The sequence below is a fragment of the Lithobates pipiens genome, unplaced genomic scaffold, assembly GCF_037356315.1.
Source record: "Lithobates pipiens isolate NorthernLeopardFrog02 unplaced genomic scaffold, aLitPip1_a1.2 Scaffold_27, whole genome shotgun sequence".
NCBI lineage: Eukaryota > Metazoa > Chordata > Amphibia > Anura > Ranidae > Lithobates > Lithobates pipiens.
The window spans coordinates 15,592,458-15,880,815 of NW_027507788.1; the positions used below are offsets into that span (position 1 = coordinate 15,592,458).

At 46.4% G+C, this 288,358-nt stretch overlaps 2 protein-coding genes across 2 annotated transcripts; one reads left to right on the forward strand and one right to left on the reverse strand.

Moving 5' to 3' along the window:
- Positions 1 to 2,474: 2,474 nt before the first annotated feature.
- LOC143933102 (uncharacterized) lies at positions 2,475 to 119,795 on the forward strand. The gene is made up of 10 exons (XM_077456042.1): positions 2,475 to 2,602; positions 4,399 to 4,509; positions 15,347 to 15,493; positions 33,296 to 33,427; positions 47,872 to 47,982; positions 65,732 to 65,842; positions 87,732 to 87,878; positions 113,156 to 113,305; positions 119,119 to 119,227; positions 119,369 to 119,795. The coding sequence occupies exons 1-10, from the start codon at positions 2,551 to 2,553 to the stop codon at positions 119,496 to 119,498; spliced, it is 1,200 nt and encodes a 399-aa protein (XP_077312168.1). The 5' UTR covers positions 2,475 to 2,550; the 3' UTR covers positions 119,499 to 119,795.
- Positions 119,796 to 206,005: 86,210 nt separating this feature from the next.
- LOC143933364 (uncharacterized) lies at positions 206,006 to 275,490 on the reverse strand. Its single transcript, XM_077456232.1, has 8 exons — positions 275,345 to 275,490; positions 270,596 to 270,706; positions 263,718 to 263,864; positions 258,233 to 258,364; positions 234,878 to 234,988; positions 225,544 to 225,690; positions 212,567 to 212,710; positions 206,006 to 206,542 (listed from the first exon to the last, which is right to left on the reverse strand). Exons 1-8 carry the CDS (start codon positions 275,394 to 275,396, stop codon positions 206,301 to 206,303), a joined length of 1,086 nt encoding a protein of 361 aa, XP_077312358.1. The 5' UTR covers positions 275,397 to 275,490; the 3' UTR covers positions 206,006 to 206,300.
- Between the last annotated feature and the right edge of the window lie 12,868 nt (positions 275,491 to 288,358).

Sequence of the window (288,358 nt, forward strand, 5' to 3'; positions counted from 1 at the left end):
GCCATCAAAAAAATGTGTTTCGTTCCGTCCGGAAAAAAATAAAAATCATATTTCATAATTCGTGTACGAAATTAAATTCAAAATTCGTACGAAATACGAATTTTTCGTTAGATTCCTGCTGACTTCCCAAGTCTGTACACCTGCTGTGTGTCCATTATGAGGGGTTCCCACCATCCCTGTGCTGTGCTGACTTCCTCTGATTGGTGAACAAAACAGTCTTGTTTCTATTAATTTGGATCCTAAATTCCGAAAATTCGTTAAAGAAATTTTGTATTTTGTATGAAATTCGTAAGCATAGAAATTCTCATAGGGTTCCCACCACCCCTGTGCTGAGTTCCCGGGTCTGAGTGTACACCCGCTGTGCCCATTATGAGGGGTTCCCACCACCCCTCTGCTGGGTTCCCAGGTCTGAGTGTACACCCGCTGTGCCCATTATGAGGGGTTCCCACCACCCCTGTGCTGAGTTCCCGGGTCTGAGTGTACACCCGCTGTGCCCATTATGAGGGGTTCCCACCACCCCTGTGCTGGGTTCCCAGGTCTGAGTGTACACCCGCTGTGCCCATTATGAGGGGTTCCCACCACCCCTGTGCTGGGTTCCCAGGTCTGAGTGTACACCCGCTGTGCCCATTATGAGGGGTTCCCACCACCCCTGTGCTGGGTTCCCAGGTCTGAGTGTACACCCGCTGTGCCCATTATGAGGGGTTCCCACCACCCCTGTGCTGAGTTCCCGGGTCTGAGTGTACACCCGCTGTGCCCATTATGAGGGGTTCCCACCACCCCTGTGCTGGGTTCCCAGGTCTGAGTGTACACCCGCTGTGCCCATTATGAGGGTTTCCCACCACCCCTATGCTGAGTTCCCGGGTCTGAGTGTACATCCGCTGTGCCCATTATGAGGGGTTCCCACCATCCCTGTGCTGTGCTGACATCCTGGGTTTTTAAATTTTAGTTTCGTTAACTTTTCGTACAAAAAACGAAAGTTCGCTATGATGAGTTTATCATTATGAGGGGCTCCCACCATCCCTGTGCTGTGCTGACTTCCTCTGATTGGTGAACAAAACACCAGTCACGTTTCTGTTAATTTGGATCAGAAATTCCGAAATTCGTTAAAGAAATTTCATATTTTGTATGAAATTAGTAAGCATAGAAATTCCCATAGGGTTCCAACCATCCCTGTTCTGAGTTCCCAGGTCTGTACACCTGCTGTGTGTCCATTATGAGGGGTTCCTACCATCCCTGTGCTGAGTTCCCGGGTCTGAGTGTACACCCGCTGTGCCCATTATGAGGGGTTCCCACCATCCCTGTGCTGTGCTGACATCCTGGGTTTTTAAACTTTAGTTTCGTTAACTTTTCGTCCAAAAAACGAAAGTTTGTTATGATGAATTTATCATTATGAGGGGCTCCCACCATCCCTGTGCTGTGCTGACTTCCTCTGATTGGTGAACAAAACACCAGTCACGTTTCTGTTAATTTAGATCAGAAATTCCGAAATTCGCTAAAGAAATGTAGTGTTTCGTATGAAATTCGTAAGCATAAAAATTCTCATAGGGTTCCCATCATCCCTGTGCTGTGCTGACTTCCTGAGTTTTTAACTTTTAGGTTCGTAAGTATTTGCAATTTAATACATATTTGTTCTTGGATTTAGATACGATAAATAATATGAATTAAATAAATAAATTAAATAATTAAATTAATTATTTTTATTATTATTAATTAAATAAATAAATAATACAATAAATACAATTAAAGCGGTTGTAAACCTGCTGTTGTGTTTTGTTTTTTTGGCCACCTGCAAAGGAAAAGGCATAATGAGCTAGTATGCACCGCATACTAGCTCATTATGAAATACTTACCTTAGAACGAGGCCCCGACATCTGTCCCGATCCACGCTGAGGGAGCTGATAAGTTCCCTCTGCGTTTCTTCCGGGTATCGTGGCTCTGACGTGGTGAGTGGCCGGAGCAGTGATATCGTCACTCCCGCGCATGCGCGCGGGAGATTTCTTCCCGGCAGGGTTCGGCGTCTGCCGGGCTTCCAGCCGGGAATCCCCTGTGCGCATGCGCCGCTACAGTCAGCAGTGCATTGCGAAGGGAATATCTCCTAAACTGTACAGGTTTAGGAGATATTTTTTTTACCTACAGGTAAGCCTTATTATAGGCTTTCCTGTAGGTAAAAGTCCCCAAAATGACTATACAACCACTTTAAAGGAATGCTAAAATACCATTTAAATACCATTGGTTGTGAGGCCACTTGGCATACCTTATATATACTTTAAGAAGACTTTGGTAATATTACAGGTTGATAAAGCATGTGCCTTTTTTTTTTTTTTATTACGTTCTCATGCCTACCAAATAGAACTCGAAGTTCTTGTCTTCTAACTTGTTTTGCTGCATATTTCCAAAACAATCTAGGACATTGATTGAAAGGACGACTTTTTAGTTTCCTCACACCATTGTCATATTCTCGCCCTCCAGACTTCATATAAAATAGGCTCAGCGTTGACCTCCAGCAGTAGTGACTGAGGTGACACCAGGACAGCACACGTTGGGTGGAGGATGGACGGTCTGCTGAGTTTTCTCTGCCTGCTTTGTGTCCTCATAACACCAGGTATGTCTGATCCCAGCAGGGGATAGATTTTGAACTACATCTATGCTATCTCTGTGGAATGAGAAGGTCCACTTCCCTTCATAGTCGAGGAGATAGTTAGGTGCAGGGCCATTTTTAAGGCAGGGCAAAAGGGGCAGCTGTCCTGGGCCCCATCATTGTTGTGGGGCCCAAAGCAGCTGCCTCATACTTGCCAACTAGCCCAGTTTAAATTCCCATGTCTCTTGAAGTATTAGTCCCATGCTGTGTCCCGATATCTCAATGTGAAGTTCTTTTACTAATGCTGCCCAGCTCTGCCTTATTGCCGTGTACAGAGGACTCACCTGCAGGCCCTGTGTTTACATGTAAATAACCTGCATTGATATGTAAATAGTGGCAGCATTAAAGAGGAAGTAAACCCTGTCAAAAAAACAAACAAACTGCAGGACAAAATCATAATGAGCTAGTATACATAGCATACTAGCTCATTATGAATTACTTACCTGAGATCGAAGCCCCCAAAGCGACCCTCATTCATGTCCTCCGTTGCCACCATCATATCCGGAGTGACTTCCGGGTATCGCTGCTCCGGCACTGTGACTGGCCAGAGCAGCGATGACGTCACTCCGGCACATGCGTGCGGGAGCTGTCAGTGACCACATGATCGCCTTCACTAACGGCACACTCAAAGCGCCTGTGCCACAGTGTACTGTCACCTAATCCTATCCCCCCACAACTGCCACTAATCCCATCAACCCCCCAGCATTGCCACTGATCACCCACCTCCCGCAGCATTGCCACTGATACCAGGAGTACTAGTATTCCTAGGAATTTTCTGTCTATTGATGGGTCCCCTCACCTCCCCAGTCCATGGTGTGCAGGCAATAAGGAGATAATGTGCTGTAATCTTTAGCAACCAATCAGTGAGCAGTAATAATGTGCACTAACCTCTTGCAACCAATCATTTAGCAGTAAGGATATGCAGTAACCTCTAGCAACCAATCAGTGAGCTGTAATAATGTGCAGTAACCTCTAGCAACCAATTAGTGAGTGGTAAGGATATCCAGAAACCTCTACTAAGCAATCAGTGAGCGGTATTGATGTACAGTAATCTTTAGCAACCAATCAACAAGCAGAAGTCCTGTGCTGTAACCTCTAACAAATAATCAGTGAGCCATAATGTGTGCTGTAACCTCTAGCAGCCAGTCAGTGAGTGGTAATGATACACTGTAACTTCTGGCAACCAAACGCAATCGCTGTCTGATCTGATTCAGTAAACGGATTTTTAGTCTAGATGCTATTTATTGTATGTCTCAGAGCAGGTGGAGAGCGAAATTACATGGGGGGGGGGGGGGGGGGGGCTCAATAAAATGTTTGCCTGGGGTCCAACCAATATTAAAGACGGCCATAGTTAGGTGTGTTGCTGGTTGGATCACCAGACAATATATTACATCTTTATTCTTGGGTTTAGTGGTTGGCACTTCTGCCTTACAGCCCTGGGCTTATGAGGTTAAATCCTAGGCAGGATTGCATGGAGTTTACTTGTTCTCCCTTTGCTTGCATACTCCATAGACATGCTGTTAGGCTAATTGCCTCCTGTGTAAATTACCCCTAGTATATAAGCGAGAGGAACCTTAGATTATAAGCTATTTGAGGGCATGGACTGGTAAATGTACAATATTTAAAATGCTGTGTGAATTGATGGCGCCATTTAAATACCTTTAATAAATACTATCTTACAATAAATGGAAGCTAGTGTTAATGCGAGGGGTTCTGTCTGTCAATCAATATTCACTCTTATATTCTAATATATTTTTCAGGTCATTCTCTTTCATGCATCAAATGTAAGGGAGTAAATTCCTGCACGGGATCTTCTCAGACATGTTTGCCTGATTACAGCTGTGGCGCGGCCTATATAGAGACCACTGAAGGTAGGCCATGCAAAATATTTCTTGGAGTACAATTTTTATTTTCATTATTTAATGAGGACTCATAGGCGTGCGCACAGGGTGTGCCAGATGTACCTGGGCACACCCTAATCACCCTGTTTTGCACAGATTCCGCCTCCTGCTTGGCTGCAGAAAAAGGGGCTGAGGAATCTCTGCCCCCAGTCCCTTTTTCTGTCTCAAAAGTGATAAATTAGACCCCTAATATTTCACCAAAGCCCCCCAATCCTAAAAAAACTGTAAAAAAATATAAGAATAAAAAATAATTGTAAAAAATATGGTAAAGAAAATGGTACGTATTAATAAAATAAATAAAATAAAAAATATAAAATATAATAAATAAAAAACTACTATCACCAATCTCAGCCCTACTGACACTGTCCACTGCCCTGCTGATATATATCTATATATATATATATATATATATATATATATCTATATATCTATAGATATATATATATATATATGTATATATATATATATATATATATATATAGAGAGAGAGTTCGAGCGATATATCGGCCAATATTTGTCCTTTTTTTAATTAATCAGCATCGGCCGATTGTGCTGTTAAAAAAGGCTGATTATATATTCAGCGCAACTTGCAAAAGACTTCTGTAATAAAAGTCAATGCAAGTTGCCTGAAGACTTCAGTGGAATGACTTTGTCTCCTCTCTGGGCAGTCTGCCAAAAAAGAGCAAAGAGATACAATGTTTATACTTCTGAATTACTTGAACTCAGTGTGTAGAGTTCTCAGTTTAACCATTTAAAGACTAAATCTTTTTCTGACACTTGATGCTTACAAGTAAAAATCCTGTATTTTCTGCTAGAAAATCACTTAGAACCCCCAAAAATTATATATATCTTTTTAGCAGAGACCCTAGGGAATAAAATAGCGATTATTGCAATATTTTATGTCACGCGGTACAGTCTTTCAAACGCAATTTTTTTGGAAAAAATAAACTGATTTAAAAAAAAAAACAGTAAAGTTAGCCCATTTTTTTCATACAAAAGTTTTGATTACCTGTTTTTGTGTATATATCGTTTTTTGTTTTTTTTATCGAAATAATACATATCGTCACTCCCATGCATGCACGCAGGAGATTTCTTTCCGGCAGGGTCTGTGCGCATGCATAGGGTGGGGGGCCGGGATCCGGGGCCCCCTTATTAAAGGGGGCTCACGGATTCCGATAAGCCCCCCTCTCGCAGACCCCGACAACCAATGGCCAGGGTTGTCGGGAAGAGGCCCTTGTCCTCATCAACATGGGGACAAGGTGCTTTGGGGTGGGGGGGCCGCGAGGCCTCCCTTCCCCAAGGCACCCCTCCATGTTGAGGGCACGCGGCCTGGTACGGCTCAGGAGGGGGGGCGCTCGCTCGTCCCCACCCCCTTTCCTGGCCGGCCGGGTAGCGTGCTTGGATAAGGGTCTGATATGGACCTAGGGGGGGACCTCCACGCCGATTTTTCGGCGTAGGGATTCCCCTTTAAGTCCATACCAGAAGGAAGCGTCGCTGGCCCCGGCTACCTGGAGACACGCTCAAAATGAGCAGACTTTCCTCCGCGTGTGTGGGCGAGTCCGTTCATTTCAAAAGTACGGCGGATAGTCCAGCGGACTTAGTACGCCGTATTAGTCCGCTACAAATGTACCGTGTGTGGGCAAGTAGCTCGTTCGGAAAGTCCGGCGGACAGCTCCGGCGCAAAGTCCGCCAGACTAAGTCCGCCGGATAGTCTGCTACGTGTGTACGCGGCATAAGTAGAGCGAGTGAAAGTGAATTACTCCGATGGGTTGGTGAGGTTTCCCTGATCTTTGAAATCTTTATTGCCTTGGCCAAGATTGTCTTGTGGTGACTTTAGGTTCTCCAGTAGGTATAGTCTTGTATGTAAGATTCTTAAAGGCTGTATTGTCTCAACCATGTTTCTCTTGTGGTGGCTTCAAGGCTTCTAATATGTTTACTCTAATACTTTATGTGCAATATTTCAAGGCTGTACTGTTTTTGCCATGCTTGTTTTATGTTTTTTTATGGTGTCGTAAAGCGTAGTTCCACCCAAAAGTGGAACTTCTACTTATCTTCTTCCTCTCCCCCTCTGATGCCACATTTGGCACATTTCAAGGGGGAGGGGGGAATGGGTACCTGTTTTTGACAGGTACCCATCCCCACTTCCTGGAGACAGCGCCATCCCTCACAACTTCAGTCCTCCTCCTCCTCCTCCGGGCCAGTTAGAAAGTGTAACACGCTTCATGCATGCCCAGGGAACTGGCTGTCAAGCTGAAAGGCTTTACTACTAGATTCCCTTATGATGAATGGTGGCAGCGGCACCCGACAGCCGATTTTCGGACAGGTAAGTGCCCATATATTAAAAATCAGCAGCTATAGTTGCTGCTGACTTTCATTTTCTTTCCCAGGCGGAACACCTCTTTAAGTTCTCTAGCATGTCTAGTCCACTGTGTAAAAAAATTATCATGTCTTAAAGGGTCAGTCCACCAAAAACAGATTTTAGTTTTTGCTTGATGCTAGAGAATTCCACCTGCTAACAAAATAGGGGCACACAATGGGTCAGTTGGGTTGTCAATAAAGTCCGAGATTGGGACTTGGTGCTTTTAAGATAGTCATGTTCCCCAAGCAGAAGACCCTGAGCTTGTGTTCTTGGTGTCAAGGCTTAGCAGAATAATCAGAAATTGCAGCATCCATGTTTATGTGATGACAGGTTTCTATTATAGAGCCCCTGTTACTGTCCTAAAATGTTGCAGGTAAAACCAAATAAAAATAAAGTATTCTGAATGATTACATACAGTGTTTTTCCTTTCCAGTAATATTTTTTTTGATCACTTGCCATATGCCTCAGAACTCCATAGAGAATGTAACCACTCCAGGAAGAGTCGGTTCCCTAGCACAGCCCCCTCTCTCTTTGCACATCATAGCCATCCCTCTTCTGGGAGTGTCTAATTCTTATATTTGCTGGCCCAGCTCCTTTTCCCCTCCCCTCACCTTTATGTAGCTATAGCCTATAGCAGTGATGGCGAACCTTGGCACTCCAGATGTTTTGGAACTACATTTCCCATGATGCTCCATTACACTGCAGAGTGCATAAGCATCATGGGAAATGTAGTTCCAAAACATCTGGGGTGCCAAGGTTCGCCATCACTGGCCTATAGTATCACTTAAGTAACTGCTCTTAGTCTGTTGGGGCTGCTGAGAGCAAATGCAAGATGATGGCACCCAACAGCAGTCTCAGGCCTTGTGAATATCTACACAATGGAGGCTTTTACAGGTAAATAACAGAAGATGCATAAAATGAAAAAAAAATACAACTTTTTTTTTTTTGTGTGTTTTGCATTTTTATTCTTACATTTTTATGTTCATTTTCATAATATTTTTTATTTCAATGAATCTATTGTATTTTATTTATCTTATTTGTGATTTACTGGCATTAATTATAATATATTTTTTTTAATTTTCACTTCTTCTTTGTTGTTTTCTCTCCTTTTCCTTTCTTATTCTTTCATTGTTTCTTCTTTTTTTCTTTTTCTTTTTCTTTTTTGGAACCTAGTTATTCCTCCATTGCAGCTGGCCTCTGGCCACTCTACCAATGGCGGTTGGTGATTTTTTTTGTTGGGGGCAGCAACCACCCAGTCCAGTCAGCTGGTGGCACACAAATCACACCCCCGGTCGTCTGGCGGAACCCCCTCTTTCCCGCCACCTGCTGTCCATAGGGTCACCTGCACAACCGCACCCCTGCGGTCTTGCAGTTGGTTTGGATGTCCAGGCACTTACCCCATCTAGGTGTGACAGGTGACAGGTGGCTGCTCCTCCTCCTCTACATCATGGCCGCTTATGCCGTGAATCTCTTCCCTCCTCCTAGGCAGCCAATAGGATCACCTGTCCTTCAGCCAAGCGTGTGAGGGTCTCAGGACTCACTTCCTAATTGTCTGGGAGGAAGATCCATTTGACAATAGCGAATATTCATTTGCTATTGTCACATAATTGGGTGGGCTCGTAGCACAGTGCTCTGTGCCTCAAGCCCACCCCTTTTTAAAGCCTACTAGAGCCTCTGGCTCTAATAGCGTAATTTAAAAAAATAGGATTTTTTGTACTCACCGTAAAATCCTTTTCTCTGTAATTCACCGACTGACACAGCTCCTCTCTGTAACAAAATGGGTTGTTAGCCCTATCACTGGAGATTACTTGGCAAAGTTGTAATACAACACTTTAGAACTTTTAGGCCTCATGCACACGAGACGCAGTTAAACGCGTGTTCAGATGCAGTTGGACCCTTTTTTCAACTGCCCCTGAACTCATTCAATGTTATCCTATGTGTCCATGCACACAGTCTCGTTTTTTTGACGTTTTTATGCAGTTGCGTTTAACCTCGTTTTTACAGAAGCAAAAAAATGGGTTCAGACGCAAAAATTTCCACGTTTCAGACGCAAAACGCGTCTAAACGCATCTAAACACGGCACCCGCGTTTAGCCGCGTTTGCGTTTATATGCGTTTTTAAAGGAACCCAATTTTTGGACCTGAAAACTCAGAAATATGATCTGAGAATGACATTTTGTGACCCGAATTTGGGGGCCCATATCTTGGGGCCACTTATTTCCAGGAACCCCAAATTTGGTATGCAGATACTGTGGATCTAGCACTACAACATATCCAAATTTGGGGTTCCTATCACCACGTGACCCCGAGATAGGGGGCCCCAAATTCGGGTCGCAAAATGTCATGCATTTTTCTGCATCAGAGACTTTGGAGGCCCATATCTTGGGGCCAATTATTGCCAGGAACCCCAAATTCGGTATGCAGATACTGTGGATCTAGCACTACAACATATCCAAATTTGAGGATCCTATCATCAAGTGACCCCGAGATAGGGGGCCCCAAAGTCGGGTCGCAAAATGTCATGCACTTTTCTGCATCAGAGATACATGGCCTCAAAGTCAACTGTGACCATCTGCGGCAATGTAATTTGGTCATTAGGGTTGGGTGTTATGGTAAGTGGTTATCCGTTAGGGTTATTGTTTAGGATTAAGGGTTGGATTAGGGTTAGGGTTGTTTAGGGTTAGGGTTAGTGTTAGGGGTTAGGGTTAGTGGTTAGTGTTAGGGTTAGGATGAATGGTTAGGGTTAGGATTCTGGATCAAATGTAACAATGGACATCCGGCTAAAATTAAAAAACTTGTCGGGGTCGGTACGCAGCTGCACATACATGTTTGTGAAATATCCAACAGACATTCGCTGTCCCATCAACTGGTGGGTCCAATATCGACGAGCTCTGACTCTGGACCTCTCACGAAATTTGCGATGACGTTGCTGTCTCATCAAGAGCAACATCAGGAGCATTTCCTGACATATATTCAATATGGGATCCATTTCAAAATATATACCACAGAAAGAGAGGCAAATGCAAGTGTACAACTGCTCTCTATGCTGCTTCTGCTCACTCTGATCAAAATAGCAGAAATAGTTAAAAAAACATGCTTTGAGAGCTTGGGGAGGGTCTACATGATGTTATCTTTCTAAACGCTTATAAACGCAAACGCGTCTAAACGCGTGTAAACGCGGCATGCAAACGCGGCAAAACGCGCGTTTCAAAATGTGCGTTTCAAAACGCACGTTTCAGCTTTTTTGAGCAGAGTTTTCACCTGCGTCTCGTGTGCATGAGGCCTTAGTTCCGCCTAGGGGGCAGTCCCTAGGCTACAATCCCCACAGTCTGCCCTAGTAGCCTCAGTACGTCAACAAGCAGTATAACGTAAAGAGAGAAAAAAAAAAGGAGGGGCGGGTGCTGTGTCGGTCGGTGAATTACAGAGAAAAGGATTTTGTGGTGAGTACAAAAAATCCTATTTTCTCTTATATTCACTGACCGACACAGCTCCTCTCTGTAACAAAATGGGACGCCCCCAAGCAGTGCCAAACGAGGGGTGGGAAAAACAGCATAAAAACTTCATCCACCATAGCAAGTGGGAACTAGTGAAACTAAACCCACAAAAAAACAGCAGTGCGTGGAAAAACCACCACCAAACAACCGGGTATCCTCAACAGGAGTGATCCCCAAGACCGCAACCAACTGCGAAGTAATGCAACAGTGCATTAACATAACAATACTGTCGAAAAACCAGGAAAAAATATTGATTGCATATTCAATTGCAACTACACGGCCGCCTGCAAAACTTTCCCACCCACTGCCTCTATCTTGGCAACGAACGAATTGAGGACCGCCGTCAGGGTGTCCATAGGGACCGTGCAGTCCAGAGGTTACCCGGTTGCAATTGCCTGGATTTTGGGGGAAGAAACACCAGTTTCTAAAGCCATGCTGACCCTACCCTGTCTGCCACCCGAAGGGGACTTAGGACAGTGACAGCTCCACCCTCCTTGCTGCCTCTGACTGAGGGGTTCTAACCCGCCAGACTGACCGCCCTGAGGAGTTTTGGTGCTGTTTTACAGCAGTGCCTGTAGATCCATAGCGCTTCCAGATGCAGAGGGACCAAAGCTGTCTCGTGGCAGTCCGTCAGCACGATCGGTGAACGATCGCTGAGCGATCTGAAACACGAGTCCAGATCACACAGGAAGCCTCCCAGTGCTCTGTTATGACAAAACAGGAAGCTGAGGGCACAGGAGCTGCTGCTAGAGCACAAAAAACGTGGTCCGGCTTAAAAAAAATGGCCACCAGTGTTCTGAATAGGGAATCACCGGGAAAATGGCTGCTTGAAGCCCAGAAGCATGCTGTCCCTTGCACACACTGAAAATGGCCACCAGCCAAGCCATGAGAGGCAGAAAGAAAACATGTAGCAGACACAGCGCTGCACCAACACAGGGGCAAACCTCCCAGGCATTCTCCGGGATTAAAGCACTCAGGACCCAGGCACCCCAGCACAGCCAGAACCCAGGTGAGAGCCCAGGGCACACACACACCACTCAATATCCATGCACAGCCCCCCCCCCCCCCCCGTGAGGGGGGGAAAGGAGGGGAGTTGGGAACAGGGGAGAGAAGAGAGGGGGGTGAGGGGGCCCCCGAATCGACCTCCCAGGGAATGCCAAGCTGCTCAACCCTGCTGAGACAGGGAGAGCTGTACTTACCAGTCCTGAAGAGCTGGGAGACTAGGGATGAGCCAAACACCCCCCTGTTCGGTTCGCACCAGAACCTGCGAACAGACCTAAACTTCGTGTGAACTTTAGAACCCTATTAAAGTCTATGGGACTCGAACGTTCACAATCTAAAGTGCTAATTTTAAAGGGTAATATGCAAGTTACTGTCCTAAAAAGTGTTTGGGGACCCGGGTCCTGCCCCAGGGGACATGGATCAATGCAAAAAAAAGTTTTAAAAACGGCCGTTTTTTCAGGAGCAGTGATTTTAATAATGATTAAAGTGAAACAATAAAAGTGTAATATTCCTTTAAATGTGGTACCTGGGGGGTGTCTATAGTATGCCTGTGAAGGGGCGCATGTTTCCCGTGCTTAGAACTGTCCCTGCACAAAGTGTCATTTGTGCAGGAAAAAAAGTCTTTTAAAATCACTTGCGGCTATATTGTCGGCTCCCGTAATACAGAGAACACTCAATGAGTATTCCCTGTATTAGCCGACAATTCATTCATTCATTGATAAAAAAAAAAAAAAAGCGTGGAGGTTCCCCTAAATTCAATTACCAGGCCCTTCAGGTCTGGTATGGATATTAAGGGGAACCCCGCATCAAATTAAAAAAAAAAATTTGACGTGGGGGTCCCCCTAAAAATCCATACCAGACCCTTTATCCGAGCACGCAACCTGGCAGGCCGCAGGAAAAGAGGGGGGGGGACGAGAGAGCGCCCCCCCCTCTCTCCTGAACCGTACCAGGCCACATGCCCTCAACATTGGGAGGATGCTTTGGGGGTCTGTGACCCCTCAAAGCACCATGTCCCCATGTTGATGGGGACAAGGGCCTCATCCCCACAACCCTGAGCGGTGGTTGTGGGGGTCTGCGGGCGGGGGGCTTATCAGAATCTGGAAGCCCCATTTAACAAGGGGACCCCCAGATCCCGGCCCCCCCCTGTTTGAAATGGTAAGGGGGTACAAAAGTACCCCTACCATTTCGCTAAAGAAACTGTAAAAATGGTTAAATAAGACAAACACACTTTTGAAAAATTCCTTTATTAAAAATAAAAAAAAAGATTCCAGCGGTGCTAATCCACTCTTGTTATCCAGCAGGTTTCCGTTACATCAGAGGGGGCGGGGTCACCCATACGTCACTGGGGAACCCCTGGCTTCCCTCACCAGCGTCAGAGGGGGCGGGGTCAGGTGACGGGTGGCCCCGCCCTCCTAATATAAGAAACTTCAGCGCTGGGATCCCCGCAGTGTCTCCGCACTGGAGACAGAAGACGGATGTATGGACAGCGCTGGACTGAGAGATCCCCCATCGCTGGATATGATCATCCATCGCTGGATAGCAAGAGTGGATTAGCACCACTGGAATCTTTTTTTTATTTTTTTTATTTTTAATAAAGGAATTTTTCAAAAGTGTGTTTGTCTTATTTAACCATTTTTACACTTTCTTTGTGAAATGGTAGGGGTACTTTTGTACCCCCTTACCATTTCAAACAGGGGGGGCGGGATCTGGGGGTCCCCTTGTTAAAGGGGGCTTCCAGATTCTGATAAGCCCCCCCGCCCACAGACCCCCACAACCACCGCTCAGGGTTGTGGGGATGAGGCCCTTGTCCCCATCAACATGGGGACATGGTGCTTTGAGGGGTCACAGACCCCCAAAGCATCCTCCCAATGTTGAGGGCATGTGGCCTGGTATGGTTCAGGAGGGAGGGGGGGCTGCTCTCTCGTCCCCCCTCTTTTCCTGCGGCCTGCCAGGTTGCATGCTGGGATAAAGGGTCTGGTATGGATTTTTAGGGGGACCCCCACGTCAAATTTTTTTTTTTATTTGATGCGGGGTTCCCCTTAATATCCATACCAGACCTGAAGGGTCTGGTATGGATATTTAGGGGGACCCCCACGTCATTTTCTTTTTTTAATTTGACACGGGGTTCCCCTTAATATCCATATCAGACCTGAAGAGCCTGGTAATTGAATTTAGGGGAACCCCCACACTTTTTTTTTTTTTTTTAATCAATGAATGAATGAATTGTCGGCTAATGCAGAGAACACTCATTGAGTGTTTTCTGTATTACGGGAGCCGACAATATAGCCGCAAGTGATTTTAAAAGACTTTTTTTCTGCACAAATGACACTTTGTGCAGGGACAGTTCTAAGCACGGGAAACATGCGCCCCTTCACAGGCATACTATAGACACCCCCCAGGTACCACATTTAAAGGAATATTACACTTTTATTGTTTCACTTTAATCATTATTAAAATTACTGCTCCTGAAAAACGGCCTTTTTTTTGCATTGATCCATGTCCCCTGGGGCAGGACCCAGGTCCCCAAACACTTTTTAGGACAGTAACTTGCATATTACGCTTTAAAATTAGCACTTTAGATTTCTCCCATAGACTTGTATAGGGTGTTCCGGCTTTTCGAATTTGCCGCGAACAGCCCAAATTGTTCACTGTTCGCTGAACAGGCGAACAGGCAATGTTCGAGCCGAACATGAGTTCGACTCGAACTCGAAGCTCATCCCTATGGGAGACATTCCATCGTAGCCAACTCCTGATCAGTACAGGGAAGTCTACTGGCCCGGCATACTGTGACGCAGACATCAGTAGCCCGGTCATATGTATGCCCCGGAGTATAAAGCTCACCGACCACCTCTGGAGCTGAGGTATGTAGTGGCCTGCCGAGTCGTAGCTGCGACCTGCACACGCCCGATGGCCGGACTGGGGAGACTACAAGGATAAGTGAACCAGCCTGTCACCCAGCCAGCTGTTGATAGAAGATCACAGGATCGTTCATCTTGCGCAAAAAGCCAAGCTTCTGCATAAAAAAAAAAAACACAGACCTGTGGACCCGCAGGGTTCCTAGGTGTATCTCCTTCACTAGGCAAAAAAAAAAAAAACTGAAGCTGCTAGGGCACACTGTGGGGATTGTAGCCTAGGCACCGCCCCCTGGGCGGAACTAAAATTTCTGAAGTGTTGTATTACAACTTAGCCTAGTAATCTCCAGTGATAGGGCTAACAACCCATTTTGTTACAGAGAGGAGCTGTGTCGGTCGGTGAATATAAGAGAAAAACACCCCCTGCTCTTATTGGAATCCATGCATCTGGTGCCCTGCATGTAGATTAGGGGGCCAGATGCATGGATAGGGAGGGCAGTGCCCATGCACGCCTAGTGGATGGGCCGCTACTGATCTCTGCCTTATTAACTCCCATGTGAGTATATCCTGTGTATATCATTGGACCCCATTTACAGAAACTGATGTACTGTCCAATACAATTTATATTTTTGTTCATTGTATCTTTTATAAAATACTGATTTTTTTTTAACTTACTTACATACTGACATGGTTTCTCCATAGATGTACACAGAAAACAACTTCGACTGTCTCCTGATGAAGTGGGCGCTGTCCCGCAAAATGCATAGAGATTACCACTTCTGCAAATGAACAATGATTTACTAACCACATTGGCATTTAGAATGCACTTTGGTGAAACTGTTTTTATTTCTACACAAAACTGTGGATATGTATATGTTTTTTATGTAAATTGAAATCATTTTTATATATTTTTTAATTTGTTGTACCATTTCAAGTAGCACCACTCCTAAAAGTCCCATGGGCATATTGTCTTTTTGGTTGGTATATTGAGGACTGAGTGCTGCTAAGGTTTGAGCACGGGGGTGGGGGGGGGGGGGCTGTTTTTGTTTCTAGATTAATATATTGCAGCTGTATAATGCTACTGTGATAATTATTGTGCAGAGGCAACCAGCACTACAGCATATATACTGTCTTGTGTGTCGAATACCAAGTGTAATAAAATGGGCAGCATCAGCTATACCGGTGGCACAATAAAGTTCGGGATTTCATGCTGCGACACCGATAACTGCACCCCACCTCTACCCCAATGTAAGTTCCTTTATTTTATTATTAATATTTTTATGTTCTCATTCATAAAATATTAACATATTCACAATATTAATACTTTTATAGTCACATATTTACATTTCCCTAAATACAAACCCCAATATATCCCCAATGTGAAATCAATTTCACCTCTATACATAAAAGTGTATCAATTCTTCAAAATGAAGTAAATTAAATATTTCATATAAATTTCATTTCTTAGATAGTATAAAAAAAATCTAAATGATTGGGTGCAGTCTGTCCCCAAGTTTCCAGGTATCTGTAAATACTTTATTTGTTCTTGTTGTTGTTCAGTCATTTAGTTGTGTCCGACTCTTCATGACCTCATGGATCATAGAGTGACAGGCTTTTCTGTCCCCCACTGCCTCCCGGAGTTTTTTTAAAGCATTTGTTTAAAGCATGTTATATGACACAGTGCTGTCCTGTGTCATTTGGCCCCCTATAACACCTAAAACACCTGGCTGATCCTGCCAGTTTCTCCCCACCTCTCTGTAAACTGACCACAGTGTATCCTGGCCATTGAGCCCTAACACTGTGGTCAGTTTCATCAGCAGCCTGCTATCTACTCTCCTCTCTGCTCCTGTGTCCTCCTCCCCTCTCTGTCTGTGTGTGAGCCACCCCTCCCCCTCATGCTGCTCTCATAACACTAACCTGTATACACCATCAGCACTGCGTCCTATTGCAGTGTCCCCCTCTGTGAATGATTTATAAATAGAAATGCTGTAAATACCTAATTTAAGAGCCGAGATTGCGATCACATGACCAACCAGCTCTCTCCTCCCCTCCGCTGCATCTCTCAGAGGAGAAATGGAGAAAACTGGCTGGTCATGTGATCGCAATCTTGGTAGTGAAATGAGGCATTTACAGCATTTATTTTTATAAATCTCACACATAGGGGGATACTACAATAGGAGGCAGTGCTGATGGTGTATACAGGTTAGAGTGGCTTAACAACCACTTTAAAGCAGAGTTCCGCCTGAAAAAAAAGTTAGCAGCTACAAATAGTGTTAATATATGGACACTTACCTGTCCAGGGTGCTGCCGCCGCCATTCCTGGTGAGTAGGGATGAGCTGAACACCCTCCGGTTCAGTTCGTACTAGAACATACCGAACAGGCAAAAAATTTGGAAGAACATATGAGCACCGTTGAAGTCTATGGGACATGAACATGAATAATCAAAAGTGCTAATTTTAAAGGCTTATATGCAAGTTATTGTCATAAACAGTGTTTGGGGACCCGGGTCCTGCCCCAGGGGACATGTATCAATGCAATTTTTTTGTTTAGACTGCCATTTTTTCAGGAGCAGTGAAAAGAGAAACAATAGAAATGAAATGTTCCTTTAAATATCGTGCCTGGGGGATGTCTATAGTATGCCTGCAAAGTTGCACATTTTTCCATGTTTAGAACAGTACCCCAGCAAAATTAAATTTCTAAAGTAAAAATTGTCATTTAAAACTGATTGCGGCTGTAATGAATTGTCAGGTCTCGGCAATATAGATAAAACGCATTGAAAAAAGAGCATGGGTCCCCCCCAGTCCATTACCAGGCCCTTTGGGTCTGGTATGAATATTAAGGGGAACCCTGTACCAATATTCAGGTCTGATATAGAAATTAAGGGGAACACTGCACCAAAAAAAAATGGCGTAAGGGTCCCCCCAAAATCAATACTGGTCCCTTATCCGAGCATGCAACCTGGCAAGCCACAGGAAAAGTACCAGGCCACATGCCCTCAACATGGGGAGGGTGCTTTGGGCTCTGACCTCTGTGACAGTTCTTATATAGTTGGGGGTGGGGCCACCCCAACTTTATAATAACGGGTAAACGAGTAACCCCGCCCACTCTGACACCACAGGGAAGCCCCCATGGCGTCAAAGGGGGGTGGGGTCACCTGTTTATGTCACCAGGTGGCCCCGCCCTCAGCTATATAAGAACTGTCACAGAGAAGAAGCGTCAAAAGAATGCTTTTTTTAGTTCGGCAGACAATCCGCCGGACTTTGCAATAGAGGTCCGCCGGACTTTCCGAACGAGCGGACCTGCCCACACACGCCCACACATGAACCGGACTTTTCCGGCAGACAATCCACCGGGGTCCGCTGTACTTTTGAAATGAACGGACTTGCCCACACATGGAGTAAAGTCCATTCATTTTAAACGTGACTCCAGGTAGACGGGACTAGTAAAGTAAGTCAATGCCGCCGCCTCCATCGGCGAGATTGACACCTCGCGAGCCCCGTCGCCTGGTGTGGATTTAAAGAGGAACCCCTACACCCGGAAAAACGGTGTGGGGGTCCCCCCAAAGTCCATACCAGACCCTTATCCGAGCATGCAGCCCGGCTGGTCAAGAAAGGGGGTGTGGACGAGCAAGCGCCCCCCCCCCCGGTGGTACCAGGCTGCATGCCCTCAAAATGGGGGGGTGCTTTGGGGAAGGGGGCCCTTGTCCTCATCAACATGGGGACAAGCTGCTTTGGGGTGGGGGGGCCGCAGGACCCCCCTTCCCCAAAGCACCCCCCCATGTTGAAGGCATGCGGCCTGGTACAGCTCAGGAAGGGGGGCGCTCGCTCGTCCCCACCCCCTTTCCTGACAGGCCGGGCTGCATGCTCGGAAAAGGGTCTGGTATGGACTTTGGGGGACCCCCATGCTGTTTTTTTGGTGTAGGGGTTCCCCTTTAAATCCACACCAGGCGACGGGGCTCACGAGGTGTCAATCTCACCGATGGAGGACCAAGTCCGCCGGATAATCTGATCGTGTGTACGCGGCATAAGTGACACTTTTTGGGGACCAGCAACACCAATTCAGTGATCAGTGCTAAAAAATGCACTATCACTGTAAAAATGACACTGGCAGGAAGGGGGTTAATATCAGGGGCGATCAAAGGGTTAGTTGTGCTCCTAAGGGGTGCGTTCTAACTGTGGGGGAGATGCTGTGACTGGAGGAAGACATCGATCTGTGTTTATGATTAGCTATCCATTTTCTTCACTAACAAAACGGCGGTCTGCCGTGTTTACATTAGCAGGCGGCTGTTTGGCCTTTCCTCTGAACAATCGCAGGTGGCCGGCGGACTCGATGATGGGCTCCCACTGTGTCCAATCACAGCGGGAGTGGGCCGCCGGCAGCGCTCACCCAAGACCCCATGCACACAATCACAAACAGGTACATGATTTTGCGCAGCCGGGCCACCCTGCTGCAGTATATATGTGGTGGGCGGTCCAGAAGTGGTTAATACATAATTCGCTGCCAGCAAGACAGAATGTGAGGGGAAATCTCTCTAACCACAACTAGCTGTCCATGTTTACATGTCTTGTGCATGTTGGCTGAGCCAATGCAGAAATGACCGCCCTAATAGGGATGGCCGAACTGTTCGCCCGGCGGTTGGCGGACTATTGCCGCTGTTCGCCCGGCGGACTTATGTGTTTACAGTGTGAAAGAACTTTGACCCATGATGACACATCCATCATGGGGTACAGGACAGCCAATGGAGACATTTCAGCAAATGGACAATTGGACATTCCCCCTAACTTATAAATAGACTCGATCTGGCGGCCATTTTACATTCTTTCTTGTGTCATTATAGGGAGAGGTTGCTGCGTGGAGCAGGGAGAGACTGCAGTGACACAAATCACTAGCTATTAGGTCCACAAAAGTCCTTTTAAGGACTGGTATGGTATAGGTGTAGTACAGTATATAGGGTTAAGTGCAATGCTGTGCTAGTGATTGTTGCAGCAGCCTGTCTTTTGTCAGTGCAGAGAGGGACAGGACGCTGTGTGCAGCAGGGACAGTCAGTTTAATCACTAGCTGTTACTATTAGGTCCACAAAGGTCCTTTTAAGGACTGGTATTGGTGTACAGTATATAGGGTTCAGTGCACTGCTGTGCTTGTGATTGGAGCAGCCTGTCTTTTGTCACTGCAGCAGGGACAGTCAGTTTAATCACTAGCTGTTACTATTAGGTCCACAAAGGTCCTTTAAAGGACTGGTATGGTATAGGTGTAGTACAGTATATAGGGTTGTACACGTATAATATACTTTCTTCCAAATATAGAAAGAATATTATACTTGACTGTTGCCCTATTCTGCAGCAGTCCTTTATCAGTGAAGGGACTGAGGTACAGTCTGCACATCACTAGCTACTCGGTTCACAAAGGTCCTTGTAAGGACTGGTATAGCTGTACAATATATAGGGTGCTGGTGCACTACTGCTGCCCTATTCTGCAGCAGTCCTTTATCAGTGTAGGGACTGAGGTACAGTCTGCACATCACTAGCTACTTGGTCCACAAAGGTCCTTGTAAGGACTGGTATAGGTGTACACTATATAGGGTGCTGGTGCACTACTGCTGACTGCTGCCCTATTCTGCAGCAGTCCTTTATCAGTGTAGGAACTGAGGTACAGTCTGCACATCACTAGCTACTCGGTCCACAAAGGTCCTTGTAAGGACTGGTATAGGTGTACTATTTGGTGTGCAGTATATAGTTGTATAATACACGTATAAAATACTTGCACATATAGAAAACATAGTATAGTGCATTTCCACTGTGCAGCATTGTGACTGCTGAGCGGTTCTGCAGCGATACTACAAAGAGTGACAAACGCAATCCAAAAAAAAGTATTATAACTGGTGTGATAGACCAGTGGCCCCCAAAAACGACATATTGAAGCGGGGTGTTATATACCTTCTTCCACATACATACTGCACTTCTCTAGAGACTTTTGTCACAGGGTCATTTAAAAAATGACAGGCAGAGGAAGAGGCAGGCCCTTCCACAGGGGTGGTAGGGGTAGGGCAGGAGCAACAGACTTGAGCCAAAGTGACAAATTGCAGAGGTTGCGTGCGATTACGTCAAAGGACGCACCAGACTTGGTTGAGTGGCTCACTCAGCCTTAGGCCGCGTACACACGGGCGGACTGTTCGCCCAACTTTGTCCGCTGAACAGTGTTTGGGCAGACAGTCCGCTCGTGTGTGGGCTTTCAGCGGACAGTTTCAGCGGACAGTTGGACGGACAAGGTTTTTCGGAATTTCCGAAAAACTGTCCGCTGAAACCTTGTTTCAGCGAACAGTCCGCTCATGTGTAGGCTTGTTCGTCAAACAAAGTTGCGCGCATGCTCAGAAAGGATTTTCACGCCGAAAGCTATAATGCAGTGTATAGGACGTCGTATTTTTCGTCCCGTCGTACGTGCCGTTCACGTCATCGCGCACGGTTTCAGCAAACTGTTCGTTCGTCGTGTGTGGCCATGTCTGTCCATGCTAATTTTGAGCGGACTGTTTGCCGAAACTGTTGGACGGACAAAGTTGGGCGAACAGTCCGCCCGTGTGTACGCGGCCTTACTCTTCTGCACCCTACTCATCCTCTCGATCTGCACCCTCGTCTTCAGTCTCTGCTATGTGCACCCCCAAAGACACTACCACCAACACCACCACCACCATATACCTTACACTTGAGTCACAGGAATTATTTTCCGATCCATATCAAGACTTTTCCGATGCACAGCCACTCTTGGCATTGGATTAGGAAGAGGAGTTAGCAACAACCGCCACTCAGCAGTCTGACGACAGCACCCAGATCAGTCCAAGGAGGAGGTTGGTCCCCGGTGTTGCTGCCTACTCCGAGATCTCTAATTATAGCGGTGGGGAAGGTGACGTCGATGATGACATGTCTAGTGATGTCACGTGGGTGCCCACAAGAGAGGAAAAGGAGGGGAGTTCAGAGGGAGATATAGACCAGCAGATAGGGAGGAGAAGCAGCAAGAACTTAGATTGCACAGGAGGGACAAAGCAGACTGCGACTGTATCAGGAGCGAGGCATCAACCATGTACGGTCACATCTGGTGCTCCCAGGACGCTGGCACATGGCTCCGCAGTGTGGGCTTTTTTTAATGTGTCCACTAATGACAATAGTGTTGCCATCTGCAATCTTTGCAGTCAACGCATAAGTTGCGGTAAGCCCAACACTCACCTAGGGACGACCGCCTTAAGAAGGCACATGAACTGCCATCACCAAGCCCAGTGGGAGCAGCGGAACCCACAAAGCCACTGTCCAGGCTCCCACCGTCCAGCCTCGTCTTCTACTTCTCCTTCTCCTCTCTCCTCACAATTGTCCTCCACTCCACCTTCCATCACGCCAAGCTCACGTTTTTCTGCAAAAAGGCAGGCTTCCGTGGGCCAAATGTTCGAGCGTAAAAAAATGATGACGCCGGATAACCCTCTTGCCCAACGGTTGACGGCTGGCTTGTCAGAGCTGATAGCCCGCCAACTACTGCCATATAAACTGGTGGACTCGGAGGCCTTTCGAAAATTTGTGGCCATTGAAACACCACAATGGAAGGTCCCAGGAAGGAAGTATTTCTCACAGAAGGGCATCCCAGAGCTATATGGCCATGTTCAGCGGCAAGTGAATGTATCTCTGGCACACAGTGTCGGTGCCAAGATACATCTGACCACAGACACGTGGTCTAGCAAACACGGGCAGGGAAGGTATGTCACATTTACTGCCCACTGGGTGAACCTTCTGACGGCCGTCAAGCATGTAACCCGTGGCACCCGTGTAGATTTGGTTTTACCGCCACGGATTGCATGCAGGCCTGACTCTTCTTCTCCTCCTCCTCCTGCTCCATCCTCCTCTCTCTCCTCCTCGGCTGACTCCTCCTTTTCCGCTGCTAGCGTCTCTTCCGCTGCACCGCCCAAGCTCCCCAGAACCTATTCGACATGCCAGGTGAGACGTTGCCATGCCGTGCTGCGTCTGTTGTGCCTGGAAGCCAAGAGCCACACTGGCCCGGCACTCCTTTCAGCTTTGCGTTCACAGGCAGATCAGTGGCTAACACCGCTCAATTTGACAGTTGGTAAAGTGGTGTGTGACAACGGTGCCAATCTGCTTAGTGCATTGAAACAGGGAAAAATTAGGCACGTGCCATACATGACACACCTTTTAAATTTGGTTGTGCAGCGATTCCTTGTCAAATACCCTGGGGTCCAGGACATCTTGCTGCAGGCAAAGAAAATCTCGGCCCATTTCAGAAGATCTTACACGGCCATGACTCGCCTTGCTGACATTCAGCGACGACACAATCTGCCGGTCAGACGTCTTGTTTGCGATTGCCCGACGCAATGGAACTCAACCTTCTATATGCTTAATAGGCTGCTGCAGCAGAAACGTGCAGTTAATGTCTACCTGTAGGAACTCTGCGGCAGAACAGGTTCTGGGGAGCTGGGTTTTTTTTCACCGCGCCAGTGGCTGCTCATGCGCGACACATGCAGACTTCTGAGGCCATTTGATGAGATCACCAAACTGGTCAGTCGCAGCCATGGCGCCATCAGTGGCATTGGTACCTTATGCCTTCTTTATGGAGCGTGCATTGCGTTGTGTCATTGATCAAGCTGTGGAGGAGCAGGAGTGGGAAGATGAGGAAGTCGCAATGCTGGATGAATTTCCAGGGGGGCCTACGCTATCTGAGACAAGTCAACAACAGGAGTCTGAAGATGAGTTAGAGGAGGATGGTGCCGGGACGGATGAGGAGGAGCAAGAAGAGCATGCTTTAAGCCTTTCTAGGATCCTTGTTGTTGTGCGTGGATGGGGAGAGGAGAACGAGGAGGACGACATTATCCTGGATGATGAGCAGGAGTCTGGCCACCACACCGCTTCCAGTTTAGTGCAAATGGGGGCCTTCATGCTCCAGTGTTTTAACAGGGACCCCCGTAAAAAAAGCATAAGGGTCAAGGACCAGTACTGGGTGGCAATGTACTTAGACCCCCGGTACAAACACAAAATGGCGGAAATGTTACCGCCTTCATAGAGGGCTGTCAGAATGGAGCACTTCCAGGCCTTGCTTCGAGAAATGCTGCATTCTGATTTTGCTAGCAGAGGAGCAATTCCCACTCCCAGAGAAAGAGTTGCAGGTACCAATCCAACAGCGCCTGCAAGAAGAGGGCGGTATGAAGATGTGTTGGTGACTTCTGATATGAGGTCATTCCTTCAGCCGACCCATCGACAGGTGTTATCCGGATCCAGCATCAGGGAACGCCTAGACCGACAGGTGTCCGACTACATCTGGTTAACGGCCGATGTGGACACTCTGAGGAATGATGAACCCCTGGAATACTGGGTGGGCAGGCTTGACCTCTGGCCAGAGCTTGCCCAATTTGCAATGGAACTGTTGGCTTGCCCCTCCTCCAGTGTCCTGTCCGAAAGGACGTTCAGCGCAGCAGGGGGGATCGTGACCGATAAGCGCACTCGCCTAGCTCACGACAGTGTTGACTACCTCACATTTATAAAAATGAATGAGGCCTGGATCTCTGAGGAATTCAACACATGTGACCAGTAGACCATGTATATCTCTATAAACAATTTATTTAATCGAGCACACAGACCTTTTTTCTAGATTTGGCTCACTTCCTTGTACAAAAAAAGCACACCGTACTATATGCCCGTACCCCCCTGTTTGAAGAGGTTGAGGGGTGTCATATTTTTGGTGCCCAGCAGTGAGTTGCTGGTATCAGTGCTGCTGTCAGTGCTCTCTATCACAGTGCTGGTGTCGGTGTTCTATATCACTGTGCTGGTGTCAGTGCTCTATATCACTGTGCTGGTGTCAGTGCACTCTATCACTGTGCTGGTGTCAGTGCTCTATATCACGGTGCTGGTGTCAGTGCACTCTATCACAGTGCTGGTGTCAGTGCTCTATATCACGTTGCTGGTGTCAGTGTTCTATATCACAGTGCTGGTGTCAGTGCTCTATATCATTGTGCTGGTGTCAGTGCACTCTATCACAGTGCTGGTGTCAGTGTTCTATATCACGGTGCTGGTGATCATCTTCTGCACCCTCTTCATAGCCTACCCTGACCTTTCCTCTCCTCCATTGCCTTCATGCGCACCCGAGTCCTGAATTGTCAATATTTCACATATAAAAAAAGAATGCTTGTAGTTGTCGATCCCAGATTCACTTCATGCATGTGTTATGTCAGTGGCCATGTGGTGGGACTATGTGTGCACAGCTAGTAATTATTTTGTGGCTGGAAATATGACCTGTAGGTTTTCAAAGTTCGCCTGCCATTGAAGTCAATGGGGCCCGCCGCGAACTTTGTGGTTCGTGAATTTTCGGCCGCGTTCGCGAAACGCCCCGTCGGAAGTTTGTCCATCTCTACGCCCAAATACTGTTTTGGTCCAAGAGAAACCAAATAGGATGGAGGGGTGGGAGATGTTAAATTGTGGTTAGATTATTGTAGCATAGCCATGTTATGTAATGCGCAAAATCTATATTTCCATCTGGGAATGAAGGTATTTTATAAGTCATCCACAGTGAATTTTTATTCTGTGCTTTGCCCATTTAATAAAGCCCCTGAAGTTATGTTTCTGTTTTATCTTTTATCTTTATCTTTAACCACCTCAGTACAGTGCAGTTACACCCCCTTCCTGACCAGACCAATTTTCAGCTTTCAGCGCTCTCACACTTTGAATGACAATTACTCAGTCATCCAACACAGTATCCATATGAAACTTGCGTCCTTTTTTCCACACAAATAGAGCTTTCTTTTAGTGGTAATTAATCACTAGTGGGTTTTTTATTTTTCGTGCTATAAATAAAATAAAACGTAAATTTTGTGAAAAAAATGCCCTTTTCTTCGTTTCTGTCATAAATTTTTGCTAATTAGTAATTTTTCTTCATAAATTTTGGCCAAAATTTATACTGCTACATATCTTTGGTAAAAATAACTCACATTAGTATATATTATTTGGTCTTTGTGAAAGTTATAGAGTCTACAATCTATGGTGCCAATCACTGAAAATTGATCACTTCTGATCAGGCCTTCAGTACATCAGGTGTATCTCATTTCTTGAGACTCTAACTAGTCAGGAAAGTACAAATACCCCCCAAATGACCCCTTTTTACAAAGTAGACATCCCAAGGTATTAAGTAAGTAGCATGGTGAGTTTTTTTAAGTTGTCATTTTTTAGCATGTATATAGCAAAAATTACACCCCAAAATACATTCTGCTACTCTTCCCGAGTACGGTGATACCACGTGTGTGAGACTTTTATACAGCCTGGCCACATACAGAGCACTAACATTGATGTAGTACCTTCAGACGTTCTATGAGCAAAAATTACGCATCTCATTTCTCAACCACCTATTACACTTTTGAAGGCCCTGGAGTACCAGCACAATGGAATTTCCCATAAAATTACCCCATTTTGGAAAGCAAACACCCCAACGTATAATCTGTGAGGCATAATGAGTCTTTTGAACGGTTCATTTTTTTCCAGAAGTTTTTGGAATATGTGGAAAAAAATTAAAACGCATTTTTTTTTTACACAAAATTGTCAATTTATAAGATATTTCTAACATGTATATAGCAAAAATTACACCCCAAAATACATTCTGCTACTCCTCCCGAGTATGGCGATACCACATGTGTAGGACTTTTACACAGCCTGGCCACATAGAGAGGCCGAACATTGAAGTAGTACGTTCAGGCGTTCTAGGAGCATAAATGACACATCTTATTTCATTCCTACCCATCACACTTTTGAAGGTCCTGGACCACCAGGACAGTGAAATTACCCACAAAATGACCCCATTTTGGAAAGTAAACACCCCAACGTATATTCTATGAGACATGGGCTGCAAATAGGTACTCGGGTACTCTGATGGGCTGTGACAGGTACTCGGGTACTCAGATGGACTGGAACAGGTACTCGGGTACTCTGATTGCCTGGTGACAGGTACTCGAGTACTCTCATGGCCTGGTGACAGGTACTCGGGTACTCTGATGGCCTGGTGACAGGTACTCGGGTACTCTGATGGCCTGGTGACAGGTACTCGGGTACTCTGATGGCCTGGTGACAGGTACTCGGGTACTCTGATGGCCTGGTGACAAGTACTCAGGTACTCTGATGGCCTGGTGACAGGTACTCTGATGGTTTGGTGACTGGTATTTGGGTACTCTGAAGGGCGGTGACAGGTACTCAGATGAACTGTGACAGGTACTCGGGTACTCAGATGGGCTGTGACAGGTACTCGGTACTCTAATGGACTGTGACAGGTACTCGGTACTCTAATGGACTGTGACAGGTACTCGGTACTCTAATGGACTGTGACAGGTACTCGGTACTCTAATGGACTGTGACAGGTACTCGGGTACCCTGATGGGCCGTGACAGGTACTCGGGTACCCTGATGGGCCGTGACAGGTACTCGGGTACCCTGATGGGCCGTGACAGGTACTCGGGTACCCTGATGGGCCGTGACAGGTACTCGGGTACTCTGATGTGCCGTGACAGGTACTCGGGTACTCTGATGTGCCGTGACAGGTACTCGGGTACTCTGATGGGCCGGGACAGGTACTCGGGTACTCTGATGGGCCGGGACAGGTACTCGGGTACTCTGATGGGCCGGGACAGGTACTCGGGTACTCTGATGGGCCGGGACAGGTACTCGGGTACTCTGATGGGCCGGGACAGGTACTCGGGTACTCAGATGAACTGTGACAGGTACTCGGGTACTCAGATGGGCTGGGACAGGTACTCGGGTACTCTGATGGGCTGGGACAGGTACTCGGGTACTCTGATGGGCTGGGACAGGTACTCGGGTACTCTGATGGGCTGGGACAGGTACTCGGGTACTCTGATGGGCTGGGACAGGTACTCTGATGGGCTGGGACAGGTACTCGGGTACTCTGATGGGCTGGGACAGGTACTCGGGTACTCTGATGGGCTGGGACAGGTACTCAAATACTCTGATGGACTGTGACAGGTACTCTGATGGACTGTGATTGACAGGTACTATGAGGGGTGGTGACAGGTCCTCTTTATTGGGGGGGGGGGGGGGCAATCAGTATGTTTGGTGTACACTGTATGCGGTAACGAGATGTTACCGCAATCTCCTCCTCACACACGATCGGTGTGTGAGGAGGAGAACCCGGTAACATCCCGTTACCGCGGTTTGTTTACATTTTAGTGATCGGCTGTGAAAGGATCACAGCCGATCACGTGGGTAAACAGCCAGCCAATGGCTGTTTACCAGTGTCGGTGACGAGCAGTGTTCCCGGGGAACACGCCGCCACCGACGTGCACGCGCAGCGCGCTCGCGATCGCGCGCATGCGCCGTGCACGTAGGGGGTGTGACCATTTGTGATCGGCCGTGACTTCATCACGGCCGATCACGTGGTAAACAGCCATAACGAATGGCTGTTCACCCCCTTCGGTGGCGAGCGGTGTCTCCGTGACACGCCGCCACCGAAGAAACAGGGATGCGCGCGCACGATCGCGCGCATCCCTGTTTAAACGGGAGGCCGTCATATGACGGCCTCCCGCCACAATAGCTGCGCCGCCTGGCCGTCATTTGACGGCCGGCGGTCAGCAACTAGTTAATGTTGAGCTACAAACTAAATAATGTAATTTTTTTGTATGAACTGTAAAAAAAAAAGAAAATGAAGAAAAATTTAATATAAAGGAAGAAGGTAATGATGAGGTTAATAAAAAGAAATTGGGATTAACAAGGGTTTAAACTTTTACTCATGTATTTATAATAGGTTTACAATTCACAATTAATCATTTATGAAGAATGGCTACAACTATAGACTTGCCAAATAAAACTATTGAAGAGATAAAGAGTAGGTCTGAGCTTTCAGTATTTGCATTATAGCCAGGGCTGCGGTTAAAAATCAGGGGCCCCGTACAGCCTACCTTATCATTATTAGTGGACACAAACATAACAGAAAACCTGTGTGAATTAGCCCTTTCTTATTTGTTTTTCACATTTAAAAAAAAAAAAAAATGATATATATTTTTTTAAATGTTAAACATTTTTTAAATAATTTTATTTTACCATTTATTAAAATTATTTATTATAATGTTTAATCATATTTTTTTTTTTGTACAATTTTTTTTTTTTTTCAGGACAGGAAAGCCTGCAGGGCCACTGGACTGGAGGGTGGGCACAGTGACAGGGGACACACAGTGGGGGGATTCAGAAGCAGGCAGAACAGGGAGGGGAATCAGTGCTGGGGAAGCAGTTACAGGGACGATATCCTGTGTCTGTGTCTCTCCCTGCAGCAGTGGAAAGCTGGCTGGAGGGGGTGAAAATGACTTTTAGCTGCTGCAGAGGGCCACACAGGGCATCCTTCTGTAAGGCTCCATCAGGAGATATGCTCCCCAAATGCAATCACTGGAAGAGCTTATCTCCCAGTGAAAACAATAAGCAGGGCTGATCTGTATTCTAATGGATCGGGCTTGCATAGCCCAGGTGACAGACAGAGAGCAGAGGCAGGAGCAGGGCCAATGCTAGACTATTTTGCAGGCAAGACTAACTACTTGCACTCCCCCATCCCCAAAAAATAAAATAAAGCTTTTGAGCTTGTTCAAATGCATTCAAAAGTCAAATATTTGTATATGTATATTTATAAATTATCTTTGTATAAATATGTGAATCAGGATCCACTTATAAGGCTCCAATAGTTCCACCCCCCCATGCAATGATGCTTTTAACCTGCTCTGTGACATACAATAAATAGCAGCTATACTCAAAATCTGTTTACTGCAGCAGATCAGGCAGCAATTGCGATTGGTTTCCAGAGGTTACAGCATATTATTTCTGCTCCCTAACTGATTGCTAGATGTTACATCAAATCATTTCTGCTTAATGATTGGCTGCTAGAGGTTACTGCACATCATTACTGCTCACTGATTGGTTGCTTGAGGTTACTGCATATCTTTACTGCTCACTAATTGGTTGCTAGAGGTCACTGCACATTATTACTGCTCACTCATCGGTTGCTTGAGGCTGCAGAGCATCATTACCATTCCCTGATTGGTTGCTAGAGGTTAATGTCGGAGTCTCTCCATGAAGGAGCCCCTGAACTGGAGGTTGCAATCTCTCTATAGAGGGGCTCCTGGACTGGAGGTTGCAATCTCTCTATGGAGGGGCTCCTGGAATGAAGGTCGTAATCTCTCTATGAAAGGGCCCCTGAACTGAAGGTAGCAGTCTCTCTATGGAGGATCTCCATAGAGAGACTTCTACCTCCAGTCAAGGGGCCTCTCCATAAGGAAACTTTCCCCTCCAGTTCAGGGTCCCTCTATAGGGAGACTACTATATGGAAAGGTAAACGCATAAAAGACAAAAACAGAACATTCCATAGCTCAACTCACTAACCAGTCTGTTGACCATCCGAATTAAGCCATCCAACAGTCTGCATTGGACATTCTGTTTTTAATGCAGACTGTTGGACAGGTTAATTCAGTTGGTCAGCAGACTGGTTGGTGAGTTGGAATGTTCTGTTTTTGTCTTTTATCTTATACTATATGGTCTACGTATGTGGACCACCCTCCACATAGAGTTCAGATGTTTCCAGTGAAGTGTACAATAAATGCTACAACATATAAAGACATTGTTGACAAATATGTGCTTCCAATCTTGTGGCCAAGCCCCATTTCCGTTCCAGCAGTATCCCTGGGCACAAAGCCAGCTGCATAGAGATATGGTTTGATGAGTTTGGTTTTGAGAAACTCAATGTCCTGAACAGAGCCCTGACCTCAATCCTACTGAACACCTTTGGGATGAATTGAAATACCCATAGCAAACCAGGTACTTTCCAAGTACCTGGCCATCCTCTTTTGGCTGAATGGGTACAAATTCGCACACACACACTCAAAAAATATTGTGGAAAGTTGTCCCAGAAGACTGGAGGCCACAAAATGTGAAATTCCATGTTAACAGCCATGGTTTTCAAATGAAATGTCCACACACCATTGTCCGATTACTCACCTGGTAATAACTTTTTTTGCTGGTTAATACTTTACACTGGGACTCTGCTAAAATCGGAAGTGTGATTTCAAACAGAAATGGGAATAAAGAACATTCTTTTTGATCTGAAGCCCATCTTGTACATTTTATGTCTGTGTGAAGAACTTTGGAGGACAGCAAGAAACTCATATTTAGGGCCCATCTGGTTACTAAGATGATACAAGAGAATGTCTGATACTGTCAGTAAAGCCTGTGTTTGTGGAGCTGTTCTGTAATGTTGAAGATGTTTCCCCACTTATCCAAGGTCCAATGGAGGTTGGGAACATTCCCCAGCATTTATAGCTTCAAATATGTGTCACCTTAATCAAATCACACCTTTGTTACACCTTCATCAATGTAATATTATTAAGAAACAACACAAATACCGCATCTCTCAGTTTTCATGGCACCATGGATATTGGGTTATGTAATTAGAGCAGTGTGGTTTCACAGACTCACACCCCCCATGTTTTTGGACAATCAGAATTTTCCTTGACACATAACATGACACCATGGCCATGGAATTGCCTCGTTAGCACTGGTATGATGATCACATGACTTTGTTTATAAAAAAAAGGTTAGGGTTACTGTAAGAGTCCATTCACACAGGGGCAACACGACTTCCAGCGCGACTTTTGGAGGCAACTTGGACACGACTTAAGTATGAATAACAGCTCGACCTGGAGCGACTTTAACAAGACTTGGGGCAACTTACAGCACAAATTTAAGTCGCCCCAGGTCAGGCGACTTTGGCCGTGGCCAATCAGAGCATAATCAGCTTTCGAGGGGGAACTCCACGTCAAATTTTAAATAAAAAACCGGCATGGGTTCCCCCTCCAGGAGCATACCAGGCCCTTAGGTCTGGCATGGATTTTAAGGGGAACCCCCCTACGCCAAAAAACGGTGTGGGGGTCCCTCCAAAATCCATACCCTTATCCGAGCACGCAGCCTGGCCGGTCAGGAAAGGGGGTGGGGACGAGCGAGCGCCCTGCGGCCCCCCCACCCCAAAGCACCTTGTCCTCATGTTGATGAGGACAAGGGCCTCTTCCCGACAAACCTGGCCGTTGGATGTAGGGGTCTGTGGGTGGGGGGCTTATCGGAAACCAGGAGCACCCTTTAATAAGGGGGCCCCCAGATCCCGGCCCCCCACCCTATGTGAATGAGTAAGGGGTACATTGTACCCCTACCCATTCACCTGGGGGAAAAAGTGTCAATAAAAAAAAAACACAACACAGGTTTTTAAATTAATTTATTAATCAGCTCCGAGGGTCTTCTTCCGACTTCTCCGCTCTGTTTGGCCTCTTCTCCCGGTGTCTGGCCTCTTCTCCCACTCTCTGGCGTCGTCTCCCGCTCTTCTGCCGGCTCCTCCACTATCTTCTTGTAGCTCTTTTACTAACGGAGGAGCCCGGTCTCCTCCGTCCTTCTTCCTTCTTCCCTCTTCCCTTTTCTCTCTCCTTTCTTCTTCCAATGTTGACACGACACTCTCTTCCGCGGTAGAGTCCCGGTACCATAAGGGGTGGGGTCACCGTGTGACATCACCCGGTGACCACGCCCCATACCTATATAAGTCGCCGCACACATCGCACAAGCCATTACCATGGAAGAGAGCATTGTTTCAACATCGGAAGAAGAAAGAAGAGAGAAGAGGGAAGAGGGAAGAAGCAAGAAAGATGGAGGAGACCCGGCTCCTCTGCTAGTAAAAGAGCTACAAGAAAATAGCGGAGGAGCCGGCAGAAGAGCGGGAGACAACGCGGGAGAAGAGGCCGAACACCAGGAGAAGAGGCCGAACAGACAGAAGAAGTTGGAAGAAGACCCCCGAAGTTGGAAGAACACCCCACGGAGCTGATTAATAAATTACTCTGTGTTGTGTTTTTTTTTATTGACACTTTTTTCCCCAGGTGAATGGGTAGGGGTACCCTTACTGATTCACATATGGTGGGGGGCCAGGATCTGGGGGCCCCTTATTAAAGGGGGCTCCCGGATTCCGATAAGCCCCCCACCCTCAGACCCCGACAACCAACGGCCAGGGTTGTCGGGAAGAGGCTCTTGTCCTCATGAACATGGGGACAAGGTGCTTTGGGGTGGGGGGGCCGCAGGGGGCCCCCCTTCCCCAAAGCACCCACCCCCCATGTTGAGGGCATGCGGCCTGGTACGGTTCAGGAGGTGGGGGGCGCTCGCTCGTCCCCACCCCCTTTCCTGACCGGCCGGGCTGCGTGCTCGGTTAAGGGTCTGGTATGGATTTAGGAGGGACCCCCACACCTTTTTTCCGGCGTAGGGGGGTTCCCCTTAAAATCCATGCCAGACCTAAGGGCCTGGTATGCTCCTGGAGGGGGAACCCATGCTGTTTTTTTATTTAAAATTTGGCGTGGAGTTCCCTCTCGAGAACTGATTATTCTGTGAGAGAAGCGACATTGTCGCGTCAATATAGATGGACATCCAACTTGGAGGTCCATTCCATTCAACTTCCATTGAAATCAATGGGTACAATTTGCCTAGAAGTCGGATTGAAGTAGTACAGGAACCTTTTCTGAAGTCGGAGCGACTTCAGTAGTGTGCATTAAGACAGCTCTCATTCACTTACATTGATTTTTCATGTAGCGCGACTTGAGGCGACTTGGGGCGACTTGAAGTCGGATCCAAAGTTGCCCCTGTGTGAATGGAGTCTTATGGTTCATTATTATCTACTCTCATGTTCCCAGCTAACGAGGGGCCTTTTCTTCATACAACAAAAAGGTCCAGGATAGTTGAATTGGTCTTCTCTATCCCTCATGAGCCATTTAAAGCCATTACACCCTTAAAACACACCCAAATTTCGGCCCTAATGCATTTTGGCAACATCTCAACAATACAAAAACTGATGTTTAAGGGTTAACCTAACCCAAAACCTGCTGAGCTTACATAGAGCCATAAAATAATGATCTGCTTAATTATTAAGACTTCAAAATTGTCTTTGAAGAATACTTTTGTATCATACTTATGTTTTTTTTTTCAAAAAAAACTAACATTATCATGTTCTAACAGTGCCAGCTACCAGTTCCGAGGCCAATGGACTTGTTTGCCCATCATGCCAAAGCTGGTACATGTGTGATCAAAAGACGAATATACAATGTACTGGCAGTGAGCAAACTTGCATTTTTCAACCTTCCCTTTCAGGTATTTCAACATTATTTTATGTTTGTGTGTATTTATTTACTTTAATTAAAAAGCATTTGACATGAAAATACATTCCCAACCACATCAAAATTAGTCTTTCACCCTATCAGTGCTTTTCAATGATAAAGATGCATGAGGCTGCCAACTTTTTTTTTGGAAAAGCTTCTGTCCTTCAGCTGTATTGTCCCAATGACCATCGGATCGGTCTGCCTCCATGACTCACTTTTCATTGCTAGGGGGAGGTGGCCAAAGCCAGTTCCATCCAATGCCTAGGGCAAGAGGAGAAGGCAAAGGTTCAGGGGAATGTGGTGGGTCAATGTTTGTGTATATGTTGGAAAATGGAGGCAAAATGGACATTCATGGTACAGTATGGACGTACACAATGAATTTAGAGAAATATAAATTTATTATATAACAAATATTTGTAGTTAAAAACATAAACAACTGTATACTAAACACCGGATGCTACTCATTATAGGCACCCAATTATCTGACGCAGTCAAGTAGCATTTCATATGCTGTCTGTATATGTTGGTGACACAGACATTCAGTTCTCTAACAGTGTATTGATCAACACTTCCTTCTGACACCTCTGATTGTGGGAGGGAGTTCCACATCTTTAACGCTCTGACTGTTATAAAAGCCCCTACACAGTGTAAGGTTAACCACTTCTCATCCAACTTCATTGAGTGGCCACGTGTCTTCTTAAGTGGCCGGATACTGAATATTTTTTTCCCAATGCTGGGATCTCCATTTAAATATTTGTATATTGCGATCATTAGGGATGGCCGAACGGTTCGCCCGGCGGTCAGTTCGCAGCAAATTTTGCCTGTTCGCGATTCGCCGGATCGGCGGACTATTGCTGCTGTTCGACCGGCGGACTTATGTGTTTACAGTGTGAAAGAACTTTGACCTATGATGACACATCTATCATGGGGTACAGGACAGCCAATGGAGACATTTCAGCACATGAACAATTGGACATTCCCCCTAACTTATAAATAGACCCGATCCGGTGGCCATTTTACATTCTTTCGTATGTCACTATAGGGAGAGGTTGCTGTGTTTAGCAGGGAGAGACTGCAGTGACCCAAATCGCCAGCTATTATGATATAGGTCCACAATATATAGGGTTGTGGTGCACTACTGCTGACTGCTGCCCAATTCTGCGGCAGTCCTTTATCAGTGTAGGGACAGAGGTACAGTCTGCTAATCACTAGCTACTAGTTCCACAAAGGTCCTTATAAGGACTGGTATAGGTCCACAATATATAGGCTTGTGGTGCACTACTGCTGACTGCTGCCCTATTCTGCAGAAGTCCTTTATCAGTATATGGACTGAGGTACAGTCTGCTAATCACTAGCTACTAGTTCCACAAAGGTCCTTATAAGGACTGGTATAGGTCCACAATATATAGGGTTGTGGTGCACTACTGCTGACTGCTGCCCTATTCTGCAGCAGTCCTTTATCAGTATAGGGACTGAGGTACAGTCTGCTAATCACTAGCTACTAGTTCCACAAAGGTCCTTATAAGGACTGGTATAGGTCCACAATATATAGGGTTGTGGTGCACTACTGCTGACTGCTGCCCTATTCTGCAGCAGTCCTTTATCAGTATAGGGACTGAGGTACAGTCTGCTAATCACTAGCTACTAGTTCCACAAAGGTCCTTATAAGGACTGGTCTAGGTCCACAATATATAGGCTTGTGGTGCACTACTGCTGACTGCTGCCCTATTCTGCAGAAGTCCTTTATCAGTATATGGACTGAGGTACAGTCTGCTAATCACTAGCTACTAGTTCCACAAAGGTCCTTATAAGGACTGGTATAGGTCCACAATATATAGGGTTGTGGTGCACTACTGCTGACTGCTGCCTATTCTGCAGCAGTCCTTTATCAGTATAGGGACTGAGGTACAGTCTGCTAATCACTAGCTACTAGTTCCACAAAGGTCCTTATAAGGACTGGTATAGGTCCACAATATATAGGGTTGTGGTGCACTACTGCTGACTACTGCCCTATTCTGCAGCAGTCCTTTATCAGTATAGGGACTGAGGTACAGTCTGCTAATCACTAGCTACTAGTTCCACAAAGGTCCTTGTAAGGACTGGTATAGGTGTACTATTTGGTGTGCAGTATATAGTTGTGTAATACACGTATAAAATACTTGCACATATAGAAAGCATAGTATAGTGTGTTTCCACTGTGCAGCATTGTGACTGCTGAGCGGTTCTGCAGCGATACTACAAAGAGTGACAAACGCAATAAAAAAAAAGTATTATAACTGGTGTGATAGACCAGTGGCCCCCAAAAACAACAGATTGAAGCGGGCTGTTATATACCTTCTTCCACATACATACTGCACTTCTCTAGAGACTTTTGTCACAGGGTCATTTGAAAAATGACAGGCAGAGGAAGAGGCACGCCCTTCCGCAGGGGTGGTAGGGTTAGGGCAGGAGCAACAGGCTTGAGCCAAAGTGGCAAATTGTAGAACGTGTGTGCGATTACGTCAAAGGAAGCACCAGACTTGGTTGAGTGGCTCACTCAGCCTTACTCTTCTGCACCCTCCTCATCCTCTCGATCTGCACCCTCTTCTTCAATCTCTGCTATGTGCACCCCCAAAGACACTACCACCATATACCTTCTGCTTGAGTCACAGGAATTATTTTCCGATCCATATCAAGACATTTCCGATGCGCAGCCACTCTTGGCATTGGATCAGGAAGAGGAGGTAGCAACAACCGCCACTCAGCAGTCTGACGACAGTACCCAGATCAGCCCAAGGAGGAGGTTGGGCCCCACTGTTGCTGCCTACTCCGAGATCTCTAATTATAGCGGTGGGGAAGGTGACGTTGAAGATGATGTGTCTAGTGATGTCACATGGGTGCCCACAAGAGAGGAAGAGAAGGGGAGTTCAGAGGTAGATATGGACCAGCAGATAGGGAGGAGAAGCAGGAAGAACTTAGATTGCACAGGAGGGACAAAGCAGACTGCGACTGTATCAGGAGCGAGTCATCAACCATGTACGGTCACATCTGGCACTCCCAGGACACCGGCACATGGCTCTGCAGTGTGGGCTTTTTTTAACGTGTCCGCTGCTGACAATAGTGTTGCCATCTGCAATCTTTGCAGTCAACGCATAAGTCGCGGTAAGCCCGACACTCACCTAGGGACGACCGCCTTAAGAAGGCACATGAGCTGCCATCACCGAGCCCAGTGGGAGCAACGGAACACACAAAGCCACACTCCAGGCTCTCACCGTCCAGCCTCGTCTTCTACTTCTCCTTCTCCTCTGTCCTCACAATTGTCCTCCACTCCACCTTCCATCACGCCAAGCTCATGTTTTTCTGCAAAAAGGCAGGCTTCCGTGGGCCTAATGTTTGAGCGTAAAAAAATGATGACGCCGGATAACCCTCTTGCCCAACGGTTGACCGCTGGCTTGTCAGAACTGATTGCCTGCCAGCTACTGCCATATAAACTGGTGGACTCGGAGGCCTTTCAAAAATTTGTGGCCATTGGAACACCACAATGGAAGGTCCCAGGAAGGAAGTATTTCTCACAGAAGGGCATCCCAGAGCTATATGGCCATGTTCTGCGGCAAGTGAATGTATCTCTGGCACACAGTGCCAGTGCCAAGATACATCTGACCACAGACACGTGGTCTAGCAAACACAGGCAGGAAAGGTATATCACTTTTACTGCCCACTGGGTGAACCTTCTGACGGCCGTCAAGCATGTAACCCGTGGCACCCGTGTAGATTTGGTTTTACAGCCGCGGATTGCATGCAGGCCTGCCTCTTCTTCTCTTCCTCCTACTCCATCCTCCTCTCTCTCCTCCTCAGCTGACTCCTCCTTTTCCATTGCTAGCGTCTCTTCTGCTGCGCCGCCCAATCCCAGAACCTATCCGACATGTCAGGTGAGACGTTGCCATGCCGTGCTGCGTCTGTTGTGCCTGGAAGCCAAGAGCCACACTGGCCCGGCACTCCTTTCAGCTTTGCGTTCACAGGCAGATCAGTGGCTAACACCGCTCAATTTGACAGTTGGTAAAGTGGTGTGTGACAACGGTGCCAATCTGCTTAGCGCATTGAAACAGGGCAAAATTACGCACGTGCAATGCATGGCACACGTCTTAAACTTGATCGTGCAGCGATTCGTTGTCCAATACCCTGGGGTCCAGGACATCTTGCGGCAGACAAGGAAAATCTCGGCCCATTTCAGAAGATCTTACACGGCCATGGCTCTCCTTGCTGACATTTAGCGGCGACACAATCTGCCGGTCAGACGTCTTATTTGCGATTGCCCAACGCGATGGAACTCAACCTTCTATATGCTTGATAGGCTGCTCCAGCAGAAACGTGCAGTTAACGTCTACCTGTAGGAACTCTGCGGCAGAACAGGTTCTGGGGAGCTGGGTTTTTTTTCACCATGCCAGTGGCTGCTCATGCACGACGCATGCAGACTTCTGTGGCCATTTGATGAGATCACCAAACTGGTCAGTCGCAGCCATGGCGCCATCAGTGACATGGTACCTTATGCCTTTTTTATGGAGCGTGCATTGCGTTGTGTCATTGATCAAGCTGTGGAGGAGCAGGAGCGGGAAGATGAGGAAGTCGCAATGCTGGATGAATTCCCAAGGGTGGCTACTCTATCTGAGACAAGTCAACAACAGGAGTCTGAAGAGGAAGAGCAAGAAGAGCATGCTTTAAACCTTTCTGGGATCCCTGTTGTGCGTGGATGGTGAGAGGTTAACGAGGAGGACGACATTATCCTGGATGATGAGCAGGAGCCAGGCCACCACACCGCTTCCAGTTTAGTGCAAATGGGGACCTTCATGCTCCAGTGTTTTAACATGGACCCCCGTAAAAAAAGCATAAGGGTCAAGGACCAGTACTGGGTGGCAACGTACTTAGACCCCCGATACAACCACAAAATGGCGGAAATGTTACCACCGTCACAGAGGGCTGTCAGAATGCAGCACTTCCAGGCCTTGCTTCGAGAAATGCTGCATTTTGCTTTTGCGTGCACTGGCAGAGAAGCAATTCCCACTCCCAGAGAAGGAGTTGCGGGTACCAATCCAACAGCGCCTGCAAGAAGAGGCCGATTTGAAGATGTGTTGGTGACTTCTGATATGAGGTCATTCTTTCAGCCTACCCATCGACAGGTGTCATCCAGATCGAGCATCAGGGAATGCCTAGACCGACAGGTGTCCGTCTACATCGGGTTAATGGCCGATGTAGACGCTCTGAGGAGTGATGAACCCCTGGACTACTGGGTAGGCAGGCTTGACCTCTGGCCAGAGCTTGCCCAATTTGCAATGGAACTGTTGGCTTGCCCCTCATCCAGTGTCCTGTCCGAAAGGACGTTCAGCGCAGCAGGGGGGATCGTGACCTATAAGCGCACTCGCCTAGCTCACGACAGTGTTGACTACCTCACATTTATAAAAATGAATGAGGCATGGATCTCGGAGGAATTCAACACATGTGACCAGTAGACCATGTATATCTCTATAAACGATTTATTTAATCGAGCACACAGACCTTGTTTCTAGATTTGGCTCACTTCCTTGTACAAAAAAAGCACACCGTACTATATGCCCGTACCCTCCTGTTTGAAGAGGTTGAGCGGTGTCATATTTTTTGGGCCCAGCAGCAAGTTGCTGGTATCAGTGCTGCTGTTAGTGCTCTCTATCTCGGTGCTGGTGTCAGTGCTCTATATCACGGTGCTGGTGTCAGTGCACTCTATCACGGTGCTGGTGTCAGTGCACTCTATCACGGTGCTGGTGTCAGTGCTCTATATCACGGTGCTGGTGTCAGTGCTCTATATCACGGTGCTGGTGTCTGTGCTCTATATCACGGTGCTGGTGTCAGTGCACTCTATCACGGTGCTGGTGTCAGTGCACTCTATCACGGTGCTGGTGTCAGTGCACTCTATCACGGTGCTGGTGTCAGTGCTCTATATCACGGTGCTGGTGTCAGTGCTCTATATCACGGTGCTGGTGTCTGTGCTCTATATCACGGTGCTGGTGTCAGTGCACTCTATCACGGTGCTGGTGTCAGTGCACTCTATCACGGTGCTGGTGTCAGTGCACTCTATCACGGTGCTGGTGTCAGTGCACTCTATCACGGTGCTGGTGTCAGTGCTCTCTATCACGGTGCTGGTGTCAGTGCTCTCTATCACGATGCTGGTGTCAGTGCACTCTATCACGGTGCTGGTGTTAGTGCTCTATATCATGGTGCTGGTGATCATCTCCTGCACCCTCTTCATAGCCTACCCTGACCTTTCCTCTCCTCCATTGCCTTCATGCGCTCCTGAGTCCTGAATTGTCAGAATTTCACATATAAAAAAAGAATGCTTGTAGTTGTCGATCCCAGATTCACTTCATACATGTGTTATGTCAGTGGCCATGTGGTGGGACTATGTGTGCACAGCTAGTAATTATTTTGTGGCTGGAAATATGACCTGTAGGTTTTGAAAATTCGCCTGCCATTGAAGTCAATATGGCCCGCCGCAAACTTTGCGGTTCGCGAACTTTCGGGCACACTCGCGTTTCGCGTTTGCGAAGCGTCCCGTCGGAAGTTCGTCCATCTCTAGTGATCATGTCACCTCTTAAGCATCTCTTCTCCAGGGAAAATACATTTAGTATGTGTAGCCATTCCTGATCACTAAGATCCTCCATCCCCTTTTTAGCTTTGTTGCCCTTTTTTGCATTCTCTCCTGTTCCAACACATTCTTCCTAAGGACCGGTGACCAGAACTGAATGGCATACTCAAGATGTGGCCGGACCAATATTGTGCACTGCCTATCACAGGATATTGCCCTTTGCACCTGGTCAAAATGGTTGGCTTGAATCCTCCACTGTGGCTGCTCCGGTACAACCTGAGTTGCAGGCCGCCCCTGCTGCTGTGCCAATCTCTGTGCAGGCAACCGCCTTGAGTATTACCTCTATAAGAGGTATGTCTGGTTCCGCTCCACTTCCCCAGTGATTTGGGGGGCGATCCAGTTCAATGCAGAGGGTTTTTCAACCAGGTTGAGATTTACTTTAAAATGCTGCCCCAGGCGTTTCCCACGGACAGAAGCAGAGTAGGTTTCGTGATATCTTTGCTTTATGAGAGAGCCTTGGCCTGGGCAAACCCTCTATGGGAGACGCAAAAACCTGTTACCCTGTTTTTGTGGCCTCCTTTAAAAGGGTATTTGACGTTCCCGCACGCTCCGCTTCTGCTGCCAAGTGCCTCATGTCCATCAAACAGAGTACGAGAACTGTTGCCGACTACGCCATTGAATTCCGTACTCTGGCAGCAGAGGTTGCTTGGACCAATGAGGCCCTCGTGGCTGCTTTTTCTCATGGTCTCTCAGATTCCATCAAGGATGAGATAGCAGCCCGAGATATACCCACTGAGCTGGAGAGCTTGATCTCGTTTTGCCATCCTCATTGACTCCAGACTCAGAGAAAGATCTTCTTTGAAAGAGCGCTTGCGGAAGCCTCCTGTACGTTTGCCTCTGAGCTTTTCAGTCCCACCCGTGCCTCCCTCACCTCCCATGCCTCCTGGTACCGAGTCAGTCAGTGAAGATGAACAAATGCACTTGGGCTTCACGCGTCTCTCTGCAGATGAGAGAGCCTTTAGGAGGAGGGAGAGATTGTGCCTTTATTGTGGCCAGTTAAGTCACTTTTTGAAGTCTTGTCCTACCCGTCCAGGGAACGCCCGAACCTTGAGGCCCTTTCATGGACAGACCTTAGGTGGCGTTGTTTAGTCCCCAGTTATCCAGAAAGATAAGCCCCTGGTTTCGGTCACCCTTTCTTGGGCTGAGTCGCCCATGTGACTCATGAGACAGTTCCTTGTCCATGGCCATAGGGGCTTTTCACCATGAGATAATCCAATTCCAAGTTATTTCCTCATCCAGGTTTCCACTCGTTATTGGTTATCCTTAGAGGCACAACCCTTCTTTTGATTGGCTCCGTGCTGAGGTTCTCTCCTGGTCACCACAATGCAGTGAGACATGTTTCCTGAAGGTATCCAAGGTCCTGTGCACCTCTTCACTCTCCTCCCTGCCGAAGGAGTACCGTGATTTTAGCGATGTCTTTGACAAAGGTCAAGCCGGTAGTGTGCCTCCACACCGGTCTTATGATTGCGCAATTGACCTTCAACCTGGTGCCATAACTCCTCATGGCCGGGTTTACCCTTTGTCGGTCTTGGAGGATAAGGCCACGGAGGTGTATGTTGCTGACACACTTTCTCAAGGTTTCATCTGTAAATGCTCGTCTCCTGCTGGGGCTGGTTTCTTCTTTGTGAAGAGGAAGAGCGGTGAACTGATTTATTATAGGGGTCTCAATCCTGTCACGATAAGAATGCTTACCCGATTCCATTGATTACACAGTTATTTGACCGCTTCAAGGGAGCAACGATTTTCACGAAGCTTGATTTAAGAGGGGCATACAATCTGGTGTGGATTAAGGAGGACGACGAGTGGAAAACTGCGTTAAATACCAGAAGATGAGTACCTGGTAATGCCTTTTGGCCTTTGTAACGCCCTGGTAGTTTTCCAGGAATTTATTAACGTGTCCTCTGAAATTTGTTGTAGTTATGTGTGGTGGTTTATCTCGATGATATCTTCATATTTTCCAAGTCCCTGGAGAGCCACCACACAGATGTCTGTCGTGTGCTTCAGAAACTAAGAGAGAACAATCTCTATTGTAAACTGGAGAAGTGCGAGTTCCATCGTGAACAGGTTATATTCCTGGGCTATGTCATTTCCACTGCTGGTTTTTCAATGGACCCAGAGAAACTTTCGGCAGTCCTACAGTGGCCTTGACCCGTGGGTTTATGTCCTCTGCAACGTTTCCTGGGCTTTGCCAACTACTATTGGAAGTTTATTTGCAACTTCTCGTCTCTGGTCAAGCCCCGGACTGATATGACCAGAAAGGACGGTAACCCACAGAGTTGGTCTCCGTAGTCCATTAAGGCCTTTGAGACTCTCAAGGCTGCCTTTGTTTCTGCTCCTGTGTTGGCACATCCTAACCCTACGTTGCCTTTTATCCCAGAAGTTGATGCTTCTGAGACTGGAGTTGGCGCCCTTCTCTCTCAACATCCTAACTCTGAGAGCGCTATGCATCCGCGTGGCTACTTTTCCAAGAAATTGTCACCTGCTGAGTGAAATTACGAGATTGGCGACAGAGAGCTGTTAGCGATCATTTTAGCCCTGAAAGAATGGAGACATCTCCTTGAAGGGACCACTGTGCCTGTTCTCATTCTTACTGACCATAAGAATCTCACATTCTTGTTTGAGGCTAAGCCTCTCTCTCCCAGAAGGGTGCGATGGGCTCCTTTCTTGTCGAGTTTTAATTACATTGTCTTATTCTTACCTGGTACTAAGAATGTAAGGGCTGATGCCTTGTTACGACAATTTTCCTACACTTCCAAGTCGGAGTCGGTTACGGTTCCTGTGATTCCTCCTGATCGTATCTTGGCTACGGTTCGCACCAGTCTTACATCTCCTTTGGGTGACAAAATTCTTGGTGCTCAGGTCCATGCTCCTCCTGAGAAACCTTGTGACCTCTGCTTTGTCCCAGAGAGTCTCCGTACTGCTGTGCTCCAGACTTACCATTCTCCCAAGGCAGCTGGCCATCCTGGGAAGAATCAACTCATTTGGGCCATTTCCCAACAATTCTGGTGGTCTAGTCTACGGGCTAATGCTACTGCCTTCATAGCTGCCTGTTCCGTGTGTGCTCAGAGTAAGACTCCACGACACTTTCCAGTGGGCCTCCTACAACCCATACCCAATGGAGAGAGGCCCTGGACCCGCCTGTCAATGGATTTCATTGTGGAGTTGCCCAACTCCCAAGGCAACACTGTTATCCTTACAGTGGTTGACCGGTTCTCAAAGATGTGTCATTGTATTCCACTTAAGAAGCTGCCTACTTCTAAGGAGCTGGCTTCCATTTTTGCTCGGGAGATCTTTCGCTTACATGGGCTACCCAATGTGATCGTCTCGGACAGGGGCAGTCAGTTTGTCTCCCGGTTCTGGGGATCCTTTTGTGCACAGTTGGGAATCCAGCTTGATTTCTCTTCTGCATTTCACCCGCAGTCTAATGGGGCCGCAGAGTGAGCCAATCAGTCCTTGGAGCAATTCCTACGTTGCTATATTTCTGACCACCATAAAAACTGGTCAGACCTATTACCATGGGCAGAGTTTTCTCACAACAGTGCCTTGAATTCTGCCTCCCGATTGTCTCCATTTATGGTGAATTATGGTTTCCAACCTTCCATGTTGCCTGGCTTGTTTGTTCCGCAGAGTATTCCTGCATTAGAGGAGCATCTCCGTGGTCTTCGTTCCACTTGGGTACAAGTCCAGGAGGCCTTGTGTCATGCTAATGATAGGTACAGACTCCATGCTGACTGCAGATGCCTGCGCCTTCCTAACAGGTTGGGGACAGGGTCTGGCTGTCATCTCGCAACCTCCGACTTCGTGTTCCCTCACTGAAGTTTGCCCCTTGGTTTTTTGGGCCTTTCCGTATCCTTCGCAGGATTAACCCAGTGGCTTACGCGTTGGACCTTCCTCCTAGTTTGTGCATCTCAAATGTGTTTCATAATCTCCTTATTGAAACCGTTGGTCTGCAACTGATTTACCACCTCGGTACGACGTCCTCACCCTATTCAGGTTGAGAACCATGAGGAGTATGAGGTACTATCCATTGTTGACTACCGTAGGTTCCGTGGGCGCATACAGTACCCGGTGCATTGGAAGGGGTACGGTCCGGAGGAACGCTCCTGGGTTTCATCCTCGGACGTACATGCCCCTGTCCTCCTCCGAGAGTTCCATAGACGTTTTACCCCCAAGCCCGGTGGCCCTCCGAGGGAGAGGGGTCATTGAGGAGGGGGTAATGTCAGGGCTGGCTTAGCCCTTCCTTCTTTGGGATGGCTGCTCAGCTGTCGGCTAATTTCCAGCTCTCATCTCTCTGCACAGTTACCCAGCTGTTCCTGATCCTGTTCGTCTGACCTGCCCACTTAAAGCTGTCCAGCTCACTTCGTCTCTGCCTTCGCCTTGGTCACATCACAAGAAACAATCTCCTGCAGTTCTGTTTAAAGACTGGCTTGCTGACATCCCTTCTGGCTCCTTATCCTGCTTGCTGTTGCTCCACTTGGATCCCTGACTTCTGGCTTGGCTGATTACCCAATCTGGTTATTGAACTCTGGACTTGCTGACTACTCGATCTGGTTACTTGACTCTGGCTATGCTTTGACTGCGCTTACTCCATTTACCTTTTTATTTTTTATTAATAAACAGGTGTGATTTAATTGTACTTCTGTCTCGGTCTGGTTCATGGTTTCTGACAGTCTTAAACTGTAGTAAACCCAGCTTTTGAACTTGTACCTACAATTAAGCCTATAATAACACTTATCTGTAGGTACAGTGAATATCTCCTAAACTTGTGGTGTTTAGTAGATATTCATATAGAAAGCAGCAAGTGACGTCACTGTTGCAGGGATGGCATACTGCTTGGTTGTATTTCTCCTGGGGACGAGCGCAGTTCATTCTGCACTTTTGTGACCCATTTTTAGCCGACAGCCAGCTACAGCCCGCTGTCAGCTGAAATCGCTCAACAGGTCCAGGCTGTGGAAAGATCCTCACTTTAAAGTCAGGATTCACCCAGATGCCTTGACCAGTGAGCCGCTGAGACCCTAAGCCAGCTGCTCCTGCCCCATCCACAGCCTGGCATTCCAGAAAGCTTGGGGGGGAGCAGAGCCAGGGACTGACAGTCATCACTCTTTGCTCACTGAAGGCTGAGAACGGAGTAATCAGTGGTCTTTGCAACATTGGATCAATGCTCCATTCACCTAGGTAAATATAATTTAAAAAAAACCTCTTTTAAAGGAGAGAAAATCCCCCTCTCCCTCCTAAGAACCCTCCGAAAGCAAAGATTCCCACTGAAAAATATCTCCCTCCCTCAAATATCCCTCCAAAAATTAAACCCCCCGGTCTCTAAACCGATCCCCCAAAGCAAAAATATTTCCCTCAGTCAACAACGTCTCCCCCAGCAAAGATTCCTAATTATGAAGAAGATCTCCCTTCATCCAATCAAACTCCCTTCCCAGAAGCAAATCCCTGTCATTAACCGCCCCCTGTAAACTTTAATACAAGGAAATTCCCCCCTTCTCCAAAAGCAAACCCACCCCCCTTTCCTAAACCCCCCTACCAAAAGAAACTCCCCCAAGCTGGAATTCTCACTTCCTCTTTCCCAAAATAGACAATTGATGTTTCCCCACTTACCAGACCTCAGATTCAGCATGGCACAGAAGCAGGATCCCAGTCTCCCTTTGGCTGTGTCATATGATACCTCAAGGAGGTGTCTAGGAGTTCCCTCAACCCTGCACTGTCAATTTCTGGCATCTGAGACCTCGCAATAATATCATGCATATCAGGGGGGCCCCTTATTAAACTGAGGGGATGGGGCACAATAGAAGGGGGACTGGCTGCTGCACTCTGAAACTCTGATTGCTTCTACTGTGCTAAAGCTGAGACTAAACAGCAGGGGCACTGTCTGGGCATTTTGCCAGGATGCTCTGGGAAGGGGGGATGAACACCCCTGACCCCCCCTTTATCTACGCCCCTGAAGACAACTGGCTTCTCATATGATTTCATCTACTTGTGATTGATTGCTTCCAGACCATCCAGGGATTTGCCTTTCCAGTGGTTTTCTCTTGGAGTGTTTTTGGTAGCCTGTGATGTCACATCCGGGTCACCACCTGCGTCACCTCTGGTCCCTGGTTATCTGCAGTCTGATCCTTGAGGGGCACCGGAATTCCCTCTGTTCATCAGCAATCACAAAGGTGACATCCAGGATTAGTTACCATCAGCTGGTGCTCAAAAATTTTGGTCGGGCCCAAACAAACTGAAAAATTCTGAAAAAAAACCCCATTAATTGCAGTCTCACTGTGCCCATCAAATGCAGCGACTGTGTCGATAAAATGCAGCCACTGTGCCCATCAAATGCTGACACTGTGGCCCATCAAAAAGTGCCACTGTGCCCCATCAAATGCCGCCACTGTGCCAATCAAAAGTTGCCACTGTGACCCCCCCGCCTGCTCGCTGTCTGCCCAGGACTTACCCTGTCTTGGTGGCAGGTCAGGCAGCAGGTGATGGCGGTGAGCTGTGGGACCTTGCAGCAGGTCAGACACGGCGAGCTGTGTCCTCCATGAGGCTCGCGTGCCGGTCGGGACCCCCATGAGTCCGATTGCTGGTCCCGCGGACTCGATTGCTGCGGGCATACCCGCTATCAGCTCACGGGGCGGCTGAACGAGGAGATGCCGTTGTAAACAGTATCTCCCCGTTCTGCCTAGCAACAAGTGACACTGATCTCTCCTCCATGTGATTGGAGCAGAGATCAGTGTTCACTAAAACAAAGCCCAGCCCCCCCCAGTTAGTAACACGCCCCTAGTAACACTTAACCCCTACACTGCCACCCACGAGTTAACCCCTTTGCTGCCATTACTAGTAAAAAGAATAAAAATTAATAAAAATGCCATAAAACTATCCCCTATTTTGTAAACGCTATAACTTTTGCGCAAACCAATCAATAATCGCTTATTGCAATTTTTTTTTTTACCAAAAATAGGTAGAAGAGTACACATCGGCCTAAATTGAGGGAAAAAAATGTTTTTTTATATATATTTTTGGGGGATATTTATTATAGCAAAAAGTAAAAAATAATGCATTTTTTTCAAAATTGTCGCTCTATTTTTATTTATAGCGCAAAAAATAAAAACCGCAGAGGTGATCAAATACCACCAAAATAAATCTCTATTTGTGGGGAAAAAAGGACGTCAATTTTGTTTGGGAGCCGACCACGCAATTGTCACTTAAAGCGACGCAGTGCCGAATCGCAAAAAGTGGTCTGGTCTTAAGCCAGCAAAATGGTCCGGTCTGAAAGTGGATAATGATACATTCTTTTTATTATTATTATTATTATTAATTTGTTCTGTTCCATTTGTTTAGATGTGGTATTTGTTATTTCAGATAATTCGTAACTTTGGATAAATTTGAAAGGAAATTCCAATACCTATCATTTAATAGTTAAGTTATTATTTTAGATTTTCTAATTTTTCAGGTTTTCAAATTTGTTTTTTTGAATTTCCGTATTACCGATTTCTTTCTAATTTCCTGAAATTTCAGATTTTTATAGAATTTCTGAATTTCCGATTTTTATCAAATTTCCCGAATTTCTGATTTTTTTCAAATTTCAGATTTTTTTAAATTTTTTTTTTCAAATTCCCGATTTATAAAAATTTTTTTTTTCAAATTCCCGATTTAACTAATGATCCAAAAACAAAAGCGAAAAAGCAAACGAAATTAAAACAAACACATTTTTACCTGGAATTCTTAATTGACGGTGATTTTACTTGTTACCTGAAATTGTTTCTACATTTCTGAGATTGGTTTGTTTTCTTCAGGAAGTGTGATGGGCTGCGGAACTTCAACCCTCTGTGATGTGGCAGACTATTCAAATGATTTTGTATCAATACAATTTTATTGCTTTCCTGCAACCAGCAGCACTGCAACAGGTAAGAAAAAGACTAATCCTTTGTGCCTATGAAGGTTCCGATGTGCGGAGGTCATGGTATATCTAGTAGTAGTTAGTTGCATTTAACTGGACTTGAGTAACGTTATAGATGTTTTGCAAATCATTCAGGCAGCCCCTTCAGGACATACCCCAGCCTCAGCCACCTTCATAGGCGTGTGCAGAGGGTTTGCCTGGTGTGACCGGGCACACCCTAATCACTACATGCAGTTAGTGGTGGTCCATCCATAAGGGGCGCAAGGGGCACCGCCCCCCCAGTCAATGCGTCCGTGCATTTTTTCGAAGCACGTGATTAGAGCCGGAGGCACTGCGCCCTGAGCCCACCCAGTTGTGTGACAATTGTGATTGAATTTTCATTATCGCCGCACTGATCCTCCTCCTGGCCAATCAGGAAGCAGGTCTTGTGACCCCTCACCCGATTGGCTGAAAGGACAGGCGATCCTATTGGACTCCTAGGAGGAGTAGGGGGGAGAAGCTGCACAACAGAAGCGGCCTTTATGCAAAAGAGGAGGAGAGGACACTGGAGCCACTGCCCACCATCTGTAGGAGCCAGCAACGTGCCCATAGGAACCCGCAACGTGCCCATAGGAGCCCGCATTTCACCCGTAGGAGCCCGCAACCCACCCATAGGAGCCCACAATCTGTCTGCCGCCTGCCGACAGTAGGAGCCCGCAAACTAAATGGGGTAATTGCCAGGGATGGTCGTTTGCACTGCACCCCGAGCCCACCCACTTGTGTGACAATAGCAAATGAATATTCGCTATTGTCTTCCTGATTCTCCTCCCGGGATAATCGGGAAGCGGGTCCTGAGACCTGATTGGCCAAGAGGAGAAGCACGGGCCTCCATTCTCCTTCCTCCCACGTCATTCAGGCACGCCTGACACTTTGGCTCGGCTCCCCTGGTCTCCGGTCCCGCTTTCCGCCTCCTGCAGGGGTAAGTTCAGGGCTGGTGGGGCAGGCGGACGAGCGAGCGATGTGAGGGGGGGGGACCAACTGACCAGGAAGGGAGTGGCTATTGTTTTGTTTGCCTAAGAATCCCCCCAAAATACATACATGTCACAAAGGCCAGGTTCACAGTTGTGCGGCTGCGGTTTCCAGCCTGGGGTCCGGTGCGATTCAGATCCAAATTTTTGCCTTAATTTGCACCTGAACCGGACCCAAAACACGCACAGGACCCTTTTGGAATTCACATCGCGCCTGCCCCGGACATGTGTGAACCGGCTCCATTGAGAGTTGTTCACAGTCGCATGCCATGCGAATTGGACACGATAAAAAATCCAATTCACACATACACTATATTACCAAAAGTGCTTCTGGAAGAACGGTCAAACATTCCCATAGACACACTCCTAAACCTTGTGGATGGCCTTCCCAGAAGAGTTGAAGCTGTTATATCTGCAAAGGGTGTGGCTGCACTACTGCTGATCTCCTGAGCTCCAGTGAGGCCTACTGATCCAGGGAGCTTGATTACTCCCTATACCCAGAGTGGATACAGGAATCTGGGGTGGACCCAGGGGAGGATCCCCCGGATGGCCAGAGTACCGGTCCTCCCATACCAGTGTTTGAGGACCTGGGAAATGGCCCAGCTAAAGGTGAAAGCCTGTCGGCCTACAGAAAGAAGGTCTGCGCTAGGATTGCGAGAATCGCCTAGGAGGAAGAGGTTTTGGCGAAGTTAAAGTTGGATTTCAAGCATAAAAAAATTACAAATGACCGGCTTCACAGCTCTAAGAGAAGACAGATGCGGCCTGAGTTGATGGCTTTGGAGGCCAAAGTGGAAAAACAGAGTCGGCTGGTGGCCACATTAAAAGAAACCAGCGGTGCTTTCAAGGAGAAGTATGGCAATGATGATCGCTTCCGTACAATGCGCAGAGGGGCCATAGAGGCCAGTGGAGGGCAGGCATCACCGGAATGTGAAGAACCAAGGTCAGTGCAAACCAAAAACTTTTCTATGGGCTTGGACTGTGTTTCTGGCCAGCATGCTGGAAAATCTTTGCATCCCGTGCCAAGTATCAATATGCCGGCAGAAAATGGAGAAAGCTCTGGTGCACAAGCTGCAGGTGATCAGCAGTCAAATGTTTTGACTGGTAATCTATCATCAGGCCAAGGAAGTTCTGTGCCCTTCTCACTGCAGCAGGAGGCTATGGAGCAAGATGATCCATCTGAGCCTGTGAAGGGAGCAGGTATGTTAAAGCTAATCTCAGAAATGGAATCGCCTTTGCATGGTTGCAAGTGTGCCATGTCTGAATCATCTGAGGATGAAGAAGAGGATAATGATGTCCCCCCAAAACCTTTGAAACATCAGGTGACAGAAAAATCTGTTTTTGTTCATGACTTGCCTGTACAACATAATGGAGGTGTAGTTCCTATGGATGGTGCAGTAGAGGGCAGCGGAGAGCAAGTGCATCTCCTGGCTGAGGCTTCCACCTGTGTACAGCCAGTCAGTGAAGGGTGCGCGGACTCTGCTGTGAAGGGTGCGCGGACTCTGCTGCGAAGGGTGCGCGGACTCTGCTGCGAAGGGTGCGCGGACTCTGCTGCGAAGAGTGCTGATAAGGACATCTCCACTGTTGGTAACCCTTTAGTTACTGGTAATGAAGTAAGAACTACCAAGGGTAATGTAAATATTTCTTTGTCAGAAGTCTCTACTCCATCTGTTCCTGACAATAATGTTATTACTACTTTATCTAAAGTGGGGTCTGTAACTAAAAGTGATGTACAGGATGTTGCAAGGAGTGCGATTATTTCCTATGCTGCAGCGCTGGCTGCACCTGTCCCGAGGGTGAGTAGGGCCAGTTATTCTGCAGTCACTAGGGGTGATGTGAGTGAAGGTCCAGCTAATCTAACACCATCTGGTAGCTCCTTTAAATGCCGCAATGTGGTCCAATTGAGGTGGAATGGAGAAGGCCCCCCCCCCAAATAGGAGAGATGTGGTGGACCGTATTCTGGGGATGGGTTTCAAAGCGGAGGAGATTTTTGCACTTATCAGTCCGGTTGGGTCATATGAGTATGATCTCTCCTTTGTCAAGGCGGAAGGGTTAGATGTCTTTTGGGAGAGGTATGAGCAGAGGTGGAAGGAGTCCCCAAGATGGGCAGGTTTGTCACCAAAAGTAATTTCTCGCCAGCCATTATATAAGAACGTCACCATTCTAGTACGAAATGAGTCCATTCCTGCTGCGGATCTGGTGGTGTGGTTGGGGAGATATGCGGATGTCCAAGCCCCCTTGAGGAAAGTTGTAGATGATAGGGGGATATGGACAGGAGGATGGACAGTGTTAGTAAAACTGCATGTCACGGGTAATGTTGTTAAGCAAATCCCTTTGTCTGCCTTTATAGGTCGTGACAGGATTATTACCTTTAATGCAGGGCAACCAAAGCTGTGCCATCGCTGTGGGGAAAAGGGGCATTTTTCCAGTTCATGTTCTGTGCAGAAATGTTCCCTCTGTCAGGGCTCAGGGCATGTTGCAAAGGACTGCAATAGTATATGTTGTAATCTTTGTAACAAGTTAGGTCACCCCTATAGCCTTTGCCCTGAAGCCCTCCATAATCAGCCGGAGGTTGTGGAAGAACTGCTGAGGATGGAGGAGGAGGAACGTGGGGGGCAGCAAAGGGTTGGTGGAACTGTTTCAGCTAGTCCTGAGGGGCCTCCCCAGGAGTCAGTTTCCCAACCTGAAGGTGTGACCCCCTCTTGTGTCTGTTCCCCAGTCTGTGCCCCTACTGTGTCGGTGTCTACATCTGTTGTGTGTTCTTCCCCAGTGTTTCAGGTGCCCAGTGTTCCGAATGTAAATAAGTCATCCAGATTGGCTGAGGCTGCCAAAGGGGCAGATTCATGCAGAACTGAGGTGGCAGCTTCATCGGGGGCCTTCACTAAGGCAGCGTAAGACCTCTAGTGGGGGTTCTAAGGTGAAGAAGGGGGAAGTTGTCACTGCGAATGATGTAGATGAGGTATTTCAGGGTAATGTTTCAGGGGAGGAGGGAGAGTGGACCAAGGTGGGGGGAAGGAGGAATAAGGTAGTCCTGACCTCTGCCTCCTCGGTTTCCTCTTTAGAGGTAGATGACCTACCTCTGGGAAACAAGAGTGTTTGGGTCCTTATCTGAGGGGGAGGAGGAGTCTTCCGTGTCTCAGATGGAGGAGGATGAGGTAGAGTGTTCCTTAAAGAGATTAAGGTCTCCAGTAAGGGGGGGAGGGAGCTCAGGCTAAGAAACGTCTACCTCAATCATCCTGATGGCAGTTCCCACTCCGATAAAGGTGGCAATGATTAATGTTGCCAGCATAAAATCTGTAAGGGCTCGTGATATGGCCTTATTTTTGCTCAGCGAGATGGATGCTGATATTTTATTTTTGCAAGAGACCCGGCTAAACAGCCTTGCCGATGTCCAACTGGCAAAGAGGGAGTGGAGGCGTGGGCCCTCCTTCTGGTCTCTTGCGGCTGAGCCTTACAGCGGAGTTGCAGTACTTTTTACTGGCATGGTAACGTGTCGGCGGGTTATCGAGGTAGAGATTGGAAGGTGTATGGTCCTGGACGTCTCTTTGAAGGGGCATGATCTGCGTTTAATAAATATTTATGGACCACAAACTAGATGGGAGAGGAAATGCCTCTTTACAAAGATTAAGCCTTTCCTTTTTACATCTCGGCAAGTTGTCTTTGGAGGTGATTTTAACACCGTTACTAGGCCCAAAGACAGGAAAGGCTCCACTGACAGTCTGAGATATGATAGCGTCTTTCTCAATACGATAGCCAGGTAAGCAGGTCTGGAAGATGCGCATATTAAGCGTTGCCCAGACAGCACGGGGTACACGTTTAAGCGAGGCAATTGTGAGAGCAGGATAGATAGGTTTTTTTTTTTAAGGGGGACTCTGCCTTTTCTGCTCCTGAGTGTCGTATGGTGGAGTTCTCTGATCACCTTTTGCTGTCTGTTATTCTCAATGCTTCAGATATGCCACCTAAAGGAAAGGGTATTTGGAGGATGAATTCGGCTTTGCTGGATGATGAGGAGGTAAGACAATCCTTTGAGGGGTTTTTTCAGGCACAGGTAACCGTCCTGGATTTCTGCAGCAGTAAGTCGGAGTAGTGGGAGCTTGCCAAAAGCCGGATTAGTGGGTTTTTCAAGGCCATAGGAAAAAGGAAACAGCTTGGTAAGTACATTGCCTACCAGCAGCTGCGGAGAAAACTTGATCGCCTTGTCTCGAGTGGTGGAGATTCAGGGGCAATCTCTGAGGTGAAACTTCTCCTTAGGAAGTATCAGTATGACCGGCACGCTTCTTTGGTTCTGGAAAGGGACTATGGGAAATATCACTCGCCCGACCCTTATCAGAACTGCAAACAAAGCGCAGCAGTTAAGACGGTTGTTGGGCTAAGGGACAGTACGGGCTCTTTGACAAAATCCAGGTCAGGGATCCTGGAGGTCTCAAGTAGTGATGGACGAACTTCCGACGGGACGTTTCGCGAACGCGAAATGCGAACGGACCCAAACGTTCGCGAAACAGAACGTTCGCCGCGGGCCCCATTGACTTCAATGGGAGGCGAACTTTGCAAACCTTCATGTCGAATTTGCGGCCACGTGGTAATTATTAGGGGGTAAAACGTAGTCCCACCATCTGGACAATGACATAATACATGTATGAGGTGAATTTGGGATCGATAACTACAAGCATTTTTATTTTATTTGGGAAATTGTTCTAACAATTCAGGACTATGGAGCTAATGAAGGCAATGGAGGAGAGGGAAGGTCAGGGACCAGGGTAGGCAAAGAAGAGGGTGCAGGAGATGATCACCAGCAGCGTGACATACCGGAATGACACATGCACCGTGATAGAGGCATCTGACAGCAGCACCGTAATACAGAGCACTGACAGCAGCACCGTGACATACAGCGCTGACAGCAGCACCGTGACATACAGCGCTGACAGCAGCACCGTGACATACAGCGCTGACAGCAGCACCGTGACATACAGCGCTGACAGCAGCACCGTGACATACAGCGCTGACAGCAGCACCGTGACATACAGCGCTGACAGCAGCACCGTGACATACAGCGCTGACAGCAGCACCGTGACATACAGCGCTGACAGCAGCACCGTGACATACAGCGCTGACAGCAGCACCGTGACATACAGCGCTGACAGCAGCACCGTGACATACAGCGCTGACAGCAGCACCGTGACATACAGCGCTGACAGCAGCACCGTGACATACAGCGCTGACAGCAGCACCGTGACATACAGCGCTGACAGCAGCACCGTGACATACAGCACTGACAGCAGCACCGTAAGCAGCCCCAGGAGGAAGTCAGCACAGCACAGGGATGGTGTGATCCCCTCATAATAAGAACCCCCAGGAGGAAGTCAGCACAGCACAGGGATAGTGTGATCCCTTCATAATAAGAACCCCCAGGAGGAAGTCAGCACAGCACAGGGATATCATAAGCAGCCCCAGTAGAAATATGACACCGCTCAACCTCTTCAAAGAGGAGGGTAGGGGCATATAGTACGGTGTGCTTTTTTGGGTCAAGGAAGTGAGCCAAATGAATTAAGAAGGTCTGTGTGCTTGATTAAAAAAATAGTTTATAGACATATACATGGTCTACTGGTCACATGTGTTGAATTCCTCCGAGATCCATGCCTCATTCATTTTTAGAAATGTGAGGTAGTTAACACTGTGGTGAGCTAGGCGAGTACGCTTATCGGTCACAATCCCCCCTGCTGCGCTGAACGTCCTTTCGGACAGGACACTGGATGAGGGGCAAGCCAACAGTTCGATTGCAAATTGGGCAAGCTCTGGCCAGAGGTCAAGCCTGCCCACCCAGTAGTCTAGGGGTTCATCACTCCTCAGAGCGTCCACATCGGCCGTTAACCCAATGTAGTCGGACACCTGACGGTCTAGGCGTTCCCTGATGCTGGATCCGGATGACACCTGTCGATGGGTCGGCTGAAAGAATGACCTCATATCCGAAGTCACCAACACATCTTCAAACCGGCCTCTTCTTGCAGGCGCTGTTGGATTGGTACCCGCAAATCCTTCTCTGGGAGTGGGAATTGCTCCTCTGCCAGCGCACGCAAAAGCAGAATGCAGCATTTCTCGAAGCAAGGCCTGGAAGTGCTGCATTCTGACAGCCCTCTGCGACGGCGGTAACATTTCCGCCATTTTGTGTTTGTACCGGGGGTCTAAGTACGTTGCCACCCAGTACTGGTCCTTGACCCTCATGCTTTTTATACGGGGGTCCCTATTAAAACACTGGAGCATGAAGGCCCCCATTTGCACTAAAGTGGAAGCGGTGTGGTGGCCTGGCTCCTGCTCATCATCCAGGATAATGTCGTCCTCTTCATTCTCCTCTCCCCATCCACGCACAACAGGGATCCCAGAAAGGTTTAAAGCATGCTCTTCTTGCTCCTGCTCATCCGCCCCGGCACCATCCTCCTCTGACTCCTCATCAGACTCCTGTTGTTGACTTGTCTCAGATAGAGTAGCCCCCCCTGGGAATTCATCCAGCATTGCGACTTCCTCATCTTCCCGCTCCTGCTCCTCCACAGCCTGATCAATGACACGACGCAATGCACGCTCCAGAAAGAAGGCATAAGGTACCATGTCACTGATGGCGCCATGGCTGCGACTGACCAGTTTGGTGATCTCCTCAAATGGCCGCAGAAGTCTGCATGTGTCGCGCATGAGCAGCCACTGGCGCGGTGAAAAAAAACCCAGCTCCCCAGAACCGTTTCTTTCGCAGAGTTCATACAGGTAGACGTTAACTGCACGTTTCTGCTGGAGCAGCCTATCAAGCATATAGAAGGTTGAGTTCCATCGCGTCGGGCAATCGCAAATAAGACGTCTGACCGGCAGATGGTGTCGCCGCTGAATGTCAGCAAGGCGAGCCATGGCCGTGTAAGATCTTCTGAAATGGGCCGAGATTTTCCTTGCCTGCCGCAAGATGTCCTGGACCCCAGGGTATTTGACAAGGAATCGCTGCACGACCAAGTTTAAGACGTGTGCCATGCACGGCACGTGCGTGATTTTGCCCTGTTTCAATGCGCTAAGCAGATTGGCACCGTTGTCACACACCACTTTACCAACTGTCAAATTGAGCGGTGTTAGCCACTCATCTGCCTGTGAACGCAAAGCTGAAAGGAGTGCCGGGCCAGTGTGGCTCTTTGCTTCCAGGCACAACAGACGCAGCACGGCATGGCAACGTCTCACCTGGCATGTGGAATAGGTTCTGGGGAGCTTGGGCGGTGCAGTGGAAGAGACGCTAGCAGCGGAAAAGGAGGAGGCAGCTGAGGAGGAGAGGGAGGAGGATGGAGTAGGAGGAGGAGAAGAAGAGTCAGGCCTGCATGCAATCCGTGGCGGTAAAACCAAATCTACACGGGTGCCACGGGTTACATGCTTGACGGCCGTCAGAAGGTTCACCCAGTGGGCAGTAAAACTGATATACCTTCCCTGCCCGTGTTTGCTAGACCACGTGTCTGTGGTCAGATGTATCTTGGCACCGACACTGTGTGCCAGAGATACATTCACTTGCCGCTGAACATGGCCATATAGCTCTGGGATGCCCTTCTCTGAGAAATACTTCCTTCCTGGGACCTTCCATTGTGGTGTTCCAATGGCCACAAATTTGCGAAAGGCCTCCGAGTCCACCAGTTTATATGGCAGTAGTTGGCGGGCTATGAGTTCTGACAAGCCAGCCGCCAACCGTTGGGCAAGAGGGTTATCCGGCATCATCATTTTTTTACGCTCAAACATTAGGCCCACGGAAGCCTGCCTTTTTGCAGAAAAATGTGAGCTTGGCGTGATGGAAGGTGGAGTGGAGGACAATTGTGAGGAGAGAGGAGAAGGAGAAGTAGAAGACGAGGCTGGACGGTGAGAGCCTGCAGTGTGGCTTTGTGTGTTCCGTTGCTCCCACTGGGCTCGGTGATGGCTGCTCATGTGCCTTCTTAAGGCGGTCGTCCCTAGGTGAGTATTGGGCTTACCGCGACTAACGCGTTGACTGCAAAGATTGCAGATGGCAACGCTATTGTCAGCAGCGGACACGTTAAAAAAAGCCCACACTGCGGAGCCATGTGCCGGTGTCCTGGGAGCGCCAGATGTGACCGTACATGGTCGATGACTCGCTCCTGATACATTTGCAGTCTGCTTTGTCCCTGCTGTGCAATGTAAGTCATTGCTGCTTCTCCTCCCTATCTGCTGGTCCATATCTCCCTCTGAACTCCCCTCCTCTTCCTCTCTTGTGGGCACCCACGTGACATCACTAGACACGTCATCATCAACGTCACCTTCCCCACCGCTATAAGTAGAGATCTCGGAGTAGGCAGCAACACCGGGGACCAACCTCCTCCTTGGGCTGATCTGGGTACTGGCGTCAGACTGCTGAGTAGCGCTTGTTGCTACCTCCTCTTCCTGATCCAATACCAAGAGTGGCTGCGCATCAGAAATGTCCTCTTGATATGGATCGGAAAATAATTCCAGTGACTCAAGCGGAAGGTATGTGGTGGTGGTGGTGGTGGTCGTGTTGTTGGTGGTAGTGTCTTTGGGGGTGCACATAGCAGAGAGTGAAGAAGAGGGTGCAGATCGAGAGGATGAGGAGGGTGCAGAAGAGTAAGGCTGAGCGAGCCACTCAACCAAGTCTGGTGCATCCTTTAAAGTAATTGAACGCACCTTCTGCAACTTCCCACTTTGGCTCAAGCCTGTTGCTCCTGCCCTACCCCTACCACCCCTGCGGAAGGGCCTGCCTCTTCCTCTGCATGTCATTTTTTAAATGACCCTGTGACAAAACTCTTAGTCCCTATACCGCTGAAGGACTGCTGCAGTATAGGTGAGCGGTCAGCAGTGGTGCACGTCAACCCTATCTATTGTGGACCTATAGCGGTCCTTACAGAACAGCAGACTGTACCGCACTCAAGCCTATGTACCGTAGCACCCTATACCAAGTTACCAGTCCTTATAAGAACTTTTGTGGACCAAGCAGGTTGTGTATTAGTGTTTAGCAGACTGTACGTCAGTCCCTATACCGCTGAAGGACTGCTGCAGTATAGGGCAGCGGTCAGCAGTGGTGCACGTCAACCCTATCTATTGTGGACCGATAGCGGTCCTTACAGAACAGCAGACTGTACCGCACTCAAGCCTATGTACCGTAGCACCCTATACCAAGTTACCAGTCCTTATAAGAACTTTTGTGGAACAAGCAGGTTGTGTGTTAGTGATTAGCAGACTGTACGTCAGTCCCTATACCGCTGAAGGACTGCTGCAGTATAGGGCAGCGGTCAGCAGTGGTGCACGTCAACCCTATCTATTGTGGACCGATAGCGGTCCTTACAGAACAGCAGACTGTACCGCACTCAAGCCTATGTACCGTAGCACCCTATACCAAGTTACCAGTCCTTATAAGAACTTTTGTGGAACAAGCAGGTTGTGTGTTAGTGATTAGCAGACTGTACGTCAGTCCCTATACCGCTGAAGGACTGCTGCAGTATAGGGCAGCGGTCAGCAGTGGTGCACGTCAACCCTATCTATTGTGGACCGATAGCGGTCCTTACAGAACAGCAGACTGTACCGCACTCAAGCCTATGTACCGTAGCACCCTATACCAAGTTACCAGTCCTTATAAGAACTTTTGTGGAACAAGCAGGTTGTGTGTTAGTGATTAGCAGACTGTACGTCAGTCCCTATACCGCTGAAGGACTGCTGCAGTATAGGGCAGCGGTCAGCAGTGGTGCACGTCAACCCTATCTATTGTGGACCGATAGCGGTCCTTACAGAACAGCAGACTGTACCGCACTCAAGCCTATGTACCGTAGCACCCTATACCAAGTTACCAGTCCTTATAAGAACTTTTGTGGAACAAGCAGGTTGTGTGTTAGTGATTAGCAGACTGTACGTCAGTCCCTATACCGCTGAAGGACTGCTGCAGTATAGGGCAGCGGTCAGCAGTGGTGCACGTCAACCCTATCTATTGTGGACCGATAGCGGTCCTTACAGAACAGCAGACTGTACCGCACTCAAGCCTATGTACCGTAGCACCCTATACCAAGTTACCAGTCCTTATAAGAACTTTTGTGGAACAAGCAGGTTGTGTGTTAGTGATTAGCAGACTGTACGTCAGTCCCTATACCGCTGAAGGACTGCTGCAGTATAGGGCAGCGGTCAGCAGTGGTGCACGTCAACCCTATCTATTGTGGACCGATAGCGGTCCTTACAGAACAGCAGACTGTACCGCACTCAAGCCTATGTACCGTAGCACCCTATACCAAGTTACCAGTCCTTATAAGAACTTTTGTGGAACAAGCAGGTTGTGTGTTAGTGATTAGCAGACTGTACGTCAGTCCCTATACCGCTGAAGGACTGCTGCAGTATAGGGCAGCGGTCAGCAGTGGTGCACGTCAACCCTATCTATTGTGGACCGATAGCGGTCCTTACAGAACAGCAGACTGTACCGCACTCAAGCCTATGTACCGTAGCACCCTATACCAAGTTACCAGTCCTTATAAGAACTTTTGTGGAACAAGCAGGTTGTGTGTTAGTGATTAGCAGACTGTACGTCAGTCCCTATACCGCTGAAGGACTGCTGCAGTATAGGGCAGCGGTCAGCAGTGGTGCACGTCAACCCTATCTATTGTGGACCGATAGCGGTCCTTACAGAACAGCAGACTGTACCGCACTCAAGCCTATGTACCGTAGCACCCTATACCAAGTTACCAGTCCTTATAAGAACTTTTGTGGAACAAGCAGGTTGTGTGTTAGTGATTAGCAGACTGTACGTCAGTCCCTATACCGCTGAAGGACTGCTGCAGTATAGGTGAGCGGTCAGCAGTGGTGCACGTCAACCCTATCTATTGTGGACCGATAGCGGTCCTTACAGAACAGCAGACTGTACCGCACTCAAGCCTATGTACCGTAGCACCCTATACCAAGTTACCAGTCCTTATAAGAACTTTTGTGGAACAAGCAGGTTGTGTGTTAGTGATTAGCAGACTGTACGTCAGTCCCTATACCGCTGAAGGACTGCTGCAGTATAGGGCAGCGGTCAGCAGTGGTGCACGTCAACCCTATCTATTGTGGACCGATAGCGGTCCTTACAGAACAGCAGACTGTACCGCACTCAAGCCTATGTACCGTAGCACCCTATACCAAGTTACCAGTCCTTATAAGAACTTTTGTGGACCAAGCAGGTTGTGTATTAGTGTTTAGCAGACTGTACGTCAGTCCCTATACCGCTGAAGGACTGCTGCAGTATAGGGCAGCGGTCAGCAGTGGTGCACGTCAACCCTATCTATTGTGGACCGATAGCGGTCCTTACAGAACAGCAGACTGTACCGCACTCAAGCCTATGTACCGTAGCACCCTATACCAAGTTACCAGTCCTTATAAGAACTTTTGTGGAACAAGCAGGTTGTGTGTTAGTGATTAGCAGACTGTACGTCAGTCCCTATACCGCTGAAGGACTGCTGCAGTATAGGTGAGCGGTCAGCAGTGGTGCACGTCAACCCTATCTATTGTGGACCTATAGCGGTCCTTACAGAACAGCAGACTGTACCGCACTCAAGCCTATGTACCGTAGCACCCTATACCAAGTTACCAGTCCTTATAAGAACTTTTGTGGACCAAGCAGGTTGTGTATTAGTGTTTAGCAGACTGTACGTCAGTCCCTATACCGCTGAAGGACTGCTGCAGTATAGGGCAGCGGTCAGCAGTGGTGCACGTCAACCCTATCTATTGTGGACCGATAGCGGTCCTTACAGAACAGCAGACTGTACCGCACTCAAGCCTATGTACCGTAGCACCCTATACCAAGTTACCAGTCCTTATAAGAACTTTTGTGGAACAAGTGAGTTGTGAATGTTTAGCAGACTGCAGCAGAAGGGCAGCAGTCAAGTATAATATCCTTTCTATATTTGGAAGAAAGAATATTATACATGTACAAGCCTATTACTGTACCACTGATACCAGTCCTGAAAAGAACCTTTGTGGAACTAATAATAACAGCAAGTCTTTAAAATTACCCTCACTGCCTGACAACACTGCTTCCTTCCTGTCCCTATACAAATTGGCAAAAAAAGAGAACGATTAGTGGTTACTGGAACAGCTCTTTTGTGGACCTTGATAGTAACAGCTAATGATGATGATGATGATGATGATGATGAAAGACTAATCTGGCTGTCCCTGTAGCATACACCGTCCTTTCCCTTTCTCTAAACTAACAAAAGACACTCAGGCTGCTGCAAGAATCAGCAGCACAGCAAACCTATCAACACCTAACACCTATACCAGTCCTGAAAAGAACTTTTGTGTACCAAATAGCTAGTGGTTTATCTCTCCCTACTCCACACAGGAACCTGTCCCTATCGTAACAGAAGAAAGAATGTAAAATGGCCACCGGATCGGGTGTATTTATAGGTTAGGGGGAATGTACAAGTGTCCATGTGCTGTCATGTCTCAATTGGCTGTCCTGTATCACATGATAAACGTGTCACCAAAGGTTAAAGTTCTTGTATACATTAAACACGTAAGTCCGCCGCGGCGAACGACGGAAAAAGGCGTTCGAACGTGCGGACCGCGAATGTCGGAAATTCGCCGCGAAACGACCGCCGGGCGAACCGTTCGGCCATCACTAGTCTCAAGGTCTTTTTATGTAGATCTTCTGGGAGAGAAGTACCTCGATCGGGCAAGGATGTTGAGTTTTCTGGATTCTACACCAGGTCTGGGAAATAACATTCCGCTGGCAAGTTTGACAGGGGAAATCACAGCAGAAGAGGTAGTCAAAGCTATAGATGGTCTGGCTATTAAGAAAACCCCGGGGCCAGACGGATTGACGGCTGCATTTTATAAGACTTTCAAATCCAGCTTGGTACCTTATCTTGTGGAGGTATTTAATGGCTGTCTGCAGGAGGGTTCACTCCCTCCCTCCATGAGACAATCTGCTGTGATTCTGTTGTCAAAAGGCAAGGATCCCTCGATGATTGAGAAATGGCGCCCCATTAGCCTTCTCAATGTCGATAGAAAGATTCTGGCAAAGATAATTTTCTGGCGCTTGTCGTCAGTAGCAGACAGACTTCTTTCTCGTCAGCAGCACTGTTCGGTCCAGGGCAGAAGCACTTTTTCAGCGGTGTTAGCTGTCCGGGAGGCTCTGGAATGTTGCAGAGCTGAAGGCTGGGGAAAGTATTTGCTGGCATTGGATCAGGCAAAGGCTTTTGATCGTGTCAATCATGAGTACCTCTGGCTTCTCCTTGACAAGTATGGCCTGGAGGGTGGGTTTATTGGATGGCTTAAGACTTTATACAGAGAGGCAGAGAGCTTCATGCTTGTTAACGGTTGGGTTGGACGGCCCTTCAGGGTTGGATCAGGGGTGCGCCAGGGGTGTCCACTGAGCCCTTTGCTATACATGTTCACAATCGACCCCTTCATTAGAAGGCTAGAGAGCGGACCGTTGTGCGGGGTGCCGGTGGGCATTACTGGTGAGCCGCCCTTGAGGGTTGTAGCCTATGCTGATGAAGTTTCTGTCTTTATCTCTGGGACAGAGGAGGCGCAAGAGGTTGTCTCAGTTATAGAGCAGTATTCTGAGGCATCAGGCTCCAAGGTCAACCATGATAAGAGTGACGTTTTTTGGATGAGCGAGGGAGGTGAGAGCATTGCACTTCCGGACACCTTCCCCAGGCCTCAGCAGAAAGTCAAAGTATTAGGCATCGAGTTTGGCCCTGATGATTACAGTAAGTCAAATTGGGAAGCCAGGCTGAATGATGCTGATGTCAAGGAGAAATGCTGGAAGGGGTGGCGGCTCTCCTTGAGGGAAAGGGTGGACTTGATTAAGACCTACCTGATTCCTACCTTTCTGTATGTCAGCTTTGTTTGCATCTTGCCAGAGTCCTGCTATACCAGGATTTATAGTTTCTTCCAGTTATTATGGGGGAACAGGCTGAATCTTGTGAAGCGGAATGTGACTTACCTATCTAGGCGGAAGGGTGGCCTAGGGATGGTCAACCCGGTTGTGTTCTTCTCTCTGATGTTTTTGAAGCACAATTTTGGTAACATGCTAGCAGAGAGACCGCCTGGATGGGTAGGTATTTTCCAGATCTGGTTTAGACCTTTTCTGGACTGTTGGGAGAGTGGCGGCCCAGTGAAAAGCCTAAGGATCAAGCATGGTAAGCTCCCCTCTTATGTTGCCCCGTGCCTGAACATTCTTAAACGGTGGCATGTGACAGCGGAGGATATCAGGTCCCTTCCTAGGAGACTCCTGGGTGAAAAGATCGTGGGTACTGTCTTTCATGCGCCACTGGCCTTAAGGGATTGCCCAGGTCATATTATGAGGGAGGGTTTACGTTTAATAAATTCTGAGCGGATTCCCTTGAAATTTAGGGACCAGACCTGGCTCGCTTTTCACGGTAGGCTCTATGTGAGGGGGAACGTGAAGTGCCGCTCTTTGGACAATGGTGGTTGTCCAAGAGCGGAGTGTCGGTGAGGTGGAAACCATGGACCACTTCTTGCTTCAGTGCCCTTTCAATATAGAAGTCTATAAAAAGGTGGGGAGGGCTCTGAATATTCCTTTCCTGCCTAGCATGTCTTATGCTGAGTGGGTGTATGGAGCATTGCAGAATCGCAAGGGATTTGATTTGGACACTCTTTTTTTTTAGTCAGCTTAGTAGTCCGATATTATACCTGGAATTCACGCTGTCAGGTATCCCCTCGGCAGAAAGTCCTTCCTGTTCCGGTGGTGGTGTGTGAGATTCTTGGTGAGGTAGGGAAAATTCGGGGTCTCGAGAAAGACAGATGGCGGCAAAGGGTCTGGATAAAGGCGTGGAGGAATATCAGGCCTGTAGCTGCTGTTTGTTGATCTCTGGGTGTTGGGTTCTTTCCCTGTTTTCTCTCTGGACACTCCCTTAGATTTTCAAAGTTAAACATATTTTTTTTGAAGAAAGGCTACATACACATGATAATCTATGTTTCTTGGTCTGAATGGTAATCAAGTTGAGTAATGGGTATGTATGTGTGTATATGTGTGTGTGTGTATGTATATATATGTATATATAATGTGTATGTGTATATATGGTATATGGTATAATACAGAGATATTTCTCTTGGTTGGGAAAAACCTTTTGTTTCCCATATTATAGGTTGAAGTAAGCCTTTATTATTATGTTTAGTCGTGTATACAAGATGTTATGTATATATATATATATATATAAATGTATATATAATATTTATTTATTTTTGTATAAAAAAGTTAAGTTGGAATGTGTTTCTTGTTTGTAAGATTCTCAAAATAAAAAAATTGCCAACTCAATATTGAACCCTACGGACTAAGACTGGGAGGCCATTAAAGTTAAAAGGAAGTGCGTGTAAAGGAAGGTGTCCCAATACTTTTGGTAATAGTGTAGGTGAACACGGCCCTAAGGTTTCATATGTATCTTGGAGGATCCCAGAGATCCACATGCTGAATAAAAAATAGAGGAAAAAAAGCTGGCGGGGAAATGTCAACTACCACAATCTAAATGACTTTTTCTTCTAAATGCCTTGGTACCTCCAAACATAGTATTACATCATTAAAGTGTTACTAAACCCACAACAGTACAATCTGTCTGTATATGCAGAATAGCATGCTTGTTATACTCACTGTGGAACCTAAGGGGTTAATCCTCTGCATTGTGTATAAAGGCTGTTTGATCCTGTCTTCTCTGATCCTCCCCTTCTTCCACTGTCCCCCATCCATCTGCTGATAGAGCAGAGTAGTGGTGGCTGGTGGTATAATTTTTGGGGTCCCGTACTTACCCCATCTAGATCGTGGGCTTCCTCCGGCAGTGGGCCTGTGCTTCTCCTCCTTCCTTGGCTTCACGACAGCGTGGCTTCCCCTGCATCTCCTCCCTCCTCCTCCTCCTCAGCGGCCAATAGAATCACTTCTCCTCTCAGCCAATCTCAGGACCTGAGCCTGGATTGGCTGGGAGGAGAATCAGAAAGACAATAGCGAATATCGGCCAACTAGAGCCTCCAGATCTAATCATGTGCTTCTAAAAAAACAAACAAACCCCATTGGAATCCATGCGTCCGGAGCCCTGCATGTAAATTAGGGGACGGGCACATGGATTTGGGGGGTGGTGCTATGGATTTGGGGGGTGGGGCTAGAGTTGTCACCTTAGTGGCAACCCTAGTCAAACTCGAACACTTTAGCGGCACACAGGGTGAATCCCGGACGGGTGGCAACCCCGCCGCTGGAACAGAGCCTTGGGGGACATGCTCAGTTTGGTGTGAATTGCTAGAGTTTTTTTTTTTTTTCTTGGGAGAGTGCATGTGATCAGCACAGGACCAACCAGCACTGTCCAGACAGAGGGTCAGGGGTCCTGCAGCCTCGTAGAACAGTCTATGAACACGCCTCCTACAAGCTTTAACCAGACACTGATAGAAGTCACAAGACTGCTATATACTGCTGATGAGAAAAGGTATGTAGCAGTTTATATTTTCTAAATTAATTGCATTTTTGTGTTCTGTGTATTGTGGGAGACCAGATATAATGAATGCAGAGTCCTGGGTTTAGTAACACTTTAATTGTGTGTTTTTATTTTTAATGAAAGCAGTGTAAGCACTTGAATTGTACTGGTTGTCAGCCTTATACTGGGGGAGGGTGAATAAATAAGGAGCCAATCAAATGGACTGCAGTGCAAAGGACATGCGGAAAGGAGGAGGAGAGAGCAGAGTGACGGAGAGCTGAGCTTATCAGTTTTCAGTTTTGAAGTTCATCTTTAATGTGATTGTTTTGTATTTTAGGCCCTTCATGTGTCGTCTGCGCATCCATGTCTTACCAAACATGTAGCTCCTCATTAACTGTAATCCCTGAAAATTACAAATGTGCGACTTCTTACACGATAACCAACACAAGTAAGAAACATTTTTTTTTCTTTTGGTTCGCTCTCATCTGTAAACTTTCTTGCTTCTGTACAAACATCTAAAAATCAGGAGGAGCTAAATAAAAATCTCAGAATATTATTTTCTCAGCTGTATAATAATAGCTCTAATGTTTGTTTTCAAATAAAAAAAAGTAATTCTTGTCTTCTCTTGTATGTGTTATACATTTATCACACAATAACAAATCATTTATAACAGCCTAAAAAATAAAAATCAGTAAGAACTTGAGCAGTGTAGATAAGATGTCCACCTTCATAAGACTGCCACCATTATCATACTCCAAAACCCATCCCACTTACCATTACCTATTTATTAACCAGTTCCCGACCAGCGCACGCCGATGTACGTCGGCAGAATGGCACGGGCAGGCAAATGGGTGTACATGTACGTCCCTTTAAATTTGCCGCCCTGCCATCGCGAGCATGCCGGTAGGGACCCCCGTGAGACCGGTCGCGGGTCCCGCGGACTCGATCGCCTCGGGCATCCCCGCGATCGTCTCACAGGGCGGCTGAATGGAGGAAATGCCGTGTAAGTATTTCCCCATTCTGCCTGGGCTTTCATTTAGTGAACACTGATCTCTGCTCCAATCACATGGAGCAGAGATCAGTGTTCACTAAATGAAAGCCCAACCCCCCCACAGTTAGTAACACACCCCTAGGAACACTTAACCCCTACACTGCCACCCACTGGTTAACCCCTTCTCTGCCAGTGTCATTTACACAGGAATCACTGCATTTATATAGCAGTGATTGCTGTATAACTGACAATGGTCCCAAAAATGTGTCAAAAATGTCCGATGTGTCCGCCATAATGTCGCAGTCACAATAAAAATCGCTGATCGCCGCCATTACTAGTAAAAAAAAAAAAATAATAAAAAATTATTAATAAAAATGCCATAAAACTATCCCTATTTCGTAAACGCTATAACTTTTGCGCAAACCAATCAATAATCGCTTATTGCGTTTTTTTTTTACCAAAAATATGTAGAAGAATACGTATCGGCCTAAACTGAGGGAAAAAAATGTTTTTTTTATATATTTTTGGGGGATATTTATTATAACAAAAAGTAAAAAATAATGCGTTTTCTTCAAAATTGTCGCTCTATTTTTATTTTTTTTTAATTTTAATTTTATTAGGTTTTTCAGGTAAAAAACAAGCGGGAGAGTTACAAAATAGGAAAACATATGTTACAAATACAAAACAAACCACTAATACAATATATTGAAAAAAAAATAAAAATAAAATGTTCTTTATACTATAGTTAATGACCTTTTGTCTTACCTACTTACTTTCCTTATATTTCCTGTCTTCCCTCCCCGCCGCTTTCCCAAAAATATACCCTAGCCCCCCACCCAACCTCCCCCCCCATTTTTTTTTTTTGTTGGCCCTTCCTCCACAATTTATTCTATTAATGCCTGGATGTAGGTTTCAGTCCTTTTGAATGATCTCCATTTTTTCCATACTGCCCAATATTTGTTCATTTGATTATTTTCCATTTTAACCAAATATTCCATATTGTTGATATATTCAATTCTCTGCACCCACTCTTTAATAGTGTTTTTTTTTAACTTGTGTCCACTTTACCGGTATCAAAGCTTTTGCTGCGTTAAGCAAAAGAACTACCAACGTATTACATTTTTTATTTTTTCCTTTATTATTTTTTATTTGTGAATTACCGCTTGTCTCCTCTACTCCGTAGAACAGACATTTCAGCGGGCAGCATGGGATTTTTTCTCCGGTTATTATTTCTATATAGGCTAAGATCTCCTGCCAATATAGCTTTATTTCTGGACATTCCCACCAGATGTGAAATGCTGTTCCTGGAGATTTACACTCCCTCCAACAGTACTTAGATCTAGATGGATCTATTTTGTGCAGTCTCACGGGAGTCAACTGCCATCTCATCATGCACTTGTAGTTAAAGCGGAGGTCCACCCTAAAGTGGACCTTCCGCTCATTGGATTCCTCCCCCCCTCCGGCGCCACAATTGGCACCTTTCAGGGGGGAGGGGGGTGCAGGTACCTGTACAGTACAGGTATCTGCACCCACTTCCGGGATAGCTCTCTGCGGAAAGGGGTGTAGATTACGCCCCTTTCCGAAAGTCCCCCGCTGCCTGCTGGGAAACACACAGATCCCAGAGGCAGCGGGTCCAACCTTATTGCGCAGCGCGACTCGCGCATGCGCAGTAGGGAAACGGGAAATGAAGCCGAAAGGCTCCACTTCCTGATTCCCATACCCAAGATGGCGGCGGCAGCACCCGAGAGACGATCGAGAGATCGGCTTCGGGTGCCGACATCGCGGGCGCGCTGGACAGGTAAGTGTCACTATTTTAAAAGTCAGCAGCTGCAGTATTTGTAGCTGCTGGCTTTAAAAAAAAAAAAAAAAAGCGGACTCCCGGCGGACTCCCGCTTTAACCTCTCTAGACGTTGTATCTGACACCTGCCTACATACTGACGCCATCATCTGCCTCTCCTCTAATTTAATACCCATGTCCACTTCCCATTTTTCTATTGCTGGAATGCCATCTTGTGCCTCAATTTCCGATAAACATTCATATACTCTTGACATACAGTGCTTTACTTTTGCTTTAGAATTACATAATTTTTCTATGGGTGTTAGAGAATTCTCGTCTCTTATGGGTTTTGGAATTGTACCTACAAAATGTTGAATCTGTACATACTCCCATTCCTTTAAATTTTTCCATCTATACTTCTCAATTATTTCTTGTTTTGACATCAAACTACCACGTGAAGTTATATCTTTTAATTGTATATTTTCCATTTGTTTACCTAATTGAGTGCCATTTCCTGGAATAAAAAAATCTGTGCCCTCTAGTGGAATTAATGGAGAATTATATACCCATTTATTTCTCCGATTATAGTGCATCCCATATTTTTAGTGTTATTATCGTGATTTCGTGTACCTTATTTGTACCCTATCTAAATCTAAATTTTGGCGGGATCCAGATGATTTTTTTTAATTGTGTGCCTGTTAGTGACTCTTCCATTTTTACCCGCTTTTTTTCCGTGTGGACATTTGCCCATTTCCACCATTCTTGCCAACGTGATTGTGCTGTAATATCTATAAATATCTGGCAAAGCCATCCCACCATTTTTTTTTTCTAATTAATATGTTATAATTTATCCTTGGTTTTTTTGTTTTGCCATATAAATTTTAAGAAAAGTGTTTTTATTATTTAAAAAAAACTGTTTGGAATATTAATTGGGAGCATTTGTAGTTTGTAGGTGATTTTAGGTAAAACCACCATTTTTAAAAGATTAATTCTGCCTGTCCAAGAAATTGATCCCGTTCTTATTTTCCCTAACACTGTTTTGATGTCATTTACTACTGGAATAAAATTTGCGTGGTATAAGTCCTGGACCGTCTTTGTAATTTTTATACCTAAGTATGTTATTTCTTTTTTTTTTCCCATGTAAAGGGGTATTCTTGCTGTAATGCCATCTCTTCCTCGTTGTCCAATCCTATATTTAGTATGACTGTTTTAATAGGATTTATTTTAAAATTAGAAAGCGTGCCATAATCTTTTATTTCTTTTATTAAACAAGGCAGGGACAGTCTTGGTTTAGTTATATATAGGAGCAAGTCGTCCGCGTAAGCCGCCACTTTATGATCTTCTTCCCCCCCATTTAACCCCACTTATATTTACATTATTTCGAATCTTTGCCAAGAATGGTTCCAGGGCAATTACATATAGCAGGGGCGAAAGTGGGCAACCCTGCCTTGTCCCATTTAACATTTCAAATGCGGATGACATACTTCCATTTACTCCCACTCTAGCTGTTGGTTGTGTATATAGGTTAATGATCCACTTCAGCATCTTTGGGCCTAGACCTATGTTCCGGAGAGTTTCTATTATAAAACACCAATCAATTCTATCGAATGCCTTTTCGGCATCGATAGAAATCAATATCATTGGAGGTTTCTTTTCCCTATCTTTACCTATAAGAAGGAGGGTCCTCAAACTGTTATCTCGTCCCTCCTTTCTTGGGATGAATCCTACCTGGTCCCCATTTATTCAACGCCTCATTTAGTCTCCAAGTCCCCCTTCTAGGCTCTTTTTCTCTCGTCCTAATTTTAGCTATCACCGGGGCATTATCCGATATCGTAATATTACCTATCTGGACGTTTACCAGCATTTCCAATGTTTCATGGTCTAGAATTATGTAATCGAGTCTTGCGTAGGTGTCATGAACCGGAGAGTAATATGTATAATCCTTTTCCATCGGGTTGCATGCTCTCCATGCATCTACAAGCTGTTGTGTATGAATTGTTTTTTTTTAATATTCTATGTTGCTTAATTTCTTGGAGGGAAATAACTGATGTACTATCTATTTCGGGCTTCATGGTAAAGTTCAAGTCCCCTGCTATGATCACATGGCCTTGTTTATATTTCTCTATTCATTTCAGTATACCGTTTAAATATTTTTTTGGGGCCTTATTGGGGCAATAAATGTTAATTAATGTATATTTTTGTCTTAGTAAGCTACCCATTAAGAATAAAAACCTCCCTTCTGGGTCCACCTTCATCTCATCCAACTTCCACCCAACGGCTTTTGCAAACCCAATAGCTACCCCCCTCGCTCCCTTAATCGGTGAATCAGCATAGTACCAGGTTGGATATTTTCTCGTATAAATCCGGATGTTGGAATCTAAGGCTAGATGTGTCTCCTGTAAAAAAACAATATCAGCAAGGTAGCCCTCTAATTCTTCAAAAATATTAAACATTTTCCTTGGAGAATTCATTCCTCTCAAATTATATGTCACTATCTTAAGTCCATCCATCCGCTATTTCTAAAATCTTTCCTATTTCTTTTATTGTATTCGGGCCAACCCACTTTCCCTCCCCCCCCCCTTCTCCCATTCCCATCCCATCATTGGATGTAATTTTGACCCCTTGGTCAGGGATTATTTTCCAGAACCTCTTTGTTCCTTATATCCCTATGTCCTGGGGTGGAGTTCTGTTCGGCCGCGTCACCATCCAACTCGCCTATCACTTGCGAGATGAATACTAGACATGCCCGAAGGACCCCACTCCCCCCCACTGCCCCCCGTCCCCTCCCCCGCCCCCTATAATGAAGGGGGGAGAGTGAGCGGGGGGGGATGTAAGGGGGAGACAACCCCGGGGTATAACTGGATAAACTTGCAGTTCAGCCCGTCGACTGCTATCACCATTCCTCCCCCTCCCATTTCCGGAGAGGGAAGAGGATTCATCCCCCGACCGTCTCCCCCCCCGACACGTTCTCCTTCTCCTCTCTGTGTCTCACTCCTGCCTGCTGTGAACAACTGCTCTCCACCCGGGCAGCACACTGCACACTGTCCTCTCCTCTCCTGCTGCCGCCTGGGTGTTTTTATGTACCCTAATGGAGGGGGGGGGGTCTGTCCTGGGGGTCTGTACTAATGGAGTGGGGGGTCTGTCCTGGGGTGTCTGTACTAATGAGGGGAGGTCTGTACTAATGGAGGGGGGTCTGTCCTGGGGGTCTGTACTAATGGAGGGGGGTCTGTCCTGGGGGTCTGTACTAATGGAGGGGGGGTTTGTCTTGGGGGTCTATAGTAATGGAGGGCGGTTTGTCCTGGCGGGTCTATACTAATGGAGGGGGGGTTTGTCCTGGGGTCTATAGTAATGGGGTGGAGGTTTGTCCTGGGGGGTCTATACTAATGGAGGGGGTTGTCCTGGAGGGTCTGTACTAATGGAGGGTTTTTTTTCCTGGGGGTCTGTACTAATGGAGGGGGTTTGTCCTGGGGGGGTCTATACTAATGGAGGGGGGTTTGTCCTGGGGGGCCTATACTAATGGAGGGGGGTTTGTCCTGGGGGGGGTCTATACTAATGGAGGGGGGTTTGTCCTGGGGGGGTCTATACTAATGTGGGGGGTTTGTCCTGGGGTGGTCTATACTAATGGAGGGGGGGGTTTGTCCTGGGGGGTCTATACTAATGGAGGGGGGGGGGGGTTTGTCCTGGGGGTCTATACTAATGGAGGGGGGTTTGTCCTGGGGGTCTATAGTAATGGGGTGGGGGTTTGTCCTGGGGGGTCTATACTAATGGAGGGGGGTTTGTCCTGGGGGTCTGTGCTAATGGAGGGGGTTTGTCCTGAGGGGGTCTATACTAATGGAGGGGGGTTTGTCCTGGGGGGTCTATACTAATGGAGGGGGGTTTGTCCTGGGGGGTCTGTACTAATGGGGGGGTGGTTTGTCCTGGGGGGTCTATACTAATGGGGGGATGGTTTGTCCTGGGGGGTCTATACTAATGGAGGGGGGGTGGTTTCTCCTGGGGGGTCTGTACTAATGGAGGGGGTGGTTTGTTCTGGGGGGTCTGTACTAATGGAGGGGGGGTGGTTTGTCCTGGGGGTCTATACTGATGAAGAAGTCTTTACTGAGGGAGGGGTTTATACTTAGTGGGGGCTCTGCACTGACAGAGGGGGGCGACTATAGTTGGTGGAGGGGGTGATACCATGTTTTACCGCACCGGGTCTCTGCAGTCTCTGACCATCTCTTGTAACAGGTCTGCAGTCTCTGACCATCTCCTGTATTATATCTCCAGTCTCTGACCATCTCCTGTACTATGATTGCAGTCTCTGACCATCTCCTGTACTATGATTGCAGTCTCTGACCATCTCCTGTACTATGTCTGCAGTCTCTGACCATCTCCTATAGTATGTCTGCAGTCATTGATAAAGGACGAGAATAGTGGTGTGGGTGGGTGGGGTGGCATTGAAGGACCTCCTCCTCCTGTGTGTTACTTCAGCCTGCTGCCCAAGCCTGACACGCTCTATTCTCCACCCGGGGGGGCGCCGCCACACACTGTCCTCTCCTCTCCTGCCGACCGGGAGTTTTTTATTTAGCTTAATAAGCTAATAAGCACCCTAATGGCACAATCCCCAAATCATTCCCCCCAACGTGGAGAACCAGAACGTCCGGAGGCCTGTCCAGCTGCGCAAAGCAATGCACCTCTGGCAGAACCGCAAAAAAGTCCCAGTTACTCACCAGACCGGACATCCAGACTGATCTGCCATTGTAGTCCATCAAGAAGGTATCCCACACCCTCAAATCCTCGCAATGCTCCCTGGTAATCCAAATGAAATGAGTGGGGGACTGGCCCCCTTAGTTACTCCCAATAGCCTTCGGAAAAACAACCTGCCCATGGGAATAATGCGGCATGCAAAGTTCAACTTTCCTAATAAAGATTGCAGCTGCCTCAGATGAATCTTCTGTAGCCCCAGAATCCCCTGAATCTCCAACCTCATTGTACCCAACATGCCCACCAGTAATCGACACTCCATAACTTCCGAGTCAATGACAATGCCCAAAAAGCTAAGAGTCTTGTTCTCTGCCAATGGGATCCCAAATGCGTCCGCCATGTGTTGCAGTGTGGATAACAACACTGCACACATGGTAGACGGCCGCGGACCCACTCATAGAAAATCATCCAGGTAATGAATTATGGAATTCAGCCCGAAAAACGTCCCTAACCACCCATTATACACAGCAGCTGAATATTATGAACAATGCGCACGAAATGGAGGAACACATGGGCAAGCGCCGATCAATGTAAAATTCCCCTTGCCAACAGCACCCCAACAGCCATAACCTGAAGAAGGAGGCCGTGCCTCCGAAACATGTTGTCGTGGCAAATGCTCTGCTAGCTGGGAGGAGTTACTTCACTCACTTCGGTCTTCCTTGTACGGCCAAGAGTGACATCACGCTGCGCCGGCAGGACCGTGCGAGTGTTATACAACTAGGGATGAGCCGAACCCCCCCCCCCCACCCCCCCCCCCCCGGTTCGGTTCGCACCAGAACTTTCGAACTGACCGAAAATTCGTACGAACTTTAGAACCCCATTGAAGTCTATGGAACTCGAACGTCAAAATTAAAAGTGCTAATTTTAATGGCTAATATGCAAGATACTGTCCTAAAAAGGGTTTGGGGACCTGGCTCTTGCCCCAGGGGACATGGGTCAATGCCTAAAATGTTTTTAAAAATGGCCGTTTTGGCGGGAACACTGATTTTAATGACGATTAAAGTGAAAAAAAAAAGTGAAACATTCCTTTAAATATGGTGCCTGGGGGGTGTCTGTAGTATGCCTGTGAAGTGCCACCTGTTTCCCATGTTTAGAACAGTCCCTGCACAAAATGACATTTAACTGAAATAACGTCATTTAAAACTGCTTGTGGTTTAATGTTATATCTGGTTCCTGCAATATGGTTGAAAATCATTGAGAAAAATGGAATGGGTAGCCCTCCCTGCCCATTACCAGCCCCTTTGGGTCTTGTACGGATATTTAGGGGAACCCCGTACCCATATTTAAAAAAGGAAATCCGTGTGGCCCCAGGCCCTATATACTCAGAAAAGCAGTATACAGGCGGTGCAAACAAGACAGGGACTGTGTAGGTTTGTTGTGTTAAGTAGAATCTGTTTGTAATTTTGAACTGGTACATTTTTAAAGTGTAGCTCCAGTCAAAAAATCTATATTTAAGCTTTTTGGAAAACATAGGGAAGGGTTATCACCCCTGTATAATTTGTTTTGCCGTCCGTCTTTTTTCTCTCACTTCCTGTTGTCTCCTTCCGTTTGCAAGTAGGAGACGTTTGTTAGTTGCATGTTTGAAAGTAGGGGCCTGCCCTATATGCTCTGCAGAAATGGCAGAACAAGGTGTTGGTGTTGCCACAACATTGTAAGCTCTCAAAGTGACTCTTGGTGGGCGCTGGAGCGCCCTGCTGTGAACGATTATATCAAGAATTGTAATTACATGCCATTGTTGAACAGTGGTAGAAAAATTGGGCCTTTGGTGGTCGTGGTGCTGGTGCCACAACACTATAAGTCCTCACCGTTACTCTGGGTGGGCACAGGAAGGGGCCCTGCTGTGAAATATTATATCAAGAATTGTAATTACATGCCCCTGTTAAAAAGGGGCTGAAAAATTGGGCCTTAGGCACTGCTTGCTGGTGCCACGACACTGCAACCTCTCCCATATACTCTAGTTGGAGTGCAGGAATGAGCCCTGCTGCAAAGCATTGCATCAAAAATTGTAATTACATGCCTCTGTTAAACAGGGGCTGAAAAATTGGGCCTTAGGCACTGGTGCTGGTGCCACCACACTGCAACCTCTCCCATATACTCTAGTTGTGGTGCAGGAATGAGCCCTGCTACAAAGCATTGCATCAAAAATTGTAATTAAATGCCCCTGTTAAACAGGGGCTGAAAAATTGGGCTGATGGCATCACCCAGAACCAGAAATGTTCTTCCAACATATCAGCGGAGGAGGAAGAGGATAGACAATCAACATAACAGGACAGTTTCTCAGCATCAGCATAGGCAGTCTTGAAGGGATGTGATATTTTAAAAAAAATTATTCGGTTACATCAGCTTCAGGTGCTTGGTAGCTGTGGGTGATCCAAGACTGATTCATCTTGATGAAGGTCAGTCGATCAACTGAGTCGGTGGACAGGCGCACCCTGTGATCGGTAACAAAGCCACCAGCAGCACTGAAGGTGCGTTCCGAAAGAACGCTGGATGCAGGACAGACCAGTAGCTCAATTGCATACTGTGCAAGCTCTGGCCAGTGATCCATCCTCAAGACCCAGTAAGCCAGAGGATTTTCGGTGGGGAAGGTGTCCAAGTCTGACCTTGCCCCTAGGTATTCCTGCACCATGTAAGTCAGACGCTGGCGATGGTTGCTGGAACCGATCACACCTTGGGGCTGCGGACTAAAAAACTGTCTGAACGCATCGGTCAGACGGCCACCTTCTCCACCGCTCCTCCTGACCGATGCCTCAGCAACACAATGTCCAGGACCAGGAGTTTGTAACCTCCCAGTCTCTGGGAACGCGTTGCACAGACCTTTCTGCAAGGCCTCCCGGAGATGTCTCATCCTCTGCTCCCTCTGCAATGGCAAGATAAGGTAGGCAACCTTACCCTTGTACCGTGGATCAAGGAGAGTGGCCAGCCAGTAATGGTCCCTCTCCTTGATCCGAAGAATATGAGGATCCTTCCGCAGGCTTTGCAGGATCAGGGAGGCCATGCAGCGAGGGTTAGCTGAGGCATTCGGTCCGGAGTCCTCTGGGTCACTAAGGACAACATGATCCGCAGCTACCTCCTCCCAGCCACGTACAAGTCCACGGGTTTCTTGGGACTGTAAATCATCCCTACAAGACTGCTGCTGCTGAGGCTGAGTGCCAGCCTCCAACTCCATGCTGACACAATCATCCTCCTCCTCCTCCTTGTCCTCATCCTCTTCCTGTGTGATGGGTGGCACAGCAGGAACGCTGTCTGGATAAAGGGGGCCTTGAAAAGGCAAGGAAGTCCTCCTCTTCCTGCCTCTGTTCTGCCTCAAGTGCCCTGTCCATTATTCCACGCAGCGTATGCTCCAAGAGGTGGACAAGAGGTACAGTGTCACTGATGCATGCACTGTCACTGCTCACAATCCTTGTGGCCTCCTCAAACGGTGACAGGACAGTGCATGCATCCCTAATCATGCCCCACTGGCGTGGTGAGAAAAAAATGAGCTCCCCTGACACTGTCCTGGTGCCGTAGTCGCACAGGTACTCATTGATGGCCCTCTGCTGCGTGTGCAGCCGCTGCAGCATGGCCAACGTTGAGTTCCACCTGGTGGGCATGTCACATATAAGGCGGTTCTTGGGCAGGTTCAACTCCTTTTGGAGCTCAGCCAGCCGAGCACAGGCATTAAATGATGGGCGGAAATGCACACAGACTTTCCTGGCCTGCTTCAGGACATCCTGTAAGCCCGGGTACCTGCCCAAGAACCGCTACACCACCAGGTTAAGGATGTGAGCCACAAAGGGCACATGGGTCAGTTGTCCCTGTCGGAGGGCGGAGAGGAGGTTGGTGCCATTGTCGCAAACCACCATTCCTGGCTTAAGCTGGCCTGGCGTCAACCACCTCTCGGCCTGCCCCTGCAGAGCTGACAAAACATCCGCCCAGTGTGGCTCCTGTCCCACAAACAAACCAGCGCAAGCACGGCATGGCATAGTTTTGCCTGCGTACTTGCGTAGCCCCTGGAACGCCTACGGAGCACCGCTGGTTCTGAGGACAGAGCACTGGAAGAGGCCATGGAGGAAGAAGAAGAGGAGGGGGTGGAGGAGAGAGGTGTGTCACAACCAATAGTAGCATTTTGGAGGCGTGGTGGCGGAACAACCTCTAACACTACTGCACCTTGTCCTGCATCCTTGCCAGCTGCCAGAAGAGTGACTCAATGGGCCATGAAAGACAGGTAACGTCCCTGTCAAATGCCTGCTGGACCATGAGTCAGCGGTAATATGCACCTTAAAACTGACCGCCCTGTCCAGCGAGGCAAGGACATTGCCTTCCACATGCCGGTAGAGAGCTGGAATCGCCTTCCGTGAGAAAAAGTGGCGTTTGGGGACCTGCCACTGAGGAACCGCACATTGTACAAACTCACGGAAGGGGGCCGAGTCTACCAACTGAAAAGAAAGCAGTTGAAGTGCTAGCAATTTAGCCAAGCTAGCATTCAACCGCTGGGCATGTGGATGGCTGGGAGTGAACTTCTTTCGCCGGTCCAGCAGCTGGGGCAGGGACATTTGCCTGCTATAATCGGATGTGGGTGTACCGCTAGCAGAGTGCCCGGAAGCACTTGGCTGTGACACACCTAATTCTACACCTTCATTCCTCTCAGAGCAGGTTTCAGAGATGACTGAAGGTCTAGTGGGGTTGGAGATCCCAGCTGATGAGGAGCAAGGAGAGGTCCGCTTTGCTCTTTGGTATGGGTCTTTGAGGTACGCTTGCCAACGAGCTGCATGGCAGGTCAACATATGTCTGGTCAAGCATGTGGTGCCCAAGCGGCTGATGTTTTGGCCACGCGAGATACGCTTGAGAGATATGTTGCAAATAGCAGCGGTGCGATCTGATGCACTCGTCTCAAAAAAGTCCCACACCAAAGAACTTTTAGAATAACGCGCAGAGGCAGTGCCCTGCACAGGCGGAGCTCTGCGGTGTGATTCAGTCGGTGTGCTGCCCCTAAGCTGGCCCCCCGAGGGCATCCTGCCTCGTTGGAGATGTGGCTCCTCCTCCTCCACTCTCCTACCAGGTACCCACGTGGAGTCAGTGCCCTCATCATCTCCTCCCTCTTCATCGCTGGAGCAAACCTGGCAGTATGCTGCAGCTTGTGGAACATGACTGCCAGATTGCTGTCCTTCTTGAGCATCCCCTCTCTCTGCATTCATGCTACTGCCTTCCTCTAGCTGAGTATCATCATCAGAGCCTACAAAACACTGGGCATCCTCCTGGAGTATGAACCCAACACTGTGCTCAAAGAGTTCAGGAGACTCCTCAGGAGGACGTGGTGGGTCTAGGGAAGGAGTCACTGATGATGACATTGAGAGGAGGGAAGACGATGCATTGGCAGCTGCTTTGCTAGTACCCTGAGCCTGGGTGAGAGAGGATGAGGAGGATGAAGAGGGCTTGGTCATCCACTCTACCAAGTCGTTGGCATGTTGCGGCTCAACATGTCCAGCTGCCGAAAAGAAGGACAAGTATGTCCCATGGCCACGTGCTGATGATGACGATGTCCCGCGTCCATGACCAGCACTGTTGTCTCTAGACACAGAGCTTGCTTGCCCTCTTTTATCGGCTCGCGCCTGTCTGCCTCTCCTTGCTGGCCTTCCAGACATGGTAATGGCCTAAAGGGAGATGGGAAAACCAGCAATTGGGTAGTGTATATTGTGCTGGAGGCACACACAACACCCACTAACTCTTGCAGATGGCTCAATTAGAGAAGAGCTATGTAGGTGGATATAACGGTGTATACTGCGGTCAGGGCACGCAGACAGCACGCACAATCTCCTACAACTGACTGCAAGCTCTATTTAAAAAGAGCAAGATAGCTAGCTATATAGGTGGATATAGCCCTGTATACTGGGTTCAGGGCTCTATTTAAAAAGAGCAAGATAGTTTGCTATATAGGTGGATATAGCGGTGTATACTGGGTTCAGAGCACGTAGACAGCACGCACAATCTCCTACAACTGACTGCAAGCTCTATTTAAAAAGAGCAAGATAGTTAGCTATATAGGTGGATATAGCGCTGTATACTGGGTTCAGAGCACGCAGACAGCACGCACAATCTCCTACAACTGACTGCAAGCTCTATTTAAAAAGAGCAAGATAGCTAGCTATATAGGTGGATATAGCGGTGTATACTGGGTTCAGAGCACGCAGACAGAACGCACAATCTCCTACAACTGACTGCAAGCTCTATTTAAAAAGAGCAAAATAGTTAGCTATATAGGTGGATATAGCGGTGTATACTGGGTTCAGGGCACGTAGACAGCACGCACAATCTCCTACAACTGACTGCAAGCTCTATTAAAAAAGAGAAATATAGCTAGCTATATAGGTGGATATAGCGGTGTATACTGCGGTCAGGGCACGCAGACAACAACCACTAGAACAAGAACGCAAAATCGGCCGATAACGATCGGTGTATACTGTGTTGAAGGTACACAGAACACCCACTAACTCCTACAGACGCCAACACACTACACAAGGCCACCGCACTGGCGGCCTTATATAGTGTGGGGCGTGTACTACACAGCCTGAGCTATGATTGGCCACAGGCATCCTGCCTGTCGCCAATCATGGCTCTCCTCGCTCCCGACGCTGTGATTGGCCAAGCATGCGGGGTCACAGTGCATGCTTGGCCAATCATGAGCCAGCAATGCACTGCGATGGCGCAGTGCATTGTGGGCTGTGAGCGCCACACGAATTTGGCGCAAACGGCCCATAACGTTCGGAATTCGCTGAACGGGCGAACAGCCGATGTTCGAGTCGAACGTATGTTCGACTCGAACACGAAGCTCATCCCTATATACAACAAACACACCATGACACGATAAGGAAACAGAGTTCACTCTGATACATCTTCCATCCATATCACTCGTTTTTGGGAGGCTATCCATTCATTCAGGCCAGGAGAGGAGACATTTGTTTTGCTGTACATGTGACCCTCTGATCCATGTTTGTGAGTGTAACCCTTTTAACTTGAATCTGAATTTTTGCCATTAAGCAGTATTACACTAGGGCAGCCATGCGCGCTCTTCTCTTTGTACATAAGCTGTGCAGATGAATCGGGAGCAAGTGGAAAGCCGGTTCGATATCAGCTTTTGCCATCAGTGCCCCCTTACTACAGTGACAAACCCAGCTCACTGCCGCATCAAAGGATGTGTACGAAACTGTGCATGAGTCAGGGTCAACCGCATTGTTGACCGATCCCCTTTCGGAAAAGACAGGTGGTGTATAAGCCTTAAAGCGGGAGTCCGCCGGGAGTTCCGCCGTTTTTTTTTTTTTTTAAAAGCCAGCAGCTACGAATACTGCAGCTGCTGACTTTTAAAATAGTGACACTTACCCGCCCAGCGCGCCCGCGATGTCGGCACCCGAAGCCGATCTCTCGATCGTCTCTCGGGTGCTGCCGCCGCCATCTTGGCTAAGGGAATCAGGAAGTGGAGCCTTTCGGCTTCATTTCCCGGTTCCCTACTGCACATGCGCGAGTCGCGCTGCGCAATAAGGATGGTCCCCGCTGTCTCTGGGATCCGTGTGTTTCCCAGCAGGCAGCGGGGGGACTTTCGGAAAGGAAAGGGGCGTGGATTCTGCGGAAAGGGGCGTACCTTCTGCAGAATCTACGCCGGAAGTGGGTGCAGATACCTGTAATGTACAGGTACCTGCACCCCCCTCCCCCCTGAAAGGTGCCAATTGTGGCGCCGGAGGGGGGGGGATTCCAATGAGCGGAAGGTCCACTTTAGGGTGGACCTCCGCTTTAACTTGTTCAGCTCCTTTTTGGGCACCACTCCCAAAGGGGAAATCACCAACTCTTCCATAGGCCGATCACTGAAAGGCCCGCCATGCAGCCTAGCACCATTACCCAATTTTTTTCCCACTACCCCGGAATGGAGCAAAGCCGAACGCAAATTCTTAGCTACCGGCAGGATGGCGTGTAAAGAGCAAGGGATATAGAAACCCTCGGGAAATCCCTCCCTCAACAGCCTAGCGGCCTCCCAATCTGGAAACCTATTTAGAAAAATTTGCATCCTTTCCACCCACACCGGTTTCGTCCCTTTTGTTGCTAAAATCCCCGCCATGTCCCTTGCCTTTTTTGAAAAAGCCTGAGATGGGATGGGATCCCCCGGAGACAGAGCACTTGTGTTTAAAACGACATGCTCCCCTGAACTTGCAGGTTCCCTCATTGTACTGCCAGCAGACATTCCATTTTTTGGAGGCCGGCTGTTCTGGGGACGTAGAACCCCCCGAACCCTCCTGGAAAAAAATGATTTGGGTCCCTCGCTGACGACATCAACTTCATCCAGAATCTAATGTCCTTGTGATCCTATTTTAGGGACGGACGGCCTGCGCTGTCTGAACTGTTCGTCATACCACAGCCAGGCCAAACCTCAGTAGACTCTGTAAGCTTCCCCCACCACCTCCATGTAACAGAAAAGTGCCAAACAGTGTTCAGGGTTCTTTTCGCCTATCACACTTTCCATAATGGCAAACGCCTGCAGCCAATTTATGAACATGCGCGGGATCAAACAGTATCTCAGTTTTTCCTCCTCATCCTCCTTCTTGCCATCGTCTTGTTTAACCCTGTCCAAATTAAACTTTTCCAGGGGCAATAGCAAAAATATCTCCACATACTCACCCTTCACTATATTATCTCTGACTAGGGATGAGCCGAACACCCCCCGGTTCGGTTCGCACCAGAACTTGCGAACGACCCCCGCGTTCGGTACGAACGTTAGAACCCCATTGAAGTCTATGGGACTCGAACGTTCGAATTGGAAAGTGCTAATTTTAACGGCTAATATGCAAGATACTGTCCTAAAAAGGGTTTGGCGACCTGCCTCCTGCCTCAGGGGACATGGGTCACTGCAAAAAAAAGTTTTAAAAACTACCGTTTTGGTGGGAGCACTGATTTTAATGATGATTAAAGTGAAAAAAAAAAGTGAAATATTCCTTTAAATATGGTGCCTGGGGGGTGTCTGTAGTATGCCTGTGAAGTGCCACGTGTTTCCCGTGTTTAGAACAGTCCCTGCACAAAATGACATTAAACGGAAATAACACCATTTAAAACTACTTGCGGTTTTAATGTTATATCTGGTTCCTGCAATATGGTTGAAAATCATTGAGAAACATGGCATGGGTAGCCCTCCCTGCCCATTACCAGCCTATTTGGGTCTTGTACGCATATTAAGGGGAACCCCGTACCCATATTAAAAAAAGGAAATGCGTGTGGCCCCCAGGCCCTATATACTCAGAACAGCAGTATACAGGCGGTGCAAACAAGACAGGGACTGTGTAGGTTTGTTGTGTTAAGTTGAATCTGTTTGTCATTTTCAACCGGTACATTTTTAAAGTGTAGCTCCAGTCAAAAAAACTATCTTTAAGCTTTTTGGAAAACATAGGGAAGGGTTATCACCCCTGTATAATTTGTTTTGTCGTCCATCTTTTTTCATCTCACTTGCTGCTGTCTCCTTGCGTTTGCAAGTAGGAGATGTTTGTAAGTTGGATGTTTGAAAGTAGGGGCCTGCCCTATATTATAGCGGTATGTACTGGGTACAGAGCACGCAGACAGCACGCACTATCTCCTAACACTACTGACTGCAAGCTCTATTATTAACCACTTGTTAGCCCAATGTTTGCATAAAGTGAAAGATGAAGTTATGCTGAGTAAATAGATATCAAACATGTCACTCTTCAAAATTGCACATGCCCGTGGAATGGCGCCAAACGTCGCTACTTAAAAAATCCCCATAGGCGACGCTTTAAATATTTTTTTACTGGTTACATGTTTTGAGTTGCAGAGGAGGTCTAGGACTAGAATTATTGCTCTCGCTCTAACATTCTCGGCGATACCTTACATGTGTGGCACATGCGAGCACATGGGGACATGGGCGCTTTAATTTTTATTTTATTTTTTTATTGTTCATTTTACTTTATTTATTTTAGTTTGACATTTTTTTTCCCAAAAATATATTTTTGATCACTTTTATTCCTATTACAAGAAATGTAAACATCCCTTGTAATAGGAATATGGGGTGACAGGTCCTCTTTACAGTGAAATCTGGGGGGTCAATATGACCCCACATCTCACCTCTAGGCTGGGAAGCCTGAAATAAAAAATAAAAAAAAGATTCTGGCTTTGATCGTACTGGCGAGTTGGTAGAAGCACCGGAGGGCGGTGAGGGGTGGGGGGCGTCTATGGCTGGGTATTTCAGGGTATCACCGAGTATGGCTGGGTATCTCTGAGTATGGCTGGGTATGGCAATTTATGGCAGGGTATTACAGAGTATTGGCGGGGTATTGGCGGGGTACTACAGAGTAATAGCAGGGTACTGCACTGCAGAGTAATGGCGGGGTACTGCACTGCAGAGTAATGGCGGGGTACTGCACTGCAGAGTAATGGCGGGGTACTGCACTGCAGAGTAATGGCGGGGTACTGCACTGCAGAGTAATGGCGGGGTACTGCACTGCAGAGTAATGGCGGGGTACTGCACTGCAGAGTAATGGCGGGGTACTGCACTGCAGAGTAATGGCGGGGTACTGCACTGCAGAGTAATGGCGGGGTACTGCACTGCAGAGTAATGGCGGGGTACTGCACTGCAGAGTAATGGCGGGGTACTGCACTGCAGAGTAATGGCGGGGTACTGCACTGCAGAGTAATGGCGGGGTACTGCACTGCAGAGTAATGGCAGGGTACTGCACTGCAGAGTAATGGCAGGGTACTGCACTGCAGAGTAATGGCAGGGTACTGCACTGCAGAGTAATGGCAGGGTACTGCACTGCAGAGTAATGGCAGGGTACTGCACTGCAGAGTAATGGCAGGGTACTGCACTGCAGAGTAATGGCGGGGTACTGCAGAGTAATGGCGGGGTACTGCACTGCAGAGTAATGGCAGGGTACTGCACTGCAGAGTAATGGCAGGGTACTGCACTGCAGAGTAATGGCAGGGTACTGCAGAGTAATGGCAGGGTACTGCAGAGTAATGGCGGGGTACTGCAGAGTAATGGCGGGGTACTGCAGAGTAATGGCGGGGTACTGCAGAGTAATGGCGGGGTACTGCAGAGTAATGGCGGGGTACTGCAGAGTAATGGCGGGGTACTGCAGAGTAATGGCGGGGTACTGCAGAGTATGCACTGGTATTGAGGGGTTAAATTCGGTGAGCAGCGATGTGGGCACTGCAGATGCAGCCCACATCGCTGCTGACACCGATCTCTTTCCCCTCCGCTGTACCGATCGGTACAGAAAGGGGAGGGAGGAACCGGCGTCATAACATGACGCCGGTTTGTTTCCAAGTGATCACTCCGTCATTTGACGGAGCAATCACGTGGTAAACGGCCGCTATGAGCGGCCGTTTACCGTTATGCGCCGGGTCCTATGGACCCGGCGGTCACGGATGATCTCGAGTGCGCACACCTCGGGGCACGCGAGAGCAGAATTCTGGGAGGCCGTTAATTAACGGCCTCTCTGAGTTAAACAACCGCCCTAAAGCCGTTAATCGGCAATGGGCAGTTGTTAAGTGGTTAAAGCTAGATCACTAGCTATATAGGTGAGGTGAATATAGTGGTGTATACTGCAGTCAGGGCACAGACAACAACCACTACACAGCAGCAAGATAGGAAATCAGCCAAAAACGATCAGTGTGTACTGTGTTGAAGGTACACAGAACACCCACTGCTTCAGATGCAAAGTAACACACTACAGGAGGCCGCCTTAAAGGCGGCCTTATATAGTGTGGGGCGTGCACTACACAGCCTGAGCTATGATTGGCCACAGGCAGGATGCCTGTGGCCAATCATGGCTCTCCTCGCTGCCGGCGCTGCGATTGGCCAAGCATGCGGGGTCACAGTGCATGCTTAGCCAATCATCGGGCAGCAATGCACTGCGCCAATGCAGTGCATTGTGGTCCGCGCGCGCGTCACTCGAATTTTGACGCGGACGGCCAAAACGTTCGGAATTCGCCGAACGCACGAACAGCCAATGTTCGAGTCGAACGTACGTTCGACTCGAACACGAAGCTCATCCCTATCTCTGACATCCGGCTTCAGGTGAGAACCTAGAGGGCCCTCAAAACAGACGTATACCTCGCATTTTGCTTCATCTGCAATGCGAACAACATCTGTCCTACCCCCACTTTCCTGCGATGTACCAGCTTTTTCCTCCTCCAGAGCCATTAGCAGCCCAGGAGCCATGGACAAAGTCAAACCCGCGGCCCTATGAGGCTCCGCAATAACTGATAAAGGGTAGGTGACTGACCCAGGGGCCCCTTGCAGCCAAGGGAGACCCACCACTCAGCGGCACTCATGCTGCCGCCTGTTGTGCCTGCCCCCCCAGTCCCTACCACAAACTGTTGTACAAAGCCCTGCAATCCCTCCAGTAAAGCTTGCAGACACGTGTCAGACCCCGCGGGGATGGATACGAATCTACCGCCTGGGCGGCCCCCATTGTGGCCACAAGGGGCCGTGTCACCCATTTTATGGCCCTTGAACCCCCTGCAATCATTACTCCTGACTACCCCTGCATAGTGTTAGGCTTATATATAGAGGACAGACATGGTGACTTACCGGGCTGACCAGGGGAGGGCGTACCCACTGCCATCACTCTGGAATCCACTGTTGCCTGACTCTCCTGGGCATCCTCCACTTCTGACCCAGACAGCTCCCCTTCTGATCGTTCACCTGATGGCTCCTGGACCTCCTGATAGCTCACCGCTGGGGACACCGGTCTGGACATCATGTGGATCTGGCTCTGCTGGCCCCGCCTCCCAATGTTGGCTCCGCCCCCGGTTGTTCCTCTTGTGTGTCTTGTGCACTGGCCACTGATGGTGTGTCCCTGCGTACTGCGCCATTTTGCCCTTACAGCCCAGTGGTGTGAAGCACTGGTCTGAGGCTGCCGGCCAAGGCCCAGAGAGGGCCCGGTGGCTGTTGCAGTTCATCTCCCTCGCTGGGACCTCCCCCTGGCTGTGACATCCAGCAAGGGGGTGTCCGGTGCCTTAAAGCGTCACTGAACTCACAACAGTGAAATCAGTCTGTATATGCAGTAAAGCATGCTTGTGGAACCCAAGGGGTTAATCCTCTGCAGTGTGCAAAAAGGTTATTTGATCCTGTCTTCTCTGATCCTCCCCTTCTTCCACACTCCCCAATCCATCTCCTGATAGTACAGAGCCTTGGGGGTGCTCTGCACATGCTTAGTTTGGTGTGTATTGCTTCAGAGTTTTTTTTTTTTTCTTGGGAGAGTACATGAGATCGTCACAGGGCCAATCAGCACTGTCCAAACAGAGGGTCAGGGGTCCTGCAGTCTCATAGGAAAGTCAGAGTAGAATGAAAACTCCTCCTACAAGCTTTAACCAGGCACTGATAGAAGTCACAAGACTGCTATATACTACTGATGAGAAAAGGTGTTTAGCAGTTTATATTTACTAAAATAATTGCATGTCCAAGTTCTGTGTACTATGGGAGCAGTGGCGGCCTGTAATGCAGGGCACATGGGTGCCGCCCCCCATCCATGCGTCCAGCCCCAAAATCTACATGTGGGTGCCGGACGCATGTATTCCAATGTTTTTTTTTTTTGAAGCACGTGATTAGAGCCTGAGGCTCTAATAGCCTTGAAAAAAGGGTGGACAGGGCACTGCGCCCTGCGTACACCCATTTGTGTAACAATAGCGAATGAATATACGCTATTGTCTTCCTCATTCCTCTCCTGGCCTGAGACCCGTCACCTGATTGGCTGAATGGAAAGGCAATTTGATTGGCCACCTAGGAGGAGGAGGAGGGAGGAGACGCACGGCGTGATGCACGGGAGGAGGAAACGCAGGGGAAGCCATCACCCGATGCCCAGAAGAGCGCTGCCTGCAACCTAGTTGGGGTAAGTGCGGGGCCGACCAACTGGGGGGGTGGCGGGAGGCGTGGGTGACCACCAGACGCCACTTTGTGGGAGACCAGATATAGTAAATGCAGGGTCCTGGTTTTAGTTACACTTTAATGTGCATTGCGGGAACTGCCAACGTACAAGCAGGGGCACTGATTGGCTTCTCAGTAAAAAATGGCCGTTTAGTGGCGGTGGGAGTCCAGGATGTAGATGCTGGCCCTGGATGATGCCTAAATAAAGATGGTGCCATCCTTATTTAGAGAAAAGTTGATGAAAGCCTTGTTGGGGGGGGAGTAGACTGTGATCTCTGTATCTGGAAATGTTACACCTACACATTATTAGGTATGCATGCACTTAACATAAAACATACAGTATATCTGATACGAGGTCCACTATAGGCCCCACTTTAAAGTGATTGTAGAGGCTGAAGGTTTTTTACCTTCATACATTCTATGCTTGAAGGTTAAAAAAAAAACAAAAAAAACTTCTGTGTGCAGCAGCCCCTCTACTACTTACATGAATTCCCTCTTGATGTGCACGAGAGCCTCGGCTGTGCCGGGACTCCCTCTGCTCATTGGCTGAGACAGCAGTGGCAGACATTGGCTGCCACTGCTGTCAATCACAGCCAGTGAGCCAATGACGAGAGAGCGGGTAGCAGGGCCGAGCCTCGGCTCTACGGGTCCTATGACGCACAGAGCAAGGCTTGAGAGTGAGCGCCCAGCAGGACTCCTGCGGGCACTGGTCAGGGGGGAGGAGCCAGGAGCTCCAGCGGGGGGCTTGAGAAAAAGAGGAGGATCTGGGCTGCTCCATGCAAAACCACTGCACAGAGCAGGTAAGTATAACATGTTTTTTTTTTTTTTTTTAAGCCAAACTTTTAATACTACTTTAAGCAACTTTGGAAGAACATAAGGCTTGTGCTGTTTCTGTCAATGTTTTTACAGAACTTTTATACATTTTTCAGATGGAGCGAAGTCATACCAAGTCTTCCGATCTTGGGCTCCTGTAAACAAATGTAACATCGCTGGTTCCGTAACTACAAAAAATACCAAGTACTTTGTGGGTATAATTTGCTGTGATGGAGATGGCTGTACCCCATCAATATCAGATCGTAAGTAAATCTACCCTTCCTACTGTCATGGTACAGAACAAGGATTTTTTCATTGGATATTGCCTTATCAATCACTTGAGTTCTGGGTACTGGCTGAATCCACAATGATAGCTTGTAGATCCCCGTGTGTGTGTGTGTGTGTGTGTGTGTGTGTGTGTGTGTGTGTGTGTGTGTGTGTGTGTGTGTGCGCACAGTGGTGTGAAAAAGTGTTTGCCCCCTTCCTCATTTCCTGTTCCTTTGCATGTTTGTCACACTTAAGTGTTTCGGAACATCAAACCAATTTAAACAATAGTCAAGGACAACACAAGTAAACACAAAATGCAATTTGTAAATGAAGGTGTTTATTATTAAGGCTGGGTTCACACTGCTGCGGGGGGAGATCCGGATGTGATTCGCACCGCAAATCACATCCGATCTCCGTAGTGATGCGAGTTCAGCCATACAGATAGTATGGCTGAATTCGTATCGCTCCCGCAGCAAACTCGCACGGGACCCTTTTTTTGGTCCGCAACAGAATCGGATCGCATGGGGGTTCACACCATGCGATCCGATTCCTGTGCAAGTCGGCAGATCGCACTGCGATATGCGGACGGATCTGGGGGTGTCATTAACATATCATTGACACTCCCAGCCGTCCGCATAGAGCAGTGTGAACTGCCGGCGGGAGTAATGCGATGCGGGAAAACGCCGCGGATTTGCGGCGTTCCCGCATCGCAGCGGTGTGAACCCGGCCTTAAGGTGAAAAAAAATCCAAACCATCATGGCCATGTGTGAAAAAGTGATTGCCCCCCTTGTTAAAACATACTATAACTGTGGTTGTCCACACCTGAGTTCAATTTCTCTAGCCACACCCAGGCCTGATTATTGCCACACCTGTTCACAATCAAGGCATCACTTAAATAGGAGCTGCTTGACACAGTAAGGTCCACCAGAAGATCCTTAAAAGCTACACATCATGCCGAGACCCAAAGAAGTTCAGGAACAATTGAGAAAGAAAGTAATTGAGATCTATCAGTCTGGAAAGGGTTATAAAGCCATTTCCAAAGCTTTGGGAATCCAGCAAACCACAGTGAGAGCCATTATCCACAAATGGCGAAGACATGGAACAGTGGTGAACCTTCCCAGGAGTGGCCGGCCGCCCAAAATTACCCCAAGAGCGCAGCGACGACTCATCCAAGAGGTCACAAAACACCCCACAACAACGCCCAAGGAACTGCAGGCCTCACTTGCCTCAGTTAAGGTCAGCGTTCATGCCTCCACCATCAGGAAAAGACTGGGCAAAAATGGCCTGCATGGCAGAGTTCCAAGGAGAAAACCACTGCTGAGCAAAAAGAACATCAAAGCTCGTCTCAATTTCTCCACAACACATCTTGATGATCCCCAAGACTTTTGGGACAACATTCTGTGGACCGATGAGACAAAAGTGGAACTCTTTGGAAGGTGTGTGTCCAAGTATATCTGGCGTAGAAGGAACACTGCATTTCATAAAAAGAACATTATACCAACAGTAAAATATGGTGGTGGTAGTGTGATGGTCTGGGGCTGTTTTGCTGCTTCAGGACCTGGAAGACTTGCCGTGATAAAAGGAACTATGAATTCTGCTGTCTACCAAGAGATCCTGAAGGAGAATGTCCGACCATCTGTTCGTGTACTCAAGCTGAAACGAACTTGGGTTCTGCAGCAGGACAATGATCCTAAACACACCAGCAAGTCCACCACCGAATGGCTGAAGAAAAACAAAATGAAGACTTTGGAGTGGCCTAGCCAAAGTCCTGACCTGAATCCTATTGAGATGTTGTGGTATGACCTTAAAAAGGCCGTTCATGCTCGAAAACCCTCTAATGTAACTGAATTAGGACAATTCTGCAAAGATGAGTGGGCCAAAATTCCTCCAGGACGCTGTAAAAGCCTCATTGCACGTTATCGCAAACGCTTGGTTGCAGTTGTTGCTGCTAAGGGTGGCCCAACCAGTTATTAGGTTTAGGGGGCAATCACTTTTTCACACAGGGCCATGATGGTTTGGATTTTTTTTCACCTTTAATAATAAACACCTTCATTTACAAATTGCATTTTGTGTTTACTTGTGTTGTCGTGGACTATTGTTTAAATTGGTTTGATGTTCCGAAACACTTAAGTGTGACAAACATGCAAAGGAACAGGAAATGAGGAAGGGGGGAAACACGTTTTCACACCACTGTATATATATACTGTATATATATCACTATTGAAAAGCTTTGGGATGAGTTGGAACATTGATAGCGAGCCAGGTCTTCTCATCCAACATCTGTACCGGACCTCACAAATTCTCTTTTGCCTAAATGGGCACAAATTCCCACTGGCACACTCCAAAATTGTGTGGAAAATCTTCCTAGAAGGAGTGGAGGCTGTAACAGCTAGAGATGAGCCGAATATACACTATATTGTCAAAAGTATCAGGACGCCTGCCTTTACATGCACATGAACTTTAATGGCATCCCAGCCTTAGTGCGTAGGGTTCAATATTGAGTTGGCCTTTGCAGCTTAAAACAGCTTCATCTTTTCTGGGAAGGCTCTCCACAAGGTTTAGGAGTGTGTCTATGGGAATATTTGACCATTCTTCCAGAAGCACATTTGTGAGGTCAGGCACTGATGTGGATGAGAAGGCCTGGCTCACAGTCTCCTTTCTAATTGATTCCAAAGGTTTTCTATCAGGTTGAGGTCAGGACTCTGTGCAGGCCAGTCAAGTTCCTCCACCCCAAACTCGCTTGGCCATGTCTTTATGGACCTTGCTTTGTGCACTGGTCCAAATCATTTGGTGGAGGGGGGATTATGGTGTGGGGGTTGTTTTTCTGACCCCAAAGCACCTTGTCCCCATGTTGATGGGGACAAGGGCCTCATCCCCACAACCCTTGCCTGGTGGTTGTGGGGGAATGCTGGCGGGGGGCTTATCAGAACCTGGAAGCCCCCTTTAACAAGGGGACCCCCAGATCAGTGTTGCCAACCTACCAGACTGAAATTCACAGACACGAAACTGAAAATTTACTGGCAGAGCAAAGTTTTTACTGCCATTTTCTAAAAGTTACAGCATTAAAGTTTTCAGTGCAAATTGCAATACTTCAGCTACAAACAAATACAATATGCAAATGGACATGATTTAGTCCAATACCCCAGTGACACCTAATCGGGTTAGGCACCTCATCCCCCAATAAATATGTTATGCCGCGTACACACGAGCGGACTTTTGGACATCCAAAGTCTGACGGACTGATTCCGTCAGACTATTCGATCGTGTGTGGGCTGCAACGGACTTTTGATTCGCCAAAGTCTGACGGACTTTAGAATATGGAACATGCTTCAAATTTTTCAGACGGAACTCTGCCGGACCCGGTCCCTCCGAAAAATTCGCTCGTGTGTATGCTATTCCGACGGACTAAAACCGACGCGAGGGCAGCTATTGGCTACTGGCTATGAACTTCCTTATTCAAGTCCAGTCGTACGTCATCACGTTCGAATCCGTCGGAGTTTAGTGTGATTGTGTGTGGCCAAGTCCGCTCAGTCGAAAAGTCCGTCAGAACTCTGTCGGAACTCCGGCAGAACTCCTTCGGAAGTCTGTCGGACATAAGTTCTCTCGTGTGTACGGAGCTTTATAGAGAGTAAGGGAATAGAGGAGGGGAATTTTTTTAGCGGTGCAAAATATAACAATGGTATACACAAAATATACTAAAAATTCATGTTATTTTATTACATATACATTAAAAGGACATTGAAGTACAGAATTATGCAAACAATTGTATACACATGATTACTGAGCTGAAGGGATCCCGGTAGTAGGTGTTGGCAGGATAATCGCACTTGTTCCCGACATGTTTCGCAATGTGCTTCTTCAAGGGAAACGTGCAACTGACAACAAATTTAATTTTCAAGAAAAAAGAAAAAAGGGGGAGTTTAGACCATGCAAAAAAACAAAAACAACAAAAAACCTATTAAAAGGTATTTTTAATTGCTCAAATGAAAAGCTATGTAGATATCAATCCAACAAACATATCGATCTATTAAAAACGGCGCTTACCCACAGCCACCCAAGTCATGAAGTGCTCGGGATCAGCAAACAGATGGAATAGTGTGCACCCTATCGGCCGAACAGACGGCCCCCAGGCCTATTGGAAGACACAGATGGGGGTAAGTCAGTGCTAAAAAATGGATAAATGAAAAAGATTATAAATGGTGATTGATTGGAAGAATGTATCTGCTAGCCTAAAAAATATATATAATAGGGTAATTATAATAGTAACAATAACCTCATTTTAATGAGGAAAAGGGGCATAAGCCTCAATTAAGTCAAATTTGTTATAGTGTCAGAAAAGACAATCATTACTCATAGGCATTGCATATGGACATAATAAAATTATTAGCTATAAATGAAAAAAGTTCCAGAAAAAAACCTATAACGATTTATCAGACAAGAAAGTATGTAATGATGGCTATGTATCTTTAATAATGGGTAGCAGGTGAGACGTGATGTTAAGCCTCCCTATCAAACCAACTGTGCACTTTCTAAAAGCAGATAGTAACCAGAGGAGTAAACAGCCTGGTAAGTTGAAAAAAGCCAGGCTCTATTGCCCACAGAGTGATTCCTTTTCCTGGGGACAAATACAGAATTAAAGCTGGTTTCAGGAGTTTTAAAATAAATAAAGAAAAATGAAAGGTATCAGTCTACAGTGAAATATATAAGTTACCAGAGAGCAGTGCAGAGCACAACTCCGTCGTGGCAGCAGATGGTATGTTTGAGCATACTGACAAAGAAGGGGATTGCACTGCTTATAAATCCCCCATCCATCGAGCCGGCGTCTGACGTCACCGGCTCGATGCGGACACTATGGGAGAGGCACTGCGCATGTGTAAAGCCCACCGCGCCCCGAGCCCAGACTACAGTTCCCATAATGCCGCTGGGCTGACGAAAGTGATGGACCGCCCATCGCTGCCGAAGGGCAGCAGCAGTGGGATAATCGTGTCGGATCTCCGCCGCGGCGGAGAGACGAGACGAATGCAGAGGGGCCGGAAGGCATGTAGGCATTAGTCCCGGTGAAGGGAACACATCGGAGGCCTGACCAAAACGGGAGCCCCCGGGGTTATGAACACCAGAGGGCTCCCTTGGGTGTCCGTATGCCCTCCAAAACAAAAGTAGAGGCCAGGGGATCATGAGTCAAGCCTGAATGGTGCAGAATAGGTAAAGGGAGGATTCTCAAAAATAAGCGGTGGGACGCCATAGTGTGAACACAGATCAGGGAAACCTGCAGAGATCCCATGCAAGGAATCCATGATCGGCGAGCACTGATCGAACATATTTGGGACCGACATGAACATAAATCATAATGCAGTGTAACCATAAGGACATGATAATTATACAATAATGTATTTATGTTAAACACAGATAAACATAATATTCAATTAGAAAATAAACTAAGAATGAGAAAAAAAAAAAAAATTAATTAAAAAGGGAAAAAAAACAAAAAAAAAACAACAAAAAACAAATAATAAATTCTCTTCTCTCTTCCCTCTCCCCCCCCCCCCCCCACTCATCCCACCCCCTCCCGAACCACCAATGATGGGAAGAACAGCGGTGGGGATTGCAGAGGCCAATGACCCAGGAAAATAAATGCTCAGACGAGGTTATAAGAATGATCTGTAGCTAATATTTTCATAAAAAACCCGGGTATTGGGTTGCTTTTAGGATAAAAATCCACTTAGCTTCAATTTGTAGGAGGAGTTTGTCTACAGAACCACCCCGTGAATTCAGAGTTATGTGTGCCAGGGCAGTGAAGCGAATCCAATTTGGATCGAAAGAATGATCAATTTCCGATGTGTCTACTGATGGCCGTGACTATTTTTTTGTTTAAAATGGGTTTGGTGTGATCTTTAATACGAATTGAAAATAATCGTTTAGTCTTCCCTATATAGAAGCCTCCGCAGCGGCATTGCGCTAAGTATACAATGCCCGGAGTAGAGCACGTGACACGAAATTTCGTGAAGAACCAATTACCATTAGGTAATTTTAACCTTACCAGAGTTATTAATGTATGGGCACATTTCACAGTTACCACATGAAAATGTGCCTAATTGTGTAGGGCCGCGTACACACGGGCGGACTGTTCGCCCAACTTTGTCCGTCAAACAGTTTCGGCAAACAGTCCGCTCAAAATTAGCATGGACGGACATGGCCACACACGACGAACGAACAGTTTGCTGAAACCGTGCGCGATGACGTGTACGGCACGTACGACGGGACGAAAAATACGACGTCCTATACACTGCATTATAACTTTCGGCGTGTAAATCCTTTCTGAGCATGCGCGCAACTTAGTTTGACGAACAAGCCTACACATGGGCGGACTGTCCGCTCAAACAAAGTTTCAGCGGACAGTTTTACGGAATTTCCGAAAAACTTTGTTCGTCAGACTGTCCGCTGAAAGCCCACACACGAGCGGACTGTCCGCTGAAACACTGTTCAGCGGACAAAGTTGGGCGAACAGTCCGCCCGTGTGTACGCGCCCTTAGGCCGCGTACACACGGGCGGACTGTTCGCCCAACCTTGTCCGCTGAACAGTGTTTGGGCGGACAGTCCGCTCGTGTGTGGGCTTTCAGCGGACAGTTTCAGCGGACAGTTGGACGGACAAAGTCTTTTGGAAATTCCGAAAAACTGTCCGCTGAAACTGTGTTTGAGCGAACAGTCCGCCCGTGTGTGGGCCTGTCCGCTGTACTTTCGAAATGAGCGGACTGTTCCCGCTCGGAAAGTCCGCCCATTTCGAGCGCGTGTACAGGTAGGCGGGGCCCGCGAAGGAGACGTCGCGGGCTCCGCCGCCTGGAATGGGCTTAAAGGGGAACCCCAACGCCGAAAAAAATCGGCGTGGGGGTTCCCCCAAAGTCCACACCAGACCCTTGTCCGAGCACGCTACCCGGCCGGCCAGGAAAGGGGGGCGAGCGAGCGCGCCCCCCCTTCTTAGCCGTACCAGGCCGCGTGCCCTCAACATGGGGGGTGCCTTGGGGAAGGGGGGCCGCGCGGCCCCCCCACCCCAAAGCACCTTGTCCCCATGTTGATGAGGACAAGGGCCTCTTCCCGACAACCCTGGCCGTTGGTTGTCGGGGTCTGCGGGCGGGGGGCTTATCGGAATCCGGGAGCCCCCTTTAAGAAGGGGGCCCCCGGATACCGGCCCCCCACCCTATGTGAATGAGTATGGGGTACAATGTACCCCTACCCATTCACCTGTGAAACAAAGTACAAAAAAAAACACAACACAGGGGAAAAAATATTTTATTGCACAGCTCCGGGGGTCTTCCGTCTTCGGGGGTCTTCTCGCCGGACTCCTCCGCTATGTGTGTGTAGCTCTTTTACTAGCGGAGGAGTCCGGCTTTCTTCCTCCCCGCCGCCGGCCTCTTCTCCCGACTTCGGGGGTCTTGTCCCCCTCTTCGGTTCTTCTGCCGGGCCACCGCGCCTTCTTGTAGCTCTTTTACAGGCGGTGGCCCGGTCTTCTGTCGCCGCTGTCGTCGCCGCCGCCGCCGCCTTCCGTTCTTGTTCTTCTTCTTGTTCTTCTGCTTCTTCTCCTGGAGATGTTGACTCGACGAGCTCTCCGGCCGGAATGCCAGAGCCGCGCTGTGCGGTCACTTATATAGTGACAATGGGGCGGTGTCACATGGTATATGTCACATGGGTTGGTCACATGGGTTGATGTCACATGGGGACTATGACATCGTAAGGGGGCGGGGTCACCATGTGACCAACCCATGTGACATATACCATGTGACACCGCCCCATTGTCACTATATAAGTGACCGCACAGCGCGGCTCTGGCATTCCGGCCGGAGAGCTCGTCGAGTCAACATCTCCAGGAGAAGAAGCAGAAGAACAAGAAGAAGAACAAGAACGGAAGGCGGCGGCGGCGGCGACGACAGCGGCGACAGAAGACCGGGCCACCGCCTGTAAAAGAGCTACAAGAAGGCACGGTGGCCCGGCAGAAGAACCGAAGAGGGGGACAAGACCCCCGAAGTCGGGAGAAGAGGCCGGCGGCGGGGAGGAAGAAAGCCGGACTCCTCCGCTAGTAAAAGAGCTACACACACATAGCGGAGGAGTCCGGCGAGAAGACCCCCGAAGACGGAAGACCCCCGGAGCTGTGCAATAAAATATTTTTTCCCCTGTGTTGTGTTTTTTTTTGTACTTTATTTCACAGGTGAATGGGTAGGGGTACATTGTACCCCATACTCATTCACATAGGGTGGGGGGCCGGTATCCGGGGGCCCCCTTCTTAAAGGGGGCTCCCGGATTCCGATAAGCCCCCCGCCCGCAGACCCCGACAACCAACGGCCAGGGTTGTCGGGAAGAGGCCCTTGTCCTCATCAACATGGGGACAAGGTGCTTTGGGGTGGGGGGGCCGCGCGGCCCCCCCTTCCCCAAGGCACCCCCCATGTTGAGGGCACGCGGCCTGGTACGGCTCAGGAGGGGGGGCGCGCTCGCTCGCCCCCCTTTCCTGGCCGGCCGGGTAGCGTGCTCGGACAAGGGTCTGGTGTGGACTTTGGGGGAACCCCCACGCCGACTTTAAGCCCATTCCAGGCGGCGGAGCCCGCGACGTCTCCTTCGCGGGCCCCGCCTACCTGTACACGCGCTCGAAATGGGCGGATTTGCCTCCGCCTTACGTGGGCGAGTCCGTTCATTTCAAAAGTTGAGCGGACTGTTTGGCAAACAGTTCGTTGAAACAGTCCGCTCGTGTGTGGGCAAGTCCGCTCATGCAAATTTTGAGCGGACTGTTTGCCGAAACTGTTTGACGAACAAGGTTGGGCAAACAGTCCGCGCGTGTGTACGCGGCCTAAGTCTAATAGATAATGAATTGTCAATGAAGTGACTTCTTACTAAGCAATCTTTGAGAGACCTAGGTCTCTTAAATGTGATTCCCGGCGAGTCACTTATAAAATGATGTACATTGGGATCTGCTTGTAATAGAGGCCAGAATTTTTGAACAATGGCCCGGAATTTTTTGTGTTGATTTGAATATTGAGTAACAATGCATACAGTATCTACAGTTTTTGACGTTTTATTGGAAAAGAGAAGAGTAGTTCTATCTTTTTCCTTCACTTTATTATAGGATCTCTTCAGTATGCTCAAACATACCATCGGCTGCCACGACGGAGTTTTGCTCTGCACTGCTCTCTGGTAACTTATATATTTCACTGTAGACTGATACCTTTCATTTTTCTTTATTTATTTTAAAACTCCTGAAACCAGCTTTAATTCTGTATTTGTCCCCAGGAAAAGGAATCACTCTGTGGGCAATAGAGCCTGGCTTTTTTCAACTTACCAGGCTGTTTACTCCTCTGGTTACTATCTGCTTTTAGAAAGTGCACAGTTGGTTTGATAGGGAGGCTTAACATCACGTCTCACCTGCTACCCATTATTAAAGATACATAGCCATCATTACATACTTTCTTGTCTGATAAATCGTTATAGGTTTTTTTCTGGAACTTTTTTCATTTATAGCTAATAATTTTATTATGTCCATATGCAATGCCTATGAGTAATGATTGTCTTTTCTGACACTATAACAAATTTGACTTAATTGAGGCTTATGCCCCTTTTCCTCATTAAAATGAGGTTATTGTTACTATTATAATTACCCTATTATATATATTTTTTAGGCTAGCAGATACATTCTTCCAATCAATCACCATTTATAATCTTTTTCATTTATCCATTTTTTAGCACTGACTTACCCCCATCTGTGTCTTCCAATAGGCCTGGGGGCCGTCTGTTCGGCCGATAGGGTGCACACTATTCCATCTGTTTGCTGATCCCGAGCACTTCATGACTTGGGTGGCTGTGGGTAAGCGCCGTTTTTAATAGATCGATATGTTTGTTGGATTGATAATTGTCCTACATTACATCTCCTGTCTCCATCCATCCTTCATCTCCTGTCTCCATCCATCCTTCATCTCCTGTCTCCATCCATCCTTCATCTCCTGTCTCCATCCATCCTTCATCTCCTGTCTCCATCCATCCTTCATCTCCTGTCTCCATCCATCCTTCATCTCCTGTCTCCATCCCTCCTTCATCTCCTGTTTCCATCCCTCCTTCATCTCCTGTCTCCATCCTTCCATCCTTCACCTCCTGTCCTTATCCCTCCTTCATCTACTTCATCTCCTGTCTCCATCCCTCCTTCTTCTCCTGTCTCCATCCCTCCTTCTCCTGTCTCCATCCCTCCTTCTTCTCCTGTCTCCATCCCTCCTTCATCTCCTGTCTCCATCCCTCCTTCATCTCCTGTCTCCATCCCTCCTTCATCTCCTGTCTCCATCCCTCCCTCCTTTACCTCCTGTCTCCATCCCTCCTTTACCTCCTGTCTCCATTCCTCCTTTACCTCCTGTCTCCATTCCTCCTTTACCTCCTGTCTCCATTCCTCCTTCACCTCCTGTCTCCATTCCTCCTTCACCTCCTGTCTCCATCCCTCCGTCCTTCACCTCCTTTCCTTATCCCTCCTTCATCTCCTGTCTCCATCTCTCTATCACCTCCTGTCTCCACCCCTCCTTCTCCTGTCTCCACCCCTCCTTCTCCTGTCTCCATCCCTCCTTCACCTCCTGTCTTCATCCCTCCTTCACCTCCTGTCTCCATCCCTCCTTCACCTCCTGTCTCCATCCCTCCTTCACCTCCTGTCTCCATCCCTCCTTCACCTCCTGTCTCCATCGCTCCATCACCTCCTGTCACCATCCCTCCTGTCTCCATCCCTCCTTCACCTCCTGTCTCCATCCCTCCTTCACCTCCTGTCTCCATCCCTCCTTCACCTCCTGTCTCCACCCCTCCTTCACCTCCTGTCTCCATCCCTCCTTCATCTCCTGTCTCCATCCCTCCTTCATCTCCTGTCTCCATCCTTCCTTCATCTCCTGTCTCCATCCTTCCTTCAGCTCCTGTCTCCATCCTTCCTTCAGCTCCTGTCTCTATCCCTCCTTCAGCTCCTGTCTCCATCAGCTCCTGTCTCCATCCCTCCTTTACCTCCTGTCTCCATCCCTCCATTACCTCCTGTCTCCATCCCTCCTTCACCTCCTGTCTCCATCCCTCCTTCACCTCCTGTCTCCATCCCTCCTTCACCTCCTGTCTCCATCCCTCCTTCACCTCCTGTCTCCATCCCTCCTTCACCTCCTGTCACCATCCCTCCTGTCTCCATCCCTCCTTCACCTCCTGTCTCCATCCCTCCTTCACCTCCTGTCTCCATCCCTCCTTCACCTCCTGTCACCATCCCTCCTGTCTCCATCCCTCCTTCACCTCCTGTCTCCATCCCTCCTTCACCTCCTGTCTCCATCCTTCCTTCACCTCCTGTCTCCATCCCTCCTTCACCTCCTTTCTCCATCCCTCCTTCATCTCCTTTCTCTATCCTTCCTTCATCTCCTGTCTCCATCCTTCCTTCAGCTCCTGTCTCCAACCCTCCATAAGCTCCTGTCTCCATCCCTCCTTTACCTCCTGTCTCCATCCCTCCTTTACCTCCTGTCTCCATCCCTCCATTAACTCCTGTCTCCATCCCTCCTTTAACTCCTGTCTCCATCCCTCCCTCCTTCACCTCCTGTCTCCATCCCTCCTTCACCTCCTGTCTCCATCCCTCCTTCACCTCCTGTCTCCATCCCTCCTTCACCTCCTTTCTCCATCCCTCCTTCACCTCCTTTCTCCATCCCTCCTTCACCTCCTTTCTCCATCCTTCCTTCATCTCCTGTCTCCATCCTTCCTTCATCTCCTGTCTCCATCCTTCCTTCAGCTCCTGTCTCCATCCCTCCATCAGCTCCTGTCTCCATCCCTCCTTTACCTCCTGTCTCCATCCCTCCTTTACCTCCTGTCTCCATCCCTCCTTTACCTCCTGTCTCCATCCCTCCTTCACCTCCTGTCTCCATCCCTCCTTCACCTCCTGTCTCCATCCCTCCTTCACCTCCTGTCTCCATCCCTCCTTCACCTCCTGTCTCCATCCCTCCTTCACCTCCTGTCTCCATCCCTCCTTCACCTCCTGTCTCCATCCCTCCTTCACCTCCTGTCTCCATCCCTCCTTCACCTCCTGTCTCCATCCCTCCTTCACCTCCTGTCTCCATCCCTCCTTCACCTCCTGTCTCCATCGCTCCATCACCTCCTGTCACCATCCCTCCTGTCTCCATCCCTCCTTCACCTCCTGTCTCCATCCCTCCTTCACCTCCTGTCTCCATCCCTCCTTCACCTCCTGTCTCCATCCCTCCTTCACCTCCTTTCTCCATCCCTCCTTCATCTCCTTTCTCCATCCTTTCTTCATCTCCTGTCTCCATCCTTCCTTCATCTCCTGTCTCCATCCTTCCTTCAGCTCCTGTCTCCATCCCTCCATCAGCTCCTGTCTCCATCCCTCCTTTACCTCCTGTCTCCATCCCCTCCTTTACCTCCTGTCTCCATCCCTCCATTACCTCCTGTCTCCATCCCTCCTTCACCTCCTGTCTCCATCCCTCCTTCACCTCCTGTCTCCATCCCTCCATTACCTCCTGTCTCCATCCCTCCTTCACCTCCTGTCTCCATCCCTCCTTCACCTCCTGTCTCCATCCCTCCTTCACCTCCTGTCTCCATCCCTCCTTCACCTCCTGTCTCCATCGCTCCATCACCTCCTGTCACCATACCTCCTGTCTCCATCCCTCCTTCACCTCCTGTCTCCATCCCTCCTTCACCTCCTGTCTCCATCCCTCCTTCACCTCCTGTCTCCATCCCTCCTTCACCTCCTGTCTCCATCCCTCCTTCACCTCCTGTCTCCATCCCTCCTTCATCTCCTTTCTCCATCCCTCCTTCATCTCCTTTCTCCATCCTTCCTTCATCTCCTGTCTCCATCCTTCCTTCATCTCCTGTCTCCATCCTTCCTTCATCTCCTGTCTCCATCCTTCCTTCAGCTCCTGTCTTCATCCCTCCTTTACCTCCTGTCTCCATCCCTCCTTTACCTCCTTTCTCCATCCCTCCTTTACCTCCTTTCTCCATCCCTCCTTCACCTCCTGTCTCCATCCCTCCTTCACCTCCTGTCTCCATCCCTCCTTCACCTCCTGTCTCCATCCCTCCTTCACCTCCTTTCTCCATCCCTCCTTCACCTCCTTTCTCCATCCCTCCTTCATCTCCTTTCTCCATCCTTCCTTCATCTCCTGTCTCCACCCCTCCTTCTCCTGTCTCCACCTCTCTTCCTGTCTCCATCCCTCCTTCACCACCTGTCCTTATCCCTCCATTTATATCACCTCCTGTCTCCTTAATCTCCTGTCTCCATCCCTCCTTCACCTCATGTTTCCACCATCTCCTGTTTCTATCCCTCCTTCACCTCCTCTCTCCATCCCTCCATCCCTCCTTCACCTCTTGTCTCATTCATCTCCTGTCTCCATACCTCCTTCATCTCCTGCCTCTATCCCTCCTTCACCTCCTGTCTCCTTCCCTCCTTCACCACCTGTCCTTATCCCTCCTTCATCTACATCATCTCCTTTCTCCATACCTCCATCACCTCCTGTCTCCATCACCTCCTGTCTCCATCACCTCCTGTCTCCATCCCTCCATCACCTCCTGTCTCCATCCCTCCATCACCTCCTGTCTCCATCCCTCCCTTCTTCATCTCCTGTCTCCATCCCTCCCTTCTTCATCTCCTGTCTCCATCCCTCCCTTCTTCATCTCCTGTCTCCATCCCTCCCTTCTTCATCTCCTGTCTCCATCCCTCCCTTCTTCATCTCCTGTCTCCATCCCTCCCTCCTTCATCTCCTGTCTCCATCCCTCCATCACCTTCTGTCTCCACCATCTCCTGTCTCCATCCCTCCTTCCCCTCCTGTTTCCATCCCTCTTTTACCTCCTGTCTCCATCCCTCCTTCACCACCTGTCCTTATCCCTCCTTCATCGACATCATCTCTTGTCTCCATCCTCCATCACCATTATCTCCTGTCTCCATCCCACCTTCACCTCCTCTCCCCATCCCTCCATCACCTCCTGTCTCCATCCCTCCCTCCTTCATCTCCTGTTGCTGTCCCTCCTTCATCTCCTGTCGCCATCCCTCCAACATCTTCTGTCTCCATCCCTCCATCACCTCCTGTCTCCATCCCTCCATCACCCCCTGTCTCCATCCCTCCATCACCCCCTGTCTCCATCCCTCCTTCAGCTCCTGTCTCCATCCCTCCTTCAGCTCCTGTCTCCATCCCTCCTTCACCTCCTGTCTCCATCCCTCCTTCACCTCCTGTCTCCATCCCTCCTTCACCTCCTGTCTCCATCCCTCCCTCCTTTACCTCCTTTCTCCATCCCTCCCTCCATCACCTCCTGTCTCCATCCCTCCCTCCATCATCTCCTGTCTCCATCACTCTCTCCTTCATTTGCTGTCTCCATCACCTCCTTTCTCCATCCCTCCTTCATCTCCTGTCTCCATCCCTCCTTCATCTCCTGTCTCCATCCCTCCATCAATAGGGATGGGCCGAAGACTTTGTGGGACAGTTTTATTTATTTATTTTTTTAATAAAGGAATTGTCTCAAGGCATGCATTGTCTTTTTTTTACCATTTTCACACATCTTTTGTGAAATGGTAGGGGTACATTTGTAATAGACATGTGCATTTTGTTTCTTTCTGAATTGAAATTCTGACAAATTTTTCATTATTCGTATGCATCCGAATTTCCGAATTACAAAAGTAATGAATTTAAACAAATCCGAAAAAAACCGAATGAATTTGAAAACAAATTTGAATCGAATTTGAAAACAAATTTGAATCGAATTTGAAAACAAATTCGCATTGAATTCGAAAACAAATTTGAATCAAATTTTAATCGAATTTGAAAAAAATGGAAAACTATTTTGTAAAAAAAATACAATACAATAGAAAATAATGGAAAAGAATAGACTAGAAAGACAATAGAACAGAATAGAATAAAATATAATATATATTATATTTTTTTCCATTCTGTTCTATTGTTTTTCTATGCTATTCTTTCCTATTATTTTATATTCTATTCTAATCTTTTCTATTCAAATTTTATTTTTCTATATGATAGATAATATAAATATATATATATATATATATATATTTATATATATATATATATATATATATATATATATATATATATATATATATATATATATATATTATTGTTTTTATATGCTAGTAATATAATAGTCTTTTCTATTCAAATTCATTCTGTACAAAATTCGAATTTTGGAAGATGGCTTCTGAAATTCGCATTTCCTATAGAATGAATTCCAATTTGAATAGAAAAGATTAGAATAGAAAATAATACAAAATAATAGACTAGAAAAACAATAGAACAGAACAGAATATAAAATATAAATTTGGATTTCGTATAGAATGATCGTATAGAATTGGATTTCAAAATAATAGAAAAACAATAGAACAGAATAGAAAAAAAAAATATTACTGAAATTCGAATTTTGGAAAAAAATGAATTTAAATAGAAAAGATTAGAATAGAGTAAAAAAGAATAGACCAGAAAAACAATAGAACAGAATAGAATAAAATATAATATATATATATATTACATTTTATTCAGTTATATTCTTTTTTTCAAATAACAGTTTATTAATTTTTCGTGGTCGCATGACAGAAATAATAGTACAGGCATAGAGCAACAGCAATATGGCTCCCAAAATATGAGGGGCCCAGTACAAATAGACAGTGCAGAATAACGGGCGGCACAGTGGTGTAATGGGTAGCACGTTCACCTAGCAGTAAGAAGGGTCGCTGGTTCGAATCCCAACCACGACACTACCTGCCTGGAGTTTGCATGTTCTCCCTGTGCCTGCGTGGGTTTCCTCCGGGTACTCTGGTTTCCTCCCACACTCCAAAGACATGCTGGTAGGTTAATTGGATCCTGTCTAAATTGTCCCTAGTATGTATGAATGTGAGTTAGGGACCTTAGATTGTAAGCTCCTTGAGGGTAGGGACTGATGTGAATGTACAATGTATATGTAAAAGCGCTGCGTAAATTGACGGCGCTATATAAGTACCTGAAATAAATAAAATAAATAAATAACACAGTATAGGGAGGTGCAGCAATATTAGGCAATCCGACCGAAGGATGCGCAGCCGGACGGAAGACACCGTAAGTCAGCTATCCGTGCTAGCAACCAAAAGGCCACCCAAGGTCTGCTGCCTAGCTTATATGCCAGATTCAAAACAGAGCAAGGACCATCAGCAATATAAACAAAGAGAGTAAAATAGAGAAGAAGAGAGAGAAATAAGGAAAAAGAAATAGAACGCCAGTGGTCTACATCACCGTACCCGTACTGATTCGCCATCAATCCTCCAGCAGCTGCCATCTCCCCCAGACCAGGTCGTACTCCTCAAGCCTATCTCTCACCCTGGCAGTCATTCTCTCCATGAGTTCAACATCCTTAATCCTGGAGTATAAGGCCTCCGTAGACGGGGGCAATGAATTTTTCCAGTTAAGGGCTATTAGGCAACGAGCTGCCGTCAGGACATGCCTAAGGAGCTTCCGACCCGGCTTGGCCAGTGCGGGTTGGGACAGGCCTAGTAAGAAAAATTTAGGGGAGTGGGGTACCGACACGTCAAATTAACGCTGGAGCAGCCTTCGGGTCATGAGCCAGTATGGGGCAATCAGAGGGCAGGCCCAGTAAATGTGGAACAGGGACCCCCTGCTCCTGCAGACATCGCCAACAGCGGTCAGAGGTGGAGGGGTATATTTTGTGGAGTATGTCTGGGGTCTGATACCAGAAAGAGGATTTTGTAGGAGTTATCTTTGTACAGTGTACACAGAGAGGACTTGGCCGCCTGACGCCACACCCCCTGCCAAGCCTCAAGGGGGAGCTCCTCGCCTAGTTCCCTCTCCCAGCGTTTCATGTAGGAATGTTTACCCCTCGTTTGAAAGTGGTGTGTGTTGAGGATGCGATAAATGTCGGAAATCAGCCCTCTGCGATTCCTTCCTTCCAGAATTATCTGCTCGAATGGGGAGGGTGGGTAAAACTGTAGGTGGGGGGCCATGGCCTGTACGAAGTGTCTGATTTGTAAGTAGCTGTAAAACGTCTGTCGGGGGAGGTCGTGCTTGGCCTGGAGCTCCGAGAAGGTCAACAGCTTTCTTGTTCTAGGGTCCACCAGATGCCCTAGATGAAACAGGTTACGCGAAGCCCAGGGCCAGGACATCTGATGGGTCAGGCTGGTCGGCAACTTCGGGTTGCAGAGAAAGGAGGTCATTAGAGAGAACTCCGAGTGGAGACTGCGTTCGCGGGAAAGCTTCCGCCAGAGCAGGTGGAGCTGGGCCATCGGCCCTAGTAGCCGACCCAAATCTATCTCGACACTCTCGCCCCATAGGAAGCTGTTCGGGTGTACCGGAGCTAGCCCGTTTTTTTTAAATCTCCGACCACTTGTTATAAGACCTCTGCGGAAACCAGGAGACTATGGCCCGTAGCTGAGAGGCCTGATAATAACGAACCAAATCGGGGAACGCCAGGCCGCCGTCTGAGCATAAGGCCGTCATGACAGAGCTCGGGACCCGGTATTTTTTGTAATTCCATACAAATTTCAACAGGTCCTTCTGAAGTGTGCGTAGATGTGCGTATGGGACCGGGATCGGCAGTGTATGAAACAAATACAGGAGCTTGGGGAGGATCACCATTTTAATAGACGTGATTCGTCCCAGGAGCTATATGTGGTGCACCTTTCATTTGTGGATTAGTTCCCTAATTGCCCGATAAGGGGGGGGGGAAATTAGCCTGATATAAGGTATGGAACGATGGCGTAAGAAAAACCCCCAAGTATTTAAGGGAAGAGCTTTCCCATTTATATGGGAATATGGAGCGCAGGTGGGTCGTCTCATCCATTGCCATGTTTAGTGGGAGATCCACCGATTTGGACACGTTAATTTTGTAGCCCGAAAGCACCCCGTAGCGGTCCGGCTCAGAGTGGAGGTTGTGTAGTGAGATCTTGGGCTGAGTCAGGGTAAGGATAACGTCATCTGCAAAAAGTGATATCTTAAATTCCCTGCCCCTGACCGGAATCCCCGAATGTCGGAGTGCTTCTAATGGCAGCCGCCAGAGGCTCTACGTACAGTGCAAAAAGGAGAGGAGACAGCGGACAACCCTGGCGGGTGCCATTAGCAATAGAGAAGGTTGAGGACGTGGTGAAGGGTCTTAACCAGAGAGGAGGGAGTAGTGTAGAGGTGCTGCACCGCGTGCAGAAATGGGCCCCGAAAGCCCATACGGTGTAACGTAGCCTCCATGAAGGGCCAGCTTAGGCGGTCAAACGCCTTCTCGGCGTCTAAATTAAGGACCAGGGATGCTAGGTTGTCCCTATTTGGCACATCAATGAGATCAATGATCTTCCTGGTGTTGTCCCCTGCTTGTCTCAGAGGGACAAAGCCCACTTGATCCTTATGTATTAGGGAAGGGAGGATCGCATTTAACCGATTTGCTAGGAGCTTCGTGAAAATGTTAAGGTCCGCGTTCAGTAGGGCTATAGGCCGGTAACTGGCGCAGGATGTCGGATCTTTGTCTGGTTTGGGGATAAGGGAAATGAAGGAGCCTAGCATGTCGGTCGGGACCGGGAACTGTTGGAGAAAGGAGTTGAATAGTTTGGTCATATGTGGGCTCAGGATAGGTAAAAATGCCTTGTAATACTCATAGGGGAGCCCGTCTGGTCCCGAAGACTTATGGGTCGGAATAGCCTTTACAGTCGCTAGGAGTTCCTCCTCAGTGATAGAGGCATTCAGTTCCCGGAGGTCCTTGTCTTGCATTCGGGGCAGTACTATATTTTCTAAGTACTGGGTTATACGATTAGACAGGCCCGAGGTCGGGGGGTTGTGGGGAATGTCCGGCCTATTGTACAGATCTGTTTAAAAGTCAGCGAACGCGTCCACTATCGCTTGGGGGTGGGTCAAAAGATCCCCCCTCCGTTTTTAATTTGGGCCGGTGCAGAGGTCAGTGTGCGGTCCGCCAGTTTCCGGGCCAACAGCGACTGCGCTTTGTTTCCCTTGTCGTAGTAGAGTTGGCACAGGCGGATTAGTGCCTTTTCTACAGATCCCAACGCCAGGTCCCGGAGTGTCTGCCGAGTCTGGACAATTTGCTTGAGGGTGGAGATAGAGGGGGATCCCAGAAGATGGGCTTCAAGGGTCTTAAGCCGTTTTTCAGCCAGTAGCCTGGCGGCCTGTGCATCCCACTTCAGGGCAGAGGATAGGGCAATACAGCGACCTTAGATGACTGCCTTGTGAGCAGCCCACAGGGTAGCGTGCGTGACGTCTGGGGTATCGTTCTCAACAAAGTAGTGCCGGAGTGAAGTCTCCAGCTCTGCCTCTGCCGGAGCATGCTGCAGGAGATAATTATTCAGCCTCCAGGTACAGGGCTTATGAAGGGAGAGGTCCAATTCTAGGGTTAGAGTTATGGGGGCATGATCGGACCAAGAGATGGGCAGTATATGTGCAGATTGGACAGCCCTCAGTGTAGTGTTGTTGACAAAAAAATGATCAATACGTGAGTGTGTGCTGTGGGGAGCAGAGTAAAAGGTGTACTGGCGGTCCTGTGGGTGCAGAGCTCGCCAAGCATCAAAAAGGCCCCGTCTCCTGGTGATTTGGCGGAAAAGCTTAGAGTCTCTTAGGGCTCTAGCCTGAGGCGCCCGGGAGTCCACCGCAAGGTGATCATAGAGTACGGACTGAGTGAGGTTGAAGTCCCCCCCTATCACCAGGAGCCCGGGGGGGGGGGGTCCTAAACAGGCAGGAAAGCACCCTAGACAGGAATTGATGTTGATGGACATTGGGGGCATAGAGGACGCACAGGGTCAGAGCCTGTGTGCGCCACAGACCATGGAGAATAATGTAGTGGCCCCGTGGGTCTAAGTGTACGGAGGTGCAAATAAAAGGGGCCCCCTGCTGGAAAAGAATGGCCACTCCCGCTCTCTTACGTGGGTTGAAAGCCTGATAGATCTGAGGGAAATGTCTGGAGGCAAATGAGAAGGAATCTCCCCGGTTAAAGTGTGTTTCCTGGACCATCACTATATCTGCCCCCGCCTGTCGGAACTCCCTGAGCGCTAGATGCCTCTTTTTGGTAAAGTTCAGGCCATGTACATTAAGGGACAGGATCTTAGCCATGATCAAGTAGGGGTTGTGTATAAGGCATACTTAGCTTAGTTTGTTGGAGGCCTACGTGCCTCGGGAGGAGCGGCGACCACTGGAGGAGGGCCGGCGACCGGGAGAACCACTGGCAGGACGTCGCTGGATGAGCGAGAAGAAGGGAAAACCTAGAGAGAAGGGAAAGAATAGAAACAATAACAGAGTACAAAGTAAAATTAAACATTAACAAAAGACAGATCCAGAGGTCCTATAGGGACACTGGATCTGTACGGTTCCTTAACGACTCTCCAACCAAAAAGTCCAAAAATTCGGGTTAGGGAGGCACCAACAGTCCACTCCACGAAAGAAACCAACAGGTGGAAAACCACAGGGGGCAGTAACCCGGGAGTCGATCCGTCTTTGGACTCGACCTAGGCCAGCCCAGGGTAAGAAAAACGAGGAGAAAATGTAGCTCCGGCAATCGGGGGGGGGGGGAGGGAAACGGATCCCCAAAAACAGGGGATGAGGGGGAAGGAAAAAGAAAATCTGCAGAGGGGAGACGTCCATTGGGCTGGGCGTTTACTTCATTTGCGTTTGGGAGATCTGTGGTGGGGATTTGGGCCTCTGTGCCGCTTGGCCGAGGGAAATTTCTGCCAGATCACTGGCATTGGGGGGGGAGAGGCAACCAGGTCCCAGTCGGGCAGTTGAGGGACAGGAATGTCCAGAGTGTCGCAGAAGGGGACCAGGTCTTCCGGGTAGCGTAAAGTCACAGACTTTCCTCTGTGTCTTGCAGTCAGGCTAAAGGGGAAGCCCCATCTGTAGAGGACATTCTTGTCTTGGAGGGCCCGGAGAAGAGGCTGCAACAGCCTGCGTTTTTGAAGCGTGATCCAGGATAGATCCGGGTAAAGCTGGACTGGAGAGTTGTCAAAGGCCAGGTCGCGGATGGAGCTGGATTTGCGCATGATATCTTCCTTAAGTGGGAAGGAGTGGATTCTGCAGATAACGTCCCTCGGTTTTGAGGCTGGACCTTTGGGTCTCAGGGCCCGATGGGTCCTGTCCATTTCTATGTGCTTGTCTGGGTCTTCCCCTAACATCTCGTTGAATAATGTTTGCAGCGAGGTCTGAAGGTCCTCAGCGCCCTCCGTCTCAGGCAGGCCGCGGATGCAGATGTTGTTTCTACGGCCTCTGTTATCGAGATCTTCCACTTGGCGTTGCATATGTCGTAGCAAGAGGCAGTGGTCAGAGGTCTCCACCTGAGCGCGGTGGACCGCCAACTTAGTCTCTTGGATATCCTCCTCCGCCATCTCCACACGGTCAGCTAGGTGTTTAAGGCCAGTGTGCAGGGTCTGGATTTCAGCGCGGCAAGTAGCTTGCACCTCCGCTACAAGCTGTTTAAAGTCATCCTTCGTCGGTATGGTTTGCAGATACGCTTGCCAGTAGGGGTGAATGGTCTCTTGCTGTTGAAGGAGAGGCGGAGAAGGTAGAGAGTGGAGGGGTGGCTCTCCTCGTGGAAGTCCCCGGGTAGGGGAGGGGGACCACAATGGCTGTGGTTTCCATGGGTCTGCCCAGGAGGTAGCATGGGGAGAGCAAGGTGAGGGGGTCCAGCTGGGCTGTTCCTTGAGGGTGGCCAGAGGCCCGGGCCACCTGAGCATAGGAGGGAAAAGCGGCTGTGCGGTCTTTGGATGCACTGGGGTCCCGAGAGCGGGGGAGCCTCTGCTTTAGGAGAGGCAGGCAATAGCTGCGGAGGGTGCCCCATCATCCCTACTGTGTACAGGGTCCGAGCGGGTCTGAGAGTCCTCCATGGGGTCCGAGGACGTAGGGGAGAGGCAGGCACTGGCGGCCGTACTTGGGAGAGAAGCGGTGCGGAGGAGGCGAGGGAAGGCCTCCGAGCATTGGGTATGCGGCATGGGAGGCGGTGGATCAGTGGCCTGCTCCCCCCAGAACATAGGAGAGGGGGTGGGAGATGGGCAGCCCTGGTAATCCACTCCAGTTAGCTGCCTGCTCTGTGGGGAGTCCCGTGGGAGAGACCCGGGAAAAAGCTGGGGCTGTGTGCCCTCAGGCAGAGGGGAGGGCTGGCGTACCTGCAGTGGAACTGTGGGGCCGGCCGGCGCCATCTTGCTGCTACGGCCTAGTCCGTGGCGGAGGTCCTGGGCAGGCTCGGCTGGGGCTTCCAGGCAGTCCAGAAAAGAGCCCGGAGGGCGGTGTGGAGTATCCGGCTGCCGAGCACGGTCCGCCTGGAGATTATGGGGCGGAGGGCGAGGCGCTGTGGGGACCCGGAGGTGAGGATCCGCGCCGTCCGGAGCCATCTTGCCTCCGCCGCCCGGCAAGGCCTCGGGCGGCTGAAAGTAAGTCTTGAAGGCCGAGGCAGAGCCCGACGGAGGCTGAGGAGTGCCCCGGGCTGAAGAGGAGCGCGTAGCCCGTGATCTCCCCATATTTTTAACAGGTGGGACCCCCGATTTGAGCCTCTGTAGCGTCGGGCTGGAGGAGAGCTCCTACTCCGTGCGTCCGTTCAGCTCGGCTTCCGGACACGCCCCTCTATTCAGTTATATTCTATTGTTTTTCTAGTCTATTCTTTTCCATTATTTTCTATTCAAATTCATTCTATACGAAATTTCAATTTCAGAAGCGATGTTCCCGAAATTCGAATTTCAGATAGAATTAATTAAAATTTGAATAGAAACGTTTAGAATAGAATAGAAATTAATAGAAAAGAATACATAGAAAAACAAGGGAACAGAATTGTTCTATTATTTTTCTAGTCTATTCTTTTTTACTCTATTATAATCTTTTCTATTCAAATTCATTTTATAGGAAATTTGAATTTTGGAAGATGTATGTGTGTATGTGTATATATATATATATATATATATATATATATATATATATATATATATATATATATATATAATTTTCTATTCTGTTCTATTGTTTTTCTATTATTTTCTATTCTAATCTTTTCTATTTGAGTTCGAATTATTCTATACGAAATTCGAATTTTGGAAGATGTTATCTATCTATAGATAGATAGATAGAGATCTCTATCTATCTATCTATCTAATTATCCTTTTCTATTCTATTCTATTCTTTTCTATTTTATTCCAAATGTATTCTATACAAAAATTTGAATTTTGGAAAATGGTGGAGCACATATCTTCTTTCTTTGCAAACTTTCTATCCTAGTACAAATCTTTTCCAAATCCCCCATGTCAGCACAAATCCCTCCTATTAGCCCATATTCCCTCACACCCTCCTGGGTACAAAATCCCCCCATCTCCTCTCCTAACACAAATCTTCTTTCTCCAATCCCCTTCTAGGACAAATTCCCACAAATCCTCCCTTCTAGCATATCCCCCCTTCCTTCCTCCCTACTCAAATCCCCCACCCCCCTCCTAGCACAAACATTCCCCCTTCTGGCTTAAACCCCCCCCCCCCCAACCCTGCTCCTAGCACAAACATCCCCCTAATTCTTGCTTCTAGCACATATCCCCTTTCCCCAAATCTCCATTACACTTCCTAGCACAGATATTCACCCATCCCCCTCCCCCTACTTACAGGGGGAAGCCAGTGCAAAGCCAGGAGGAGATGCGCTGTGTTGTGCTCTTGCCTCATGTCAGAAGAGTGCTCATCTATACATTACATGAGACAGGATCGCTCTTAGATAGCATTGGACTGTACACACACACCGCCCCTGTCTCCTCCAAGGGCTGCAGAAAATAAAGATAGGGTGAGGAGTGTGTGTACAGCATATCTTTCAACCATCCTGGATTCGCCAAGACCGTCCTGAGATGTGATGTAAGTCCCGGCATCCCGGCGAACCAAAGCAACATCCCAGAGTGGAGCCCAATGCCGGGACAAGTCACGTAGTCATGGCACTTGGCTCCATTGACTTCCCTGACAGGGATGCGCTGGCTCAGGCACCAGCAGGGATTCTTTTCAGCCGGCGCTGCTCACTTCTTCCTGCCAGAGCAGGCATCTTCATAAGCCTGTGATAAATCAGGAATGTCGTTGCCGGCGGCTCCACCTCCCTGTGCTGGGACTCTGCAAACCCAGAGGTGTACCGACCACATTGGGCACTGGGCTAGTAGGGAGAGTGCAGTGGCAACTGGTACAGGGAGCGGGACAGTGAATGCCAACAGGTGCGGACAGGATGACCACACCCAGCTCAAGAATGGTGCAAGCAAGGTGAGCAGCAAGGGCAGCGAGGAATGAATGGCCTTGGAGGGAGAAGAGCTCTGAGGACCTCCCAGGACTGGAGAACAGGCTGACCGGAGCCAGAGAATGGGTGGGAGGTGTAGGCAGCCAGGGACAGCTGTATCTCACAGCAAACAGATCCTCTGGAAGGAGCAGAGCACCCCCGTAACCTCCTGTCCTCACCCAGCTACAAGAAAGGGCACTGCCCACTGCTGGCATGGAAGGTACTGTACCAGGCATCACACACATCTTCCTACAGACAGGTTTTGTTTAACCACTCCACTTACGCCCCTCACACTGGCAAGAGTTTGGCCACACACATTTTGCCGATACGCGTGCCGCAAGTCGTCCCTTACCTCAAGTGTCTCTTATTCAAAAGTTCAAAAGTTGGGCGGTATGGTACAGTCCAATGCAATCTAGGAGATCCTGTCTCATGTACTGTATAGATGAGCGCTCTTCTGATATGAGGAGAGAACACAGCTCATCTCCTCCTGGCTGTTTATTCTCTGCCTCTTCTTCTCTCAGTTCTCCAGCCTCCCATCTCCTTGTCCTGGTCCTAAGTGCAGGCTGGGATGGTTGGGGGAAGGCATTCAGTGGGCGTCAGCCAGACACAACATCCAAAGGAGCCATGGGGGGCAGAGCTAAAGTCTGGCACAGCCCTCCCCAGCACCCCCCTAAATTCATTCCATGTGTGTCTCTCACCCATCAGCTGAAAGGCGGCGGGAGGGAGAGGGGGAGAAACCATCTTTCAGATGCTGCAGAGAGCCACACAGGGCATTGTTCTGTCATTGTTTGATTCTCTGCTCCACCGATTCTCCTGCTGTCTGGGGCCCCCTGTGTGCCCAGGCCCCCTACAGGAGGACCGGTGGCGCCCCTTATCGGCGACCCTATATATGAGCACTACAAAAAATCTCCCTCTATGTCACAGAGAAGAGGCAATGTAGAGGTGTTCTGTAGTCCCATTCTAGAATAACAACAGTGCTCCTCCATTAACTCATTGTGGCGAGTAATCCTATAGTGCACCTTATTTATATGTGTATGTTTGTATATTTCAACAGCGACATCTACGACTGGAGTATCAAATGCAAATGGTGTACAATGCAAATCATGTGACTATTCGGGCCACAGCTCCTGTGAGGCTAACACCTACATAAACTGCACCGGAGAAGAGACCCAGTGTGTGGACTATGCATGGACAACCACATATGGTAATTTCATACACATTCAATAACACCTTACATATTGCAGTTTCATGATGCAAATGTGTCTTATCCTAGTATTTTGACCTCAGACATCACTCAGCCCCTACCTTCCCATGTGACAGTGTTGGTGTTTGGTGATTGGCCCAGTGCTGTCACATAGAGGTGGGCAGAGAGTCCTGAACCTTGTGTAAGCTCCAACCAGAATTAACTTCAAACTTACACAGGACCAGAGGAGGACTTGGCCGTTGAGCGTTTCCTAGGCAGAACAAATAATATACACTTTATTACCAAAAGTATTGGGACACCTGCCTTTACACGCACATGAACTTTAATGGCATCCCAGTCTTAGTCCGTAGGGTTCAATATTCAGTTGGCCCACCCTTTGCAGCTATAACAGCTTTAACTCTTCTGGGAAGGCCGTCCACAAGGTTTAGAAGTTTTTGTCTATGGGAATGTTTGGTCAGGCGCTGATGTTAGACGAGAAGGCCTGGCTTGCAGTCTAATTCATCCCAAAGGTGTTCTATCGGGTTGAGGTCAGGACTGTGCACAGGGGTCAAGTCCTGGGAAAAAAAGTGTGGGAACTCCCACCCAAGATCCATCCCCCCACCAAAAAAAAAAAAAAAGGTACGCACATATGCATATATACTTCACAGAAAATACAGTACAACATTTATTGTAAAGTGCCAGTTTACAAAAACAAAATAACGTATCAAACAAAACAATCAACACAATGGGTGATGATCCTTCCCTCGCAGGGAATTTCTACCACAAATACACCCTGTTCCAAATTCTGTTACACAGCCCATTAGAAAATATCCCACAAACAGGAATAAGTATTGGCAGAGTATTGAAGAGTATTGGCAGGGTATTGCAGAGTATTGATAGGGTATTGCAGTGTATTGGCAGGGTATTGCAGAGTATTGGCAGGGTATGTATTGAAGAGTATTGGCAGAGTATTGCAGAGTATTGGCAGGGTATTGCAGAGTATTGGCAGGGTATGTATTGGCAGAGTATTGCAGAGCATCGGCAGGGTATTGCAGAGTATTGGCACAGTATTGCAGAGTATTGATAGGTTATTGCAGAGTATTGGCAGGTTATTGCAGAGTATTGGCAGGGTATGTATTGTAGAGTATTGGCAGAGTATTGTAGAGTATTGGCAGGGTATGTATTGGCAGGGTATTGCAGAGTATTGATAGGGTATTGCAGAGTATTGGCAGGGTATGTATTGCAGAGTATTGGCAGGGTATTGCAGAGTATTGATAGGGTATGTATTGTAGAGTATTGATAGGGTATTGCAGAGTATTGGCAGGGTATTTCAGACTATTGGCAGGGTATTTCAGACTATTGGCAGGGTATTTCAGACTATTGGCAGGGTATTGCAGAGTATTGGCAGGGTATGTATTGGCAGGGTATTGCAGAGTATTGATAGGGTATTGCAGAGTATTGGCAGGGTATTGCAGAGTATTGGCAGGGTATGTATTGCAGAGTATTGGCAGGGTATTGCAGAGTATTGATAGGGTATTTATTGCAGAGTATTGCAGAGTATTGATAGGGTATGTATTGCAGAGTATTGGCAGGGTATTGCAGAGTATTGATAGGGTATTGCAGAGTATTGGCAGGGTATGTATTGCAGAGTATTGATAGGGTATTGCAGAGTATTGGCAGGGTATGTATTGCAGAGCATTGGCAGGGTATTGCAGAGTATTGATAGGGTAGTGCAGAGTATTGGCAGGGTATTGCAGAGTATTGGCAGGGTATTGCAGAGTATTGGCAGGGTATTGCAGAGTATTGATAGGGTATTGCAGAGTATTGATAGGGTATTGCAGAGTATTGATAGGGTATTGCAGAGTATTGGCAGGGTATTGCAGAGTATTGATACTGATAGGGTATTGCAGAGTATTGGCAGGGTATTGCAGAGTATTGATACTGATAGGGTATTGCAGAGTATTGATACTGATAGGGTATTGCAGAGTATTGGCAGGGTATTGCAGAGTATTGGCAGGGTATTGCAGAGTATTGGCAGGGTATTGGCAGGGTATTGCAGAGTATTGGCAGGGTATAGCAGAGTATTGATAGGGTATTGCAGAGTATTGCAGAGTATTGATACTGATAGGGTATTGCAGAGTATTGATACTGATAGGGTATTGCAGAGTATTGATGAGTATTGGCAGGGTATTGCAGAGTATTGATGAGTATTGGCAGGGTATTGCAGAGTATTGGCAGGGTATTGCAGAGTATTGGCAGGGTATTGCAGAGTATTGGCAGGGTATTGAAGAGTATTGATAGGGTATTGCAGAGTATTGATAGGGTATTGCAGAGTATTGATAGGGTATTGCAGAGTATTGGCAGGGTATTGCAGAGTATTGATAGGGTATTGCAGAGTATTGGCAGGGTATTGCAGAGTATTGGCAGGGTATTGCAGAGTATTGATAGGGTATTGCAGAGTATTCGCAGAGTATTGCAGAGTATTGATACTGATAGGGTATTGCAGAGTATTGATGAGTATTGGCAGGGTATTGCATAGTATTGATGAGTATTGGCAGGGTATTGCAGAGTATTGATAGGGTATTGCAGAGTATTGGCAGGGTATTGCAGAGTATTGGCAGGGTATTGAAGAGTATTGATAGGGTATTGCAGAGTATTGATAGGGTATTGCAGAGTATTGATAGGGTATTGCAGAGTATTGATAGGGTATTGCAGAGTATTGGCAGGGTATTGCAGAGTATTGATAGGGTATTGCAGAGTATTGGCAGGGTATTGCAGAGTATTCGCAGAGTATTGCAGAGTATTGATAGGGTATTGCAGAGTATTGATAGGGTATTGCAGAGTATTGATAGGGTATTGCAGAGTATTCGCAGAGTATTGCAGAGTATTGATACCGATAGGGTATTGCAGAGTATTGATGAGTATTGGCAGGGTATTGCAGAGTATTGATGAGTATTGGCAGGGTATTGCAGAGTGCAACTTACACACTAGTGACTAACCTGGTATTCTCTTCCCTTCTGTTCTCCGGGGAGAAGTAAACTGGAAAAGTGCAGCGTGTGGCCCCAGGAGGCCAGGACTGACTGGCACTGGGTAGAGGGGAGGAGGGGGGGGGGACAGTCCGGAACTCCGTATCCAAGCAGGCGCGCAGCGTGTGTCAGCCTGCCCACTGACTCGTGCCAGTGCGTGCCCACGTGCACGGTCGAAGTCATGTGACCGGTTGCTAGATGCGGAGCGGCCCCTGCCTAGCAACCAGTCAATCGGCGGCTGAGGAGCGGCGGAAAACTACGCGCTGCATAGCCTCAGCCCTCAGGCAGCTAATGGGAACGGCGTTCCCGCTGTGGGAATAGTACGGGAACGCCGTTCCCATGCGTTCCCGCAGGACTCAAGCCCTGACTGTGCAGGCCAGTCAAGTTCCTTCGCCCCAAAGTGGCTCATCCATGTCTTCATGGACATTGCTTTGTGCACTGGTCCAAATCATTTGGTGGAGGGGGGATTATGGTGTGGGGTTGTTTTTCAGGGGTGGGGCTTGGCCCCTTATTTCCACTGAAAGGAACTCTTAGGGCATCAGCAACCTGTTTCCACATGGCTGCGCATCAGTGCATAAAGCAAGGTCCATAAAGACATGGATGAGCAAGTTTGGGGTGGAGAAACTTGACTGGCCTGCACAGAGTCCTGACCTCAACCCAAAAAAACACCTTTGAGATGAATTAGAGTGGAGATTGTGAGCCAGGCCTTCTCGTCTAACGTCTGTGCCTGACCTCACAAATTTGCTTCTGGAAGAATGATCAACCATTCCCATAGACACACTCCTAAACCTTGTGGACGGCCTTCCCAGAAGAGTTGAAGCTGTTATAGCTGCAAAGAGTGGGCCAACTCAATATTGAACCCTACAGACAAAAACTAGGATGCCATTAAAGTTCATATGTGTGTAAAGGCAGAGGTGCCAATACATTTGACAATATAGTGTATATTCGGCTCATCTCTAGCTGTTACAGCCTCTATTCCTTCTAGGGAGATTTTCCACACAATTTTGGAGTGTGCCAGTGGGAATTTGTGCCCATTCAGGCAAAAGAGAATTTGTGGGGTCAGGTACAGATGTTGGATGAGAAGACCTGGCTCGCTATCAATGTTCCAACTCATCCCAAAGCTGTTCAATAGTGATGAGGTCAGGGCTCTGTGCAGGACACATGAGTTCACACCAAACCCATCAAATCATGTCTTTATGGAACTGGGTGCAGTGGTGTATTTTGGTTTTGTGCTACCTTAGGCAAGACTAAAATCGAGTGCCCCCCATCTAAATATGTCTAACCCCAGCTTGAGTATACCGTTCTTGCCTCAGGGTCTGTAGTGGAAGCTGCAGCCATTCACAAAGAACAGCTGTGGATTCAGCACAGAGGTGTAGTGGTTAGCACTCTCGCCTAGCAGTAAAAAGAGTCGCTGGTTTGAATCCCAACCACGACACTACCTGCCTGGAGTTTGCATGTTCTCCCTGTGCCTGTGTGGGTTTCCTCCGGGTACTCCGGTTTCCTCCCACACTCCAAAGACATGCAGGTAGGTTAATTGGCTTCTGTCCAAAAATTGGCCCTAGTATATGAATGGGGACCTTAGATTGTGGGCTCCTTGAGGGTAGGGACCGATGTGAGTGTGCAATGTACAGGGATAGGGACAATTGTAGACACTCACTCAGGTTGAACTGGATGGACTGGTGTCTTTATTCAACCTTACTAACTATGCAACTATGATTTCTCATCAGACTCTGAGACTTGGTTCGTCCAAGTGCCACATATGTGGTCAATGGAGCAGAGGATAGAGTCAGTGAGACATTGGACGGGGTCAGCAGAGCAGAGAATGAGGTGGCACTGATAGGCTACACTGGGGAAATGAATGCTGAAAATCTCCAGCAACTGTGTTTAGATCGTGATCAGCTGTGATTGGACACAACTGATCATGTGGTAAAGAGCTACTGTGATTAGACCTTTTTCCCTGACATGTGATCAGCGCAGTGTGTCCAAAGCCGTGGGTGGGCACGGTTCTGAGAGGGCATCAATGGACCGACCCCCCAATCCATGTGCCCGGCCCCTAATCTAAATGCAGGATAATGGACACATGGATTTCAAATATTTTTTTTTTTTTATAACCGCATGATTGGAGCCTGAGGCTCTAATTGGCTTCAAAAAGCGTGGGCTTGGGCTGCAGAGCCCTGAACCCTGAGCCCACCCACCTGTGTGACATAGTAAGTGTGGGGCTGATGGGCGACGGGTGACTGCAGCGGCAATCGTTCGGGCAATTGACAGATCAAGAGAAGGGGGGTGGGCGGGGGGGAACGACAGGGTAAGATTTAATTGCTGCCTCCCCCCCCTCCCTACAATGAAATTGAGCACCAGCCACCACTGTTGGACGCCCTCCCAGAACTGGGCAACTGCGCTGTATTTGTCATTTGGCTATAGCGTGGTCACCTTGGGGGCGGTGCCGCTCCCTTTAAAAATGCCACCCAAGGCAAGCCCCGTGTTTGCCTCATGTCAGATATGCCCCTGGCTGGGTATATAGACATACTTTAGGCATGGTGCATTGCTGTCACCATCAACAAACCCACCCGGAGAAATACCATGCAGCCATCATTGGAGTGTATAGAGATGGGAAGTGGTTGCAGCGAGACTGCAAGAGATCAGCAACACAGATATAACAAATGTTCAAATAAAGAAGTAAAAAACATTTTAAAGTCAATTGTATAGGATAAGCTTCAACAAAACCGATGTCATTCATCTTAGGGTTACATCTATTTTAATGAAAGTCAGGAGTTAAATGTCACTTCTGTTAACTTTCTCTTCCTGCAGGAACTACCAATTATTATAATACATTTAATCGAGGCTGCGCTACTAAATCCCTGTATGATGCTCAAAACCTTTCCTCTACTATGAATTATATGACTTTTGTAAATACCTTTACTAAAAGCGCCATCATCAATCCCAGAACTACTACTCTGAGCAATGGGGGAAACAGCGCTACAAGCAATGGGGGAAGCGGCACTACAAGCAATGGGGGAAGCGGCACTACACCCAAGGCTGGAAACAGCAATAGATGCAATGTGGGAAGCGGCACTACAAGCAATGGAGGAAACAGCATTACTGCTCCGAGCAACGGGGGAGTCATTTTCCTGCTCTTTTCCACACTCGCCGCCATCCTTATCCTCCACCAGTTTACTAAGGATCACTAAACATCTTCGGACGCCTGCTTGTGAAAACAGGAACGGCCATTGGAGGATGAATTCAGGGGAACAATAAATATATATTGCTAGGACTGAAAGTTCAAAGTCAAACTGGCATTAAATATCTTGTTCATCCATTACATGTTCTGTATGAGTGTAACACTTCCATGTATCACAGTACTCCCCCCTCCTGACAATGCATTTAATTGCCTTTTCTCTCCAGAAGGATGTTCCATAGTTGTTCGGGAATGTTTAACCTTAAACAGAAATTTTGACCTTGTAAAATTCTTACATATTCACATGCTTGTGCTTTCCTATAGTTGTTATTACAATAAATACCGGTATTAAGATTTGCAGACTAGTCACTAGAGGGAATTCTGTATTCAATCTGACCTAGACCAGGCCTTTTCTGGAACGTTTTGTTCACAAGTTTAAATTTGTATTTTTTGCTAGAAAATTACTTAGAACCTACAAACATTAAATAAATAAATAAATATATATATATATATATATATATATATATATATATAATTTTTTTTTTATCAGAGACCCTAGAGAATAAAATGACTATCATTGCAACGTTTTATGTCTTTCAAACACAATTTTTTTGTGAAAAAATACACTTTTTTGAATATAAAATAAACAAATCAGTAATGTTAGCTCAATTTTTTTTTTGTATAATGTGAAAGATGATGTCATGCCGAATAAATAGATACCTAACATGTCATGCTTTAAAATTGTGCACGCTCGTGGAATGGGGACAAACTACGGTACTTGTTATATAGAAAAGAACTTGTACGCTGCTATGCAAATATACCTTATACTGTGAGATATTAATAAAGTGAACAAAGAACAGCTGCTACCATTCAATGTGACCTCACACTCATAAATAATAAATATACAAAATATTAGTGCGCTTATTCAATGTAAAACTGTAAAGCATTAATACTTGGTACTTAAAAATCTCTATAGGGGACACTTTAACATTGTTTACGGGTTACCATTTTAGAGTTACAGAGGAGGACGAGTGCTAGAATTATTGCTCTCACTCTAATGATTGTGGTGATACCTCCCGTGTGGTTTGCACACCGTTTACATATGTGGGAGCAACTTACTTCTGCGTTCTCTTCTGCGCGCGAGCATGAAAAGATATGCCAGTTTTTAAAAAAAATCTTATTTATTTTACTTTTTATTTTTACACTGTCCCTTAAATTTTGTATCACTTTTATTCCTGTTGCAAGGAATGTAAACATCCCTTCTAATAGAAACAAGTATGACAGGTCCTCTTTATAAGAGATCTGGGGTCCTTTTCTGTGACTTTTTGTTCATTCACGAGTTTAAATTTGTATTGTATGCAAGAAAATCATATATTTATATATATATATATACAGCCCTCAAAAATTACACTCCCATTTTGCAAGTGAATTTTGAAGGTTGGCGAGAAGGGCTACCTGGGAGCCGGAGGGCGGGGGGGGGGGGGCGAGCACGGCGATCACAGAGGGGAAGAGAGGAGAGCCGATGGCTTGAAGATCAGAGCAGGGAACATTGCAGCTTTCATTTCAATAGCTGTGTGTTCCCCCGCTGTGCGCCGTCACATAAGCCACTCCTCTTTTTCCGGGACTTTGACAGACAGATCACCCGTCCAATCCTAGGATGGGTGACATGTATAAAAGTTATTGAAACAAAAGCTGTGATGCTCCCTGCTCTGGTCATCCAGTCGGTGGCTCTCCTCTCTTCCCCTCCACAGGTTGGCTGCATATGGCACACAGGCTGCACATGGCACACAGGCTGCACATGGCACACAGGCTGCACATGGCACACAGGCTGCACATGGTGGACACAGGCTGCACATGGAACAGAGGCTGCACATGGTGGACACAGCCTGCACATGGGGGACACAGGTTGCAAAGTGGGCACATTGATGCATTGATGGGCATGGATAAAGTTGTTAATATTTTTATAACTTAATTGCATAAAATATTGTGTAGTTTCATGAGATAATTTATGAGGGCAGGTTTAGGGGTGGGGCAGGGTAGGGGTTGGGCGGGGAACCTGGTGAGATATATATATATATATATATATATATATATATATATATATATATATATATATATATATATATATATATATATATATATATAGGTGTGGTAGACAGCGTTCCCAAAAGCCATAGATAAAGAAAAAGTCCAGGGATTGCTGTATTCAAAATTTATGAATTTCACATGTAATAAATTACACACTTTTCATGTCATTCCAATTAACAGTTCTGGGCTACAAAACTTATGTCCTTCTTCCGATGAGAAAACGGAATACTGACATTATACTGACTTAATTTTATATTTCACACCATAAATTTCACACCAGAAATTATAATTATTTTCATCCTAAACTTCAGAGAGATGACTCAACGAGATGTAATCACTCTCCAATCACATAGAAAAAGTTCCATTTATCCTAGCATTATAACACCCAAATCCATTAAAAAATGTCCAGAAAAAAAAGAAAATATATATATGTAGCACTAACCCCTGAAAGAACCTGCTGGTTACCTTCCGTTCTCTTTGTGACACATCTAGGGGATGTTCCGTGGTAGATGACCCAGTAACTTGAGACTGACAATAGATCCACTTGAATGGATTTTATTAGCAAAAACTCGAACCATTGAACAGTCTTTCAACTTGGGATCAGAGGGTTGGGAAGAAGGTTCAGGTAATCTAAATGCCAAAGTCTATAAACGTTAAAGAACTTGCTTACTTTGACTGCATCCAGAGAATAGCCATTCGCAGCTGGACGAACACTGAGGTTGGACAGTCCCTCTCTCACAAGGCCTAGCAGCCAACAAGGTGCTTACTCAGGAACAAAGTCTTTGTCACAGACGTTGTTGCAGAACACGTAGGGAAACTAAGCTGTAGAACACTTGTAAGATACCTGGATCTTTCAGCCAGCTTGGCTATATCCACAAGACCGGATTCTCTCGGTTACTTCAGCCCTTCCAGGCTCTTGTTGAGAAAACCAAACTCACACGTGGTGTTCTTCGGAAGCCCCGTACACACTATCAGATTTTCTGCTGAGTTTTTCCTTCAGATTTACCAAAACCATATAATATGAGGTCAAACCTTAGGAGTTTCAATGTGTATGCAATCAGGCAGGCCCTTCTACTACATGGTTTTGGTAAATCTGAAGGAAAAATTCAGCAGAAAATCGGATAGTGTGTATGGGGCTTAAAGAGTCCTCCCCTGGAATGCTTGAAGTACAATGGGTCTCTCCCAAACCGGAGACGGCACCCAACCACCTCAGAATCCTCCTTTAGTTTCCCTGCCTCGGGTTAGCCAGCCCCAAGGCATCAAAGTCAGTTGGATCCGCACCCCAGGCCATAGCTTTCCTGGGGGCTGCTCAGGAGGACCAGGACCAAGTAGTCAGCACATCATACTGGACTGGAACCCCGAACCACGTGACGTCCATATCTTAAATACCCTCTCCCAGAGGGCACAGTGAAAGGGCCACTCCCACTGACCAGGCTCCGAAAGAGAGTAACCTCAGTGCCTGACCAAACCATAGTTCCACGTCTGCCACAAGAGACAGTGCCCCCTGTGGTTCGGCTGAACATCTCACAGCCCAGTCAGACTGACACAGAAGTCAAATTTAGACAAATAGACCCAAACCAAACTGTAGCTTGGGTAAAGTTTTAACTTTGAAAAACACATAGCGCGTGCTCTTCAGGAGCCCGCCGCTACACACTCCCCCCGCTTATGTCCCCATCGTCTGGGAAAGACAGGAAAAAGAAACCCAGAACTAACTACTGGTCCTATCAAAAAAAAAAAATTAGAGCACCTGAATTGGGATGGGAAAGGGAAAAAAGGGAAGGAAAGCGATAGTAAAACTTACACTGTACACACTGCAACAACACAGCATTATATTACAGTTACCACCCAAGCCTGTCTATCTAACCCACCCATTCTCCGGCGGTTTGATAGATGCTCTCTGGTGAATCCTGGAAAAGAAAAAGAACATATGTACAATATTTTACACCTAACTGTTAGAAACTTAGTATTCCACCAATCTCCGTGGACTCTTCTTCTCTAACCTGTAAAACCTCTTAAATTTCTAAAACCGTTTTTTTTCTCTCTCTGTAAAACAGTACTAATTGCGCTGACTCATGCCACCTAATTGTATGCATCGCTGAAGTGCAGTCTTTAACCTAAATCAGCTTAAGTATTCTTGATACGGTGGATGTTCCATTCCCTGTGTGGCTGACTCTGACTATCCACCCCAAAATTCAGTAGCTTGAAGAAAGTTTTCAAAGAGGCAAAGACCCTTCTTGCAAATTTTAAAGTCTTGACTCGGGAACAGTTCACCAGTAAAAGCGGGGATCAGGCAAAGTCAAGTCTTTCCCCTGTGCATCCATGGTAGTGATAAAGTACACAGCACCGTCTTTATCCGGTCTACAGATCACCACTTTGTCCTCATAGATGTGCCGACCGTAGCTCCAATGCTGTAGACATCCGACAAACTGTTCATAAAGCTCCGGTGAAAAAGCCTTTTTCCGGAGCGGCTTTGGTACTTTTAAATAGCTCCAAACGTCGTCCTTGTACCAGGCCTCATGGTTTTCTTCAATGACAGTCATAATATCCCTTGGAACATAGGGGAATTCCAACCCATACTCATTAGCCACTCTCTTGTGAAGGAGTCTCTGTGACCTTGCAAGTCTCGGTAATTCACGGGCACTTACTTCCCCAGGCAGAGTCCCTTTTAAGTGTGGGTAGGTTCACGGGTTTAGGGAGAGTCACATTTACCGTGATGGGATTTTCCACACTCAGCATTCCATCCCCTGAGGTTAGAGATAGCCAGTCCGAAACATCTGTACAAGTGGCGACTACATCATCCTCTCCAGCCCACAACAACTACTCTGACAATGTCCCCAAAATGTCATCATCTTCCATATCCGACAGAGACTCTAACTCTGAATCTCAGGATTCCTCTGCCGGTAAATAGTTAACTAAAGGTGTACTCACAGTCAGACTCTTTACTGAAGTAACCTTCTTCTGCCGATTGGATCCAGCCGGACTCGTCGACGGAACTTTATGTTGACTCCGGGAAGAGTTTGTGTGCCTCACATTCTCCAAAGGAGGCATAGTGATTTCCGTTGCGGTGGTAGAAGCAGTGTCCATCTGCTCCAAAGTGGTCTCCTCAGCAGTTTCAGTAGCAGATGTAGCGGCATCTCTCTCTGGGATGTCAGCAACGACAGGTGTCACCGCTGTGGAAGGCTTTACCGAAGGGGCGAAGATGATCGAGTCCTCAGTTGTCACGCCCGTGGTCCAGTCCACGTGGTAGGCCCTCGGTGGTGTGACTGACTGCTCCACTTTGAACATGTACTCTCCACACCTTTTGCACCTGGAGAATGGCCAAGGGTTGGCAACCAGGCCGTTGCACTTCCCGCACAGCATACCCAGGCTCTCAATGTCTCCAGTCGTGTACAAAATAAAACGGTCCTGTGGCAGCAGGCGATTGCCCGTGTCTGTAAGTACAGTACCAGGCAACGTATTCCTGCGGGACCCCATCCGAGAGGCATCCTGGGTCCTGGCACAGGCTGCATTCCTGGGACACGGTACATTTTCCAGTAAAACTTTCTCCAAACTCCAAGAAAGTATCGACCAGTCTTTCCTCTTTCCGCAGCACACTCTCATGCGGTGCCTCGTGCAGGAAAAAACAACTCAGACTCCTCCCACTGGGATGCTCAAGTTACGGAACTTCACAGGCAAGGGCTTCTCCCCCGTTTACGCACCTCAGTGAAAGTCCAAGTAAAGATGGCGCCAATGGCGCAGTTACAAAGCACAACCCTCTGTCCTTGTTTTACCACATGTATCATTCCTTTTTGCGAGGTAACGGTAAAATCCCGGACTACGAGCCCCCACATGTAGCACTAACTTCCAAAGGAGCTGCTGGTTATTTTTGGGCTTACCGGTACCTTCTGTTCTCCTTGTGACACATCTAGGGGATGTCCCGTGGTAGATGACCCAGTAAATTGTGACTGACAATAGATCTACTTGAATGGATTTTATTAGCAAAAACTCGAACCATTGAACAGTCTTTCAACTTGGGATCAGAGGGTTGGGAAGAAGGTTCAGGTAATCTCAATGTCAAAGTCTATAAATGTTAAAGAACTTGCTTACTTTGACTGCATCCAGAGAATAGCCATTTGCAGCTGGAAAAACACTCAGGTTGGACAGTCCCTCTCTCACAAGGCCTAGCAGCCAACAAGGTGCTTACTCAGAAACAAAGTCTTTGTCACAGACGTTGTTGCAGAACACGTAAGGAAACCAAGCTGTAAAACACTTGTAGGATACCTGGATCTTTCAGCCAGCTTGGCAATATCCACAAGACTGGATTCTCTCGGTTACTTCAGCCCTTCCAGGCTCTTGTTAAGAAAACCAAACTCACACGTGGTGTTCTTCTAAAGAGTCCTCCCCTGGAATGCTTGAAGTACAATGGGTCTCTCCCGAACCGGAGACGGCACCCAACCACCTCAGAATCCTCCTTTCGTTTCCCTGCCTCGGGCTAGCCAGCCCCAAGGCATCAGAGTTGGTTGAATCCGCATCCCAGGCCATAGCCTTCCTTGGGGCTGGTCAGGAGGACCAGGACCAAGTAGTCAGCACATCATACTGGACCGGAACCCCAAACCACCAGAGGGCACAGCGAGTGGGCCACTGCCACTGACCTAGCTCCGAAAGAGAGTAACCTAAGCACCTGACCAGACCATAGTTCCATGCCTGCCACAAGAGACAGTGCCCCCTGTGGCCAGGCTGAACATCTCACAGCCCAGTCAGACTGACACAGAAGTCAAATTTAGACAAATAGACCCAAAACAAACTGTAGCTTGGGTAAAGATTTAACTTTGAAAAACACATAGCGCGTGCTCTTCAGAAGCCCGGCGCTACATTATATATATATATATATATATATATATATATATATATATATATATATACGCTCTGCTACATATTATGTAGAAAAGTGTCCCAGTGAGAGACAGGAAAAGTCCTGTTCGGGGTTTATAAGTCTCCCAGGCTCCTCTCGTACACATTCCGAAATCTCTGATCCATGATCCAGTTCGGGTCTTGGTCCTCTTCCCCAGGCTAATTTAAGCTCACCTGAGCAGACAGCTTTTGCTCTCTGCTTGGGACATACAGACCATGTTGGTTTGTGAAGAGGAAAAGGTTAGTAAAAGCTGTTAAGCAGCTTATGTAGAGACTGACAAGCGGTAGGCTAGTTCAGTCTGGTAGTGAGGGCCTGCATATGGTATAGTTAGTGCCGAGACATGGCTAGGATTTGTGTTTTGCTATTTTTTTCATTTGTTTGTTTTCAGGAACTAGGGATGAGCCGAACACCCCCGTTCGGTTCGCACCAGAACCTGCTAACAGACCTAAACTTCGTGTGAACTTTAGAACCCTATTAAAGTCTATGGGACTCGAACGTTTCACAATCTAAAGTGCTAATTTTAAAGGGTAATATGCAAGTTACTGTCCTAAAAAGTGTTTGGGGACCTGGGTCCTGCCCCAGGGGACATGGATCAATGCAAAAAAAAGTTTTAAAAACGGCCGTTTTTTCAGGAGCAGTGATTTTAATAATGATTAAAGTGAAACAATAAAAGTGTAATAATCCTTTAAATGTGGTACCTGGGGGGGGGGGGGGGGGGTGTCTATAGTATGCCTGTGAAGGGGCGCATGTTTCTGGTGCTTAGAACTGTCCCTGCACAAAGTGTCATTTGTGCAGGAAAAAAAGTCTTTTAAAATCACTTGCGGCTAAATTGTCGGCTCCCGTAATACAGAGAACACTCAATGAGTGTTCTCTGATTAGCCGACAATTCATTCATTGATAAAAAAAAAAAAAGCGTGGGGGTTCCCCTAAAAATCCATACCAGACCCTTCAGGTCTGATATGGATATTAAGGGGAACCCCGCATCAAATTAAAAAAAAAAATTGAATTGACGTGGGGTCCCCCTAAAAATCCATACCAGGCCCTTCAGGTCTGATATGGATATTAAGGGGAACCCCGCATCAAATTAAAAAAAAAATTGAATTGACGTGGGGTCCCCCTAAAAATCCATACCAGACCCTTTATCCGAGCACGCAACCTGGCAGGCCGCAGGAAAAGAGGGGGGGACGAGAGAGCGCCCCCCCCCTCCCTCCTGAGCCTTACCAGGCCACATACCCTCAACATTGGGAGGATGCTTTTGGGGTCTGTGACCCCTCAAAGCACCTTGTCCCCATGTTGATGAGGACAAGGGCCTCATCCTCACAACCCTGCACGGTGGTTGTGAGGGTCTGCGGGCGGGGGGGCTTATCAGAATCTGGAAGCCCCCTTTAACAAGGGGACCCCCAGATCCCGCCCCCCCCCCCCTGTTTGAAATGGTAAGGGGCTACAAAAGTACCCCTACCATTTCACAAAGAAAGTGTAAAAAATGGTTAAATAAGACAAACACACTTTTGAAAAATTCCTTTATTAAAAAAAAAAAAAAAAAAAAAAGATTCCAGCGGTGCTGCAGGGAAAGTTCTAAGCACCAGAAACATGCGCCCCTTCACAGGCATACTACAGACACCCCCCAGCTACGAAATTTAGGAATATTACACTTTTATTGTTTCACTTTAATCATTATTAAAATCACTGCTCCTGAAAAAACGGCCGTTTTTAAAACTTTTTTTTTGCATTGATCCATGTCCCCTGGGGCAGGACCCGGGTCCCCAAACACTTTTTAGGACAGTAACCTGCATATTACCCTTTAAAATTAGCACTTTAGATTTCTCCCATAGACTTGTATAGGGTGTTCCGGCTTTTCGAATTTGCTGCGAACAGCCCAAATTGTTCACTGTTCGCTGAACAGGCGAACAGGCAATGTTCGAGTCGAAGATGAGTTCGACTTGAACTCGAAGCTCATCCCTATCTGGAACACTGTACAGCACCTATATATGGACTTGTATATAACACCAAAATAAACACAGCACTGTTTGTCACTACATCCCTGGATTTGGTATCTGTGCCTGAGAAACTGCTCATCCCAGGGAGGTTTGTACCTGCTACCTGTCCCCCAGGTTACATATGGTGGAGGCTGCGACCAGCTGTAGTAAGTTACTACTTAAAAGGCCAGTACCTAGAGTACTAGAGAAACATGGAGGAAATCCTAAAACAATTGATGATATCCAATGCTGCACAACAGCAAGCAAACGCTGCACAGCAGAAAAAAAATGCTGCACTCAATGCTGCACAACAGCAAGCAAACGCTGCACAGCAGAAAACAAACGCTGCACTACAGCAAGCCAATGCTGTACAACAGAAAGCCAATGCTGCACAACAGCAAGCTAATGCTATTGCACAGGAGCAAACCAAGGTGCTGTTCCAACAGATTTATGCTGTACAGGAGCAAACAAACGCTGCAATTAATGCTGCACTACAGCAAGGTAATGCTATCGCACAAGAGCAATCGCAGAGGCTGTTTGAACAGCTAGCCACTGAGGCCAAAGCGGATAGGAAAACCTTGACTGAGGTTGTGGAGACGCTAGCACAGTGGCCACCTGCTAAAGTTGATGTTGGAGACAAGCCCTCAGCCATCCACGTGGGTCGCTTTCTTTCTAAGATGACTACAGATGATGATCCAGAGGCCTTTCTGCTAACGTTTGAGCGCACCGCTGAGAGGGAAGGTTGGCCTAAAACCCAGTGGGCAGGACTGATTGCTCCCTTGCTTTCTGGAGAATCGCAGAAGGCCTACTATGATTTGGAATCAGCAGAAGTGGGAGACTATGAGAAGGTCAAACGGGAAATCCTGGCGCGACTTGGTGTCACTTTGGCAGTTCGAGCACAGCGGGTCCACAGCTGGTTCTTTCAAGGAGAGAAGCCCCCAAGATCGCAGATGTTCGACCCAATTCACCTGGTGAGGAAATGGCTACAGCCGGAGTCCCTGTCTGGGTCACAAATAGTGGAGCGTGTGGTCATGGACCGGTTCCTGAGGTCACTACCAATTCCCCTGCAGAAGTGGGTGAGTCAAGGAGACCCCAAATCAGCGGACAACCTGGTGGAACTCGTTGAAAGGTACTTTGCTGCAGAAAACCTGGTCACCACCCCTACAACTGCACAGACTTTCCACCCAAAGCCACGGTATCCCCAGGCAACCGGTAAGACTGTTCCAGGGGAAGTGGGTGGTAAATATAGCGGGGAGGAATTTTGGTGCCAGGACTGAAGATTGGTGTCCCAAACAAGGGAAGCCACTGCCTGTCAGCAAACCAAACTGCGAAAACGTAAGGTGTTTTCGTTGCCAAGAACTGGGACATGTTGCAGCAAATTGTCCATTGACAGATGAACCAATGCAGTGCAATTTATCTACTAGAAGGCAGTCTACTGTATATATAAAATCAAAAATAATGCATTCAAATCATGATCCATATGCAACAAACCTAATTTTAATGATCTATGATAAATGCAGGTCAAAGTCTGAGTTTAAACCTTTTAGGTTAGACTAAGCCCTTGTACACACGGTCGGAGAATCCGTCGGAATGTGTCCTATCGGACCGTGTCATCGGATAATCCGACTGTGTGTGGTATGCATCGGACTGATTCCATCGGAATATCCGTCGGACCCAATTTTCCAATATGTTGGAAATATTTCCCGACCAACTGGTTAGATCGGACATACTCCGATCATGTGTAGAGAACTTTGATCGGACCAAGTGCCACGCATGCTCAGATCAAATTCCTACATCAAAGCTATTGGCTACTAGCCTGAATGTAGTCCCATCGTAACGAAATTACGTCATCACGTTCTGAAAGATCGGATTTTTCGCCAACTTTGTCCGACCGTGTGTATGCAACAGTTTCGGACAAGATCCGACGGGCAAAATCCGACGGATTTGGTTGTGGAAATCTCCGACCGTGTGTACAGGGGCTAACAGGTCTATAGTTACTTGGTAAAGACTTTGATCCCTTTTTTAATGAATGAATAATTTGTATAGCGCACAACGCGAACTGAAGCGCCTCAAGGCGCTGTGATGAGCTTTGTTGTCAAGCTTCTTAGAAGAGGAAGGTCTTGAGTTTTTTCCTGAAGACCTGGTGGTTTTCTTCCAAGCGGATGTTGGTTGGTAGAGCATTCCATAGCCGTGGTGGTCCTTAGACAGCTTTCTTCATTTTTTTTCTCCTGCTATAAAAATAAAAATAAACAATCCTTCTGTATATAACATTTCATTTCTGTACATACAGCCGGACAACAAGAAAAATGAAAACATAACACCTCATTCCATTCCATCTACTCCTGTCTATTTCTAATATACTATCCAATAACGATGGATAAAATAATGAACCCATATGAACATAAAGGAGCCAAAAAAGAAGCAAAGACGATAGAAAAATAAGAAGGATAAACTTCCTCTCTTAAAGGGATTGTAAAGAGAATTTTTTATTTTTTTTTAAAATAACAAACATGTTATACTTACCTCCACTGTGCAGCTCGTTTTACACAGAGTAGCCCCGAACCTGCTCTTCTGGGGTCCCTCGGCGGCTGTCTCGGCTTCCTCCCTCAGATGCTTCTCACGTTCATGCGAGCTCCCTCGCATGGTGAGAAGCATCTGCGGGCGCGCTCCCGTGATACAGCTGGCGGCTATAGCTGCTTGCTGTATCACACGGCCCCGCCCCCTGGCGCTCCACGTCAGTGGATGTGATTGACAGCAGCGTGAGCCAATGGCTGCGCTGCTTTCCATCCACTCCAGCCAATCAGCGGCCAGGCTGAACGGTGGAAAGGACGTCGGGGGACGAGTGCGGGACTTTCGAGGGGTGAGGTAAGTAAAACGGGGGGCTGGGGGCGCAGGCACTGTCAGATGTTTTTTCACCTTAATGCATAGAATGCATTAAGGTGAAAAGACATTTACCTTTACAACCCCTTTAATTCTATCCTCCATGTTGTTACTCCATGCCGTGTCAGGAGGGAGACGCTTCCCCCAGAACCCTCCAGGATATCACAACTACCTCTCAATATTCTGACTTTAGTTTCTATTTATAGTCCATTTCCCCTCCTTTCCTTACCCCCCTCCCCAAACAAAACGATACATAACAACAACAACAACAACAACAACATTACAAAAAATGTATACAAATTTCTTTTTTCCCTCCCTCTGAAGAAATAAAACCATTCCATGGTGACCATGTCTTTAAATAAATTTCTTTTTTTTTCCTAGTTGTCCATACTAAATCTTCCATCCTGTTTACTTCCTCTACTTTCTTAAGCCACATACTCACTGTAGGGGGGTTGTGTCCATTTCCACTTAAGCGGGATGCATGCTTTGGCTGCATTCACCAAGTGACACAGGATAGAATTCCTATATGTTTTCCCCGGAATCTCTGACAAATGCAAAAGGAAAAAAGCTGGGTCTTCCTGTATTTCCACGTCGCAGAATTTTTGGGCTCTGGGGCACTTTTTTCCTGCCAGTAAATGCCAGTAAGAGAGAAAGGTTGCCAGTAAAAAAGAATAAAAATGTCTCTGACACTTGATTGGGAACTACGCATGCGCAGAACAGGTCCAGAGCCAGCTGAGACCATCCAAGTGCCTGCTACAGTGTGTTTGGGTGGTACCGGCGGGGGGCAGGTCTGGTGGAGGTGGTGCCTGAGCATGTTGTGTGATGTCATGGTGCAAGGGAGCCAAGCAGAGCAGGCAGAGCCTCGTGTGCAGGTCTGCGAGACGGGAGCAAGGCAAGCCAGGTGTGGGACTATCAGTGTTGTTTGGACTGGAATGGACTGAGGAGACCACCTGGCATGGAGAGAGACTGGAATAAGGCCCTCCTCCAATTGGAATCCTGGTGGATACATAAATTAAAGGCTACCCACCCAGCAGGCCTAAATGATAGCCTCTGGTTTAAACCATTTCTTGAAGGCTTTTCATCAGAAAACATGGAAAAATATATTTTTTTTTCGAAAGTTTATTATTACGTTACTATGTATGGTTTCTTTTTTGTAGTTCTTGCTCCTTCAATTTTGAATTATGCACATCACTATTATAATAAGATTGCTAATTATACATTTTGTACCTGTATGCTCGGTTTATGTGGCCGTATATCATAATGTATGTTTTCCAATGTTATGACATAATCATGGACGTTGTAATCTTCTGTATTAGTGTATAATGCTACTTTTTGCATGTATTTTATCACGCTGCAAATTGGTAGTCTCCGGGGCGCCTGTCAATAATATCATTGGTTTAGGAACTTTCCCTATATTGTTTTATTCAATCATATATGGTGGCTCTGGTGCCTTGTCGCCGGTATCCCCCTTATATGATTCACACCTTCTAGTGCATTTTACATATGCAAATAACTATAAAATTTTCCAGGTTCTGCTCTCCTGTCCCCCCTTGCTTGGATCAGCGCCATGGGATCGCCCGGCACACAAAGCCGCCGGGGGGGAGGGGGGGGGTTTCTTACCCACAGTGGCGCCTATGGAGGTTGCAGCTGGCGCATTCAGCGCCGACTGCCCTCCATCTTGCAAAACCAGTGGATACGCGCTGTCCGCTGGGGAAGCTTGTCGTGTCGGTGGGTGGAGTGGGCGGGGCCCCGTTCCGGCACTGGTGTTTCTGACATGCTGGGGACGGGGCCGTACTCACACCGCTCGAAGGGGCGTGACGGCATCCGATCCCTTTCCCCTCCCCCTCCATCAGCTGCTGCAATCAGCTTTGCACCAGCGGCAGGCTTTTTAAACACCGGACTCAATGTCCGCCGGTACTCCACGGCTGATTGCTGCGGTACGATGAGCGGGCGGTCTGGTGGTTCTTTTGTCTCCGTTTTCTCCAGGTAATTGCCCTTAGCTTATCCATCTACTGCTATGCACCTATGGTGGTCCACCGCCATATGGTGCAGCTTTGTGCCTGGATATGCCTCTTTTCTTCATTCCTATGTGTGGTGTTTTTTTTTTTTTTTTATTTATTTATTTATTTATTTTTTTTGACACGCTCTTCATTATCTCAGCTTATTATTCATTTTTTTTTTTTTTAAATACTTTCCTTTTTTCCTTCCCCCTTAAAATGAATTGTATTATTATCTTTACAGCTACGAATACATCTCAGAGACTTGGTTGTTATATCCATTTGTTTTTCCCATTGGGGGCACTACCACAGGTACTTTCATGTTAATATTAACCAGTCCCGTTTTGTATCCAGTTCCACAGATTACTAGATTGTGTCTTTTTTAAAACACCACACTGTCTATATCTATTACCTCCCCTTTTCTTAATTTCTTACGATCTTTTGCCACTTTCGCCTCAGTGTATCCCCCGGCTCTGTCCAGCGCTACCCCCTCCGGTGGGGGAGGGGGATCGTTTGGACCCCCTTATTTTTTTGGGAGCAAATACAACTTGGTGTATATACATCTACACAAGTGAGCCTTGAACACTGGAAAGCCACGTATTATACTTGCTCGGTTCAGGTGTTTTTAACCATTAACATGCTGCATGCTTACAACTTTGTACCTTGATATGTAAGTACTATATTGGACGAATTCATATTGCCTGTATGTTATTATCACACCCTAATGTCCTGTTATTTGAGTTCTCCACTAGAATTACGCTTTATGTACTATACCTACCCCTAATGAAGGAGATTACAATACCCCAGAAACGCGTAGGGTAACGAGAACCTCAGTCTACCTTACTCTGTATGGGTGACAAATTCATTAGCTGTATTGTATCACGGACAGTGTTTGTTTTTTAAATCGCTTTATGACATATATCTTTTTTATGCCATTATATATTTCTTTGTATAAATAAAAATTGTCTTTACTTTACTTTATTGTTGTACATGCCTCCAAAGTCCGCCAGTAGGGGTCTTTTCTCTTTGTAGCTTTTATATAGGATGTGGCATAACGAACTTGCATAGGAATGCCGATCTATACCTATTTTCTAATTTACAACTTGTGTGAGACTAAATCTTACTACAGCTGGTGGAGTGACAGAGACAAAGGCGAGGGTAAATATACAGTACAATGTGTTATTGCTGTGTCTTTCTTTACCATTGGGTTTTACACTAACATTGCCATACAGTTGTGCCAAGGGGATCCAGCCATTCTTTGGAGTTGACAGGCAGAGTGCAGGCCCAATCAATTATCAGCAGCTCCTTAGGGGGTTAGTGCTACAGATTTATTATTATTATTTTTTTTTAATACTAGTAATGGCAGTGATCAGCAACTTACAGCGAGACTGCAAATATGGACAAACGGACAGTAACTGAGACTTTTGACACTTTGCAGGAACCAGTAATACTAATACAGTGATCAGTGGTAAAAAAATAAATAAAATATGCACTCACACTGAACTAATGACACTGGCTGGGAAGTTAAACATTTAGGGCAATCAAAGGGTTATCTGTGTGCCTAGCTAGGGTTTTTGTGTATTGTATGTGCTGCTTTTTCTAAGGCATGGGATGGATTTTTTTCCCTGGCACCCACATATCAGCTTCTGCTGTGAGAAATCACAGCAGAAGTGGCCCGCAGGTGGCATGCCCCCCCAGAATCAAGTATATAGATTATATAATATATATATATATATATATATATATATATATATATATATATATATATATATATAATCTCTATCTATATACAGTATATCTTCACAGGTGTGGTAGACAGCACACTGTATACGTCCTAGTGCCAGCAATCAAGCGTTCCCAAAGGCCATAGATAAAGAAAAAGTCCAGGGATTGCTGCACTTAAAATTTTATTAATTTTACATGTAATAAATTACATACTTTTCATGTCGTTCCAATTAACAGTTTCGGGCTACAAAGATTATGCCCTTCTTCAGATGGGAACAAGATGTATACTGACATTATGCTCACTTCATTTTATATTGTTACATTTCACACCAGAAATCTAGTAGCCATCAATTAACCAATTAATCAATACAAATTATCATAATTATTTTCATTCTAAACTTCAGAGAGACGACTCAATGAGATGTAATTACGCTCCAATCACATAGAAAAAGTTCCATTTATCCTAATATTAAAACCTACAAATCCATTAACAAATGTCCAGAAAAAAAAAAAAATATATATACACACATACACACATACACACATACACACATACACACATACACACATACAGACATACACACATACACACATACAGACATACACACATACAGACATACACACATACAGACATACACACATACAGACATACAGACATACACACATACAGACATACACACATACAGACATACACACATACAGACATACACACATACAGACATACACACATACAGACATACACACATACAGACATATATATATATATATATATATATATATATAAAAATCAAAAACAATGCATTCAGATGATGATCTATATACAATAAACCTAATTTTTATGATCTATAAAAATACATGCAGGTCAAAGTCCGAGTTTAAACCTTTAGGTTAGACTAATGCCGTGTACACACGATCGGACTATCCGACGGACTTAGTGTAATGTCTCAGGCAGTGAGCTAGTAGCGTTTTTGTAGAGGATCACAGCTTCGGACTTAAAAAACATACTATGTAGTTAAGTGGTTACACCTTATGACAAATTACAGATAAAGGAACGAAAGTATGTTGAAGGATTAGTTGGGGTTTATTTAGAGAGTTTATATACAGCCATAACTTTAGGTAAGAGGAGGGTCAGCAAGGCATTAGCAGTTCAGAAGTACAAGGTTTATGCAGTTCAGGTATACTTGCAGTGAGTTGCGTTATGCTGATGGGGACACTCCGTAGGTCTGGACAGATGGTGGTGAAGCGTTCATTGGCCCAAAACGAAGAGTAGTAAGTGGGGGCTCTGTCCGGCCCAAACTAAGAGGATGAAGTGGGGCTCTGTCCAGCCCAAACTTGGAGAAGTAAGCAATAATGTGTGGCTGGTGCACTAGGCCTGGTATCAGGTTCCTAGCATGAATGATAAGTCATTGGCGGCATCTGTTTAAATAGGAACAAGAGGAAGTATCAGGTGATGTGGCTGAGACCTCATCAATGGGCTGAGGGGATAGTGGAGATGACTGAGCCCCCAGTGGATGAATAAGACATTACAGGACCCCCCCCCCCCCCCCGCTGAGGGACCCCTCCTGGGGGCCGAGGAGTAGGTCTGTCAGGATTATGAGTATGAAAAAGGCGTACAAGCTGTGGGGCATGAACCTCGGAGGCGGGTTCCCAGGAGTCCTCCTGTGGACCAGGCATGTACTGGCCATTGGGACTACAGGGAGTTTCCCGGTGGGCCGATGGCCCAGTGGGCCAGTCAGGTGCAGTCCTGGAGCCACTCCTCTCTCACAGTGAGTGATCGCAATTTCACTCCTGTTAGGAGGAGCAGCCGCCGTCACTTGCTGGAGAGAGCATTAGGCTTTCTGCTCACTCCAGCCTGCAGGGGAGATAGACAGCTGACAGACGTTGCATCCTCTTTCCTCTTATCACTTGTCACTTATCAATGACTAGAGAGGGGAACGAGAAGCTACCTTCAAAACTGTGAGTACACATGGGAGGGGGAGGAGAGGGAGGACACTCTGATGTAAGGGGAAGTGCTGATGGAGAAGTGGGCCGGTCATGATGAAGTCCAGGGCCACATTTTTGTCCCAGTCCAGCCCTGCTGTGGACCGTAGCTTTTCCAATGAATCAAATATTGTAAATGGTTTCTATGTATTCGGGAGTCTAGGATCTGATCAATCTCGTATTCTTCCTGGCCATCAACTTTGATAAGTGGTAAAGGGACTGGAATTCTGCCGGAGAAAGTGTTGGGATGGTATGGTTTTATCAGGGAGAAGTGGAAGGTCGTTCCTTTCCTGATGACGCAATACATTTTGCGAAACGCATAGAGGCTGCTGGGAACTCAGTTTTTGTCACTGCTGGCACCACGGGAAAACGAGGCTTGGAACGCACTCGCAGACTGTGGGACACACCGCTACTGGTAGGGGATTGGAGCATTAGCGAGGCAGATCTGAACACTATCCCCAAACATGCGGCTGGACATCCTTGGTGCTGGCATAGGCACAGACACATGTGAGTTTGAATTTTAGTTTTTTTACATTTTAAATAAACTTTTTACTATATACTACACTATGATGGCTATTCATATACCTTTATGAGAAATAATTCGTGCAAGAGGCCCCCATATACTGCTCGGAAAGGCAGTTGGTGAAACCCATAACATGAGTGGTTATCCTAAATGAACCAAAGGCGCATGCACAGACTCAATCTGGTGAGTGGCCATTTTGGCAGGTGGTGGTGAAGTCACTCGATTGGTGACTAGAAGAAGCACTTTAAATAGGAGGAATTTAGTGACACTGGAGTGATCACTCACTTAGGACATTCATGTGGCACTGAAATCGTTTTTCTTTTTTCTATCTTTTTATTTATATATTAGATACATATTTTTTATGCTTGGATTTTTTTATCCACATTGTCTATATTAATTGCATTTTATATAGGGGGATGAGAGCAAAGTGAGGAACTTAATTAAGGCATGGCACTTTATGTGGTTTTGTACAAAATATTGTGGAAGTGATATATGACACTAAATAGTTGTGGTGGTAGTTAGCGCAATCCATATTATATGCACAGACATGGAAGGTCAGATCAATCCGTAGGGTCAATGGTAATTTTAGCTTCACTGCAGCCTGGTTGATAACTGAGATGATGGGAAAGGGACCAATGTATAAACCACTAAATTTGCATGATGGCGTCTTTAGGTTAAGGTGTTTGGTGGAAAGCCATACTAAATCACAGAATTTGTATGAAGGTGGAGCTCTTCTGTGGAGATCGTAGTAAGCCTTTTGTCTGTTTTGGGCTCTAATGATGTTGGCTGATAAATTCTTCAGCTGCAGGTTTGTTGGTAGGTATCTGCTGAGGGATGAAGGAAGGATGAAACCCGTAGTTTGCATAAAAAGGTGAAAACCCTGTGGTAGACCTGGTGTGGTTGTTATATGCAAACTCCACGAGGGGGAGTAACTCATGCCAATTGTTTTGTAGATAAGTACAATAGCAACGAATATATTGTTCTAGACAGCGGTTTACCCTTGACTAGTGTAGTCTGAATGTTCCCCTTATACTATTCCTTACCTATTAGAAACGAGACCACACCATAGGTTGGAGTAAACTGGCCACAACAGCCTTTATTAAACATAACTCAAAATTACTCCAATAACTTGTAGATATGAAAATATATAAATATATATAAATATATAAATAACTTTATTAACATTAAACCACATTTTAATTAACATTAACTGCCCATTCTGGTGATCTCTGACGGTGACCACACTTAAGCCAATACCCAATCACTGCGGTACACCTGACCAACTTCCCAAAGGCCTCCACCTGTGACCGGTCGGAGACAACTTCCGCCAGTGAACATAACCGTATTCCCTCCAATGTTCAGGAATACCCAGAGGGGCCGATCGTTAGATGAGCCCCCCACACCCTCAGATCCCTTCTGAGTACCTGTCTACCGTCAGAAACCACCAGAAAACACACCGCCAACACGAAAAACTTTCAGCTGCCGTGACAACCGATGAAATCTGCAAAAGAAGAAAAAGACCAGCAACAAAACAAACACATAACAATAGGGCGGGAGGGTGGGAAAAACTGCCTCCTCTGTGTCACACTGGGCTCCGAATGATTCCTTAAAGCCACACCTCTCCCTTTTATGTGACCCCTCCCCTACACTGAACTTGTTTCCTGCAAACCTTTTCCTGAACTCCACCCATAAAGCTTAACCCTCTGTGTCCCTCATCCACACTGTCATGTCCAGCACTCCTTATATCATTTCATTCTTAATCCGTGCTTCTCTTGACTAGTGTAGTCTGAATGTTCCCCTTATACTATTCCTTACCTATTAGAAACGAGACCACACCATAGGTTGGAGTAAACTGGCCACAACAGCCTTTATTAAACATAACTCAAAATTACTCCAATAACTTGTAGATATGAAAATATATAAATATATATAAATATATAAATATAAATAACTTTATTAACATTAAACCACATTTTAATTAACATTAACTGCCCATTCTGGTGATCTCTGACGGTGACCACACTTAAGCCAATACCCAATCACTGCGGTACACCTGACCAACTTCCCAAAGGCCTCCACCTGTGACCGGTCGGAGACAACTTCCGCCAGTGAACATAACCGTATTCCCTCCAACGTTCAGGAATACCCAGAGGGGCCGATCGTTAGATGAGCCCCCCACACCCTCAGATCCCTTCTGAGTACCTGTCTACCGTCAGAAACCACCAGAAAACACACCGCCACAGCCCGAAAGGGTGACCCCCTCAACCTTGAGGGCCGCCCCACACCCGAAGAGCTTTCTGTATGCCCTCCTGTAAGCCAAAGGACCAGAGGTCAATCCCCACATCCGATAGATGAACGCCATCCCGCCTAAGATAAAGCTTTACATTCACCTCCAATTCCCTGTGTCTTACCACAATGCCCCCGTTCTGCACTACAAACCGCCCAACAACCTTATTAACCCTAATCCTGGTTTTCTCAAGGCTGGCTAAAGACCTGGCCCCCCGCCACACCGTTCTGGCCACAATGTCCGACCACACCAAAATGGTGCCCGGGAAAAGGACTCGCATGCGCAACACATCAGCCTTGATATCCGCCAAAATGTCCTTCACTTTCCGAACTCCCAGGTCATTGCCCCCCGCATGAACAACCAGCACATCCGGGGGCCTATCCCTCAAAGCGAAACGCTCCACCTCCCTCATGACACGCTCCCACCTCATGCCCGGGAAACCCAACCACATCACCCTAGCTACCTCCCTGGGGATACCTAATTGCCTGCCTGCTGGTAGAGAATCACCTCTCCTGGCCCCCCAGCAGACGTACGAATGCCCCAGGATCCAAACGAGGCGTTGAGAACCTCCATCTGGAATGAAAACAAGAGAAGTAACACAACAACCAAAGGAATGTTACAAGCACAGTCCTCCCCCCCATAAATCCCACAGCAAACAACCCCCAGCCGCACCCTCCTTACCCCAGTAGCAACTGCGGCCGGACATAGGACCGGAACCTCCGGGACTCCCATCTACCAATCCGGCGAACCACCGCCTCCTCCAGCCCACATCGAGCCGCTTCCGTGGCCGCCCCAATCCGAAAAGAGTGGGGCGCGTAGTCCCGCTCATCCAAACCCACCGCCCTCAGGCATTGCCGAAAGACCGACACAAACTGAAAACGGGATAGAAAAGAGCCCTCCTCGTGCACCAAAAAGGGGCCCGCCCCCACAGGCCGTACCGCCCGGAAAGCCCTACCGCCGCCACCGGGCACACTACCGAGCCCGGCAGGGCGAGCAGCGTAATCGCCACTCCCTTGCCCCGTTGATCAGTCTTAGACCTACGCAACCGTATACTCACCCGATCCGAAACCACCTGCACATCCTGATCCAACAGACCCCCAGCCACCCGTTTTGAGCGACACACCAACTCCCCAATCCTAAAAGCCCCATAAAACGCCAACGAAAACGCTGCCGTAAACAGAACGGTCTCGTAAGCAGACGAGCAAACGTCCACCAGCCGAGAACAAATTGCCACCAAATTGTCAAATGACACCGGCCGGCGCGCATCCCTACCCTTCCAATCCCTCCTGTACCCCTTCAACGTTTGCCTCACCCAAAAATCCTTCGTCCCGTCCGGCTCCCCCCACAGCTTGAACAAAAAGGCCAACCCCGCCAGCTTCCGCTCAATAGACGCGGGAGACAGGCCCGTCTCAATGTTCCGGGCAACCCAGTACAATACCACCCAGCGCCGGTCGGAGCCCCGACCAGCCACTCCAACCTCCTGCAGGAACGCCCACCATTCCGCCCACACTCTAGAATAAGCGGACCATGTAGCCTCACTCAACGACCTTTTTAACCAACCTGCGGCGATTCCAAGGGAAGTTCCCACATCCACCCGGGGCACGGCACTCCCGACTCCTCCGCTCCCGGCGCCAGCTGCCGGAACTTGTCCCACTGAAAACGAGAGAGCGAGTCAGCCAAAGAATTCTCCACCCCAGGTATGTGCACAGCATAAACGTAAACATTGAGCCGCAAACAGCGAAAGACCAGGTGTCGCAGCAGCCGGATGACCGGGGGGGAGGAAGCAGTCATCCGATTGAGGACCTGGACCACCCCCATGTTATCGCAATTGATGCGCAACTTCAAGTTACGAAACTCCGCCCCCCACAGCTCCAATGCCACCACTATCGGGAACAATTCTAGCAAAACCAAATTGCCCAACAACCCCGCAACCTCCCATGAGCGTGGCCAAGGTTCCGCACTCCACCGACCCCGGAAAAATGCCCCATAACCCGTTGAGCCAGCCGCGTCAGTAACCAACTCCACATCGAAGTTGCTCACTGGCCCCGACATCCACATAGCCCGCCCATTATACGACTCCAAAAATTCATGCCAAGCCCGCAGGTCCTCCCGGTGTTCCCTTCGCAAACGCACGAAGTGGGTAGGGGAGGTTACCCCGGCAGTGGCCCCCGACAGCCGTCGGCAGAACACACGGCCCATAGGGATGATCCGGCAAGCGAAATTCAGCTTGCCCAACAGGGACTGCAGGGCCCGAAGCTGAACCTTCGGCCGGCCCTGCATGCCTGCCAACTCCGCCTGCAGATCCCGTAATTTATTCTCTGGCAAGCGACACTCCATTGCCATAGAATCAATCACGATTCCCAAAAAACTCAATTCCGTCACCGGGCCTTCCGTCTTATCCCCCGCCAACGGCACCCCGAACCTGCCCGCAATGTGCTGCAACGTGGACAGAAGAATCGCACACACATTGGAGGCAGGCGGGCCCATGCACAGAAAATCATCCAAATAGTGGATGACCGACTCCAGGCCCGAAACATCTCTCACCACCCATTCCAAAAATGAACTAAAAGCTTCAAAATAGGCGCATGAAATGGAACAACCCATGGGCAGGCACAAGTCCACATAAAACTTGCCCCGCCAATGGCATCCCAACAGCCGGAAGCTGTCCGGGTGGACCGGCAGAAGGCGAAACGCCGATTCCACATCCGCCTTGGCCATGAGAGCCCCACGACCATACCGCCTGACCCACCGTACCGCCGCGTCAAAAGACGTATAGGAAACCGTACACGCCTCCGGGTCAATGAAATCATTGACCGACCCCCCTTTCGGAAAAGACAGGTGATGAATCAAGCGAAACTTCCCCGGCTCCTTCTTAGGAACTACACCCAACGGGGAGACCACCAGGTCCCCCCACGGCTGCACTTCGAAAGGACCACCCATCCGGCCCAGCGCCACCTCTTTACCCAATTTGTCATCCACAACCCCCGGGTGATCTAAAGCCGATCGCAAATTCCTGGCCAACGGCGGCACCCCTCCCAAAGAACAGGGAATCCTAAAACCGTCCCGAAAACCCAGAATTAACCCCCGCGCCGCCGCACCATCCGGATACCTATTTAGGAAAGGAAGCATCCTTCCCAGGTTCACCGGCGTCATCCCTTTTGTGACCGGCGGCACCGGCACGCTGACCTTTTTTGAAACAGCGGGACAGGGGGTGGGTGCCGCCACACCCGGAGCACTCATGCTTGAAGCGGCACGCGCCTCCGAATTTACAAGCCCCTTCATTAAAGGGCCAGCACACCCCCCACTTCTTTCCGGCCGGCAGTCCCGAGGAAGCCGCACTCCCGGCCCCCCCCTGAAGAAACGGAGTGGGCGCCCGCGGAGCAGACATAAGCCTCATCCAGAGGCTTATGTCCTTGTGATCCCACCGCAGGTCAGCCCGCACTGCCTTACGCTGACGAAACTGCTCATCATAGCGCAGCCAAGCCAGCCCACCATACACTCGGTGAGCCTCCCCAATCGCGTCCAGGTAACAAAATAACGCCGAGCAATGCTCGGGGTTCTTTTCCCCTATCACGCTAGCCAAGATAGCGAACGCCTGAAGCCAATTTGCAAATGTGCGCGGGATCAGCCGATACCTACGTTTTTCCTCGTCGTCCTTCTTGGAACTGTCCGGCTTAACCCTGTCCAAATTAAATTTCTCGAGGGGGAGCAAGGAGAAAATCTCCACATACTCACCCTTGCCGATCTTGTCCCGCACCTCCTGTTTCAAATGCGCCCCCAATGGGCCTTCGAAACAAACATAGACTTCGCACCGGGCAGCATCCGCGATCCTAACCAGGTCAGACCGCGCCCCCGGGTCCGCGGGCACCGGGGGGACCCCCGAGCCCACAGCCCCCGCATCCATGCTCCCAGACACCGCAGCAGGCGGTGCATCCCACGCAGGAATGACCTCCGCCCCCCCGGCCCCCCCCACAGTACCCATCCAGGGGGCCACCTGAGGCGACCCGGAGCCCCCAGCAAACTTACCAACCAGGGCCTGCAGCCCCCCCAACAGCTCCTGCAACTGACCTGACGGCCCCCCCGGGGCCACAGGCCCCGCCCCCTGCGCTGAACCTGCCGCAGCCCCCCCAATACGTCCCGGGATCCCGTGGGTACCGCACCCCCCCTGCGCCACCCCCATCAGATCCCGCAAGGCATCCGCCAGCAATGTAGACTCCCGCAACTTACCCGGGCCCCCAGGGGCCTCGGCGACCGGTACCGGTCCGGGTGCAGAAAAGGACGCCTCCTCCTCCTGGGACAGCTCGCTCTCCGAACCGACCTCTCCAGCGCGCACCGGGGACGCGGCCATCCCCCTGTGCTCCGCGCGGTCCATCCGGTCCCTGCGATCCGGGACTGCAGGCAATGTCCTCCTCCCCCCGCAGCCCCCGGCATGCCGGCGTTTAAAACCAGCCCTGCCAGGCACCTTGGCAGCCTTCTGCGACCCTCCCTCCCCCCCCCCTCCAGCATGCGACCCCCCCGGAGCGCCCCCCTCCCCCCCACCGAGCGGATGCTGGCCCCAGACCCAGCATGCCGCAGATCCACCGCCACGTGCACCCCCCCTTGGCCTGCCGACCCAGAGCCATCCACACTCCCCCCCCCACCTCCACCGGGCCCGTGCGGTCCCGGCGCCATTTCCATGCGGCCGCGGAGCCCCGCCCCCCTCCGGTCGGCGGCGCAACGACCGCCCGGACCGGGGGGAGCCGATAACCTGCCGTTTTGCCGGGGGGACCGATCGGTCCACCCCCGGGCTCCGGGAGTCACGAGGCGGCCGAGGAGTAGGCCCAGGAGAAAAACGCGCCGGAGGCCGAGACCTCCGCGCGCGCAGTGGAACCTCACCTGTCCCGCCGCCATCCACATCGCCGTCCGCCAGGTCACCCACACGTTCCCGCAGCCAGTCCGCACCGTGCACCTCCGCCGCCCGTCTCAGCCGCGCGAAGAGTCCCTCGAGGTCCGCCATAGCAGAGGAGCAGCGAAGAAAAACTGCCTCCTCTGTGTCACACTGGGCTCCGAATGATTCCTTAAAGCCACACCTCTCCCTTTTATGTGACCCCTCCCCTACACTGAACTTGTTTCCTGCAAACCTTTTCCTGAACTCCACCCATAAAGCTTAACCCTCTGTGTCCCTCATCCACACTGTCATGTCCAGCACTCCTTATATCATTTCATTCTTAATCCGTGCTTCTCTTTCCGTTTGCCCATTAGTTTGAGGGTGGTAGGCCGATGATAATTGATGGTCAATTTGGAGTTTTAGGCAAAAGGCCTTCCAGAATCTGGAGATGAATTGTGTTCCTCTATTGGACCGAATTCTGAATGGGATTCCATGCAGTTTGAAAACATACTGTGTCAAAATTTCTGCCGTCTCTTTGGAGTTTGGTAGTTTTGAGAGGGGCATGAAATGAGCCATTTTGGTGCGGTAATCAACTGCAACTAGAATGGTGTACCTGCCTGAGCGAGGTAATTCAACAATGAAGTCAAGTGAAATGGCCTGCCATGGTTTTTCAAGAATAGGGAGACTTGTGAGGAGACCAAAAGGGGTTCGAGAATTGTGTTTACAGAGGGCACAAGTCTCACAGGAGGATACATACTGCCTTACTGTCTCCTCCATTTTCGGCCACAATAAGTGACGGTGAAGGAGATCGAGGGTGCTAGTGATACCGGGATGCCCAGCCAGTGGAACGTCGTGGGTAAGTTGAATAACACACTGGTGTAGAGTCGACGGGATGTACAACCGGTTATCTTTGTAGAGGAACCCTTCTACATCTGACTCGAACTGCAGGTCTGAGTGTTAGGCCTGTTGCAACTCCTCTTTGAGGGACAAGATGGTGCATAAGATTTTTTTGCTGTGGTTTGATTTGGGAATGCGTTCGGGCAGTAGTTTGGTGTTAATCTATGCGAGAAAGGGAATCCGCTTCTCCGTTTTTGGATCCCGGTTGGTAGGTGATGATGAAGTGGAATTTATCAAAGAAGAGGGCCCAGCGTATCTGTCTGGAGGAGAGTGTCTTGTTACGCTGAATGTATTGGAGGCTTTGATGGTCTGAGTACACTATAAAGGGTAAAGAGGTAGCCTCGAGTAGGTGTCCAAGTCTCCAAGGCGTCTTTCACGGCTAGCAACTCCTTTTCACCTATGGGATAATTGATCTCAGCAGGAGTGAGGGATCGGGAATGGTAGGCGACAGGGTGAAGAAGTCCATCAATGGATGACTTTTGGGATAGGATCGCCCCTAGAGCCAAGTGGGAGGCATCTACCTCTAAGATGTATTGTAGTTTAGGGTCTGGTAAGCGTAGGATGGGTGCAGTAGTGAACCGACATTTCAGGTTATCAAAGGCCTCCTGGGCTTGTGTGTTCCACATATAGTTGGCGTGGATACTGGTTAGTTGAGGTAAAGGTTTTGCAACTAAGGAAACATTTTTTATGAATTTGCGATAAAAATTTGCGGATTCTAGGAATCTTTGGAGTGCCTTCCTATTCAGGGGTCTGGGCCATTTTTTGATACAATCAACCTTACCAGGCTCCATCTGAATGCCTTTCTCAGAGATGATGTAACCCAAAAAGTGTTGGATTAAAAAATGCACTTTTCTAATTTAATATATAAATTATGAGTGCGCAATCTGGAGAGAACCCATCGAACATGTTTGCGACGGTCTGTGATGTTGTCAGAGTATATAAGTATGTCATCAAGATATACTACTAAACAAACAGCTAGGAGGTCCCTGAAGATGTCGTTCACAAAGAACTGAAAAGTTGCAGGTGCTTTGCACAAGCCAAAAGGCATGACTAGGTACTCAAACAGGCTGTAACGGGTCTTGAAGGCAGTCTTCCATTCATTGCCGTGCCAGATTCTGACAAGATTATACGCCCCCTTCATAACCAAATTTGGTGAATAATTTTGCCGTTTTTTTAAACGTTTCAATAGTTCAGGGATGAGAGGAAGAGGGTATCTGTTTTTTACGGTGATTTTGTTTAATACTCTATAGTTGATGATGGGGCATAGACTTTGATCCTTGTTCCGGACAAAAACATGCCAGCAGCTGCGGGTGAGGTGGATGGTCTTATGAAACCTTTCTTCAAATTTTCTTCTATATATTCTTTTAGGTGGGCCAATTCGGCCTGTGATAAAGAATATATATGTCCGAAAGGGATTTTGCTGCCTGGTAGTAACTCAATTGGGCAGTCATATGGTCTATGAGGGGGTAGAAGCTCTGAGTTCTTTTTGTTAAAGACATCAGCAAAATCTTGGTAAGGCTTGGGAACCAGGCTGACTACGCCTAGGGACAGTGACTGCGCCTGTGATAAAGATATCTCTTTATAACAGGTTCTCTGGCAATATTGGGAGTCAAGGAGCACTGTGCTGTCTTCCCAACGTAAGGTGGGTTTGTGAGCATGCAGCCAGGGAAGACCTAGGATGAGAGGAAAATGGGGAGAAGCTATCACATCTAGACTGATATATTCTATGTGTGTTGCTTCTGTTACCATAAGTAGAGGTTGCGTTTGTGAAGCAATGGGATCTGAGGTTAAAGTAGTACCGTCAATAAGTCTAAGGGAGAGAGGGTTGCATTTAGTGGATACAGGAATTTTATTGGTTATAACTATATGAGTCTATGAAATTCCCACACGCTCCGGTGTCAATCATAGCCTCAAGAGTAATTTGGGTTTGGTCCCACTGTAGGGAAAGAAGAATTTTGAAATCATTAGTGTCTGGTAAGAGGGGGTTTATTAGCTTGCATAAGTAAGCTGACTTACCCGGTCTTTTTTGAGTATGGGAAGTCTTCCACGATCTGATGTGGTGCGCCACAATACATACAAAGCTGAAGGGACCTATGCCTCATTCTCTCGGCTGGGGAAGTGGACCCCTAATTGCTCCTATATCCATGGGAACAACTGAGTCCAAAGTATGGCCTGAGGGAACTAGTTATGAGGCCGTTGAGAGTCTCTCTGCTTTACGTTCTCTCATTCTTCTATCAATGGATATACTGAGTAGGATGAGAGCATCCAAGGTGGAGAGCAATGTAGTATGGGCTAACTCATCCTCCAAGGACTCTGATAATCCCAGCCTAAATAGATTTTTTTAGGGAGACTTGGTTCCACTCAGACTGCGTGGCCCAATGTTTGAATTGGGCGATGTAAGGGTGTTTACCCTGTCACAGGGCACGTAAGGCAGACTCTGCAGAGATCTGTTTGCTGGTGTCATCATATAGTAGGTCCATGACGGCACTGAAGTCGCTAAATGAGTTAAAAATTGGATCATCTTTCTCAATGAACATGCTAGCCCAGGCTCGGGGTTAACCTCTAAGGTTGGAAATGTCAGTGTAGACTTTGGTTCTGTCGGAAGCATAAGTACATGGCTTCATGTCAAACAAAAGTTTGCACGCGTTAATGTATTCTCTGTAGTACCCTTCAGGTCTGGTATGGATATTAAGGGGAACCCCGTGTCAAATAAAAAAAAAAAAATAATTTGATGTGGGGGTCCCCCTAAATATCCATACCAGACCCTTTATCCGAGCACGCAACCTGGCAGGCCGCAGGAAAAGAGGGGGGACGAGAGAGCGCCCCCCCTCCTGAACCATACCAGGCCACATGCCCTCAACATTGGGAGGATGCTTTGGGGGTCTGTGACCCCTCAAAGCACCTTGTCCCCATGTTGATGTGGAGAAGGGGCTCATCCCCACAACCCTGAGCGGTGGTTGTGGGGGTCTGCGGGCGAGGGGCTTATCAGAATCTGGAAGCCCCCTTTAACAAGGGGACCCCCAGATCCCGGCCCCCCCCGTTTGAAATGGTAAGGGGGTACAAAAGTACCCCTACCATTTCACAAAAAGTGTAAAAATGGTTAAATAAGACAAACAGACTTTTGAAAAATTCCTTTATTAAAAATAAAAAAAATAAAAAAAAGATTCCAGCGGTGCTAATCCACTCTTGCTATCCAGCGACGGATCTCCGGGGTCCAGCGATGGATGATCATATCCAGCGACGGGGGATCTCTCAGTCCAGCGCTGTCCATGCATCCGTCTTCTGTCTCCACTGCGGAAACACTGTGGGGATCCCAGCGCTGATGTTTCTTATACTAGAAGGACGGGGCCACCCGTCACCTGACCCCGCCCCTCTGACGCTGGTGAGGGGAGCCAGGGATTCCCTAATGACATATGGGTGACCCCGCCCCCTCTGATGTAACGGAAACCTGCGTTACATCAGAGGGGGTGGGGTCACCCATGCGTCACTGGGGAACCCCATAGCTTTCCTCACCAGCGTCAGAGGGGGCGGGGTCAGGTGACGGGTGGCCCTGCCCTCCTAATATTGGAAACGTCAGCCCTGGGATCCCCGCAGTGTCTCCGCAGTGGAGACAGATGACGGATGCATGGACAGCGCTGGACTTAGAGATCTCCCGTCGCTGGATATGATCTTCCATCGCTGGACCCCAGAGATCCGTCGCTGGATTAGCACCGCTGGAATCCTTTTTTTTTTTTTTTTTTAATAAAGGAATTTTTCAAAAGTGTGTTTGTCTTATTTAACCCTTTTTACACTTTCTTTGTGAAATGGTAGGGGTACTTTTGTACCCCCTTACCATTTCAAACAGGGGGGGGCTGAGATATGGGGGTCCCCTTGTTAAAGGGGGCTTCCAGATTCTGATAAGCCCCACGCCCGCAGACCCCCACAACCACCGCTCAGGGTTGTGGGGATGAGGCCCTTCTCCACATCAACATGGGGACAAGGTGCTTTGAGGGGTCACAGACCCCCAAAGCATCCTCCCAATGTTGAGGGCATGTGGCCTGGTACGGTTCAGGAGAGAGGGGGGGCGCTCTCTCGTCCCCCCCCTCTTTTCCTGCGGCCTGCCAGGTTGCGTGCTCGGATAAAGGGTCTGGTATGGATTTTTAGGGGGACCCCCACGTCAAATTTTTTTTTTTAATTTGATGCGGGGTTCCCCTTAATATTTCAGGTCTGGTATGGATATTTAGGGGGACCCCCACGTCAATTTTTTTTTTTAATTTGACACGGGGTTCCCTTTAATATCCATACCAGACCTGAAGGGCCTGGTAATGGAATTTAGGGGAACCCTCACGCTTTTTTTTTTTTTTTTTTTTTAATCAATGAATGAATGAATTGTTGGCTAATACAGAGAGCACTCATTGAGTGTTCTCCGTATTACAGGAGCCGACAATATAGCCGCAAGTGATTTTAAAAGACTTTTTTTCCTGCACAAATGAAACTTTGTGCAGGGACAGTTCTAAGCACGGGAAACATGCGCCCCTTCATAGGCATACTATAGACACCCCCCAGGTACCACATTTAAAGGAATATTACACTTTTATTGTTTCACTTTAATCATTATTAAAATCACTGCTCCCGAAAAAACGTCCGTTTTTAAAACTTTTTTTTGCATTGATCCATGTCCCCTGGGGCAGGACCCGGGTCCCCAAACACTTTTCAGGACAGTAACTTGCATATTAGCCTTTAAAATTAGGACTTTAGATTTCTCCCATAGACTTGTATAGGGTGTTCCGGCTTTTTGAATTTGCCGCGAACAGTCCAAATTGTTCACTGTTCGCTGAATAGGCGAACAGGCAATGTTCGAGTCGAACTCGAAGCTCATCCCTAATATACAGCCATAACTTAGGTATCAGGAGGGTCAGCAAGGCATTAGCAGTTCAGAAGTACAAAGTTTATGCAGTTCAGGTATACTTGCAGTGAGTTGCGTTATGCTGATGGGGACACTCCGTAGGTCTGGACAGATGACGGTGAAGCGTTCATTGGCCCAAAATGAAGAGTAGTAAGTGGGGGCTCTGTCTGGCCCAAAACGAAGAGGATGAAGGGGGCTCTGTCCGGCCCAACCGTAGAGGAGGAAGTGGGGCTTTATCGGCTAAAACGAAGAGGATGGAGTGGGGCTCTGTCCGGCCCAAATGAAGAGGAGGAAGTGAGCTATATCCAGCCCAAACGAAGAGGATGAAGTGGGGCTTTGTCCGGCCCAAACTTGGAGAAGTAAGCAGTAACGTGTGGCTTGTGCACTAGGCCTGGTATCAGTTTCCTAGCACGAATGATAAGTCATTGGCGGCAGCTGTTTAAATAGGAACAAGAGGATGTATCAGGTGATGTGGCTGAGACCTCATCAATGGGCTGAAGGGATAGTGGAGATGACTGAGCCCCCAGTGGATGAATCAGACATTACACTTAGTCCGGCAGACCAGAGTCCGGCGGACAATTTACCCATGTGTGGGCTCTGGCGGACTTTTTCTTCCAAAAAATCCAGCGGACTTACAAAGAAGACCAAGAAGGCCAACGTTAGTAAAAGAGCTCGAAGAAGAAAGTGGAGGCCCGGCAAGAAGATGCAAAGAGTGGGACAAGACCCCCAAAGTCAGAAGAAGACCCCTGGATGGAGGCGGCGATGAATCTTTGCCGGGCTCCTCTGCTAGTAAAAGAGCAGAAGATAGCGGAGGAGCCTGGCGAGAGGACCCCCGAAGACGGAAGAAGACCCCCGGAGCTGACTAATAAAGTACTTTAAAAACCTGTGTTGTGTGTTTTTTATGTACACTTTTTTTCCCCCAGGTGAATGGGTAGTGGTACATCGTACCCCATACTCATTCACATAGGGTGGGGGGCCGGGATCTGGGGGCTCCCAAATTCCGATAAGCCCCCCGCCCCCAAACCCCGACAACCAATGTCCAGGGTTGTCGGGAAGAGGCCCTCATCAACATGGGGACAAGGTGCTTTGGGGTGCGGCTCCCCCTTTCCCAAAGGACCCCACATGTTGAGGGCACGCGGCATGGTATGGCCCAGGAGGGGGGGCACTCTGTCATCCCCACCCCCTTTCCTGACCGGCCGGGCTGCGTGCTTGGATAATGGTCTGGTATGGACATTGGGGGACCCCCATGCAGTTTTTTCGGCGTAGGGGTTCCCCTTTAAATCCATACCAGGTGACGGGGCTAGCAAGGTGTAAATCTCGCCAATGGAGGCGGCTACATTGACTTCCTTCTCTAGTTCCGTCTACCTGGAGTCACATTCAAAATGAACGGACTTTACTCTGTGTGTGGGCAAGTCCGTTCATTTCAAAAGTCCAGCCGGACCTAGTCCGCCGGAAAAGTCGGGTCATGTATGGTCATGTGTGGGCATGTCCGCTTATTTGGAAAGTCCGGCGGACCTCCGCTGCAAAGTCCGGCGGGTTGTCCGCCGGACTAAGTCCACCGGATAGTCCAATCGTGTGTACACAGCATAACAGGTCTATAGTTACTTGGTAAGCACTTTGATCACTTTTTTTTATCATTTCTTTATTTTTATTTTTATAGCAGGAAAAAAAAATGAACAATCTTTCTGTATATAACATTTCATTTCCGTACATACAGCCGGACAACAAGAAAAATTAAAAACATAATAATACCTCATTCCATTCCATTCCATCTACTTCTGTCTATTTCTAATATACTATCCAATAAAGATGGATAAAAGAATGAACCCATATGAACATAAGGGAGCCAAAAAAGAAGCAAAGAGGATAGAAAAATAAGAAGGATAAACTTCCTCTCTTAATTCCATCCTCCATGTTGTTACTCCATGCCGTGTCAGGAGGGAGACGCTTCCCCCAGACCCGGCAAGGATATCACAACTACCTCTTAATATTCTGACTGAAGTTTCTATTTATAGTCCATTTCCCCTCCTTTCCTTACCCCGTCCCCAAACAACAACAACAACAACATTACAAAAAATAAATAATATTTTTTTTTTCGAAAGCCCACCCTCATATTGAACCAAAAACAAATTTTCTCCTCTCCTTCCGAAAACCCCTCCTTCCCTTTAATTCATATCAATTAGTTTTTTCCCTTCCTCCGAGGAAATAAAACAATTCCATGATGACCACTAGGGATGAGCCCGATGTTCAAGACGAACGTAAGTTCAGATCTGGTATGGATATTAAAGGGAACCCCGCGCTGAAATAAATAAAATGGTGTGGGGGTCCCCCTCAAAATCCATACAAGATCTGATTTTAAGGGGAACCCCGCACCAATTTTTATTTTTTTTAATGGCGTAGGGTCCCCCCAAATATCCATACCAGACCCTTATCCGAGCACGCAACCTGGCAGACCGCAGGAAAATAGGGGGGACGAGAGAGTGCCCACCCTCCTGAACAGTACCAGGCCACATGCCCTCAACATTGGGAGGGTGCTATGGGATAGCGGCCCAACCCAAACCACCTTGTCCCCATGTTGATGAGGAGAAGTGACTCATCCCCACAACCCTTTCCCGGTGGTTGTGGGGATCTGTGGGCGGGGGGCTTATCGGAATCTGAAAGCCCCCTTTAACAAGGGGACCCCCAGATCCCAGCCCCCCTGTGTGAATTGGTAATGGGGTACAAATGTACCCATACCATTTCACAAAAAAGTGTCAGAAGGGTTAAAAAGCACAAGAGACTAGTCCTTTATTAATATCTTCTTCTTTATTAATTTCTTCTTCTTCCAATGTTGAGGGCATGTGGCCTGGTATGGTTCAGGAAGGGGGGGTGCTCTCTCATCCCCCCTCTTTTCCTGTGGCCTGCCAGTTTGCGTGCTCGGATAAGGGTCTGGTATGGATTTTGAGGGGGACTCCCACGCCATTTTTTTTAATTTTGGCATGGGGTCCCCCTAATATCCATACCAGATCTGAAGGGCCTGGTATGGAATTTAGGGGGACCCTCATGCATTTTTTTTTAATTTTGGTTCGGGGGTTCCCCTGTGGGGAAATTCCATGCCCTTTTTATCAATGAGATGTTATGTGTATTGTCAGACCCAACAATTTATAATAGCCGCGAGTAGTTTTAAATGACTTTTTTTCCCTTAGAAATTTTCATTTTGCTGTCAGACAGTTCTAAACACAGGAAACATGCGCCCCTTTACAGAAATACTATAGACACCCCCAGGTACGAAATGTAAAGGAATATTACACTTTTATTGTTTCACTTTAAGCATTATTAAAATCACTGCTCCCGGAAAAACGGCCATTTTTAAAACTTTTTTTTGCATTGATACATGGCCCCTGGGGCAGGACCCAGGTCCCCAAACACTTTTTATGACATGCATTTAAGCCTTTAAAATTAGCACTTTTGAATTTGCCGCAAACACCCAAAATTGTTTGCTGTTCGGCAAACTGACGAACAGCCAATGTTCAAGTCGAACTCCTGTTCGATTTGAACATAAAGCTCATCCCTATCGACAATTCATTTTACTTTTAAATTACTTTTTTTTTAGGGACGCACCGAGTACCGATACTTGCCATCATGTACTTGCTGATACCAATTACCGATACCTATCACCTACGAAGAGGGGTGGTTTGGGAGAGGGGGGGGGGTTGTTGTTTGGGAGCCGGGTGATTGCAAATTGGGAGGGGAGGGGTAAGTGAGGGCAAGGTAGTTGAGGGTGGGGTGAAATGGGGATTGTGGGGTGGGAGAGTTTAGATGGAAAAGGCTGTGATCACTGGGGGGGGGGAGGATGGGGATAGGAGGGTTATTGGGAGACGTGGGGGCAGAGGTGACAGCTGATAGAGGGAAGGAGGAGACAACTGGCAGAAGTGACTGCAGGCATGGTAGAGGAGACAGTCGGGGACTGCAGGCATGGCACAGGAGACAGTCAGGAACTGCAGGCATGGTACAGGAGGAAGGCACTGTCCAGAGGGGAGGAGGAGGTGGGGAAGGCACTGTCTGGAGGGGAGATTGTCCGCTCCCAAGCGACGTCACTTCCGGTATCAGGTTCTGTTATCGGAGCATTTTCGCGAGTACCGATACTCGCGAAAATGGCTAGTATCGGTACCGGTATCGGTGCATCCCTATTTTTTTTCCTTTATGTCATTTTGCTCTCGGACTGTTCTAAACATGGGAAACATGCGCCACTTTACAGGCATACTACAGACACCCCCCAGGTACGAAATTTAAAGGAATATTACACTTTTATTGTTTCACTGCTCCTGAAAAAACTGCCACTTTTTGTCACTTTTTATGACAATACCATGCATATAAGCCTTTAAAATTAGCACTTTTGATTTTTCATGTTCGTGTCCCATAGACTTTAAAGGTGTTCGCGTGTTAGAACAAATTATTTGTTGGCATGTTCTGCTGCGAACCTAACAGGGGGGTCTTCGGCTCATCCCTAGTGACCACGTTTTTTTTCAATAATTTTCTCTTTTTTTTTCCTAGTTGTCCAGACTAAATCTTCCATCCTGTTTACTTCCTCTACTTTCTTAAGCCACATACTCACTGTAGGGGGGTTGTGCCCATTTCTACTTAAGCGGGATGCATGCTTTGGCTGCTTTCACCAAGTGACACAGGATAGAATTCCTATATGTTTTCCTTGGAATCTCCGACAGATGCAAAAGGAAAAGGTAATTTTTGGATTATCTCCAGGACCTCCCTCCAAAATGTCCTCACTCTGGGGCAGGACCAGAAAACATGTAGCCAGTTCCTCTGTTCTATCTCCCATCGCCAGCAACTATCTGATATATTTGGGAAACATTTTTGAAGTTTATCTGGGGTTCTGTACCATTGTGAGACGATTTTATAATTAGTTTCCTGTATTTTGGTACATATCGCTCGCTGTCTCAAATATTGACTGTATCATATTGTTTTTTTTTTGTTTTTTTTATCAATAAATTTTTATTGGATTTCAAATTTTTTAACAAGCATTGAATCAAAGTACATGGAAAAAAGTTTTTTAAAACAAAAGAAATATCAAGAAAACAGGTATTCTTACACACAATATGCCTTACACATCAGAGTATAGAAGAGTTGTATGCTTATCAATAAATTTAAGTCAATACAATATGCTTATGCCAAAGTTGACCGTTAAGATAGTATGCTGTTAACTAGGTTTGAAGCTCTTGCACCAAGTTTGCCATATGGTATCAAACTTGTGGCATTTTAGGTTATTGATGGCTAACAGGCATTCAAAAGCGTGGTTTCTATTAACCAGTGTATAAACATCAGAGATATTAATGGCCGAAGTGTCTTTCCAATTTTGTAGGATTAGATTTCTAGTTGCCAGCAAGATATGGGTAATAACTGGTCTATCACCTGGGGGAAATTTCTTTATACCTAGCTGCAGTATAGCTAGAGCAGGATTTGGGGGCATTAATACGCCTGTGAGAGATGCTATAAGGTTGAAAACTTTATTCCACAAGCTGGTTAGGCTCGGGCATTCCCACAACATATGGAACAGATTACCCGTTTGACCACACTTTCTCCAACAAAGTGGCGATGAGCCTGGAAAAAAGATGGCAATCCTGTACGGTGTGTAGTGCCATCTGTTGAGAATTTTAAATATCTAAGTATTTATTATATGATCAGTTCACACTTACTATTAAATCATGCACACAACAATGTATATTTTTTTTTTTCAAACCTATGAAAAAACAAGTTATTTGGCAATATATATTGCAAGAGGAAAAAAAAGAAAGAAAGAAATAAAATTAATTAATTAAAAAAATAAAATAAAATATAAAAAAAAAAGAGAAGAACAAACAAAATAAGATTAGGAAAAACAAAAATATTTTCCAAGAGTCAGCAGTAATCCACTCAAAGGAATGCTGACCAAGATAGGGGGTGAAGTTCAAGTAGTAAGGTATTGAGCATCAAACCAGACCGTATATGTCAGTAATGCCTTTAACAGGCAGGAGTAGTTCATTTGTATTTAATTCTATTTTGTTCACGTTTTTGTCCAAAGTGGAAAAAATTTGTTTTTTTCCTTCAAGGCAGGGGTGTTATGTGGAAGATCAACTATAATACCCCATGTTTGGAGTAATTGCATGCCATCTTCAATGGTAGATATTGCAAAATGTTTCCCGTGGTAAGTGGTCAAGATAATGGCTGGATGTCTCCATTTGTATGTGATCTTATGATTAGATAATTCCTTTGTTACAGTTTTGAGCTGTCTTCTCATTTGTAGTGTAAATTGCGAGAGATCGGCGAATAATTGTATATCTGAGTATGGTGGTGGCAGAGTAGTTAGCTCCCTCGCTTTGGAGAGAATTTGCTCTTTAGCTTGATAAAAATGAATTTGCAGAATAACATCTCTGGGAATTGATTCTTCTAGATGTTTTGGTTTGGGAATTCTATGAATACGATTGATTGTAAGTTCAATCGGCGATAATTCTGGCAATAATGTAGAAAATAGTGTATTTGCATAGTTACGTAAGTCCATAGGTAGAACTGACTCTGGTATTCCTCTCATTTTAATGTTGTTTCGACGTGAGTGGTCCTCGAGATCTGCCAATTTCATCTTGACCCACATGGAATCATCTTTTTGTTCTGTACATGCATCCACTAGCTCATTCACTGTTTCAGTGCATTCCTCTATTTTGTTTTCAACGTATTGCAGTCTACCATCCATATGTTTCATATCAAGAGAGAATTTATGAATCATGGAGGATAGATTAGATATAATAGATGATTGTAATGACACAAGCATTTCTTTCATTGTGGTATTTAGTACTGGCTGACCTGATGTTGGGAAAGCAGCTATAGATATCTGTAATGAGGACATAGCATTATCACTATGCAGAGCTGTGTTCACAGTATCAGCTGCCTGACAAGATAAATCCAGCTTCATCCGCGATTTTGCGGGTCCCTGAGATGTTGGGGATAGTTGAGAGGAGCCATTAGAATATGAGGATGATAATTTCTCATCCATTTCAGGTGAATGGCTATCAGAAAGGTTTGTGTGAGTTTTATTATTTTTCCTCACAGCTCGGAAGGCGCCATCTTGGATTTTAGTCAGCTCACTGCTCTGTTTAAATGTAAATGATGACAGCTTTTTTGGTCCTCTTTCTTGTCCTCTTTTGTGAGACATTATTACCCCTACTGTCCCAGGAGTACTGCAGAGTATTTAGGTATGTTTTTAGAGGAAAATACCTGCCTGTTTTTTGCTGTTAACGGCTGGCTGTGGAGAGCTCTAGGCTTAAGCAGTCATCTTCTTCAGCGCGCAAGCCTCATATTGTTTTTTTGATACTCGGAAAAGGTCCTCCCCAGGTCTATTTCCCATTTCCTGGAGGAAAGGTAACTGAAAGTTCTCTGGTGGTTTAATCAATAACGCATACATTCTAGAGACAGCATGCTTTATTGGTTCAGTCTCCATACAACATTTCTCGAATTGTAACAGATTTCGGTCCAAAGGACTTGGCGGTACCCTAGTACATAAATAATGTGGTAATTGTGCTGAAGACCAAAAATCGAATTGGAAGGGGCCATTTCTGTCTACCACTACCTGCACTGTTGGCCATCTGTCAGATATCAAAAAATGTGATGCCTGATACAACCCCCGTTTAATCAGTATGTCAAAAGGTTCTTTTTGTGTTCCTAATATGAACTGTGGGTTCCCCAATATAGGTACTAAAGGTGATTCCTGTGTACATAGTAAAGCAAAGAATTCTCTCTGCTCTTCTGAAGCCACAGCCTTCAAAAGAAAGGAAGAGAAAAACCGGGCAGATTGCCAAGAATCAGAATGTTCTTTATCAGTTGAACTTAAGTATAAACATTGCAGCAATCTGTCAATGGAATAGACTTTGTGTGTAAGTGAAAAAAGTTTTACCACCTAACGGCTTAAGGACCGCCTCCTGCACATATACGGTGGCAGAATGGCATGGCTGGGCACAATCATGTACCTGTACGTGGCTCTTTAAGTGCCCAGCCATGGGTCGCAAGCACGCCGCCGGCGGGGTTCTCGCGGCCCGGTCCTGAGCTCCGTGACCGTGGCTGCGGGACCCGTGGACCCGATCGCCGCTGGTGTCCCACGTTTGGGTCACAGAGCTGAAGAACGAGGAGAGGTCTGTGTAAACAAACTTCTCTCAGTGCTTCCTACTGTGGCTGTCACCGATAGTCTGTTCCCTGTTATAGGGAAAGACGATCAGTGACATCACATGCCAGGCCATGCTCCCCTACAATAAAAAAAAACACATAACGTCACACATAACCCCTCCTCACCCCCTAGTGGTTAACTCCTTCACTGACCGTGTCATTTACGAAGGAATCAGTGCATTTAAATAGCACTGATTGCTGTATAAATGACAATGGTCCCAAAAAAGTGTCAAAAATGTCCGATGTGTCTGCCATAATGTTGCAGTCACAATAAAAATTGCTGATCACCTCCATTACTAGTAAAAAAATTATAAAAATGCTATAAAACTATCCCCTATTTTGTAAACGCTATAACTTTTATGCAAACCAATCAATAATCGCTAATTGCGTTTTTTTTAATCAAAAATATGTAGAAGAATATGTATCAGCCTAAACTGAGGAAAAACATGTATTTTTATATATTTTTGGGGGATATTTATTATAGCAAAAAGTAAAAAATATTGAATTTTTTTCAAAATTGTCGCTCTATTTTTTTATAGCGCAAAAAATAAAAACCGCAAAGGTTATCGAATACCACCAAAAGAAAGTTCTATTTTTGGGGAAAAAAGGATGCCAATTTTGACGTGGGAGCCACATTGCACAACCGCGCAATTGTCAATTAAAGCGATGCATTGCCGAAATGCAAAAAGGGGCTTGGTCCTTTGGCTGCAAATTGGTCTGGGGCTGAAGTGGTTAAACACTAAAACTTTTGTTGGTTTTAAGTCAAAATCATTTTTTTTTTGCTAGAAAATTACTTGGAACCCCCAAAAATTATTTATATTTGTAGACACCCTAGAGCAGTGATTCTCAACCAGGGTTCCTCCAGATGTTTCTAGGGGTTCCTTCAGCATTGAGCAATTTCTGCCTCTCAGATAAGTTCCCACTGACACCATTGATCTTTTTAGCTATCTGTAAGGAGTTAATTCTTCCCAATGACCACAAGTGTAAGGACCATTCTTACCACTGACCATCACACTAATGTATCATGAGTTGTAGATTTCTAATTTTTAGCAGAGGTTCCTTGAGACCAGAGAACTATTTCAACGGTTCCTCTGTGTTGAAAAGGTTGAGAAAGGCTGCCCTAGAGAATAAAATGGTGGTTGTTGCAATATTTTATGTCACATTGTATTTGCGCAGCGGTCTTTCAAATTAATTTTTTTTTTTTTGAAAAAATTACTTTAATGAATTAAAAAAAAACTCACCAGTAAAATTAGCCCATTTTTGTATAATGTGAAAGATTTTACGTTGCGAGAATCGTGAGAGAATCGTGAACTTTTTATTCTAACCAAAAAAATTGTGATTCTCATTTTGGCCAGAATCGTGCAGCTCTAGTAGATAGCTTGAAGATATATATATAAATGGTCGCGCTTAGGGAAGGGGGTTTAGGTTGCTGCCGCCCTTTAATTCCTCAGCCTCTGTTAGGAGTGTGTGGCTCTATAGCTACTTGTAATGTTGATATAGGGCTAGTGGCGCTACCTGTGCTAAACTGCTTATTCTCTCTATAAAATTACCAAATTCTATTTAACATATACTTATTATAGACAATAGGGACAATTAGTGTACACACCACATTGTCAGCCGTGTGTATACTAATTATTATGAGTAGGATAATAGCCCAAAGGGGAAGGGAAAACCAGGTAAATAAAATTGAAGAAAGTAAAACTATACATACAGTGGTGTGAAAAAGTGTTTGCCCCCTTCCTCATTTCCTGTTCCTTTGCATGTTTGTCACACTTAAGTGTTTCGGAACATCAAACCAATTTAAACAATAGTCAAGGACAACACAAGTAAACACAAAATGCAATTTGTAAATTAAGGTGTTTATTATTAAAGGTGAAAAAAAATCCAAGCCATCATGGCCCTGTGTGAAAAAGTGATTGCCCCCCTTGTTAAAACATACTATAACTGTGGTTGTCCACACCTGAGTTCTATTTCTCTAGCCACACCCAGGCCTGATTATTGCCACACCTGTTCACAATCAAGGCATCACTTAAAAAGGAGCTGCTTGACACAGTAAGGTCCACCAGAAGATCCTTAAAGGCTACACATCATGCCGAGACCCAAAGAAATTCAGGAACAATTGAGAAAGAAAGTAATTGAGATCTATCAGTCTGGAAAGGGTTATAAAGCCATTTCCAAAGCTTTGGGAATCCAGCGAACCACAGTGAGAGCCATTATCCACAAATGGCGAAGACATGGAACAGTGGTGAACCTTCCCAGGAGTGGCCGGCCGCCCAAAATTACCCCAAGAGCGCAGCGACGACTCATCCAATAGGTCACAAAAGACCCCACAACAACGTCCAAGGAACTGCAGGCCTCATTTGCCTCAGTTAAGGTCAGCGTTCATGCCTCCACCATCAGGAAAAGACTGGGCAAAAATGGCCTGCATGGCAGAGTTCCAAGGAGAAAACCACTGCTGAGCAAAAAGAACATCAAAGCTCGTCTCAATTTCTCCACAACACATCTTGATGATCCCCAAGACTTTTGGGACAACATTCTGTGGACCGATGAGACAAAAGTGGAACTCTTTGGAAGGTGTGTGTCCAAGTATATCTGGCGTAGAAGGAACACTGCATTTCATAAAAAGAACATTATACCAACAGTAAAATATGGTGGTGGTAGTGTGATGGTCTGGGGCTGTTTTGCTGCTTCAGGACCTGGAAGACTTGCCGTGATAAAAGGAACTATGAATTCTGCTGTCTACCAAGAGATCCTGAAGGAGAATGTCCGACCATCTGTTTGTGTACTCAAGCTGAAACGAACTTGGGTTCTGCAGCAGGACAATGATCCTAAACACACCAGCAAGTCCACCACCGAATGGCTGAAGAAAAACAAAATGAAGACTTTGGAGTGGCCTAGCCAAAGTCCTGACCTGAATCCTATTGAGATGTTGTGGTATGACCTTAAAAAGGCAGTTCATGCTCGAAAACCCTCTAATGTAACTGAATTAGGACAATTCTGCAAAGATGAGTGGGCCAAAATTCCTCCAGGACGCTGTAAAAGCCTCATTGCACGTTATCGCAAACGCTTGGTTGCAGTTGTTGCTGCTAAGGGTGGCCCAACCAGTTATTAGGTTTAAGGGGCAATCACTTTTTCACACAGGGCCATGATGGTTTGGATTTTTTTTCACCTTTAATAATAAACACCTTCATTTACAAATTGCATTTTGTGTTTACTTGTGTTGTCCTTGACTATTGTTTAAATTGGTTTGATGTTCCGAAACACTTAAGTGTGACAAACATGCAAAGAAACAGGAAATGAGGAAGGGGGCAAACACTTTTTCACACCACTGTATACGTGACGTACCTGCCTATAAATTGAAAAAACTTAAATGTACTCCCTCATACACAGTTCTATTCTACTGTATATGCAAGGAGACTTCAGGTCTTAATCTCAGTACTACTACCGTAGCTTTAGCAAATATGTGAAAAATATATAAACTGTAAACTAATAAGGTGCACAAATGCAAAAAAAAGTGCTATAAAGTGCAAAACAGTGCAAAAAGGTTTTTACAGGTAAAACCTACAAGCAACAGTCCAAACCCTCATACATAAATAAAGTGTACAGTACAAAAAAACACAAAATATGTAAGAATATTTGTAAACTGTGGAGATGGCCATGATAAGTTATATGTATACTCAATAGTCCTCAGCCATCAAAGTTGTAAACATTGTGGAAATTACAACACAAACAATAAAAGTATAATATTCCAAATACAAAAGTGCTCAGTGCAACTTATAAAGTTCAATTGATGTCTTATAAAGTTCCAAACTGCTCAAAAAAAGAAGATAAAAAGTGACTTTTGTGATCAAATGAATCCAGTGACTTCTGTGCTCGTGCCCCTTTGGGTCCCCACTCACCAGATTCCTATCCCCCTAGGGGGTTATGGGCATGTAGACTCTCCACCTCTGTGCACCTTGCATCGGATACTTCCACCTCCCAGCTGTATGCTTGCTACTCTGATGGTACTCCTTTTTTCAAACGATGTTCAGCGCGCAAGATCGTTCCTCAGGGGGGAGAAAGATCAATTCTCATAGTGTAGTATATTGATCACCACGGGGTATATTTTAGTAGAATAATCTTTGACATACACTCCCAAAAAACTTTGCATAACTTGTAGGATAAAGCAGGAGAGAACTCACAAAAGAGGACTCTTTATAAAAGGGGAGTTAGTCCTTAAAAAAATATTTTATTAAAAAGATGCCAATACAGCAGAAAAATAATAGGTTGAAAAAATAAATAAAACCCCAAAAAATTACATATGCCTCACAGGCTACCTTACAGTGGCAAACCTGCTGGGCAAACTGAAATGGGACCACTATATATGGCCAAATGGGGTAGAACTCTCCTATAGGAGCCAGATGGTTAATACCACATTTTGCCAGACAACTTTGAAAAATATTAGTCCTCATTTCTATAGTTAAAAATCAAAAACTCAAAAGATAAAAAATAAAAGTAAGAGTTTAGCTAGAAAAGTTTCCTGCCGTAGCGCTATGTAAAATGTTCCCAGCTCTTTCAAAGAGATCGCGGGCGAGCGGCATGCGTTCCAGCTGCGCTCCACGAGCTCGACAGACCGGAAGTGAAGTAGTGTGCGTGGCTCCGTTGTACACGTTTCGTCATAGATGTCCTCAGCAACGTAGGGAGTTTGTGTGCCCAGATAAATTCTGTAAATAATGTTTGTATATCTCTAAAAAAAATTCCTAGAGATTGCAATTGTGAACGCCTGGAGGAGGTACAGAATCTTTGGTAGAATGTTCATCTTAATTATGTTGCTACTTCCAAACCAAGAGTGTAATCCCTTATGCCCTCACTACCACTACTCATATATTTTGGAAGGGTCCACTGCTATGCAAGTCCCTAGGTACTTCAGGAATTGATCGGCCCATTTAAATTTATAATTTGTTTTTATTGACGTCATCATCTTTCGGGACAGCTACCACCAATGCCTCTGATCTAGAGAGATGTATCTTAAAATAAGATAGTGTACTGTATGTCTCAATTTCTCTAAGTAAGTTTGGGAGAGAGATCATGGGGTTGGTCATTGGGAACAGCAAATCGTCTGCATATGCTGCAACTTTATGATGGGTTCCTCCTACCATTATTCCCCAAATATCCTTATTAAGCCAAATTCTATACAACAGGGGTTCCAATATCAGTGTAAACAATAAAGGGGATAATGGGCATCCCTGCCTTGTCCCGTTAATTATCGCAAAAGGGGGGGAAACTACTCCATTACCTTCACTTGAGCTGTAGGTTCTTTATACATGCCTGCAAGACATCTAATCATTTTCCCTCCTGGCTTTATAACGTGAAGAACTGCAAACATGAACCCCCATCCCACCCAATGAAAAGCCTTCTCCGCATCTTTTCCTAGGAACACACACAGGGTCTTAGTTGAGTTTGCTATATGCATCAGATTCAGGGTTTTGATGACATTATCCCTTGCTTCTCTTTTTGCTACAAACCCTATTTGATCCTGGTGGATCAGGAAAGGTAATTGCTGTTGTAATCTTAAGGCTATGTGTCAGGAAAGGCTGGCTGAGGACAGTGGTCCGTCACCTGCCTGTGCGCGCCTAAGGGTGCCTGGACGTGTCTGTGCAGGTGCATGCGTTCGCGTGTGCACGCGCACAGTTACCGCTCCAGGCGGGCTATTTAAACCCAGTTCTCCCTTCAGATCTTGCTACTTGGTCTACAGCGTTCCTGAGACTATTGCCTGAATCTGATCTGTTCGTGTATTGACCCGGCCTGACCTGTGACCTTCCCTGCCTGCCTCTGACCTCTGGCTTGTCTACAATTCTGCACCTGTCTTATCCTCTGGTCCATCCGAGCTTATCCGTTACCGACCCAGCCTGTTCCACGTTCCTGCCTCTGCCTGCTGCATCTGTTCCTGTACTGACTGTCTGGTTTGACCCAGTTTGCCGACTCTTCTGTGTGTCTGCCCCTGAGCGATCTACCTGTTCCTGTTGGTCTTCTGCTGTTTACTGGTTCCTATCCACTGCCACTGAGGCCTGCTTGTCCAGCTACAGTTCCTGAAGTCAGCCTGATCCATCCTCAGGCTGTTGATCCTGCCAGGCACTCGTGCTACCTTTGACTCCCGTGCCTCCTGTCACCACCATCAGGGGCCGTGAGTCGGGGACGCTAGAGAGGTCTCCTTCTGCATTCCGGGCTCACCACTAGGTACGTGACAGTATCAAGCAGCCATGTCCTCGCCCGGGCAGGGAGCCTCTCCATTGGATGAACTTTGTTTGCATTTGGCGGGTTTGACCCAGGCAGTTAAAAGTCTCCAAGAAAGCTATTCCCATCTGGAGGAACGTGTTCAAGCCCTCTCTCCGCCTGCTACTACCCAGGGGTCACCATCTGCCTCTGCCAGTATGCCTGCTCCACCAGCAGTGGTGATGTTACCCCCTGAAGCTCGAGTGCCCACGCCTGAGAGATTTTCTGGTGAACGCAGTAAATTCAGGGCCTTTCGCAACTCCTGCGAGCTATACTTTGCTCTTCAGCCACGGATATTTTCTTTGGAAGCCACCAACGTGGGCTTTGTAATCTCCTTGTTTTAGAACAAACCCCAGATCTGGGCACATCACCTTCTTGAACAAAAGGGGAGGGGAGAGAAGACTCGGGAAGTCTGAGGACACCAGGGACCCCATCCCTACCAAAGAAGGCGAAATGCCAACACCAGAAGCAGAGGAGCAGGAGGAGGAGGAAGGAGAGATCGTTGAAGTTGGACAAATTGTCACCACAACAGGTGAGTGTCGGAGACCACAGCTTCCGGTAAGCTAATCAATGTATGTCGGCATATTTATAATGCATGGTGTGTTTTTTTGCTTTTTTTGTAGGTGATGTGGAAGAAGAATCACATTTTACCAGTGAAAGTGCCCAGATCCTGATTGGGGAGATAATGGGGTGCAATCGGGATTTAGAAAATATACAGCAAAACATCAATGATGTTCAAAATAAAGAGGAAGAACATCATTGATGTTTTGGGGAGAGTGTGAAACACCCTAAACTAGCTAGGGTTTTATTTTTGTGTTTTATAAAAACAACAACTTTTGTATCTTACAAAAAGACAAATTTGGAAGATGCACGGAGTGTGTCAACTTGCGCTATCTCCCATCATGGGGGATCAATGTACGTGTTTTGTTTTAGAGTGGCTGAGTTGAAGGGGTTGCAGCCCCAAAACATGTACATTGATCCCCCATGATGTGAGATAGCACATGTTGACACACTGTGTGCATCTTCCAAATTTGGCTTTTCCAGGGGTGACACCCCATGTGATGAAGGCAATATCAGCCCAGTTTGTACATACTCATGTCTTATATTGTCTTCACTTTTCAAAGTTGAACTTTGTAAGTTCCTGTGTTCTGTATGTTATGTTTTGATACATGTCTGATACATAAAAACACCAAGTTACCAAAAAATTACCTTAATGTTTTTGATACACCCAATATGTTGGATTGTTGTAAAACCCTTTTCTAAACGCATATGTGAATGTGCTTTGATTAAAAAGTTAAATTATCAACAATGTGTGGCTTCCTTTTTCAATGCGCAAAAGCAGTATTTGGAGTAAAATTGTTGTTTTCGGTGACAATGGGTGCTATTTACTAAAGGCAACTCCACTTTGTACTCCAAGTGCAGTTTCAGGTGCACTTTTGCAGTGCACTTGTAGTGCATAGTGGATGTGCCTTTAATAAATAATAGGGATGAGCTTCGTGTTCGAGTCGAACATACGTTCGACTCGAACATCGGCTGTTCGCCCGTTCGGCGAATTCCGAACGTTATGGGCCGTTCGTGCCAAATTCGTGTGGCGCTCACGGCCCACAATGCACTGCGTCATCGCAGTGCATTGCTGGCTCATGATTGGCACGCACTGTGACCCCGCATGCTTGGCCAATCACAGCGCCAGCAGCGAGGAGAGCCATGATTGGTCACAGGCAGTATGCCTGTGGCCAATCATAGCTCAGGCTGTGTAGTACACGCCCCACACTATATAAGGCCGCCAGCGCGGCGGCCTTGTGTAGTGTGTTGGCGTCTGAAGCAGTTAGTGGGTGTTCTGTGTACCTTCAACACAGTACACACCGATCGTTATCGGCCGATTTTCGATCTTGCTCTTCTGTAGTGGTTGTTGTCTGCTTGCCCTGACCGCAGTATACAGCGCTATATTCACCTCACCTATATAGCTAGTGATCTATCTTTTATAATAGAGCTTGCAGTCAGTAGTGTTAGGAGCTTGTGCGTGCTGTCTGCGTGCTCTGTACCCAGTACACACCACTATATCCACCTACATAGCTCTTCTCTATTTGAGCCCACTTGCCATCTGCAGGAGTTATTGGAAGTTGTGTGTGCCTCCAGCACAGCACAGTATACATCTGTATATACCCCTTTATCCCTGGTGTTCTATAATAAAGGCATCTGCAGGTGTTAGTGGGTGTTCTGTGCCTCCAGCACAATATACACCTGTATCTACCCTTTATTGCTGTTCTCTAATAGAGCCATCTGCAGGGCTTAGTGGGTGTTGTGTGACTCCTTTACAGTATACCCCTTTACCTCTGGTGTTCTATAATAAAGGCATCTGCAGGAGTTAGTGGGTGTTTTGTGCCTCCAGCACAATATACACCTGTATCTACCGTTTATTGCTGTTCTCTAATAGAGCCATCTGCAGGGCTTAGTGGGTGTTGTGTGACTCCATTACAGTATACCCCTTTATCTCTGGTGTTCTATAATAAAGGCATCTGCAGGAGTTAGTGGGTGTTGTGTGCCTCCAGCACAATATACACTACCCAACTGCTGTTTTACCCAACTCCCTTCAGGCCATTACCATGTCTGGAAGGCCAGCAAGGAGAGGCAGACAGGCGCGAGCCGATAAAAGAGGGCAAGCAGGCTCTGTGTCTAGAGACAACAGTGCTGGTCGTGGACGCGGTGCATTGTCATCAGCACGTCCTCCTGAGGAGTCTCCTGAACTCTTTGAGCACAGTGTTGGGTACATGCTCCAGGAGGATGCCCAGTGTTTTGTAGGCTCTGATGATGACACTCAGCTAGAGGAAGGCCGTAGAGCGCAGAGAGAGGGGATGCTCAAGAAGGACAGCAATCTGGCAGTCATGTTCCACAAGCTGCAGCAAACTGCCAGGTTTGCTACAGCGATGAAGAGGGAGGGGATGATGAGGGCACTGACTCCACGTGGGTGCCTGGTAGGAGGAGGAGGAGGAGGCACATGTCCAACGAGGCAGGATGCCCTCGGGGGGCCAGCTTAGGGGCAGCACACCGACTGAATCACACCGCAGAGCTCCGCCTGTGCAGGGCGCTGCTTCTGCGCGTTATTCTAAAAGTTCTTTGGTGTGGGCCTTTTTTGAGACGAGTGCATCAGATCGCACCGCTGCTATTTGCAACATATGTCTCAAGCGTATCTCACGTGGCCAAAACATCAGCCGCTTGGGCACCACATGCTTGACCAGACATATGTTGACCTGCCATGCAGCTCATTGGCAAGCGTACCTCAAAGACCCACACCAAAGAACAAAGCGGACCTCTCCTTGCTCCTCATCAGCTGGCATCTCCAACCCCACTAGACCTTCAGTCCTCTCTGAAACCTGCTCTGAGAGGAATGAAGGTGTAGAATTAGGTGTGTCACAGCCAAGTGCTTCTGGCCACTCTGCTAGCAGTACACCCATGTCTGATTATAGCAGGCAAATGTCCCTGCCCCAGCTGCTGGACCGGCGAAAGAAGTTCACTCCCAGCCATCCACATGCCCAGTGGTTGAATGCTAGCTTGGCTAAATTGCTAGCACTTCAACTGCTGCCTTTTCAGTTGGTAGACTCTGCCCCCTTCCGTGAGTTTGTACAATGTGCGGTTCCTCAGTGGCAGGTCCCCAAACGCCACTTTTTCTCACGGAAGGCGATTCCGGCTCTCTACCGGCATGTGGAAGGCAAGGTCCTTGCCTCGCTGGACAGGGCGGTCAGCGGTAAGGTGCATATTACTGCTGACTCATGGTCCAGCAGGCATGGACAGGGACGTTACCTGTCTTTCACGTCCCATTGGGTCACTCTTCTGGCAGCTGGGAAGGATGCAGGACAAGGTGCAGTAGTGTTGGAGGTTGTTCCGCCACCACGCCTCCAAAATGCTACTATTGGTTGTGACACACCTCTCTCCTCCACCCCCTCCTCTTCTTCTTCCTCCATGACCTCTTCCAGTGCTCTGTCCTCAGAACCAGCGCTGCTCCATAGGCGTTCCAGGGGCTACGCAAGTACGCAGGCAAAACGATGCCATGCCGTGCTTGCGCTGGTTTGTTTGGGGGACAGGAGCCACACTGGGGCGGATGTTTTGTCAGCTCTGCAGGGGCAGGCCGAGAGGTGGTTGATGCCAGGCCAGCTTAAGCCAGGAATGGTGCTTTGTGACAATGGCACCAACCTCCTCTCCGCCCTCCGACAGGGACAACTGACCCATGTGCCCTGTGTAGCTCACGTCCTTAACCTGGTGGTGCAGCGGTTCTTGGGCAGGTACCCCGGCTTACAGGATGTCCTGAAGCAGGCCAGGAAAGTCTGTGTGCATTTCCGCCGATCATTTAATGCCTGTACTCGGCTGGCTGAGCTCCAAAAGGAGTTGAACCTGCCCAAGAACCGCCTTATATGTGACATGCCCACCAGGTGGAACTCAACGTTGGCTATGCTGCAGCGGCTGCACATGCAGCAGAGGGCCATCAATGAGTACCTGTGTGACTACGGCACCAGGACAGGGTCAGGGGAGCTCGGTTTTTTCTCACCACGCCAGTGGGGCATGATCAGGGATGCATGCACTGTCCTGTCACCGTTTGAGGAGGCCACAAGGATGGTGAGCAGTGACAGTGCATGCATCAGTGACACTGTACCTCTTGTCCACCTCTTGGAGCATACGCTGCGTGGAATAATGGACAGGGCACTTGAGGCAGAACAGAGGCAGGAAGAGGAGGACTTCCTTGCCTCTCAAGGCCCCCTTTATCCAGACAGTGTTCCTGCTGTGCCACCCATCACACAGGAAGAGGAAGAGGAGGAGGAGGATGATTGTGTCAGCATGGAGGTGGAGGCTGGCACTCAGAATCAGCAGCAGCAGTCTTGTAGGGATGACTTGCAGTCCCAAGAAACACGTGGACTTGTACATGGCTGGGAGGAGGTAGCTGCGGATCATGTTGCCCTTAGTGACCCAGAGGACTCCGGACCGAATGCCTCAGCTAACCTACGCTGCATGGCCTCCCTGATCCTGCAAAGCCTGCGGAAGGATCCTCATATTCTTCAGATCAAGGAGAGGGACCATTACTGGCTGGCCACTCTCCTTGATCCACGGTACAAGGGTAAGGTTGCCAACCTTATCTTGCCATCGCAGAGGGAGCAGAGGATGAGACATCTCCGGGAGGCCTTGCAGAAAGGTCTGTGCAACGCGTTCCCAGAGACTGGGAGGTTACAAACTCCTGGTCCTGGACAACGTGTTGCTGAGGCATCGGTCAGAAGGAGCGGTGGAGAAGGTGGCCGTCTGACTGATGCTTTCAGACAATTTTTTAGTCCGTAGCCCCAAGGTATGATCGGTTCCAGCAACCATCGCCAGCGTCTGATTTACATGGTGCAGGAATACCTAGGGGCAAGGTCAGACTTGGACACCTTTCCCACCGAAAATCCTCTGGCTTACTGGGTCTTGAGGATGGATCACTGGCCAGAGCTTGCACAGTATGCAATTGAGCTACTGGCCTGTCCTGCATTCAGCGTTCTTTCGGAACGCACCTTCAGTGCTGCTAGTGGCTTTGGTACCGATCACAGGGTGCGCCTGTCCACCGAATCAGTTGATCGACTGACCTTCATCAAGATGAATCAGTCTTGGATCACCCACAGCTACCAAGCACCTGTAGCTGATATAACCGAATAATTTTTTTTGAAATATCACATCCCTTCAAGACTGCCTATGCTGATGCTGAGTGACTGTCCTGTTATGTTGATTGTCTATCCTCTTCCTCCTCCGCTGATATGTTGGAAGAACATTTCTGGTTCTGGGTGATGCCATCAGCCCAATTTTTCTGCCCCTGTTTAACAGGGGCGTTTAATTAAAATTTTTGATGCAATGCTTTGCAGCAGGGCTAATTCCTGCAATAAAACTAGAGTATATGGCAGAGGTTGCAGTGTGGTGGCACCAGCACCAGTGCCTAAAGCCCAATTTTTCTGCCCCTGTTTAACAGGGACATGTAATTACAATTCTTGATATAATATTTCACAGGAGGGCCCGTTCCTGTGCCCACCCAGAGTAACTGTGAGGACTTATAGTGTTGTGGCACCAGCACCACAACCACCAAAGGTCAATTTTTCTACCACTGTTCAACAATGGCATGTAATTACAATTCTTGATATAATCGTTCACAGCAGGGCGCTCCAGCGCCCACCAAGAGTCACTTTCAGGGCTTACAATGTTGTGGCAAAACCAACACCTTGTTCCGCCATTTCTGCAGAGCATATAGGGCAGGCCCCTACTTTCAAAAATCCAACTTACAAACATCTCCTACTTGCAAACGGAAGGAGACAACAGCAAGTGAGATGAAAAAAGATGGACGACAAAACAAATTATACAGGGGTGATAACCCTTCCCTATGTTTTCCAAAAAGCTTAAAAATAGTTTTTTTGACTGGAGCTACACTTTAAAAATGTACCAGTTGAAAATTACAAACAGATTCAACTTAACACAACAAACCTGTTGTTTGCACCGCCTGTATACTGCTGTTCTGAGTATATAGGGCCTGGGGGCCACACGCATTTCCTTTTTTTAATATGGGTACGGGGTTCCCCTTAATATGCGTACAAGACCCAAAGGGGCTGGTAATGGGCAGGGAGGGCTACCCATGCCATTTTTCTCAATGATTTTCAACCATATTGCAGGAACCAGATATAACATTAAAACCGCAAGCAGTTTTCAATGATGTTATTTCCGTTTAATGTCATTTTGTGCAGGGACTGTTCTAAACACGGGAAACACGTGGCACTTCACAGGCATACTACAGACACCCCCAGGCACCATATTTAAAGGAATATTTCACATTTTTTTTTCACTTTAATCGTCATTAAAATCAGTGCTCCCGCCAAAACGGCCATTTTTAAAAACATTTTAGGCATTGACCCATGGCCCCTGGGGCAGGAGCCAGGTCCCCAAACCCTTTTTAGGACAGTATCTTGCATATTAGCCGTTAAAATTAGCACTTTTAATTTCCAACGTTCGAGTCCCATAGACTTCAATCGGGTTCTAAAGTTCGTATGAATTTGGGGTCCGTTCGAAAGTTCTGGTGCGAACCGAACCGGGGGGTGTTCGGCTCATCCCTAGTAAATAACACCCACAGTGATGTGTTAATTTTCACAATCATGCCATTTTCATGACCCCACATATTTCTGCCATGGTGCTGAAAATTAGCAAGATTTTTGTCAGTAATGCACTACATACATTAGTTAACAAAAACAAGGTGTGTGTGTAGCAGCCCCACAACATAATAAGATTATCTGAAGAAAAGACTGTCCCCTCATCTCTCTCAGAACTTAGGTTTGCACTGTTGTAGAAAAAGGCACAACAACAAAAAGAAAAAAAATACCTAGGAGACACCTAAAACCAAGCCAAGCAGTAAATGAAAACAAAGATTATTGTAGTTTCAAAGAAAAATGTATTACAAAAATGCCTCTCAGACATTGTCTGGCATATCAATGGCCCCCCTACCCACAAAGTACTCTGTGTATTGGGTTCAGACCTCATGGGCGCTTTGGGGGGGGGGGGGGGGCAAGCCAGGACGAGCAGCTTCAAGGGATGTGAGGTTTCTTATTTTCAAGCAAGTCTGCATCTTGGCCAATTGAGACCACATAGTTAGCTGAATGTCTTTTTAAGAAATTGTGCAGAACACAGCAGGCAAGCACTATGTGATTTATTTTATATTCTGCCATGTGGATAGGCGTTAAAAAAAGGCGGAACCGGCTGGCCAGTATTCCAAAAGTGTTCTCCACCACTCTTCTGGCTCTGGCCAGCCGGAAATTAAAGATCCTCCGGTCTGGGAAAGGCCGCATCAGATGGTTTGCCAGGGCAAACGCCTCATCCGCGATGAAGACGAACGGGAGTCCTTCCTGATTCTCCTCTGGGGGTGGCAAGCCCAGACTGCCACTCTGGAGACGCCAGTAGAATTCCGTCCCTGAGAACACTCCACCATCTGACATCCGGCCATTTTGCCCCACGTCCACATACAAGAAGTCATAGGTCGCTGACACCACCGCCAACATCACAATACTATTAAACCCCTTGTAGTTAAAATAGTACGACCCCGAGTTGGGGGGTGGGACGATGCGGACATGTTTCTCATCAATTGCACCTCCACAATTGGGAAAGTCCCAAACGACTGGCAAAGTGGGAGGCCACAGTCTGCCATTCCTGTGGCGTTGAAGGAAACTGTGGAGTGAAACAAGACAAAAAATTAGTAATTTTGCTAATCAAGCAAGCAGATTAGACACCAACATTTTTGGCCAAGATCAGTATAACATTTTGTAAAATGAGTATTTAAAGCCTAAAGTATAAGGTCCCCTTATCAGAATCATCACCCCCCATCCCCCCCATGGGATGGGCCCTTGCAAAAAATGAGGGGGTGGGGATGTTTTGGACAGCTAACCCTCTCCACTTGATTGAGAGCTGAATGCCTAAATAATGTGTGATACTTTGGAAAGCCCCTCCTTACTTACACTATTGGCAGCCCACCGGACAGGTAAGAAGTGTCATAATACCAACAATTTGAAAAAATGGAAGCACATTTTGACATTCTGCTATTACATATCAAGATAATAATAGGGGGAAAAAAATGATAGCATTTGAAAGTATTGAGGCAGGCCCTTGCACTACATGCTTTGGTGAACTTGTCCATAAATGTGACCATCAAAAAAGTAGGTAGAGTGTGTATTGGGTTTGGTAAAGTCAGCAGATAGAGGATTGCTATCAGCTGACCTAACAGTTGGGGGGAGGGGGGTTCCTAATGAGTTTGGCATAACCAAAAAAAAAAGAAGTCACTCTGCATGAATTGAAGCACACACATAACATTTGTAGACATTTTAGGGGGTGTTTAGGGCAAAGAAATACTATGGAGCTGACAAAAGACATTGCTAAGTGACTAGACTATAGTTTTATGGGCCAAGAAGAGCATGGTGGGGAAGTTAGTGAGGCAAATATGCATGAGGACAAAGGGGCAGAGCATATGAATTAGAGCATATTGCAATCATGGTAATTAGGGAAGGAGGAAAGAAATGCAATACATTAGCAATCATTAAATACATAGAATGTGATATTAAAGGATAAAACTTACCTTCATATAGTCCTTCTGCAGGACCTGAATGATGGCAGAACTGGTCTCTAGAAAAATGATCCCCAGAGCCTGGGGGGAGATGCCTGTGCAGAACTTGAGGTCCTGAAGGCTTCTCCCTGTCGCCAAGTAGCGCAATGTGGCGATGAGCCTCTGCTCCGGAGTGATGGCTTGCCGCATGCAGGTATCCTGCCTGGTGATATAAGGGGACAGCAAAGCCAGCAGACAGTGAAAAACGGGGTCCATCATCTGGAGATAATTCCTGAAATCATCAGGATTATTCTCCCGGATCTCACAGAGCAAAGGCATGTGAGCGAACTGGTCACGCTGGCGCAACCAATTCTTGGTCCACAAACGCCTCCTCTCCATGTTCATGGACCGGGCTTGAGTCAAAGTAAGAACCCCAACACCAAGCCCCTGCACAGCACAAACTCTACGATGAGTACGTACACGAAACATGGTCGGCTGGTCAGAACGGACAACAGAAAGCACTGATAAACAGCAATGCCTGAAAGAACGACCTGAAAAGCAGAAGCAAACAGACAATAAGCAATGCAAATCAAAGCGTACTATACCAAGATATAGTCCACAATGAGAAACAAATGCTTACTGACTACACGCACTGATAATCAGATACGCAAAGACAAGCAGAAACTGAAGAGCAGTACCGAACTGAAGCACAAATCTGAAAAGCGCGAATCGTCTCTCACCAAACTTCTACTAACACGCGATAGATACGAGATCAGCAGAAGGAGCCCAAAGGGTGCCGGACATGGTGCTGAACTTCCTTTTTAAGCTGACGTACGCAGCTTACGTCACCACGTTCTTGGCAACCTAAAATTCCGACAACTGAGTCCGACCGCGTGTATGCAACATCACTTCCGGACCTCTTCGACCCTGTGTATGGAGGCTAAAAGTATTTATCTGACAAATACTGCATTTCCGACATGGGAAAAAAACTTTCAAAGATTGAAAAAAATGACAACGCTTTAGGAGGGTTAATCACATTTGGAGCTAGATTTTGTCTAAGAGATGGAGCTCCTCTATAGATGACAACAGGTTGTTCAGAGATAATGGAGCCTGACCAGTTTGGTGATCTCCTCAAATGGCCGCAGAAGTCTGCATGCGTCGCGCATGAGCAGCCACTGGCGCGGTGAAAAAACCCCCAGCTCCCCAGAACCGGTTCTGCCACAGAGTTCATACAGGTAGACGTTAACTGCACGTTTCTGCTGGAGCAGCCTATCAAGCATATAGAAGGTTGAGTTCCATCGCGTCGGGCAATCGCAAATAAGACGTCTGACCGGCAGATTGTGTCGCTGCTGAATGTCAGCAAGGCGAGCCATGGCCGTGTAAGATCTTCTGAAATGGGCCGAGATTTTCCTTGCCTGTCGCAAGATGTCCTGGACCCCAGGGTATTTGACAACGAATCGCTGCGTATGGGCGACCAAGTTTAAGACGTGTGCCATGCATGGCACGTGCGTGATTTTGCCCTGTTTCAATGCGCTAAGCAGATTGGCACCGTTGTCACACACCACTTTACCAACTGTCAAATTGAGCGGTGTGAGCCACTGATCTGCCTGTGAACGCAAAGCTGAAAGGAGTGCCGGGCAAGTGTGGCTCTTGGCTTCCAGGCACAACAGACGCAGCACGGCATGGCAACGTCTCACCTGGCATGTCGAATAGGTTCTGGGGAGCTTGGGCGGCGCAGCGGAAGAGACGCTAGCAGCGGAAAAGGAGGAGTCAGCTGAGGAGGAGAGGGAGGAGGATGGAGTAGGAGGAGGAGGAGAAGAAGAGTCAGGCCTGCATGCAATCTGTGGCGGTAAAACCAAATCTACACGGGTGCCACGGGTTACATGCTTGACGGCCGTCAGAAGGTTCACCCAGTAGGCAGTAAAAGTGATATACCTTCCCTGCCCGTGTTTGCTGGACCACGTGTCTGTGGTCAGATGTATCTTGGCACCAACACTGTGCCAGAGATACATTCACTTGCCGCTGAACATGGCCATATAGCTCTGGGATGCCCTTCTCTGAGAAATGCTTCCTTCCTGGGACCTTCCATTGTGGTGTTCCAATGGCCACAAATTTGCGAAAGGCCTCCGAGTCCACCAGTTTATATGGCAGTAGTTGGCGGGCTATGAGTTCTGACAAGCCAGCCGTCAACCGTTGGGCAAGAGGGTTATCCGGCATCATCATTTTTTTACGCTCGAACATTAGGCCCACGGAAGCCTGCCTTTTTGCAGAAAAACGTGAGCTTGGCGTGATGGAAGGTGGAGTGGAGGACAATTGTGAGGAGAGAGGAGGAGAAGTAGAAGACGAGGCTGGACGGTGAGAGCCTGCAGTGTGGCTTTGTGTGTTCCGTTGCTCCCACTCGGCTCAGTGATGGCTGCCCATGTGCCTTCTTAAGGCGGTCGTCCCTAGGTGAGTGTTGGGCTTACCGCGACTAATGCGTTGACTGCAAAGATTGCAGATGGCAACGCTATTGTCAGCAGCAGACACGTTAAAAAAAGCCCACACTGCAGAGCCATGTGCCGGTGTCCTGGGAGCGCGAGATGTGGCCGTACATGGTCGATGACTCGCTTCTGATACATTTGCAGTCTGCTTTGTCCCTCCTGTGCAATGTAAGTTATTCCTGCTTCTCCTCCCTATCTGCTGGTCCATATCTCCCTCTGAACTCCCCTCCTCTTCCTCTCTTGTGGGCACCCACGTGACATCACTGGACACGTCATCCTCAACGTCACCTTCCCCACCGCTATAAGTAGAGATCTCGGAGTAGGCAGCAACACCGGGGACCAACCTCCTCCTTGGGCTGATCTGGGTACTGTCGTCAGACTGCTGAGTAGCGGTTGTTGCTACCTCCTCTTCCTGATCCAATACCAAGAGTGGCTGCACATCAGAAATGTCCTCTTGATATGGATCGGAAAAAAATTCCTGTGACTCAAGCGGAAGGTATGTGGTGGTGGTGTTGTTGGTGGTAGTGTCTTTGGGGGTGCACATAGCAGAGAGTGAAGAAGAGGGTGCAGATCGAGAGGATGAGGAGGGTGCAGAAGAGTAAGGCTGAGCGAGCCATTCAACCAAGTCTGGTGCGTCCTTTAAAGTAATTGAACGCACCTTCTGTAACTTCCCACTTTGGCTCAAGCCTATTGCTCCTGCCCTACCCCTACCACCCCTGCGGAAGGGCCTGCCTCTTCCTCTGCCTGTCATTTTTTTAAATGACCCTGTGACAAAGCTCTCAGTCCCTATACCAATGAAGGACTGCTGCAGTATAGGGCAGCGGTCAGCAGTAGTGCACCTCAACCCTATGTATTTTGGACCGATACCAGTCCTTATAGAATAGCAGACTGTACCTCACTCAACCCTATGTACTGTAGCACCCTAGACCAAGTTAGCAGTCCTTATAAGGACTTTTGTGGACCAAGTAGGTTGTGTGTGAGTGATTAGCAGACTGTATGTCAGTCCCTATACCAATGAAGGACTGCTGCAGTATAGGGCAGCAGTCAGCAGTAATGCACCTCAACCCTATGTATTGTGGACCGATACCAGTCCTTATAGAATAGCAGACTGTACCTCACTCAACCCTATGTACTGTAGCACCCTAGACAGACCAAGTTACCAGTCCTGATAAAGAGCTTTGTGGAACAAGTGAGTTGTGAATGATTAGCAGACTGCAGCAGAAGGGGAGCAGTCAAGTATAATATTCTTTCTATATTTGGAAGAAAGAATATTATACGTGTACAAGCCTATTACCTTACCAATGATACCAGTCCTGAAAAGAACCTTTGTGGAACTAATAGTAACAGCTACTGATTAAACTGACCCTCACTGACTGACACACTGCTTCCTGCCTGTCCCTATATAAACTGGCAAAACAGAGGCTGCTGGAACAATAACTGGTTACTGGAGTAGCACTTTTGTGGACCTGATAGTAACAGCTAATGAATGATGATGGCTAATCTGGCTGTCCCTACAGCAGCACACAGCGTCCTGTCCCTTTCTCTAAACTGACAAAAGACACTCAGGCTGCTGCAACAATCAGTAGCACAGCAAACCTATATACACCTAACACCTATACCAGTCCTGAAAAGAACTTTTGTGTACCAAATAGCTAGTGATTTATCTCTCCCTGCTCCACACAGCAACCTTTCCCTATAGTGACAGAAGAAAGAATGTAAAATGGCCGCCGGATCGGGTGTATTTATAGGTTAGGGGGAATGTCCAAGTGTCCATGTGCTGTAATGTCTCAATTGGCTGTCCTGTACCCCATGATGGATGTGTCATCAGGTCAAAGTTCTTTTACACAGTAAAAACACGGAAGTCCGCCGGACCAACGGCGCCAATAGTTCGCCGAACGGGCGGACCGCGAACAGCCGAAATTCGCCGCGAAACGACCGCCGGGCGAACTGTTCGGCCATCACTAAAGATCAATAGATGTATGTTGTTGATAAATGGGGGCAGGCGGAATGATTGGCAAGAGAGGTCTGAAGCAGAGACCTCATACTTACTGAAGGGCTGAGATAAATTGCCAAACGCTGGATATCAAGATGCCGTAGTACATCCAGCTCGGGAGCTGAGGAGGCGGAGCAAACAAAAGCCACAACAGGGGAACATCCGGAGGATCAGCACGGTCTGGATAGGGGTATTTCTCACTGTGGTTTCCACTTAGCCCCTTAAAATCATGTCTAGAAAACATCTCTGGATGTTCCCCTGTTGTGGATTTTGTTTGCTCCGTGCACCTGGGACCTTGCTTTGTGCACTGTTCAAATCATTTGGTGGAGGGGTTATTATGATATTGAGTTGTTTTTCAGGGGTTGGGCTCGGCCCCTTAGTTCAAGTGAAGGGAACTCTTAAGGCATCAGCATACCAAGACATTTTGGACAATTTCATGCTCCCAACTTTGTGGAAACAGTTTGGGGCTGGCCCCTTCCTGTTCCAACATGACTGCACACCAGTGCACAATGCAAGGTCCATAAAGACTTATATGAGTAAGTTTGGGGTGGACAAACTTGACTGGCCTGTACAGAGTCCTGACATCAAGACATCAACCAGATAGAACCCCTGGGATGAATTAGAGCGGAGACGGGCGAGCCAGACCTTCTCGTCCAACATCAGTGCCTGACCTCACAAATGTGTTTGTCGAAGAATGGTCAAACATTCCCATAGACACACTCCTAAACCTTGTCGACAGCCTTCCCAGAAGAGTTAAAGCTGATATAGCTGCAAAAGGGTGGGACAACTCAATATTGAACCCTACGGACTAAGACTGGGATGCCATTAAGGTTTATGTGTGTATAAAGGCAGGCACCCCAATACTTTTGGTAATATAGTGTATACGTTATCTGGCACACAGCTGCCACCCTCTAGCAGAAAAACTGCTATAGGGCAGTTGGCAAGGGGTTAGAGGTGATTTATCCTTCCAAAGCAAACTCATCTTTTGCACGCTGGTACTGACTAGAATTCCAATGCTTCTCTTCTCCCTTAGTTTCTCTCTATCACACAGCTAACGTGACCCCAGTGTTGAAGGAGAGGTGCAGGGGAAGGGGGCAAACAAGGATGATGTGCAGGCATCCGACGTCCTCTATATCAATCAATGATGTCATTGGTTGTTGAGACGCTGGTGGCTAGAATGCTATAATGGTGCACAAGGAAAACCTGTGGCTTTGTGTAACTAAAAGGCAGGCTTCATGCAGCTGCTGGCTTGCAAACAGTTTTTTTTGGACAATTTTTAGGCATTTCGCCAAGACACCCCGGAAGAAAGCTGAAAGCATCCTGGATGAAAAGAGCTGATATAGGAGCGCCATCCTTTTCCTCCCTTTGGCCAGGACAGCTAGTGGAACATAACGGACATAGGACAACATGTTCCTTAAAAATGTGTCTAGAAATAGAAATGTTACACATTTGTTTTGTTTTTATTAATATGGCAGACAGCCAGGAATGAGTAGTACACTTCCTAGAAGCAAACAATATGAAATACATGGGTGGCAGAAAAATCTCTGAAATACCAGTCTTGTCAGCCTCAGGTAACATTGCAGTCATACAATAATAAAGGGCAGGAAACTTTACAACATCTACAAACCTAGATATAAATCAGGAAACAGATCACATTATACCTGGTCGACTGGATGCCGGCAGGCTGAAAAAAATGCAGAGTTTTGTAACATGACATTCAGTTGTAACCAATAAAATAATATGGAATGTTATTACATTACTATATAATTGTATCATCCTTATAATACATAAAATGGCCAATTCTTTTTATATGTCCCTCCAAATGTTTGAGTTCAGGAGTTTACAGCGAATGGTCCTGTTAATGCTGCAGTATAGGAAAACGTTTTAGACCAGCCTTTTTCAACCTTTTCAACACAGAAGAACCTTGAAATAGTTCTTCAGTCTCGAGGAACCCCCTGCTAAAAACGAGATATCTACAACTCATGATACATTAGTGTGATGGTCAGTGGGAAGAATGGTCCTTACACTTGTGGTCATTGGGAAGAATTACCTCCTTACAGATAGCTAAAAAGATCAATGGTGTCAGTGGAAACTTATCTAAGAGGCAGAAATGGCCCAATGCTGAAGGAACCCCTAGCAACCTTTGGAGGAACCCTAGTTGAGAATCACTGTTTTAGACAATTATGCTCTTTCAAATTTGGGGAAGATCCTTTTCTTCTTTACAATGGATTCATGGTTCCATGTCCCATTCTTTTCAAAGCAAATGCCCTGAGACAGCTGAGGCTCTCGTGCCCATCACTGAATCAAGAGGGAGGCTCAGGTTAATAATTTTGTTTTGTCATATTTGTTATGTTATAATGTTTAATTTTTGGAATTCGTTTTGTATATTTGGATTTGTTTTGTATATTCGGATTCGTTACGTATACTCGGATTTGGTTAATATATTCTATTCAAATTTTGGAAGATGGCTATATTCGTTCTATTCTATTTTTTTTATATTCTATTCTTTTCTATTTTTATCCTCATCTTATTTCACTTTTATACTTTTTTGTACTTATTGCAATATTTTTGCATTTCAAATTTGAATCCATATTCAAATTTGAAAATGAATTTGAATGTGTATTTGAAAATGAATTTGAATGTGTATTTGAAAATGAATTTGAATATGTATTTGAAAATGAATTTGAAATTCAAATTTGAAAATGAATTCAAATTCAAATTTGAAAATGAATTCAAATTCAAATTTGAAAATTCATTTGAAATTCAAATTTGAAAATGAATTTGACATTCAAATTTAAAAATGTATTTGATATTCAAATTTGAAAATGTATTTGACATTCAAATTTGAAAATGAATTTGAATCTGAATTTGAAAATGAATTTGAATCTGTATTTGAAATTGAATTCAAATTCAAATTTGAAAATGAATTTGAAACTCAAATTTGAAAATAAATTTGACATTCAAATTTGAAAATGAATTTGAATTCAAATTTGAAAATAAATTTGAAATGTAGACGTATTTCAAAAAATATAGTAAGGCGTAAAAGTGAAATAAAATGTTAGAATAGATTCAAATTAGATTTTTCTACTTTGCTGTCAAATTTTTCTAATTTCGTTACGTTATTTTGTTTTGTTAAAATGTATTTCAGAGTCTTTGAAACTCGTTACTATTGTGATTTGAAAATTCGGATACATCCAGATCTCCAAATAACAAAACTTTCATCCAAATTTCGATTCATAACAAAACAAATTTCCTCGCATCCAAATGGGTTTCCCCGCATCCAATTTGCATGTCAGGAGATTGTGACTTGCTCTCTATGGAGTCGGTTCACACATCTCCAGATCAGCTCCAGGAGTCCTGTGCATCTTCTGGTCCATTTCAGGTCTGAAATTTGGACTGAAATGGGACCTGAAATGGTGAATGGAGATGCACCGAACCCCTGCTATGAGCCGCTCCATGCTGCGACGTGAATCCAGCCTAATACTTACATCTTCTGGTGTCCCCAGTGGATTATTATTCCAGTGGACTATGGATACACCACTGATGGTGGATGGAATATCTCAATGGGGTTCATCTGCATCTCAGATCCAACTGGAAACATGTACACAAGCTGCAAAACCACTTGAGGAGCTTTATTGGTCAACTAGCTTTGTGCATTCTACCAGAATATGTTCTTCTCCTAACACCTATCATCTCATCCAGGGTTTAGTCATAAATCTGCATGTTTCTAGTGTGAAGATTAGACTTTAAAGTGGAGAGGTCCACTTTAAAGGCTACCAGATGATCTTCCTCTCCTCCTCCTTTCTCTGTTAGGATCCTGTAAGGTTCTGTTCTTGGACCTCTCCTATTCTCCTCTCCCTGGATACGCTGATAGCCTCCCATGGCTTCCAATACCATCTCTATGCCGATGACACCCACTCCAGCTCACTCCTTCAGTCTCCTCACGTATTACTAATTTACTAACAGACATATCAGCCTGGATCTCACATCACTTCCTCAAACTCAATCTATCCAAAGCCGAGCTCATAATATTTCCTCCCCCACGTGCCCCTTACCCTGATCTATTTGTGAAGATCAATAGTACAACTATCAGCCCGTCTCCGTATGCCAAGGTTCTAAGCGTAATCCTGGACTCTGAACTATCCTTTCGGCCCCACGTCCAATCACTGTCCAAATCTTGCTGCCTCAACCTCCGCAACATCTCCAAAATACACCCTTTTCCTGATCAGTGACACAACAAAGCCCCTAGTTCACTCCATGGTCATCTCCCACCTCAACTACTGCAAATCCCTTCTTATTGGCTTACCCTTAAATAGTCTACCCCAGGGGTGCCCAACCCCAACCACATGTGGCTCGCGGAGCCCTCTGATGTGGCCCGCGACCTCCTTCTGTGAGATGGCAGATTGGCAAGCCCAGATCATGGGTTGCAGACCCGCAATCACAGAGCATCTGTGTTAATGAAGCCAGCAAAGCAAGCAGCTGTGGAGTAGAGCTGTATAAGTTGATGCTTCCTGTATAGCGCCGTCTCTTGCCACAGTCGGAGTGATACCAAATGCACTCTGCTGGGGACAGCACCCGCAGACAATACCTGAATGGAAGACTGTTATTAAAGGTCAGTTTATTACTAACATTGCAGTGTGTATATGGACATATCTGCGCAGTGGTTACTGGGCTGTTTTCGAACTGATCCGCAGGTGCAGTGCACCTTCAGATTACCTGCACTGAGGCATAGACTTCTGTTATTACCTGTGGGTTAGGTGAGCTCTCAGAAAGTGCACCATGCCTGCAGAAGTCTATGGCAAAGTGTAGCTAACCCACAGGAAAGACATAGGTGCACTGCGCTGCAATAGTGTGAAAGGCCCCTTTCACACAATCAGTGTAACTCAATCGGACCCTCCATTCACCTCTATGAAACGGCAGATGTAAACGGATTTGTGTCCTTATATACCCACCTACCTCCAATCTGATTTGCTAAAAAAAACAAAAGGGGATCAATCCCCTTCCGTCAAGGCAGATCGGAGGACCCATAGAGTAGAGTGGGCTGTGTCCACTCTGCACGGACCTGTCATTCGCCTGCTCTGCTCATTGTGGCCCACAACCGGTTACCAAGTCGCTTAAGTGGCCCTCGCCCTTCAAAAGGCTGGGTACCCCTGGTCTACCCCCTTCAAATGCAAGACAGGTGTGCTGTTCCTTTAAATCATGTGGATGATATAAAAACCATATGAACAGTATATGAATCAACTGAACACACTATAGTAGCATACAAAAAATAAAGTGCTGGTGTGTTCAGTGCAAACAAACAATATGTATATCTCATAAAAAAATGCATACAAATAAATCTTAATCAATAAACTGAAAATAGTCCATCGCAAAAATTACTGTGATAAAGTGCTCAGTGCTTCACAATCAAAATCACTTTAAAGGTGCCCCAGTGCTGACATAGGAGCTCATCAAATGTGAACAGATGGCCTCTTACCAGATGTAATAGATCCCCATTACACAGATCAAACACAGCATGTAATCAAACTCCACGGAAGTGATCCACATTCAAAAAGACTCCACATGAATGTATCTTCACAGTAACCCATTCTATTGATGAGCGCCGCTCAACACAGGAGCATATGTGGAACATGAACAGGGAGAAGCCTCATAGTGTGAATCGGCTAAAATGTTTTATTAGAACAAATGAAAATGCACTTCCAATGAGACGCAAAGACACAAGCAGAGCAAACTAACTGGCCGATGTGTCACCCATCCCACCAGCTGTGATGACCTCACACGTGTTCTCCAGCCGATGCGTTTCTAAAACAAAAATGGTGGCTTCTGGGATTGGAGGATGTCATGTGATGTCAGCAGACAGGCTTTAAAAAGGAAGTGACACCTAAAATGCTACATACAAAATACACAGTGCCACTGAGAAGATTATGTGTGCTGACAAATAAACATGGTTTTAATTTAATAGAATATCCCTCTATAGTACTAAAGGTGATTACTGGTATTGACACATTCCCAAATGATCCACAATGGCTCAAAAGTGATATGATCCAGAAATATTTAGACAGAATCAAGGTGGATAAAGCACCAAGACCAGGTGGCATCCACCCACAGATTCTAAAATAATGGAGCTCTGTCATTTCAAAGACATATTATTAACATTTTTAGGGACTAGTTAATGACTGGAATAGTACCACTGGATTGATGTAGGGCCAATGTGGTGCCCATATTTAAAAAGGGATCAAATTATTTACCAATTAAGTTTAGACCTATTAGTTTAACTTCAATAGTCAGGAAGATACTAGAGAGTTTAAAGTGGAAGTCCAGTCAAAAAATGAAAAATGTTCTGTTAATTCTATGTAAAATATCTTTATCTTTGACAGTATTAATTTTCTGTATAGCTGATTGGCAAGCTTAGAAAGTCTCATCAAAGCCAGACAATCAGCTATTTCCTGTTCTTCAGGGACAACCTTACTTCCTTATTTCTGAATTCTGCACGGGGGCCTCTCACTTCCTGAAAATGTTGTCCTTCTCTCCTACACAAGCATACCTACTGTTCATTCTAACCGCCCCTGTCTTGTCCAGCCCCACGCCCATCAGGACTCTCCTTTTTAGACATGCCTAGACCTGCCCAGCCCCACCCACATCCCACCTATCCTTCACAGATCTCCTCCAGTCTTCATAGCCTTGTTTTGGCCAGCTGTTTCTCCTGGGGGGGGGCTTTGGAAGTATGTTCTGTTTGTTAGAAACTGTAAGATAGATTACAATGCAACATTCTGCAGATTTTCTACAGTGTACAACCAGGTGGTTGTTTCTGCATGGCACTGTGTGCATGGGGTGGCACTGTGATGGGCACTGTGTGCGGGGTGTGACAGTGTGATGGGCACTGTGTGCATGGTGTGGCACATGCCCAGCTGAGGGAGCTACATGTGAGTAATGAGTTTAAGACTCAGTTTCCACTAGTGTGACTTGTCATGTGACTTTGGACACATGAAGTCGCATCACAAGTCACAGCCCATTGATTTCAATGGCACACGTTCCCCTATGCACCTTTGAAAATCAGCGGCTTTGATAAGGGGCTTGCACTACTTTGATGCAACCTTTTGATGTCATTTTGATCCAGAGTGTAAAGTTGGATCAAAGCTGCACTCAAAGTCGCACTCTAAATTGCACAGCTTTGGAGTTGCACTAATGGAAACGTAGCCCAAGGCTAGAGTGCGACTTTGATGTGACTTTACACTCTCTGGATCAAAGGCACATCACAAGTCACATCAAAGTAGTGTAGGTAGCTTTTCAAAGTCGCTGATTTTTAAAGTCGCAAATAAAGGAATGGATGTCATTGAAATCAATTCGCAGTGATTTTATGTGTCCAAAGTCACATAACAAGTTGCACTAGTGGAAACTGAGCCTTAGTGTGGTTGCCTGTACTATGATCATTGTAGACTGTGTGCTGAGACCCCAGAGCACTACCCCAGTTCCCCCCACTCTGTATCAAGCTCCCTACTCCTGTACACAGCTATACTTTAAATCAGTGGTCATCAACCCTGTCCTCAGGGCCCACTAACAGGCCAGGTTTGCAAGATAACTGAAATACATCACAGGTGATATCATTTGCTGCTCAGTGATTGCCGTATTCTAGTCTGCATCTCCCCAAGGTAATACATAAAACCCGGCCTGTTAGTGGGTCCTGAGGACAGGATTGATGACTACTGCTTTAAATGGAGCGAGAACAACAACAAAAATTGACTATATAGGCTCCAATTATTAAAAAAAACATACTTTTTTTAAGCAAATAGTACAAAAATAAACTTTAAAAACAATGCAATTAAACTGAAAACAGCTAGCTGGACCTCTCTAGTATAACTTAAATACATTCGATACATAACATTTTCAGAGATGGAATCCTACAGTCATTTTAGAATGTGAAAGAAAAAAGCTCTACATGTTTCGCAATTTAAATGCTTCTTCAGGAGCTTATAAAATATTCTACAGGAGAGGGACACAATTGCAAGCAGTCAGTAACAATAAACAAGCTAAATTTAGAGATAGAATGTCTCAAATCATTTGCAGGGAGTATCAGGAGGTAAGAAAAATGTAAGACTCCCAGAACTAGCATGCATGCGATGATACAGGGTATACATGAAGTATAACTGTAAGAGTTAATAGTTAACTAAGTCTCACTATTCAGGCTTATATCCTATTAGCACCATCCATTTACCCAGATTACTGTCATTTTATCTAAGATAGGCTTAATGCTTTTGTAAGTGATTCTATTTGTACACTCCTTTTGTTCTCCTGCATGGAGTCAATTCTTTGACTTGTTTACCTGTTTATGGGTTCACTATCTGCACTCTATTTGGTGGTTGATTTTACCCCTTAGCCACCACTATTAACTCTTACTTTTTTCTACCAGGCACGCCCCCACGTATACCCTGTATCATCGCATGCACGCTAGTTCTGGCAGTCTTCAATTTTGATTACCCCCTGATACTCTCTGCAAACTATTTGAGACATTCTATCTTTAAATTGTGTTTGTTTATTGTTACTGACTGCTTGTAATTTTGTCTCTCTCTTGTAGAATATTTTATAATCTCCTGAAGAAGCATTTAAATTGCGAAATATGTAGAGCTTTTTTCTTTCACATTCTAAAATGACTGTAGGATTCCATCTCTGCAAATGTTATATATCTAATGTATTTAACGTATACTAGAGAGGTCCAGCTAGCTGTTTTCATTTTAATTGCAATGTTTTTAAAGTTTATTTTTGTACTATGTGCTTAATAAAAATGTATGTATTTTTTTTATAATTGGTGCCTAAAAAGTAAATTTTTGTTGTTGTTCTCGCTCCATGTAAATTGTCATTTAGGACGTGGCACTGTTCTACTACAAAATTACCACACTTCCATCCTGTGCTGGAGTTTAGTCAACTTGTTTATATATGCACAGCTATACTGTATATGTGCACTGCACCTCCCCCCGTGTGGATGGGGCTTTTTATTTGTTCATTTTGTAATGGATTAGGATGTACAATGAGAGAACACTGGGCGGGAACCTATGATCAGCGCCTCCCATCCTGTATACACTCAATGGCTAAACAGAAACAGTGCCCCTCCCAAGAAGTGATGTCACTAGCTTTCAGTAACCACACCCACTGGATGCTTTTAGGCTCAGAAGGAAGTAGAATTTAAGTAATTTGACTGCACTGGATGCTGCAAAATAAAGGTATTATAAATAAGGTAGGACTTTTTTTTTAATTTTGAGGCATAAGAATGAACTTAGCTCATATTAACGATTGCAGGTGTTAGGGTGGACTTCCACTTTAATAAAAGACCATATAGATGAGTTCTTGATGGGAAAAAAAAAATTTAAGCAACAGATAGCATGGGTTCATGAAAGACAGAAGTTGTCAGACAAACCTGATTTCTTTTTATGAGGAGGTAAGTAAAACCTTGGACAGTGGGGTGGCAGTGGATGTGGTCTACTTGGATTTTGCCAAAGCTTTTGACACAGTTCCCCACATCAGGCTCATGTGTAAGGTAAAGTCTAAAGGCTATGGAAAGATCAGTTTGTAAATGGATAGAAAACTGGCTAAAAGACAGAATTCAGAGAGTAGTGGTTAATTATTCTTACTCTGAATGATCTAAGGTTATCTGTGGTGTACCCCAAGGTTCAGTGTTGAGACCCTTACTTGGTCTGGGATTAAAAGCCCAATTTCAGTTCATAGTGTGATAACGTCCTTACAGGATGTCTCCAACTTACAAGCTGACCTCAATGCACTGTTTCATTGGGCAACTATGTGGAAAATTAGGTTTAATGTTTATAAATGTAAAGTTATACACTTGGGGGCTAAGAATATGCATGCATCATACATACTAGGGGGGTACACCTGGGGGAATCCATGGTGGAGAAGCATCTTGGTGTTTTGGTAGATCATAAGCTTAATAATAACATGCAATGCCAAGCTTTGGTTTCCAAAGTACGCAAAGTCCTTTCTTGTATTAAGAGAGGTCTGGACTCCAGAGAGAGAGATATCATTTTGCCCCTGTACAAATCATTAGTAAGACCTCATTGGTGTACCCCAAGGTTCAGTGTTGGGACCCTTACTTTTTAATATCTTTATAAATGATATCTGGTCTGAGATTAAAAGCACAATTTCAGTGCATAGTGGAATAACCTCCTTACAGCATGTCTCCAACTTACAACCCGACCTCAATGCACTTTTTCATTGGGCAATGTAATGGAAATTTGTAGGTTCTGTATATAATTGTATTATATTTTATATGTATTGCACAATGCCCTCACTGTGCACACCGCACTAACAATGTTTTCAGTACATGTTTTGCATTCTTTCGAGTTCTGATTAGAATAAGCCTGCCTATGTAACGCCCCTTGTTACCATAAACGTACAATTGTAATATTAATGTGATACCTACGTAATCATGTGTATAAAAACCTTCACATGCGTCATAATAAAGGAGAGAACGGTTATTTGGAAAGATGCTGAGCGTATCTTTTGTGTCTGTTCCCTACTGCAGTAGTTATTAATTTGGAACCACTAATCAATATGAGGATAGGAGTTGCCTATCATCAAAATATCCATTTCAGGTGGCGAAGCCAGCCCAGCAGGGGTTACCAGGTGACCCTGAGTATCCGAAACGAGGAGCTTGAGACGATCCGGGAATTTCTGATAATCAGCCGGCTGAGGTAAGCCTTTTGCTTATATTTGAGTTATCAGACTTCCTTGATCGGTAAGGCATTTTCGGGACAAAGGGTACCTATTTTACTCCCCTTAATCGAACTGTATTGATTAGTGGTTATATGTTATGTTGTCACTGTCTACTGTCCATCAGAGTGTTATAGAGAAAGAGAAGAATAGTGCTGTTAACAGAGTATAATGTAGTACATCTGCTAGATAAAGTAGTTTAGAGGCAAAAGGGTATAGGCACACGTAGAGAAGACTGGCCAGTCATTATGTGCATTAAATTAAGTAAGGGAATGATGGGTAAGAGACCCTCAAAAATGCCCAGCGCAAGAGGAGCGCTATATATGAACCGAAGGTGCGGTTCCGCCTATACTGAGCCCCTAGATTAATGGTTAAAGTGGACAGGGATCCACAAAGGGTAACTGGGCTACCACCAAAGTCCACGGGGACAAAGAATAATGCAGAGTATACAGCTAGAGAAACAGCTATTTATGTGAGCAGGATGGATCAAGAGTGACATTAACACTAGACAGAAAGGAACTTTTTGATGTTAAGTTGTGGGATGAATTTGGGGTCAGGCACTACAGTAATGAGAGTTAAAACAGAATGCTTTATATGTTGTCAGAGAAGGAAGATGGGATGAGCACTATGGCTGCCTGTCTGATCATAGAAGATACAGTATGTGAAGTATGGAATTACAATACATTGGATGCAAAGGATATCAGAACAAAATAAAGAAAGCAGAAGTTTAAGCAAGGAAGTATTAAAAAAGCGTTAAAAGAAAGTGAGAGAATGATATGCATGTGTTGTGTACAAATGGGAATAATGTAAGCGATTTTAGAGATATATTTGAGTATGTTTGTGAATGCTGGAACCTTTAGTTCGCTCGCTTGTGTCATGTACGCAGATGTGACCCCCTCCTTTGTGCTCTCCTCAAAGAATGTAGCTGGGATGAGAGTTGGTGATAAGCTGGGAGGACACCATGCCAATTTCAGTTTTTTAGACAAAACATTTATAACAAAATGTGCCGGGTTAACGAATCTAATGATAAACAATGTGATCACAATTATTTTTGAATCTGTTTTTCAAACATGGTAAAATCAAGGTTACATTTAACCATGTCTTACACTAATTGAATATCTTTTGATAGTGGAAACAGTGCATTTAAAAAAAAAAGAGAGAAATTGAGTAAAATTAAGTAATATGTCCCCATTTAAGGTCATTTATCTGTGCATATATATTAGTGTGTGATATTGAAATTATCATATGAATATTCATTTCTAATATGAGTTTAACAATTTTATTAATAAATATAGATATATTGAAACTGGTTTAGACAACCTTTGGTTGGAAATGGAATCCAGGTTAATGGGGAAATTGGTAAAAATGGAATTAGTTTAGATTAAGATAACAATTTTGTAATTTTACATTTATTGAGTGGAAAGGAAAAAAAGATTAAGATGAGGTTGTTAATTTGAATACAGCTGCAATAATGTTTAACAAAGCCAAGATGGATGGGATACATAAGGAAGTTTTTCTACAGAAATGAAATCTTAAAGTCTGATAATAACTTGATGTGCGGTCCATGATGTGAGAGTAATAATAACATTTAAATATAACAGACCCATCACATCAAGTCCACACACCCTGTTCGGATAGCTGCTGCCTGCAGCCAGTTGGTTTATAGTTTTTGATGGCCAAGTGCTTTCTGGTCCGTCATACATATTGTTGGTCCTTTTGTTTTTATATATTTTTATTTTTGAAATACAAAGCAGAATGTGTGGATTGTGAAATGATGTGCCCCTTTTCCTTGTAAGTGCAGTGGGTACAAGTAGAAGAATACTTAGGGTTTATGGACATCCCTGTATGACTGCAGGGTATTGTTATCATTTATTATAATATTGCCAGGAAAAAGTTGTCTTTTTGAAACATGAAACTGGAGTTCTTATACAAACAGCATCATAGAAAACAAGCCATTTTTATATTTATGCAAGCTGGATCCAGTAATGAAGGGTTCACCCCGATGTATCAGAGCTGTAGCTTTATCCAAAGTTGCTATTAGACAAAGTTACAGATATTATTTTGGTTGAATATTTAATTTTTAATAGTCCGACATTCTGCACAGCAAATATATAGTGTTTGTCTAATGAAAGGTTCAAAATATGAATTTGTTTTGTGTGTTTATGTACAAATCTAACAATGAAAAATGTGTACATTTGAATCCAGCCACCTTATTGCCTCTATTGGAGGAGGCTGGAGACAAAGAAAAAGCATATGTGTTAAATTGATGGCGTGGGAATTGGCTGCTGTGAGCCCAGTGCAGGACACACTCCCTGGAGACCCGAGTATTTAATTTTTTGTAGTGTTATTCCCGGTTTTATACTGAGGATGAAGTTTATCACCCAGAAGGATTCCCTGTATTCAGAGTCATTGGATCCTTTTTACCCCACTCAAAAAGCAGAGCTCCATGCTTTAGAAAAGCCTGTGAGCTATAAAAAGAGTATATATTTATATAGATAGTCAAGAGATAGAGAGCTTTTGGTTCCATTTGAAGGGCCAGAAGTTTGTTTTTACTTCGGCAGGTAAACCAATCAAGCATGCCAAGTTAATTTGATTGGCTCTTTTCAGCCTTCCAGGTTCTTGCTGAGGTAGCCATACTAACAGTAAAACTCACATATGGAAGCAGACCAGGCGACTCTAAGGATGCTGCATTTACAGCCCCGGACAGTTGCTGGGTCTGTGCAGCTCACAGATTCCACCCTAGTTCTGGCCCAGTATAGCTGGGATTAATAATTCAACTTTAAGGACCCCAGAACGAGAAGCACAAGTGGTCCACAGAGGGCAACTTCTTACGAAACAAGACTTTGGAAAAGGTGATCATTTATGTCTGCCAGACACTCTTTTCCCTCCAGCTTGACACATGGACCGTGTCATCAGTCACAAGTAGTTATGGCTGCCTTAGTAAATGAGCGTGGGATGGAACCAGGGTTCTCCACAGTTGTTTTTATAACATACCACTTCTTGTTTTACCTGTTACCAAAGGTGTTACCAAAAGCTAAACATCCCTTCCAGAGATAGCAAAAAGATATATCCAGATGCCCGAGTCAGGATCTTACGAGTGTATTTTGTTTGTATGGACATGTTTTATGGATGTCCAGTGGCAATTGCTACTGCAACGGCCACAGTAAAAAAGTGTTATCAGAAGTAGTTTGTAAGTACAGAGTGCAGAATCTACAGAGAGTAACAGAGGAAATCATTTTTATAGGAGAGTCCTTACTAGAAGTTTTGAGGTTTTATTTTTACACCCCCTACTGTCTACAATGTAGCGGACAAAGTAGAGTAAGAAACTAGAAAACTTTTGCCTGAATGTTTTATTATATTTTATCAAGCCCGTAAGGGGATGTTGGACTCTCTCCCTTTGGGATTTGGTTGGGGAGTGTGTTACTCACTTGCTTATATTTTGTCTCAGCAGCTGAAGTCCTCCATTTGGATCTCAGAGAGAATGTTGCTGATCTTTTAAGGTTTTTGACAAACTCATTTATGTGTTTTCTCCCCAATTCCAGATCCTAAAAGTTTGGAAGGATCTAAAACTAAAGCCAGGTGACTTGTGGATTGTTAAGAGACATTTATATATATGGAAATGTTTGGAGACTAAATACAGCATCTATTTTATGTACAGTTTTGCAAAACTTGAAGGAAAAGTCACCTGGATCCACACCAGACACTGTAATATGACTAAATGAAAGAAATCTCTGTGTTTGATTTGTTTCCCTCTTGCGATAACAGTCTAGGGTACTTTTTGATTCAATTACTTTAATTGTAAGGGATATATATATTTGAAAAGTAGTTTAGCCATGTTGAAGTCATATTTGTCTTTTGTACCGCTTCCATTTTATGTAGAATTGTCTGTGTTTACATATGCTGATAAGTCAGCATACCAGCAATTAAGCTAGAAGACCATTCTGGCCACAGGAGTGTACAGCCAGTACTCTGTAAATATGTCTTATCAATCATTTGTTTTTCACAATGAAAAGTCATTTTGTAATGAAAAAAGCTGCTGAGCTATTATTTTCTCCACAATGGAGTTTTTGCCTCTTTGGCCAGGACTACCTCCACCTAAGCGTGTGGAGGTTCCAGGTTAAAGGTGATAGCAGGTATGGTTAGTGATCAAAATATTGATCAAAAGAGAGGAGACTGTAATGGAAATTTGTAGGTTCTGTATATAATTGTATTATATTTTATATGTATTGCACAATGCCCTCACTGTGCACACGGCACTAACAATGTTTTCAGTACATGTTTTGCATTCTTTCGAGTTCTGATTAGAATAAGCCTGCCTATGTAACGCCCCTGGTTACCATAAACGTACAATTGTAATATTAATGTGATACCTACGTAATCATGTGTATAAAAACCTTCACATGCGTCATAATAAAGGAGAGAATGGTTATTTGGAAAGATGCTGAGCGTATCTTTTGTGTCTGTTCCCTACTGCAGTAGTTATTAATTTGGAACCACTAATCAATATGAGGATAGGAGTTGCCTATCATCAAAATATCCATTTCAGGCAACTATGTGGAAAATGAGATTTAATGTTGATAAATGTAAAGTTATGCACTTGGGGGCTATGAATATGCATGCATCATACATACTAGGGGGGTACACCTGGGGGAATCCATGGTGGAGAAGCATCTGAGTGTTCTGGTAGATCATAAGCTTAATAATAACATGCAATGCCAAGCTGCGGTTTCCAAAGCGAGCAAAGTCCTTTCTTGTATTAAGAGAGGTATGGACTCCAGAGAGAGAGATATCATTTTGTCCCTGTACAAATCATTAGTAAGACTTCATCTGGAATATGTAGTTCAGTTTTGAGCACCAGTTGTCAAAAAGTAAATGCACCAGTTCTCAAAAAGGAGGATATCAGGGAACTGGAGAAAGTGCAGAGGAGGGCAACCAGGTCCAAAAATCCGGGCAGAAATCAGACCTGAAACGGTGAATTGAGGCACACCAGACTCCTGCTGTGAGGCGCTGCATTCTCCAGTGAGAACCCAGTTGTGCGATTTCCATTGCGTCTTTGCTGAAACTTTGGATGGGTGTGACTTAAAAGCAACTTTGGATTTGACTGCTGCACAACTGTCACATTGATAACATTAAGATGCAACCTTTGAGAGATGCAATAATTCTAGCACTAGACTTCCTCTGTACTCTAAACAGGTAACCTGATAAACAAATGTAAGCATCACCTATGGAGATTTTTAAGCGCCCTCGTTTGTCACCATTCCACGAGTGTGCGCAATTTTAAAGCATGACATGTTATGTTTACATGTATCTATTTACTCGGTGTAACATCATCTTTCACATTATATAAAAACTTTGGGCTAACTTTACTGAATTTTTTATTCAAAATGTTTTCCAAAAAAATTGCATTTGAAAGACCGCTGAACAAATAGTGTGTGACGTAAAACATTGCACCAATCGCCATTTTTTTCTCTAGGGTCTCTGCTAAAAAGAATATATATATATATATGAAAAAGTCCAGGGATTGCTGCACTTAAAATGTATTAATTTCACATGTAATAAATGACATACTTTTCATGTCATTGCAAATAACAGTTTCAGGCTACAAAGCTTACGCTCTTCTTCAGATGGGAACAAGATGTATACTGACATTATTCTCACTTCATCTTATATTGTTACATTTAACACCAAAAATCCATTAGGCATCAATTAATCAATACAAATTATCATAATTATTTCCATCCTGAACTCCAGAGAGATGGCTCAATGAGATGTAATCACGCTCCAAGCACACAGAAAAAGTTCCATTTATCCCAGTATTAAAGCATACAAATCCATTAACAAATGTCCCAAAAAATAAAAAATAAAATATTAAAAATATAATAATAAAAAAGAATGTATTCAAATCATGATCCATATACAATAAACCTCATTTTAATGATCTATAAAAATAAATGCAGGTCAAAGTCCCAGCTTAAACCTCTAGGTTGCAAAGTATCCAATCTATTTTTCCATTGTACTTCCAATTTTTTTTAATTCATTCTTTACAACCTAAAGGTTTAATCTCTGACTTTGACCTGCATTTATTTATATAGATCATTAACATTAGGTTTATTGTATATGGATCATGATTTGAATGCATTATTCTTGATTAATATATATATATATATATATATATATATATATATATATATATATATATATATATATATATATATATATATATATATTTCTTGATCATACATCACGGGACACAGGAGCTTCATTACATAGTGGGTTATATAGGCACCTCTGGTGATTGGACACTGGTTGACCCAATTAAAGAGAATTCCTCCCCTATATAACCCCTCCCATCAGGGAGGCACCTCAGTTTTTTCGCCAGTGTCTGGTCGATGGTCACGTAAAACTTAGCTCTATGCGGGTCCCGGCGAGGGCCGAAGGGCTACAACAAACCGGATCCATACCTCGGGCCGATAATTGACTCCCAAGATGGTATGGTACCCGGGCCTCGTCTGCCGAAGACACGAGGTTTTGCCTGTAAGTCCTCTCCATTGGAAGACTGGACTCTGGGACAACCAGACTTGGGGTACTGTTTACTCAGGGCGCCCGTAAGTTTCTGGCAGAGTTTTTTACAAGGCCCAGGTAGGAGAATCTTTTCGTAAGATTCCCAGATACGCCTGAAGGTTGGCTAACAATACCCGCCGTGATGGGTGAAGGCTGGAATTGGTCTGAAATCAGCAATTCCTGCGGCGGGGAACAGGTATGGGAAGTCATCCTATATATTTTAATATATGAATGGATTTCTTCATTTTGAGTAGTTGTATGTCTTACCTGGTTTCCACCACTTGAGGGAGTAAGAGCAAGCCTGATGCATACTTACATGCCTTTCAAACAAAACACGCTCAGTGAAATGCCTGGTCCTCCCAGCTATTCACGTCTCCTTGCAGTCCCTGCCACAATATAAGTAAAAAAGGGGTCCCACGCAGATCGGGGGGTCCCAGGTCACTCCTTTTGGGTTCCCCTTCCCCCCCCGGATCCCGCGGTCCTCGTGCACGCGCGCGGGCGCGTGCACGCGCGCCGGGCGCGCTCCCGGCCTAATAGGGAAAGGGGGGGGGGGTGTGGTTGCCAGCTGTGCACAATCAAGTGCTCCAGACTGCAATGCAGGCGCCAAAACGGCCGATTTTAAAAGCCCAGAGCGTCAGGGGACTGTAAGGTGAGACACAGGAGCTGTGGGCTGTAAGCATCCGTGGGATTGGATCCAGGCGAACCTTAAGACACCTACTCGGCATCATATTGTGCAGTTAAGCTTATATTGATTTATTGTGAGACTTTAAGCACAACAAAGTGATTGCATTTTACACTAGTAACTCTGCTTTGTAGCTCAGTACTATGTCTCCTCGTAAGAGGGTTTCAGGGGCAGGTAACAAAAGCACTGGCAGGTCACCGCCTGGGTCCAGGGGTTCTAAAGGTGCATGCAGATTACCATCCCCCTCTGCAAGAGTGGAGCCTGCATCTCAAGACGAGTCAGTGCCCCTTTTAGGCTTTGCAGCCTCTCCTAATGTCGCAGCCCCGGTCTATGTCACTGAGGACTCCCTTAGGGCTTCATTGGAGAGTTTTGAAGGGAGGATAATGAATTTTATTTCTGCTTCCCTAAAAGATAGCAAGAAAAGGGGTAGATCCCCTCCCTCTGCTGAAATCCCTCTCTCAGACAGCTGCTCTGAAAATGAGGAGAGATCCCTATCTTTGGAAAGGGATCATGAGCAGTCGGATCAGTCAGAGGATGAGGAGTCAGTCCCCTCCTCCCAGGCACTCAGAAAGCAGGTGCAGTATTATACTGAATTGGTGCGTACCACGTTCAGAATGCCAGCTGCTGAAGTCGCTACATCCTCTGTCTCTTCCCTGGGAGTCAGGAAAGCTCCACAGACTGCTTGTTCCTTCCCAATTCATCCTTTAATGGCTGACTTGATGTATAAGGACTGGGGACATCCCGATAAACTGTTTACTCCTCCCAAGAGGTTTTCTATGTATTATCCCGTGGAGGAAAGCTTCACCAAGAAATGGGGGGCCCCATCTGTGGATGCGGCTATCTCTTGTGTGAATAAAAACCTAACTTGTCCTTTGGATAATGCGCAGGTATTTAAGGACCCAGCTGACAAAAGACTGGAAACCTTGTTAAAAGCCTCCTTTTCCATGGCCGGCGCTGTGGTGCAACCTACAGTCGCAGCCGTGGGGTTGTGTCAGTTCCTTAAGGAACAGGTTAAACAGATGTTTGAACTTCTTCCTAATGAGGAAGTAGAGAAATATGCAGAGATGCCTCACATCTTATGTTTCATAATTGATGCGATTTTGGATTCTGTCCAACAAGCATCACGTTTGTCCCTCATGCTGGTACACATGCGTAGGGCTCTATGGCTAAAAAATTGGGCTGCTGAAATGTCATGCAAAAAGCATTTGACTGGGTTCCCGTTTAAAGGGGAACGGTTGTTTGGAGAGGAATTAGATAAATTCGTCCAAAATATTTCGGGAGGTAAATCTACACTCCTTCCAGTCAAGAAGAGTAAACGTCCTTCATTCAGGCGTACTCTTTCTCCCGAAACGTCGAGCTCTAAACAGTGGCGACGGCCTTCTCAGCCCTCCTCGGCTGCAAAGCCTCAGGGCCGAGCCCAGGGACAGAAAAGGACTTGGGGGCGGAAGCCTGCCAAGCAGTCCTCCAAGACATCCTTGTGAAGGGGCGCCCCCGCTCGGCCGAGTGGGGGGAAGGCTCCTGCAGTTTGCAGGCGCCTGGCGGGTAGAGATTCAGGACAAATGGGTGATCTCTTCAGTATCTCTAGGCTACAGGCTAGAGTTTCAGGAGATTCCACCTTCCCGTTTTCTAAGGTCAAGGATCCCCAGGGATCCGATAAAGCAGAAACCGCTATTTCTGGCCTTAGATCAATTACTATCCCAAGGTGTGATAGTAGAGGTGAGCCCGAGAGATCAGGGGTCAGGTTTCTATTCGAATCTCTTCACCGTTCCAAAACCAAACGGAAGTGTCAGACCTATCTTGGATCTGAGAGACTTAAACCGGTTTCTACACATCCAGACCTTCCGGATGCAGTCAATACGCACTGTGGTCTCCTCCCTGCAAGGAGGAGAATTCATGGCATCAATAGATATCAAAGACGCATATCTCCATGTGCCAATATTTCCCGCACACCAGAAGTTTCTGAGGTTCGCGGTAGAGCAGCGCCATTTTCAATTTGTGGCCCTGCCGTTCGGCCTAGCCACGGCCCCTCGAGTCTTCACGAAGATTCTAGACCCTCTCTTAGCAATCTTAAGAGTTCAGGGCATAGCCGTCATGGCTTACCTAGACGACTTGCTTCTCGTAGAGAGAACTGCAACATGCCTAAGTCGCAGCGTCACCAAAACGCTAGAACATCTGGGCCGCCTAGGTTGGATTATAAACCTAGAAAAGTCGTCTTTACAACCGACCACCAGGTTGGATTACCTGGGTCTGATTATCGACACCGCTCAGGGCAGGGTGTTCCTTCCAAAGCCAAAGGCCTTGGCCATTGGAGATCTAGTGCGCCTGATTCTGGGCAGAAGATTCTCCTCCATTCGGTTGTACATGAGACTGTTGGGAAAGATGGTCGCCTCTTTCGAGGCCGTTCCATTTGCCCAGTTCCACTCAAGGCCCCTGCAAAGATGCATCCTTGCGATTTGGAACAGGAAGCCCCAATCCCTGGATCTTCCTATGCGTTTATCCCCTCGGGCACGCAAAAGTCTTGTCTGGTGGTTACAGACCAAAAATTTGCTGAAAGGCAAAACCTTTCTTCCCCTCTCATGGAAGATTGTCACCACGGATGCCAGCCTGACAGGTTGGGGAGCCGTGTTGCAGGAAACATGCTCGCAGGGAAAATGGTCTGCGACCGAAAGTCTGCTGCCCATAAATGTCTTGGAGACCCACATTTTGAGAGGCCGTGGTCTTTCGGGGCCAGTCCTCTCCACTCTGGTCAATGCCAGAAAACCGGCCTCCAGGCGTATCTATTACAAGATCTGGAGGGCATATGTTTCCTGGTGTGAACCCAGGAGATGGCATCCTAGAAGGTATGTCATTAGCAGAATCTTGGCCTTTCTCCAATCAGGCCTTGAAATGAATTTGCCCATAAGCACCATCAAGGTGCAGATTTCGGCCCTATCGGTCTTTTTTCAAAGATCGCTTGCATCACATTCCCTAGTACGGGCTTTTATCCAGGGGGCTATGCGGATGAGACCGCCAGTCAAACCTCCGGTATGCCCTTGGGATCTGAATTTGGTTCTCTCGGCCTTAGAAGCCCAACCATTTGAACCTCTGCATCTGGCTTCTTTAACTCTCCTGACAAAGAAGCTGGTATTCCTAGTAGCCATATCCACGGCTAGAAGGGTATCAGAATTGGCAGCTCTTTCCTGTAAAGAGCCCTATTTAATTATCCATAAGGACCGAGTGGTCATGCGTCCCAACAGGTCCTTTCTACCTAAGGTAGTTTCAGGTTTTCACCTGAATCAGGATGTAATCCTACCATCCTTTTTTCCAAACCCTCAGTCCACAGAGGAAGAATCCTTACACACTTTAGATGTGGTTAGAGCAATCAGTCTTTATCTTCAGGCAACTGCTCAGATAAGAAAGACTGACTGTTTATTTATTCTGCCAGAAGGCCCTAAAAAGGGTCAGGCAGCGTCAAAGTCCACTCTTTCGAGGTGGATCAGACAGGTTATTTCTCAGGCCTATGACTTAAAGGGGAAGATTCCTCCTTTTCAGGTGAGAGCGCACTCTACTAGGGCTGTAAGTGCTTCTTGGGCAGTGCATCACCAGGCCTCCCTGGCTCAGATCTGTAAGGCTGCGACTTGGTCATCAGTCCACACATTCACCAGATTCTATCAGGTGGATGTCAGAGGGCAGGAGGATATCGCCTTTGGGCGCAGTGTACTGCAGGCTGCAGTTTAGGTCCTCGGGTCCCTGGCGGTCTAGATTCATGATCTGTGTCTCCCTCCCCTCAACCTGAGCATTGCTATGGGACATCCCACTATGTAATGAAGCTCCTGTGTCCCGTGATGTATGATCAAGAAAATAGGATTTTTATATACAGCCTACCTGTAAAATCCTTTTCTTGAGAGTACATCACGGGACACAGGGCTCCCGCCCCTCTTGGGTTTTACGTGGTTTCTTATTGCTTTGCTACAAAACTGAGGTGCCTCCCTGATGGGAGGGGTTATATAGGGGAGGAATTCTCTTTAATTGGGTCAACCAGTGTCCAATCACCAGAGGTGCCTATATAACCCACTATGTAATGAAGCTCCTGTGTCCCGTGATGTACTCTCAAGAAAAGGATTTTACAGGTAGGCTGTATATAAAAATCCTATTATATATATATATATATATATATTATATTTTTCTTGTTTTATGGACATTTGTTAATGGATTTACACCTGACTATATATATATATATATATATATATATATATATATATTAATCAAAAATAATGCATTCAAATCATGATCCATATACAATAAACCTAATGTTAATGATCTATAAAAATAAATGCAGGTCAAAGTCTGAGATTGAACCTTTAGGTTGTAAAGAATTAATTAAAAAAAAAAATTGGAAGTACAATGGAAAAATAGATGGGATACTTTGCAATATATATATATATATATATATATATATATATATATATATATATATATATATATATATATATATTTGTTTTGTTTTATGGACATTTGTTAATGGATTTACAACTGACATATATATATATATATATATATATATATATTACATTTTTGAAGGTTCTAAGTAATTTTCTAGCAAAAACATTCAAATTTAAACTTGTAAACAAGAGGTTCCAGAAAAGGCCTGGTCTAGGTCAGATTGAATACAGCATTCCCTCTAGTGACTAGTCTGCAAATCTTAATATTTATTGTAATAACAGCTATAGGAAAGCACAAGCATGTGAATATGTAAGTAAGGTCAAAATTTCTGCTTAAAGTTAAACATTCCTGAACAACGATGGTGCATCCTTCCGGAGAGAAAAAGCAATGTTACATCCATACAGAACATGTAATGGATGAACAAGATATTTATTGCCAGTTTGACTTTGAACTTTCAGTCCTAGCAATATATATTTATTGTTCCCCTGAATTCATCCTCCAGTGGCCATTCCTGTTTTCACAATCAGGTGTCCGAAGATGTTTAGGGATCCTTATTAAACTGGTAGAGGATAAGGATGGCGGCGAGTGTGGAAAAGAGCAGGAAAATGACTCCCCCGTTGCTCGGAGCGGTAATGCTGTTTCCCCCATTGCTTGTAGTGATGTTTCCCCCATTGCCCAGAGTAGTAGTGCTGGGATTAATGATGGTGTTTTCACAAGTAAAGATATTTGCAACAGTCATATAATTCATAGTAGAGTAAAGGTTTTGAGCATCACACAGGGATTTAGTAGCGCAGCCTCGATTAAATGAAGAAGAAGAGATGGTTCCTGCAGGAAGAGAAAGTTAACACAAGTGACATTTAACTCCTGACTTTCATTAAAACAGATGTAACCCTAAGATGAATGACATCAGTTTTGTTGAAGCGTATCCTATACAATTGACTTTATTTCAAATAAAATGTTTTTTACTTCTTTATATGAACATTTGTTATATCCGTGTTGCTGATCTCTTGCAGTCTCGCTGCAACCGCTTCCCATCTCTATACACTCCAATGATGGCTGCATGGTATTTCTCCGGGTGGGTTTGTTGATGGTGACAGCAATGCACCATGCCTAGAGTATGTCTATATACCCAGCCAGGGGTGTATCTGTCATGAGGCAAACATGGCACCTGCCTCGGTTCTTGCATTTTTTAGGTGGGCGGTGGGACTCCCCAAGGTGCCCACAAGGAGCCAAATGACAGCCACAGCGCAGTTGCCTAGTTCTAGGAGGGCATCCAACAGTGGCAGCTGGTGCTCAATTTCTTTGGGGGGGTGCGGCAAACAAACCTTACCCCGTCATTCCTCCCACCCAACCCCCTTCACTTGATCGCCGGTTCGATCGCCACTTCACTCACCCATCACCCGCCAGCCTCACACTTACCCCATCCAGGTCACGGCTTGGGTGGCTTCCCCCCCTGCATATCCTCCCGAGTCCTGGTGGTGGCTACCCCTCCCGGCCAATCGGGTCTTAGGACTCCCGGCCGGGAGAAGAAGCAGACAGTAAGACATTAGTGAATATTAATTTTCTAATGTCACGCAAGTGGGTGGGCTCAGGGCGCAGTGATCTGTGGCCCAAGCTCACCCTTTTTGAAGCCAATTAGAGCCTCAGGCTCCGATCATGTGCTTAACCACTTTCAGACCGGACCATTTTGCAGACCAAAGACCAGAGCACTTTTTGCGATTCGGCAATGTGTCGCTTTAACTGACAATTGCGCGGTCGTGCAACGCGGCTCCCAAACAAAATTTATGTCCTTTTTTTCCAACAAATAGAGCTTTCTTTTGGTGGTATTTGATCACCCCTGTGGTTTTTATTTTTTGCGCTATAAACAAATAAGAGTGTCAATTTTGGAAAAAACGCATTATTTTTTACATTTTGCTATAATGAATATCCCCCAAAATTATAAAAGTTTGCTCAGTTTAGGCCGATACGTATATTCTGCCGATGTATATCGGGGTACGCCGGTCGGCATGTGGTTAAAAAAAAAACTTATGGAGATTTTTAAGTGCCCTCATTTGTCGCCATTCCACGAGTGTGCGCAATTTTAAAGCATGACATGTTATGTTTACATGTATCTATTTACTCGGTGTAACATCATCTTTCACATTATATAAAAACTTTGGGCTAACTTTACTGAATTTTTTATTCAAAATGTTATGTTTTCCCAAAAAATTGCATTTGAAAGACCGCTGAACAAATAGTGTGTGACGTAAAACATTGCACCGATCGCCATTTTTTTCTCTAGGGTCTCTGCTGAAAAGAATATATATATATATATATATATATATATATATATATATATATATATATATATATACATACATACAGTCATGGCCGAAATTGTTGGCATCCCAGAAATTTTTCCAGAAAATCAAGTATTCCTCACAGAAAAGTATTGCAGTAACACATGTTTTGCTATACACATGTTTATTCCCTTTGTGTTTATTGGAACAAAACAAAAAAGGGAGGAAAAAAAGCAAATTGGCCATTATATCACACAAAATTCAAAAAATGGGCTGGTCAAAATTCTTGGCACCCTTTCAAAATTGTGGATAAATAAGATTGTTTCAAGCATGTGATGCTCCTTTAAACTCACCTGGGGCAAGTAACAGGTGTGGGCAATATAAAAATCACACCTGAAAGCAGATAAAAAGGAGAGAAGTTCACTTAGTCTTTGCATTGTGTGTCTGTGTGTGCCACACTAAGCATGGACAACAGAAAGAGAAGAAGAGAACTGTCTGAGGTCTTGAGAACCAAAATTGTGGAAAAATATCAACAATCTCGAGGTTACAAGTCCATCTCCAGGGATCTAGATTTGCCTTTGTCCACAGTGCACAACTTTATCAAGAAGTGTGCAACCCATGGCACTGTAGCTAATCTCTCTGGGCGTGGACGGAAGAGAAAAATTGATGAAAGGTTGCAACGCAGGATAGTCTGGATGGTGGATAAGCAGCCCCAAACAAGTTCCAAAGAAATTGAAGCTGTCCTGCAGGCTCAGGGAGGATCAGTGTCAGCGCGAACTATCCATCGACATTTAAATGAAGTGAAACGCTATGGAAGGAGACCCAGGAGGACCCCACTGCTGACACAGAGACATAAAAAAGCAAGACTACAGTTTGCCAAAATGTACTTGAGTAAGCCAAAATCCTTCTGGGAAAATGTCTTGTGGACAGATGAGACCAAGATAGAGCTTTTTGGTAATGCACATCATTCTACTGTTTACCGAAAACGGAATGAGGCCTACAAAGAAAAGAACACAGTACCTATAGTGAAATATGGTGAAGATTCAATGATGTTTTGGGGTTGTTTTTCTGCCTCTGGCACTGGGTGCCTTGAATATGTGCAAGGCATCATGAAATCTGAGGATTACCAAAGGATTTTGGGTCGCACTGTAGAGCCCAGTGTCAGAAAGCTGGGTTTGCGTCCGAAATCTTGGGTCTTCCAGCAGGACAATGACCCCAAACATACATCAAAAATCATAGCTCCCAACTGTCCCTGATTTCGAGGGACTGTCCCCGATTTAGAGCAATATCCCTCTTTCCTTCATTCCTCCTCATTTGTCCCTCATTTTGGTCTGATCTATATAGATGTATATAAAATGGACTTTTTATCTATCAAAACGTGTTTTCCAGCGCTAAACCTTTCATCTGATTTCTAAATTGCTGCATTTGTAAAATCCAAAAGCCAATATAAAGGAATAGCAGTGGTAAACAAAAGAACTAGTGGGTTTAACTAATCTTGTTTTTTTTTTTTGTAGAATTCTCCTTTAAGGGGGCGTGGCCAGGGGTATGTCCTAGGCCTGCATTCTTTTGCAGATAGGTGTCCCTCAGTCCCATCTCAAAAAGTTGGGAGGTATGAAAAAGCACCCAGAAATGGATGGCAACAAAGTGCTGGAGAGTTCTAAGATGGCCAGCAACGAGTCCAGATCTAAATCCCACTGAACAGCTGTGGAGAGATCTTAAAATTGCTGTTGGGAAAAGGCGCCCTTCCAATAAGAGAGACCTGGAGCAGTTTGCAAAGGAAGAGTGGTCCAGAATTCTGGGTGAGAGGTGTAAGAAGCTTATTGATGGTTATAGGAAGCGACTGATTTCAGTTATTTTTTCCAAAGGGTGTGCAACCAAATATTAATTTAAGGGTGCCAAGAATTTTGACCAACCCATTTTTGGAGTTTTGTGTATCCAATTTGCTTTTTTTCCACCCTTTTATTGTTTTGTTCCAATACACACAAAGGGAATAAACATGTGTATAACAAAACCTGTGTTACTGCAATACTTTTCTATGAGTAGTACTTGATTTTCTGGGGTGTCAACAATTTCTGCCATGACTATATATATATATATATAAGAAAAAGTCCAGGGATTGCTGCACTTAAAATGTATTAATTTCACATGTAATAAATGACATACTTTTCATGTCATTCCAAATAACAGTTTCGGGCTACAAAGCTTACGCTCTTCCTCAGATGAGAACAAGATTGAGAACACTGACATTATTCTCACTTCATTTTATATTGTTACATTTAACACCAGAAATCCATTAGGCATCAATTAATCAATACAAATTATCATAATTATTTCCATCCTGAACTCCAGCGAGGTGGCTCAACGAGATGTAATCATGCTCCAATCACACAGAAAAGTTCAATTTATCCTAGTATTAAAGCATACAGATCCATTAACAAATGTCCCAAAAAAAAAATATATATATTAAAAATATAATAATAAAAAAGAATGTATTCAAATCATGACCCATATACAATAAACCTCATTTTAATGATCTATAAAAATAAATGCAGGTCAAAGTCCGAGATTGAACCTTTAGGTTGTAAAGAATTAATTTAAAACAAAATTGGAAGTACAATGGAAAAATAGATTTTTGCAATCTATATATATATATATATATATATATATATATATTATATTTTTTTTGTTTTATGGACATTTGTTAATGGATCTACACCTGACTATATATATATATATATATATATATATATATATAAAATTACATTTTTGTAGGTTCTAAGTAATTTTCTAGCAAAAAATCCAAATTTAAACTTGTGAACAAAAGGTTCCAGAAAAGGCCTGGTCTAGGTCAGATTGAATACAGAATTCCCTCTAGTGACTAGTCTGCAAATCTTAATATTTATTGTAATAACAACTATAAGAAAGCACAAGCATGTGAATATGTAAGTAAGGTCAACATTTCTGCTTAAAGTTAAACATTCCCGAACAACGATGGCGCATCCTTCCGGAGAGAAAAAGCAATGTCACACTCATACAGAACATGTAATGGATGAACAAGATATTTAATGCCAGTTTGACTTTGAACTTTCAGTCCTAGCAATATATATTTATTGTTCCCCCGAATTCATCCTCCAATGGCCGTTCCTGTTTTCACAAGCAGGTGTCCGAAGATGTTTAGGGATCCTTATTAAACTGGTGGAGGATAAGGATGGCGGCGAGTGTGGAAAAGAGCAGGAAAATGACTCCCCCGTTGCTCGGAGCAGTAATGCTGTTTCCTCCATTGCTCGGAATAATACCGTCACAAGTAAAGATATTTGCAACAGTCATATAATTCATAGTAGAGTAAAGGTTTTGAGCATCACACAGGGATTTAGTAGCGCAGCCTCGAATAAATGAAGGAGAAGAAAAGGTGGTTCCTGCAGGAAGAGAAAGTTAACACAAGTGACATTTAACTCCTGACTTTCATGAAAATAGATGTAACCCTAAGATGAATGACATCAGTTTTGTTGAAGCGTATCCTATACAATTGACTTTATTATGAAATTTTATAATAAAATGTTTTTTACTTCTTTATTTGAACATTTGTTATATCTGTGTTGCTGATCTCTTGCAGACTCACTGCAACCGCTTCCCATCTATATACACTCCAATGATGGCTGCATGGCATTTCTCAGGGTGGGTTTGTTGATGGTGACAGCAATGCACCATGCCTAAAGTATGTCTATATACCCAGCCAGGGGCGTATCTGTCGTGAGGCAAACATGGCACCTGCCTCGGTGCTTGCATTTTTTAGGGGGGCGGCGGGACTCCCCAAGGGACTCCCCAAGGTGCCCACACTATAGCCAAATGACAGCCCCAGCGCAGTTGCCTAGTTCTAGGAGGGCATCCAACAGTGGCAGCTGGTGCCCAATTTCTTTGGGGGGGGGGGGGGGGTGCGGCAAACAAACCTTACCCAGTCATTCCCCCCACCCACCCCCTTCACTTGATCGCTCGATCGCCCGTTCGATCGCCACTTGACTCACCCATTACCGGCCAGCCTCACACTTACCCTACCCAGGTCGCGGCTTGGGTGGCTTCCCCCTCTGCATATCCTCCCGAGTCCTGGTGGTGGCTCCCCCCCCTGGCCAATCGGGTCTTAGGACTCCCGGCCGGGAGAAGAAGCAGACAGTAAGACATTAGTGAATATTAATTTGCTAATGTCACGCAAGTGGGTGGGCTCAGGGCGCAGTGCTCTGCGGCCCAAGCCCACCCTTTTTGAAGCCAATTAGAGCCTCAGGCTCCAATCGTGTGCTTAACCACTTTCAGACCGGACCATTTTGCAGACCAAAGACCAGAGCACTTTTTGCGATTCGGCAATGTGTCGCTTTAACTGACAATTGCGCGGTCGTGCAACATGGCTCCCAAACAAAATTTACGTCCTTTTTTTCCAACAAGTAGAGATTTCTTTTGGTGGTATTTGATCACCCCTGTGGTTTTTATTTTTTGCGCTATAAACAAAAAAGAGTGTAAATTTTTACATTTACATTTTTACATTTTGCTATAATAAATATCCCCCAAAATTATATAAGTTTCCTCAGTTTAGGCTGATACGTATATTCTGCCGATGTATATCAGGGTACGCCGGTCGGCATGTGGTTAAAAAAAAAAAACCCCCAGTGAAATCCATGCGTCTGGCACCCTGCATGGACATTAGGAGCCGGGTGCATGGATTATGGGGACGTCCATTGATGCCCTCATAGAACCGCACCCGCCAGCTGCTTTGGACACAGCTGATAACATGTCGGGGAAAAACAGCCAATCACAGTTACTCTTTACCACGTGATCAGTTGTGTCCAATCACAGCTACTCACGATCTAAACATAGTTGCTGGAGATTTTCAGCATTCATTTCACCCAGTGTAGCCTATTGCCGCTACACACGTAGCCGACTATTCGGCGGACTAAGTCTGGCGGACTTCCCGCCAGACTGTCCGCCGGACTTTCCGAATGGGCTACTTGCCCACACACGGCACTTTTTCAGCGGACTAATACGGCGTACTAAGTCTGCTGTACTATCCGCCCTACTTTTGAAATGAACGGACTCACCCACACACGCAGAGGAAAGTCCGCTCATTTCGAGCGCATCTCCTGGTAGGCGGGGCCCACGAAGGAGACGTCGCTGGCCCCGCCACCTGGTATGGACTTAAAGGGGAACCCCAACGCCGAAAAAAATCGGCATTGGGGTCCCCCCAGGTCCACATCAGACCCTTGTCTGAGCACGCTACCCGGCCGGCCAGGAAGGGGGGGACGAGCGCCCCCCCCCCCTCCTGAGCTGTACCAGCCCCACCCCAAAGCACCTTGTCCCCATGTTGAGAACAAGGGCCTCTTCCCGACAACCTTGGCCATTGGTCGTCGGGGTCTGTGGGCGAGGGGCTTATCGGAATCTGGATACCGGCCCCCCACCCTATGTGAATGAGTATGGGGTACAATGTACCCCTACCCATTCACCTGTGAAAAAAGTAAAAAAAAAACACAACACAGGGTAAAAATAGTTTATTGCACAGCTCCGGGGGTCTTCCGTCTTCGGGGGTCTTCTCGCCGGACTCCTCCGCTATCTTCTTCTAGCTCTTTTGCTAGCGGAGGAACCCGGCTTTCTTCCTCGCCGCCGCCCTTCTTCCGACTTCTTCGGTTCTTCAGCCGGGTCACTGCGCCTTCTTATAGCTCTTTTACAGGCGGTGGCACGGTCTTCTGTCGCCGCTGTCGCCGCCGCCTTCTGTTCTTCTCTTCTTCTTCTTCAGATGTTGACTCGTCGAGTCCTCCGCTCACAATGGCTCCGACACGATGCGCAGCGACTTATATAGGGACATCACCGGATGATGTCCCCATCCATTATGGTGTCACAGTCCCAGAGGATGCTGGGACTGTGACATCATAATAGGCGGGGACATCATCCGGTGATGTCCCTATATAAGTTGTCGCACGTCGTGTCGGAGCCATTGTGAGCGGAGGACTCGACGAGTCAACATCTGGAGAGGAGAAGAACAGAAGGCGGCGGTGACAGCGGCGACAGAAGACCGGGCCACCGCCTGTAAAAGAGCTATAAGAAGGCGCGGTGGCCCGTCAGAAGAACCGAAGAGGGGGACAAGACCCCCGAAGTCGGAAAAAGGGCGGCGGCGAGAAAAAAAAGGCGGGCTCCTCCGCTAGCAAAAGAACTAGAATAAGATAGCGGAGGAGTCCGGCGAGAAGACCCCCGAAGACGGAAGACCCCCGGAGCTGTGCAATAAACTATTTTTACCCTGTGTTGTGTTTTTTTTTGTACTTTTTTCACAGGTGAATGGGTAGGGGTACATTGTACCCCATACTCATTCACATAGGGTGGGGGGCCAGTATCCGGGGGCCCCCTTATTAAAGGGGGCTCCCGGATTCCGATAAGCCCCTCGCCCGCAGACCCCGACAACGGCCAGGGTTGTCGGGAAGAGGCCCTTGTCCTCATCAACATGGGGACAAGGTGCTTTGGGGGTGGGGGGGCCACGCGGCCCCTCCTTCCCCAAGGCACCCCCATGTTGAGGGCACGCGGCCTGGTACGGCTCAGGAGGGGGGCGCTCACTCGTCCCCCCCTTTCCTGGCCGGCCGGGTAGCGTGCTCAGACAAGGGTCTGATGTGGACCTGGGGGCTACCCCCACGCTGATTTTTTTCGGCGTTGGGGTTCCCCTTTAAGTCCATACCAGGTAGCGGGGCCAGCGACGTCTCCTTCGCGGGCCCCGCCTACCTGGAGACCCGCTCGAAATGAGCGGACTTTTCTCCGGGCGGGAAAAGTCTGTTAATTTCAAAAGTACGGCGGACTGGCACACACACGGCCGGATTGTCTGCCGAAATGCAAGTCCAGCGGGAAGATTGGAGTGCAAAACTACTTTCTAAGTCCACCGTACTTTTGGGTCAAAAAAGTATGCCGGAGGCTACACACGGGGGATTGTCCGGCGGACTTGAGTTTGCCGGACTTTTCCACCCGATTGTTTGATCGTGTGTACGCGGCATATCAGTGCCCAATCAGTGCCGCATATCAGTGCAGCTTCATCAGTGCTGCCTCATTCTCTGCCCTGCTGACCCCGTCCTATGTCCCGCTGACTCCATCCTCGGCTCCATTGAACACACATGTGGCACTTGGATGAACCAAGTCTCAGAGTCTGATGAGGAAGACACAGCTGTTCTTTGTGAATGGCTGCAGCTTCCACATCAGACCCTGAGGCAAGAATGGTATACTGAAGCTGGGGTTAGACAAATTTAGATGGGGGGCACCCAATTTTAGTCTTGTCTAGGGCATCACAAAACCAAAATACACCACTGCACCCAGCTCCATAAAGACATGATTTGATGGGTCTGGTGTGAACTCATGTGTCCTGCACAGAGCCCTGACCTCATCACTATTGAACAGCTTTGGGATGAGTTGTAACATTGATAGCGAGCCAGGTCTTCTCATCCAACATCTGTACCTGACCTCACAAATTCTCTTTTGCCTGAATGGGCACAAAATTCCCACTGGCACACAACACAATTGTGTGAAAAATCTTCCTAGAAGGAGTTGGAGGCTGTAACAGCTAGAGATGAGCCGAATATACACTATATTGTCAGAAGTATTGGGACACCTGCCTTTACACGCACATGAAATTTAATAGCATCCCAGTCTTAGTCTGTAGGGTTCAATTTTGAGTTGGCCCACCCTTTGCAGCTATAACAGCTTCAGCTCTTCTGGGAAGGCTGTCCACAAGATTTAGGAGTGTGTCTATGGGAATGTTTGACCATTCTTCCAGAAGCAAATTTGTGAGGTCAGGCACAGATGTTAGACAAGAAGGCCTGGCTCACAGTCTCCGCTCTAATTCATCTCAAAGGTGTTCTACTGGGTTGAGGTCAGGACTCTGTACAGTCCAGTCAAGTTCCTCCACCCCGAACTCGCTCATCCATGTCTTTATGAACCTTGCTTTGTGAACTGGTGAGCAGCCATGTTGAAACAGGCCGTCCTCAAAAATTGTCCAAAATATCTTGGTATGCTAATGCCTTAAGAGTTCCTTTCACTGAAAATAAGGGGCCAAGCCAGACCCCTGAAAGACAAGCCCACACCGTAATCCCACCTCCATCAAATGGTTTGGACCAGTGCACAAAGCAAGGTCCATGAAGACATGGATGAGCGAGTTTGGGGTGGAGGAACTTGCCTGGCCTGCACAGAGTCCTGACCTCAACCCAATAGAACACCTTTGGGACGAATTCAAGCAGAGACTGCAAGCCAGGCCTTCTCATCTAACATCAGCGCCTGAGCAAACATTCCCTTAGACAAACTCCTAAACCTTGTGGACAGCCTTCTCAGAAGAGTTATAGCTGCAAAGAGTGGGCCCACTGAATATTGAACCCTACAGATTAAGACCTCGATGCAATTAAAGTTCATGTGCATGTAAAGGCAGACGTCCCAATACTTTTGGTAATATAGTGTATATCATTTGTTCTGCCTAGGAAACGCTCAACGGCCAAGTCCTCCTCTGGTCCTGTGTAAGCTTGAAGTTAATTCTGGTTGGAGCTTACACAAGGTTCAGGACTCTCTGCCCACTTCTATGTGACAGCACTGGGCCAATCACCAAACCAGGGCCGTCTTTAATATTGATTGGGCCCTGGGCGAAAAAAAATTTGGGGCCCCCCCCCATGCAATCTCGCTCTCCGCCTGCTTTGAGACATAAAATAAATAGAAGCTGGACTTAAAATCAGTTCACTGTATCAGATCAGGCAGCAATTGCCATTGGTTGCCAGCGGTTACAGCATATCATTACTGCTTACTGACTGGTTGCTAGAAGTTACAGCACACATTACGGCTCACTGATTAGTTGCTAGAGGTTACAGCAAATGATTTCTGCTTGTTATTAGTTGCTAGAGATTACTGTACAGTAATACTGCTCACTGATTGCTAGAGGTTACAGCACATCATCTTCTCACTGCAGGGGGGCATGATATGCATATGAATGCCGCCTTTATTTACATATCAATGCCGCTGGCCACAGCTATTTGCTTAGTAATGCCGCCGCTATTTACATATGAATGCTGGCTTTTTACATGTAAACACAGGGTCTGCAGGTGAGTCATATGTACACAACAATAGGGCAGAGCTGGGCAGCATTAGTAGCAGCACTTCACACTGAGATATCGGGACACAGCACAGGACTAAAGCCTCAAGGGACAAGGGAATTTAAACTGAGATAGTTGGCAAGTATGAGGCAGCTGCTTTGGGCCCAACAACAATGACAGGGCCCAGGGCAGCTGCCCCTTTTGCCCTGCCTTAAAGACGGCCCTGCACCAAACACCAACACTGTCACATGGGAAGGTCGGGGCTGAGTGATGTCTGAGCTCAATATACTAGGATAAGACACATTTGCATCATGAAACTGCAATATGTAAGGTGTTATCAAATGTGTATGAAATTACCATATGTGGTTGTCCGTGTATAGTCCACACACTGGGTCTCTTGTCCGGTGCAGCTCATGGTGGTGTAAGTCGCACAGGAGCTGGAGCTCGGAGATTCACATGTTTTGCATTGCACACCATTTGATACTCCACTCGTAGATGTTGCTGTTGAAATATACAAACATACAAAGATAAATAAACCTAAGGTGTACTACAGGATTACTCACCACAATGAGTTAATGAAGGAGCACTGTTGTCATTCTAGAATGGGACTACAGAACACCTCTACATCTCCTCTTCTCCATGACATAGAGGGAGATGTTTTGTAGTCCTCATATATAGGGCCGCTGATAGGGGGGTTTCTCCTGTAGGGGGCCTGGGCACACAGTTGGGACCCGGACAGCAGGAGAATTGGTGGAGCAGAGAATCAAGCGATGACAGAACAATGCCCTGTGTGGCTCTCTGCAGCATCTGAAAGACAGTTTCTCCCCCTCTCCCTCCCGCCGCCTTTCAGCTGATGGGTGAGAGACACACATGGCCGAATTTAGGGGGGGACTATGGTGTAGTTTTAGTTCTGCCCCTAGGCCTCCCTTGGATGTTGTGTCTGGCTGACGCCTGCTGAGCGCCTTCCCCCGACCACCCCAGCCTGCACTTAGAACCGGGACAAGGAGGCGGGAGGCTGGAGAACTGAGAGAAGAAGAGGCAGAGAATAAACAGATGCGCTGTGCTTTCGCCTCGTATCAGAAGAGCGCTCATCTATACAGTACATGAGACAGGATCTCTTAGATTGCATTGGACTGTGCCATACCTCCCAACTTTTGAACTTTTGAATAAGAGACACTTGAGGTAAGGGATGACTTGCGGCACGCGTATCGGCAAAATGTGTGTGGCCAAACTCTTGCCAGTGTGAGGGGCGTAAGTGGAGTGGTTAAACAAAACCTGTCTGTAGGAAGATGTGTGTGATACCTGGTACAGTACCTTCCATGCCAGCAGTGGGCAGTGCCCTTTCTTGTAGCTGGGTGAGGACAGGAGGTTACGGGGGTGCTCTGCACCTTCCAGAGGATCTGTTTGCTGTGAGATACAGCTGTCCCTGGCTGCCTACACCTCCCACTCATTCTCCGGCTCCGGTCAGCCTGTTCTCCAGTCCTGGGAGGTCCTCAGAGCTCTTCTCCCTCCAAGGCCATTCATTCCTTGCTGCCCTTGCTGCTCACCTTGCTTGCATCATTCTTGAGCTGGGTGTGGTCGTCCTGCCCACACCTGTTAACATTCACTGTCCTGCTCCCCATACCAGCTGCCACTGCACTCTCCCTACTGGCCCAGCGCCCGATGTGGTCGGTACGCCTCTGGGTCACAGAGTCCCGGCACAGGGAGGTGAAGCCACCGGCACCGACATTCCTGATTGATCACAGGCTTATGAAGATGCCTGCTCTGGCAGGAAGAAGTGAGCAGCGCCGGCTGAAAAAATCCCTGTTGGTGCCTGCGCCAGCGCATCCCTGTCAGGGAAGTCAATGGAGCCAAGTGCCATGACTCCGTGACTTGTCCCGGCATTGGGCTCCACTCTGGGATGTTGCTTTGATTCGCCGGGATTCCGGGACTTACATCACATCCCAGAACGGTCTTGGCGAATCCGGGACAGTTGAAAGATATGCTGTACACACACACTCCTCACCCTATCCTTATTTTCTGCTGCCGGGAGATGAGCAGCCCTTGGAGGAGATAGGGGCGGTGTGTGTGTACAGTCCAATGCTATCTAAGAGCGATCCTGTCTCATGTAATGTATAGATGAGCACTCTTCTGACATGAGGCAAGAGCACAACACAGCACATCTCCTCCTGGCATTGCACTGGCTTCCCCCTGTAAGTAGGGGGAGGGGGATGGGTGAATATCTGTGCTGGGAAGTGTAATGGAGATTTGGGGAAAGGGATATGTGCTAGAAGGAAAAATTGTGTGTGTGTGTGGGGGGGGGGGGGGGATGGGGGTGTTTGTGCTAGGAAGAGGTGTGGGGGTGTGTAAGCCAGAAGGGGGGGGGGCGTTTTTACTAGGAGGGGGGTGGGGGATTTGAGTAGGGAGGAAGGAAGAGGGGGATATGCTAGGAGGGAATAAAGGTGCCTTTAATAACAGTCTTTCATTCAGGTATTGCTGGCTGTTGCTGTCCCAGGCGGATGCATTTGATCCCTCCATCACTCATCACTCCACCTATGACAGGAGCAGGTGCTATACAGGAAGCATTGGCTTACGCGGCTCTGCTCTGCAGCCGCTTGTTTCCTCTACCGCCAGCTTCATTAAAAACACTGATGCTCTGGGCTGGTTGGTTGACAACCCGCGATCTGGACTTGCCAACCTGCCACCCCAGAACATGAGGTTGCGGGCCACATCAGAGGGCTCCGCGGGCCATATGTGGCCCCCGGGCCACTGGGTGGGCACCCCTGCTCTACGTAGTCCCGTCGTAACGAACGAACATCATCACGTTCCGAACGATCGGATTTTCCAACAACTTTGTCCGACCGTGTGTATGCAACACCAGTTTAGCACAAAATCTGTCGGAAAAAATCTGACGGATTTTGTGGTCGGAATGTCCAACCGTGTGTACAAGGCATAAGGGTCTTGTAAAGACCCCCCTTAATCATATACTTACTTTCTGCTTTACTGTGGCTTAACTTAGAGTAAGTCTTTAAAGGGTAAGTTCACCTTTACAGAAAAATCTGTAAGGTAAACTTACACAGGACCAATGGAGCTGACAAAAATACATTGTTAAGTGACCAGGCTAGGTGTATATGGGCTGACCGCGTGAGGAGAAAAAAAGCAGATCACTGGCTTCTGTTTGCAGGGACATCGGTCTTGAAGAGGAAGAGCCTCATGTGCGCACCAGTACCGCCTGCCAGTGCCACCTGCCAGTGCCATGAATTATTGCCCACAGTGCCCACCAATAAGTGCCCACAGTACGTAAGTGCCAGCAATCAGTGGCACCTATTAGTGCCCACAAGTGCCACCTATCAATGCCTACCAGTGGTGCTAATCAATGCCACCTAGCAGTGCTGCCTATTAGTGTCACCTACCAGTGCCAATCAGTGCCCATCACTGCCACCCATTAGTGCCCATCTTTGCCAGCTATCAGTGTCACCTATTAGTGCCCCTTAGTGCCACCTATCAAAGCCCTTCAGTGCCGCCCATCAATGCCACCTCTCAGTGCCCACCAATGCCACCAATGCCGCACAAATTGACGTTCAAAGGGTGCTAAAAGCTGAAAATTGGTCTGGGCAGGAGGGGGGTTTAGGTGCCCAGTAAGTGGTTAACGATGACAAGCAATGGGTGGACATTTTTCTATTCGTTTATTGTTGTAAACATTGCCCAGTCATATGCTGATAATATCCTGTATTTAAGATATGGAATCCGGAAATAAAACAAGTGATGCGTTATTCTGTGTCTGTGGTTTGACTTCAATCTGCATTGCTCCCACAGAGCTCTGTGTGTGTGTGTATATGTGTATGTGTGTGTATATACCGTATATACTCGAGTATAGGCCGACCCGAATATAAGCCGAGGCCCCCAATTTACCCCCAAAAAAACTGGCAAACTTATTGACTCGTGTATAAGCCGAGGGTGAGACATGCCTGTCCATCCCTGTGTGTGTGTCCGTCCATCCCTGTGTGTCCGTCCATCCCTGTGTGTCCGTCCATCCCTGTGTGTCCGTCCATCCCTGTGTGTCCGTCCATCCATCCCTGTGTGTGTGTGTGTCCATCCATCCATCCATCCCTGTGTGTGTGTGTCTCCATCCATCCATCCATCCATCCCTGTGTGTGTGTGTCTCCATCCATCCATCCATCCATCCCTGTGTGTGTGTGTGTCTCCATCCATCCATCCATCCATCCCTGTGTGTGTCTCCATCCATCCATCCATCCCTGTGTGTGTCTCCATCCGTGTGTGTGTGTGTGTGTGTGTGTGTGTGTGTGTGTGTGTGTGTGTGTGTGTCCAGCCTACCTTTGTCCCGAGCCTCCGTCCCGTGCCTTGCCTCCTTGCCTCCGTCCCGTGCCGTGACTTGCCTCCTTGCATCCGTCCCGTGTCGTGCCGTGCCTTGCCGCCGCCGTCCCGTCCCGTCCCGTGCCGTGCCTTCCCTTGCCTCCGTCCCGTGCCCTCTTCGTCGGCGGCCATTGTAAAGTTCAAAAGCTGCGCCGCCGCCTTCGCCTGTGATAGGCGGAACACTGAATTTCCCAGCAGCCTGTGTTCCGCCTATCACAGACGTCGTATCATCCTCGTCCGTAGTACGAGGATGATACGATGTCCGTGATAGGCGGAACACAGGCTGCTGGGAAATTCAGTGTTCCGCCTATCACAGGCGAAGGCGGAGCCGGAGGCGCGGCTTTTGAATAGAATGGCCGCTGTCTGTCTGCTCGACACGCTGATCGAGCGGGCAGACAGCGATGACTCGAGTATAAGCCGAGGGGGGCACTTTCAGCCTCAAAAAAGAGGCTGAAAATCTCGGCTTATACTCGAGTATATACGGTATGTGTGTGTGTATATATGTGTGTGTGTGTGTGTATGTGTGTGTCTCTATGTGTGTGTGTGTGTGTGTGTCTCTATGTGTGTGTGTGTGTGTGTGTGTGTGTGTATATGTGTGTGTATGTATGTGTGTATGTATGTGTGTGTGTGTGTGTGTGTCTCTATGTGTATGTGTATGTGTGTGTGTGTCTCTATGTGTGTGTGTATGTGTGTGTGTGTCTCTATGTGTGTGCGTGCGTGTGTGTGTGTGTATATGTGTGTGTGTGTATGTATGTGTGTGTGTGTATATGTGTGTGTGTGTGTGTGTGTGTGTGTGTCTGAACATGTGGAATGGAGAGTGCTGGCACAGGTTAGTATATAAAGAAAAAAGAAAAAAATATATCGCGCTTGGGGTAAAACCAAAAAAGCTGCAACCACAACCATCTAATATCTAGATACAAGAAAATACCAACAAATTATATAAAGTTGCGCTAAGATTACATGAAGGAAATAAAAAGTCCAATACAAATAATTAAAAATAAAAAATAATTGAAAGTCCAAAAAATGTGATTATTTAAACCTTCATTAAATAAAATTCAAATAAAGTTCAAATGAAGAAAAAAGGCAATCTCTTTATGAAGATGATGGACTCTTCGTTTTCCTAAAGGGCCAGAAAATAGAGAGACTAATCCTTCTCATGGATTCACTGAATTCTTCTCACACTTCCAATATTTGAAAAAGTTTGACCCTTACCACAATGGGTGGACTCCCAGTCAATGGAGTCGTTAATGCGAGCAGACAGCCCTCTGCGGGGTTCTTTAGTATGCGATCCGTCCTGTTGCGATGTCAGGCGTATGGATAAATGTAGATCTTATGGGGGTGATCAATGTGGATTATAACCAATGCGTGCGTTTTCCTCTCACGAATATCACAGGTACTGGCAATCCGATCACCCTATACGTCTGGAGTTTGTTTGTAGCTCCCCGGTAGGTTTTCCAATATCAGGGTTTTATAACGAGCAAAACCTATGGAAAAACAGAAAAAACTACTCGGGCCTCACGGCCACGAGCAGAGGGGGGGAAAAGACGAGGGACTCCAATCGTGAAAGTACCGTTTGGCAAATGACCATTTATTAAAAAGTTCGTTTAAACATACAGCAGACCAGTGACCGAACGGGTCCAATATTAATAAAAAATAGGTAGTATACAATAGACCGTAAGGCTCGATCAAGTCGGTCTAACTAAACTACATGAAAAGATACATATGTAAAAAAACCGGTTAGAAAAATAAAACAAATATACACCCGTGCTAGGGAATATTCAAAGCGTGGTGGTATCAGCACAAACAGCCCGACATGTTTCGTAAAAACTTACATCCTCCTGGGGCACGTGCCCCAGGAGGATGTAAGTTTTTACGAAACATGTCGGGCTGTTTGTGCTGATACCACCACGCTTTGAATATTCCCTAGCACGGGTGTATATTTGTTTTATTTTTCTAACCGGTTTTTTTACATATGTATCTTTTCATGTAGTTTAGTTAGACCGACTTGATCGAGCCTTACGGTCTATTGTATACTACCTATTTTTTATTAATATTGGACCCGTTCGGTCACTGGTCTGCTGTATGTTTAAACGAACTTTTTAATAAATGGTCATTTGCCAAACGGTACTTTCACGATTGGAGTCCCTCGTCTTTTCCCCCCCTCTGCTCGTGGCCGTGAGGCCCGAGTAGTTTTTTCTGTTTTTCCATAGGTTTTGCTCGTTATAAAACCCTGATATTGGAAAACCTACCGGGGAGCTACAAACAAACTCCAGACGTATAGGGTGATCGGATTGCCAGTACCTGTGATATTCGTGAGAGGAAAACGCACGCATTGGTTATAATCCACATTGATCACCCCCATAAGATCTACATTTATCCATACGCCTGACATCGCAACAGGACGGATCGCATACTAAAGAACCCCGCAGAGGGCTGTCTGCTCGCATTAACGACTCCATTGACTGGGAGTCCACCCATTGTGGTAAGGGTCAAACTTTTTCAAATATTGGAAGTGTGAGAAGAATTCAGTGAATCCATGAGAAGGATTAGTCTCTCTATTTTCTGGCCCTTTAGGAAAACGAAGAGTCCATCATCTTCATAAAGAGATTGCCTTTTTTCTTCATTTGAACTTTATTTGAATTTTATTTAATGAAGGTTTAAATAATCACATTTTTTGGACTTTCAATTATTTTTTATTTTTAATTATTTGTATTGGACTTTTTATTTCCTTCATGTAATCTTAGCGCAACAGGTTAGTATATAGAAGGAATAAATACCCAGATGGGTACCGTTAACTCGTTACAGATCTGGGATAATCTTTTAGTTGGTATAGGGGTCATATATAGGGAGTATATCTTTACAACAGAAAGGTACTATTAACTTGTTCTATGGTAGTTGTCATTTTTTCAGTAGCGGTACTGTATATTTTTTTACGTAATGTGCTGAATGTTGGCGCTATAGAAATCCTGATTCCTATATAATAATAATAATAATAATAATAATAGCAGCACGTCTTTCAGTGCATGCAGTGTTTTCCGCAAGCCCCTACATTCACCCTTTTCTCACTAAGTCAATGTAGGGCCATCAGGGTGAAACGCAATGCACAGTGATAGACGCGTTATTCGACACACCCAGTATTGTCCAATAGCAGCAGCACTAATAAATCTGTAACAGATCAAAGAAGGAACTAGTTTCTCTGCAGACAGCACAATTCATATTACATCAGTGATCGCCTGTCTATTGGGGGTGCACAGGCACCACCCCCCCATCCATGCGTCCGGCCCCCTGATCTACATACAGGGCACGGGACACTTGTATTCCAATGGCAGGGGTTGTGTTTTTTTAAAGCACGTGATTAGAGGCAGGGGCTTCAAAAAAGGGTGGGCTCGGGGTGCAGAGCACTGCCTTTCAGAGGGAGGTGTTACCTTGTTTTTGACCCCATACTTTACCTTCCTCACTTGCCAACTTAGCTGTTTCCTTAGACTTATACACAGAATTATAAGGAAGGCCAGAGACAAAGGAAATAGAATGAATCAATTTATTTTATGTATATATATAGAAATGTAATGTAAAGCATTTGGAAAGATTGTTCATGTGAGTTTCTCCGTCCTTGTTTGAAAGAAAAAGAGAAAAATAAAGAAATTGAAAAAAAAAAGAAAGGACATGCAATACTATTGGATGCCCAGGAGAAGGAGGGAAGAGCCGCATGGTAGGAGCAGCCGTAATGCAAAAGAGGAGGAGAGGACACAGGTGTACCCCCTTACCATTTCAAACAGGGAGTGGCCGGGATCTGGGCGTCCCCTTGTTAAAAGGGGCTTCAAGATTCTGATAAGCCCCCCACCCGCAGACCCCCACAACCACTGGCCAGGGTTGTGGGGATGAGGCCCTTGTCCCCATCAACATGGGGACAAGGTGCTTTGAGGAGTCACAGACCCCCAAAGCATCCTCCCAATGTTGAGGGCATGTGGCCTGGTGCGGTCCAGGTTGCGTGCTCGGATAAAGGGTCTGGTATGGATTTTTGGGGGGAACTCTACGCCATTTTTTTTTTATTTGGCATGGATTTCCCCTTAAAATCCATACCAGACCTGAAGGGCCTGGCAATTGAATTTGACTGTTCTCTGTATTACGGGTAGCCATTATAGCCGCGAGTGCTTTTAAAATACTTTTTTTTCTGCAGAAATGACACTTTGTGCAGGGACAGTTCTAAGCACAGGAAACATGTGCCCCTTCACAGGCATACTATAGACACCCCCCAGGTAGAAAATTTAAAGGAATATTACACTTTTATTGTTTCACTTTAATCATTATTAAAATCACTGCTCCTGAAAAAACTGACGTTTTTTAAACTTTTTTTTGCATTGATCCATGTCCCCTGGGGCAGGACCCAGGTCCCCAAATGCTTTTTATGACAAGCCTTTAAAATAAGCAATTTAGATTTCTCCCATAGACTTGTACAGGGTGTTCCCAAGCTTTTCGAATTTGCCGCGAACAGCCCAAGTTCGCCTTGAACTCAAAGCTCATCCCTAGTCTTAGTATGCTGAAGCCTTAAGAGTTCACTTCACTGAAACTAAGGGGCCAAGCCCAACCCCTGAACAACAACCCCAGCACCATAACCCCCTCTCCACCAAATGATTTGGACCAGCGCACAAAGCAAGGTCAATAAAGACATGGTTAACCAAGTTTGGAGTGGAGGAACTTGACTTGACTTGACTTGACTTGACTTGAGTCCTGACCTCAACCCAATAGAACACCTTTGGGATGAATTAGAGAGGAGACTGTGAGCCAGGCCTTTTCATTCACATCAGTGCCTGACCTCACAAATGGGCTTTTGGAAGAATGGTCAAACATTCCCATACACACACTCCTAAATCTTGAAAGATACGAAGCTGTTTTAGCTGCAAAGGGTGGAGCAATTCAATATTGAACCCTATGACTAGGATGTCATTAAAGTTCATGTGCGTGTAAAGGCAGGTGTCGCAATACTTTTGAAATATAGTGTATATATATTGTACAGGATGCCAAGGTTGGGTCCTGGACGGGTCCTATGTATCGCCTATATTCGGGATGTGGTCCCTTTAAGGGAATCATGGTAGGCTCAGGGGGTCACCCAAAATGGGTGACAGATTCCGGGTGTAGTTTGCGGGAGTTGACTGATTCGCGGTCCTCTCTGTATTTTAAGAGAGATAGTTGGGACCCGGAATTTGGGAGGCTCTAAAGTGTCATTTGGGTGGGAAAGAGCCTCCCTCCCTGACCACAGGGGGTTAACGGCCTCCAGGAGGACACAGAGCCTATAAAGAAAGGAAGTAGTCAGAGAGGTGGTGGTGAGGAGGAGAAGGAGATGAACACCTGTCTGAGGAGCTGTCTGGCTGTGTTGTTATATTTGCTGTTTGCTGTTTTGGAGGCTCCATAAAGATCTCTGCAAGGACTCTTTTTGGTGAAGACCTTTTCTACAGAACTGTAGGTGCTTTTCTTTTTGTATTATTTTTTGCTGAAGACAAGCAGACTTTAATTTATGGTTTTACATGCTGCAGAAAAGCTTTATTTTCGATTTATTGATAAATAAATATATTTTGGTTTCACCTGACAACGGTTTATGCACTTAATCCCGCGGAGCTAGTATCCCCAAACTTCACAACTGGTGTTTTGGATGCTGGCAAAAGTGCATTTGCAGCCGCAAAAACCGTTTAAAAACTGACATTGAAAAGAGACTGTGTACAAATGGCATGTCTTGGGTGAAGCCAGCCCAGACGCTGCAAGCAGCAGGCAAAGACATGGAGGAGGTCATCAGGGCTTTGGCACAAGCCACCGTGACCCAGCAGCAAGCTACCGTGACCCAGCAGCAAGCTACCATGACCCAGCAGCAAGCTACCGTGACCCAGCAGCAAGCTACCGTGACACAGCAGCAAGCTTTAGCAGACGCAAACCGTCGCCATGAGGAAGCGATGGCTCAGCAACAGGAAAGCACACGGCTGCTAGCCGCCCAGTTTACTGCTCAGCAGGAGTCCACTCAAGCACAGGTGGCTGCCTTGCAGGAGGCAGTACAGCGGCTGGCTCAGGGACGTGAACAAGTGGCTGTTGCCGCTGGCAACCAGGTGTCTGTGAGGGCCAGCCATTTTTTACAAAAATTAACGCCCAGCGATGATGTAGAGGCCTTTCTCACCACCTTTGAGAGGATAGCGGAGAGAGAGGGGTGGCCCCGTGACCAATGGGCCGGTATTATCTCCCCTTTCCTCACCGGTGACCCGCAAAAGGCCTATTTTGACCTCCCAGCAGAACATATCAGCGACTATGAACGTCTGAAGGCAGAGATCCTGGCCCGCCTAGGAGTGACCACAGCTGTCCGGGCTCAGAGGGTGCATCGCTGGCGGTACAAGCCTGACCGACCACCCAGGTCGCAAATGCATGAACTGGTTCAGCTGGTTAAAAAATGGCTGCAGCCAGAAAAACTGTCAGGCCCACAGATGGTGGAACGAATAGTAATGGACTGGTACCTGCGGTCCCTGGCAGATGACCTACAGCGCTGGGTAAGCCATGGAGACCCCGTATCCGCTGACCAGCTGGTGGAGTTGGTGGAAAGGTACACCGTGGTGGAGGACCTGCTTGGGCCTGCCAGGCGTAGGGAACCCACACCAAGGGCAACCAGACCAGCCATAGCGCCTAGGAGAGAAGCCCTGCCAGATGCTGGGATCCGCAGAACCGCATCATCTGCTACAGAACCTCGAAGGGTGGTTCCTGTCCCAAGAACAGGAGACCTACAGTGTTGGCGATGTCGGTCCTGGGGACATACCCGGGCGCAATGCCCACTTCAGGAGGAGCCTATGGACTGCGGAATTGGTCGGAGAAGCTCCTTCTACGTGCAAAGAGTCTACACCACTCACCTGGATCCAATCGCAGGACAGTTCGAGTGTGAAGCGTGGGTGAACCACCTTCATGCCAGGGCACTACTGGACTCGAGTAGCATGGTAACATTGGTACATGCCAGGGTGATTGGGAGACTTGGCCCTGTAAGGAAAACCCTACGGGTAGTGTGCTTCCATGGGGACACCAAGTTTGACGCTTATCCCATGCCATGGGTAGATGAGCTCATTGAGAGGTTGGGGCCTGCCAGGTATTTTACCACGCTGGACCTCACGAAAGGGTACTGGCAGATTCCCCTGACCAAGGAAGCTAGGGAGAAAACGGCCTTCTCTACCCAGGAAGGCCACTTCCAGTACAAACGAATGCCGTTTGGGTTACACTCTGCCCCGCTACGTTCCAAAGGGACATGGACAAAACTTTGCGTCCACATCATCGGTACGCTTCGGTGTATTTGGATGACATCATCATCTTCAGCCCTGATTGGGAGTCACATCTTCCCTGAGTTCAGGCAGTCGTAGACTCCCTGAGAAGAGCAGGATTCACCATAAACCCAGAAAAATGTGCAGTTGGAGTGTAGGAAGCCAAGTACCTTGGGTACATTGTGGGTAGAGGGTTGGTAAAGCCCCAAATGAGCAAGGTGAAAGCCATACAGGACTGGCCCCGTCCCCTAACCAAGGAGCAGGTCAGAGCGTTTTTGGGCATAGTTGGCTACTACCGGAGGTTTATACCCAACTTTGCCACCATTGCTGCTCCCTTGACTGACCTGACCAAAGGCGGAAAGTCAGTGATGATAAAATGGAATAACGATGCCGAAAAAGCTTTTCAGAAGCTTAAGACGGCATTGTGCCAGGATCCGGTGCTTGTTGCTCCAGACTTTAATAAGGATTTTGTAGTACAGACAGACGCTTCAAATGAGGGATTACGAGCAGTCCTGTCGCAGGTAATCAACGGGGAAGAGCACCCCGTCGTTTTCCTGAGTAGAAAGCTGACGGCAGCGGAGAAAAACTATGCGGTGGTAGAGCGGGAGTGTCTTGCCATTAAGTGGGCCTTGGACTCCTTGCGTTATTTCCTCCTAGGCAGAAGGTTTCGCCTGGTATCCGACCACGCTCCGCTGACCTGGATGAGGCAAAATAAACACACGAATGCTAGAGTAAAGAGGTGGTTCCTGTCTCTCCAGGAGTTCAATTTTGTGGTGGAGCATAGACCTGGGAGACTACACCAGAATGCTGATGCCCTCTCCCGGGTCCACTGTATGTTGTCAAATGGTGCCTCCAACACCTCTGCGTTGAGGCAGAGGGGGGGGGGGGATATGTACAGCACGCCAAGGTTGGGTCCTGGACGGGTACTATGTATCGCCTATATTCGGGATGTGGTCCCTTTAAGGGAATCATGGTAGGCTCAGGGGGTCACCCGAAATGGGTGACAGATTCCGGGTGTAGTTTGTGGGAGTTGACTGATTCGCGGTCCTCTCTGTATTTTAAGAGAGGTAGCTGGGACCCGGAATTTGGGAGGCTCTAAAGTGTCATTTGGGTGGGAAAGAGCCTCCCTCCCTGACCACAGGGGGTTAACGGCCTCCAGGAAAACACACAGCCTATAAAGACAGGAAGTAGTCAGAGAGGTGGTGGTGAGGAGGAGAAGGAGATGAACACCTGTCTGAGGAGCTGTCTGGCTGTGTTGTTATATTTGCTGTTTGCTGTTTTGGAGGCTGCATAAAGATCTCTACAAGGACTCTTTTTGGTGAAGACCTTTTCTACAGAACTGTAGGTGCTTTTCTTTTTGTATTATTTTGTGCTGAAGACAAGCGGACTTTAATTTATGGTTTTACATGCTGGAGAAAAGCTTTATTTTTGATTTATTGATAAATAAATATATTTTGGTTTCACCTGACAACGGTTTATGCACTTAATCCCGCGGAGCTAGTATCCCCAAATTTCACTATATATATATATATATATATATATATATATATATATATATATATATATATATACAGTATACACACACAAGATGTCATTGTGGATTCAGCCAGTACTCAGAACTCAAGTGATTGATAAGGCAATATCCAATGAAAAAATCCTTGTTCTGTACCATGACAACTGAGTAGGAAGGGTAGATTTACTTACTATCTGGTATTGATGGGGTACAGCCATCTCCATCACAGCAACTTATACCCAACGAGTACTTGGTGCCAGCCACAGTCATAGAACCAGCGATGTTACACTTGTTTATAGGAGCCCAAGATCGGAGGACTTGGTATGACTTCACTCCATCTGAAAAATTAATAAAAGTTCTCTTAAACATTGACAGAAACAACACAAGCCTTATGTTCCTCCACAGTTGCTTAACCACTTCAATACTGGGCACTTAAACACCTTCCTGCCCAGACCAATTTTCAGCTTTCAGCGCTGTCGCACTTTGAATGACAATTGCGCGGTCGTGCTACACTGTACCAAATGAAATTTTTATCATTTTTTTCCCACAAATAGAGCTTTCTTTTGGTGGTATTTGATCACCTCTACGGTTTTTGTTTTTTGCGCTACAAATAAAAAAATACCGAAAATTTTGAAAAAAAAAATGTTTTTTTTTGTTTCAGTTTCAAAACTTTGTAAATAAGTACGTTTTCTCCTTCACTGATGGGGCTACACTGATGGGCACTGATAAGGCGGCACTGATGGGCACCAATGTGGCACCAATGAAGTGGCACTGATATGCGGCACTGATATGCGGCACTGATGGACGACACGGATGGACGACACGGATGGGCGACACGGATGGACACTGATAGGTGGCAAAAATTGGCACTGATAGCTGGCAAGGATTGGCATGGATGGGCAGCACAGATGGGTGGCACAGATGGGCATGGATAGGCGGCACAGATGGGCATGGATAGGCGGCACAGATGGGCATGGGTGGGCACGGATAGGCGGCCCAGGTGGGCACTGATAGGCAGCACTGATAGGCGGCACAGGTGGGCAATCATAGGCGGCACAGGTGGGCACTCATAGGCGGCATTGGTGTTATACTATAGTAATGGATGCCAATCAGTGCCAAACAATAATGCATGCCAATCAGTGATGCCCATTGTGGGCAGTGATTGGCATCCATTATGGGCACTGATTGGCACCCATTGTGCTGACTGGCATCCCTGGTGGTCTAGGGAGGATTACCTTTTCCCTGGTGGTCTGGTGGCGTCCCTGGTGGTCCAGTGTGGGCATCCTCGGGGGGGCTGTGCTGATAATCGATCAGCACAGACCCCCCCCTGTCAGAGGAGCAGCCGATCGGCTCTCCTCTACTCGCGTCTGACAGACGCAAGTGAGGAAAAGCCGATCACTGGCTCTTCCCATTTACACTGTGATCAGCCATGATTGGACACGGCTGATCACGTGGTAAAGAGTCTCCGTCGGAGACTCTTTACCGAGATCGTAGTTGCCGGGTGTCAGACTGACACCCTGCAACAACGATCACCGCGATGCGAGCCCCCGGGGGCGCGCAGCGGCTCATAATCCTGATCACGTCATATGACGTCCGGTCAGGATTATGCAACCACTTTTCAGCCGTCAATTGCCTATAGGGCGGGCGGCAAGTGGTTAAAGTAGTATTAACTCTCCGTAAAGTCTCCGGCTCCGTAAAGGCAGGTACTCCGTAAAACTGTTACACAACAGTTTTGTGTAAACCACATCCTGGATATCATCAAACCTTGAGTGTGTGATCCTCTGGAGTCCGGAGACGGATAAGTGAGCATTCCATACCGGGAGTACCTGCCTTTACGGAGCCCAGAGACGAAAAAAAGCGAGGACCCTCCATCAGGATTCATCCAACGCACAGTACCTGATTGGGACCAGTCGGGATTCCAAGAGTGTTAGCCCCTGTACACACGGTCGGAGATTTCGCCAACCAAATCCGTCGGATCTTGTCTGTCGGATTTTGCCCGTCGGATTGTGTCCAAAACTGTTGCACACACACGGTCGGACTAAGTTGTCGAAAAATCCGATCTTTCAGAACGTGATGACGTAATTTCGTTAGGATGGGACTACGTTCAGGCTAGTAGCCAATAGCTTTGATGTAGGAATTTGATCTGAGCATGCGTGGCACTTGGTCCGATCAAAATTCTCTACACATGATTGGAGTATGTCCGATTGAACCAGTTGTTCGGAAAATATTTCCAACAAGTTGGAAAATTGGGTCCGATGGATATTCCGACGGAATCAGTCCAATGCAGACCACACACAGTCGGATTATCCGACAACACGGTCCGATAGGACACATTCCGACGGATTCTCCGACCGTGTGTACAAGGGGCTAAGACTCACTGTCGTAAGTATCCATCTTTTTTCCATTATTGATACAACTTCAGACAAGCATCTGTTCCTTTTGGTCCGTGCGGTCCTTTACCTCGCTTGTAGGAAGACCCCCACTGATATATTTCTATTGCATATTATATGTGGACTACTTACTGGTAGTGATGGACGAACTTCCGACGGGACGTTTCGCGAACGCTTACCGCAAATGGGGCTGAACGTTCGCGAAACCGAACGTTCGCCGCGGGCTCCATTGACTTCAATGGGAGGCGAACGTTTCAAACCTTTAGGGCGAATTTGCGGCCACTAGGTAATTATTAGCAGGGAAATAATAGTCCCACCACATGGCCAATGACATAATACATGTATGAGGTGAATTTGGGATCGATAACTACAAGCATTTTTATTTTATTTGGGAAATTGTTCTGACAATTCAGGACTGTGGAGCGCATGAAGGCAATGGAGGAGAGGGAAGGTCAGGGACCAGGGTAGGCAAAGAAGAGGGTGCAGGAGATGATCACCAGCAGCGTGACATACAGCAATGACACATGCACCGTGATAGAGGCATCTGACAACAGTACCGTGATAAAGGGCACTGACATCAGCAGCGTGACATAAAGCATTAACACCAGCACCGTGACATACAGCATTGACAGCAACACTGTGATAGAGAGTACTGACATCAGAAGCGTGACATTAAGTACTGACATCAGCACCGTGATATACAGCACTGACAGCAGCACCGTGACATACAGCACTGACATCAGAAGTGTGACATACAGCACTGACAGCAACACCGTGATAGAGAGTACTGACATCAGAAGCGTGACATTAAGCACTGACATCAGCACCGTGATATACAGCACTGACAGCAGCACCGTGATAGAGGGCACTGACATCAGAAGCGTGACATACAGCACTGACATCAGCACAGTGATATACAGCACTGACAGCAGCACCGTGATAGACAGTACTGACATCAGAAGCGTGACATTAAGCATTAACACCAGCACCGTGACATACAGCATTGACAGCAACACCGTGATAGAGAGTACTGACAGCAGCACCGTAAGCAGCCCCAGGAGGAAGTCAGCACAGCACAGGGATGGTGGGAGCCCCTCATAATAAGAACCCCCAGGAGGAAGTCAGCACAGCACAGGGATGGTGTGATCCCCTCATAAGCAGCCCCAGTAGAAATATGACACCGCTCAACCTCTTCAAAGAGGAGGGTAGGGGCATATAGTACGGTGTGCTTTTTTGGGACAAGGAAGTGAGCCAAATGAAGAAAGAAGGTAGTGCACCTCAACCCTATGTATTGTGGACCGATAGTGGTCCTTACAGAACAGCAGACTGTACCGCACTGGCGCACTGAACCCTATGTACTGTAGCACCCTAGACCAAGTTACCAGTCCTTATAAGAACTTTTGTGGACCAAGCAGGTTGTGTGTTAGTGATTAGCAGACTGTACGTCAGTCCCTATACCAATGAAGGACTGCTGCAGTATAGGGCAGCAGTCAGCAGTGGTGCACCTCAAACCTATGTATTGTGGACCGATAGTGGTCCTTACAGAACAGCAGACTGTACCGCACTGGCGCACTGAACCCTATGTACTGTAGCACCCTACACAGACCAAGTTACCAGTCCTTATAAGAACTTTTGTGGAACAAGTGAGTTGTGAATGATTAGCAGACTGCAGCAGAAGGGCAGCAGTCAAGTATAATATCCTTTCTATATTTGGAAGAAAGAATATTATACGTGTACAAGCCTATTACCGTACCACTGATACCAGTCCTGAAAAGAACCTTTGTGGAACTAATAGTAGCAGCAAGTCTTTAATCTGACCCTCACTGCCTGACAACACTGCTTCCTTCCTGTCCCTATACAAAGTGGCAAAAAAGAATATACTGGAACGATTAGTGGTTACTGGAACAGCTCTTTTGTGGACCTGATAGTAACAGCTAATGATGATGATGATGATGATGATGATGATGATGATGATGATGACTAATCTGGCTGTCCCTAAAATAGCAGCAGACACACCGTCCTTTCCCTTTCTGTAAACTGACAAAAGACACTCAGGCTGCTGCAACAATCAGTAGCACAGCAAACCTATATACACCTAACACCTATACCAGTCCTGAAAAGAACTTTTGTGTACCAAATAGCTAGCGATTTATCTCTCCCTACTCCACACAGCAACCTCTCCCTATAATGACAGAAGAAAGAATGTAAAATGGCCACCGGATCGGGTGTATTTATAGGTTAGGGGGAATGTCCGAGTGTCCATGTGCTGTAATGTCTCAATTGGCTGGCCTGTACCCCATGACAGACGTGTCATCATAGGTCAAAGTTCTTTTACACATTAAACACGTAAGTCCGCCGGGGCGAACGAAGGGAAAAGGCGAGCGAACGTGCGGACCGCGAACGACCGAAATTCGCCGCGAAACGACCGCCGGGCGAACCGTTCGGCCATCACTACTTACTGGCATAAATGTTCCGTTTTCTTTAGTACGGAACTTACATACCTAGTGAACTGTTGACTTCCCATCCGCACAATCCTTATTTCACATTTTGATTATAAATTCTTTCACTTATCTGTGTTTATCACTATGGATTTCTTATGTGATTAGCCATCATTGGTATCTTGTATACTTAAGCGGGAGTCCGCCGTTTTTTTTTTTTTGTTTTTTTTTTAAAGCCAGCAGCTACAAATACTGCAGCTGCTGTCTTTTAAAATAATGACACTTACCAGCCCAGCGTGCCCGCGATGTCGGCACCGGAAGCCGATCTCTCGATCATCTCTCGGGTGCTGCCGCCGCCATCTTGGGTATGGGAATCAGGAAGTGGAGCCTTGCGCCTTCATTTCCCGGTTCCCTACTGCGCATGCGTGAGTTGCGCTGCACAATAAGGATGGTCCCCGCTGTCTCTGGGATCCGTGTGTTTCCCAGCAGGCAGCGGGGGGACCTTCGGAAAGGGGTGTAGCTTCTGCAGAATCTACGCCGGAAGTGGGTGCAGATACCTGTACTGTACAGGTACCTGCACCCCCCTCCCTTCTGAAAGGTGCCAATTGTGGCGCCGGAGGGGGGAGGGTTCCAATGAGCGGAAGCTCCACTTTAGGGTGGACCTCCGCTTTAGTTACATTTTCACATATAAATTTACATACCAGCGCTACACTATTTTTCATTCATCTATTAGGTAGACCTATCACGGTCCAGGTATGGGATAGGATAGGATTTGGTCTTCTACTTTTAAGCCCTCCAAATGTGTAACCCAAAGAGAAAGATCCATAAAGATTCTCCTGATTTGGTATATGATGTCATTCACAAATATGATTCCTCAGTCTCGCCACGCTGCTGGCATCGCGGAACCGATATGGGTTCTTTATTTCAGCATTTTTTTGGCAGTGTTCTCTGATCCAACCCTTTTGGCATGATGTGAGGCTACTAATACAGAAGGTGGTGGATGTGTCGCTTCCGCTAGATCCCTTAAATTGTTTATTGGGGCTTCCTTTTTCAGGCTTAAAGTGGTAGTAAACCCGCTAATGGTTTTTTTTTTTTTTTTTTTTTTTTTAACCACCTGCAAAGCAAAGGCATAATGAGCTAGTATGCACCGCATACTAGCTCATTATGAAATACTTACCTTAGAACGAGGCCCCGACATCTGGCCCGATCCAAGCCGAGGGTGCTGACATGCTCCCTCTGCGTTTCTTCCGGGTATCGCGGCTCCGGCTCTGTGAGTGGCCGGAGCCGCGATATCGTCACTTCCGCGGATTTTTTTTATTGTGTGATAAATGTACATACAATCAGGGCCGTCTTTAAGGCAGGGCAAAAGGGCCAGCTGTCATTGTTGTGGGGCCCAAAGCAGCTGCCTCATACTTGCCAACTAGCTCAGTTTAAATTCCCTTGTCCCTTGAGGTTTTAGTCCTGTGCTGTGTCCCGATATCTCAGTGTGAAGTGCTGCTACTAATGCTGCCCAGCTCTGCCCTATTGTTGTGTACAGATGACTCACCTGCAGACCCTGTGTTTACATGTAAATAACCGACATTCATATGTAAATAGCGGCGGCATTACTAAGCAAATAGCTGCGGCTGGCGGCATTGATATGTAAATAAGGGCAGCATTCATATACATATCATGCCCCCCTGCAGTGAGAAGATGATGTGTTGTAACCTCTAGCAATCAGTGAACAGTATTACTGCACAGTAATCTCTAGCAACTAATAACAAGCAGAAATCATTTGCTGTAACCTCTAGCAACTAACCAGTAAGACGTAATGTGTGCTGTAACTTCTAGCAACCAGTCAGTAAGCAGTAATGATATGCTGTAACCTCTGGCAACCAATGGCAATTGCTGCCTGATCTGATACAGTAAACTGATTTTAAAGCGGGAGTCCACCGGGAGTTCCGCCGTTTTTTTTTTTTTTTTAAAAGCCAGTAGCTACAAATACTGCAGCTGCTGACTTTTAAAATAATGACACTTACCCGCCCAGCGCGCTCCCGCGATGTCGGCACCCGAAGCCGATCTCTCGATCGTCTCTCGGGTGCTGCCGCCGCCATCTTGGGTATGGGAATCAGGAAGTGGAGCCTTTCGGCTTCATTTCCCGGTTCCCTACTGCACATGTGCGAGTCGCTCTGCGCAATAAGGATGGTCCCCGCTGTCTCTGGGATCTGTGTGTTTCCCAGCAGGCAGCGGGGGACTTTCGGAAAGGGGCGTCGATTCTGCAGAATCTACGCCCCTTTCCGCAGAGAGCTATCCCGGAAGTGGGTGCAGATACCTGTACTGTACAGGTACCTGCACCCCCCTCCCCCCTGAAAGGTGCCAATTGTGGCGCCGGAGGGGGGGAGGGTTCCAATGAGCGGAAGGCCCACTTTAGGGTGGACCTCCGCTTTAAGTCTAGCTTCTATTTATTTTATGTCTTAAAGCAGGCGGAGAGCGAGATTGCATGGGGGGGGGGCCCAAGAAAAATTTCGTCCAGGGCCCAATCAATATTAACCACTTAATAACCGGCCTATAGCCGATTAACGGCTATAGGTCGGTTTGCTATCTCTGAGAGGCCGTTAATTAACGGCCTCCCGGAGAATCGTTCGTGCGCGCCCCCTGGGGCGCGCACGCCGGAACATCCGTGCTCGCCGAGTTCACGGGACCCGGCGCAACACGGATCGCGGTAAAGGACCAATGGCAGCGGTCCTTTACCACGTGATCGCTCCGTCCAATAACGGAGCGATCACAAATGTAAACAATTCGGCTTGCCGGGTCAAGCTAAGGTCATCAGTCTCCTCTCCTCACACCGATGCAGCGTGAGAGGAGAGGAGAACATTCCAGTGAAACTAAAAAATAACCGTGAGTGCCCAGCAGTGCCCAGCAGTGCCCAAATAGTGCCACAACAGTGCCAGAACAGTGCCAGACCAGTGCCATCTATCACCTGTGCCACATCTGTGCCACCTGTGCGACCTGTGCCACCTTTGCCACCTCTGTGCCACCTCTGTGCCACCTCTGTGCCACCTCTGTGCCAGCAGAGCCACCCCAGTGCCACCCCAGTGCATACCAGTGCCACTACAGTGCATACCAGTGCCATACCAGTGCCATACCAGTGCCACACCAGTGCCACACCAGTGCCACCTGTGCCCATCAGTGCCACCTGTGCCCATCAGTGCCACCTGTGCCCATCAGTGCCATCTGTGCCCATCAGTGCTCATCTGCGCCACTGCAGTGCCACATCAGTGCCGTCTGTGCCCACCAGTGCCGCCTGTGCCCACCAGTGCCGCCTGTGCCCACCAGTGCCGCCTGTGCCCACCAGTGCCGCCTGTGTGCTAATCAGTGCCACCAGAGCCACACCAGTGCCACCAAAGTCACTATAGTGCCCATCAGTGCCACCTGCGCCCATCAGTGCCACCTGCGCCCATCAGTGCCACCTGTGCCACTGCAGTGCCCCATCAGTGCCGCCTGTGTCCATCAGTGGCGCCTGTGTCCATCAGTGCCCACCTGTGCCCATCAGTGCCCACCTGTGCCGCCTGTGTCCATCAGTGCCCACCTGTGCCGCCTGTGCCACGACAGTGCTCTGCAGTGCAGCCTCACCAGCCACAAGAATGGCAAAAAAATATTTTACTAGTGAGGAAGCCTACAAGCTTCTAGGAGGTATTAGATGTGTAATTTATGCTCCTAGAACGCCTGAAGTTGCTACTTCAATGTTGGACTTGTGTATGTGGCCAGGCTGTGTAAAAGTCTAACACATGTGGTATCACCGTACTCAGGAGGAGCAGCAGAATGTATTTTGGGGTTTCATTTGTGGAATGTATATGCCGTGTGAGAGAAATAGCCTGGTAAAATGACAATTTGGTGTGAAAAAAAATTAAAATAAAAAAAATCTTTATTTTGCAAAGAATTGTGGGAAAAAATTACAACTTCAAAAAACTAACCGTGCCACGTACTAAATACCTTGGAATGTCTACTTTCCAAAAAGGGGTCATTTGGGGGGTTTTTGTACATTACTGGCTTGTTAGGGTCTCCAGAAATGAGATAGACTGTCAGTACATCAGCTGTGATCAAATTGATACATTTTCAGTGATTGGCACCATAGCTTGTAGACCCTATAACTTTCACGCAGAATAAATAATATCCACTAATTTGGGTTATTTTTACTAAAGACATTTAGCAGTATACATTTTTGGCCAAATTTATGAAGAAAAATTACTTATTTGCAAAAAATTTTAATAGAAATGAAGAAAAATGCTTTTTTTTACAAAATTTTCGGTATTTTTTCATTAATAGCACAAAAAATAAAAAACGCAGAGGTGATCAAATACCACCAAAAGAAAGCTCTATTTGTGGGAAAAATAGGACGAAAATTTCAGATGGGTACAGTGTTGCATGACCGAGTAATTGTCATTCAAATTGTGAGAGCACTGAAAGCTGAAAATTGGTCTGGTTATTAAGGGTGTTTAAGTGCCCAGTGGTCAAGTGGTTAAAGACGGCCCTGCATACAATAAAAGCCCAAAATGACTTTTTTTGAGTAGAAAACAAACATTAGAGCTATTATTATGCAGCTGACAAAATAATATTCTGAGATTTTTATTTAGCCCCTCCTGATTTTTAGATGTTTGAACAGAAGCAAGAAAGATTACAGATGAGAGAGAACCAAAAGAAAAAAAAATGTTTCTTACCTTTGGTGGTTATCTGGTAAGCGGTCGCACATCTGGAATTTGCGGGGATTACACTTAATGAGGCGCTACACGTTTGGGAATATGTGGATGAGCAGACGACACATGAAGTGCCTAAAATACAAAACAATCACATTAAAGATGAACTTCAAAACTGAAAACTGATAAGCTCAGCTCTCCGTCACTCTGCTCTCCCCTCCTCCCAGCATGTCCTTTGCACTGCAGTCCATTTGATTGGCTCCTTATTTATTCACCCTCCCCCAGTGTAAGGCTGATAACCAGTACAATTCAAGTGCTAACACTGCTTTCATTAAAACAACAAACAAAAAAAAAAAAAACACAATTAACCACTTCAGCCCCAGACCATTTGGCTGGCCAAAGACCACTTTTTGCAATTCGGCACTGCGTCACACTAACGGAGCACGCGGCGGGCGCGTGAGCCCACATGTGACCATCTGTCTGGACAGTGCTGGTTGGCCCTGTGCTGATAATAACATGCACTCTCCCAAGAAAAAAAAAACAAACTCTCTAGCAATTCACACTAAACTGAGCATGTCCCCCAAGGCTCTGTTCCAGCATCGGGGTGGCCACCTGCCTGGGATTCACACGGACATTTTGGGTTCAGAATCATGTGTCCAGGTTTCAGACTGCCTGAAACCCGGCACATTATTCAGACCAGACTATGGCTTCCAGATACATCTAGATGAGAAGGGCTGACTGCCAAGGGGTGAGTGAGCTCACCATCCATCCCTGTCTGTGACTGAAGTCTCCCCCCTTCTCTCTCCTGCCTCTGAGAGAGTACACTAAGGTAATTCAGGGTTCTCAGAGCACCCCTTACATCAGAGTTCCCCTTTACGCCAGAAGCCACAGTGTCCCCCATATATCAAAGTCCTCTCCGTACATCAGAGTTCTCAGTGTTCCCCCTTAAATCAGAGTTCCCAGAACATCCCCTATGTCAGAGTCCCCAGAGTTCTCCCTTACATCACAGTCTGCAGAGTCCCGCCTTACAGTAAAAGGGGAACTTCGCGAATTTAGATGTAAAAGGGGAATTCTGTGGACTCTGATGTAAAGGGGGACTCTTCTTATTAACTTCATATGATTAGAAATGTTATTTAATAGCAAAATATATGTATATTTTATACTATAAACAAAAAATTGCTGTGTGCCGCTAAAGTGTTCGGGTTTGACTAGGGTTACCACTAAGGTGGGAACTCTAGCCCCACCCCCCAAATCCATAGCCCCACCCCCCAAATCCATGCGTCCATCCCCTAATTTACATGCAGGGCTCCAGGATGCATGGATTCCAATGGGGTTTGTTTTTTTGTTTTGTTTTTTTAGAAGCACATGATTAGATCTGGAGGCTCTAATTGGCTGATACTCGCTATGGTCTTTCTGATTCTCCTCCCGGCCAATCCAGGCTCAGGTCCTGAGATTGGCTAAGAGGAGAAGTGATCCTATTGGCCTCTGAGGAGGAGGAGGGAGGAGATACAGGGGAAGCCGCGCTGTCGTGAAGCCAAGGAAGGAGGAGACGCAGAGGCCCGCTGCCCGGAGGAAGCCCGTGATCTAGATGGGGTAAGTACGGGACCCAAAAAATTATACCACCAGCCACCACTACTCTGCTCTATCAGCAGATGAATTGGGGACAGTGGAAGAAGGGGAGGATCGGAGAAGACGGGATAAAACAGCCTTTATACACAATGCAGAGGATTAACCCCTTAGGTTCCACAGTGAGTATAACAAGCATGCTATTCTGCATATACAGACAGATTCTCACACAAGTGGGTGGGCTCGGTGTGCAGTGAAAACGACCATCCCTGGCACTTACCCCAACTAGCTTGCGGCTCCTACCGGTGGCAGGCTACGGACAGATTGCGGTCTCCTTTGGGCAAGTTGCGGGCCCCTATGGGCAGTGGGCTCCTATAGGCAGTGGGCTCCTACGGGTGGATTGCGGGCTCCTACGGGCGGGATGTGGGCTCCTACGGGCAGTGGGCTCCTACGGGCGTATTGCGGGCTCCTACAGGCGGATTGTGTGCTCCTACGGGTGGATTACGGGCTCCTATGGGCAGGTTGTGTGCTCCTACGGGTGGATTGTGGGCTCCTATGGGCATGCTGCGGGCTCCTACGGGTGGATTGCGATCTCCTACGGGTGGGTTGTGGGCTCCTACGGGCGGATTGCGGGCTCCTATGGGAGGGTTGTTGGCTCCTATGGCCATGTTGCAGGCTCCTATGGGTGAAATGCAGGCTCATATGGGTGGGTTGCGGGCCCCTATGGGCAGGTTGCTGGCTCCTACAGACAGTGGGCAGTGGCTCCTGTGTTCTCTCCTCCTCTTTTGCATCAAGGCCGCTTCTGCTGTGCAGCTCCTCCCTCCTCCTAGGCATCCAATAGGATCGCCTGTCTTTTCAGCCAATCGGGTGAGGGGTCACAAGACCTGCTTCCTGATTTGCCCGGAGGAGGATCAGTGTGGCGATAGTGAACATTCAATCACTATTGTCACATAACTGGGTGGGCTCAGGGCGCAGTGCCCTGCTCCCCCAAGCCCACCCTTTTTGAAGCCAGGGCTCTAATCACATGCTTCGAAAAAAAAAAAAAGTTTTGGAATTCATGTCCATGTAGATTAGGGGCCGGTGGCACATGGATTGTGGGGGGGCAGTGCCCCTGCGTTTCTTATGGATGGGCCGCAACTGACTGCACATAGTGATTAGGGTGTTCCCAGGCACACCTGGCACACCCTCTGCACACGACTATGAAGGTGGCTGAGGCTGGGGTATCTCCTGAAGGGGCTGCCTGAATGATTTGCAAAACATCTATAAAGTTACTCAAATCCAGTTGAATGCAACTAACTACTACTAGATATACAGTGGTGTGAAAAAGTGTTTGCCCCCTTCCTCATTTCCTGTTCCTTTGCATGTTTGTCACACTTAAGTGTTTCGGAACATCAAACCAATTTAAACAATAGTCAAGGACAACACAAGTAAACACAAAATGCAATTTGTAAATGAAGGTGTTTATTATTAAAGGTGAAAAAAAATCCAAACCATCATGGCCCTGTGTGAAAAAGTAATTGCCCCCTAAACCTAATAACTGGTTGGGCCACCCTTAGCAGCAACAATTGCAACCAAGCGTTTGCGATAACATGCAATGAGGCTTTTACAGAGTCCTGGAGGAATTTTGGCCCACTCATCTTTGCAGAATTGTCCTAATTCAGTTACATTAGAGGGTTTTCGAGCATGAACGGCCTTTTTAAGGTCATACCACAACATCTCAATAGGATTCAGGTCAGGGCTTTGGCTAGGCCACTCCAAAGTCTTCATTTTGTTTTTCTTCAGCCATTCGGTGGTGGACTTGCTGGTGTGTTTAGGATCATTGTCCTGCTGCAGAACCCAAGTTCGTTTCAGCTTGAGTACACGAACAGATGGTCGGACATTCTCCTTCAGGATCTCTTGGTAGACAGCAGAATTCATAGTTCCTTTTATCACGGCAAGTCTTCGAAGTCCTGAAGCAGCAAAACAGCCCCAGACCATCACACTACCACCACCATATTTTACTGTTGGTATAATGTTCTTTTTATGAAATGCAGTGTTCCTTCTACGCCAGATATACTTGGACACACACCTTCCAAAGAGTTCCACTTTTGTCTCATCGCTCCACAGAATGTTGTCCCAAAAGTCTTGGGGATCATCAAGATGTGTTGTGGAGAAATTGAGACGAGCTTTGATGTTCTTTTTGCTCAGCAGTGGTTTTCTCCTTGGAACTCTGCCATGCAGGCCATTTTTGCCCAGTCTTTTCCTGATGGTGGAGGCATGAACGCTGACCTTAACTGAGGCAAGTGAGGCCTGCAGTTCCTTGGACGTTGTTGTGGGGTCTTTTGTGACCTCTTGGATGAGTCGTCGCTGCGCTCTTGGGGTAATTTTGGGCGACCGGCCACTCCTGGGAAGGTTCACCACTGTTCCATGTCTTCGCCATTTGTGGATAATGGCTCTCACTGTGGTTCACTGGATTCCCAAAGCTTTGGAAATGGCTTTATAACCCTTTCCAGACTGATAGATCTCAATTACTTTCTTTCTCAATTGTTCCTGAATTTCTTTGGGTCTCGGCATGATGTGTAGCTTTTAAGGATCTTCTGGTGGACCTTACTGTGTCAAGCAGCTCCTATTTAAGTGATGCCTTGATTGTGAACAGGTGTGGCAATAATCAGGCCTGGGTGTGGCTAGAGAAATTGAACTCAGGTGTGGACAACCACAGTTATAGTATGTTTTAACAAGGGGGGCAATCACTTTTTCACACAGGGCCATGATGGTTTGGATTTTTTTTCACCTTTAATAATAAACACCTTCATTTACAAATTGCATTTTGTGTTTACTTGTGTTGTCCTTGACTATTGTTTAAATTGGTTTGATGTTCCGAAACACTTAAGTGTGACAAACATGCAAAGGAACAGGAAATGAGGAAGGGGGCAAACACTTTTTCACACCACTGTATATACTATACCTGTAGGATCCTAGAAGCTGAAATCACTGTAGTAGACGGCTCTACTCCAGTGATCTCCACTAACTTCCAGGTCCCGGGCTGATTGGCTGCCCTGCGCTCGGCATGGGCACCAATCAGAGAACGCTTTGCATTTTCTCAATGAATCAAAAGTCAATCAGGAGCACCATATGTTATCTTCAGGGTCAGAGGAACGCCAGGCATAGCCGTAAAAAACAACAACATTTACTTATCCAAATGGTATAGTCAATATATTGCACATTAACCACTTCAATACCGGGCACTTTGCCCCCTTCCCCAGGACAATTTTTAGCTTTCAGCGCTGTCACACTTTGAATGACAATTGCGCGGTCATACAACACTGTAACCATGTGAAATATTTTAATCATTTTCTTTCCACAAACGGAGCTTTCTTTTGGTGATATTTGATCTACACTGGGGTTTTTATTTTTTTTGCTAAACAAACTAAAAAAGACTGAAAATTTAAAAAAAAAATGAATGGGCACTGATAGGCGGCACTGATGGGCACTGATAGGTGGCACTGGATAGGCAGCACTGATGAGGAGCTACTGACAGGCATTACTAATGGGGCACTGATTGGCACATTTATGGGCACTGATTGGCACTTTGGGCACTGACAGGCATTCTTTATTGGACACAGGCTGGCAGCTGATAGGCAGTGATTGGCAGCTGATGGGTACCTTTGGTGAGGGCTGCACTGATAATGATGATTATCAGTGCAGACCCTTCCCTCTGACAGGGAGAGCCGCCGATCGTCTCTCCCTGTCAGCGCGAACCGAGAAAAGCCGTTTACCGGCACTTCCTGGTTCACGCAATGATCAGCTGTGATAGGTCACAGCTGATCACGTGGTAAGAAGGCTCCTTACCACAATAGGAGATGCGGTGTGTCACACAGCACCTCCGATCGCCACGCTGCACGCCCCCGCGGGCGCACGTTGGCTTGTTATCCTGATCACGTCCTATGACGTCCAGTCAGGATAAGAGAACCATTTTGCCACCGTTATATTGCTATATGGCGGGCGGCAAGTAGTTAAAGGGGTTGTAAAGGTTAATTTTTTTTTTTTAAATAACAAACATGTTATACTTACCTGCTCTGTGTAAGGGTTTTGCCATAGGCTCTAATAGGCTTCAAAAAAGGTGTTTTCTGTGTTAGAAAAGTGTCTGTTACCCATCACCTGATTGGCTGAAAGGACAGGTGCTGTGATTGGACGCCTATCAGGAGGAGGGGAGGAGACGCATGGAGGAACCAGCTCGCCGTGTCTGACCTGCTGCAAGGTCCCACAGCTCACCGCCGTCACCTGCTGCCTGACCCACCACCAAGACAGGGTAAGTCCTGGGCAGACAGCGAGAGGGTGGAGGGGGGTCAAAGTGGCAACTTTAAGTGGGCACAGTGGCAGCATTTGATGGGCACAGTGGCAATATTTGATGGGCACAGTGGCACTATTTGATGGGGAACAATGGCACTATTTGATGGGCACAGTGGCTGCTTTTAATGGGCACAGTGGCTGCGTTTGAGGGCACAGTGGCTGCGTTTGAGGGCACAGTGGCTGCGTTTGAGGGCACAGTGGCTGTATTTGATGGGCACAGTAAAACTGCAATTGATGTTTTTTTTCAGAATTTTTCAGTTTGTTTGCACCATTTGAGCACCAGCCGCCACTGAGGCCGCGTACACACGCGCGGACTGTTCGCCCAACCTTGTCCGCTGAACAGTGTTTGGGCGGACAGTCCGCTCGTGTGTGGGGCTTCAGCGGACAGTTTCAGCGGACAGTTGGCCGAACAAGGTCTTACGGAAATTCCGAAAAACTGTCCGCTGAAACAAGGTTTCAGCGGACTGTTCGCTCGTGTGTAGGCTTGTTCGGCCAACTAAGTCTCGCGCATGCTCAGAAAGGATTCCCACGTCGGAAGGTTGCATTGCAGTGTATAGGACGTCGTATTTTTCGTCCCGTCGTACGTGCCGTTCACGTCATCGCGCACGGTTTCAGCAAACTGTTCGTCCGTCGTGTGTGGCCATGTCCGTCCATGCTAAGTTTGAGCGGACTGTTTGCCGAAACTGTTGGACGGACAAAGTTGGGCGAACAGTCCGCGCGTGTGTACGCGGCCTAATGGAAACTAATCCTGGATGTTGCCTTTGTGACTGCTGATGAACAGAGGGAATTCCGGTGTCTGTCGGGGCTCAGACTGCAGATAACCAGGGACTAGACATGTGCAATTAGTTTCGTACGAAACGAAAATTCGTACGAATTTCCGAAAACTCATACATTCGTACGAATCCGAAATACGAATTTTTATGCATACGAATTCCGTCCGAAATTTCGTTTACGAATTTCGGATCCAAATTCATAACGAAAATATGTAATTGTTAGGAAAAGTTAACAAACCTAAAAGTTAAAAAACCCAGGAAGTCAGCACAGCACATGGATGGTGGGAGCCCCCTCATAATGATAAATTCATCATAACGAAAATTCGTAATTGTTACGAAAAGTTAATTAACCTCAGGCCGCGTACACACGCGGGGACTGTTCGCTCAACTTTGTCCGCTGAACAGTGTTTCAGCGGACAGTCCGCCCGTGTGTGGGCTTTCAGCGGACAGTTTCAGCGAACAGTCTGCTGAACAAGGTTTTTCGGAATTTCCGAAAAACTGTCCGCTGAAACCTTGTTTCAGCGAACAGTCCCCTCGTGTGTAGGCTTGTTCGTCAAACTAAGTTCCGCGCATGCTCAGAAAGGATTTACACGGCGGAAGGTTGCATTGCAGTGTATAGGACGTCGTATTTTTCGTCCCGTCGTACGTGCCGTTCACGTCATCGCGCACGGTTTCAGCGGACTGTTCGTTCATCGTGTGTGGGCAAGTCCGTCCATGCTAAGTTTGAGCGGACTGTCCGCTGAAACTGTTTGACGAACAAAGTTGAGCGAACAGTCCCCGCGTGTGTACGCGGCCTAAAAGTTAAAAGGAGGGGAGTTTGATTGGCTGAAGGGAGATCATAAGATGCATAATTAGGAATCTTTGTTGATGGAGAGGGTGGTAACTGAAGGAGATATTTTTGCTTTGGGGGGGTCAGTTTAGAGACCGGGGGGTTTAATTTTTGGAGGGATATTTGAGGGAGTGAGATATTTTTCAGTGGAAATCTTTGCATGGGGAGGGAGGGTTCTTAGGAGGGAGAGGGGGATTTTTTTTTTCTTTTAAAAGAGATGTTTTAAAAAAAATTATATTTACCTAGGTGAATGGAGCATTGATCCAATGTTGCATCTGTCCCCAGCTACTTCCAAGACCAACAACAGAGCGATCCAAGACCACTGATTACTCAGTTCTCAGTCTTCAGTGAGAAAAGAGTGATGGCCGTCAGTCCCTGGCTCTGCCCCCCCCCGCCCTCCTCCTCCAAGCTCACTGGAATGCCATGCTGTGGAGGGGGCAGGAGCGGCTGGCTCAGGGTCTCAGCGGGTCACTGAGAGGCTGAGCGAGCTGCTGGTCCAGGCATCTGGGTGAATCCTGACTTTAAAGAAGGATTCCACCAAAAAAAAAAATATTAAAAGCCAGCAGCTATAAATACTACAGCTGCTGACTTTTAATAAATGGACACTCACCTGCCCCGGGTTCCAGCGATGCTGGCAGCCGAGACCGATCGATCGCTCGGCTCTCGGCTGCTGCCGCCACCATTCTAGGTGAGGGAATCAGGAAGTGAAGCGAATCGGCTTCACTTCCCCGTTCCCTATTGCGTATGCGCGAGTCGCGCAGCGCAATAGGAAATCTCCGCGCTGTCACTGAGACCCGTGTGTGTACCAGCAGACAGCGCTGCAGGGCAGGAAATGGCGTAGACTCCCACGGGAGTCTATGCCCGGAAGTGGGTGTAAATACCTGTCTTTGACAGGTATCTCCACCCACCTCCCCCCTGAAAGGTGTCAATTGTGACACCGGAGGGGGGGAGGGAATCCGATCAGCGGAGGTTCCACTTTAGGGTGGAATCCCACTTTAAAGTGAGGATCTTTCCACAGCCTGGACCAGTTGAGTGATGTCAGCTGACAGCGGGCTATAGCTGGCTGTCGGCTAAAAACGGGTCACAAAAGTGCAGAATGAACTGCGCTCCTCCCCAGGAGAAGTACAACCAAGCAGTACGCCATCACTTCAGAGCGCATGCACCGGTGATGTCACTTGCTGCTTTCCATGTGAATATCTCCTAAACACCACAGTTTAGGAGATATTCACTGTACCTACAGATAAGTGTTATTATAGGCTTAATTGTAGGTACAAGTTCAAAAGTTGGGTTTACTACAGTTTAAGACTAAATAAAAGCCAACCATATTGACCAGATGCAAAGGGCGCCATCCTGTGGTAGGCAGTGCACAATATATATATATATATATATATATATATATATATATATATATTTAATCTCTGAAAAAAATTCATAACATTTCTTAGGACACAGTTTTTTAAGGTTTAAATAAATCACTAAATTTACTGCCCACACCAATATGTTACCCTTTGCACCTGCTCAACTTGCACAGTAAGGTTAGCTAAATCCAGTCTTGGGTCTCATTCATACATCCTGCATGACCATGGTGCAGCACGTATACTGCAAATACCTGCACCCAGGATCAGATGTTCTAATATCTGCTCAGCCTGTACACCTGAGCATGAGCGTAGCATAAGGGGTTGCAGGGGTCACAATCTCAACCCCGCCCCCTAGCCCCAGGGGGCCCCTGCAGCCTCCCTGTCATATTGTCATATCCTCCACAAAATCCAGCTCCGATCTGCCCTAGGGGCCCCACAGCCACGCTCCAGTATTGGGCTTCTACTTTGCCTTCCACAATCCACAACCCTTTGTTCCCATTGGCTGGGGAGAAGCTGTGAAGATTTCCTCATTGGAGAGGAGCATGAGGTGAGAAGAGCCCAGGATGGGGAAGTGTCTGTGCTGTGTGCTGGCAACATGGAATGGTAACCGAGATCAGCGAGGCAAGAGGAGGAGAGTGCCGTCTTCTAGCCATGATGGGACCAATCTCACTGGTGAGGTATGACACTGCCCAGTGTCTCCTAGTTGCCAGCTGGGATTCTCTGTACCCCCCCCCCCACCCGGAGATGTCTACTTACCCCTCTTCCCCGACAACTGGGGAAAAGACACACACCTCCGGGAGGTGCCCTTCCCCCAACACTGACAGAGAAACCTTCAAAAATTGCAAAAACAAATCCCTTAACACCCCCTCGGGGGGCCCCTGAAGGGCTGCAGGCTCCAGATTTTGTGTCACATGGCTTTCCCTCCCTGATCTAAGTTGATCCCCCAAAGCCCCCTGACCACCCTCATCCACCCTGCAGGCTATGCCTGGCTGCTGAGCTCCTTTCCCATTACAGCACTCTATACTGCTCCTCCTCCGAAGGGCTGAAATCACATTCCTTTACAACACAGCCAGTTAGCCATGATCTGCACAGGGTGTATCTGCAACTACACTGCCGTTCTGACGAGAGCATTTCACAGGTCAGAAGGGTAACATAAAAGGCAGATAAATCCTGTGAAGACTGACAGACTGTGTGTAAAGGAATGTGATTTCGGCCCTGTGTAGTGTGTGTGTGTGGGGGGGGGGGGGAGCTGTATACAGTGCTGGAATGGAAAAGGAGCTCTGCCAAGTTACCTGCCAAGGGTCTCTATCCTCTCATTCTCCAGCGGTGATCCCTGTCCTCTAATTCTCCAGCAGTGATCCCTGTCCTCTAATTCTCCAGCGGTGATCCCTGTCCTCTAATTCTCCAGCGGTGATCCCTGTCCTCTAATTCTCCAGCTGTGATCCCTGTCCTCTGATTCTCCAGCTGTGATCCCTGTCCTCTGATTCTCCAGTGGTGATGCCTGTCCTCTCATTCTCCAGCGGTGATCCCTGTCCTCTCATTCTCCAGCGGTGATCCCTGTCCTCTCATTCTCCAGCGGTGATCCCTGTCCTCTCATTCTCCAGCGGTGATCCCTGTCCTCTGATTCTCCAGCGGTGATCCCAGTCCTCTGATTCTCCAGCGGTGATCCCTGTCCTCTGATTCTCCAGCGGTGATCCCTGACCTCTAATTCTCCAGCGGTGATCCCTGTCCTCTGATTCTCCAGCGGTGATCCCTGTCCTCTGATTCTCCAGCGGTGATCCCTGTCCTCTGATTCTCCAGCGGTGATCCCTGTCCTCTGATTCTCCAGCGGTGATCCCTGTCCTCTGATTCTCCAGCGGTGATCCCTGTCCTTTGATTCTCCAGCGGTGATCCCTGTCCTCTCATTCTCCAGCGGTGATCCCTGTCCTCTCATTCTCCAGCGGTGATCCCTGTCCTCTCATTCTCCAGCGGTGATCCCTGTCCTCTCATTCTCCAGCTGTGATCCATGTCCTCTGATTCTCCAGCGGTGATCCCTGTCCTCTAATTCTCCAGCTGTGATCCCTGTCCTCTCATTCTCCAGCGGTGATCCCGGTCCTCTGTTTCTCCAGCGGTGATCCCGGTCCTCTGATTCTCCAGCGGTGATCCCTGTCCTCTGATTCTCCAGCGGTGATCCCTGTCCTCTGATTCTCCAGCGGTGATCCCTGTCCTCTGATTCTCCAGCGGTGATCCCTGTCCTCTGATTCTCCAGCGGTGATCCCTGTCCTCTGATTCTCCAGCGGTGATCCCTGTCCTCTGATTCTCCAGTGGTGATCCCTGTCCTCTGATTCTCCAGTGGTGATCCCTGTCCTCTGATGTGAAGAGGAACTCTGGGAACTCAAAACTCTTAAGTCACTTTGAGTATCTTGGCGTACGGTGGATGTATCTGCACGCACGTTGGAAGTAGTAGGGGGTCAACTTTTGCATTGTGGCCCACAAGCTTCAAGCTACGCCTCCTCACCTGAGTGATGGGCTGAAAAGAGCCAAGGCCGTCTGCTGCTGTAAACATGTATCCACCTATATCTGCACTTCCAATGGTTACCTGCAGGTGGGGATACATTTTTGCCCTCGGATAAAATCTCTCTGCATCTAGGGTCAGAAATTTGTCCTAACAGCAGGTACCCACTGTGACCCACGGTTTGTTGGTGTGTCGCTCAGGCTCAGTTGAGGTGGGGAGTAATGTAGAGTATACAGAATGTGCTGCAGGAGTGCCGGTGAGGGATGGAGCTCATCCCAGCTTCCGTAGTCAATGAAGAGAAGAGAGAAAAAAAAATCCCTGGTGCCGCACATCCACAGAGTCCTATGGTAATGTAGTAGTGATGGGAGAGACTACTTCAGCCTAGGTTCACCAGGCCACATGCCAATGTGTTTTGCTTTGTTCCCCGGAGCTTAAACATGGGGACCACTGGATGTGCAGATACATCTTTAACAGCAGCGGCTCTTTTCAGCCCATCACTCAGAAGAGCAGCGGACAAAAATTGGAACATCGGGGATCCTGGCTGTAGGTATTCATGGTGTATTTGCCATTACATGGCCATTTAGATCATATCAATGAGATCTAAAGCCTGGTTCACACGGTAAGATTTTTTCAGTTCAACGCAGTGGGCTGAACGAATAAAAAAATGAGGGAGCTTAGGAGGAGCTCGCTGTACTAATGAGTACTATTCAGTTGAATGGGGATCATTTTGTGCTGCATTGCAAAGCCTCATGGCCCCACTCTGCTGTCACATGGTTTTACCGTAACAACAGACCCCCAACATAAAAGTGCTAATGATGCCTTTGAAGTTTGAAAGACCAGAACACCCCCCCCCCACCTGGAAAAAATATATATATATGGCCCTGATTGTCTTGATTACATGTTTCAGGGCACGCCCCTTCCTCGGGTCATCGGTGTGCCCTGAAACGAGTAGTCAAGACAACTGGCTTTTCTTATCGTTCTATCTACTTGTGATTGGCTGCTGCCAGACTGTCCCGCGATTTGCCCTTCCCGCAGTTTTCTCTTGGAGTGTTTCCGCCAGCCTGTGACCTCATATTTTTAACCTTTTATGTTCAATATATTGACTATACCATTTGGATAAATAAACTGTGTTTTTTTATCGCTATGCCTGGTGTTCTTGTGACCTTGGGGGGTAACATGTCTTTCTCCTTAATAACTTTGTTTTGTGGATTCCTCACATTTATATGAGTATTGAACTGCTTGTTGTGGATCTACTCATAAACCATCATTCAATGTGTGACCCTAGTGCCCCTGCCATGTGTTTGCTTTTCTTCATAGTTAGTAAGGTTGAATAAAGACACCAGTCCATCCTGAGTGAGTGTCTACCCCTATCCCTGTACATCACACACTCACATTGGTCCCTACCCTCAAGGAGCCCACAATCTAAGGTCCCTATTCATATACTAGGGCCAATTTTGGACAGAAGCCAATTAACCTACCAGCATGTCTTTGGAGTGTGGGTGGAAACTGGAGTACCCGGAGGAAACCCATGCAGGCACAGGGAGAACATGCAAACTCCAGGCAGGTAGTGTTGTGGTTGGGATTTGAACCAGCGACCCTTATTACTGCTAGGTGAGGGTGCTAACCACTACACCACTGTGCCGCCCTTTCTCAATGAATGCAAACTGTTTTCAGAATGGACGAGGTGGAGCTCATGCCATCACCATCCCACCTCGGCACTTCATCAAATCAGAGAAGACTATGCAGGGCAGCCGCTTGGCACTGGACCCATAAACTAGTGGAGGAAGGGGTACTGCAGTGATTTCCAGCTCCCACTCGGATGGTATATGCATAGTTACATTGGGAAATCAGGGATGGAAAAGGGGGTCCTAAAAGGTGACAGATTCATCAATAGCCTTTAATGCCAAGCTGCAGCAAGCAAAGCCAACAGACTATTAGCATACATTAAAAAGGGATATACTCAAGAGATAAAACCATATTTCTACCACTCTATAAAACTCTGGTCCGGCCACATCTTGAGTATGCCATCCAGTTCTGGTCACCGGTCCTTAGGAAGGATGTGTTGGAACGGGAGAGAATGCAAAGAAGGGCAGCAAAGCTAAAAAGGAAGATCTTAGTTATGAGGAATGGCTACACATACTAAATGTATTTTCCCTGGAGAAGAGATGCTTAATATATGTACAGATATTTAAATGGAGATCCTAGCATAGGGAAAAAAATATTCAGTATCCGGTCGAAGACAGTTAAGAAGACACGTGGCCACTCAATGAAGTTGGATGAGAAGTGGTTAACCTTACACTGTGTAGGGGCTTTTATAACAGTCAGAGCCGTAAAGATGTGGAACTCCCTTCCACAATCAGAGGTGTCAGCAGGAAGTGTCGATCAATACACTGTTATGCCCTGTGCACACGATCGGACATTCCGACCACAAAATCCAACGGATTTTGCCCGAAACTTGTGTTGCATACACACTGCCGCACAAAGCTGTCGAAAAATCTGATCGTTCTGAACGAGGGGATGTCAAACACGTCGGGACTATACAGTAGCCAATAGCTTTCGTCTCTTAGTTTATTCTGCGTGGCACATTGTCCGTCGGAAATTGTCTACACATGATCGGAATTTATGCGATCGGATTTTGTTGTCGGAAAATTTTAGATCCTGCTCTCAAACTTTGTGCGTCGGAAAAAATCAGACAGAAAAAGTCAGATAGAGCCCACACACGATCGGATTTTCTGACAACAAGATCCGCTCAGACTTTTTCCATCGGAATTTCCGACCGTGTGTACAGGGCATTAGAGAACTGGATGCCTGTGTTACCAACATATACAACATATGCACACAAAAGATTGCGTCAGAGAATTGGGTGCCTATAATGAGCAGCATCCAGTGTTTAGTATACAGTTGTCTATGTTTTTAACTACAAATATTTGTTGTATAATAAATTTATATTTTTCTAAATTCATTGTGCAAGTCCATACTGTACCATGAGGGTCCATTTTGCCTCCATTTTCCAACATATACACAAACATTGACCCACCACATTCCCCAGAACCTTTGCCTTCTCCTCTTGCCCTAGGCATTGGACAGAACTGGCTTTGGCCACCTCCCCCTAGCAATGAAAAGTGAGTCATGGAGGCAGACCGATCCGATGGTCGTTGGGACAATACAGCTGAAGGACAGACTTTTTTCCAAAGAAAAGATGGCAGCCTCGTGCATCTCTATCATTGCAAAGCACTGATATGGTTAACCACTTGCCGACCGCCTAACGCCGATGTACGTCGGCAGAATGGCACGGGCAGGCATAAGCACGTACATGTACGTGATTTGCCTCCCGCGGGTCGGGGGCCCGATCGGGCCCCCGCCCGGTGCCTGCGGCGGTCGGTTTTCGTTCGGGAGCGATCCCGGACGAGGGGACGGCCATTCATTCATGGCCACCCCCTCGCGATCGCTCCCGACGAATGAAAATCCCCCGTGACATCACTTCCTCTCCTGTAATGTAAACACAGGAGAGGAAGTGATGTATTCTCTCCTCGTGTCGGTCTTTTTCGTTCCGGCACCGAGGAGAGCGGATCGGTGAGTTGCACCTAACACTACACTAACAGTAGAACACGCCAGGCACACTTTTCACCCCCCTGATCACCCCCCAATCACCCCCAATCACCCCTGCCCCCCCCAGTCACAGTGACACCAAGTGCATTTTTTTTTTTTTTTTTTTTTTTTTTTTTTTTTTTGCATTGGTGTCATTTGTGACTGTAATAACTGTTAGGGCAGTTAGGGCTAGCCCCCTTTAGCTCTAGGGTGCCCCCCTAACCCCCCCAATAAAGGTTTAACCCCGTGATCACCCCCCGTCGCCAGTGTCACTAATAAGCGATTTTTTTCTGATCGCTGTATTAGTGTCACAGGTGACGCTAGATAGGCAGGTAAGTATTTGGGTTCGCCGCAGCTTTTTATAGCGTCAGGGACCCCCATATACTACCGCATAGCCCCCTGATTGCCCCCCAGTTAACCCTTTCACCAGTGATCACCATATAACTGTTACAGGTGACGCTGGTTGGTTAGTTATATTTTTTTGTTTCAGGGCACCCGCCATTTATTACCTAATAAAGGTTTAACCCCCTGATCACCCGGCGGGTGATATAAGTTTTTTAGGGTCAGATAAGGCCTGCGTCGCCCCAGCGTCAGGTTAGTGCCAGTACCGCTAACACCCACGCGCAAAGCATACACCTCCCTTAGTAATATAGTATCTGATCAGATATATATTAGCGTTGCCAGCATTTTAGGTTTCCCAAAACGCATTGTTAGCGGGATCAGCCCAGATACCCGCTAGCACCTGCGTTTAGCCCCTCCGCCAAGCCCAGCCCAGCCCACCCAAGTGCAGTATCGATCGATCACTGTCACTTACAAAACACAACACACATAACTGCAGCGTTCGCAGAGTCAGGCTTGATCCCTGCGATCGCTAACAGTTTTTTTTGTAGCGTTTTGAAACAGTCGCTGACAGGCTAGGTGCTTTTTTACCTGTGAGTCTCACTAGTGTACCCCTAAATTTAGAGCCCAAAATGGCAAAGCGAAGGTACACTAGTGATGAGGCCTACACGTTTCTGAGCATGACAGATAGTGAAGAGGACGTCACTCATCTGTCAGATTCAGGCTCAGAATACGATCCTGTAGAGGACAGCGGCTCCATGACAGATAGCTCTGACGACGGAGATGAGGCCGCTGTTAAGAACAGGTGTGCCCAATCCCGTATGTATTCTGTTGTTGAGGTGCAGGAACCGCAGGTCACTCGTATGGAGCAGAGACGTACTAGAGCCGCTCAACCTTCTGGTGAACTGGCAAGCACCAGCGGCCTAGTACACCCTGGACCTACATCCAGCACTGCAGTAACACGTGGTGACGTGGCGAGTCCCATAAGTGCAGTTCAAGCTGGCGAGGTGGCAAGCACAAGTAGTGTCCCGCTGCCACCAAGAAGAAGACAAAGACAGGCCCGTCGTACCCATAGTGCCCTTCCTGCAGAATTCGCCAATCCTATTTGGGTGCCCACCACTTCTGCAGAACCCGTACTTCCCCCATTCACTGGCCAACCTGGCATTAACGTGGAAACAGTTGATTTTACGACACTTGACTTTTACTCACTGTTTTTCACCGAAGATCTCTTTAGATCTATTGTGGACCAAACCAATTTGTACGCTGCTCAACACATCGCCACTATTCCCCAGTCCGCCCTTGCCAGACAATGGAAACCAGTTACGGTTTCCGAATTTAAAATCTTTCTGGGCCTCTCCCTCAACATGGGCATAACCAAAAAGAGTGAGTTGCGGTCATATTGGTCCATTGACCCAATTCACCATATGCGCGTGTTCTCTGCTTCCATGTCCAGGGCACGATACGAGATGATTTTGCGGTTCATGCACTTCAGCGACAATGAACTCTGTCGTCCTCGTGGAGACCCTGAGTATGATCGGCTCTACAAAATTCGGCCCCTCATAAACCACTTCAACCAACGTTTTGCAGCCTTGTTTACTCCCGATCAAGTTGTCTGCGTTGATGAGTCCCTGATTAAATTTTCTGGTCGCTTGTCCTTCAAACAATACGTCCCCAACAAGCGTTCCAGATACGGGGTCAAGATGTATAAGCTCTGTGACAGGGCCACAGGCTATACACGTAGTTTCATGGTTTATGAGGGAAGAGATAGTCACGTAGAGCCGGAGAACTGCCCTGATTACATAGGAAGCGCTGGCAAGATAGTGTGGGACTTGGTGTCACCCTTATTCGGAAAGGGGTACCACTTGTACGTGGACAATTATTACACAAGCGTGCCACTCTTTAGTCACTTGTTTGATCAGCAGATTGGAGCATGTGGCACCGTGCGACCTAATCGCCGGGGCTTTCCCCAGCGGCTTGTAGAGTCCCGTCTTAGGCTGGGGGAGAGAGCCTGCTTGCGCAGTAATAATTTGCTCGCTATGAAGTGGAGGGATAATAAGAATGTTTTCGTTCTTACCTCCCTTCATGCAGACACGACGGTCCAAATTTCTACGGCGACTGGTGTTGTGGAGAAACCCCTCTGTGTCCACAAATATAACCTTAACATGGGAGGGGTGGACCTCAATGACCAGTTGTTGGCGCCGTATCTAGTTGCCCGTAAGTCCAGACGCTGGTACAAAAAAGTGTCTGTTTATTTATTCCAATTGGCTATACTGAATGCTTATGTACTACACAAAGCTTCAGGACGGACTGGATCCTTCCTCAAATTCCAGGAGGATATCGTCAGAGCCCTTCTGTATCCAGACGGTGCTCCACCTCACCTTCCCCTACCAGATGCAGTAAGCCGGCTGCATGAGAGGCATTATTCTTATGTCATCCCGAGTACCCCTACCCAACGAGCCCCCCAAAAAAGATGTCGTGTCTGTAGCAAGCGCGGATTTAGGCGTGACACCCGTTCTTATTGTCCCCGCTGTCCTGACCAGCCTGGTCTTTGTCAGGGTGAGTGTTTTGAACGCTACCATGAACTAGTTGAGTATTAGCGCAGGGTACAGCATTGCACAAGCTAGGCACACGTTCACAGGGTCTCCCAAGATGCCATCACATTTTGAGAGACCCAAACCGCTGGAACCGTTACAACAGAAAAAGTGTTAAAGTTACAAAAAAAAGTGTTAAAAAAAAAAAAAAAAAAAAAAGTAAAAAAACCAAAAAAACCAAAAAAAATATAAAATAAAAAAACCAAAAATAGTTGTCGTTTTATTGTTCTCTCTCTCTCTATTCTCTCTCTATTGTTCTGCTCCTTTGTACTGTATTCTATTCTGCAATGTTTTATTGTTAACCATTTTTTGTTTTCAGGTACGCCATTCAGCTGTAGCGTGGATTTATTTATCTTGACAGCAACAGCGTTTGCTCCCACGATATGTAAAGCCACGACTCCAGCGCTGTCGGAGGTGATTTCACCACCACAGTTAAAAAAGAGCATATATGCCGAAGCATGGGGGCATAAGGGGTGGAGGATCGATTTTGCTCCTAATGCCGCGTACATACAGTCAAAATTCCGACGGAGGGCTTGCCCGTGGAAAAGTTTGAATGTATGTACGCGGCATAACTTTTTTGCGGGAGGATGCCCCCATGCTTCGGCATATATATATTTTAGGCACAGATTGTGTTAAATGTGTTATTTTTTGCGATTTTTTTTGTATTTGCTTTGCAGGTATGGTAAGTCCTACTGTTATACTGTAATGTTACTTTGTTTTATTGTTAACCATCATTTGCTTAGCAGGTACGCCATTCTGCTGCAGAGCGGATTTATTTATCTTGACAGCAACAGCGTTTGCTCCCACGATACATAAAGCCGCGACTCCAGCACTGTCGGGGGTGATTTCACCACCACAGTTAAAAAAGAGCATATATGCCGAAGCATGGGGGCATACGGGGTGGAGGAACGATCTGCTCCTACCTTTTGCGGGAGGATGCCCCCATGCTTCGGCATATATAAATGGTGCATGTATGCCCACCATTAGAAAGTGGGTGGATGAAGGGTGGTATCTAATGGTGGGCATGCCCACCGATCAATATTTTTTTTTCGTTCAGCCCACAGGCTGCATGAAAAAAAAAATACAATATATGCCCAACCAGTTCCAGCAACATACTGGTATGTTGCGGGACTTTGAGTGCTTATACCAGAATGATGCCTGCAGGTTTAGGTATCATCTTGGTATCATTCTTTTCAGCCAGCGGTCGGCTTTTATGTAAAAGCAATCCTAGTGGCTAATTAGCCTCTAGACTACTTTTACAAGCAGTGGGAGGGAATGTCCCCCCCCCCGCACCATCTTCCATGGTTTTCTCAGGCTCTCCTGTCCCAACAGGGAACCTGAGAATGCAGCCGGTGGTTCCGCCAGCTGACCATAGAGCTGATCAGAGACCAGAATGGCTCCAATCATCTCTATGGCCTAAGACACCGGAAGCTACGAGCATTTCATGACTTAGATTTTGCGGGATGTAAACAGCGCCATTGGGAAATTGGGAAAGCATTTTATCACACCGATCTTGGTGTGGTCAGATGCTTTGAGGACAGAGGAGAGATCTAGGGTCTGATAGACCCTAATTTTTTTAAAAAAGAGTACCTGTCACTACCTATTGCAATCATAGGGGATATTTATATTCCCTGAGATAACAATAAAAATCATAAAAAAATATATATAAATGAAAGGAACAGTTTAAAAAAAAAATAAAAAAGCAAAATAAATAATAAAAAAAAAAAAAAAAAAAAAAACCACCCCTGTCCCCCCCTGCTAAGGCGCAACGCGGAACACAAGCGTTGGTCTGGTGGCATATGTAAACAGCAATTGCACCATGCATGTGAGGTATCACCGCGAAGGTCAGATCGAGGGTACTAATTTTAGCAGTAGACCTCCTCCGTAAATCTAAAGTGGTCACCTGTAAAGGCATTTAAAGGCTTTTAAAAATGTACGTAGTTTGTCGCCGCTGCACGTTTCTGCGCAATTTTAAAGCATGTCGTGTTTGGTATCCATGTACTCGGCCTAAGATCATATTTTTTATTTCATCAAACATTTGGGCAATATAGTGATTTTTAGTGCATTAAAATAAAAAAAAGTGTGTTTTTTCCCCAAAAAATGCGTTTGAAAAATCGCTGCGCAAATACCGTGTGAAAAAAAAATATGAAACACCCACCATTTTAATCGGTAGGGCTTTTGCTTTAAAAAAACACTACATGTTTGGGGGTTCAAAGTAATTTTCTTGCAAAAAAAAATATTTTTTCATGTAAACAAAAAGTGTCAGAAAGGGCTTTTTCTTCAAGTGGTTAGAAGAGTGGGTGATGTGTGACATAAGCTTCTAAATGTTGTGCATAAAATGCCAGGACAGTTCAAAACCCCCCCAAATGACCCCATTTTAGAAAGTAGACACCCCAAGCTATTTGCTGAGAGGCAGGTCGAGTCCATGGAATATTTTATATTTTGACAAAAGTTGTGGAAAAAATACATTATTATTATTTTTTTTTTTTTTTTTGCACAAAGTTGTCATTAAATGATATATTGCTCAAACATGCCATGGTTATATGTAAAATTACACCCCAAAATACATTCTGTTGCTTCTCCTGAGTACGGGGATACCACAAGTGTGAGACCTTTTGGGAGCCTAACCGCGTACGGTACCCCAAAATCCAAGCACCACCTTCAGGATTTCTAAGGGTGTAAATTTTAGATTTCATTCCTCACTGCCTATCACAGTTTCGGAGGCCATGGAATGCCCAGATAGCACAAAATCCCCCCAAGTGACCCCATTTTGGAAAGGAGACACCCCAAGCTATTTGCCGAGAGGTATGGTTAGTATTTTGCAGACCTTCATTTTTGTCACAAAGTTTTGAAAATTGAAAAAAAGAAAAAAAATATACATTATTTTTTTTTTTCTTCATTTTCAAAAACAAATGAGAGCTGCAAAATACTCACCATGCCTCTCGGCAAATAGCTTGGGGTGTCTACTTTCCAAAATGGGGTCATTTTGGGGGGTTTTGTGCTATTTTGGCATTTTATGGCCTTCAAAACTGTGATAGGTAGTGAGGTGTAAAATCCAAAATTTACACCCTTAGAAATCCTGAAGGCGGTTCTTGGTTTTCGGGGCCCCGTACGCGACTAGGCTCTCAAAAAGTCCCACACATGTGGTATCCCCGTACTCAGGAGAAGCAGCAGAATTTATTTTGGGGTGTCATTTCACATATGTCCCTGGCATGTGTGAGCAATATATCATTTAGTGACAACTTTGTGAAAAAAAAATAAAAGTTTGTAATTTTCCCGCAACTTGTGGCAAAATATAAAATATTCCATGGACTCAACATGCCTCTCAGCAAATAGCTTGGGGTGTCTACTTTCTAAAATGGGGTCATTTGTGGGGGTTTTGTGCCATCTTGGCATTTTATGGCCTTCAAAACTGTAATAGGTAGTGAGGCATGAAATCAAAGATTTACGCCCTTAGAAAGCCTGAAGGCGGTTCTTGGCTTTCGGGGCCCCGTACGCACCTAGGCTCCCAAAAAATCCCACACATGTGGTATCCCCGTACTCAGGAGAAGCAGCAGAATTTATTTTGGGGTGTCATTTTACATATGCCCATGGCATGCATGAGCAATATATCATTTAGTGACAACTTTGTGAAAAAAAAAATAAAAAAAAAAAAGTTTGTAAATTTCCCGCAACTTGCGGCAAAATATAAAATATTCCATGGACTCAACATGCCTCTCAGCAAATAGCTTGGGGTGTCTACTTTCTAAAATGGGGTCATTTGTGGGTGTTTTGTGCCATCTTGGCATTTTATGGCCTTCAAAACTGTAATAGGTAGTGAGGCGTGAAATCAAAGATTTACGCCCTTAGAAAGCCTGAAGGCGGTTCTTGGCTTTTGGGGCCCCGTACGCAGCTAGGCTCCCAAAAAGTCCCACATATGTGGTATCCCCGTACTCAGGAGAAGCAGCAGAATTTATTTTGGGGTGTCATTTCACATATGCCCATGGCATGCGTGAGCAATATATCATTTAGTGACAACTTTGTGAAAAAAAATAAAAAAATAAAAAAAGTTTGTAATTTTCCCGCAACTTGCGGCAAAATATAAAATATTCCATGGACTCAACATGCCTCTCAGCAAATAGCTTGGGGTGTCTACTTTCTAAAATGGGGTCATTTGTGGGGGTTTTGTGCCATCTTGGCATTTTATGGCCTTCAAAACTGTAATAGGTAGTGAGGCGTGAAATTAAAAATTTACGGCCTTAGAAAGCCTGAAGGCGGTGCTTGGTTTTCGGGGCCCCGTACGCGGCTAGGCTCCCAAAAAATCCCACACATGTGGTATCCCCGTACTCAGGAGAAGCAGCAGAATTTATTTTGGGGTGTAATTTCACATATGCCCATAGCATGTGTAAGCAATATATCATTTAGTGACAACTTTGTGAAAAATTTATAAAGTTTGTCATTTTCCCGCAACTTGTGGCAAAATATAAAATATTCCATGGACTCAACATGCCTCTCAGCAAATAGCTTGGGGTGTCTACTTTCTAAAATGGGGTCATTTGTGGGGGTTTTGTGCCATCTTGGCATTTTATGGCCTTCAAAACTGTGATAGGTAGTGAGGAGTAAAATGACATATGTATGCCCTTAGAAATCCTGAAGGCGGTGCTTGGCTTTCGGGGCCCCGTACGCGGCTAGGCTTCCAAAAAGTCGACCACATGTGGTATCCCCGTACTCAGGAGAAGCAGCAGAATGTATTTTGGGGTACAATTCCACATATAACCATGGCATGTGTGAGCAATATATCATTTAGTGACAACTTTGTGTAAAAAAAAAAAAAAATTTTTTTTTTTGTCATTATTCAATCGCTTGCGGCAAAAAAATAAAATATTCAATGGGCTCAACATGCCTCTTATCAATTTCCTTAGGGTGTCTACTTTCCAAAATGGGGTCATTTGGGGGGGTTTTGTACTGCCCTGCCATTTTAGCACCTCAAGAAATGAGATAGGCAGTCATAAAATAAAAGCTGCGTAAATTCCAGAAAATGTACCTTAGTTTGTAGATGTGACAACTTTTGCGCAAACCAATAAATATACAATTATTGACTTTTTTTTTACCAAAGACATGTGGCTGAATACATTTTGGCCTAAATGTATGACTAAAATTGAGTTTATTGGATTTTTCTAATAACAAAAAGTAGAAAATATCATTTTTTTTCAAAATTTGCGGTATTTTTACGTTTATATCGCAAAAAATAAAAATCGCAGAGTCAGTCAAATACCTTTAAAAGAAAGCTCTATTTGTGGGAAGAAAAGGACGCAAATTTCGTTTGGGTACAACATTGCATGACCGCGCAATTACCAGTTAAAGCAGCGCAGTGCCAAAGTGTAAAAAGACCTCTGGTCATTTACCAGCAAAATGGTCCGGTCTGAAAGTGGTTAAAGACTAATTTTGATGTGGTTGGTAATGTATTTTCATGTCAAATGCTTTTTAATTAAAGTAAATAAATACACACAAACATAAAATAATTTTGAAATACCTGATGAGGAAGGTTGAAAAAGGCAAGTTTTCTCACTGCCAGTGCATTGTATATTCGTCTGTTGATCACACAGGTACTGTGATCGGCATGATGGGCAAACAAGTCCATTGGCCTGGGAACTGGTAGCTGGAACTGTTAGAACATGATAATGTTAGTTAAAAAAAAAAAAAATTATATATATATATATAGATATAGATATATATACAAAAGTATTTTTCAAAGACAATTTTGAAGTCTTATTAATAAAGCAGAACATTTTTTTTATGGCTCTATGTAAGCTCAGCAGGTTTTGGGTTAGGTTATCCCTTAAACATCAGTTTTTGTATTGTTGAATAAGGATAAACCGAACACCCCCCAGTTCGGTTTTCACCAGAACATTCTGAACAGGCAGAAAATTTGTAAGAACACACGAATACCAAAATATTGTACCTAGGGGGTGTCTATATTATGCACAGCAAAATGAAATTTCTAAAGGAAAAATTGTCATTCAAAATTGATCACGGCTGTAATGAATTGTCGTGTCCTGGCAATATAGACAAAACTCATTGAAAAAAAGGGCATGCCCTCCCCCAGTCCTTTACCAGACCCTTTGACCCTTTGGGGTTTAAAAAAATTGTGATCCATGCCAGGCCGCCCTTCAGGTCTGATATGGAAATTAAGGGGAACCCTGCGCCAAAATGTAAAAATAAATCTATACCAGACCCTTATCCGAGCACGCAACCTGGCAGGCTGCAGAAAAAAAGAGGGGGGATGAAAGAGAGTCCCCCTCCTGAACCGTACCAGGCCACATCCCCTCCACATGAGGAGGGTGCTTTGGAGTAGCCCCCAAAGCACCTTGTCCCCATGTTGATGGGTACAAGGGCCTCATCCCTTTGTCCGATGGTTGTGGGGATGTGTTGATGGGGGGCTTATTGGAATCTGAAAGCCCCCTTTAACAATGTGAATTAACTATGTGAATTGGTAACGGGATGCATTGTACCCCTACCATTTCACAAAAAAAGCGTCAAAAATGGTAAAAAAGACAAGAGACAGCTTGGGACAAGTCCTTTATTAGAAAAAAAAAACATCCAGTGATGTTTATTCACGCTGCCTGATGGACCGAAGGAAAAAAAAAGCCTCAAGTGGTCCGCCTCCATGGGAGGCTCTCGCCAAATTATGCTTCTTCTGGGTGACAGTTCTTATATCGCTGAGGGCAGGGCCACCCGATGACGTAAACGGGTGACCCTGCCCCCTATGACACCACAAGGCTTCCCTGTGGATCCTCTGTAGCGTCAGAGGGGGTGAAGCCCCACCCTCAGCCATACGGAGGCAGAGCGGTGAATGCTTTTTTTTGGTCCTTCGGGCGGCGTGAATTTACATCGCAGGACATTTTTATCTTTTTATTTTTTAATAAAGGACTTGTCCCAAGCTGTTTCTTGTTTTTTTTTTTTTTGTTTGTTTTTTTACAATTGTTTTGTGAAATAGTAGGGGTACAATGTACCCTATTACCAATTCACATAGAGGGGACACCAGGATCCTGGGGTGCCCTTGTTAAAGGGGGTTTACAGATTCCGATAAGTCCCCCACCTGCATAACCCCACAACCACTGGGAAAGGGTTGTGGGGATGAGGCCCTTGTCCCCATCAACATGGGGACAAGATGCTTTGGGGTAAGACCCCAAAGCACCCTCTCCATGTTGAGGGCATGTGGCCTGGTGCAGTTCAGGAGGGGGGCTCTCTCTCATCCCCCCTCTGTTCCTGCGGCCTGCCAGGCTGCGTGCTCGGATAAGGGCCTGGTATGGATTTTGGGGGGACCCCTATGCCATTATTCTTAATTTTTGGCGCAGGGTTCCCCTTAAAATCCCTTCAGGTCTGGTATGGATTGGGGGGGACCCCTACGCCATTTTTTTTTTATTTGCCGCAGGGTTCCCTTTAAATTCCATATCAGACCTGAAGGTTCGGGGTTCCCCTTAATATTCATACCAGATGTGATATTGCTGAGACCCGACAATTGAGTTTTAAATGACAATTTTGCCTTTAGAAATGTAATTTTGCTGTGGTATTGTTCTAAACACGGGAAAAATTTGCCACTTTGCCGGCATACTATAGATACCCCCCAGGCACAATATTTAAAATAATATTTCTTTTTTATTGTTTCACTTTAAGCCTTAAAAAATCACTGCTCCTGAAAAAACGTTGTTTTAAAAAAAAATATATATTGTTTTGTATTCCTACATGTCCCCTGGGGCAGGATCCGAGTCCCCAAACACTTTTTATGATGTTAACTTGCATATAAGCCTTGAAAATGAGCACTTTGATTTTTCATGTTTGTGTCCCATAGACTTTAATGGTGTTCGTATGTTCTTTCAAATCTTTTGCCTGTTTGGTATGTTTTGGTGCGAACCAAACGGGGGGTCTTCGGCTCATCCCTACTTACTAGGAATGGCGGCAGCACCCATGTGTCAATCCGAAGATCGGCTTTGGGTGCTGACATCGCGGGCTCCCTAGACAGGTAAGTGTACATATATTAAAAGTCAGTGGCTACACTATTTGTAGCTGCTGACTTTTTTTTCAGGTGGAATTCCGTTTTAAAGTGGTTGTTAAGCCACTCTAACCTGTATACACCATCAGTACTGCCTCCTATTGTAGTATCCCCCTCTGTGTGTGATTTATGAAAATAAATGCTGCAAATATCTAATTTCACTGCCAAGATTGTGATCACATGACCAGTCAGCTTTCTCCTTTCCTCGTCTGAGAGATGCAGTGGGTAGGGCTGAGATTCCCCTGATGATATCAGTCTGGAGGGTAGGAGGAGGGAAGGAGAGAGCTAGCTGGTCATGTGATTGCAATCTCGGCAGAGGCTGCTCTCTAATTAGGCAAATTAGGCGGTCGCCTTAGGCCCCCGCGATCAGAGGGGCCTCACGGCTCCCTAGTTTACCTTACAGTCGCCTCTTCTAGCAGCAGATATCTTTGCCACCAGCACAGCGCCGAGTCCTCCAGTGGCACAGAGAAAACTGGCCATGAGCGGGCCACAGCCAGCTCTGACACTTCTCCCCTCCCCATTCTGCCCGCACAGCCGGTCAGCGAAGAGAGCTGCTTTTACTTCTCCCCCTGCTCCCGTCCTCTCCTCCTCTGTCTGCCTCGCCCACTCTCCCAACAGACACTGTGTTCTTTAGACATAGAAAAAATTTAAATTGGGCTATGGACTTTTTAGGCACAGTACAACTATTTTGCGTGCTCGGATAAAGGGTCTGGTATGGATTTTTAGGGGGAACTCCACGCCATTTTTTTTTTTTTAATTTGGCGTGGAGTTCCCCTTAAAATCCATACCAGACCTGAAGGATCTGGTATCGATATCTGCTCGGAACCCCACGTCATTTTTTTTTATATATATATATATGACGCGGGGTTCCCTTTAATATCCATACCAGACCTGAAGGGCCTAGTAATTGAATTTGGGGGAACCCCACGCTTTTTTTTTATCAATGACTTTCAATGACTTCTCTGTATTACGGGGAGCAAAAATATATAGCTGCAAGTGATTTTGAATTTATTTTTTTTCCTGCAGAAATGATACTTTGTACAGGGATAGTTCTAAGCATGGGAAACATGCGCCCCTTTACAGGCATACTATACACACCCCCCAGGTACGAAATTTAAAGGAATATTACACTTTTATTGTTTCACTTTAAGCATTATTGAAATCACTGCTCCCGAAAAAACGGCCGGTTTTAAAACTTTTTTTTTGCATTGATACATGTCCCCTGGGGCAGGACCCGGGTCCCCGAACACTTTTTAGGACGATAACTTGCATATTAGCTTTTAAAATTAGCACTTTAGATTTCCCCCATAGACTTGTACAGGGTGTTCCACGGCTTTTCGAATTTGCACCCCAAATTGTTCACCGTACATCTTTCTTTTCTTTCTTTCTCTCCTGACCACTCCAGTTCTCCTCTACCCATTCCCCATCTCCTACCCACTCTGCCCTTTTTCAACCCTCCTCCTACTCCCTTGCCCCATGGTTCCCAGCTCCATCCTGACTCCCATTTTTCAGGGGCTAAGAAAGAACCCAGAGGCAGAGCATCTCACTATTGCTGTTGCTTGCGTGGGTGGGATGTGTGCTGCACCAATTCCTGCTGACCCTCCTCTCCTATTCATCCCATGTGATTGGTGCAGTACACATCCCACCCACACAAGCAGCAGCAGTAATAAGATGTTCCACCTCGGGGTCCTTCCTTAACCCTTGCAAGAGAGCAACAAACTCTAGAGGGGAAGGCAGAGGGGGATTTATCATTCCAGTGTAGATTTAGCCAAGTGACAGCCTGCCAGAATAGGTGGAATCTGTGAGAGCAGCTCTGCTTGAGGATACCATATCTTTAACATTCATTACTGCCCCTGTACTGTGTCCACTTACCTACCCTCTGTACTGTTCCCTCCTGCTCCCCCCTGTACTGTATCCTTCTACCCACTTTACTGTGCCCTCCTGCTCCCCCTGTACTGTATCCTACCCCCTGTACTATGCCCTCCTCCTCCCCCCTGTACTGTACCCTCCACTTAGCCTTCTGTACTGTACCCTCCTGACCCATGTACTGGGTACCCCTTACCCTCCCCCTATACTGTACCCTACCAAAACAGTACATTTTTATTGATCGTTTTCATTTTTTTTCCCCATTATGGACGTGAGTGGGGCCTCATGTCTCAGTTTTGCCTAAGGCCTCACAAAGCCTAGATCCACCTCTAAATCTCGGCTTAAATTAGGTACTTACAGCATTTCTATTTATAAATCATTCACAGCGGAGGAGACTGCAATAGGAAGCAGTGCTGATGGTGTATACAGGTTAGTGTTATGAGAGCAGCATGAGGGGGAGGGGTGGCTCACACACAGACAGAGAGGGAAGGAGGACACAGGAGCCAAGGGGAGAGTAGATAGCAGGCTGCCGGTGAAACTGACCACAGTGTTGGGGCTCAGCAGCCATGATACACTGTGGCCAGTTTACAGAGAGGTGGGGAGAAACTGGCAGGATCAGCCGGGTGTTTTAGGTGTTATAGGTGGCCAAATGACACAGGACAAGCACTGTGTCATATAACATGCTTTAAAGGAGCAGGACCCATTTTTTTGTTTGTTTTGCGTTTAAGCAAACTCTGGAAGGCAGTGGAGGACAGAAAAGCCATGAGGTTATGAAGAGTCGGACAAAACTAAATGACAGAACAACAACAAGAACAATTAAATTATTTACAGATACCTGGAAACTTGGGGAAAGATTGCACCCAATCATTTAGATTTTTATACTAATAATGGATTTAAATGAAATATTTAAATTACTTAATTTTGAAGAATTGATACACTTTTATGTATAGAGGTGAAATTGATTTCACATTGGGGATATATTGGGGTTTGTATTTAGGGAAATGTAAATATGTGACTATAAAAGTGTTAATATTGTGAATATGTTAATATTTTGTGAATGAGAACATAAAAATATTAATGATAAAATTTAGAAACTTACATTGGGGTAGAGATGGGATGCAGTTATCGGTGTCGCAGCATGAAATCCCCATCTTCATTTTGCCGCCGGTATAGCTGATGCTGCCCATTTTATTACACTTGCTTTTTGACACACATGACAGTATATAGTCTGTAGTGGTGAATCCCCCTGCACAATAATTAATACAGTAGCATTATACAGCTGCAATATATTCATCTAGAAACAAAAACAGCCCCCCCCCCCGTGCTCAGACCTTAGCAGCACTCAGTCCCCAATATACCAGAACAACCAAGACAATATGGCCATGGGACTTTTAGTAGTAAAAAAATATAGAAATTATTTAAATTTACATAAAAAACATATACATATCCACATTTTCGTGTAGAAATAAAAACACTGTTTCACCAAAGTGCATTCTAAATGCCAAAGTGGTTAGTAAATCATTGTCCATTTGCAGAAGCGGTAATCTCTATGCCCACTTCACCAGGAGTCAGCCGAAGTTGGTTTCTGTGTACATCTATGGAGAAACCCAGTGATGTTAGTAACTCAGTTAAAATAAACTTACTTAACTTACTTTAGAGGGTAATGAGTAATCTAACTGATTGCTCTTCCCCTCATGGTAACTCAGTTCTCATTACTTGGGTGGCGTTACCGCAATTACATCTACCGCCCGGGAGACTTGCCGTGGCCGCGTTGCCTGGCCGTTCATTCCGCCGCGGGGATGGGGGCTTTCACCCGCTGAGCTGAGAAGAGGCTGAGACTCAGAGACTGTCTGGACCGCCCCATCCCGCCCCCCGCCTATCCAGAGAGAGAGAGAGTGTAGGGAGGCGGACACTGAAAAATGAAGTCAGCTGACCAGCTGACGCCAATCGAGTGAAGGGGAGGGTCTCTCTCTCTCTCTCTCTCTCCCCCATGAGGAAAGGCATCCCTGGAGGCATTCAAGTAAGTGACTGTCTGACGATTCAAATTGCAGTGCAATCGATCCATCCCAAGTCCTCCACCACCCCTGCTTCTTATCGATCCCATCCCTACCCACCCACCATCACTTCTACAACAGAGGTGATGGGGGGGATACAGTAGGGATGAGATCAGTGGTGGTGGGGTGTGGGATCAGGAAGAGGCAGAGGTGGTGGTGGGAGAGGATGGCACCACCACCGTTGCCACCCCCCCCCAAGTACCACCGCTTCCTGCTACCCTCCCCAAGTACACCACCACTGCCACCCCCCAAGTACTGTACATCACCACCACTGCCACTCCCCCAAGTACCACCGCTTCCTGCCACCCTCCCCAAGTACACCACCGCTGCCACCCCCCCCCCCCCAAGTACTGTACAATACAACTACTGCCACCACCCCCAGTACCACCGCTGCCACCCCCTCAAGTACCACCGCTGCCACCGCTGTCCCATTTACTTTGCTGAGTAACTAATTACTTTTCCAATGTAGTAACTGAGTTACTAACACAATTACTTTTTGGGAGAAGTAATTTGTAACTTAACTAATTACTTTTAAGTAAGATGACCCAATTGGCTGAAGGACAGGCGATCCTATTGGCTGCCTAGGAGGAGGAGGGAGGAGATGCACGGCTTAAGCTGCAATGATGCAGAGGAGGAGGAGCCGCCACTCGTCGCCTGTCACGCCTAGATGGGGTAATTGTCTGGACAGTCAAACTAACCGTAAGACCGCGTGGGGTGGGGTGGGGGGGTTGCAGTTGTGGGAGTGACCCAACCGACAAAAAAGATCACCAGCCCCCACTTGTATGCCCTGTACACACGGTCGGACATTCCGACCACAAAATCTGTCGGATTTTTTCCGACCACAAAATCTGTCGCATTTTTTCTGACGGATTTTGGCCGAAACTTGTGTTGCATACACACGGTCGGACAAAGTTGTCAAAAATCCGATCGTTCGGAACGAGGCGACGTACAAAACTTACGACGGGACTATGGAGAGGCCAGTAGCCAATAACTTTTGTCTCGTAATTTATTCTGAGCACGCATGGCACTTTGTCCGTCGGAATTCTCTACAAACGATCAGGAAAAGTCCGATCGGATTTTGTTGTCATAAAATTTTAGATCCAGCTCTCAAACCTTTTCCGTCGGAATTTCTGACGGAAAAAGTCCGATAGAGCCCACCCACAATCGGATTTTCCAACAACATAATCCCATCGGACCTTTTCTGTCGGAATTTCCGACCGTGTGTATGGGGCAGTAGAGTGGGCAGAGGCCAGCTGTAATGAAGGAATAACTGGGTTCCAAAAAGAAAAATGAGAAAAAAGAAGAAACAATGAAAGAATAAGAAAGGAAAAGGAGAGAAAACAAAAAAGAAGAAAAGAAAAGAAAAAATAGAAAAATATATTATAATTAATGCCAGTAAAACAAAAATAAGATAAAATAGAATAGATTCATTGAAATAAAAGATAACGTATAAATGAAAATATTATGAAAATAAACATAAAAATGTAAGATAAAAAATGCAAAACACACAAAAAAAAGATAAAAAAGGTTGTTTTTCTTTAAAATTTCATGCATCTTCTGTTATTTACCTGTAAACACCTCCAGAGTGTAGATATCCACAAGGCCTGAGACTGTTTTTGGGTGCCATCATCTTGCATTTGCTCTCAGCAGCTCCAACAGACTCAGAGCAGTTACTCAAGTGATACTATAGGCCAGTGATGGCGAACCTTGGCAGCCCAGATGTTTTGGAACTACATTTCCCATGATGTTCATTCACTCTTCAGTGTACTTTAGCATCATGGGAAATGTAGTTCCAAAACATCTGGGGTGCCAAGGTTCAGCATCACTACTATAGGCTATAGCTACATAAAGGTGAGGGGAGGGGCAAAGGAGCTGGGCCAGCAAAGATAAGAATTAGACACTCTCAGAAGAGGGATGGCTATGATGTGCAAAGAGAGAGGGGGCTGTGATAGGGAACTCTTCCTGGAGTGGTTACATTCTCTATGGAGTTCTGAGGCATATGGCAAGTGATCAAAAAAATTATTACTGGAAAGGAAAAGCACTGTAAGTAATCATTCAAATACTTTATTTTTATTTGGTTTTACCTGCAACATTTTAGGACAGTAACAGGGGCTCTATAATAGAAACCTGTCATCACATAAACATGGATGCTGCAATTTCTGATTATTCTGCTAAGGCTTGACACAAAGAACACAAGCTCAGGGTCTTCTGCTTGGGGGACATGACTATCTTAGGCCGCGTACACACGGGCGGATTGTCTGCCCAACTAAGTTCGTCAGACAATCCGACAGACAGTCCGTCCAAATTTTGAATGAACGGACTTGACCACACACGATGAACAGACAGTCCGCTGAAAGCATGCGCGATGACGTGTACAGCACGTACGACGGGACTAGAAAAACAACGTCCTATACACTGCAATGCAACCTTCGGCCATGTAAATCCTTTCTGAGCATGCGCCATACTTAGTCCGTCCAACTTGCCTACACACGAGCGGATTGTCCGCTGAAACCAAGTTTGGACGGACAAAATTACGGAAATTCCGTAAGACCTTGTTCGTCAGACTGTCCGCTGAAAAAGTCCGCTGAAGCCCACACACGAGCGGATTGTCCGCTGAAACACGGTTCAGCGGACTAAGTTGGACAGACAATCCGCCCGTGTGTACGCGGCCTTAAGAGCACCAAGCCCCAATGCTGGACTTTATTGACAACACAACTGACCCATTGTGTGCCCCTATCTTGTAAGCAGGTGGAATTCTCAAGCATCAAGCACAAACTAAAATCTGTTTTGGGTGGACTGACCCTTTAAGACATGATAATTTTTTTACACAGTGCACTAGACATACTAGAGAATTTAAAGAGGTGTTCCGCCTGGGAAAAAAGTAATACTGCAAAATACTGTAGCTGCTGATTTTTAATATATGGGCACTGTCCAGGGAGCCAGTGATTTCGGCACAACAGCCGATTTTCAGATCGGCTGTCAGGTGCCGATGTCGCCATTTTGCAGCGGAGGTCCACCAGACTTTCCGAACAAGCGGACCTTCCCACATACGTCTGGACTTTTCTGATGGAGTAGTTCCGGCAGACAATCCGCCGGACTGTGGCGGGTGTCCTCCGGACTTTTGAAATGAATGAACTTGCCCACACACGGAGAAAAGTCTGTTCATTTTGAACTAGCGAAGGAAGTCAATGTTGCCGCCTCCATCGGTGAGATTGACACCTTGCGAGCCCCATCACCTGGTATGGACTTAAAGGGGAATCCCTATGCCGAAAAAATGGCGTGGGGGTCCCCCCAAAGTCCATTGCAGACCCTTATCTGAGCACGCAGCCCAGCCGGTCAGGAAAGGTGGTGGGGAAAAGCGAATCCCCCCCAAGCCGTATCAGGGTGCGTGCCCTCAACATGGGGGGTGCTTTGGGGTGAGGGAGCCACCTTGTCCCCATGTTGATGAGTACAAGGGCCTCTTCCCGACAACCCTGGCCGTTGGTTGTTGGAGTCTGCGGGCAGGGGGCTTATCGGAATCCGAGAGCCCCCTTTAATAAGGGGGCCCCCAGATCCCACCCCCCCACCCTATGTGAATGAGTATGGGGTACATTGTACCCCTACCCAATCACCTGAGGGAAAAAGTGTCAATAAAAAACACAAGTTTTTAAAATAATTTATTAGACAGCTCCGGTGGTCTTACGTCTTGGGGGTCTTCTCGTCGGACTCCGATATCTTCTGCTAGCTCTTTTACAGTCCTGGAGGTTGCTGGGACTGTGACATCATAAGGGGCGGGGTCACCATGTGACATCACCCGGTGACCCCCACCCCTTATTCCTATATAAGTCGCTGCACAATGCGTCCCTGTCATTGCGGCCAGAGACAGCGTTGTGTCAACATCGCAAGGAAGAAGAAAAAAAGAAGAGAAGAAGGCAGCGATAGCGACAGAAGACCGGGCCAACGCTAGTAAAAGAGCTGGAAGAAGAAAGCGGAGGCCGGTAAGAAGAACCTAAGAGGGGGACAAGACCCCCGAAGAGCGGGACAAGACCCCGAAGTCGGAAGAAGAGCCCCGGACGGAGGCGACGACGAAGAAGAAAGCCGGGATCCTCCGCTAGTAAAAGAGCTAGCAGAAGATAGCGAATAAGTCCCGTGAGAAGACCCCCAAGACGGAAGACCACCGGAGCTGTCTAATAAATTATTTTAAAAACTTGTGCTGTGTTTTTTTATTGACACTTTTTCCCTCAGGTGAATGGGTAGGGGTACAATGTACCTCATACTCATTCACATAGGGTGGGGGGCCGGGATCTGGGGGCCCGTTATTAAAGGGGGCTCCCGGATTCCGATAAGCCCTCAGCCCGCAGACCCGACAACCAATGGTCAGGGTTGTTGGAAAGAGGCCCTTGTCTTCATCAACATGGGGACAAGGTGCTTTGGGGTGGTGGGGCCCTGTCTAATAAATTATTTTAAAAACCTGTGTTGTGTTATTTTATTGACACTTTTTCCCTCAGGTGAATGGGTAGGGGTACAATGTACCTCATACTCATTCACATAGGGTGGGGGGCCGGGATCTGGGGGCCCCCTTATTAAAGGAGGCTCCCGGATTCCGATAAGCCCCCCGCCCGCAGATCCCGACAACCAATGGCCAGGGTTGTTGGGAAGAGGCCCTTGTCTTCATCAACATGGAGACAAGGTGCTTTGGGGTGGGGCCCCCCTTCCCCAAAGCACCCCCCCATGTTGAGGGCATGAGGCCTGGTACAGCTCAGGAGGGGGGCGCTCGCTCGTCCCCACCCCCTTTTCTGACCGGCCAGGCTGCGTGCTCAGATAAGGGTCTGCAACACGCCATTTTTTCGGCATAGGGCTTCCCCTTTAAGTCCATACCAGGTGATGGGGCTCGCAAGGTGTCAATGTCACCGATGGAGGTGGCGACATTGCCTTCCTTAGCTAGTCCCATCTACCTGGAGCCGCGTTCAAAATGAACGGACTTTTCTCCGTGTGTGGGCAAGTCCGTTCATTTCAAAAGTCCGGCGGACTAGCCCACAGACGGGCGGATTGTCCGCCGGACTGCTGAGTCCGGTGGACAATTTTGAGTCAAAACTTCTTTCTAAGTCTGCCGGACTTTTGGAAAGAAAAAGTCCGCCGGAGCCCACACATGGACGGATTGTCCGGTGGACTCTGGTCCACTGGACCAAGTCTGCCGGATAGTCTGATCGTGTGTACACGGCATTAGAAGCCCTGAAGCCATCACAAGACAAACATGGTCGAGACAATACAGCCTTTAAGAATCTTACATACAAGACTATACATACTAGAGAACCTAAAGCCACCACAAGACAATCTTGGCCAAGGCAATACAGACTTCAAGGATCAGGGAAACCTCACCAACCCATCGGAGAAATTCACTTTCACTCGCTCTACTTAGAATTATTTGCTTTGGTTGGAGTCCTCACATAGGTGTGTGCAGCCTATTGCATTAGGGTGTGCACCCCCAAACTCAGATACACACATACTGTGAGTATAGATTTATATATAGATAGTCGCAGGGCAGTGGATGGTGTCAGCAGGGCAGAGATTGGTGATAATAGTTTTTTATTTATATATTTTATTTTATTATTACTTACCTTTTTTTTTTTAAATTTTTTTTTTTTTTTTTACAATAATTTGTTATTCTTATATTGTTTTACAGTTTGTTAGCAGCCCCATTGGGGGGCTTTGGTGAAATATTAGGGGTCTTAACAGACTTTTTTTGAGACAGAGAAAGGGACTGGGGACAGAGATTCCTCAGTCCCTTTTTCTGCAGCCAAGCAGGAGGGATAATCTGCGCAAAACAGGATGATTAGGGTGTTCCCAAGCACATCTGGCACACCCTGTACGCACGCCTACGAGTCCTCATTAAATAATGAAAATAAAAATTGATTGTACTCCAGAAATATTTTGCAAGGTTTACCTTCAGTGGTCTCTCTATAGGCCAATCCGCAACTGTAATTAGGCGTACATGTCTCAGAATCTCCCTTACAGGAACTTTGTCCAATACATTTGATACATGAAAGAGAATGACCTGAAAAATATATTAGAATATAAGAGTGAATATTAATTGATAGACAGAAGCTCTTGCATGAACACTAGCTTCCATTTATTGTAAGATAGTATTTATTGCAGGTATTTAAATGGCGCCATCAATTCACACAGCATTTTAAATGTTGTACATTCACCAGTCCATGCCCTCAAATAGCTTATAATCTAAGGTTCCTCTCGCTTATATACTAGGGGTAATTTACACAGGAGGCAATTACCCTACCAGCATGTCTATGGAGTATGCAAGCAAAGGGAGAACATGTAAATTCCATACAATCCTGGCTAGGATTTAACCCCATAACCCCAGGGCTGTAAGGCAGAAGTGCCAACCACTAAACCCAAGAATAAAGAGGTAATATATTGTCTGGTGATCCAACCAGCAACACACCTGAGGCCGCGTACACACAGGCGGACTGTTCGCCCAACTTTGTCCACTGAACAGTGTTTCAGCGGACAGTCCGCTCGTGTGTGGGCTTCAGCGGACAGTTTCAGCGGACAGTCTGACGAACAAAGTTTTTCGGAATTTCCGTTAGACAGTCCGCTGAAACTTGGTTTGAGCGGACAGTCCGCTCGTGTGTAGGCTTGTTCGTCAAACTAAGTTTCGCGCATGCTCAGAAAGGATTTACACGGCGAAGGTTGCATTGCAGTGTATAGGACGTCGTTTTTATAGTCCCGTCGTACATGCCATTCACGTCATCGCGCACGGTTTCAGCGGACTGTTCGTTCATCGTGTGTGGTCAAGTCCGTTCATGCAAATTTTGAGCGGACTGTTGGTCGGATTGTTTGACGAACAAAGTTGGGCGAACAGTCCGCCCGTGTGTACGCGGCCTGACTATCTCATCGACTATGACGGGAAGTGGACCTTCTCATTCCACAGAGATAACATAGATGTAGCTCAAAATCTATCCCCTGCTGGGATAGGGCTGAAACATCTAATCGATTAATCGACAACTAATCAATTATGAAATTAATCGATTACTATTTTCATAATCGATTAATCGGCCAGTAACATAATAAGGTTAAAAAAAAAACTAAAATGAGCCCTTTATAGTATAAAAAGAGCAAATTGCTACTGTAAATATTACTATCACTGTTCTACAGCAAAAGAACAGTAGTGATTATCTTCTTTTTTTTTTTTTTTTGTATTATAAATGGCTAATTTTAGTTTCGTTTTTTTAACCCCATTATGTTATTAAACGTCTTAGACCTGGATCACATCTTAATCCTTGTACACACGGTCTGACATTCCGATAACAAAATCCATCAGATTTTGTCCGAAACTGGTGTTGCATACACAAGTTGTCGGAAAATCGGATCGTACGTAACTTGATGAGGTTATTGCGTTACGACGGGACTACGTTCAGGCTAGTAGCCAATAGCTTTGGTCTAGGAATTTGATCTGAGCATGCGTGGCACTTTGTCCGATCGTAATTCTCTACACACAATCGGACAAAGTCCGTTGGATCATGTTGTCGGAAAATTTTATAGCCCAGCTCTAAAACTTTGTCGGTCGGATTATCCGACAACACAGTCCGATCGGACATTTTCCGTCGGAATATCCGAACGTGTACAAGGGCTGAGTGTTTTTTGGTGCTTTTTGCAGAGACGCATTACAGTCCATTTACATGGTTTCCTATGGGACACGTTCACATCAACACTTTTTTCAGTGGCTGCATGTTTGGAAAAGGTCGGGGACTTTTTTTTTTTTAACGCAAAACGGTGCTTTTTTTGGGTTCAAGATACTTCATTAGAGAAGCTGCAGAAAAGCCTGTAATGCGTTTTTGCAGCAATATATATATATATTTTTTTAATCTGCCCAACAAGGAATTTGCCTACCTAAAAAAAATCCAAAAAACGCAAATGGCAGCAAAATCACGTGCGCAAAAATCAAAACACACAGCAGAAAGAACTGCAGAAACACATCAGAAGAAAACTGCATAGGTGTGTACCGAGCCTGATGCTGGCCACACCGATCAATTTTCAGACGAGAATATTCAGACCAAAATCTTTGTACATTTGCTGAATGAAAGAATGTTGTTTGAAATTTTCACTTGTTTTTAACATTCTGTTTTTAAAAGGAATGTCATTTCTGAACGAAAACCACAAACACTGTCTGAGAATTCCTTTCACCCAAAAAGTTTTCTATTATTTCCAAATTTTCCCGTCACTGTGGTTGAAAATAAACGTCGATTTGACCCCACTAATGATTAGTTAATCTAATGCCGCGTACACACGAGCGGATTGTATGGCGTACTTAGTCCGTCATACAATCCGACGGACAATCCGTCGTAGTTTCCACTGAACGGACTTGACCACACACGGATGCACGGATGCTTGCGCGATGACGTGTACAGCACGTACGACGGGACTAGAAATAGGAAGTCCAAGACACAGCAAAGCACCCTTCCGCCGTGTAAATCCTTTCTGGACATGCGCCATTCTTAGTCCGTCGAACTAGCCTACTGACGAGCGGATTGTCCGCTGAAACCAAAGTAAGACGGACAGATTTTTGGAAAATCCGAAATTCTTAGTACTCCGGACTGCACGCTGAAAAAGTCCGCTGAAGCCCACACACGAGCGGATTGTCCGCTGAAATGTGTTTCGACGGACTAAGTACGTCAAACAGTTCGACCGTGTGTACGCGGCATAACAAACGTTGTTAAAATAATTTTTTTTTTTTTTTTGAAGAAAGACATTGTTTGTTTTTTAAATAAAAAATGTTGATCTCCGAGTCTGATTATATTACCAGATTCACCTTCTAATAGTATATACAATAGACATGTGCGCCATCAATAAATTTGTTTTGTTTCATTCCGTTCCATTTCGTATTAGGCGTTAATTCGTGTTTCGTAATTCGTGTCCGAAATTCAATTTGGATTTGTATGAAATATGAATTTTCGTTAGGCTTGTTAACTTTTCGTAACAATTACAAACGTTCGTTATGACAAATTTATCATTATGAGGGGCTCCCACCATCCCTGTGCTGTGCTCATTATGAGGGGCCCCGCCATCCCTGTGCTGTGCTCATTATGAGGGGCCCCCGCCATCCCTGTGCTGTGCTCATTATGAGGGGCTCCCACTGTCCATGTGCTGTGCTCATTATGAGGGGCTCCCACCGTCCCTGTGCTGTGCTCATTATGAGGGGCTCCCACCGTCCCTGTGCTGTGCTCATTATGAGGGGCTCCCACTGTCCATGTGCTGTGCTCATTATGAGGGGCTCCCACCGTCCCTGTGCTGTGCTCATTATGAGGGGCTCCCACTGTCCATGTGCTGTGCTCATTATGAGGGGCTCCCACTGTCCCTGTGCTCATTATGAGGGGCTCCCACCATCCTTGTGCTCATTATGAGGGGCTTCCACCATCCCTGTGCTCATTATGAGGGGCTCCCACCTTCCCTGTGCTGTGCTCATTATGGGGGGCTCCCACCATCCCTGTGCTCATTATGAGGGGCTCCCACCATCCCTGTGCCCATTATGAGGGGCTCCCACTATCCCTGTGCTGTGCTCATTATGGGGGGCTCCCACCATCCCTGTGCTGTGCTGATTATGAGAGGCTCCCACCATCCCTGAGCTCATTATGAGGGGCTCCAACCATCCCTGTGTTGTGCTGACTTCCTGTTTTTTTAACTTCATCAAAATGAATAATCGTAATTAATGAAAATTCTTATTTTGTCCGATTATGAATCTCCCATCGGCTACGAGCGCCGGTCTCCCACTCTCATATTAAAAAAGGTCATTTTCCTGACCCTCACTCAGCAGCAGAAGAAAACCTCTGATTGGTCAACAAAACACCAACCACCGTTGTAACGGAATTTGGAACCGAAATTCGTAAACGAAACTGCGTATTTTGTACAAAATTCAGAAGCATAGCAATTCGTATTTCGGATGCTCCCGAATGTACGAATTTACGGAAATTCATACAAATTTTTTATTTGTACGAAACTAATTGCACATGTCTAATATACAGTATATCTCTCCTCTAATAGCATATACAGTATATCTCCTCTAATATTTTATACAATATATCTCTCCTCTAATAGTATATACTGTATATCTCCTCTAATATTATATACAATATATCTCTCCTCTAATAGTATATACAGTATATCTATTCTAGTAATATATACAGTATATCTCCTCTAATATTATATACAATATATCTCTCCTCTAATAGTATATACAGTATATCTCTTCTAATATTTTATACAATATATCTCTCCTCTAATAGTATATACAGTATATCTATTCTAGTAATATATACAGTATATCTCCTCTAATATTATATGCAATATATCTCTCCTCTAATAGTATATACAGTATATCTCCTCTAATAGTATATACAGTATATCTCCTCTAATAGTATATACAGTATATCTCTTCTGTCTGTTATTGAGTGGATTTGATATTTTGCTCCCTAACCATATAGTTGGTTATTTATATTTACCACTGCATATAGAGATATTTAAGAATAAATTGCCTTTTTTTAAACTTTACATATTAACGAAATTATACACCACACTTTCTTAAAGGTTATTAACTGATTAATCGATTCATTGAAATAATAATCAGCCAACTAATCGATTATGAAAATAATCGTTAGTTGCAGTCCTAGATCAGACATACCTGGTGTTATGAGGACACAAAGCAGGCAGAGAAAACTCAGTAGACCGTCCATCCTCCACCCAACGTGTTCTGTCCTGGTGTCACCTCAGTCACTACTGCTGCAAGTCAACACTGAGCCTATTTTATGTGAAGTCTGGAAGGCGTGAATATTACCAATGGTATGAGGAAACTAAAATGTCATCCTTTCAACCTATGTATTAGATTATTTTGGAAATACGCATAAAAAGTTACAAAACAAGAACTTCAAGTAGCTCTATTTGGTAGGTACGAGAACATTTTTCTGAGTAACAAAAAAAAAGGCACATGCTTTATTTTTGTAATAATGCTTTAGAGGCATAGACCCTGATTTACGTATCAACCTGTAATATTACAGAAGGCCTCTTAAAGTAAACATAAGGTATGTCACGTGTCCTCACAACCAATGGTATTTTAATGGTATTTTAGCATTCCTATAATTGTATTTATTGTATTATTTATTGAATTAGTCTTATTTATTTTATCTAAATCTAAGAACAAATATGTAATAAATTGCAGCTACTAGTCCTGAGATGTGGTGGATGCTATAGTTTTCTTAAAGGATAAGTTTGCAGGTAAAAAAAATATGCATTTATTATTTATTTTTGTTAGGGACCTGTAAAGCATTGGACCCAAGATCAGTAGACGGTCCTGCAGACTGGCTGTGTATCTGTCTGCCTGTACCTCCACTATGGACAGGCAGTTACATTCTGCCAGGAAGCTCAATGAACTACATAGAGCGACCAACAGTGCCATGTTATTCTTTAAAAAGATTGTAAACAATAACCTTGTAAAACAACCCCGGCCACTGATAAGGCAGTACAGCCAGTCCTCCTGTACTGGGCCCGGGGCCCCATCATTTCAAAAGGGAGGACCGGGCACCTGCTGAGCAGGAGGGCTGGCTGTACTGTCTTATTGCAGACACCGATCCTCTTCTGCCTCTCCCTGCAGCGCTGCCAGCTTTTCCTCCTCTCCCTTCCTCTGCAGGAGGATGTTTCAGCATGGAGAGCGGGGAACGAGTCAGTAATTGTAATTTACTGACCCCTTCCTCTCCTGAATGAACAGTGAGCAATCTGTACCAATCATTCATGCGTTCATTCATCACTGAGGCATAGTAAAATGGGTTTACTATGCTTCAGTTTGTGAATGAGAAGGAAGCCTCAGAGTGCTTCCTAATAATTGGTGCAGCTGGGGCTGTAGAGAAAGAGACTGATAAAATGTATGCTATATTGCCAAAAGTATTGGGATACCTGCCTTGGCATCCCAGCTGTCATTTGGTGAGGAGTGGCTTTAGGATCAGCCCTATATGCCTGGTCCATTGTTTTTTTTTTTTTCTTTCGCCGATCCTTGGGGTGGTGTGCATCGTAATTGAGGATGGATTAATTTAGGGTAGGGTAATTTTATGGGGATTTTATTTAATTTTTTTAAATAAAGGTCGTTTAGGTGTTTATTTCTAGGCAACATTTTTTGTGAATGAGTGAACTATGTACCCCTTACTCATTCACGTGGGATATCTTGAGGCACCATATTTTTAAAGAGGGTTTTCAGATTCTGATAATCCTGACAAGCCACGGTGGTGGTAAAGAGGACCTTGTCCTTTCCGACATGGGTACATGGAGCTTTGCCAGGAGGGCCCATGTTGAGTCAGGGCTATGAAAATGGTGGATCGCCGCCTTCCCGTCCATCTCCCACAATGGGGGGGAATCACTACCTTCCCGTCCATCTCCCACAATGGGGGAGGGTCACTACCTTCGCGTTCATCTCCTGTGGGGGGGGGGGGACACCGCCTTCCCGTCCATATCCTGCTCGTGGGGGGGGTTTAGTTGGTTTGCGGCCCCCCAAAATATTAAGCACCAGCCGCCATTTATAAACTTCTAGTGGATTTTCACTAGCCTGTGACCTTTTACACTTTACTTAAAATGTTGGAGTAGAACTTACAAGGCCAGACAGAGGCTGTCACAGATATTGGACTACAACCATTATGGTGATATGTCTACCACCAACAGCCTTTCTAATGCTCTGTACACGCGATCGGACTATCTGGCGGACTTAGTCAGCCGGACAAACCACCAGACTTTGTAGCGGAGGTCCGCCGGACTTTCCGAACGAGTGGACCTGCCCACACATGACCGGACTTTTCCGACAGACTACGTTGCAACCTCCACGCGCGAGGGGTCTCCACCGCTGCACCCGAACCACCGGCCACATCCTCCACCAGGCTCCCCACCTCTCTGGCTAGCCAATCCGCTCCACGAGTCGCCGCCGCTGCCCTCAATTTTGCCAGAATGGTGTCCACGTTGGCCATGCTGCAAAGTGGAGGAGCAGTGAGCAAAACTGCCTTCCTTCTCCAACTGCTTCCTTGACTCCTCCCCCACCTTAAATAAGGCCGCTCCCTCACCAACAAAGTTCCTTATCCCCTCCCCTTCTCACACACTATTTTCCACACCTATTAACCTCTCAATGACTCATTCTCCACACAGTCATGCCCGGCCCTCTATTATAATCCCTTTCAGTCATTTCCACTCCATGCCTCACTTGAGATTTGGAATGGAAAACCAAACCTTATCCCCTGGCTTAAGGTCTAGATTACCCCTTCTCCTCCTGTCATAGAATCTCTTATTATTTTCTTGAGACTTCATGATGGTTTCTTGCAGGACTTGGTTGTTAGATCTCCAGAATTCCAGACGATCCTGTACTGCTGGGACTGAAAATTTCTGGGCAACATCGGCAAGAAGGATGGGTGAAACCCATAGTTTGCAAAGAAAGGAGTCTGTTTCATCGCGGAGTGTATCGAGTTGATATAAGCGAATTCCGCTAAAGGCAACAAAGAGGCCCAGTCATCTTGTGCAAACGAGGAGAAACAGCGTAAATACTGCTCCAGGGTCTGGTTCGTCCTTTCTGTTTGACCATTAGTCTATGGAAGGTATGCAGACGACAAACAGTGTTTAATGCCCAGGACTTTGCAAAAGGATTTCCAAAATCGAGAGGTGAATTGCACCCCACGGTCAGAGGTGACTACTATAGTGACCTTTATAATATACTTCAAGACCCTTCCACATTTCATCCATCCAACAACGATATTAATTCATTTCTACAACAGATTACACTTCCAACTCTAAGCCCTTGTACACATGGTCAGAGACTCCGTCAGAATGTGTCCTATCGGACCGTTTTGTCGGATATTCCGACTGTGTGTGGTATGCATCGGACTGTTTCCGTCGGAATATCCGTCGTACCAAATTTTCCAACTTGCTGGAAATATTTTCCGACAAACTGCTCCGATCGGACATACTTCGATCATGTGTAGAGAATTCCGATCGGACAAAGTGCCACGCATGCTCAGATCAAATTCCTACATCAAAGCTATTGGCTACTAGCCTGAACATAGTCCCGTCATAACGAAATTACGTCATCACGTTCTGAAAGATCGGATTTTCCGACAACTTTGTCCGACCGTGTGTATGCAACAGTTTCGGACAAGATCCGTCGGACAAAATCCGACGGACAAAATCCGACGAATTTGGTTGTCAGAATCTCCGACCACGTGTACAAGGTCTTACTGAGACACAACTACAATATTTAAATGAGCCCTTCACGGATGCAGAAATCCTTTCCACGATAAACTCCTTGCCCACAGGGAAAGCACCAGGCCCTGACGGTTTGACTGGAGAGTACTATAAAAAAAATTCCACCCAACTAACTCCACACTTATCACAACTATTTAGCAATGCTGCCACCACTTCTAAATTCCCTAAGGAATCATTAAATGCACTTATTATTACACTCCCAAAGCCGGGAAAGGACCTGACAGCTCCTAAAAACTTTCACCCCATATCCCTGTTAAACCTAGATTTAAAAATCTATGCCAAGACCATTGCCAGACATTTACTAGAAGTTATGCCGGGCCTCATTCACATAGACCAAGCAGGGTTTACTAAAGGGAGACAAGCACCTGATGCTAAAAGACATGTGATCAACTTAATCCACCATGCTGAATCCAGCAGAAAGCCTTCTCTGCTTTCCTTAGATGCAGAAAAGGCATTCAACGGGGTACATTGGAACTACCTTAAAAAGGTACTCCAGAAATTTGGTTTCAGAGACCATATTTACAGGGCCATTATGGCGCTTTACTCCACACCGTCAGCACAAGTATACTCAGCGGACATGCTATCTCAACCATTCAATATAACGAATGGCACATATCAGGGGTGCCCTCTATCACCAATAATTTTCAACCTGGTGATGGAACCCCTGGCGGAACATGTGCACGCAAATCCTTTTATCATGGGCTTAGCGATGGGCAAATCCCCCCATAAAATCAGTCTCTTGGCAGACTACGTGATCCTAATCCTCACCAATCCAACCTCCTCTTTGGCTGACATCCAAAAAACACAGAACTGGTTCAGAAAAGTCCCATACTATGCACTGGACACGGCCAAATCACATATTGTGGACCTTAAATGCCACAACTAAAAACCTACTGCAGATCCAATATCCCTTTGCCTGGTCTGACAAAAGTATAACCTATCTTGGGGTACATCTTACTACAAACAACTTTTTCCAGCTAACTTCGAACCTCTTCTTAGCAAAATTCGTACTCAAATCCAAACCATAACAAAACAAGAACTATCCTGGCCGGGAAGACTTTCATTCAGCATTCAAAATGCTTCACCTTCTGCAGATTCTCTACTTATTTAGAACTCTCCCCGTCCCCATACCCAGGTATTTTTTCAAATCCCTTTTTCAAACTCTATTCAACAGCTGTATCTGGAAAGGGTCCAAACCTCGAAGTGCAAACGTGACGCTCATGAAACACAAATTAGCAGGGGGGGATCAGGGTCCATCAATTTTGAAGATTACCATTTAGCTTCTGTTCTTGATCAGATGATCGAATGGTTCCTTCGAGGCCCAAGTAAATTGTGAGCACAATAGAAAGCTCATCACTACTGCACCCAAATTTCACAAATACAGGCGACATTATCCCCTTCCATGAAAACAATGGTGCACACATGGAAAACATTAGCCCACAACATCCATAGCCTACCTAATACTTCTTTGATCCCAATTCCGGTCAAATATTTCACCACCTCTCACCAAACATATCTCTATCTCATTGGACAAGACAAGGAATCAAATCCATCTTATGCCGCGTACACACGATCGGAATTCTCATCAGAAAAAGCTCTGATGGTTTTCCCGACAGATTTCCGATGGAATTCGGCTCAAGCTGTCTTGCCTACACACGGTCACACCAAATTCTGATTGTTTATAACGCGGTGACGTACAACGCGTACGACGGGACTAGAAAAAGGAAGTTCAATAGCCAGTAGCCAATAGCTTCTGTCTCGTAGTTGAATCTGAGCATGCGTGATTTTTGGCGTGTCGAAATTGCATACACACGATCGGAATTACTGATAGAAAGTTTTTCCGTCGAGAAAATTGAGAACATGCTATCAATTTTGGGCTGGCGGAAATTCAGACAGCTAAATTCCGATGGAGCGTACACACAGTCACATTTTCCAATGAAAAGCTCTCATCTGTCTTTTTCTGTCCGGAATTTTGATCGTGTGTACGCGGCATAAGACTTACATCAGGGTTCTAGTATGAAACCCTTTCCCCTTCTACAATGCAAATTTAAGCTACCCCACTCGGAGCTATTTACTTATACTCGTATTAAGCACTGCCTGGAAGCGATCCGTCTTCCTCTTTACACAATACCCCCAAAAGCATGGAAATTCAGGACCAGCCCCCAAAACTAAAGAGATATCCCTATTTTATAACAGACTACACCAAAAACTCAGGTTCACAAAGTCACCCCCCCCCCCCCCCATACTAACTGGGAAAAAGATCTGGGTCAAAGATATAGCACTAAGTTAGTCTAATCATCCTGATAAGGATTACGACACATGTTGTGTTGGGAGCACCTCACTCAACTCTCCCCCAGGTACCAAAAAAGGTCACATTGGAGGTTCTTGGGGGAGCAAGAACCACAATCTCCTGGTAGCCATGTTTTGTTCTTTCCATGAGATATAGGTTTTATACATGAACTTTCTGTTTGACATACACTCAAGACATTCCTGCCATGTCTTAACCTGTACTAACAACTTTGTACCTCGATGTACGATGTTTACATTGTTTGTCTCTGAATTACCAAAAACAATAAAAACTATTGAAATAGAAAGGAGTTGAACTCTTCCAGTACGGACACTTGTTCCTGTAACAATTACCTAAGACTAGATTTCCGTGATTTTACAGAGATTTTCTCTATTGTTGGAGAGAAGGTCATTTTCTCTATTAGACAAGAATAAAAACGGGTTTTATATATTTGAAAAAGTCATGTGTTAAGTGACGCAACGCGTCAGCGAGCAACCAGGTGTCGATCGTCACTTCCGGTCGCGGCCGAGACCGGATGTTTTGAATGTTGTACCCGCAATTTTCGTATTTTTAATGTAAGTGTGGATATTTTAAATACATTTATTTTTACTTAAATACTACACATTGGAGCCCTCCTCTCTTTCCTCTTCCTTATGGCTCTTCTTATGGGATGCTGATGTTTATTATGCTGGCGGTTCGGAGTATATGAATTGAAGGAGACTGCAGCTGATTATACAAATAGCGACATATGGTCCTGTGGGACCTATCCTAGAGGTGAGAGGCTGGGGGAAACAAGGGGTGCACTTGGAGCACTGAAGTTTGATCATCGGTGGAGTGGCACTTGATGTGTTTTTTCGTTGTTGCACTGCATGGATATTTGAACTGTGGGATTTTATTGCACATTATTTCTACTAATATTTTTAATTTTTTTGATGAATTTTTTGCATTTTGAACTTTTTGCACTTTATAAGATTTTTGCACTATTAGTTAAGGTCATCCTATGGGTATATTATTAATTTGACCTTATTTTGCACTATTGCGTATTTGCACATTCCGTTTTTGTGTGGAAAGTATACTGTGTTTATTTATATATATATTTGATGCACTTGTATATTTTAAATAGCCTATTTTGATTGCTATATTTTTGGGGTATTTAGTATAGTGTTTTTCCCCTGGGTAGCTTTAGTATAGTGTTTTTCCCCTGGGTAGCGCCACATATACCCCCCCCCCCCCATTCTAAGGGTTTTATATAAGCCCCACTCTATCCAAAACAATAACAAAAAACAAAAAAAAACAATAACAATAATATCAAAATGAACAGACTTTCCTCAGTGTGTGGGCAAGTCCGTTCATTTCAAAAGTCCGGCCATAGTCCAGCGGTTTGTCTGCCAGAAAAGTCCGGTCGTGTGTGGGCAGGTCAGCTCGTTCGGAAAGTCTGGCAGACCTTCGCTTCAAAGTCCGGAGGTTTGTCCGCCGGACTAAGAACACCGGATAGTCTGATCGTGTGTACGCAGCATTAGAACAGGTGTCAATGATGGATCTTAATCAGAGCTGAACCTGAGTAAAAACTTCAGAACAATGAACTCCTGAGGACAGGACAGTTACTGGAAGAACGGGTAACACAGATATGTTGAGCAATTTTGCCAGTTGTTCAGCTAGCTGTGTGCTCAGCAAATTTTGATGTCAACTGTGTGTTATATACGCGGGAAAGTCCTCTCAAAGGGGTTCAGCTAAGAAAAAATGTCAATTTACATGAAAATTTAAGAAAAATTCCAGGTATCATATTTTTTACATTGGTCCAGCTTGGATTCATGTAGCTATGCATATATCATACCTGTAGGATTCCCCTAGAACAGCCTTTCTCAATCTTTTCAACACAGAAGAACCCTTGAAATAGCTTCCGGTCTCAGAGAACCCCCTGTACAAAAAGTATTATATCTACAACTCATAATGCATTCGTTTGATGGTCAGTCGGAAGGAAGCTACAGTGGATATTAAAAGTCTACACACCCCTGTTATAATGTCGGGTTTCTGTGATGTAAAAAAATGATACAAAGATAAATCATTTCAGAACTTTTGCCACTTTTAGGCCCCATTCACACCTGAGCAGGGGCGGACTGACCATTGGGGCACTCAGGCACTGCCGAGGGCCCCATGCCACTAGGGGGCCCCATCAGGGTTGCCAGCCTCAATAAAACCAGGGACAGTATGTAAAAATCTGTGTTTTTTTTAAATCCCATGTGTATTCTGTGTGTATACTGTATGTGTGCGTGTGCGTGTATACTGTGTGGCCCCATAATCTCCTATTGCCCGGGGGCCCCATAATCTCCTATTGCCCGGGGCCCCATGAGTTGTCAGTCCGCCCCTGCACCTGAGCGTAGCGTTTTCAGGATGAAAAATCATGCGATTTTACCACAATTTTTCAGCGCTTTTTGCTGTGTTTTTGCAGTGGTTTTTACGACATATTTTGCTGCGATTTTGTGCAGGACAACAGGTAACCAATATAAAAAAGGTTCCAGAACTTGTTTGAGCTTCAGGCGTTTTGTAGCTCCTGGCTTCAGGCGTTTTGGAGTGGAGATGCGAACCATCTCCATAGAGAATAATTGATTTTTTTCCCCTCCAGCGTTTTGTAGCTTCAGGCTTCAAGCTACAAAACGCTCAGATGTGAATGGGGCCTTAATGTGGCCTTTAAACTGTACAACTCAATTGAAAAACAAACTGAAATGTTTTAGGGGTGTGCAGACTTTTTTTATACCCACTGTAGTTACACGTGTGGTCATTGGGATGAATTACCCCCTTACATACAGCTAAAAAGATCAATGGCGTCAGTGGGGACTAGGTTAGGAGTAGGGATGAGCTCGGTGTTCGACTCGAACGCATGTTCAACTCGAACATCGGCCGTTCGTCTGTTCAGCGAAATCAGAACTTTGTGGACCGTTCAAACCAAATTCGTATGGCCCACAATGCATTACGCCATCGAAGTGCATTGCTGGCTCATGATTGGCCAAGCATACACTGTGACCCCGCATACTTGGCCAATCACAGCGCTGGCAGCGATTGACCACAGGCAGTACACGCAGCCTTGTGTAGCGTGTTCCGGCGTGCAGGGAAAGAGCAAGATAGGCAGGGACAGTGTTCTTTTCTCAGGCATCTGCAGGAGTTAGTGGCTGTTGTGTGCCTCTAGCACATCACAGTATACACCTGTATCTACACTTTTATGCTGGTGTTCTCTAATACAGGCATCTGCAGGAGTTAGTGGGTGTTGTGTGCCTCCAGCACAGCACAATATACACCTGTATCTACCCTTTATTGCTGGTGTTCTATAATAAAGTTAAAGTGGGTGTTGTGTGCCTCCAGCACAGTATACACCTGTATCTACCCTTTTATGCTGGTGTTCTCTAATACAGGCATCTGCAGGAGTTAAAGTGGGTGTTGTTTGCCTCCAGCACAGTATACACCTGAAGACACTCCTTATTGCTGGTGTTGTCTGTTGCATAGTTGCATATTAGCTGTTAAAATTAGCACTTTTGATTTCAAACGTTCGAGTCCCATAGAATTTAATAGGGTTCTAAAGTTTGTATGAATTTTTGGACCGTTCGAAGGTTCTGGTGCGAACCGAACCGGGGGGTGTTCGGCTCATCCCTAGTTAGGAGTCAGAAATTGCTTAATTCTCAATGAACACCTAGCAACCTCTGGAGGAACGAAAGGGTTCCATTGAACCCTGGCTGAGAAACCCTACTCTAGAAGCTGGAAACCACTGTATGAAATACCACTACTCCAGTGATCTCCACCAGCTTTCAGGTCCGGAGCTGAGCAGCTACCCTGGTGCATTCTGCACATGGAGGGGGGGGGGGGTTGACCGTTCGGCATGGGTGTTTTTCAAAGATCACTTTGTATTTGCAAGCGGAATTTCAGCCAAAAATAACAAGATGATAATTAATAGCCAGTTGAAAGAATAAACATAAGCCAACTTTTTCTGTAATATTCAGCTTTAAACTCTTGCTGACCTGCCACCGTACTTTTACTGCGGCAGGTTGGCTCTCCTGCGCGAACTGACATACCTGTACGTCGGTCCCTGCAGGTTGAGATTGCGGGCGCGAGAGAGTGCCCGCAGGTCCGGCGGACTCGATTTTCGCCGGTGACCCGCGATCACCTAGTACAGAGGCAGAATGGGGAACTGCCTTTGTAAACATGGCAATTCCCTGTTTTGACAGGGAACATGTCTTAAATCTTCTATTCCCATTGATCTCTCTTGTGTCCCAGTAAGCCCATCCCCCCACAGTTAGAACACGCTGAGGGAACACAGTTAAGCCCTTGATTGGCCCCTAGTGTTAACCCCTTCCCTGCCAGTGTCATTTATACATTGATCAGTGCATTTTTAAAGAGAAAAAAACAACCATTAAATGCAAAATGCATGAAAACTGCATGAAAAATGCATAAAACCAATGGTTTAAAAACGCAACATGCACTCAAAAACGTGCCTGAAAAACGCATCAAGGGCAGCTGCATATGTGTGAACCTAAAATAAAGATCTTTTTCAAGATCTTTTCTCAGATGTTTTCGTCTTCAAAATCTTTTTGCCAGCTTTTTAGGCTGGGTTCACACTGCTGCGGTGACGACATCGGATGTGATTCGCACCGCATCCAGCCCAAACTCGCACAGGACCCTTTTTTTGGTCCGCAGCAGAATTGGATCGCATGGGTGTTCACACCATGCGATCCGATTCCTGTCTGAGTTTGCAGATCGCACTGCGATATGCGAACTGATCTGGGGGTGTCATTAACTTTTCACTGACACTCCCAGCAGTTCGCATAGGGCAGTGTGAACTGCCGCCGGGAGGCATACGATGCGGGAACGCAGCGGATTCGCAGCGTTCCCGTATCGCAGCAGTGTGAACCCAGCCTCAAGATAGACTGTCCTTGAGGTTTTAAAAAATGGAAGTTTAGAGGAGCATATCGTTTTGATATAGAATATGCTGAATGCTCAGTGGCTTGGTCGATAATTGAATGTTGAAAGGGGTTTCTTTTTTGGTTGAAGCATCGTTTGAAGAATGATACTAGTTGTCGGAAGATGGGTTCATGATGAGATGGCAAATCATACTTTGTTGATATTTTACTAAAGGATTTGAATTGAGTTGAGTTACAGTGCCTTGAAAAAGTATTCATACCCCTTGAAATTAATCCTATGCATTAAGGTGAAAAAACTTCTGGCAGTCACCAGCCCCCCCATTTTACTTACCTAAGCCCCGTAATTCCCACACCAGAGATGCGCTGTCCCTGTCTGCACCGAGTACCAGCTAGATTGGATAGATTGATAGCAGTACAACCATTGGCTCCCGCTGCTGTTTATTTAAATCCAATGATGCGGGCGCCAGGGCCTAGTCCGGCATTCGTGTCCGTGGACGCAAATGCTGGAGTTGGGAGCACGCCCGCAAGGTAACCCCCCAGGAGAGAGCTTCTTCTAGGGGGTCATCTGATATGAGGAGGAGCCTACTCAAGCAGGTGGCTTAATGGACAAATTACTAAAGTTTGAAGTTATAACTTAAATCCAGTATCTGCACAGTAAATAGATAAATAATAAATTATTATGTTATAACATATAGCCTATAAATATATTATTTAGCATGAATGTAACAGTACCTTTTCAACAGAATCAGTTTCTTCCTCTTAACCGTGTTAAACCGTTTTTTAAAAAGCCAGCAGCTACAAATACTGCAGCTGCTGACTTTTAAAATAAGGAAACTTACCCGCCCAGCGCGCCCGCGATGTCGGCACCCGAAGCCGATCTCTTGATCGTCTCTCTGGTGCTGCCACCGCCATCTTGGGTATGGGAATCAGGAAGTGGAGCCTTTCGGCTTCATTTCCCGGTTCCCTACTGTGCATGCGCGAGTTGCGCTGCGCAATAAGGATGGACCCGCTGCCTCTGGGATCTGTGTGTTTCCCAGCAGGCAGCAGGGCACTTTCGGAAAGGGACGTAATCTACGCCCCTTTCCGCAGAGAGCTATCCCGGAAGTGGGTGCAGATACCTGTACTGTACAGGTACCTGCACCCCCCTCCCCCTGAAAGGTGCCAATTGTGGCGCCGGAGGGGGGGGGGATTCCAATAAGCGGAAGGTCCACTTTAGGGTGGACCTCCGCTTTAAAAATACACCCGAATCGGTTGGCTTTTGGCATTATATGATGTCCTTTGTTTGTAATGCCTACATGTGAGTCATGAGGGTTAGAGAAGTCCCATTCAACTATCCTGGACCTCTTCTTGTGTGCAAAAAAGGCCACTTGTTAGCTGGGAACTTGACAGTAGATCTTACCGAACCCCAACCTTTTGTTTATAAACAAAGTCATGTGATAGTTATGCCTGGTGATCATTATGTATGGTGTCATGTAATGTGTCAATGCACATTTCTGGTTTTCCAAGAACACGATGGAGTAAATTTGTGAAACCACACTGCCCTAATTACGTAATCCAATAACCATGGTTCTATCAAGCTGACAGATGTGGTATTTGTGTTGTTTAGTATTAAGCCTTACATTGATTAAGGTGGGATTTGATTAAGGCAAACTTATATTTGAAGCTATGAATTGTGGGGAATGTTCCCAACACCCACTGGAACTTGGATGAGTGGGGAAATGTCTTCGACATTACAGAACAGCTCCACAGAATATGACTAACTACTACTAGTTAGTTCAAAAGGTTTTACTGACATAATCAAACATTCCCCTTGTATTATCTTAGTCTCCAGACAATATACCAGAGGTGGGCACCAAATATGAGTTTCTTGCTGTCCACCAAAGTTCTTCGCACAGACATAAAAAGTACAAGATGACACTACAGATCGAAAAGAGTGTTTTTTTTTTTTTACCATTTCTGTTTGGACTCTCACTTATATTTACAGAAGAGACCCAGTGCAAAGTACTAACCAGCAGAAAATGTTATTACCGGGCGAGTAATCGGTCAATGGTTTATGGACACCTGATTGTCACACCAATATGAATTTGTAGAACATCTCAATCGAAAACCATGGCTGTTAATATGGAATTCACATTCCATGGCCTCCACTTTTCTGGTAAGGCATTCTACAAGATTTTATTTTTTGAGTGTGTCTGTGGGAATTTGTACCCATTCAGAC

Excerpts from the sequence above, each read along its gene's own strand:
- LOC143933102 (XM_077456042.1), top strand. The coding sequence starts at position 2,551 with ATGGACGGTCTGCTGAGTTTTCTCTGCCTGCTTTGTGTCCTCATAACA. Across the intron at positions 4,510-15,346 it reads CTATATAGAGACCACTGAAG|AGGCAACCAGCACTACAGCA; the intron begins GTAGGCCATGCA and ends ATTATTGTGCAG. Across the intron at positions 113,306-119,118 it reads TGCATGGACAACCACATATG|GAACTACCAATTATTATAAT; the intron begins GTAATTTCATAC and ends CTCTTCCTGCAG.
- LOC143933364 (XM_077456232.1), bottom strand. The coding sequence starts at position 275,396 with ATGGACGGTCTACTGAGTTTTCTCTGCCTGCTTTGTGTCCTCATAACA. Across the intron at positions 263,865-270,595 it reads CTATAGAGAGACCACTGAAG|GGGGATTCACCACTACAGAC; the intron begins GTAAACCTTGCA and ends ATTATTGTGCAG. Across the intron at positions 212,711-225,543 it reads TACCCCATCAATACCAGATA|CAACATCTACGAGTGGAGTA; the intron begins GTAAGTAAATCT and ends ATATTTCAACAG.